The sequence below is a fragment of the Arvicola amphibius genome, chromosome 3 (assembly GCF_903992535.2).
Source record: "Arvicola amphibius chromosome 3, mArvAmp1.2, whole genome shotgun sequence".
Classification (NCBI taxonomy): Eukaryota; Metazoa; Chordata; class Mammalia; order Rodentia; family Cricetidae; genus Arvicola; species Arvicola amphibius.
The window spans coordinates 125,173,081-125,461,438 of NC_052049.1; the positions used below are offsets into that span (position 1 = coordinate 125,173,081).

Genomic DNA, 288,358 nt, shown 5'->3' on the forward strand with positions numbered 1-288,358 from the left:
ACCTCCTGCCTTAGACTGGGACTCAGTACATGTTCCAGGTCCCCATGCCATGACCATCCAAGAGTTGGTAGACTATGTTAATACCAGGCAGAAGCGGGGGATATACGAGGAATACGAAGATATCCGTCGTGAGAACCCTGTTGGCACTTTCCATTGTTCCATGTAAGTAGGAGAGGTTTGGGTCAGCAATTAGTTACCAAGGTGCTTCTGGCTGCTTCAGTGCCCCAGTTCTTTTATAGAGGGTTTTTCTGGTGTTAAAATGCTTCATGGGAAGACCAAACGTGGTAGTTTGTGCCTTTAATCCCAGTATTTGGAAGACAGATAAAAGTGAATCTGTGAGTTGGAACCCAATCTGGTCTACATAGTGAACTCCAGGCCAGTCAGGGCAATGTTTTAAATAAATAAATAAGTAAATTAATTAATTTTTAAAAAAAGCTTCTTGGGGGGCTGGAGAGATGGCTCAGTGTTAAGAGCATTGCCTGCTCTTCCAAAGGTCCTGAGTTCAATTCCCAGTCAACCACATGGTGACTCACAGTAATAAGGTCTGGTGCCCTCTTCTGGCCTGCAGGCTTAAACACAGATAGAATATTGTATACATAACAAATAAATAAATATTTATTTTTTAAAAAAGGCTTCTTGGGGATATGGTTACATGGGTAAGAGCACTTGCTCTGCAACATGAGGATCTTAGTTCGAATCTCCAGCACTCATATACAAAGCAAGGCATGGCTGCGCTTGTATATACCATTGTTGGGACAGACACAGGCGGGTCCTGAGCATTCACTGATCAAGGCAGTAAGGTAAAGAACAGCAGATGAAGATGAAGACAACTGATGTCCTGCTTTGCCTTCTGCATGTGTATACATAGGCATGTGTACTTCTATGCTCAGGTTTACACAATGCATATGTACTATCACAAAAAGCATCGCAGTCACTTTATAGTTTTGTCTAGAGTTGTTATCTCCTGCTTTGGCCTTGTAGTTAATGTCTTATGTTTCAAAACTTCTGGTGGTCTTTGTTACCAATGGAGAAACCTTGTAATGATGGATATATCTTTATATGTGTGTATATATATGCATATACACGCATATATATATACATATACATATATACAAACACACATATACACACGTGTGTGTGTGTGTGTGTGTGTATGTGTGTATAAATATTTTTTTTTTGGCCAGGAACTAGCTCTTGTAGACCAGGCTAGCCTTGAACTCACAGAGATCCGCCTACTTCTGCCTCCTGAGTGTTGGGATTAAAGGCATGTGTCACCACTGCCTGGCAATATATTTCTTACTTTTTCTTTTATCCTATCTATTCATCCATCCATCCATCCATCCATCCATCTATCTCCCCATCTGTCATTTGAAACAGTGTAGCTCTGACTGGCCTGAAACTTTGTAGACCGGACTGGTCTTGAACTCACAGAGGTCCTCATGTCTCTGCCTCCAGAGTGCTGGTCTTATGGGCGTGTACCACTATGGCAAGCTTGAATATTTTCTTGAAATGCAAATGTTGTTTAAGAAAGGCTGAAAATGTACCTGGGTGGTGGTGGCACATACCTATAATCCCAGCATTAGGGAGGCAGAGACAGGCAGATCCCTGTGATTTTGAGACCAGTCTGGTATACAGAGGGAGTACCAGGACAGGCTCTAAAGCTACAGAGAAACCCTGTTCCACAACAAAACAAAACAAAACACAAAAAAGGACTGAAAATGTAATAAAATGCTAGATCTTGTTAGGAGCTGGGAGTATATTAAAAGAATTCCATGGCAGAAAGAGAGAAGTGTTGCTTCTTAGGAATTTAACCTCTTAGGACTTTGCTTCTACCCAAATTCGACCATAAAATCATCTTGTGAGTTTATCATTCTGATTCATAATGATTTGGTGACTACAGTTGCAGCATAGGACATTTCCTACCTTTTGTTTTGGGGCGTGTTTGTATACATGTTTATATGTGTACCTGTGTATCTGTGGAGGCCAAAAATTGATACTGGGTTTTCTTTTTTTTTAAGATTTATTTATATATTTATTATGTATACAACATTCTGCCTCCATGTACTCTCGCACGCCAGAAGGCACCAGATCTCATTACGGATGGTTGTGAGCCACCATGTGGTTGCTGGGAATTGAACGCAGGACCTCTGGAAGAGCAGCCAGTGCTTATAACCACTGAGCCATCTCTCCAGCCCCTGGGTTTTCTTTTCAGTTGTTCTCTACTTTATTTATTTATTTATTTTAAATAAGCAGACTTTTTGTTGTTGTTGTTGTTTTGAGACAAGATCCTTGTTTTGTTTTGAGACAAGATCCTTGACTGGCCTGGAACTCACCAAAACAGAGAGCCATTGATTTCTTTACCTCTGCCTCTTTAATGCTGGGATTAAAGGTGTGCACCACCACACCTATATAGTCATACCATGTTTTAATTTTTTTTTAGTTTATATGAGTGTTTTGCCTATTTGTGTGTCTAAACACCTCATGCTCACAGAGGGAAGTAGAGGGCATTAAATTCCCTGGGACTGAAGTTACAGGAGAATGTGAGCTATCATGTGTGTGCTGTTTGAACCTGGGTTCTCTGGGAAAGCAACTAGTGCTCTTAACGGCTGAACTATCTCTCTAGCTTTCTTGCAATGCTTTAATTGGCTGTTTTTCTCCCACTAGTGAGCTCTGTTTATTGAATATTAATCATGTTGTCTCATTGAGCTCTTGGTTTAAAGTCCAAGTTAGCTAGAATTCCCTTCTGCAAATGACAATTATTTTCCTTTTCTCTATACCTTAGTTTTTCTGTAACTAATATGTGACTGTTTTATGTTTACCTTCCCTTAAATGTCTTAGGAATCCATGAGTCCCCTCAAAATTCTTGTTCAGTTTAGTCATGGTCTGTGAAGAAAATGCCAAAGAAAGAGGGAAAATCACGAGTTAGTAAACTGAGGAGAGGCCATTGAGAAAGAAGCCAGTAAGCAGAGCAAGAATACTGTAAAAAAAAAAAAAAAGTAAAAAAGTAAAAGAACATTGTGAAAGACTAGTGGGACGGCTCAGCAGGCAAAGGCGCCGCCAAGCCTGATGACCTGAGTTTGATTCCTGGGACCCACATGGTAGAAGGAGAGAACGGACCCCACAAGTTGTCCTCTGACTTCCACACATGCACTCAATGTACTGTGGCATGTGTGTGTCCTCTCTTTTTCTTTCCCCACCCTACAATAATTTCAATAATAGATAAAATAAATGGAAAAGAATGAGAAAGAGAAGCCGGGCTGTAGTTTCATGGTTGAGCTCTGTCTGGAATTGGTATGGCCTTGGGTTTGATTCCTAACACCCTGTAAAGAGGCCGAGAGTGAAGAAAGACAAAGCAGGGTGTGTATCAAGAGGGGAAATACTATTTTATCTGTCAACTTCTTTTCCTTTCTATGTGCTCAAGATCTCTTTTTACACTGAATCTCCTTCCAAAGCAGAACAGTTTTTGTTTTTGTTTTTCCCTAGCCATCCTTGAACATATATATTCCAGGCTAGCCTAAAATGGTGATCCTCCTGTCTTAATCTCCCAAGTGCTGAACCCCTCTTAAAAACCACCATGCAGGGGGCTGGAGAGATGGCTCAGTGGTTAAGAGCATTGCCTGCTCTTCCAAAGGTCCTGAGTTCAATTCCCAGCAACCACATGGTGGCTCACAACCATCTGTGATGGGGTCTGGTGCCCTCTTCTGGCCTTCAGGCATACACACAGACAGAATATTGTATACATAATAAATAAATATTTTTTAAAAAAAAACCACCATGCATGCTTTCCCCGAAGTTGCTACCCTCCACCCTACTGATTCTCTTCCTACTCCATGGGATCTCACCTAGCCCAGGCTGCTCTAAGACTTGACTCTGTAGCTAAGGATAACCCTGACCTGATATTCCTGCCTCTTCTTCCTGTATGCTGGGATACAGGCGTGCACTACTGTCTTCGGTTTCCTCAGTGGGAATCAAGGAAACAGTCTGGGACCAGGGAAGTATAATATACTTTTGGGGCATTTAAGATTTTGATGTAGGTGCCCCTGTAGTTATTTATTGCCTCAAGTAATTGCCTTGAAAGGGTGGGTTTTGGTTGTGTGCTTGTATCATTCAAACTAGCTGCTATTTTAGAATCTGGAACTAGCTCTTGTAGACCAGGCTAGCCTCAAACTCACAAAGATCCACCTGTCTCTGTCTCCTGAGTGCTGGGATTAAAGGCATGTACCATTATCACCCGGCAAATCTTGCCTTTTTATTGAACTGTGGAGCCCTTGCTTGATTATCTAGAACCCAATAAGCCTTATTAGCTCCTGACTTTCCGTTCTTCAACCAAGTTCCATTAAAACTACCTACTACCTACAGAATTCTGGATTGTAAATATCAGAGTGTTTATAATTGCTCAAATTTTTCATAGAATTTTTAAATTAAAAACACTTTTAATTTTTAAAAATTTTATTTAAATTTTAATTCCCCCAAATTTTAATTAATTAACTAACTAACCAATTAATAAATATTAGGTTTTGCGAGGCAGGGTTTCTCTGTGTAACAGTCCTGACTGTCCTGGGACTCTCTTTGTAGACCAGGCTGGCCTCAGACTCACTGATATCTGCCTGTCTCTGCCTCCTTAGTGCTAGGATTAAAGGAGTGTGCCACCATTGCCTAGCTTATTTTATTTTATTTTATTTTTTAAAGACTGTATGATTGTCTGAGAATATTCTTTATAAGGCTTGTATTTGAAGACTTAGTTTGCAATTTGTGAAACTGTTTGGGAAGAATTAGGAGGTGTGTCCTTGCTTGAGGATATGTGATAATGCTCTTGTACACTGTAAAGATTTGTCACTTGTATTAGTTCAATAAAACGCTGATTCACCAGTAGACAGGCAGGAAGTATAGGTGGGGCAACCAGACTAGGAGAATTCTGGGTCAACTAGACTCAGAGGAAGCAAGATGAGAATGCTGCACTGAGAAAAGGGACCAAGCCACGTGGCTAAACATAGACAAGAATTATGGGTTAATTTAAGTTGTAAGAAGTAGTTAATAATAAACCTGAGCTAATAGGCCAAACAGTTTATAATTAATATAAGCCTCTTTGTGTTTCTTTGGGACTGAATGGCTGTGGAACCGGGCGGGACAGAAACTTCTGTCTACATTCGTTGGCTTGTGTTTGAAGATATAGTGAGAAGTTTGTAGATAGTAGAGTTGAAATCACAGGTGGTTCTAAGTGTTCTTAACTGCCAAACTGTCTTTCTAGCCTCAAAGGGGAGTTTTTAAGATCTAGAAAAGAGCCGGGCAGTGGTGGCTCACAGTTTTAATTCCAGCACTTGGGAGGCAGAGGCAGGCCGATCTCTGTGAGTTCGAGGCCAGCCTGGTCTATAAGAGCTAGTTTCAGGACAGGCTCCAAAGCTACGGAGAAACCTTGTCTTGAAAAACAAACAACAACAAAAAGATGTAGTAAAGAGTCAGGTATAGTGACTTGAAATGTAATCCCATTACTTGGGAATCTGCAGGAGAGTTGCTAAGAGTTTGAGGCCAGCCTGGCTATAGTGTGAGAACCTATCTCAAAACAAAGCAAAACAAAAAACCAGTAAGGAGATGGTTCTTTGGATAAATCCACTTGCTTCTAAGCCTAAGGACCTGAATTTGATCCTTGAAACTCACTTTGTGGAAGGAGAGAACTAACTTCTACAGTTCCTGTCTCTTTGACTTCTACATGTACCCCAACACACCAAGTAAATACAAATTTAAATTAAAAAGGTGAAGGAAAAATATATGTAAAAAAGTAAAAAGTATACATCTCCAGTTCCTATGACCAGAGGTGATACTTGTTACTGTTCGGTTATATCTGTATTTTAATTTTTTTTACATGAATGAATTCATTATGAAGCTGAATCACTCCCAGTCCTCACCCTCAGTTCTTTCTTTTTACAAGCAGTCACACCTTGTATAAATATGGTGTCTTTCTAGCCATTTTGATTATACCATTATGTATTCATATGTGCCCAACAGTATAGAATACTTTATTCTTTTGAGTCAGGGTATTTTGTAACCCTGGCTGATCTTGAACTCTGTATGACCTAAGTTTGCCATTGAACTCCCGATCCTCCTCACTACCACGGAGTGTTGGCCTTACAGGCATGTCCTTCCACACCCAGCTCAGGCAGTGACTGAAGATCCAGCCAGCGTTTTGTGCAAGTTGAGCAACATCCCCAGTGCTCCAACAATATAGGATATTATTATTCATTATATGTGGGTGGTCTTGGTAAGTTTTTAATCAGTAATATGTCTAAATCATTTTTTTCAGAGCCAAATAGTACAAAGCAAAAAGCAGTGAGGGTTGAGGATATGCAAGCACCCTTTTACTGAGCTACAGTTTATTTTTAGAGGAGTCTTGTGTAGTTCTGACTGTCTTGAAGTTCTCTATGTAGCTAAGAATGACCTTGAACACCTAAACACCTGATCCTCACATGTCTCCTTATTTTAATTTGCCTCTTATTTTCTTCAGGTCTCCCGGAAACTTAGAGAAAAACCGATATGGAGATGTACCCTGCCTGGACCAAACACGAGTGAAGCTGACAAAACGAAGTGGCCACACTCAGGTAGATAGATTGATGCCATTTTTATCTCGGCATCCTAGGAAATTAAACCTCTTCCAAGGTGAAACTTGGTGCTGTGCTCCAGGGGCTGAAATGGACTCCAAAGCCAGAGAGATGAGTTTTGGTTCTGGTTTTGCTATGTAGTAGTGTGTGACTGGAGACATTCCGTAAATGCTCATCTCACCATACTGAAGAGAATAACGGAGATTTGTGTGAATGCTGGCAGACTGGTATGTTATGCCTCTCTCTCTTTATTTTAAGGCAGAGTTGTCCTGTATAGTCCTACCTGTCCTGGAACTAACATAGACCATGTTGGCTGTTAGCTTAGAAAGATTGGCCTATCTCTGCCTTCTGTGTGCTGGCATTAAATGCCATTATCTGGCAGTGGTGCTAGCACCTATGAGGAGGTCAGAGGACAACCACAGTTACCTGATGTACTATCATGACCGCTCAGTTACAGTTTTTTTGGTCCTGTTTCTTTGAGTCAGAGTCTTACTATGTAGCTTTTGCTGACCGGGAACTTGCTGTGTAGACTGGCTGGTCTTGCATCTCTAGAGGTCAGTCTGTCTGTTTTTGCTGGGATTCAAGGAATGTGCCACGTGGTGTGGCTAAAGTCTTTTTTTTTTTTTTTGAATATTTATTTAGTTATGTATGTGTGTGCATGTGAAGGTCAGAGGACAACTTTCTAGAGTTATTTCTCTCCCACCAGGTAGGTTCTGGGGATCAGACTTAGTTGATCATATTTGGTACCAAGGGTTTTTACCTGCTGAGCCATTTGCTAACCCTATTTTTTCTGTCTGATCATTTTTTTTCTGTTTATCTGTAATTATAAGCATATAGCATTAGTGGTATACTTGGAAGGCTAAGGCAGGAGAGTAGCAAGCTCTGTATACTAGCTTGAACTAAAGAGTTTGTAGCCAAGGGCTGGAGAGATCGCTCAGTGGTTAGGAGCACTGGCTGCTCTTCCAGAGGTCCTGAGTTCAATTCCCAGCAACCACATGGTGGCTCACAACCATCTATAATGAGATCTGGTACCCTCTTCTGGCCTGCAGGGATACATGCAGACAGATGCTGTATACATAATTAATAAGTAAATCTAAAAAGGTGCAGAGAAACCCTGTCTCAAAAAACAAACAAACAAACAAACAAAAAAAAAAGATTCCAATGAAGCCATAAAATTAAAAAAAAAAGTTTGTAGCCAACTTAGGCTACATAGCAAGACCCTTTAAAGTAAAATAAAGTGTAGCGTAAAGTCAACCAGAGCCTGGGCTGGTTAAATGGCTCAGCAGGGCAAAGCATTTGTTTGTTGCTAAGCCTGGCAATCTCACTTTGATGCCCAGAACCATATGGTAGAAGGCGAAAAATGACTGCTTTTAAGTTGTCATTTAACCTTCATATATGTGCTTTGGCCCACAAGTTCGTGCATGTATCTGTGCGCGCGCACACACACACACAATAAATGTCGGGGAAAACATAAGCAAACAACTCCTGATTATAGTTTTTCTTTAAAAGTAAAGGAAATTCAGAGCATCTATGTTACATAACTTACTTTTTTTGGGGGGGGAGGGGTTCCGAGACAGGGTTTCTCTGTGTAACAGCCTTGACTGTCATGGAACTCACTCTATAGACCAGGCTGGCCTCCAATTTACGGAGATCCACCTGCCTCTGTCCTTCTGAGTGCTGGGATTAAAGGCGTGCACCACCACCTCCCGGTTTAACATGATTTACCTTATAAAGGCTTGATATTTTAGCCCTTATTTTGCTTGTGGATAATTTTGAGAAAAATCATGGTCTTTTTGATCCTTCTCTTTTTGATCCTTTTTGATCCTTCTCTTTTAGGCATTTATAGTCCTGCTTATGATTCTTGGATTATTTTTTAAATATTATTTATTATGTATACAAGGGCACCAGACCTTATTACAGATGGTTGTGAGCCACCATATGGTTGCTGGGAACTGAACTCAGAAAATTACAGGAAGCACATGTGAATATGGTAAATCCAAATCTTAATTGTATTCTAGTCATATTGCCTTCCAGAATTTCTCCTACAGAAATTCTAATTCAGAGAGATGCCATATAGCCCTGCCAGAGACAGACACCAAAACTTTAGCCAGTAAGCCACAGCAACATGGCAATACACAGATTAATAAAAATGAGTCAAATTCGTATATTGGTATACATATGCAGGTATTGGGAATATATTTGTGAGTGGGTATATTTACAGATGAGTAAATCCCAGTGTAACAGGTGATTCTAATCATTCCTGTAGTTAATCTGAAGATCATCATCTGATTTGTAATTCCATTGCTACAAACAATGCCAGCAGCTGTTCTCACAGTAAGAGCAGGAAATGCTCTTAACCACTGAGCCATCTCTCCAGCCCTCTTGGATATTTTTTATCCTTCTTCCCTGAGAGTTCGTGAAGCTGCTTGCTCATAGTCCTTTCGAAATTGTCCTAGTGCATTCTCTTCAGAAGTGAAGTACACTGATTGACTTGGGTCTCTTGAGTCCAGAATACTTTTTTTTTTTCAAGACAGGGTTTCTCTGTAGCTTTGGTGCCTGTCCTGGAACTCACTCTGTAGACCAGGCTGGCCTTGAACTCACAGAGATCTGCCTGCCTCTGCCTCCTGAGTGCTGGAATTAAAGGCGTGTGCCACCACTTTTAATCTGTTTTGTATACATTGCTCTGTCACAAGTGTATAGAACAGTGCTTGGCAGGTTTTAAGAAATATTTGTGAGTAAATCCCAGTGTTACAGGAGATTATTCTAGTCATCTTATAATAAATCTGAGGATTAGTGCCTGGTATACATATGCAGGTATTGGGAATATATTTGTGAGTGGGTATATTTACAGATGAGTAAATCCCAGTGTAACAGGTGATTCTAATCATCCTGTAGTTAATCTGAAGATCATCATCTGATTTGTAATTCCATTGCTACAAACAATGCCAGCAGCTGTTCTCACAGTAAATGGGAATTTATATCCCTGCCCTTGAGCTTTGTGTTTTTATTTTGTTTTTGGTTTGTTTGTTTTTGAAATAGGATGTTGTTACGTAGCCAGGCTGGCCTCCTGTCTTAGTCTCTAGAATTTTGGTTCAGAGGCATTTATCACAATACCAGCTGTGATTATTTACTTGTTTATTGACAATGCTCCTATACGCCAGACTAGCCTCAAATTTACCATGTAGTACAGGATGACTTTAACTCTGATCCTCCTGCCTCTCACTTCCAAGGGCTAGGATTACCTGTATACACCAGAATAGGCAGTGTTTTGTTTGTTTGTCTTATTGTTGAAATAACACCTGAGCTAATAGTTCATTTAAACAAAACCTTAAATGATGATAAAACTTAAATAGTCCCAGAGAATTAACAGCTAAAGCAATAATAATAATAATAACAACAACAACAACAACAACAACAACAACAACAATTGTTGAAAAAAATTACAGGAAGCACATGTGAATATGGTAAATCCAAATCTTTTTTTTTTTTAAATATTTATTTATTTATTATCCATACAATATTCTGTCTGGGGCTGGAGAGATGGCTCAGTGGTTAAGAGCATTGCCTGCTCTTCCAAAGGTCCTGAGTTCAATTCCCAGCAACCACATGGTGGCTCACAACCATCTGTAATGAGGTCTGGTGCCCTCTTCTGGCCTGCAGACATACACACAGAGTATTGTATACATAATAAATAAATAAATAAATAAATAAATAAATAAATAAATAAATAAATAAATAAATATTCTGTCTGTGTGTATGCCTGCAGGCCAGAAGAGGGCATCAGACCTCATTACAGATGGTTGTGAGCCACCATGTGGTTGCTGGGAATTGAACTCAGGACCTTTGGAAGAGCAAGCAATGCTCTTAACCACTGAGCCATCTCTCCAGCCCGTAAATCCAAATCTTAATTGTATTCTAGTCATATTGCCTTCCAGAATTTCTCCTACAGAAATTCTAATTCAGAGAGATGCCATATAGCCCTGCCGGAGACAGACACCAAAACTTTAGCCAGTAAGCCACAGCAACATGGCAATACACAGATTAATAAAAATGAGTCAAATTCGTATATACGCATTAGCCAATAAAAAGCTATAGCTAATGGGCCAAGCAGTGATTTAATTAATACAGTTTCTATGTAATTATTTTAGGGCTAAGTGGCTAAAAACCAACAAGCGGCCCTTCTCCAACAGATTGGTGCCCAATGTGGGGCCCGAACCCAGTACTCTGAGATTAAGAGTCTCATGCTCTACTAATTGAGCAAGCCGGCCCTTCTCCAACATTTTCTGATGCTGAGGACTGAATCCAGGGCTTCTGCCTGCTAGGAAGCTCTCTAACCCTGAGTTAGAGCAGCTAGACTTAGACTTATATTTTCAAAAATTGTCCCTCCACCTTTTTTTTTTTTTTGATTTTAGGGTTGTATTATTAATTTGTTCTTCTGTTGCTATGATAAACACTGGCTTAAAAGAACTTGAAGAGGAAAGAATTTATTTGGTTTATAATCCATCATCAGGTTCCAAGGCAGGAACCTGGATGCAGGAACTGAAGCAGAGACCATGGAGGGTGCTCTGTACTAGTTTGTTCTCTATGGCTTGTTCAGCTTGCTTTTTTTCTAAGAGCTTAATCATTTTAACATCTTTCTTTGGGCCTTTATTCTGTTTTGAGGTGTTTTGTTTTTGTCTATAAGTTTTCATTTTTAAAGAGAGAATCTCACTATGTAGCTCTGTTGGCTTAGAACTTAATTGTAGACAAGGGTGGCCTTTGAATTTGAAGTCATCCTCCAGCCTCTGCCTCTAGAGTGCTGGGATTACAGGCATGACATTATGTAGGACTTCACTTTTGTGTATAATTTGATGTAAGGAACACTATAATTATCTATCTATCTATCTATCTATCTATCTATCTATCTATCTATCTATATCTACCTACCTACCTACCTACCTATCATCTATCTACCTATCTATCTATCTATCTATCTATCATCTATCTATCTATCTAATCTATCTATCTGTTCTAAGATATTGCTGGAGTGGAGTAAATAGCCCACAGAAGAACTGTTCCACTCAGCTCTACCACTGCCTCTTCTTTACTCCCTTTCCTTACCAATAAAGTTAACTCACAATTTTTCTCCCAGTACTAAATTGGCCCTCTTGTTTTTCATTTTCTGCTTGACAGGAAGAGTCTGGCCATACCTTGAACTGAACTTGCCCAGCACATACATTATTTTTTGAGCCAAGTGGTGTTTTCATGCACTCGCAATAATATCTCCCTTTTATTATTAGACAGATTACATCAATGCCAGTTTCATGGATGGCTACAAGCAGAAGAATGCTTATATTGGTACACAAGGTAAGCTATTTTAGCCTTAAATGTTGATTTCGTACCACTTACACATGGTTTTTCATTCAGGTGATTTTTTATTTTAATTAATTGTACATGTGTGTTTGGTATGCGTGTAAGTCTGTGTATACCTGGTGTATGCAGAGATCAGAAGAGGGTGTCAGCTCTCCTGGACCTGGATCTGGAGTTATAGATGGTTGTGTACTGCAGTATGGGTGCAGGATTCAAACCTGGGGAAGGCAGCAAGTGTTCTTCACCACTGAGCTCTCTTTCTAGCCCCCGTGTCCAGCTTTTATGTAGGTGCTAAGTTCCAAAATCAGGATTGAGCAGCAATCATTCTTTTATCTATTGAGCCCTCTTTCCAGCCTCCAAATTTATTATTATTATTATTATTATTATTATTATTATTATTGGTGTTTCACTGTACAGCCCTAGTTGTCCTGGAATTTTTTGAGTTTGCTCTGTAGATGAGATCTACCTGCCTCTGTCTGCCTTGTCAGTACTGGGATTAAAGGTGTGTGCCACCACACCCAATTCAGATGGCATAATTTTTAAAGGAAGTGTATTGTGACCACAAAAATCCTGGTCTTTCATTAAGTTTGGTAGTAAAGAGAACAGATAAGTTTGTAGTTTCAGTTCCAGATGTGCATGGAAACTTACGACAAAGAGAAAACCTAGAGATTTAAATCTATAATATTATTGCTTGCCAGCCCGTTTTTGGGACTGTGTTTTAGTATAGTGATCCAAGAGTGTAGGGCATCAGAGCTTTGAGTAGTGGCCCATAGCCATCATGCACACACACAATAAAGATCTGATTCAGGCTGGGAATGTAATTTAGTGATATAGCACATGTCTAGGTTTGAATGTGATCTCTACCATCTCAAGAAAGTAGTAATAATAATCAAAAGAAACCTGAATCTAGTTTTAAGTAACAAATCAGTCAAATTCAGATTGTTTAGCATAGTACAAGAAAACATGCTGAGTCTAGGTCGGCATGTTGGTATGTACTTGCTTGTAATCCCATTACTCGGGATCCCAAGTTCAAAGCCTGTATGTTTTACATAGTTAACTGGAGTCAAGCCTCTGTTACACAGCAAGACTCTGTTGAAAAAAAAAAAGTAAGTGGTTCCAATTTTTTAAAGTTAATGTCGTGAAAAACAAGAACAGGAAGAGAACTGTTATAGATTACTAAAGAAAGAACTAAAGGTAATGTGGGGCTTATAATGTGTCCTCTATAGGGAGAAAGTGGCATTAAGGACAAATTTCTGGGACAAGTGTAGATTTGCTGTCAGTTAAGGTTATATCTGTATTCTATTGGGTGGTACTGTAATGCTGTATAATGATATATAAAGGGAATGAACAAATACATATATATGCACAATATCACACACACACACTAGTTGGACAAGGTCTCATCTACCTTAGGCTCTTTTCATACTTGCTGTGTAGCTAATGATTACTTTGAATTCCTGATCCTTCTGCCTCTTCCTTTTAATTTCTGGGGTTACATGCATGAACTCTAGTGGACTGGTTCTTATATACCCATATATGCATACTAGTAATATTTCTAATAAGTCATCTGTTAAGAATATGTATTATATTTCAGGTGCATAATCTCTGGTTATTAAAGTAAGTCTGTGAAGGTTTTTCTTTTTAATTTTAGTGTGTCTGTGTGTTTAATTTATTTAAGCAAACTGAGGCCCAATTGGTTAGGTGACCTTGAACATAAAGCTAGTAGCAGAACCAGAATTTGAATCTCTGTCCAGATCAGAAATTCTTAGAAACCATCTCTATGAATTGGTTCTTCTGTGTCAAAGTAGACCACTAACTTTACATCTATAGATATCCATTTGTATGTGTGTGGTATATGGACACGTGAGTATGCTTATTTATGTGTGGGGACAGATCTAAAGGAGGACGTCAGGTGACCTGTTCTGTCTTCGTTCACCTTGTTCCTTTGAGACAGGGTCTCTCACTGAACTTGGAGCTAGGCTAGTGGTCAGCAAGCTCTAGAGAGCCTTCCTTTCCCTCCAAGTTCATCCATTCCTGTCTTTTTTATGTGAGTTCCTGGATTTGATTTGAGGTCTTCATGCTTGTATGGCAAGAACTTTTACCTGAGCCCATTTCTTTGTCTTTTTCAGAGGGCTTAGCTGCACAGCCCTTGTTGGTGAGTGTGGTGTCACACATCTGTGGCTCCAGCAGAGCATGGGCTGTAGAGATCCTGGGTGCTAGGATCAGCTCAGGTACTCACACAGCAGGCACATTGCCAATGAGGCTGTCCCCAGCTCCTTGGGGCTTTTGTTGTTCTTTGTTTGTTTGTTTTGAGATAGTGCTCAGGCTGGCCTGTAACTCACCATGATCCTCCTGCCCCAGTCTCCCAAATCCTAATTATAATCTCCTCCTGGAGATCATAGGCATGATAACCAGCTTCACTAACATCTTTTATTTTGATTTTCTGGTTTGAAAAGGGGTCTTATGTAACCCAGGCTTCTTCTTTGCAAAAGCAAATACTGACAAAAATATTTAAGGTCTTAGAATGATTCTAAATATCCAAGAACAGAATATCCTTTAAAGCACAGCATACTAGCCAGGCGGTGGTGGCACACGCCTTTAATCCCAGTACTCGGGAGACTGAGGCAGGCGGATCTATGTGAGTTTGAGGCCAGCCTGGTCTACAAAGTGAGTTCCAGTATAGCCAGAGCTGTTACACAGAGAAACCCTATCTTGTGGGGAAAATTATTTTAAATTTTATTTTATGTGTATGGTTGTGTGCTTATAGGTATATCTGTATGACATTTGCATGTCTGGTGCCAGTGGAAGCCAGATGAGCTGTTGGAGCCTTTGAAATTGTAGTTACAGATGGTTGTGAGCCACCATGGTGGTACTTGGAGTCAAACCCAGGTCGTAAGGAAGAGCAGCCAGCACTCATAACTATTGAGCTAGCTCTCCAGTCTCAATAGTTGTGGTTTTTGTCACATAAAAAGATTTACTATACATGGGGTAGGTATGTTGTTAACTATTTTATTTGCCTGTATCTTTAAACATACATAGAAAAGGTCTTAGAGATGCTGCAAAATGTTAGTGTTCTCACTGGATCTAGGAGTTAATGAATGATTTTTATCTTCACTTTCTAAATATATCACAACAGATACGCGTTACTATAATATAAACATCAAGGCAATAAAAACACTTTTCTGCATCTCCCAACACCAGCCTTTTCTAAATGCTACAACTTGTGCTTCTCACACATTTGATCTCCCAGCTCCTCCCCACTGCTGGTGGTCAAACCTTGGGCTTCACACGGGACCAGCAGGTGTTCTCCCACTGACCCACATGCACTCTGATACACTTTGTTTTCCACATTCAGACTGTGAGCAGTGGCTAAGTAAGGGTGATACCAGCTGGAGACAGACTTAGGATTATACATTCAGGAACAGCCTGTGCTGCACAATAAGACAAAAGACCCTAAAACCAAAACTATTGTTGGGACTGGGACATCTGAGCAGTCAGAATATCTGATAAATCAGATATAAAATCCAAGGTAAGTAGATAGAGGGACTAAACTTTCTTAAAGGCACAAGGAAAAGATTTAGAAGAAAAAGGTAAATTACCCAAATTAGGATCTCCCTCATACTTGATTTTTCAAGACAGGGTTTCACTGTAGTTTTAGAGCCTGTCCTGGAACTAGCTCTTGTAGACCAGGCTGGCCTCGAACTCAGAGATACGCCTGCCTCTGCCTCCCGAGTGCTGGGATTAAAGGCGTGTGCCCCCACCGCCCGGCTTCCCTTCATACTTTTGAATCTGGTAATTGAACCCAGAGCTTTGAGCATGCTAAGCATAAGCTCTGCCACTAAGCTATACTACTGCCTTCTCTCTATCCTGAGATGAGGTCATTTGAAATTCCTTTCCTTCTTATTTGTGTGTGTGTGTGTGTGTGTGTGTGTGTGTGTGTATGTGTGTGTGTATGTGTATGTATGTGTGTGTGCACGCGTGCATGTGTGTGATGTATGTATTTTGCCTGCATTTGTGCCTGTGTACTACATATATGCATTGACTACAGAAATCAGAAGAGGGCATCAGATTTTCTGAAATTGGAGTGGTTGTGAGCCAGTGTGGGTGCCAGGAACTGATCCTGGATCCTCAGAAAGAACAGTTAATGTTTTTAACCACTGAGCCATCTCTCCAGTGAAATAATATCATTTTGTCCATTTCTCTCCTTCCCTTCCTCCCTACCTCCCTCCCTCTCTCCCTTCTTCCCTCCCTCACCCTTCTTCCTTCCTGCCTCCCCCCTTTTCTCTCCCAACTACCTACCCATCAATCGTCTGTCCACCCACCCATCCATCCATCCATCCATCCATCCATCCATCCATCCATCCATCCAGCTATCTATCTGAGTCTGGCTTTGTAGACTAGGCTGGTGCTCTTCCCACCTCTTTTCTCTGTTTTTTTTTTTTTTTGCTTGTTTGTTGTTTTTGTTTTTAAAGGTTCATTTGATTTTTGTTTTACATGTATGAGTGTTGTGCCTGCATGATTATATGTGCATGCATGCTGTGACCATGGATCCCAGAAGGCAGTTGTCAGATCCCCTGAAACTAGAGGGATAGATGATGGTGAGTCACCAAGTGGGTACAGTTGTCAGGCACTTGTTATCCCAGCACTCGGTGGCAGAGATAGGATTTCTGGGGCTCAGGGGCTATCCAGTCTACCCTAATTGGCAGGTCCCAATGAGAGAACCTGTCTCAAAACAAAATACGACTAAACCCAAAACAAGGTGGATAGCAGTGGCCTCAATGTGCATACATGAGTGGCTATCTGAACACACACATAGTCTTTTTTAAAGTTTCACACACAAAATGTTATTGCTTACTAAAAGACTTTCAGAGAAGTAGTGGAACCAGTGGGCTTTTGGGTCCAATTAACCCTTGATGTTACCCTGCTTCTCTGAAAATGGAGAGGGAAAACACTTGGAAGACATAAAGAATCATCTTGAGGAGTTACTGCAGAATGCTCATCATTGTGCAGATTCTAATTAGAAAAGGTGAGTTTCACAAACAGCGTTTGTTCTTTACATCCTATTTACCAAAATTGTGATTTTTCTTAAATGTCTGATGTAAGATGCTATAAATTAAATGGTTATTTAGGACCAGCCATATCATCCAGAGCTTAGGGGAGAGGAAATCCCTTTAGTGTCCTGGTCAAAGAGAGCCTGGGGGAAGATTCAGCACTTAAAGATAGAGGGTTGGAGAGATGGCTCAGCACTTGCTGCTCTTCCAGAAGACCAGAGTTCAGTTCCTAGTAACTGCATGGAGAGGCTCATGACTCCCTGTGACTCTAGGTCTAGGCACTCAGACACCTTCTTCTGACCTTGCAGTTATCCATACACGTTAAGAATGCACTCCTATAGATAAGCACACACATGCACAGAAGTAAAAATAAAATAAATCTTAAAAACTGGATAAAAATGGTAGGGTTTTATAGACGAGGGAGACAGTACAAAGGAACAGAGTCAGAGATTCAGTGCTGTATTATGATGAAACAACTTTAGTATTAAGTTGTAAGGAGAAAGATATTTGGGAAAAATACTTTAGAATGGTATTAGTAACTTAGAAAAAAATGATAAAATCCTCATGGCTGTGAAACTTAGTATAAAGAACAGGGGAGGCGGGCAATGGTGGCACACTTAATCCCAGCACTAGGGAGGAAGAGGCAAGTGGATCTCTGTGAGTTTGAACCCAGCCTGGTCTACTAGAGCTGGTTTCAGGACAGCCAGGGCTCTTACACAGAAAAGCCCTGTCTCAGGTGGAAAAAAAAGAACAGGGGAGATGGCAGGAGTTAAGAGATAAAAGCAAAAATATTCCAAGGGTAAAAAATTGTGAGAATTCCTTGACAACTTCTGGATATGACGGAAATAGTGTGCTGACTTCAATTCAGCCGGGCAGTGGTGGTGCACACCTTTAATCCCAGCATTCGGGAGACAGATACAGGCGGATCTCTGTGAGTTCAAGGTCAGCCTGGTCTACAAAGTGAGTTTCAGGACAGGCTTCAAAGTTACAGGGAAACCCTGTCTCGAAAAAAAAAAACAACCTCAACAAAAAAGTTGACTTTAACTTTTTTGAAGAATAAATGATTTAAAAACATCAGAATTGGGGTGGGTGAGATGGCTCATACAGTAAAGGTACCTGGTGACGAGTCAAATCTCCTGGGCCCTATAAGGTGGGAGGAGAAAACAGACTTAAAATACAAGTTCTTAGCATGGATCCACTTGTTCACGTGGCACTCCTGCTCCCCGTACTTACTAACAAAAACAATAGTGATAATAATTTTAACAAAGACTACTAGAAGTCTTTTTTTTAAGGATTTATTTATTTAGTATACAACATTCCTTCCATGTATGCTTGCATGCCAGAAAGAGGGCACCAGACCTCATTACAGATGGTTGTGAGCCATTATGTGGTTACTGGGAATTGAATTCAGGACCTTTGGAAGAGCAGGCACTGAGCCATCTCTCCAGCTTGACTACTAGAAGTCTTATTTAGCGATAAGAAAGTCGAGAATGAAAGCTGTGCATGGTGGCACATGCCTAATTCCTGCACACTGGCAGCCGGGGCAGTAGGGTCCCAAGTTTCAGGCCTGTCTAACCTCTACAGTAAGACCCTGTTGAAAAAGGGAAAGGGACCAAGGGAGGGTAAGTGTGTAAGTTGAAGGATGAAATGATTTTTGAAGAAGACTAGGTCCCAGTCGTGAGGGACTTGAGCCAATGGTTTGTAGTTAATTGTTCTGAGGCTGAGGGTCAGGTGGGGTGAGACAGGTCAGTGGCACTGGTCCATCAGGTTGCTGAGGCACTGTGGCTCAGGCTCTGAGAGGTCTTTAACAGTGCTCCCTGCATATGGCTCACTTGTGAACATCCTGTTCCATTTTATTCTTGGTGAAGATTCATTTTTATTTATCTTTAAATTTTTAATTTTATATTTGTATGTGTTTTGCCTGCTTGCATGTCTAGCACCACATGCATGCAGTAACCACAGAGACCAGAAGAGGGCATCAGATCCTCTGGAATTTATATTACAAATGCTCTTAGCTGCCATGTGGGTGCCTGGAATTCAACCCAGTTCCTTTGCAAGATCAACAACTGGTCTTAACCACTGGTCTCTCTAGCCCTGATTTATTTTATTTTTAGTTATGTATATGTATGTTTGTATGTGGATGTGTGCATGTGAATGCAGGTTCCTGTGGATGCCAGAAAAGGTCATTGGATCCCTTGGAGGTGGAGTTACACACTGAGATACCTGACGTATGTTCTGGGAACTGAATTTAGGACTTCTGCAAGAACAGCATGATTTTCAACTGCTGAGCCATCTCTCCAGCCTTGTCATTCTATGTCTCTAATACTCATACTGAGATGTTATGGTTGGTGTGAGAACCTCTCTGAAAAAATCAGAGATAAGAATAGGAAGTCTGTGGTGGCTCGTATGAATACTTGTAATTGCAGCACTTGGGAGGGGAGGCCAGAGGAACAGGAGTTCTGGGTCATGCTGGAGTACATAGTCTAAGTCTAGGAGAGACCCTCTCCTAGACAACAACAACAACAACGGAAAGAAAAGCAGGGAGCTTACATCTGTGCTTTGGACTTACTGTTTGGAAGAAAGACAGACATGTTTCTGAAGTGTCTGTTCTTCGTCGTCTCCTTTCATTCTAGGCCCTTTGGAGAATACCTATCGTGACTTCTGGCTCATGGTTTGGGAGCAAAAAGTTTTGGTGATTGTAATGACCACCCGGTAAGTTAGTCTTCTTTTTTCCATACCCTCCCTGCCTTTACCCTGACCCTGAGTGACTAGGAAAGCCATGGCACATTACTTGTTGACATGCTGAGGTCTGGTGGAGAAAGAGATAGCCTTGTAGATATTGAATCCCTAATTCTAGGGACCCAGTGCTCGTTACAGCCGCCCTGGGGTCCTGGCCTTATTCACTGGAGGAAGCACTGTGAAGCAGAAGGCTCGACTCAAGAGGGAAGATGTCTCTGGCTGCTGGATCCCCAGTCCCTTTGCTTTTCATTCCTGCTTTCTTCAATTGCTTCCTCTTCCTTCGTTTCTCTACCTGTAAGGGAACAGGAGAGAGGGGAACATGAGGCAGGAAGTTCTGAATCAAGAGTTGTTCTTGAAATTGGGCAGTTCTGCCAGATTTAAAGAATTTAATATTTTATTAGTTTCATTATTAGTTATAACTTATTTTAGATGGGGAAGAACGAAAAGATGATGGCTGGGCAGTATGCCTTTAATTCCAGCACTTGTGAGGCCTAGGGCGGCAAGTCACTGTATTTAAGGCCAGCCTGGTCTACAGAGAGAGTTCCAGAATGGCCAGAGCTACACAGAGAGACCCATTCTCAAATAGAAAAATGAAGGAAGGAAGAAGGAAAAGATGTTTGCTCAGTTCCCTTCCTCAGAGCCCTGTTAATAGCCACCTGTAGTATCACCTCAGCGTAGTCTGAGGCCACTGAGAAATGGTGAGGTGAAGTCTGTGGACCTCCTAGTCACATCCAGGACTTGTCTTCCCCACTGCTGTGTCAGTCAAGGGCCCTTTCTCAGTGGAGAAGAAACTGAGCAGTGGCTTAGGCCTGGTCCTCACTCTGTTTTTACTTCTCTTTATCCCAGGTAAGTGAGATGATATAGTTAATGCATCATGCATGTCTGCCAACTGGACATGTGTAGGGACTTTAGCTGTTTACCATCTGTTTAGAATGGAGAGATTTCATTCTTTTTCTGCCGAGCATCAGTGGCAGACTTCAGGAGCTTTGCAGATCACATGGCATTGCTGCCTAGGAGCTCAGCAGTTTGTGGTGGGAAGAAGCTTTTTTGCCTGTTGAAGAGTGAAGCTTAACTTGCTCTGTTTATCTTCAGCTTCGAGGAAGGCGGCAGAAGAAAATGTGGACAGTACTGGCCTTTAGAAAAAGACTCTCGGATCCGGTTTGGATTCCTCACGGTGACTAATCTAGGAGTGGAGAACATGAACCATTATAAGAAAACAACTCTAGAAATTCACAACACAGAGGTAAATGAAGCTTTCTCTTTTCTCACTTTCGTAAAACTAGGGAAGCTCCTTTAAAGAGGTTCTTGTTGAGGGTGATGATGCATATTTTTAATCAACACTTGGCAAGAAAAGGCAGGTGGATAGCTGTGAGTTCAAAGTCAACCTGGCCTATACGGTGAGTTCCAGGCCATCCAGGGCTACATATTGAGTTCTTGTCTTGACAAAACAAAACAAAAAAAGAAAATTTCTCAAGGGAATAGGCAGGATTTTAAGGAGGTTATAAACTGCTTTTGTTTTTTTCTGTAAACAAGTTAAAGATATTCAGCTGAGAAGCCAGTTATGTGGTGTATGCTTTTAATCCCACACTCCAGAGACAGATGCAGCTGGATCTCTTATGAGTTTAAGGCCAGCCTGGTCTACATAATAAGTTCCAAGCCAGTGCTACATAGACACAAACACACCTACCTTCCAAACTAATACAGTCATCATCTCAATACAAGAGTGGCATTAAAGAGAAATTAAACTTTCAACGTTGGGAATCTGGGTCTTAAGCCATGCTTATTATCCTACCCTGCAGGAGGCTGAGGCAGGATTATAAATTGAAAACAGCCTGGACTACACAATATGGATCTTGTCTCAGAAAACTACAATAAGGAACTAGAGCGATGTTGGCTTAGCTGTTAGAGTCCTTGCTACTCAAGCGTGAGAATGAGAGTTCAGATCATGGTACCCATGCATCAGCTGGGAGTCCCATGCATGCCTGTAAACAATTCTGATGGATGTGGGGGCAAGAGGATTCCTGGGCTTTCTGGCTTATAGCCTAGCTGAGAATACATGTGCTCCAGGTTGAGAGAGAACTCTGCTTCAAAGGAACAGGCAGATGTGTGAGAGGAGGACACCTGATGTTCTACTTGGGCTTGCATGTGTACATGTGCACACATGTACATCCCCTCACACACATAGATCTATACGCATGCACGAATGGAGTAAGTCAGTAAGTGGATAAATATGTTTCATTTTGAGACAATGTCTCTCACTATGTAACCTTAGCTGGCCTAGAGCTCACTATATAGATAGACCAGTCTGGGCTCAAATTCACAGAAATCCATGTGCTTGCCTCTGTCTCCCACATTCTGGGATTTAGAGGTGTGTACTACAATGCCTGGCAATTTTTTTTAAGCAAGATTTTTTTTTGATACTATAATTTAATTACATTTCTCCCTTTCCTTTCTTCCCTCCAAACCTTCCCTGTTTTCCTTCAAATGTATATTCTTTTCTCATTTGTTACTGCATGAATATACATACTTATGTGTGCACGCATACATACATATATATATATTGTGTGTAAATATATATGTGTGTATATATGTATATGTATATATCTTAAATATAACCTGTTGAGTCCATATAACTACTGTATTATTTTTGCAGAACTGACTGTTTGGCACTGAACAACTAGTTGGTGTGCTCTTCCTAGGGAAGACCACTTCTCTGGCTGAAAGACTTTGTTTGTTTGTTTTTCGAGACAGGGTTTCTCTGTAGCTTTGGAGCCTGTCCTGGAACTAGCTCTTGGAGACCAGGTTGGTCCCGAACTCATAGAGATCCGCCTGCCTCTGCCTCCTGAGTGCTGGAATTAAAGGTGTGCATCACCACTGTCTGGCCTAAATACTTCTATTTTTTTAAAAGATTTTATTTATTATGTATACAGTGTTCTGCCTGAATGTATATCTGCAATGCAGTCCAAAAGAGGGTACCAGAATGTATTACAGATGGTTGTGAGCCACCATGTGGTTGCTGGCAATTGAACTCAGCACCTCTGGTAGAGCAGTCAGTGCTCTAAACCTCTGAGCCATCTCTCCAGCCCTCTTTTTTTTTTTTTTAAACTACAAAAATAAACACTTTTACTATATAGCAGTCTGCCTTCCCTAAACATTTAGCCCTTCCTTTGGGTTTGGGGTAGAGAACAGCTGTGATGAAAGGTGAGAACAGAAGACAGGAGCCTTACTGATATGAATGCTAAGGTGTTAAGAACCTGGAAAAGCCCAGGATAGGCAGAGTAAATAGGGATGAGGGCATTAACTTTTGCTTCTTCTTCTTCTTCTTCTTCTTCTTTTTTTTTTTTTTTTTTTTTAGGAGCGGCAGAAACGCCAGGTGACCCACTTCCAGTTCCTGAGCTGGCCAGATTATGGTGTCCCTTCCTCAGCAGCTTCCCTCATTGACTTTCTGAGAGTGGTCAGAAACCAGCAGAGCCTGGCTGTCGGCAGCCTGGGAGCACGGTCCAAAGGGCAGTGCCCCGAGCCACCCATTGTGGTGCATTGCAGTGCAGGCATCGGCAGGACAGGTACTGTACCTCTTACACTGCTGGCAGTGGGGGTAAAGAGGAGGAACTAGAAGCCTGGGGCATGTCTGTGATTGGAGAAAGAACTCACTCATTCCCTGTGGCAAACTGCGTTGATAATCACTCTTTAATGTCCTTTTGTATTTTTTATGCTGGGGATACTGCTTGCCAAAATATATAATTTACGAATCACGTTCTTAGAGTTGTTTTATACATTCCATCATCAATGATCTTCTGACCTTGTCAACTCTGTCATCACCATGATTATGGTTCCCAGAGGGATTAGCTGGCCCTCTCCTGGGGGCTTCTTTTCCCTTTGCTGGTCTTATCTTTCCCTCCCTCCCCTCCTCCTCTTTTTTGTTGTTTCTTTGAGACCACATCTTACTATGAAGTCCATTCTGCCCTGGAATTCACAGCAATCCTTTTTTCTTAGCCTCCCCAATCATGGGATTCTAAGCTTGTATCATCTTGCTTGACTTCTTTGTTATTCATCATAGATCTGGTTAACAGCTTTGGTTTAATAAAATGTGTGCTGTATGCGTGCCGACTTTACAAGGTCAAAGGTCCCCTGGGGAGGAAAATCAAGAGAAATCTATTTGTGGTAGACCCCTGGAGAGTACAAGCTCTGGAAATGGGGTGTGGAAGAACTGTTGCTCTGTCTGGTATTGAAGCAGGAAGTTCGTCTTCAACACCTACCTACTTACTCTTCTTGTTCCCCCGATGTGTCCTGAGAGACGGGAGACTCTGGCCTTTAGCACATCCTGTGGTACTGTTAGACTTCAGTCCTCCTGCCATCAGACCCTTTGCCTTTGATTGATTCAGCCAATTTTGCAAGTTGTTTTTGGTAAAAGGAAAAATATGGGGAAGTACACTCATGTGACTGTTTTCTTCCTTCTTCAGGTACCTTCTGCTCACTGGACATCTGCCTGGCACAGCTGGAGGAGCTTGGCACCCTTAATGTGTTCCAGACAGTGTCGCGCATGAGGACACAGAGGGCCTTTAGTATCCAGACCCCTGAGCAGTACTACTTTTGCTACAAGGCCATTCTGGAATTTGCAGAGAAGGAAGGAATGGTTCCCTCTGGTCACAGCCTGTTGGCCATGGAGGGTCAATAGCTGTTCCACGAGTTTCCACCTGCTGGCCAGCCTTCCTTAAACTACCCTGGACACCGCTGAGCCTATAGGTTGCCATCAGCTATGCTGAAGCCATGGATCAACCTCTTTCTTGTGTCTCCCAGCGCACATGTGCACGCAAGGCAGCCTTTCCCTTTGGCTAGATAAATGTGGTGAAATTGCCACTAGAAAGGGCCAGCAGCAATGTGTTCTTAATTCCTAGCACCTGCTATTGAACTGTGCCTTACTAAAACCAAATTGTGGCTATTGATTTTTGCCAGGGTCCCTGAGGTAAGTGGGGAAGGAACCCCCATCTCCCAATGCCATTCTTCTAGAAGTCTCCTCCTTCCCTTTGCTAGGATTTGACAGGGAGGTTTGGTGAGCATTCACCTTCCTGCCCAGAGAGCTTGACCAAGTTACATATTCTAGAGAATATCCCGAGTGCCAAGCACGTTTATACATAGGGCGTGTATTCCAGTCTTTTCTGTCATTTTGTGTGTGTGCGCGTGTACGTATGTGCACTTACGTGTATGGATCCATATGTATGTGTGTATATAATATATACTGTATGTGATAATATGGTTGTATTCTATAAATACATATACACACAGATACTCTTTGTAGACGTTCCTGGGGCTTCAACTCGCAGTTGAGCATTCTTTGCTTCTTGGACCTTGCTGATTAGTCTGAACTAGCTGGGATTGGGGATCGTGCTCATGTTGTCAGACAGCAGAGTGACAGAAGACAACACATACTTTTTTCCCAGGCCACAGGCTCCTCTTCCTTAATGACATCTTTCCCTCTGGACTCCATGCTTGTTGGAGCCAAAAATACTGACGACAGTAACACTGGTTCACGTTAGCATGGGGTGTCCTCCATCTAACCAATTTTCTGTTTAGCTTGCTGATTTGGGGAACAGACCTCCACTGTGATTCCAGACTCTGTCTTACTTACCCCAGCAATGGGGTCCAAGGCTAGAGATGAATTTACAGAGCTGCCAGAGCCAAAAGTAATCGGTACGAAATCTTAAAAGAAAGGAGAATCCTGGAGTGACTGAAAGGAACCTAATATGAAACTCCCTTCCTGGGAGGACAAACTGGGACCCCTTTTTTCTTTCATTGAAAGACCCTTTCTTTGTGCAACTCTTCCTTGTCGACTGAGATGCCCAGTTCTCCTTGCCTGCTAGCCTTCCAGATCCCAGACCTCAAACTAAATGTGTTCTATGTCCTTATAAAGTATAATAATCCCCTTGGCTGGATGAGGTAGTTCCTTGCAATCACTGGTCCCCTACCCATCCAACTTGATCCTGTCTTTTCCCAGTCTGATTTGCTAGGAATAGAATCAAGAGTTCCCAACACTTCAGTGTTCCCACAAAACTCCACTGATCCCCCTAAATGTTCCCCTACTCCAGATGATGAGGTTGGCAGCTGGTCAGACCCAATAATTTTATACTGTAATAAGATCTTTGAATGTGTATATTCTTATTTTTTACAATCATTTCATTTTGTATTTAACATCAATGGACTGAGTCAGATTCAGTAAATAATTGTAATGTTCATATTCAATATCTTATAGTGGTACAGTTTTGTATTTACATATAAATATACCAACATGATTAAACCCTTTTAGCTTCATCAATTTAGCACTCTGGGCTTGGGAAGGTGAGGAGGGAGTCCATGAACTGGTTCTGGACAGATGGGTGGCAGGGAGGGATCCAAAGCTTCAACATCTGAGATCCAGTTCTGAGAAGCACCTGCCATGTCTGTGGCTATGGCCTTACCTTTTCGACAAAGGTACCAGTACCAACTGAATGCTTGTTGTATGGCAATCTTAGTGCTAATTGCTTTGTCTTGTACATTATTTCACTGAAACTTCATAATTCTAGTGAATATCCTATCCCTTCTACACATCCTTCTCCCGTTTCTTCAGCATTGGGATTATGGACATGTGCTAATTCATCAGTCTTTCACTGAGTTATAAATGAGAAATATATATGTATAATGATGTAATAATATAATGCAGAAATGAGAACAGTAGGGTCCGGAGGAATACAGTGATTTGCTTTAAAACTGTAACCCAAAAGGATGAAGTCTCTTGATGTATCAGAGCCGAAAGGTGCTTGTCTTTAGGGTTTGTTGTTGTTCCCCTTTTAGAGTATCACTGTTTTTAAAACTCTAGGACAGCTCACGATTTTGTTTTCTTTGTTTGTTTGTTTGAGACAGGAACTTACCAAATTCAAGGACAGCAATTCTTCTACCTCAGTCTCCCTAGGGCTCAGTTTTCCCAAGGGGAAATTGACCTTGAGCTCAGTTCCTTGTAGTGGACTTGAAAGATTATAGAATTGATGACATCTTCCAGATGGGGATATCTTGGTCTATCCTGAAATCTGCACAGTACCAAAGGGGTCATGCTTCCACAGAAGCACCACAAACACTGTCCTGCTAGCCTTTCTCTCAGAGGGGGTGAGAAGCATTGGCCTTGTGGGGACACTCTTCATATCATGTGCTTTCTAGCTCTGAGCCAGTGACAGCCTGCCCCCTTGGAGCAGCTGTGGCCTGCAATATGCAAATATTAGGGTGTTGTAAATAACAGGAATAACAAACAACATTTAATGGAAACCCAACATATTTTAGGTCCTGCTCAGAGTACTCTGTAGATACTAACACACTCACTCTCAACTACTTGAAGACAGGTGCTGATAGAAGAAAACAATTGAAACCAGGAAGTTAGTTTGCTGTGCTGCAGCTCAGAGAGCCTACCTTTACATTAGAAGTTTCTAAGGATCTGTTTCTTGATATGCTGGTACATTTTTCTTGATGTTTTTATCTTAACCAAAGACTAAACTGTTGGATGTTGTGGAATGCGACTGTGATCTCAGTATTGGAGAGGTAGAGGCAAGATGATCAAGAATTCAAGGCCAATTTTGGCTGTACTGGGTAGTAGGAGACCAGCCTGCGCTACATGACACACTCGTTTGAAGAAAAAACAAAATGGTAGCAGATTAAGACAGAATCTCTGAAATTTGAAATCAGAAACATTACAGAAATACATAAAATTGGTGAAATATACAGAAAACAAGCCTTAACAATAAAAAGTCTGGAATAGGTAATTTAGAACTGTTATTTGTTCAAACTTGCTGTAACTTTGCCCTGTAAATTGCTCAATTCAAGGTTGTGCACTAGTTCCTAGGTGCAAATTCCTGGGCACAAATTCCTGGGCCAACCCAGTTGGTGGCTGAGTGAATACACGATGACCTAGGCTTTTGAATTGTTATTTAACTCATATCTCAGATTCTGGGCACAACCAATGATATCTCCTGAGTATTCAGTAAAACTCCTGAGAGAAAAGGGTTCAGTAGTTTTCCCAAACTGCTATTATGCATAGTGCTATCTTTATTAATATTGAAATTTTTAATAAATTTTTGGTGGTTATTAAAATTTTTTATTTTATTTATTTGTATTTTTATTTTTTGAGACAGGGTTTCTCTGTAGCTTTGGAGCCTGTTCTGGAACTAGCTCTTGTAGACCAGGCTGGCCTTGAACTCACAAAGATCCACCTGCCCCCCCCCCCCCCCCCCCACCTCCCCAGTGCTGGGATTAAAGGTGTGCGCCACCACCGCCCAACTTAAATTTTTTTTGTTTTTAGAAAATAATTTAGTACATATATGTACATGGGTACTTGCCTGCCATGTTGCGCAGATAGAGGTCAGAGGACAGTTCTCACTTTGAACTTGTTGAGGTAGGTTCTGCTTCTCTTTGTCTGACATGCTGTATCTTCTAGGTGAGATGACTGGCTTCCAGGCTGTTCTTTCTCTACCTCTCATCTCTCCCATGGGTGCTGGGATTTCAGATGCATGCCAACATTTTACATAGGTTCCAGGGATCTGTTGAGGTGGTCAGCTTTTCTAAGCTAGCTAGTGTCTTCACCCATTGACTCATTTCCTCTGCTCTAATTTGTTTGAATTTAATGTTTTTAAAAAATTTTATTTTCTAAGAAATTATGAGGGCTGAGAGATGGCTCAGAGGTTAAGAGCATTGCCTGCTCTTCCAAAGGTCCTGAGTTCAATTCCCAGCAACCACATGGTGGCTCACAACCATCTGTAATGGGGTCTGGTGCCCTCTTCTGGCCTGCAGGCATACACACAGACAGAATATTATATACATAATAAATAAATAAATATTTTAAAAAAAGAAATTATGAAAATCCTCCTGGCTCAGCCTTCTGCTTGCTGAGATCAGATATGTGGCACTATGCCTGTTATTTTAGACTGAATCTCACTATGTTAACTATATTCGTCTGAAATTTCTGGGTTCAAGTGATCCTACTGCCTGTCTGACCTTTTTTTTTTGGTTTTTCAAGACATGGTTTCTCTGTAGCTTTTGGAGCCTGTCCTGGAAGTAGCTCTTGTAGACCAGGCTGGCCACGAACTCACAGAGATCTGCCTGCCTCTGCCTCCCGAATGCTGGGATTAAAGGCATGTGCCACCACCGGCTCAGCTTGAACTTCTATATTAGCTGGGATTTCAGTAGACTTGCCACCACCCCCAGTGTGAGCCTACCTGTGATTGGGTTTTTGTTTTTTGGGTTTTGTTTGTTTGAGACAGGGTTTCTTTATAGAGCCCATACTGGCCTGGAACACAGCTCCATCTGTGTGCCTCCCAAATGCTGGGTTGAAAGGAGTGTATAACACACCTGGCTTGGTAGTAGGCATCAAAGGAACCTTTAAGGAAGAGAAGCCCAGAAGGTCATCACACAGGAGACAGGAAATAAAGCTAGGGAAATGTGTCCACGGAGTAATGAACATTGTGGGCCTATGCAGACTTCTGCTTTTGATTGGATTATCCCTACCCCACTCCACCCCCCCCAACATTCTATGTCTGTGCTCTGTATTGCTTCCTTCATTGCAGTCAGAATGATGTTGAAGAGACACTAGCACCTTCAGTCTAAGAAGATCTGCTATTGCCAGTGTCTGTTACAATGTACTAGTCCATGAGTATGAGTGTGGGACCAGAAGAGGTTGGGTGTGTGTGTGGCAAGTGGACTATGTAGTATCATAACCCCAGAAGAATTGGCTTTTGCTCATAAAAGGGTGCATCCAGTCTCCGGGGCAGCCCCAACTTCAGGAACTTGCAAATTAATGTGACCTGAGAGGCATGAGCTGTGAGATTAAGGTGGATGCATTGACTAGACAGAAAGGTTTTCCTAGAATGACTGAGATCTTTAGTGGTTCCAAGGTTTTAACTTCCTCAATCCAAACAAGTCCTAGCTTCCTTCTTTAAATGGGACTACTTTAGACAATCACATACTATAATTCCACTGACCCTAAAGGCCTAGTTTGTTGGAATTATCAGAGACTCTTTCTTAGAGTCTTGGCTAGATTAGCTCCCCAAGTTTACTTATTCCCAAAGACTACTCTTTCAAACTCTTACCATTTCCTTACATTCCCTCAGTTCTTTTCTACTTGGCCCCCAAGTTGGATAGAAAGTAGGTTAAAGGCCAGGTATGGTGGTGTGTATCTTTAATCCTAGCACTGAGAAGGCAGAGGCAGGCAAATTTCTATTGAGTTTGAGGCCTGCCTGGTCTGCATTGCAAGTTCCTAGACAACCAAGGTCACATACAGAGACCCTGTCTTAAAATGTAAAATAAAAGGAAAGAAGTAGGAGGAGGAAGATATACCCTTGAATCTCCATTCTGTTTGTTTTCCCTGTTGCTCCCTGTGGTATGACAGGTGTCTGAGAGCCATAGTTAACTTTGCCAAGCATCCTAGGTCTTCTGATTTCTGTCTTAGATTTGTCTTGGGCCTGGGAGTCACTGTCCATAGGTGGAAGCAGAAGGTCTGCCAGACAGGGAGTCAGACTTTTTGGGGGGAGCTATTGTTCAAATAATTAGCCATCAAACAATTTTTGCATTATCCTATGTGTACTTAATTGAGCAGAGGAGAATCTCCATCTGCTTCTTAGCCATAGCCGTCACAGTGCCTTTCTCCATTTCAGTTAAACTGGCCGTACTGAAGTGTCAGACTCAGCTTTTCAGGCTAAGGCCCGGGAGGATATAGCACCGTACTAGACTCTCTCTAAGGAAGATAGGTACCTTTCTTCTTTTTCCTTCTCTCTCCTCCCTCCCTCTCTCTCTCTCTCTCTCTCTCTCTCTCTCTCTCTCTCTCTCTCTCTCTCTCTCTCTCTCTCTCTCTCTCTCTTTTTGGTTTTTGGTTTTTTGAGACAGGGTTTCTCTGTGTACTCTGTGTAGCTTTTAGAGCCCGTCCCGGATCTAGCTCTGTAGACAGGCTGGTCTCAAACTCACTGAGATCCACCTGCCTCTACTAAGTGCTGGGATTAAAGGCGTGCACCACCACTACCCGGCTCTTTATGTTGTTCTTTAACAAGGCACAGCACTCACAAGAGAGAGGCAGGTGGATCTCTGTGAGTTCGAGTCCAGCCTGGTCTACAAGAGCTAATTCTAAGACAGCTAGGACTGTTACACAAAACAAAACAAAAATGAACAGTTTAAAGTAGTTAATATGTTAGTGATGGTTACTGGGACCCTGATGATTATAGTCACTAAAGGCCCCCTCACTCCAGGCTAACTTCCCTGTGCCTATATACCGTATTAAATTCTTGTTTTCCAATCTACTGCAGAATTTTGTCTTAAAACCTTCAAGTCTAGCCAGATACAGAGCAGAGCAGAGGTCAGCCAGTTCATCTAGTGGCATCTCTTCATTTACTTCCCGACTTAAGTACATATCCTTTCAGGGGCTGTCTGGGAGGAAACTTGAGGCAATGGGGGAGGAATATGGATAGTGCTTAGGCTGCCTTCACTTCAGGGTACCTTTTTCTTTGATAGGGGGCTTCTCAGAGTTTATGTGAGCAGAGGAACCTGCTGTCTTAATAAAAAAGGCACCAGCCACCAATCTGTCTATAAAACAACGCCAGATAAACTTGGGGAATATACTATTACTATATCTGCCTTCCTGATTTAGGATCATAGAGGCCCTGGGTAAACTCGTGTTCAGTGAAGAGAAGACATTTCCAGGTAGTGAGTAACCTCAGTTTTTAAACCCACTAAGAAATCCCAACCGGGGCCAGAGAGATGGCTCAGTGATTAAGAGCACTGACTGCTCTTCCAGAGGACCTGGGTTCAGTTCCCAGCACCCACATGGCATCTAACAACTGTCTGTAGCTCCAAGATCTGATACCCTCACACAGACATATATGTAGGCAAGACACCAATGCACATAAAAATAAATAATAAATAATAGAAATTCCAACTTTCCAATAAAAAACACTGTAGTATATGCCACTGAAGATGGCTAGCTAGCTAGAGATGATAGTTTTTTCTTTGAGGTTTGCAATGTAGGGACTTTGCATTTAATTGAGCAGGAGAGGAGTGTTGTAACATTGAAAAAGGAATAAAAAGTGAAGGACTCATTTTAAGTTTTTCTCTGTAGCTTTGGGGCCTTTCCCAGAACTAGCTCTTGTAGACCAGGCTGGCCTCGAACTCACAGAGATCCACCTGCCTCTGCCTCCCGAGTGCTGGGATTAAAGGTGTGCCACCACTACCCGGCCACTAGCTCACATTTTTGAAGCAGTTAGAATGAGCTAATCACATCTGTGTTACAAGTGCTCACATTTGCATTACTAGCTCTGAGGACTCAGGAGGCTTGGGTAGGATCATCATGGATTTTAGGCCAGCAGGGCTATGTGAAACCCTTTCTCAAAAAATAAAAAATAAGGTGTGTTGTGGGGAGGGTAGGGACTTGAGAGACAGCTCAGTCAAGTTTTTGTCCCACAAGAATGAAGCCAAGTTCAATTTCCTGCACCCATGGAAATCAACATGGGTGGCATAAGCTTTTAATGCCAGCAATGGGGAAGAGAAGGTAGGCCAGAGACACTGGTGTGTGAAGGAGTTCCTTTTTCTGAATGAGGGTTTGTACATCATGTCCATGAAGTAGATGGAGGGTAACAGTTTTAAAATATATGTTTTGAAGACCCATGTCTACATGTGGCTTGGAGACAAATCTTGTTTTTCTAGAACTACTTGGTGACAAAAGTGCTGTTAGAATTAGAATCCTCTCTGGGAGCAGGCAGGGTTTCTCTCTACAGGGCCTAACTTGGATGGTACCCTGCCTGAGTGTATGCAGAGACAGCGCATGGGGGAGTGAACAGATTCAGGATTTGGACTTAGATAAACTTGCCGTGGCTACTTCCTGTAGGCAAGTCCCTCTAACCGAGACCTCAGTTTGCTCATCTATAATTAAAGATAATGGTGTCTAACTCAGAAAACTTCTAGGGTATTTCACACAAACACATCCCAAAGTGGTTTTCCAAAGAGGATACTCACCCAGATCATTCAATTCACTACTAGAGGAGTGCGAAACTGGTAGCATCTTTGGTACATTCAGGGGTTAATGTCCACAGAGTACTCAGTCAGAAAGTCATTGGGTCCCTTGGGGGGGGGCCCTTGACTGCATTGAATACTGAGACCCCTCAGGTGAATTAGATAAGGTGGTTGTCTTTTCAAAGACCTCAGTCTGCAGGGTGTTCAGAAGGGTGTGAATATCAGCCATTTCTTTCTCCACAATGAAGGTGGAGAGATGTCTCATTGATAAGAGCACTTTCTGTACAAGCAGGAGGACATGAATAAAATTTCCCATCCCCCATGTAAAAAGTCCAGTATGGCAAACCTTTAATCCCAGTTCTAGGACAGTCAGGGCTACACAGAGTACAAACAAAAGTCCAGTATGGTATGGTGTGGGGTTTTTTTTTTTGTTTGTTTGTAGCTTTGGAGCATGTCCTGGAACTCGCTCTATAGACCAGCCTGGCCTCGAACTCTTGGAAATCTGTCTCTGCCTCCCGAATGCTGGGATTAAAAGTGTGTGCCACCCATGCCCAGCTCCTAGTAAGGTTTTAACATGCCTATCTGTAATCCAAGAGCTGGGGACTGGGGCCGGGGGGTGGCAGGAGAATCACTGGGGCTTGCTGGCCACCAACCTAGCTCTAGATTCAGGAAAAACTGCCTCAACAGAATAAGGCAGAGGTTGATAGTAGGACACTTGACATCCTTCAAATATGCACTGGCATATTTGGTTGCATACAGCACACATACACATAGGTGTGCATGCTTGTGCATGTGTGTACATACTAACTACAGTATGGCGAGCCGGGCGGCGGTGGCGCACGCCTTTAATCCCAGCACTCGGGAGGCAGAGGCAGGCGGATCTCTGTGAGTTCGAGACCAGCCTGGTCTACAAGAGCTAGTTCCAGGACAGGCTCCAAAGCTACAGAGAAACCCTGTCTCGAAAAACAAACAAACAAAAAAAAAAAAACAGTATGGCACTTGCAGTCCAGTATAACAGTCAAATGCCTTGGCTTCTGGCCTCCACTGATATTCAGGATCTTACCAGGCAATAATGGTATTGATCATCATACCAGGAAAAGAACTATAATCCTTAGAGGAGCCTGCCCCACACATAAGGATGGACTAAATGGGAGCCAACATAAATGGGACTTAGCTTTTCTGAGTAGTGTTCTCTCTGTAATACCACACTGTGTTTCAACCCATTAACGCACTCTTCAGCCAAAAGTTGATCTTCATCCTAGGAAGAATGAACGCTGACTTCCATGGTTGTCGGCCTCACACTGAACCCATTGTTCTCATCACCTGGTCTTTCCCCGCCACTTGGTTCTCTCCAGTTACCACTCACGTTCCAGCCCCCGTAAACAAGGAGGAATGACCACCGCCCTTCCCACATTGGTACTTCTTCCTGCCTGCTCTGGCGCCCTCAATGACAGCTTTCCACATGGACTCTGAGTAAGGAAAGAATCTTTACATTATTTCCCTCATTTTCCTGGGAACTGAAGCCCTGAAACTAGGAAGAGATTTTCTTGAGCATAACACTACCAATCAACTGGCTATGGTGACCCTCTCTCAAAGGCCACTGACTATCTCTTCTATTACCTACGCTGAACCAGTTATCTACTCTCTTGAGATTTTCTCAAATACTTTTTTTTTTTTTTGACACAGGGTTTCTCTGTAGCTTTGGATCCCGTCCTGAAACTCACTCTGTAGCCCTGACTGGTCTCGAACTCAGAGGTTCGGCTGCCTCTTCTCCAGAGTGCTGGGATAAAGGCGTGTGCCACCACCACCCAGCTAAATATGGTAGCCTAAGATGGCTTTGGACTCAAGGTCTTCTTTCCTTTGCCTCCCAATTGATTCAAGTACAGCTGTTTGTCATCATACCAAGCTTGGTAAAGTTCTTGTGAGGAACTCATGTTATTGGAAGTTGTCTAACTGGCAGAGGATCCTTTCCTGTCCATATACTACTCCCTTTCTTCAATGACTTCCAAAACACATGTTTCTTGGGGCTGGGCTGTAGCTCATTTGGAAGAGTGCTTGCCTAGCATGCATGAAGCCCTGGGTTTGATTTCCAGCACCATAGGAAAACCAATGGTGTACTTAGCTGTAGTCCATGTACTTAGGGAGGTTGAGGCAGTAGAAGTTAATGTCATCTGCTATGACTTTGGGATCAGTCTGGGCTCCACGAGATCCTGTCTGCAAAACAAAACAGAAAAAGGAAACAACAATAAAAATAGTTCTTGCTCATACTGCTGTGCCATGGTTCTGCTCAGCTCTTGAACACATAGTGATACATAGCAAGTGAGACAGGTAAGGAGTTTCAACCGAGTTTCAACTGAGGGCGGTTGAAAGTGAGGAGAGTTTTCTGGATTGCTTGGTGAGGAGGAGGAGGATAATTTGCCTTTGCTTTCCCCAATCTATGTCCCTACCCAAGGTATATCTCTGAAGCCTGTAAACCCACATTACAGCCTCTGTGCTGCCTTTGTTGCCTGTTGGCACCCGTTTTGTTCAGTCTACTCTCAGAATCTGTTCAGCTGCTAGCTAGACGGTATTTCCCATGTTGGAGTGACTGGATCGACAGACAGACAGTCAGAAAGACAGACAGAAACACACACACACACACACACACACACACACACACACACACATACCCTTGCCTTACCTCCTGCAGCACCTAACTGGACCTGAAGCGTTTGGAGGGTATCGAGAACATCTCAGCCAATTTACAATTGCACTCTGTAGCAAATACAGTGAAATGTCTGATTTATCTCTCACTAGATACTCAGTTTTCCCGGCTTACAGATTTCATAGCTGAAAGGCACCTAACAATGTAGGCTGGACACACAGTTAAATCAGTCTGTAGCTGCCTGCCTCCAATCCAAGTACTAACCAGGACGGACTGTGCTTCGCTCCTGAGATCTGACGCGTCTAGGTGGTAAAATCACAAACTGCTACACGCTTCTCCTGACTCCACTCCAAATGGATTGTGTGTGTGAAGGAAATTGGGGCCGGGTAGTTAACGATGCACCTACTTTGACTTCCACGCGGCGGAACTCGTAATCCCAAAAGGCCTAGTCCGAAGTCCTCGAAAAATTCCAGGTGGCTGTGTGGGAGATGTAAGAGCCTCTGCTTCGGATGCGACTCCAACTCGTGGCTAGTTTAATTTATTTATTTTTATTTTTGTGGAAGCAGGGGGGCGATCAATGAAGGGGAAGGGGCGGGGAGAGGGAGGAGGTGGACCCAGAGTGCTGACGTATGCAAGGGCGAGCCAATGGGTAGTGGGGGGCGTTCCCTCCCATTCAGGACTCCTCGCCTGGTTCCGAAGGTATGTTAAACAGCTGCTTTTAATTTGGTCTCCCCAATTTCGGTCTTTTGGGGGACTAGTTCCTTTGCTGCTTGCTTTGGCTGGCCTAATGCTGTGTAGGTGCCGTGGTCCCCAAGACCGAGTTGCGTGGAGGCTCGGAGTCCCGCGGCCGAGGTAGGCTAGAGGCAGGCCAGGAAGAAGAGCGCTTGGCGCCGCCCGCTCATAGTGTGTTTCTAAGCCGGACTGGAGCCGTGGGGAGGGGGTCCAGCCTGGCCTGGGGTCGCCCTTCCGCCGGCCGGCCGGCCGCACCGCCCAGTTCATTTGACCAAGCAGTCGGTTTCGGTAGGTTTCGGCAGCGCATTGGTGAATGGGCCGACAGGAGACCAACTGCTCTTGTAATGCTTTAAAAATATTTTAAAAGAAAAAAAATCTCATATAGAAAAAAATGAGGTATTTCTATACAGCGAATGGAACTGGGCCCGGGCTGCGGCGCGCGGGCTCGGCAGGGGGCGGCGGCCGCAGCCTGGTGGGTCGGGCCCACCGAGCTCGCGGTGTCCGGAGTTGGTTGACCGCTGGAGTTTAGAGCAAGCCGTGGCCGGCGTTCCTTCTCCGCTAACCAGGGTGGGCGAGTGCAGTAGCCACCCCAAGGGTTTGTTTCTGTCGGCAAACTTGGTGGGGTCGGTGGGCGAGCTCTGGGGAGGCGCGGGCACCATGGGCCCGCGGTTGTTAAGGACTCTGGGGGCGGGAGCAATGCTGTATTTGCGGGAGGAGATTGGGGGCGGGAGAGGTTCTGGCCACTAACCCCGGGAGCCGCCGGTGTCTCCGAACTCCTGAACCGTGGCAATCTAGCAAGTATTCGGCGCCAGAGCCAGATAGGCTGCGATCCGGCGGGGAGCACTGGCTGAGTGTCGAAAAGCTCCAGGAACTCGGCGAATTCAATTCGCGGCCCCAGCTGATCCCCTTGCAAACATGGAGCTGCCTCCTTCCCCGCCCACCTCACGGTGGCGGCGACTGCTCCCCCCCTCCCCGCGTAGTGTGCTGCCTGGGCTCCTCTTTCCGCGAGGTGCCGCTGCGTGCCACAGGGCTGCGTACGGGGTGGGGGCAGTCGTGCGCGCACGCGCGCGCGCGGTCGCTCACGAGGGGGTGGCCTGAAAGGGGCAGTGAAGGTCGGAAACTGGGAAAAGAGACTCCACGCTTGGAATAGGGAAAAGGAAATGCATCAGCGGGCGGGGAGGGGCGCGCCTGTCAGCCGGATGGCGGCTGCGGGCCGAGAGGCGGGGCGCCAGCGCAAAGTGCAGGCAGTGGCGGTGTAGCGAGGGGAGGGGAGGCTCAGAGGCTGGCAGAGTGACCACCGCTGCCTCTACTGCCTGGCCTAAACTGTTTACTATGTCCTGCGGGGAGCTTGTGCAACCGGCCTACTGGGGACCCGAGAGGGGCGGGGCCATTTCCTCTTCTACCCACTTCAGGCTCTCCAGAGGCCCCGCCTTCTCTTGTCTTCCACTGGTTGGGTGCGAGTCCCTTTTTTCCTTCTTGTGTATGGATTGGATGACATTCTCTAGAGCTCCGCCTATTGGGAGGCTGGACTGGAGTTTAAGTTGCTAAGATTTTTTCTTCTTCGAAGGGCGGAGGGAGGATTCCTGGGGTTTATGCGAGGTGCAAGCCCCCGCCCCTTCTTCTGATTGGCGAATTCGATAGGCCTTCCCCTTCTAGGACAAGCTAGGAGGGGACATCCTCCTGCTCCCTACCCCCCCTTCTCGTGAGCGCGCTCGGCACATGTTTGCGGCCCGCCTAGCTCCCTGCAACTTCCCTCCCGCCCGGAAGTCTCAGGCTCCGCGCCCTTAGTAAGGGGGGCGGGGAATGCCTTGGAGGCACACAAAGATTCTTCCGAGTGTAGAGATCTAGTAGCCTTACTATTGTGCTTTTGCGCTGGAAAGCGTAGCTCCGGATCTGCCCCATTGAGGGCAGGGAATGAGTTCGGGTCAACCGTTGCTGTTTTTCTTCGTGCCCCTTGACTTCCTTAAATTTAAGTTTGAGAAAGCTTGGACACTGGCCGCATCCTTAATTCCCTGGGCAAGACAGTCGTGGTCCTTAGTCTACGGAATCTGATGACAACCTAGTGATGGAACAAGATCTATGATACTTCGTTCTCTTGCGGTCAAGGGAAGTCCAGGAGACCTATTTCTGGCAAAGATGGGGGGGGTTGTTGATACCATGGTGGGAGTGCTGTGTGGTAGGTATCTAGTCTAGTGGGTAAGGCGTTTCATTTCAAGGTAGGAATCTGTCAATTCTGGAGTGCTGCTTTCTCCACCTCTGGACGGTTTGACCCCGTGTTTTTCTTATTTTTAGAGCCCTGCCCTGGCCCAGGGCTTGGCTTGGTTACCATTGTGACCGCTCCCACCTGTCGGGCACTCTAGTAGTTCACAACTTATTACTATGGCCTCGCGGCATGGAGCCGTCCTCGGAGTCAAAACCCACCTGTTGCCAACACCTATTTATGGTAGTCTCCGCAGGATTACAGGAGGGCAGCATTGGGTTTATGAAACGTTTCCCCGTGCAGTATCTCTTGGGAACACACAACTCTAGGGAGAAGATTTTTCTTTTTTCTTTTTTTGTCGGTAGAGCCCTGGAAGTCTAGTCCGGCCTAACTGTTCCTCATGGTGCAGCGAAAGCACCCCCAAAGCAACATGGGCTTTGATCCCACGCTTTATTGGTGAATAAATAAAAGGAACTAGGTATTTGGAAGCACTTTGTTACTTACCCAGAGGACTTAGAGACAGCCATTAATGCATTCTGCCAAAGAGACTATGGGTGCTCTCCCATTTTTTTTAAGAGGCTGGTTTATAGTTCTTAAATTCAAGCAATATTCCTGCCTCGTTCTCCCGAAGAGTTGGGATGGCAGTTTCTTTTCTTTGAACAGTCATTTTCAAGACCACCCCCTCACACAGACACACTGGAATTTTTACTCATCCTCTGAATATGAATGCATCCTCAAGGTTTATTTATACCGTGGTCTGTTTGAGTTATTCTGCATCTCGGTTTTCCTGGCCTAAAATGTCTCTGGATCTACCCTGCCAATAGGGAATACATTTTGCCTCATGCTCCGCCTTCCGGAGGCTTGCCCAGGCAGTGACATTTAAAGGCCTCCTCTTGCTTGTCTCCGCCCTCTGAGGGCTGCATATTCAGGTTGTCGGAGTGTCACAGAATGCAGCCAGCAGTAGCGACTAGCTTGTAATCTCCGGCTTTATCAGTTTAAAGCTCCAGACCTTAATTTGGGAGTCTGCTGCTGAAAGTAGCTGCTGAATGGTCCAGATGGCTGTATTTAGGAGAAGTGAAAAGTGTAAAAATAAGTGGGTAGAAGGATGAGGTTTTCTGTCAATTGTTTTGGTAAGTCTTCTACGGTGGTAATACTACTGTCTTTTCCTCAAAGTCCTAAAGCCTCGGGTTTCAACCCCGAGCTCCGCACCATTTCCAGTTCGGGCCTTGGAACTCTGAGCTTCAGTCTCTAGTGTAAACATTCCACAAAAGGACTGCTAAGGTTCAGCATCGCGCAGGGCGGAATGGGCTCCTTCCTGGACCGGCACCGTGTCCAATGGCGGCTCCTACCGGCGCCAAGATAATCCAATCAGATTGTTGGGGGCGGGGCCTGGCCCAGCAGTGTGGTGGGTGGAGTCTGCTTCACTTACAGACATTTTTACCCCGCATTGGTTACTTACCTTCCTGGGGCTGTGAGAGAACCGAAGGTAGCCTTCCAATGCGGTGACCGGCGGAGGCGGGAGCCGATTTGTTAGGCCTGTGGCTGGGGCGGTAATGGGGAGGGATATGTGGGACTCTCCAATGAAATGTGAGGAGGTGCTTTTCTTCCTCCAATAATATTGCAGCCTGGGGGAGGGATTCGGCAATCAGTCTCCAATAGGCGGGGTTGAGTTAGGGACGCTCCCCGCCAATAGGGGCGTGGAGAAGGTGAGCGGCTCGCCCTCCCTCCCAGCGAGGAAAGGAGGCGGGAATAGGTCTGTACGGCGCGGTGATTGGCCCAACCTTTGACGGATGGCTAGTATATCCCGTAGCGGAGCGAGGTTAAGCCTTCCCTCGGCGGGGCGGGCTGGGAGAGTGGGCGGGATTTCCCGGGTAACAGAGAAGCGGCCGCGGCGGTAGAGGCGGCAGAGACGGTTTCTCCATCTTCCCCCCTCCCCTTCCCCCCCTTAGAGTTTCCCTCCCTCCCTCCCTTCTTCCCAGTCTGGGCACCCAGGCCTGTGACCGCTTCGTGAGCGCATAGGAGGTTGCCAGTCCGCTCTTGCGGGCCTGTGCCCGCGCCGTTCCGGGGCCTCCGTGCTGGGTGCGAGGCTCACGCCGGGAGCGACGCGCAGGCTGAGTGGCTGGAGCTTTTGCGGTAAGAGCACGCCGCGTCGCGGTTTGCCTGGCAGCTGGGTGGCGGGTAACCTGGGACTGGAGGGCGTGTGTTTTTCGGGGGGGCTGACCTCGGCTTCCCGTGCGTGGCTATGGGGGGCGGAGCGGGGCCGCACTCCGTGCGGGAGGGGGGAGGAGAGCGTAGTCCCGGTGCGCACGGAGGGGCGGGCCCTCGTCCCGCCGATCAGAGGCGGGGCCGGCGCGCGTGCGGTGGTGGAGAAAGGGGCGGGACGCACTCGCGCTAAATACCCGGGGCTGCGGCTCCGCCTCTCCTCCCCGCCGCGTGGGTGGGGCCTTGGGCTGCATCGCTTCGGGCCCGCGGGTGTGCGGGACGGGAAGGGGGGGGTCTCCCGCGTGCGGCTTTCAGGGCGCGGCGGCGAGGGGGCGTGAAGCCCGTGTTCCCCCGCCTTCGTGGGATCCGGTTGGCCGGAAGGCGCGTTCGGGGCTGCGATGCCACGCCCCCCGCCCCGCCCCCGCCGGGGTTTCTGCCTCCTTGGCAGTGAAGCGGCGCCGGGGAAAGCCCGCTGTTGCGTCTGGCCGGGACTTGGGGCTCCTTGTGTGCCCCGCCCTGCGTCCCTGTGGGTGGGAGGGGCTCTCGCCGACGGGGAGCGGTGGAGGTGTTCGGACTTTATGCTGTGGCTCTTTAGTCTATTCTGCCGTGGGCATAGGGACCCTGAGCTGTAGTCTTCTCTACTTTGCTCCTAACATCGTGGTTGGTGCCGTAACAGCTACGAGAGTAGAAGCGTGCTCAGCTGCTCCTCTTAGTTGTAATTATTGGGAGGAGATGCTCAGCGTCCTCTCAGTGCACGCGGTGGGGTGCGGTTGGTCCTGTGCCCATCCATGCTTCCGCGGCAGTGACTGGTGGGGGAGGGTCAGAGCCGTCAGGGGCTGGAAACGTGGAGGGCGCCAACCTTTCCTGGAGTTCTCTTGCTGTTCAGCGACTGTGTGTGGCTTTATGGGCGGAGCTTCGCATCAGAGGGGTTGATAGCTAAAATTTGCGACCAGTTTTGGTGCCTTAGGACTTGAGACTCAGTTTTGTCCTTCGAGCTGCTCACAAATCTGAGATTTTATTTTTATAGAAAGGATTGAATTTACATTTTAGTCTCATAACTGATTTTTAACAAAGGTGATTTTAAAAAAATGATTGTGCATGTTGGAATTTATCAGAGGCGCATAATCATTGCTCCACCACTAGACTATGTATCTCAGGCCGGATTCTTTTTCTTTTCCTTCTTTTTTGTAAGAGGGGGCGTATTCGAGACAGGGTTTCTCTGTGTCGTTTTAGAGCCAGTCCCGGCACTCGCTCTGTAGACCAGGCTGGAGATACCCACTGGTCTCTGCCTCCCCAGTGCTGGGATTAAAGGTGTGTGCCATTGCCAGGCATTCCTTTCTTCCTTCCTTTTTTTGTTTTGTTTTGTTTTTAAGTTAGGGGTTTCACTCTGTATCCCTACCTGGCTTTGAAGATTTTTTTTTAAAGTAAAAAACGCAGATTTCTTGACTGATACTCTCACCAAAGAAGGTTTTGTTACATAATCATAGCACCCCAAAGGTAAATTAGAATTTAGTATTCTTTGATTTTATGTAATGGTTAGTCCATAAAGCTTAATGTTGCTCGTTTTAGATACAAAGTTGGTTGGACTCCTCTATGGAACCTGTGTAGCATAGCCTACCAACCTGTGCTGCAAAGTTACTTTGGCCATTATGGATTTAGTGCATAGGTAACCATATATATATAAATTAGATGGGATGTTAGAGCTTAGAAAAATAACTTTTCATGAAAAGTAAACATTGAATCCTTATTTAGGTACTGGTGTCTGAATGAGTATGTTTAAACTGCATTTTAAAAATGATTTATAGTATGTGGTTTGTGTGTATGGGTGTGTGCGCCCACCCGCAAGGGTCAGAAAAGGGTGTCAGATCCCCTGTAGCTGGAGTTGACAGGTGGTTGTGAGCCACCTGGGAAGGGTCTGGTAGCCCAACTCAGGTCCTCTGTATCGAGCCATCTCTGCAACCCAGTGTCTGTATTTAGTCATATTGAAGTTAAGTTCTAGATTTGTCCTTTGCTCAGTAGAGGCTGAAAACCATGCACTGTGCAATACTTAAAGAGGCTAAGTGTTCACTTTCAGCTAAAGAATTAGCAATAGCAATAGAATTGATGTGGAGGCCAAAAAATAAGAGCTCGGGTGTTTTACAGATGTATAAACTTAAAAAGGTAGTGGACGATACTTCGCTTTTAAAGACAAAAGTTTGACCAACCCATAGTTAATTCTACCATTTGAAGTTCAGTCTGGGAACTACTGATGACTTTTTTTTTTTTTTTTTTTTTTTTGGTTCTTTGAGACAGGGTTTCTCTGCCTCGCCCTGGCTGTCCTGGAACTGTAGACCAGGCTGATATAGAACTCTCGGAACTCAGCCAGCTTCTGCATCTCAAGTGCTGGGATTAAAGGCGTGTGCCACACACCCGACATAAGATATAGTCTTATAGAATGTACATACAGTATATAGTATGCTGGAGTCACAAATCCTAGGCTTTAAAATTCAAGTAGGAGGTGCTGGAGAGACCGCCCAGTGTTTAAGAGCATTGTTGCTCTTCCAGTGGACCTGGGTTCATTTCCCAGTACCCACATGGCAGTTCATAACTGTAACTCTAGTTGCAGAGGATCCAACACCCTCACAGAGAAATGCGGGCAAAACACCAATGCACATAAAAATTTAAAAAATAAAATTAAAAAAATTTCAAGAAAAAACCTAGTTAGGATTTTTTTGTGCTTTTCCATACATCAGTATTATATGCTTTAGTTTTGTTCACAGTTAAAATAGCTTAGAATTATTAGCATTTGGGAGCACGGACAGGTGGCTAAGCTGTAAGAATGTGTATTACCCTTGCAGAGACCTGAGTTCCATTTTCAGCACCATGTCAACCTGTAACTGGAGCTCCAGGGCCTCCATGGGCACCTGAATACAGGTGCATAGATTCTCCATCTCCATACACGTAATTATAAATAGAAAAATATCTAAAAATTAAATAGTACCATTTTTTTTCTTTTTTAAGAATCAAGATGGGCTTGTTAATTTAACAAGATCTCTGGCAAAAACAAAGCCCTCTTGACAGAGCAGCCAATATACTGAAAAGCTATCCAGGGCAGCTTTAGTCTAGGAATTTTACTTAAAATTCAGAGGTTGTGTTCATGGCCTTTAGTAATCTAGCATAGTGCTTTCCAGTTTCAGATGACTTCCCCAGCTGAAAGTATGTTAAATTATATCTTTTGTATGTTCTTAAAAAATGACAGTACATTTTAAACAATAGCTTCTTCCCTCTGGTAAAACGGGTTTACATTTACTGAACTGACTCTGCCCGAGGCACTACATTTGTTTAAGGGTGTGTGTGTGTGTGTGTGTGTGTGTCTACGCACGCACGCATAGATAATCTGTGTGAGTGGTATGCACACATGTAATTTAAGTTTTATGTCAGCTTTGGATTGTGGAGTGGTGAAATGGACTATGCACTCTGTAGCCCAGGCTGCCTAGAATTCAAAGTGATTTTTTTTTCTTACATCACCTCAGCTGATTACATCTTTGACTTGAAATACATGTTTTAAAAGTGAAGATGTCTGATGAGGTGGCTTCAGTGGGTAAAGACACTTGCTGTGCAAACTCTTAAGACTGAACTAGATTTCAGGATCCCACTTTAGAAGGAGAGACTGATTCCTGAAAGTTGTCCTCTGACCATCACATCTTTGTTACCTTCCCAACAATAATAAATATTTCAAAGAAAACAAGGCATGGGGCCAGGGAAATGTCTGTCAGTAAAGATGCCGTGCAAGCAAAGGACTTGTCCTATTCCTGGAGCATACTTGGAAAACTGGCCTTAGAAATCTAAATGCTTGGTAGCCTGGGCTTGAACTCCAAACACTGGGGGAGCAATAGATGATAGGGAGGCTCTTGGGATTGACCTATGTGGGTCAACCCCAAATCAGAAAGGAACTTGTTTGAAAAATAAGATGGGCTTATAGGGCTTACAGCTGAGGTTGACTTGGCTCCTACATGCACACATTAAAAAATAAATAGGGGCAGCAGTATGGCGCAGTAGGTATAGCCCTTGTAACTAGGGCTTGAAGGCCTGAGTGTGATTCCCTGGAACCCACATAAAGGTGGGCAGAGAAAACCAGTGGCTCAAAGATGTCCTTTGACCTTTGCATGAGTGCACACTTCAAAATCATACATATATACAATAGTAATTTTTTTTAAAGGGAAGAAAGAGCCAGGAGAGATTACAGTACCTGTAATCCCAACACTTGGGAGATGGAGGCAGGAGGTCAGATATTCAAGGCAGTCCTTTGCTACTTAGGGGATTTAAATCAGCCTGGGCTACATAAGATCCTGCCTCACAAACTCAGACTAAGTGACTGAGGAGAGAATAGCACAGAGTGGCTTAGACCACATAGGTGGTCAAGACAGGCTCTGAATCCAGGGAGTCTGCCTCCAGTACCTCAACCATGTAAAGTTGCCTCTGGTTTACTGAGAGAGTAGTGTGTAAAGTGTTTGTGCATATATGTGTGTGTGCTTTAATCATAACAAATGTGTGTACTTAAAAAAATGAGTTTTGTAAGGGGAATATGAGCTCAGTTTATAGAGTGCTTGCTTTGTGTTTCTGAATCACTGGTTTCAGCCTCCACAACCTCATGAGACCAAGTATGGGGACAAACCTGCAATCCTAGTACTTGGGAGGTAAGTTGAAGGTCAGTTTTCAACTATATAGTGAGCTTGAGGCCAGTAAGAAATATGGCCTGTAAGTTGGCTTAGCAGGTAAAAACAATTGTTGCCACGCCTGATAACCTTGAGTTTGATCCCTAAGACTCAGTGTGGTAGAAGAAAACTGTAAGTAGGCATCACATACATGCGCACACCCCACTCATATCCTTGTGCAGCATTTACCACCGTCTACCTTCAGAACATACTCGTCTTCCACTGTAGGCACTTTATATACATATAAAGCAGTAAGTCTTCTTTAACAGAAGTGTTAATTGTTTTAAGTATACATGTGAATGCAGACACCTTTGGAGACCAGAGACATGGGATCCCATGGAGCTGTGGCTAAGATGGTTATGAACTACTTGATACTGTTTCTAGGAATCAAACTCTGGTCCTCTGAAGGAATAGCAAGTGCTCCGAACTGCTGAACTCACTCTCTAGTCCCTACCCCTTAATTTTTATTTTCTATTTGAGACATGGTCTCACATATCACTGGCTGTCCTGGAACTCACAGAGCTTACCTGCTTCTTCCTCTTGAGCGCTGGAGTTAAAGTCCTGTGCCACTGCATAACACACTCGCTTTTATCTTTTGTGATTGGCTTCTTTTACTTAGTTTTTCCTCTCTGTTCACTGATGATGTAGTATATGTCAGAATTTTCCTCCTGTTTAAGGGTCAGTACTATTGTGTATGTACATACCACAGTTAACTTGTTTTTTTTTTCTGCCTTATAGATTCGTTTGTCTATTTTCATTTTCTCTGTATTTTTTGCCTATAAGTATGTATGTGCATTTTTGGTGCCCAAAAAGACTAGAAGAGGGCATCTGATTCTTTGGGACTAGAGTTACAGACTGTTGTGAACCTCCGTGTAGGTGCTGGGAACTGAACCTGGGTCCTCTGGAAGAGCTGTTAGTGTGTTTACCCATTGAGCTGTCTTTCCTACTCTGCCTTGTGTTTTTATGAATAATTCTCAAGTTCTTTAGTTCTTGGATCAATATCTAGAGGTGGGATTGTGCTAATTGTGTTATTTATTTTGAGGAGCTATCAGTTTTTGCTTTGAAAAAAGGTTCGGGATGGGGGTGGGGTGGCTGCAGAGATGGTTCAGTGGTTAAGAGCACTGACTGCTCTTCCAGATGACTTAGGGTTGAATTCTTAGCACCATGGCTCTCACAGCCATCTGTAATTCCAGATCCAGGTAATCTGATGCCCTCTTCTGGTCTAGTGGGTACTAGGCACAAAAGTGGTACACAGGTAGACATACAGGCAAAATAAATACATCTTTTTTGTTTTGTTCGTTTTTCGAGATATGTAACCCTGGCTGTCCTGGAACTCACTCTGTATAGACCAGACTGGCCTCCAAAGATTTGCATGTATGAAAGGTGTAGACCACCACTGCCTGGCTAAAATAAACACATCTTTAATAAAAGAATTGGAGCCGGGTAGTGGTGGCACACATCTTTAATCACAGCACTTGAGACGCAGGGCAGGTGGATCTCTGAGTTTGAGACCAACCTGGTCTACAGGGCAAGTTCCAGGACAGGCTCCATAGCTACTTGGAAACACTGACTTGAAAAACGGGGTGGGGGGAGGCGCAGAAGGATTGGGCCTTGAATTCTGAGAGTGAATTGAAACACCACCCATTTAATTGACCACCTGCTTAAATTGCTCTGGGCTGGTGAGGAACAATCTTTGTCACTAAGAACTTAACATTCTTGTCAGGAAAGACAAGTAGATACATGCTTTTACCACACATCATTGAATGTTAAATGCATTAAGAATCAACTACAACATGTTGTAGGAGGTGCAGAGGAGGGACATGGCACTTGGATATGTAGGAAAAGGAGACTCTACAGGAGAGACACAAGAAAACCATATGCCTTCTCTGAGCTGTTGAGTGTCCTTAGGTATCTTAACAGTAATCCTGGTGATGGAGGATAGCATCGTCGTGAAATTCAGTTCTCTTATGTGAAGTCCTCCCTTTAGGAGCAAGTGCTCTTACTTGCTGAACTCTCTCTCTCTCTCATCTTTTAGATTTATTTCTAATTGTGTGTGTGTGTGTGTGTGTGTGTGTGTGTGTGTGTGTGTGGACATGTGAACATGTAGGAGCTCAGGGAGGCCAGAAGAAGTTGGATTCCCTAGAACTGAAGTTACAGCTGCTTGTGAGCTGCTTAACATGACTGATGGGAATTGAACTCAGGTCCTCTGCAAGAGCAGTATGTACTTTTAACCAAGTCATTTCTCCAGCCCCTGAAGTCTAATTTCTTGATGTATTTCTCAGTCATATTGTAGTACACTTATAAAAAGTACTTGATAAACAGTATTTGTGTATAGTGGTTTTTCACTTGACTGTTTGCTTATTTAGTATGTTCCATAGTGTGAATATCCCTCAGCACTTTTGTGGAAATTGGACAACTTGAAGTTGTCAGTCTGTTCTTCTAGCATGTGGATTCTAGGGATCAAGCTCAAACTGTTAGGTTTGGCAGCAAATGTCCTACCCACCAAGCTATCATGCCAGCCAGCATTTTTCCTTTTGATGTAAAATTTACATAGAATAGAATATATGTGTTGAGTGTGTGGTGTGTGTATGTACACATGCATGAGATCATGGTGTTCATATTTTGTGGCCCATTTTCACTTAGCATGTCTTCAATTGAGGATGAACACTGATTTTCATAATGACTGTTCATTTTCTCACAATATGGATGGAGCTTAGTTAGCTAATGCTTTTCATGCTCTCCTGCAATAGTTAGACTTGGCAAATGTGTAGGGCAGAGACCGGATAGGTTAAGTAGTGTGCACAGAGATCCACCTGCCTCTGCCTCCTGAGCTCTGGGATCAAAGGTGTGCACTACCACTGCCCGGTTTAGACTAAACTTTTAATAGTTTCCAAGCCAGTGAGATGACCCAGCAGTAAAACCTCTTTCGAACACAGGCCTGACAACCCTTTCGAACACAGGCCTGACAACCTGAGTTCAGTCTGGAATGCAAGTGAAAGGGAGGATGTGGTAGTGTGCGCTTGCAGTCCCAGAACTCCTGTAGCTGGGAGGTGAAGCCAGTGTAATCCTCTGGAATCTCCTGAACTAGCTAGCCTAGAGTACACTTCAAGACAGAAAACAAGAAAAAGCCTGTTTCAGCCAGGTGGAAAGTGAGAGCTGACTCCCAAAAGTTGTCCTCTGACGTTGGTACTTGAGCCTTGATGCACTTGTGCAAGCACTCAGTTCAGACACTCACTGTAATGAACAATAAGGGGAAGTACCTCCTACAGTATTAACATACATTCTTATCCAAAGGACCAGCAATTATTTTCTTTTAGTTTTTATTTTAAAGTAGATAGCATTTTATTTCATATGTCATTGATTAATTAGGCTTCCCAGCTAGTTCTGAAGCTTTTGGGGGGCAAAGAGTCATCTGTGGTCTTCCTAATCTTTGTGTTCAAGTTTTCTATATTTATAAAATTGAGACTAGAACAAAGTTCAGTGTGGATGTCTGTAATCCTGGTGCTCTGGAGGCACAGGTAGGAGGATTATGAGGCAGGATCTAGACTGCCGTTACACATCAACATCTTGCCTCAAAAGCAAAAAGTAAGAAGTGAAATAGAGAACGGCAGTACTTAGCAATATTGCTGGAAGAGTTAATGTTTGTTATCCCATGCATATTAACTATTACTGTCATTTTTCTTCTGCGGTTAGAACATTCAGCCCTTATTTCTACAAGTTCCACATTGATGGATTCAACCAACCTTAGATCAGAAATATTTGGGAAAAAATAGTACATCTTTACTCATCACATACAGACTTTTTCTACTTGTTCTCTTGAAAATACAGCTTGTTTAACAAGTATTTGCAGAGTATGACAAATTTTCTAGAGATTAAAGTATAGGGGATAATATGCTGGAAGATACATAGATTATATGCAAATATTACATCAGTTTGCATAGAAGACTTGATGCCAGTGGGTTTTAGTATCCATGGGTAGAGTGGTTCATATCTTAGAACAAATTTTCTATAGTGTGAGGAGTGTCTACAAAATTAGTGATAGCTGAGCCTTGTGGGTCAAGCCTGTAATCCCAGCTCCCCAAGAGTTGGTCTTCCTAAGTAACAGTGAGTTCAAGACCAGCCTGAGTTAACTTGTTTAAAAAACAAAAATGGGGTGACTGGGATTGTAGCTTAATGGTAGACTATTTGCATTAAATTAAGTTGACCCCAACATTGGTATTTCCCACTGCCCCAGAATTGGTAGACTAGATGAAGGAATGGGTTCTGGAAGGTAAAGTAAGATTCCCTCCCTCCAGATGTACTTGACTCAAGGGGTTTTTGTTTGGTTGTGGTTTTGAGTATATGTGTTTTGTTTTTGGTGCTGTTTTCTGAAGCAGAGTCATGTAAAACTCTAGCTGGTCTTGAACTTTTTATGAAAGCCTTGCTGATCTGGTCCTTGTAGTGATGCCTCTGCCTCCTGAGTGGGCTATAGGCATTCTGACTTCAATGATGCTAGTATACTAAACTAAGGAATTCTAGGAATTGTTTTATGTGTAGGGTGTTTTCCTGAGTGTGTGTTTGTGCATCTTGTGAATGAGTGTGTGGTGCCTACCGAGGACAGAAGAGGGTATTAGACCCCTTGGAGTAGAGTGACAGGTTGTGAGCTGCCATGTGGATGTCGGGAGTCAAATCCTGGATCTCTGAAAGAGTAGCCAGTGCTCTTAACTGTCAAGCCATCTTTGCAGTCCCATGGGTTGTATTTATAGTATTGGGAAACTAGTGGTAGATCAGATTCCTATTTGAGGGACATTTTGAAAGCGGTGTAGAGAATAGAGGGCGAGAATTGCTTGGGAAGTATTGTCAGCTGTCTTGATGAGGAGTGAAGGAGTGGGTGTGTTACTTAAAGGGAAGTGATTCATTGGGGAGATAGGAAATTGACAAAATAGCATAATTAAGAGAAAATGCAGGCTCTGGATAACATCTCTTCAGTTTTATATAAATGGTCCAGGAAGAAAAGTTCTGAAAATAAATGTGGTTAATTATGTCATAAAAGTAGTTTCTGACAGGGCAAGCAACTTAGTGGTAGTTGCTTTGCCTACAAAAGGCCCTGGGTTTGATCCACCACAAATTACAGTTACTTTTACTTTCTCTTTGTTTGTTTGAGACAGGGTTTCTCTGTATAGCCCTGGCTGTCCTGAAACTTGCTCTGTAGACTAGTCTGGTCTTAAACCCAGAGATCCATCTGCCTCTGCCTCTGCCTCTGCCTCCTGACTGCTGGGATTAAAGATGTGCACTACCACCTCCTAGCTTGATTCTTATTTGTATGCATGTTATGCACTGACATGTGTGCAGGTAAAACACCCATATACTCGAAAATTTTTAAATATTAAAAAATATAGTAAAACAAATGTTAAAACATGATCTCACAATAAATTAAGATCCTTTAATACTTAACCAGTGAAAAATTCACTTAGCATTTGAGCATCACAAAAAAACAAACAGAAACCCCACAGGGCCAGGGCCAAAGCTACAAAAGTTCAAGAGAGTTTGTCTAGAGTCTAGTGCCTAATAAATATTCTATTTTTCATATTCATTTGCTATGTTCTTCATACACATTTGGTTTATCATTTATAAAATATTGGCATTTTGGTAGAGATTAATCTCAGAAAATTAACATCTAAGTTTTAATCCAATAAAAGCTAAGCCAAACTCTGGTTTCATTTGTGGCTAGAAGTAGCAGCCAGCAATTCTTACGGAATTTGTAGTTCATCCATTTATTTATTTTTTTAATCTCGTTTCTCTTCCCAAAATAAGTGGAGGTTTAGTGTCCTGTGACACTTTGGTTGTCAAATAGCATGTCAGCCACTATGTGGGTGCTGGAAACTGAACCTAGGTCTTCTGCATGAACAATCAGTGTTCTTAACACTTCCTTAGTTACTTCTAGCTCTCAAATAGTATGCATAAACATGCTTATAATCCTTTAATGTGTATAATTTTTTAATGTTGAATTAAATAAGTTAGTTTTTAGTAGGTAAACAATCAGTTAAGGCATTTAAATGGTTACCCCTCAGAGCTGTCTGTCTGTTCAACTCTAGTTAACTAAGTCGGATGTACTATATCACATACAAACTTGGGGATAATTCTTGGATCTAAAGTTATAGACCAGAGTATATCTGTTGCTTGAAGTTTTTGAAAAGATTAATTATTGTATTTATTAAGAGTATTTAGATATGGGGAATAATGTACTGAATCTTAGCCATTACTGAGTTTTCCTTTCCTGTGTGTGTGTGTGTTTATATATATGTGTATGTATGCATGTGCACACATGCATGCAAGGTATATTCTTCAACCTGGAGAACTCCAACTTGGCCAGACTAGCTGGCCAACAAGCTCTGGAGATTCTTTCTCTGGCTCACTTCTGCATCAGGGTTAACAGATGCCTCCTGCCCAGCCCTTTAAAAAAGTTAGCTCTGAAAAACAGTCTAAGTTGTCTAAGGCTGCCCTTGAACTTCGAAACTGCAATTCTCCTGCAGGCTGTCCCCCAATACCAAGCCTGTCTATAACTATAATTTTTATCTTCTTGAAATAGGGTTGATGTCTTTAAGTTTTTATACATTAGAAGTTGTGTGTATGGTAGTTTTTACTTGCATGCTTGTCTGCACTACTTGCATGCTTGGTGCCATTGGGGCCCTAAGAGGGTGTTAGATCCCCTGGAACCTGAGTTGCTGAATTATCGTCGTAAGCTGATGTGTGGGTGCTAGAACTCAAACCTGAAAGGACCAGTGCTCTTAACCAGTAAACCATCTCTCCTGTTCCAGTTTTGTTTGTTTTATGAATTCTGGAGATTGCACTTTAGAGCCTAATGTTTGCATAGCAAGCACATTACTGATTGAGCTTTCTCCCTAGCCCAAGTAGACAGAATGTCTGCCTGCCTGTTAATTTGTTTTATTTTTAATTGTGTATGTGTGTGTGTGTGTTGTAGAGGTGGGAGAAGGGGGACTGTGTCCTTGTATACATAAGTGAAGTTTCTGCAGAGGCTGGATCCCGTTTAGTAGGAGTTACAGCGAGCTGTGACCTAAGGTATGGGTGTTGGGATGGGAACTTTGGTCCTCATGATTGAGCAGTAAGCACTCAGCCCCTGGAGCATTTCTCTCCAGCCGCTCTTTCATTTGCATAGTGTTTCTTCTGTGTGCATGTATGTATGTGTGCCAGGGCGTGCGTGCGGGGGGGGGGGGGAGAGGGAGAGAGAGAGTCAGAGGAGACTTGAAATTGCCTTTTCTTTTCCATTATGGTTCAGGAATTGAATTTAGACCGTCAGTCTTGGCAGCAAGTACCTTTACTTACTGAGCCATCTTGCTGGCTTCTAAGTATCCATCTTAACTGTAGTATATTATGTTTGTGTTAAGGATACTGATGTCAGAAATGTTCAGGAAAAAAGTAGATTCCTGGACAAAGTGCATTTAGACTTTGTGTACCCTTTGATGAGAATGCCACTCCCTCCAAAGGTATTGTTAAGCTGAAGAAACTTCTTGTACTTAAAGAATGTGAGAAAGGGCCAGAAGGAAACTTGGGAGTCATCTATTCTATCTTAAGTTTTTTAGTTTGAGGTGCTAAAAATTACTTGAAAGCAAGAAGTTTTTCAAATGTACCTTTTTTTTTTTTGGAGACAGTTTTTCTATGTAGCACTGGCTGTCCTGGAACTTGCTCAAAAGACGAGATTAGCCTTGAAGTCACAGAGATCTGCCTGCCTCTGTCTCCTGAGTGCTGGGATTAAAGGTGTGTGGCTCCACCACTTGACTGTACATTATTTTTTTGAGGTAATCTTTGCCCTCATTTTTCTGGCATATTATCACTCTATGATAGCTTTAGTTGTAGCAATTGATATTTATGAAACGAAACCCATCTAATACTAGTCCCCCCTTTCACCTTCATAGCATGCATACTCTGTGCCCGTACTAAATTTTGAGAGTTGTATTTGCAGCATATGAGTATATAACTAGTATTAGCTATAATAGTGTTTTGGGAGCTACTTTTAGCTACTGTTCTACTGATGTGAAGAAACACCATCAGCAGGACAGTTTAGAGGAAAAGCGTTTTAATTGGGGTCTTTCTTACAGGTCAGGGTTATCATGGCCAGGAGCAGCTGGGCAGGCATGGGGTTGGAGCAGTAGCTGAGAGCTTATTTGTTGAGGCACAACTAGGAAGGGGAGGGAGGGACGGAGGGAGGGAGGGAGGGAGGGAGGGAAGGGGGAGGAATGACTGGGAATGGTGTGGGCTTTTGAAACCCCCAGTGACATACCTTCTCCAACAAGGTCACATCTCCTAGTTCTTCCTAAACAGTCCATCAATTAGGAACCAGACATTCAGATATATGACCTAGGGAACCACTGTCAATGAAACCACCACAGGAGAATGACTAGAAAAGGAGATTTTTAAATTATTTGCAGTTTTGAATTGTAGGATTATTTTCAACTTAGTGTTACCAGATTGATTAAAACTCTCTGAACCACATCTCTCCTAGTCCTAACTTGCTCGCTGTGAGGTGTGTGTAAACTATTTGGTGATCATTTCTAAGATGAGTAGATCAGTTCTGAAAGTCAGGCTTACATTAAACTTGGGGAACTGCGTCATACTAGAGGGAGATTTTAGTTTCGTGTTACTTTTTGCATTTTACAGGTTTTGTAGTGCATTCCTGAGCATGAGTGCAGAATGAAGCGACGTTTGGATGACCAGGAGTCACCGGTGTATGCAGCCCAGCAGCGAAGGATTCCTGGAAGCACAGAGGCTTTTCCTCACCAGCACCGGGTACTTGCCCCCGCCCCTCCTGTGTATGAAGCAGTGTCTGAGACCATGCAGTCAGCTACAGGAATTCAATACTCAGTGGCACCCAACTACCAGGTAAGCTAGAGCCAGGGGAGGGAGTAGGAATAAGGGTGAGAGTGGTGGTTTCATCCATTGAGAGTGGTTTTTATAGAGCATAGAACTACCCACGAAAAACTTCACGTGAAATATATATGGAGATGTTTTAAATATATGCATATGGTAGTGTGAAAACCGCCAGATAAGCTTAAAACAATAATAACAAAAGTCATGTAATGACCTCTGAAGTTCTCTGCATGTTGCTGTTGACCCTTAATCTTTCTTCCACCTCCTTAAGGCCCCCCTCTCTTTTATTTTATTTTTTTTTGTGTGAAATTTGTTCTCATTATGGAGCCCAGGCTAGCCTTGGACTTCTGTCCTCCTACTTTAGTTTCCCAGTTGTTGGGTTATAGGCTTGTGCCACCTTGCCTTGCTTCTTTGTGTTAGTTGAGGTTAATTCCAGGGTCTTGTGCATATCAGTAACCACTAACCCTTCTTTCTTTGTTACTACCCTTTCTCCTCCCCCCCCCCCCCCCCCCCCCTCCCTCTCTCTCTCTCTCTCTCTCTTTCATCTTTAGGCAGGGTCTCACTGTGTAGCTGTGACTGACCTGGAAGTCTTGGTATAGACCAGGCTGTCTGTCTCTGCCTCCAAGTGTTTGGATTAAAGGCATATACTACCACACCTCACTTGTTTTTTTTATTTTAATTCTTCAGTGATAGAGATTGAACTCAGACCCTCATGTGTGCCAGTAAGCACCTGAGTGTCAGTTTCTTAGGAGTCTCCTATGAAGCAGTGTAATGCTTTCACGGGAGGCTGATCGAGCAGTAAGTTACAGATAATTATTAACTTAGGACTAGAAGAAAAGGGCTTTTGCTTGTGGGGTTATTCTTATATTAATTTATCTAAATATTATATTAATTTATCTATAAATATAAATATTATATTTATAGTAGACACAGTTGTATATATCCTCAGTGGTGTGTGCTTGTAGTAAACGCAGCTGTCTCAGATATTAGCAAAGGATAATTAATGGTGCTATCTTGTTACCTTGAAGTTCTGGGGACCTGGTCCACAGCCCTTGCTTGCTGGGCAAGCACTGTGCTGCTGAGCTCAGATCTTCAGCCCATATAATTAAGTTTTTTGTTGTTGTTTTTTTTTTTTTTTTTTTTTTTTTGTCTTTTGGGTGGGGGTTTTGAGACAAGGTTTCTCTGTGTAACAGTCCTGGCTGTCCTGGAATTAGCTCTGTAGAACAGGCTGACCTCAAACTCTCAGATCCTCCTGCCTCTGCCTCTCAAGTGCTGGAAGTAAGGCATGTGCCACCACTGCCTGGCCATATGATTAAGTTTTATGAAACCCTGTAAAACACATAATTTGAAATAGAAAAGCTCAGATTGAGACCCCTTATGAAACATGTATGTATTAAAATTTGTAGAATTCATTTAATTTTTTTTTTTTCTTCCCCCCCCCCCCCCCCTTTTTTTTCTTCTTTGAGGTAAGGTCTCTTCCAACCCAGACTGTCCTTGAATTTGCTGTGTTGAGATTGCAGGCAAGCACCAGCACATCAAGTCTGAGTGCTGGAGGTGGAGCCCGAGGCTTCAGGAGCACTGGGCACATACTCTTTCAGCTGAGCTGCATCTCCAGCCCCTTGCATATTTTCTTATCCATTTTCTTAATAAATTTTATATCTGTAATTTTACACACAGTTTTTTTTCTCTCTCGTCCGCTCAGAGTGATTTTTATAAATTTGTCAGAATTTGTGAAAAGCCTTGTTGTTTACTAAGTTGGGGTGTACAGTTTATACTGCATAGAGAAGGTAGATTTTACATTGCTCAATCTCCTCATTTGGAGATGAAACAGTCAGATCTACTGACATTAAAACTGTCCCTCCCCCCATTATTTACTTATTCTTCGTTTTAGAGGCAGGATCTCCCTCCGTAGCTTAGGTTGACCTGAAATTTTCTATATCGATTCAGTAGACCTCAAACTTAGAGCAGCGCCACCTTCTTTAGCTTTTTAAGTGCTGGCATTATTGGCATGTGCTCCTACTTTCGGCTTTAATAGTTTTGAAATAGGAGAAGTGCTCAGGGAATTTATTACTATTATTACTATTTGTGACAGGTTCTCACTGTATGTACTTATACACACACACACACATATACTCACTATATATACGTGTGTGTGTGTGTGTGTGTGTGTGTGTGTGTGTGTTTGTGTGTGTGTGTGTGTGTGTTGACGACTGTTCTGGAACTCAGAGGTATCTGCCTGCCTCCTCCTCCCTAGTTCTGGGATTAGTTCTGGGTATGTGCCCCATACCTTGCTGAAACTGCTGAAATTGAATTATTTTTAACATCTGTAAAACATTAAATATAGGGGAGCTATAACATCAGTTATTCCTTCTTTTTTTTTTTCTGGTACATTTCGTTTTCTTAGTATCTTTGTGCATGAAGAAATACATAGGCATGCTATGTAGATTTGTGTTATTTCTCAGATGTGTTTGAGGAAGAATGCCCAAGCCTGAATTTGTCTGTGCTTTCCTCACTCCAGGTCTCAGCTGTGCCCCAGAGTTCTGGCAGTCATGGGCCCGCCATAGCAGCAGTTCATAGCAGTCACCATCACCCCACGGCTGTCCAGCCTCACGGAGGCCAGGTGGTCCAGAGCCATGCCCACCCAGCGCCACCAGTTGCACCAGTGCAGGGACAGCAGCAGTTTCAGAGGCTAAAGGTGGTATTCTGTTTCTTTACTTGGATCACTGTGTCTTCAGCAGGAAATAATGCCTTAACCTAAGAGAGTGGGGTTTGAATTACAAGAAGTTTTGCTTTTGAAACCTATGTGTATTTCCTTTTTGTATATTTTCCTGTGTATGTGCCTAATCCAGAAAAACATACACTCAGAAAATGTTGACTGTATAAATGCATGATACTCAAACAGAATTGAAGGATCATTGTCTTTGAAAATGAAGTCTGGGTTTGAGGTGCTTTCTTTTAGACTCAAGACTTCTTAGTATTATAATACTTTTATTGAGTACACACATACCTGGGAGCAGACCAATTTGGGAATAACAAATTAGCACCACAGTATATAATACAGCTCAAACTTAATAATATTCCTATGCGCTGAACATCTGAATTTGTGGGCATCCTTAAATCTGTGCTTTGTAAAACATGCTGCTTTTGAGGCACATTTTATAATGCAGTTTGGCGACAATAGTTGTGACTGAAGTGTCAGTGTTTTTATATGTCCTGCTAAATGCATAGTGGTGCTGTGGAGTACTTGAGGCATCTGGGAGGACTGGTTGAAGCTTGTGTTCCCGGCTAACCTTTTTGTCCCATTTTGTTTGAGTGTGTGTGTGTGTGTGTGTGTGTGTGTGTGTGTGTGTGTGTAGCAATTGCTTAGTTTTCACTTTTTCTGATTTACACTTAGGTAAATCAGTTTGAAACCACATACAAAACAATGTAAATTAAAACTGAAGTGGTGAGAGTTGTTTTATCTTCATTTGGTTATAATAGCTTAGTTCTATGTAGGGGCTTGCATGTGGGAGGAACAGTATGCCCCGAAGTGCATCTGTGTGTCAAAAATGTCTGTTCTTTGTTTTCCCTAATGCAGTCCTTCCTCTTACCTGACAGCTTGCTTTCTGCTATTTCAGTTACAGTTAACTTGTTGAAAATTGGGAAAAAAAATTCCAGAATAAGCAATATATAAACTTTAAATACAGTGCCATCATGATTAATATTTTGATGAAATCTCACTCAATCCCCATCCCAAGTGGGATATAAATCATCCTTTACCCAGCAAACTCAGTATGTGTCCTGCCTGTGAGACTTAGAAAACCAGATCATAGTCCCTCCCCCCCAGTACAAGAATAGTGATACTCGTGATTGGGATGTCCTGAAGAGAAGCCATAGAGGGTGTCCTTTAAAGTGGAAATGGGGAGGGAGGAAAAGCTGTGCCGAGGCTGGTAAAATGGGAGGTAAGTTGTCTTTACTAATTTATAAGTCAGATCTTACCTTAAATACGTATGTAGAGGAAAAAAAACCAGTAGGGTAGGGTTCAGACTATACTAAGTTTCAGGCATCCACTAGAGAGCTTGGACATGAGACCTATCTATACTAATTGAGTTTTCCCTGGTACCTGCCTTGTTGGTTTCTGATCTACGGTATTTAATATCGGCCTAAGGACACTAAATACTAGGTAAATAACATAATGAATACCAGTCTTTAACAATATAGAGGAATTGTATGAAATCTGGTATCTATCTTGTTTTAAGTAATTTCAGAGTTTACTGAGGAATAGTTTGAAGAGCATAAGTTATTTGTGCCATTTTGGAAAATTTGTTTTTACAAACATTTTCACATTCTGTAGCAGACTTTCTTTTTGGCTACCAACCTGCTCCCAAATCATGACTTGGAGATTTATTATTAGTTATGAATGCTTGGACTTAGTTTAGGTTTGTTACCCTAGCTCTTTTATTTTTTTATTTTTTAAGATATTTATTATGTGTATAGTATTCTCTCTGCTTGTATCCTTGCCCACCAGAGGAGGGCAGTAGATGATTATGAGCCACCATGTAGTTGTCAGGAACTGAACTTAGGACCACTGGAAGAACAGCTAGTGCTCTTAACCTGAGTCCACTCTCCAGCCCCACATTCCACTAGCTCTTATAACTTATGTTTACCATGGTTCTCTTCATCTGCATTTTGCCTCAAGGCTTTTTATCTTTCTTACATTCTGTTTGTTCTACTTCCCTGCTTCCTACATATCTGTCTCTGTTTGGCAGCTACCTGGTGACTGTCTGGCCCCAGACAGCTAGCGCTCGCTCTCTCTCTCTCTCTCTCTCTCTCTCTCTCTCTCTCTCTCTCTCTCTCTCTCTCTCTCTCTCTCTCCTCTTCCTCCCTCTCTCATTCTCTCTTTCCTCTCTCGAGCCTAAATTCTATTCTTCCTACTTATTTTCTCTGCCCTCCAGCCCCATCTATTATCCCTCTACTGCCTAGCTCTTGTCCACTCAGCTTTTTATTAGACCAATCAGGTGCTTTAGGCAGGGCAGGCAAGGTAAGAGAACAACACATCTTTACATGATTAAACAAATGCAGCACATCTTTTCATAGTTAAAGGAATATTTCACCGCAGCATTTTGTGTAGAGTGATGACTGTGTTGCAGAATGAGGTACAACTGTGAACTTAACATTTTATTGAGTTCCGGGAACAAAAATTTAAAGACTTGGTTTGATGTGATTTATAGTGTGTTCTGTTGATAATGCCTTAATAGTCAAAAAACTTGATACATTGGTCCTTAAACTAATAAAAAACACTTCTAGAACCCTTTTAGTAGAGGAGAGAATTTTGAGATACAGTCTCACTATGTAGCTGAGATTGTGCTCCAGGTTGAGATTCTCTTGTCAAGCCGGGCGGTGGTGGCGCACGCCTTTAATCCCAGCACTCGGGAGGCAGAGGCAGGCGGATCTCTGTGAGTTCGAGGCCAGCCTGGTCTACAAGAGCTAGTTCCAGGACAGGCTCCAAAAAAAGCTGCAGAGAAACCCTGTCTTGAAAAACCAAAAGAAAAAAAAAAAAAAAAGAGAGATTCTCTTGTCAGTCCTCTGACTGTTGGAATTACAGGTGTACATCAGTGCTGGGCTTGTAGGGAGTTGTGCATACAAGCATATGGAATATGTTTTGTTGTTTTTATTTTTTTCTTAAGAAAACTAGCAAGGTAGAGCGTTGGTATATACCAAGTTTTGGGTTAACTTGGAAGGTTTTTTTTTTTTTTTTTTTTTGTTAAAAGATCTTGATTGTTAGAATTTCTAAATATAATAACTTGTTGACTTTCGGGAATTGTGGTTTAAGGCAGGGTCTTAACTTGGGCTGACCCAGAAGCTGCTTGAGGGTTCCTCTGACTTGTCTGCTAGTCACATCCACTTCCCAGGTATGGGTGCTGCTGTGGACCAGTTCCTCAGCCCTGTGTTTTTGTTTTTTTTTAAACTTAAAATTCTTCAAAATTACATCTCTCTGTGTGTGCACAAAGTAGCACCTTGTACCTCTTTGGAGGTCAGTGAACAACTTTTGGGAGTTGGTTCTCTTTCTATACCATGTGGGTCCCAAGAATTGAACTTAAGTTATCAGACTTGGTAACAGGTACCTTAACCTTCTGAACCATCTCAACAACCCTTGAATATTCTTTTTAAGGAGAAGGGAATTTTTCTTTTTTTGTGTGTCTCTGTATAATTCAACTACTCATTTTCACATTACTTTCCCTTTTTTAAAATTAATTAATTTTTAAAAATGTATTTTGCTTTCTTGAGACAGTTTCTCTTTGTAGCCCTGGCTGTCCTTTAACTCACAGAGATCTGCTTGCCTCTGCCTTCCAAGTGCTGGGATTAAAGGTGTGGACCACCACCACCTGGCTCATTTCTTGCCTTTTTTTTTCCTGGCAGTAGTAAACATAACCCTACCACCTCACACATGTTCAGGCAAGCCCTCTACCAATCAATGAGCTGTAGTCCCAGCCCTTGCCTGCCATTTTTTTTTATATGTATGTGTCTTACTTAGTTACTGTTCTATTGCTGTGAGGAGACACCGTGGTCAAGGCAATTTATAGAGAAAAGGCATTTAATTGGGGGCTTGCTTAAAATTTCAGAGGGTTAGTCAGTGATCATCCTGGCAGTGAGAATGGCAGCAGGCAGGAGTGGTGCTGGAGAAGTAGCTGAGAGTGCCCATCTGATTTACAGGTGTACATAGGGGAGGTGACAGACAGGGCCTTCCCTGGGTTGTTGAAACTTGAGTTCACCCCTGGTGACACACCTACTCCAACAAGGCCACACCTCCTAATGTTTCCCAAATTGTCAAATATGAGCCTATTGGGGGGTCATTCTTATTCATATGACCACAGGGAGAAAGACAGAAACACAAAGACAGAGAGAGGTTGTTTTAAAGCAGGACTTTTTTGTGATGCTTTTAGTCTCAGCACTTGAAGGCAGAAGCAGGTTTATATCTGTGAGTTCAAAGCTAACCACTATACCGCAAGTTCTAGGCCAGCCATGGTTACACAACAAAACCTTGATTTTATTTTTTTTTAAAAATTACAACAAAATATTGTCTTCATATGACAAAAAGTTCAGGCCCAAATCATCAACATCAAGTCTCCTGGTTCTGCCAAGTCACTGTCCTCATTCATGGTGTCTGTCTTCTAAAGACCCATTTAATTCCTCAGGAAGTGAGCTGATGGTATAGCCCACCTGAAAAGGTGAGTGGGATCCACAGAGTCCACCTTAAAGAGCTGGGTGTGGTGTTGTGTGTGCTTGTGATTCCTGGGAAGGCAGACTAGGCAAAGCTTTTAGGCTCAGTAGCAGGCAGCCAAACCTACTTGGAGAGTTTCACGATGGTGAGAGACCCTGACTCAAAACGATTGATGGACCTCGTGCACATGCATGGACACACAAATGAATATTGTCAGAAAAAGAAGTGTTCAGTTAGCTTTTGTCCTGGACTCTGGAGGTGTAACTCAGTGGTAGAGCTCTTGCTTAGTATGTTCAAATTTCTGGCTTCAACTAGCACAGCAGCAGGAAAAAAATCCTGATTTTTTTTTTTTTTTTAATTTGGTGCTAGGGAGGAATATAAGGTATGTAACAGAATGCTTACGATTCTTAGTGTGAACCCCCCGCCCCCCCAAAAAAGGGTATGAACTAGGGTTGTAGGTTAGTGGTAGATCCCTTGCCTATCATACAGGAGCCCATAGATTGAATTCCCAGTAATATGTAATGAAAACTACAAAGATTAGACACGTGAGTTTTAGAGGATATTCATTCTATAATACCACTTAATGATTTATTTGAACGTAAACATTCTGTTTCATGGTACATCAAAAATTGTAGCTTTTACCTAATCAGATATTATTTCCTAAACTTCCCTAAAACCTGAAATTTTATTTAATTTAAAATATTATCTCAGTAATTCTAACATTATCCTAAGATGTAGTCATCTCTTTCTAGCCCTTCAGACTCCTGTCTGTGGTAGGTCACTTTTGGATGCTCACTTTCCGTTGTCTCTTTGTTCGGTTACTCCTCAAATCCACACTGCAATTCAAGCCATTCTCACATCAGTTACAATTAGCCTCAGAGCTTCCCTTCCTTCCTTTCCCTCCTTCCTTTTCTTCCTAGTTGTTTGTGTATGTGAAGTGTATGTGTCTGTGTATGTGTGTGTGTTGGGCAGGGTAAACACCTATTCATGTTTGTGTAGGCCTGAGATTGATTTTGGGTGTCTTCTGTATTCCTTTCCATCTTATTTTGTGAGGCAGGGTCTCTGAGCCAGAAGCTCATTTCTGCCAGAGTAGCTGACCAGCCAGCAAGCCCTCAACTCTACCTGTGCTCAAGTACTACCTGTAACCCCTCTACTGGGTTTACAGACATATGCTAATGTGCCCCGCCCAAATATATGTGTGTGTGTGTGTGTGTGTATTCTGGGGATCCAATTTTATGTGTTCTGAGGATTCAATCCTGGGTCCTCATGCTTACACAGAGAACATTTTTTTCTGTTGTGCCATCTTCAAAAGCCCCATTCATACCTTGTTTTAATCTATATTGTGGTCATGTCAACTGGATTACATGAAAATGAAGAAGAAGATAACATCTAAGTTGATTTTTGCAAGATTAATGAGTTCTTCATGATCTGGATCCTGTTGCTTTTTCATCTTTATTTTTCCTAGCCATGCTTAACTTTTAGCAGACTGACTGGTTTTAGTTTTGCAGATAGACTACATGAGATTATTCCCTTGCTGCTGCTTCTGACATTCTTCACAGGGCCTCATGTACTTGTTTGCTAATGTGTCCTTGTCTTTAGGTTTCAGCTTATAAATCACCTCTTTGATTTCCCTCGCTTTGACAGAGAAAGTGATGCTGTTTCCATGTGCTGTTGTGGCTTTCAGTCGTTGTTTTACACCCACTGTGTTAGGAGTTATACTAGATAAGAGCAGTTTCTGTGCAGTTACAATTTTAACTTGTTATTGAATCTTCACCACCTGTGTTGGTTGTGCTGCGTTGTATCTTAGCACGTACTTACAAAATGGCTACATGAATACTATGGTAATATAATTATTAGTCACTGATCATTCCCTATAGAATTATCCATGGCAAGGATACAGAATTTGAGGTGATTTTTTTTTTTGTTTTAAATTTCGATCATATTTTAAGTGTTCATACTAATTTCTGGTACTTCATATATATTTCACTTACTGTCTTGATTTGAGTATGGATGATCTGTTGTTAAAAAGTTTTGACTTCTTATATATTTGAAATGTATCCCTGCCTCAGGTGGAGGATGCCCTGTCCTATCTTGACCAGGTGAAGCTGCAGTTTGGTAGTCAGCCACAAGTCTACAATGATTTCCTTGATATCATGAAGGAATTTAAATCTCAGAGGTAAAAAATTTGTGTGACTACATTTAAGTTTGTGCTTGGCATGTTGATTTTTTTTTTTAAAGATTTTTATTTATTATGTATACAGTGCTCTGTCTGCTTATATGCCTACTCACCAGAAGAGGGCACCAGATCTCATTACAGATGGTTGTGAGCTACCATGTGGTTGCTGGGAATTGAACTCAGGACCTCAGGAAGAGCAGTCAGTATTCTTAACCTCTGAGCCATCTCTCCAGCCCAGCATGTTGATATATATATATATATATATATATATATATATATATATATATATATATATATTCCACCATCATCCCCCCATTTATAGATGATTATTTTCTTCGGGGGAATGCTTTTGAGATTAGGGTCTTGCTATAAGTAGTTGAGGGTGGTCTTGAACTTTGGGCAGCCCTATTGCCTCAGCCTCTCAAGTGGCATGTACAGCTGTGCATCACTGTATTTTGATTTCATGATGGAAATTGCAGAGTTTTTAGGCTTTTTGTTTGTTTGGTTTTTGGTTTTTCGAAACAGGCTTCTCTGTGAAATCGTTCTGGCTGTCCTGTGTACTAGAAAATTTTAAAATCTTTCTTGGTGCTTATTTTAGTCAGGGAAGTAACAGCGGTAAATTGATTTTTATTTATTTATTAATTGTTGTAAGATACCCTGCTATTCTGGCATGACTGTGTGAGAGTAACTCACCTGAACAGTCTAGACATAAAGCCCATTACAGTTCATACTGGTATATTAAAGATTGGGCCCAGCTTGGGAATTACAGAGTTGTACTCTCTGTACATCTGTTTGATAGAATTGTGTGCATGAATGTATATTTTATTTAAAATTTTGATCAAATCTATAACTCTAAAGCTAAGTGGCTTTGGAATTTAAGTTCGTTGGCCTTGGTTATTATGTTTTCCTGTTTAGAGAAAATATAGAAGTTAGTTTTCCTCTAGGTTTTCTGTCGAGCTTGCCTTTTATCGCTTCTCTTTCTTTGTAATTGTTTTTGTCAGTATTGACACTCCAGGTGTGATTAGCCGTGTGTCCCAGTTGTTCAAAGGCCACCCTGACCTGATCATGGGCTTCAATACCTTCTTGCCCCCTGGCTACAAGATTGAGGTGCAGACTAATGACATGGTAAACGTGACAACCCCTGGCCAGGTCCATCAGATCCCCACCCATGGCCTCCAGCCCCAGCCGCAGCCACCACCTCCACATCCTTCTCAGCCTTCAGCCCAGTCAGCTCCAGCTCCTGCTCAGCCAGCTCCTCAGCCCACACCTGCCAAAGTCAGCAAGGTGAGTCATGGGAAGACACCGCATCCCTAGACAGTACTTCTCAGACATTCCCCTGTATTAGACTCAGATAGCTATCCAAGTTAACAGCAGTGATGTCGTTAGAGAAGATGTTGACATCTCACCCCATCACATGGTTCGTGTTTATACTCACTTAAGTCATCATGCCAGCAGACTGTAGGACTCTGTTTGTCCTCCGCTTCTGTGTAGTTAGCCTCTGAACTGGGTTTGTAGTAAGTAGTCCTTTGACACCACAGGTGGGAAGAAAGTATGTGTGTGGTTTGCTTTATTTTTTGACTAGGGTTTTCTGTGTTGCCCAGGCCGGTTTTACAATCCTGGGCTTTGGTGGTCCTGAGTAACTGTAACTCTAGGTGTTACAAACACACCTAGCTCAGAAATGATTGTTTTTATCATGGTCAAATTAGACTCTACTTACATGATTGCCATTTTATAAACGTTGCAGAGCTGGGCATGATGACATGTCTATAAATCTCAGCACTTGGAAGGTGGAGGTAGTCGGATAAGAAATTTGATGATATCCTGAGTTGTATAAAATACTGCCTCAAAAACCACAATCAAGTTGCTCCATTTGGCAGGTCAGCTGATAATCATGATAAGTGGAAGATACTCTTGATCTAGATAGAATTGTCATTAGCCACATAAGATTGGATTTTAGGTCAAGCAAATTCAGCGTTTTAGTCATATTAGCTAAATTTCATGTCTCAAGAACCAGCATGTAGCTGGTGGCTCTTGTGTCTGATGACATTTCAGAGCGCTCTATTGAACAGAGCTGCTGTAGAAACATTTCATATTGGATTATGGGCACAATTAATTGTTGTCTTATTCTTGACATTAAAAATCTGTGTAGGATGAGTTTTTCTTTTTAATTTGCACCTGTTAAGCTAGTGAGCTTAAAATTTGCTTATGAAAAGTTTATAATTAGAAATAGCTCCTTATTTGAGGTTGTATTTTGAAAATTTGATGTTGAGATAGTGTCAGAATGTGAAAACTCTTGTTATGTATCATTTGAATTGAACCAAAATGGCTTGGCTTAATTGATCAGTACTTAATGGCTTAAATGAGTAAAAATAAAGATATGGGTTGATCAAATACCTTGTTTTTTTGTTTTGGTTTTTTGGTTTGAATTTTCTTCCCTAGTGTCAAACCACCTATGCTCTTGAGGAAAATAAAGACTTTTTTCTTTTTAGCCTTCCCAACTACAAGCACATACTCCAGCCAGTCAGCAGACTCCCCCACTCCCACCATATGCATCCCCACGTTCTCCACCGGTCCAGCCTCACACACCAGTGACAATCTCCTTGGGAACGGCCCCATCTTTGCAGAACAATCAACCTGTGGAGTTTAATCATGCCATCAACTATGTTAATAAGATCAAGAACAGATTCCAGGGCCAACCAGACATCTACAAAGCATTCTTGGAGATTTTGCACACATACCAGGTAAGAGGGTTACTCATTTATCCCTTTTTAAATAGGTTTTATAATCCTAGACTCTGGTGATCCTCTTCCCTCAGCCTCCTAAGTAGATGGGATGTTGGTTGTTGCCAGCACACCTAGCTCAGAAATGGTTATTTTGTTGTGGTCAAATTAGGCTCTACTTACATGACTGTCAGTCTCAGAGAGTATTTATCTAGTCTGAGGAGAGCTAGAATATCCATTATGCCCAATAGTTCTTACTGGGAATATTACCTGATTAGAACTGTAATGGTGTTTATGAAGTCACTTGTACTTGCCTGCTTTGCTTGTTCTGCAGCATCTTGTCAGGATTTTTAAGGTCACTAGCTTGTTAGAGGATGTTTGTTTCATAGTGCAACTCTCTGAGGGTAATTTGTATATCATGATTAATTTACAAGGGAACATGGACAAGATTTTCTTGTGTCTTGTGTTTTATCAGTTTGACAGAGCATTTATATGTTCTTAGTTTTATAAAGACCTGTCTTTCATCATCATCTTTTTCAAAAGACTGCAATCAAAATAGTAATTAAATACTTCCTTTAATGTAACTTACGTAGAGAACATATTTTAGCCATATCACACATTTCAGAAAACAATTGTTCTGTGTGTGTGGTGTAGGATTCAGAACAGTATGTATCATTTGTCTCTTTTGTCATTCTTCAGAAAGAACAGCGGAATGCCAAGGAAGCTGGAGGAAACTACACTCCAGCTTTGACTGAACAGGAGGTGTATGCCCAGGTGGCACGTCTCTTCAAAAACCAGGAGGATCTGCTTTCTGAGTTTGGACAGTTCTTGCCAGACGCCAACAGCTCGGTGGTAGGTCTCATGTAGACAAACTACATTAAAGGTTGTCACCATAAGTTTGAAAGCTTTAGTTACATTTGACTTTTTAGATGACACTTTGATCAGATTATTAATTTCTCATATGTCTTAATCAGCTTTTAAGCAAAACAACAGCTGAGAAGGTTGATTCTGTGAGAAATGACCATGGGGGTACTGTGAAGAAGCCCCAACTGAACAACAAGCCACAGAGGCCCAGCCAGAATGGCTGCCAGATCCGCAGACACTCTGGGACAGGAGCCACGCCACCAGTGAAGGTGAGAGTAGACAGTAAGGCGGTCGGAACCTGTATATCCAGAGCAAGTACAATAGGTCACAGAATTTCCCTACAGAGCTTCTTAGCAGCTTTGCAAAAGGTAGGTAGGAAGAACACTCTCTGTGTGGATTAGTGTGGATTTTTTTCAGTCTTTGCATTTTTCCTATATTATCTCTTCTTTGCTGTGAGCCTCCTTTTTTTTTTTTTAACCAAGATTTACTAATTCTTCTCATGATCAGATTGTTAAACTTGCCTTGTGCTGCAGGAAGATTGATAAAATTGGTAAATTCATAAACCATAAATAAGTAAATGATGTCTGAGGAAACTCAACTCTTTTGAGCATAGTACCCCTGTAATGGCAGAGGCTTTTGTTCAATCACTTTGACTAGGGGTTTGTCCTGTCCTTTGGTTCTTTTTGGGTTGACAGATCTTGCCTGTTTTGTCTTAGTTTTCCAGGAAAGCAATTTGGGCCGTGCTAGAGAGAAATCTTAACCTCCTGTTAGTAACTTCCTACAGTAACTGTCAATAGAAAACCTAGCTTGTTCTCTTTGATTTAGTGTGTCGGTGATAAAAAAGGAAGCTGTATGTATTCAGTGTTGAATTTCTCTAGGAATTCTAAAGTGTGATATGGAGTAGAGGTGTCTACAGAATTTGGCTAAGGAAGGTGGTGGTGTGAAGTGGCTCCAAGGACTGACATACTCTGAAAGGTTGTTTTGGTGCTTGCCGCGTTTTCTTGGTTCTGGAATCAGGTTGAATAGAGTAGTAGTTTGGTGTTTTGTTTTTAACTTTAAAAGGCACTCTGTGGGGTGCAGGAATCAGCTATGTAGCTAAGAGCTCTCTTAGATCTGTTTCCTTCTACACCTGATAATCCACAGGTAGGAACAGTGTTTAGGGACAGAAGCTGCTCACAGAGTTGGTGTAGTTCTTCATGGTAGTAAGAGGTGGGCTTTTTAAAAGTAAATTTTTCCTAGTGGGGTTATATTATGCCCCTTCCATTTGTTTGGTTTTGGGGTTTTTTGGTGTATGCTGGAGAAAAGAATCTCACCGTGTAGCCTAATTGCCAGCCCATTGCAGCCCTTGCCTCAAACTAATGGGTGAAAGGACATAGGCATGTGTCACTGCCTAACTCCTCCCGACTTTTTTTTTTTTTTTTTTTTTTTTTGGTTTTCGAGACAGGGTTTCTCTGTAGCTTTTGGAGCCTGTCCTGGAACTAGCTCTTGTAGACCAGGCTGGCATCGAACTCACAGAGATCTGCCTACCTCTGCCTCCTGAGTGCTAGAATTAAAGGGGTGCGCCACCACTGCCCAGACACCCCACTTTTAAAAATCGGTTTTTGTGGTTTTTTTTTTTTTTTTTTTTTGGTATTGCAAGACAGGGTTTCTCCGCGTAGCCTTGGCTGTCCTGGAACTTTGGCTTAGCCTTGGCTATGTAGACCAGGTTGGCCTTAAACTCAGAGATCCAACTGTCTCTGCCTCCTGAGTACTGGGATTAAAGGCGTGAGCCACCACCGCCTGTCTCAATGTTAAATTATTAGCCTGGCGAGGTGTTTGCAGTGATGCCTCTACTGTCAACCCTGTATTGGGCAAGGCAATAAAGAAGCAACTGAATCTCTTGAGTTTGAGTCCAGCCAGGGCTGCATATGATACTCTCAAAAAAAAAAAAAATAGTCTAAGTGGGTATGCTGATAAGGTGGTTGTGCTGTCTACTAGTCAATGAACTAATTATTCTTTTTTCCTAGGAATTTCTAAGTGAAGTAGTGTAGATTAAAGATTTATTTATTTATTTTTAACTCCAGATAGTAGTATGTGCCATCTTGGAAACTGTGGTATTAGAGACTGACGAAGATACTTCTGGCTCAGGGAAAGTGTCTTGGTTAGTGTGGCTGTTGCTGTGATAAACGCTGGCTCAAAGCCTCTTGAGAAGAGGGTGTATTTTGTTTACACTTTCGCACCGTTGTTTATGGTGGAAGGAAGTTGGCAGGAACTCGGGCAAGAACCTGGAGATAGGCGCTGGTACGGAGGCCAGAAGTGTTGTTTACGGGCTTCTCGTAGCTTGCTAAACCCGCTTCATAAGGAATGAGCTGGGCCCTCCCACTTCACTAAATAAGAAAATGCCCTGCAGGCTTGCCTATAGTCTGATCTTGGAGGTGCCCTCCTATCTGACTCTACCTTGTGTCAAGTTGACATAAAACTGACTGGCACAACTGACCCTTTGTCAGATCGACACACAAACATGTTTTCTGCTTTTTTTTCTTTTTTTTTCTTTTTTCTAGACAGGGTTTTTCTGTAGCCTTGGAGCCTGTCCTGGAACTAGCTCTTGTAGACCAGGTTGGCCTCAAACTCACAGAGATCCACCTGCTTCTCCCTCCCGAGTGATAGGATTAAGGGCGTGTGCGCTCAAACATCAGTTTTCAAGTAAAACCTTTTCATTTGTCCCCAAAATAGTCTATTAACATTAGTATCAGAATATGATAAAACATAAATAACTTTAAAAGTTCCTGAAGTCCTTACAAATTTAAACACATTAAAAGTTCAGTCTCAGCCCGGTGATCGTAGTGCACTCCATTAATCCTAGCACTCAGGAGGCAGAGGCAAACAGATTTCTAAATTCGAGGCCAGCCTGGTCTACATGGTTAGTGCCAGGATAAGCTCCAAAACTATACAGAGGAACCGTGTCTCCAACCCCCACCTCCCCCAAAAAAGTCGTCTCTTTCAAATAGCCAGTATTTTAAAAATCTGAAATCTCCTTAAAAGTTTAGAGTCTCTCCATTATGGGCTCCTGTAAAATCAAAAATGAGCTAACTACTTTCTTTAAGAGGGAAGGACCAGGGCACAGTCTCAGTCTGATTAAAGTAAAACCAAACCCAAGCTGTTTAAAGAACTGTGTCCAATGTTTGGGATCCACTTCTAGTCTTCTCTGCTCCTCCAAAGTGTCTGCAGTAGACACAGATTGTCATCGAGGCTCAGGCTGGTTCTACTCCACTGCTGGTGTTCTTAGCAGTCCTCCCAGTGGTACTCACATCTCTAGAATGCTCGGCTCTTGTAATGCAGCTAGGCTGCCCTTTCACCAGTAGCCTCTCCTGGGCTTTTTGTGCTGCCAAGCTTCAGCTGTTCTCTTATGCCTTCCAGTAACACCTGGAAGACTTTGACACATGACCAAATTTGACTTCCACTTCAAGGTGTGACCTTGACTGCCTCTAGCAGCAGCTTGACCACCTCGGTGAGGCTGGTCTCTTCTTAATTGCTGCCAGTTTGTCTCGAGCTGACCAGCTTTAGTCATCAGTAACGCAGAGGTTTCACTTGAATGTGCACGTGTGCACTCGTTCTCACATGCGCTGGCTCTCTCGCTCTCTCTCTTTTAGACAAGGTTTCTTTCTCTTTTTAGACAGGGTTTGTAGCCCTGTCTTGAACCACAAAGTCTTAACTAGGGACAGCAGATAGCTCCAATAGGTCATTGAACTTACCTGAACTTCACAAGCCAGGCTTAAGTCATGGTTCGAATATATCAGTAGGATTTTCTGAAGGTAGCAGAGGCAGGAGTGTTGTAGGATTAAAGCCAGCACAAAAGGGGAGGACATTAATTCTAAACATTGGTCACAAGTGGGAACGTCTGTGAGCAGAGTGATCTGAAAGCCTTTGATGGAAAGAAACTGTCAAGAAAACTAAAGTAGAAGAAAAGGTTATGATAGATAGAAATTTGTGGCTGAATTCTCATTTGTTCCACGTTATTAGTAGTAGAGCTATTCTAGCAAAATTAAAAGAAATCACTCTGCGTTTGTTTTTGTTTTATTTCTTCCTTTTTTTTTTTAATTCCAGAAAAAACCCAAACTGCTTAGTCTAAAAGAATCTTCAATGGCAGATGCCAGCAAGCATGGTGTTGGAACAGAATCATTATTTTTTGATAAGGTAAGTAATGGGTAACATTTGATATTAGTTGTTAAGGATGATCATCTGATCTCCAAGACTTTGTTTAAAATATGTCAACTGATGACAATTTTTTGGTATTGTTTGGAGATAGAATTTTTCTATATGTAACTCAAGTTGGCCTTAAGCTCACCTTGTAGCCTAGGCCTTCAGTTCCTGATCCTTCTTTGGCCACCCAAGTGCCACCACATAATAGCCCACCCGTTCTTTTTTATTTTTTATTTATACACACACACTTTTTTTTTTTTTAAGTGAGAATCTTAACTACATCTCACTGTGTAGTCTTAGCTGGCCTGGGATTTACTGTGTAGAACAGGCTGACCTCAGATTCATAGAATTATGTCTGCCTTTGCTTCCCGAGTGCTAGGAAACACAGGTGTATGCCCCCATGCCCTGCTTTCCTAGACTGGTTATGGAGCTCAGCGGCTCAGACACACACACTAGGCATGTTCTCTGCAGTTGAGCTGCAGTGCTTTAAGTGACTTGTAATCTAGTTATTCTGCCTCTTCCTGGTCGTACAGCAGTGAGAATTCTCTTACATCATCACCCAGATTTGCCTCAAACTTGCTCTGAAACCAAGGATGAGTTTTAACTACTACTCTTCTTCCTCTACCTCCTAAATAGGCTGTAGGCACACACTGCCATGCCTAGCTTGAGAATTCTTGACTACTTGAATGTTTTCAAAGATCTTCAGTGTTTTTATGCGGTAGCTAGAGTTGAAGTTTCTGGTGGACACCATGAATTCCATTTTAGTTTGACTATTTCTATATCTGATTCTGTCCTTAGAGCGAGCTGATGATAAGCAAGCAGTTTCCATCAGTAAAGTGGGCAGTTGACGGGCTTCTCACAGGACCTCTGGGTGTTGGCAGAAAACAAATTATTTAATGGCTACATTAATGATAGCTCTAGATAGTTGTCTGACGTCTCTGTGTCTTCAGGAGCTCTCCTGATGAAGGATAATGAATGGTATTAGTAGTACATTTTTTGTAGATATGTATATGTATATATAAATAAATATATACAATTAAAAGTATGTTTATAGTAACTATCTCAAAGTTTCTTTTTAATTCATTGGAAAAAGAAATTGTTAACGAATGACAAAGGATTTACTGTGCATTTATCATTTAGGTTGAGTGATTATCATTAGGGCCTGTTGGACAGTTTAAAAGCTGATAAATTAAAAGAAAATAACTGGCATACACTACAAAAAGTGTAGTCTTCTTTAATCTGTAACATTAAAAGTTCATATTTCAGAAGTTGGGCGTAGTAGTGCACACTCAATCCTAGCACCTGACAGACAGGCAGGAGACTTGCCACAAGTTGTCAGCCAGCCTGGGCTATGCAGTGAAATCCTGCCTCAAAAAATAATTTTTTAGGGGCTGGAGAGATGGCTCAGAGGTTAAGAGCACTGACTGTTCTTCCAGAGGTTCTGCGTTCAATACCCAGCAACCACATGGTGGCTCACAGCCATCTGTAATAAGATCTGGTGCCCTCTTCTGGCCTTTAGGCATACATGCAGAGAGAATATTGTATACATAATAAATAAATAAATCTTTAAAAAATAATTTTTTAGTAAAAAGCCTTTTCTATCAAGGGATTGTGCATCTGTGAATTCCAGTTTATTCTGTTAGTGCCTGTTTTGTGCCTCCTGCTACACAGGAGGAGGAATCTGAACATATCAGACAAGTGTATTGGTAAGTCCTAGGCATGCAGGTCCACAGTGCTAACTACCAGCTTTTAAAACTAACACTGCAGACTTACCACCTCGTTTGGTAGTTTTATATTTTTTGTAAGCTGCTAAATATTTTAAATTTTTGAGGCTTTTAAAATGTTAATTTTCAATTCTGTAAGTAGGATAATAGTCTAATATGTATATGGGGGGGGAGTTTGCGAGTGTAATCAAAACATAAATGTCTGTTCTCATCTTTCATCTTACTTGAGTCAGGGTCTTTTGCTGAGCACCATTGACACCTTAAGGTAGCTGGCCCTGGAGTTCTAGGGAATCTCCTATCTGACTCCTGTAGGTGTGCTGGGATTACAGATCGTACACTGCTGCGTCTGGCTTTATGTGGTCTGCAAATCCCAGTTCTCTCCTCAAACTTGCATGGCAGGTGCTTTATTCATTGAACCATCTCAGTCTCTTGTTTGTTTGGAGTGTGTATACACTTGTTCATGTGTGTGTCTGTTTATACGCAGGTGTGCGTGTCTGTGTGTGGAGGTCAGGGGTCAGTGTTAGGTATTGTCTTCAGTTGCATCTACCTTATTTTTTTGAGACAAGCACTCATTGAACCTAGAGCTCACTGATTGGCTACACTGGATTGTCTGTAAACCTTGGGGATCTTCCTGTCTCTAATTCCCCATAGCTGGGATTACAGTTTTGTACTGCTTTGCCTAATGTTTTATATGGGTGCTGGGAATACAAACTCTGGTCCTCTGTTCGTGGAAGAATCCCTTAGCCATTTGATCCATATTCTCAGGCTTTTTCTGTTGTTGCTTTTAAGATTTCATTATTAGGTGTATGTATGTGCCTTTATGAACTCCTCTATGCCACACGTGTATAGGTGGTTATAAACTACCTCATGTTTGTTGGCACCCAACCCTGGGTCCTCTGCAAGAATGGGAAGAGCACTTTGAACCACTAAGCCATCTTTCTAGCTCCCTCAGCTCATTTTTGGTTTTTGAAGCGAGATCTTGTTGCACCTCTGGCTGGCCTCAGGAGCAGATTGGTCTTGAACTTGTTTCTGCTGCCCCGTCTCAAGAATGCTGAGATTCCACGCATTGAGGAGGAAGAGTATCCAGAATTTATAGTCTATCCTTGGCTATATATAGCAAATTCAGTGGTCTGCCTCTGCTATATGACATCATGCCTGAAACAAAACAAAAAATTTATTAACAAGATTATGAAAACAGTATTAATAAAAATTCCTGTAAATATCTGTTAGGATGGGCTACCGAAGCTTTGTAACTGACATGGTCTGGAGTAGCAAGCATTTGAGAAGGTATTATGCATGATCTCATGTTTCAATTATAGAAAATTCTAAACATGTAAAATTAAAGAGAATAGTGAAACGACCCCTTGTGTTTTTACCATCCAGTGTCAGTGGTTCCACATGTATTCCTATCGATTTTAGACTGTTTAGAGATATATTACAGTGTCTTTTTTTTAGGGTGATTTTTCTGATTGTATCTAAACAAAGTAACATTGATTCCTTTGTAAATATCAGATTAAATTTACCCTATTAAAAAAATTGATGACCCTGATTCTCCTTGTAATTATTTTTCTTTTGATTGTTTCTATAAGGTCCGAAAGGCTCTTCGGAGTGCAGAGGCCTATGAAAACTTTCTGCGCTGTCTGGTTATCTTTAACCAGGAGGTGATCTCCCGGGCTGAGCTTGTACAGCTGGTCTCTCCTTTTCTGGGGTAAGTGAGGTGAACAGCCTAGCACTTCTGATGTGACCGTGCAGAGACTGTGAGGACATGTAATAAACAAAGGACAGCGCCAGAAGGTGCCTCAGGTGTCTTCTAACTTTGAGAATGGGTGGGTGGCAAAGGCCGTTAATCCCAGCACCAGGACAGAGACCCTGTCTCACAAAAAAGAGAAGTGTTGACAGCATATCAGCTAATGATGCAATCTCATGGTCTCTCAGTTGTCTGACCAGCACCAGACGTTTATAGACACTGATCACCCAGGGCTCTAGAATCTTGATTGCATTTGCCGTCCTGAGGATTACATGAACAGTGAAGCAGTATTCTTTTTTTTTTTTTTTTAACTTTTATTTTTTTTTAAATATTTATTTATTTATTTATTTATTTATTATGTATACAATATTCTGTCTGTGTGTATGCCTGCATGCCAGAAGAGGGCACCAGACCCCATTAGAGATGGTTGTGAGCCACCATGTGGTTGCTGGGAATCGAACTCAGGACCTTTGGAAGAGCAGGCAATGCTCTTAACCTCTGAGCCATCTCTCCAGCCCCGAAGCAGTATTCTTGAGCCAAAGAATGGCTTCTTAGTTTCTTACTGTCTTGTTGGAGAGCATTATATAAGGAAAGTGGAACCTAGCTAATTAAAGGAAGGATGCTTCTCAGGGAGAAAATAATTGTCTCTGGTAGCAGAGCTGTGACCCAGCCATGAATTGTGATGTTGTTCCTCATAATAACTGCATCCTGCCTCAGATTGCTTACCAGTTTTTCGTTTGGTTCTTCAGGAAATTCCCTGAATTGTTTAATTGGTTTAAAAACTTTCTGGGCTATAAGGAGTCTGTGCATCTGGAAAGTTTTCCCAAGGAACGAGCTACAGAAGGCATTGCCATGGAGATCGACTATGCCTCTTGTAAAAGATTGGGCTCCAGCTACCGTGCCCTACCAAAAAGTTACCAGCAGCCCAAGTGTACAGGACGGACTCCTCTGTGTAAAGAGGTAAGGGTCAGCGTTGGATCTTCAGATTCTTCAAAAGAGCCAGAATTTAAAGAGCGTAATGATAGTACCAGGGCCAGAATTTTTTTAAGTTTTCATGTATTTGGTTGATAAGTGTATAAGCATGTAAGCTGTAGTCTGCTTGTGGAGAGCAGAGACAACTTGTCAGCTGTTTCTCTCCTACCATGTGGGTTTCCAGGTTCAGACACAGGTGGTCTGGTTTGATGACAAGTGCTCTTACAAGAAAAGGCCAGCATTTATAGTAATTGTGAAATCATGTACCTTCTCTTTTTTCAAAAGAAAACTTTTAATTAGAACTTTCTTTATTCTTTTATAAACCAGGTGTCTTAGCTTGGTTTCTATTGCTCTAATGTAACGCCATGACTTGGAGGCAAAGCTGTCTGGCTGGCTGTGCTTCCACATCTCTGTTCATCACTGAAAGAAATCAGGCGGGAACTCAGACAGGGCTGGAGGCTGAGCTGATGCAGAGGCCATGGAGGGTGCTGCTTACTGGCTTGTTCCTCATTTCTTACTCAGCTGCTTTCTTGTAGAACTAAGGACCAGCAGTCTAGGGATGGAGCCATCCTTAATGGGCTGGGCCCTTCTCCATCAATCACTAGTTAAGAAAATACCTTACAGGTTTGCATATAGCCAGATCTTACTCTTCTTAATGAAGATATTTTCTCTCAACTGAGGTTCCCTCCTTTAAGATAATTCTAGCTTGTGTCAAATCGACATAAGCTAGCCAATGTTTTTTCCTCTCTGTAGCATTGTCTTTTTATTGAGTGTTTAATTATCAGTAGATTTTTACAAGCTTTTCTGCCTCCTCTTTTTCTATCCAAAGGTTTTAAATGATACCTGGGTTTCCTTCCCATCGTGGTCTGAAGACTCCACTTTTGTTAGTTCCAAGAAAACTCAGTATGAAGAACATATTTATCGTTGTGAAGATGAACGATTTGAGGTATCCTCCTTTGTGATTTGAAGTTTGGGGAACAAGGAAGATGTAAAATGAAGGGGTATTTAAATACTGTGTATGAATTAACTTAAAAAGATGGATCTGGAGAGATGGCTTAGTGCTTAAGAACACTGGCTGATCTTCAGGAAGACCTGGGTTCAATTGCCAGCACCCATATGGCAGCTTACAACTGTCTGTAACTCCAGTTCCAGGGGAATCTGATACCTTCACACCAATCTACATAAAATAAATTGAAATAAATTATTTTTTAAAAAAGATTAAAGAATTAACCCTAGTAGTACATGCCGGTAAAACTTAAATCGTAAAGGTAGTCACTGGGATGGGTAGATCTAGAATGAATGAATCGGCTAGCAGAGATCCCCTATTGTAGGAAGAGAATTTCTGAAACTAGGCTCAAAAAAATCTCCATTATCAGACAACATTTACTAATACCACACTGAAAGGAGTTAATTGTGTTTTGCATGTGTGTATCTGACTTAGTATATTTATTACACTGTGTTGACTGGACCTGCTTCTTCAGATCAGTGGGAGAGAGCTCATTCCCTCTGCAGAGCAATCATGCTGTCTCCCCAGTGACTGGTGGTTTTCATCTTTTCCCCATCTCAGTTACATTCCTATCACTGTGATAAGATGCCATGACCGAGACAACCTGTAAGAGTTTGACTTGGTTTAAATTTTCAGAGGGTAAGAGTCCATGTGGTGGAGGGAAGCAACAACTGTGAGCTCTCATATTGATCCTGAGCCGTACCCAGGAGGCAGAGAGAATGCATTGAGAATCATACTAGTCTTTTGAAACCTAGAGGCCCACCTCCTGCTGATGTACCTCCTCCAGTAACACTGCACCTTCTTATTTTTTTCTAGACAGTTTTACAACTAAGGATTAACTATTTAAATATATGAGCCTATTGGGGCTATCTTCATTCAAACCACCTAGCCCTGGGATTAATTACCTGATTAGTCATTTCAGAAAACTAAACTAAATTGTATTAAGTGTTTAACTTCTATGGAAGTTTTTTTCATTCATTCAATCATTCATTTTTCAACAGGGTTTCTCTGTGTGGCCCTGGCTATCCTAGAACTCTTTCTGTAGACCAGTCTGGCCTTGAACTCAGATCTACCTGCCTCTGTCTCCTGGGTGCCAGATTTGTGTATACCACCACACCTGGCTTCTGAATGAAGGTTTTTTTTTCCTGTTTTTAAAAAAGATTTATTTATTATGTATACAGTGTTCTGCTTGCATGTATGTCTTGTAGCCAGAAGAGGGCACCAGATTTCATAACAGATTGTTGTAAGCCACCATGTGGTTGCTGGGAATTGAACTCAGGACCTTTGAAAGAGCAGGCATTGTTCTTAACCCACATCTGTCTCTCCAACCTCTATGGGAATTTTAATCAACTGAAAATCATTTTTAAGCAAGGGCAATGGAGTATACCTATAATCCCTGGGAGGGGAAGGCAGAAGGATATAAGAATTTATGGTCATCCTCACCTGCATGGACAGTTGGATTCCAGACAGGGCTACATGCTAACCTGTTTCAAAAGGGAAAGGATAATCCTGAATTTGTTGCTATTGGATTTGAAGCAGTAAATTAATATTTAAATCTTTTAGACATATTTAACACCCCCAAACTTGTTAATCTCATAACTGTCTTTTGGTATTGTTTCTTATACGTTTGACCAGATATAGTGGCTCACATTTGTAATCCCAGCCTTTAGGTAGTAGAGGCAAGAACTTGCCATATGTTGAAGGCCCGTCTAGTCTATATTGCAAGTTCCAGGTCATCCATTGTACGGCCTTGTCTCAGTACAAACAAAAATGTAAGGAAATATATCAGTAGAGTAGACTTCTCTTTTCCACTGGCCTGTGGTCAGCAGTGCTAAACAGTGTGTGGAAGTTGTGATAGGTGTGATGACTGTTGATCACTTCATTTGCTTCCAGAAGACAGCTTTATGAAAGTAGTAGGTGCCATTGTTCATATCTTACTATAGAGAGTCTTACATGGCTTGTATAGAAACCATGACTCCAATCTCAAGGGATTTGATACTCTCCTTATTCTCCCAGCTCTGCTATGTCTGGTTTGGCCTAAGCGCCCTCTTCTGTTCTTTTGTTTTGTTTTAAGCTTGATGTAGTTTTAGAGACCAATCTTGCAACAATCCGGGTTCTGGAAGCAATACAGAAAAAACTTTCACGTTTGTCTGCTGAGGAACAAGCCAAATTTCGCTTTGGATAACACCCTTGGGGGGCACCTCAGAAGTCATCATCGGAAAGCACTCCAGAGGATATATGCCGATAAGCAGCTGATATCATCGATGGTCTGAGGAAGAATCCCTCCATTGCCGTTCCAATTGTTCTTAAAAGGCATGTATCTTCTGGGTTTTTGTGGTCTTCTGAGAGGTTCAATATCCTATTAAATAGGGTTTTGATTTTCCACATGTTTTAGAGTTCCCAGTTTTCCTCCTGGTTGTTTTACTTAGGGGACAGAGTAGAATGGTGGAACTTGGTTAAGGGTTTTGAATACCAAATGTAATAAATGTTGACAGGTAACGGATGAAGGATTAGAGATGCACCTCAGTGACAGAGTGTTTTGTGTAACACCCATAAATCCCTGAGTTGTTTCCTGTGCCAGCGAGAGAGAAAGTTAGTTAGTGTATGATAGTGTGCTTTCAATTTATATTTGAGGGTTGTGTTTTAGTTTTTGTTCTCAGTAAAGGAGATTGAACTGAGGACCATTTGTGTAATATGCTTGGTAGGCAAATGTTTTACCATATCACAAAAGAACAAAAGAACAGAAGAGGGTGCTCAGGCAAAATAAACACATATCTGTATGTGTTTAAGAACTTTGTTTTGGAATAACATCTCACTGTATTGTCCAGACTTGCTTTGAACTTGCAAACTTCCCCCTTCACTAAATGCCCTCTCTGGGACTTTGGATTTCATTAGTTAGCTCAGTAAGCATTCTGAGTCTTGACGTAGAAAGCAACTTCAATGTTGCTTAGTTGGACAAGGAGAACTTAGTTTTCAAGAATATTTTTTCGGAGCCATATGTGGCTCATGCTTATAGTCCTCACACTAGGGAGGAAGATTGCTGTAAATTTGATGTTAGCTTGGTTTACATTGTCAATTTCAAATTATGCAATGCTTCAAAGTGAGTCCTTGTCTCAGAAACTGCTGATGTTACCTTTTTTTTTTTCTTTTTTTCCTAGACAGGGTTCTCTGTGTATCCTTGGCTGTCCTGGAACTTTTGTAGGCTAGGCTGGCCTTGAACTCACAAAGATCTGCCTGCCTGTTGCCTCCCAAGATCTGGGATATAAAGGCATGTGCCACCACACCCAACTTTCACTCAACTTTCTCAATACTCAGGGTAGAAAGCCAGATGTGGGTTCTCGTTCCTATAATATAAATGAGGAGGTGGAAGACAGAATTACTGTAAGTTTGACCACTTGTGTGGTCTGTATAGCATGTTCTAGGCCAAAACTTCACTGTAAGACTTATCTAGAAAAACAAAACCGCCCCACTTTCCAAAAACCTCATTTACATAATATCAAGGATATTATCTCAAGTATCAACCATTGATCAGAATTTGCATAGGTTCCAGTTTACATCAAATAATATAAGCCTGGCATATTTCCCATTCCTACACCCTCTAAATTCTCAATTGTTATTTACATTCTTTCCCACCCTGCTAAGGTTGAAGATGAAAGAGGAAGAATGGCGTGAAGCTCAGAGAGGCTTTAACAAGGTGTGGCGAGAGCAAAATGAGAAGTACTACTTGAAGTCTTTGGATCACCAGGGCATTAACTTCAAACAGAATGACACCAAGGTTCTGAGGTCTAAGAGCCTACTCAATGAGATTGAGAGCATCTATGATGAGGTAAGCTGGGTGAACTACATCTCCATCAGCTTTGGTATCTGTGTTCAGCCTGGCTTTCACTCTCCAGTCACTGAGAGCTGCTGTTTCTTTCTTCTTTAGTAGAGTCCGTCATAACGTGATTCCTGGTCTACATCTTAGACCTAAGACTATTGTTACACTTAGTCCTTCCTCTTGTTTCCTAATTTATCATTCTGGTTAATTTATACCTTTGATCCCCTTCCCCCCACTTCTCCCAACAAGTATCTTGTATCTGTGGAAACCCTCTTATCTTACCTCAGTTTAAAAATGTTGGCAATCCCCTGTCGCTCTGCACACTTACGGGAGTGTAAATAGTACTAGGCGCCAAGAATCGGGTAAAATAAGAGTTGACCTGTCTCAGGAGATAGGAAGCTTTCTAAAAGTGGACCTGAGTTTCAAAGAATAAAATAGTAAGTGAACTTTTTCACTTAATTGTCTATGTTTGACCATGTTAACCTCCATGGTGACAAACTCCACCCTAATATTTTTATATCACCCATAAGTGCTCCTAATGTAAAATTTTTAAAGACTCTTAAGTCTTCAATATCTGAAGGTACTAATCTTTTTGTATCAAGCCACAATGACCATAGTACCCATGATATTTGGAAGGGATAAAAATTAAGCTCAATTCCTGTATTTCAATTGGGTAGCCACTATTATGTATCTGTCTGTCTGTTTTGAGATGGGAATCTCACTGGATAAGTCCAAACTGGCTTAGCATGTTCACTTTTTCTGGGCATAGCCACCCAAAGACTGGAATTATAGATAGTGCCAGTATGCCTAGTTTTCACTATGGTTTATAATAAATGTGCTGCCATTGTAGTCTTTTTTGTTTGTTTGTTTATTTTTGTTTTTCAAGATAGGGTTTGTCTCTGTGTATAGCCCTGGTGATCTAGAAACTTGGTTCTGGCTTTTTAGACCAGGCTGACCTTGCTTAGATTCACTGCCCCTCTGTCTCCTGAGTGCTGGGATTAAAGGTGTGCTCCACCACTGCCTGGCATTGCTGATGCAGTCTTGTAAGCTTGTTGCTGTAATACATGTCACACAATGGTTTTGTGTCTATTCCTCCAGAGACAAGAACAGGCTACAGAAGAGAATGCTGGCGTAACCTGTTGGCCCACACCTTTCCCTTGCCTATGAAGACAAGCAGATACTAGAAGATGCTGCTGCTCTGATCATCCATCATGTGAAGAGGCAGACAGGCATTCAGAAAGAGGACAAGTACAAAATCAAGCAAATTATGCATCATTTCATTCCTGATCTACTGTTTTGCTCAGAGAGGTGATCTCTCAGATGTGGAAGAGAAGAAGAAGGAAGAAATGGATGTGGACGAAGCCACAGGGGCACCTAAGAAGCACAATGGTGTTGGGGGCAGTCCCCCTAAGTCCAAGTTGTTATTTAGTAACACAGCAGCTCAGAAGTAAGAGGATGGATGAAGTATATAACCTCTTCTATGTTATAATAACTGGTATATCTTTATGCGACTGCATCAGATTCTCTGCTTGAGGCTGCTACGGATTTGTTCCCAAGGCTGAGCGGCAAATGGGAAGAAGAAAACCGCGAGAGGAAGATTGGGAACGGGAGGGTGCTATGCATAAAGCGAGACAAGAGTGATAGCCCTGCCATACAGCTGCGTCTCAAAGAGCCTAGTGAGTGCTTAGACTGTTGCTTTCAGAATGTATGTAGGTTGGATGACTGGCTTCAAGGTCTCATGAATTTGTAGGTGCTTTAGTTGGTACTAGGGTGTTATATCATACTCTGCAACTTAATTGGTTGGGTAACCTTCCTTAAACCCATGAACCCATAAATGAACCAATAAATGGAGGAGTAATTGTTTACTTTATGGGGTCGCTTGAGGGTTAGGGAAGGATGATACATAGCACTTTATGTCGTCCCCAGTTTCTGGACATATGGGTCCATTGTTAGGACTGTGGAATGTGAGGGATGGGGGATTCATTGGCTAGGTTAATGAGTAGTGTTTCAGATGAGAAGAAATGTCATAGTTCATTCCATTCCATAATAATATATAAATTCCTCATTATTCATGCTTTTGGCAAATAGGAAAGTTCCTAGATGTGTGTTAGCAAGCTTCTCTTTAATGGGATTCATGGCTCATTCTGATATTTTCTAAAAATGAATTGGGATTCTAAATGGTGTGAGACACAGTAGAGGGATAAAAGAGGATTCAAAAAAAACCAAGGGCTCATTAAAGAAGCTACTATATGCTTTGTGCCATGTTGTGCTGCGTGCTTCCAGATAACGTTTTATTCTTCAGTTAGGTATTTAACCTATGAGCCAGACATCTCCTCACAGGCTTCCCTTCTGTGAGCTTCATGAACTAGTAAATCGGAATCCGGTGTACAACCCTAGCTTCTTATCTTTTGAACTAATGACACCAGGAATCTCTTTGAAAAACCTTTATCTGTATTAGATCTAGCTTGAAAGTAACAACTTTGGGGCTTAAGTGTGGTGATTCTTTTCTGTTTTGGTAGAAATTACAAATACAGTGGTCAAATCTGGGCTTGATATGGGTCTTAACCTGGAGTAGTGATCATCCAGACCTCATCCCGGTTAAGCTGTGGCTACAAATCTGTGGCTTGGACTCCACTTTATCCTAGCATATTTCAGAGGCTACCTGTCTCTTTTGTGGGCTTAGACAAAGTGATATTCTGTGACAGAACTCCAGCCAGAGCTTGTTGTAACAGCAATTGTTCGTTTTGCCTGTCTATAAGATCCACCCAGTTTTCCTTAAGTGGATCTTCCTTTGTTTTTTTCCCTTACAAATTGGGTGGCCAGTTAATCATCAAGAAGAGTTCCTTTTGTGATTAACATTTTTAATGAATTTTTTTTATTGAAGTGCAAACATATATGAAAAAAAGGACACAAGATTTTTGTATGAGGCGGTGCATGTGCAGTGAGGCTAGAGAACAGGGAGTATCCGTTAGTATTCTGTACCTTACTCCTTGAGACAGGCTCTCACTGAACCTGGAGCTAGGTTGGTGGTCAGGGCACCCTAGTGCTTCTCCTTTCTTCCCACCCCACAGTGCTAAGGGTACAGATGGTCATAGCCAGGTTTTTATATGGGTGCTGTTGCTCCTTTTATCCACTGAACCATGTCCCCTGCCCCACAAATAGAATTTTACAGCTCTATAAAATTTTCTATACTTCATCATTAAAGAGAACAAGGGAGAGAATAAAGCTAAGACCCAGTAACAACTTTGTGTCCGCCCTCCTCTCTATTTGAGAGAGTGTCTCCTGCTTCAAAATGCTCACTGTCCAAAAACTTGTTATGCAGTCTAGGCTGGTTTCAAACTCTCAGAAATCCTTTTGCCTTAACCTCCCTCAGGTATAGGCATGTGCCACAATGTCCAAGTTGAGGTTAGTTTTTGAACTCTGCATAAATGGGTGCTAATTAGTAAGTTTAGGCGACCCCATTCCTAGTGCCCTGTCCTAGTGGCGGTCTCTTGATTAGTAAGATTCATTCCAGCTGTTGAAGTGCTGCATGTGCAACAAGTACAAGTCATTTAATGTCATTAGTTGGATACAGCATTGCAAATCCTTTTTAACAAGAAGACATTTATAAAAATCAGCTAAGTTCATTCATAGGGGTCTTATTTAAATAACTGTTCTGTGGCCAAAAGGTTTCGAAGTACTAGCTAGCATCTAACTATACCTGCCTTTTCTATACTTATTTTTCATTGAAATAGCTTATGTGCAAATATTCCCCTTGAGAAATGGTTTTTTGTAAGTGGGGGGAGCCGGCTACTTGAAGGACCCTCTTGGGCTATTTGGCTCTCAGATGAACATAGAACTCAGCAGTGCTGTAAAACCCCTCTCTTGTGTGGTCAGTCTGTGTTGGAAGTCACTGTTCTTGGATGGACAGTGCTGGTGATTACAGTCTATCAGATTTCTTTCTGTTTGAATTGGGTTGAGTTATATCTGGTGTTTGTCTTTTCAAATGGTGTATAGATCAGCTGTGGGATTCCCTGCTCTCTGTCCTTGAGCTTGTCTTACAGAGTAAGGTCTTACCTATCTCATCTTTCCTATAGTGGATGTTGATGTAGAAGATTATTATCCAGCTTTCCTGGACATGGTGCGGAGCCTACTTGATGGCAACATAGACTCATCACAGTACGAAGATTCCCTGAGAGAGATGTTCACCATTCACGCCTACATTGCTTTTACAATGGACAAACTAATCCAGAGCAATCGTCAGACAGGTGAGAGGGTATGGTGGAGCCTAGACCACCAAGGGGAAGGTGTCCTTACCTAAAAGTGGGTTAGGCCAAAGAAAAAGCAAGATTTTTATGGGAAAAGGAAAGCAGTTTAACCATATAACCGTGTTTATAATTAGTCTCTTGAGAGGAAAGGAACAATTTTAAGGGAAGTATGTTTATGTGGCTTTTCCTGGGGAGACAATGAACAAACATTTCTTTACACCTTATGATGCACTGACAACAACCAAAGAAATAGTTCTAACCAAGTCTAGCTACTGAACTATTATGTTTATTGGGGTTACTTAATGAACATAGGTAACCCAAGGCAGCCACATCATTGAAAGCCCAAAAGCCCACCATACACATTCCAGCATGCTGACAATTCTAGACGTTCTTGAATTCTGCCAGTTCCTGAATAACCACTCTCTATTATCTATATTTTACCATGAGGCTCATGGCTTGTTCCCTCACATCTTGCTTCTCTGGTAGCTGCTGGTTGTCTTCCAGACTTTGCCTTCTTTTTCTTTGTATCTTGGGGATCTTCCACCTAGCTATATTCTGTCCTGCCATAGGCCAGAGCAGCTTCTTTATAACCAATGATAATAAAACTTATTTACAGTATATAGAAGGGCATCCCACATTACTTGTGCACAACCAGAAGGCAGCTTGACCTATGAGAGAATGTCCTCTCCGCAGATACTGTTACTACCTTTATAGGAGGATTAGAAATTCTAGGCCAACCTGGGATACATGAGACCTCATTGTGTGTTGAGGGGGTGTTAATTCTAACTCAAGTTTTCACGTTTACTTACTGAGCCTTGTATGTTTTATGTTCTTCCCAAGTCTGATGTTTCTGTTCAGAGGAAATAGCTGGACAACATCTGTTTCTCCTGTTAATAAAACACGACTCTTACAGCCTTGGATTTGGATCATACATATATTGTTCTCAGTGTTTGTAGTAGTGTGACCCTCCTTAGAGCCTGTCCTAATGGCCATGGATAGAGTACATAGGGGGTTCACCTAACATTTTCTAAGAAGAAACATAAGATGTAACATTGCCTTCTATTTGCCTTATTTATATTAGAAGTCCTTTATAATGTTCTGCCAGCCCACCTCATTTATCTGAGACTGTGTTCGGTTGTAGTTGCTTTTACATTTTATTCTTGGGAATTGTAAATATGTAGAGTTGTTTGTTATAGGATCTCGCAATATAAATATAGCATTGGCTGATCTTCTGAGCTACTATTATTTCTGTGTCAGCTTCCTGATACTGAGATTTACAGGTGTGAGATTGCCACACCCAGCCAATGCGATTCCTTCTAACCATGTTATCCTTCTGACAGGGAGGTCTGTCATAGGTTTTCTGCTTTAGGGTTAGACCTCGTCCTAGTATTCTGAACTCCCTAGGGGATCAGAGCACATAAATGCTGTGATCTAGAAAGATAGAAAAGAAAGCAAATTCTACCTGGAGTCCACACTGCTACAGCAGAGGAAAAGGCCTAGAGTACCCTTGAGGAAAATACTAACTGTTTGCAAAAGAACCCTTGGTTTTTCCTTGGCTTTGGAAGGATATCGGAGTCTGAATGCTCACAGAATCTTGTTGGGATGGGTGAAGAAAGCTGCATGTATCTGAATCTTGTGTCTTACGGAAAGTTGTTAGTGTGACATCTCTGAAAATTGAAAAGTTCCTCGCCTTCCCTTTAAAGGGGTCTGTCTTGTTGGTGACTGATAGTCAGCTAATGCATATTTGAGAGACAATCCCTATTGAGTTCTTAAATGTATATAAATTACCAGCTCTATTTCCCCCATATATTTTCGGCTTCCAAGCTTACTATTGGCTATAGCTAGGAACAAACTGTCTTTCATAGTACTAACCCAGTATTTTAAAGAAGCTGATAAAATTAACTTTCTTTAAGCCCTAGGTTTAATGTGTGAAATAGAATTAATTTACTTAGCAGAATCTGGTTATGATTTGTGTGGTTAACACCATCAGTATACGTTTACAACTGGAGAACAGGAGTTTCCTCCAGAAACCCAAATCCTATGTGTCTTTAAAGGTGTATTCAAGCTTCTTGTCTTAGGGTTTTATTGCTGGTGAAAGAGATACCCACAACCACAGCAATTCTTTTTGGTTTTTATGGAGACAGGTTTCTCTGTAGCTTTAGAGCCTGTCCTGGAACTTACTCTTGTAGACCAGGCTGGCCTCGAACTCACAGAAATTCACCTGCCTCTGGCCTCCAAGTGCTGGGATAAAGGCGTGCACCACCATCGCCCAGCCTTTTTATATTTTATTTTGTTTTTTTTCAGGACAGGGTTTCTCTGTAGTTTTGGCTGTTTTGGATTTTGTTCTGTAGATCAGGCTGGCCTTGAACTCACAGAGATCCACCTGCCTCTGTATCCCAAGTGCTGGGATTAACGGCCTGTGCCACCACTGCCCAACTCATAGCAACTCTTTTTTTTTTTTTTTTTAATATTTTAAAAATTTCCATCTCCTCCCCTCCTCTTCTCCCTTCCCTCCTCTCCCTTCCACCCATACTCCCACTCCCTCCCTCTCCAGGCCAAATTGCCATCAGGGTTCCCTACACTATGAGAAAGAAAGTCAGTACCGTGAGGGGTGCAACTCTTATAAAAAGAAACATTTCATTGGGGCTGGCTTACAGTTTTCAGAGGTTCAGTCCATTGTCCTCATGGTGAGAAGCATGCAGCGTGTAAGCAGACATGGCCCAGCAGGAAGCTGGTCAGACCCTTGGTCATCAGGCCAGCAGCAGGAGACTGTATTCCATACTGGGGTGTAGTTTAAGCATATGAGATCTCAAAGCCTCATCCCACAGTGACACACTTCTTCCAGCAAGGCCACCCACACCTAATAGTGCCACTCCCTATGGGCCAAACATTCCTGCACATGAGTCTATGGGGCCATTCCTATTCAAACCAACCACACTTGTGCTTCATAACTCTTCAGGGAATAGTATCTCATTGTCTTTTCTTTTTACTTTGTGGTCCCCTGAGTTCAATCTGGTTGAACAAGCTCAAGGTCAGGCCGTACATTGTCTTATCTTTTTCAGGTTGGGACTTTAGTTAGCTGAATTGATAGAGTTTAATTCCCAAGCATGCCATGAGGCCATGGGTTGGATCTCCAACACTCCATAAAAAGTGGGTGTGGTAACATGTTTATAATCTCAGCAGTTTGAATGAGGAAGCAGGAAGACCAAAAGTTGGTCGTCTTCAGGCTATATAGGAAGTTCAAGACCAGATTGATATATAAGACCTTGTCTCAAAAACGAGGAGGGGTTAATTCTTAAGTAGGCAGTCTCAGATCTCTTGTGGTAGACTCCAGGATGTCATAATGTGAGGACCTGACAGGGAAGCATCCCTTCATCCTGGACATCGCCATTCTCATGTTTCTCTCATTGGGGGAAAAAAAAAAAACCATATGCCTTCTCCAGCCCTCTTGAGACTTCAGCACCCCTGGCCTTGGTATTACCCAGCTTTTCAATGCAGGTGTTTCTCTATTTAAAAAAGAAGAAAAATTACTTCTTTATTTAAAAATAAAAAATTAAATCCTCAAACTATCCCTACAACATTTCAGGTTTACTAGATGAAAGGCTTACGTGGGTGTGAGTGTACTTGCCTCCGGTTGTGTCTGGATTTATAGTGCTTCCTTTTCCAAAGATTCTGAAGGCCAGAAACCTAAAAGAGGATATGAATAGGGAGTCAGTGGTACATAGTCCACTTCAAGAAGGTTTAAGCCAGGAGGTGAGTCTTCATGGAACAGAGAGTTCATGTCTTAGATAAACTTTTACCTTGCTTCTCTTTCTCCCCACTTAAAACTTTGTGAAGCTTTTACTGTGTTCCCAGGTCATATTTTAATGGTGATGTCCAGATCGTTTATACTTCATAAAAACCAGATCTTCCTAAAAGTAGGATGGCTTAGTGACTATGACAGCATAAGAATGACTAAGTAAAATAGATAAATCAATATTGAAATTATCATTTATGCTTTCTGTTTCTAGGGCTTGGTCAGTTTTGTGTTAGGGACTAAACTCAAGGCCTTGTCTTGTTAGGCAAGCCCTCTACCACTAAGCTATATATACCCCAGTCCTAACTTATATTTTTCTTTGGTATTTTTATGGGTAGGGTTTCATCTTACTTGTGAGAGTTACTGTTTTTACATTTATTTAAGTATTTTGTGTTTTATATGTCATGTGGATATGTGAAGGTCAGGGAAATAGCTTATGGTGGGTGTGTGTTCTCTTCTTCCACCACGTGGATGTTAGGGGTTAAACTCAGAATATCAAGCTTGAAGTCAGTCAACTTTACCATTTGAGTCATCTAGGAGAATTTGATTTCATAGTAAGAATAGTGAGGAAAATCAAAACAGAAATAGTGGGGGTGGGGGTGTTTGCCCATTGTTGTAGCAAGAACTTACCTACATGTGTCATGGTCAGGGGTTTGCCCACAGGGTGGCATTAAAGGTTCAACTTTCTAGGGCGTTAAGATAAGTCACTAGGTCTAGTAAGCCTTCTGCAATCCCCCGTTAAAAGAAAGGTTAACAATTTTCAACCCAAACGGTTAAGGCAAAGGGTGTAACCTTTTATGGTTCTGGTTTAATTTAACCCAACCTTGGGGGTTAAAAAAAATATTAAAGAATTAACAGGCACAATTTAAGGATTATACTTCTGCCAGTGGAACTGACAATGGTGAGAAAGTTGGCCTTGGGTTAGGAACTTGACTTCTAGTTTCAGCTCTGCTCATTAGGTGAGCTCCTGGGGAAAGGGGATGAGGAGAAGGGTCTCTACAGAGCCCTAGCTGTTCTGTACACCAGACTGGTCTTGAACTCAAAAGTGATCCACATACCTCCCATACCTCTGCCTCCTGAGTGCTGGATCAAAGACATGGGCCACCCCACATGGCTTATACAGCAACTTTTTGTTGTTGTTTTGTTTTTGTTTTTGTTTTTGTTTTTTTTTCGGGACTGGGTTTCTCTGTAGCTTTGGAGCCCGTCCTATAGATCTTGTAGACCAGGCTCGCCCTGAACTCACAGAGATCACGCCTCCCGCATGCTGGGATTAAAGGTGTGTGTCACCACCACCTGGCCATACAGCAACTTTTTAAGTTTCAGGTTTTGTACAAGGATTAGGAATCATATATAATGGGCTCAGAATTTTGGAGCTCTTGCTATTCTTCCCAGCACCCACATGGTGGCTCACAACCTCATGTAGCGTCCTGTTCCTCAGGGATCCAGTGTTCTCTTCCAGCCTCTGAGGCCACCCAAACACATACAGCTGACACCACAGGCTCAAATTCAATGTATATAAATAAAAATAAATTTTTTTTTTCGAAAACACATGGATCTTGTTTTCAGAGTTCTGAGCTACCTCTCCACACTCCAGTCTCATAAAATTTTATTATTTACAACAACAAAATAAAATTTCTTACAATAGGGCATCTTTCCTATTCCAGCCTGTTTTCCAAAGTATTTGTGGATTGGATAGAAATATATGTGAAAACAAAATTGTAAATAATTTAAAAACTACATGGAGATGGGGATACAAATTATGGAACCTGGTATGGTGGTACATGTCATAATCCCCAAACATGGGGAAGGTGAGGCAGGAAGATTAAGACTTCAAGGTTATCCTCAGCTATATATATACTAAATTATGAAACCAGCCTAGACTGCATTAGATCCTGTCACGATCAAAAACAAAAGTCAGGTAACTGCAAAACTTTTTTAAAAAATACTTGGGTAACATTTTATTTACTTTGCTAGGAAACAATGAATGGAAACATACCATTGAGACTTGGTTTCTGCTTTACATATATGTGAGTTTTCTTTATGAGTGTTCAAAAGGCAGGGGATCCTGACTTGGTTATATTCCATGAGCATGATAATGCTTAGCTTTGTAAATTAACAAAAAAAAAAAAAAAAAACTTTAAGTTGAATGACTAGAGTATAGGAAAAAGAGCTTTCCCTCGCCCACCGCTGGCCTGTGCTTTGTTCCAGCTCCAGCACATTGTCAGCGATGAGGTCTGTGTGCAGGTTACTTGACCTTACTTGGCAGAAAATAATAATGGAGCCACTGGAGGCCAGCTGAACAGTCGACATCAAGGAGGCCTTCTGGAATCACATACCAGAGGAAAGCAGAGCAACTTATGTCAGATGAGAACTGCTTTAAGGTAGGAGCTGCTACTGAAGCTGATCTCCAAAACCAAGTCTCCGTTGGACAGTCTACTTGCGATCCTTTCCTGCCATTCACTCGCTCGCTCACTCGTGTCTTACATGTTTGTTTGTGTGTTGTGCGCATCAGGAGCTGTCCCTGTACAGGCTTTGTGCCCCTCCCTTTTTTATAGAGTCTCATTGGCCTCGCGCTCACTGATTTTTTTCTTTGGTGCCTGGCTGTCCTCTCCAGTGCTGTGATGATGAGCCAGAGTTCTGCGCATAAGTATTGGGAATCAAACCCAGATCCCCGTGCTTCTTTGGCACCAAGCACTTACCAACTGAGCTGACTGTCCCAGTTTCTTTTACATGCATTTAAACAAAACAAAATAGTAAAATAACAAAAAACAAGGCTTCCTTAGTCTCAGCTTTAAAAAATGACAATGCTTTGTAAATATTTTTTGGAAATGTTTATGTGTCAAAAATCAATGGACCATTGTCCTGCTAGCCCAACAGAAATATTCTTTTTAATTTCTTTTTCTTTTTAATGTTTGTAAATTTCTTGCATGAATACCATGTTTACACCATGTCCACCCCTTTCTTTTCCCCGTCCAATTTTCTCCTGTGTTCCCTTCCCACTTGCTCTCAGATTCATGGCCTCTTACTTTAATTTTCACTGTCATATATGTATGCAGCCCACGGAGTTCACTTGGCGTTGTTCATATGTACATAATCTTAGGACTGACACCTGGGGTGACTTATCGGGGCTTGTCACTAGAGAAAAATAGGTTCTCCCTCTCTCAGCAGCCAGTGACACCTGTAGCTCTTCATCTAATGGTGGGCCTTTGTGAAGTTTCCCTTCCACATTGGAATATCAGCTCAGGTCATGTAGGTCTTGTGTAGGTAACCCTATTTTTGAATTTCGTGGATGTGGCTTCCCTGTTCATGTCTAAAGGACACTATCTCAAAAACAGATGGTCTTGGTCTTCTGGCTCTAAATCTTTGTGACTCTTCCTTACTCTTCCTGGAGCCCTTAAGCATTGCAGATATATCAGCAGCTTTTCAATATCCTCATCTTTTTCTTTGGACCAAATTTTATCATTTGTAATGCCTTTCCACCTACAGTATGAACAGTCTAGGTTTATAGCCTTGGAAATTTTTGTTTTATGTCTTACGGTCTTCTTCTGTTTTCAGCTATGTTCATTTCAAAGTCAAGGCCAGGTTCAACTGACCATTGAGCTTTTGGGACACAGAAGAGGAGAATTCAGAGTGACCCCTGTGGAAGCAGAGGTATGGACAAGTACATCTCACATAGAGGCTTGCCTAGTTGCTCTGAATTATTGGGAGCCGTAGGCTCCGTAGGGTTTCTGTGATTATTTGATTAGGATTTACTTTTGATTTAATTTTTACTTATTTTTGAGAGAGGGGTCTCTCTGTGTACTCCTGGCTTTCCTGGAACTTGCTCTGTAGACTAGTCTTGTAGTGTGTAGCTGCGGGCAGTCCTGCTTTTCATCCTGCCCAGCTCCCGGCCACCGGCTAGCTTATACCCCGAAATAACATCACACAAATTGTATTCTTTTAAACACTGCCTGGCCCATTTTCTGCCTCTTACTCACATCTTGACTAACCCATATCTAATAATCTATGTAACACCATGAATGGTATCTTACCCGGAAAGATTCAGCATGTCTGGCCTGGTGGCTGGCTTCATCGCATCTGGTTCAGAGAACAGAGGCAGGGCAATTGTCTGAGCCATCTACCTCACTTCCTTCTTCCTGTTCTGTCTACTCCACCCACCTATGTTCTAACCTATGAGGTCAAGCAGTTTCTTTATTAATTAACCAATGAAATCATCAGATACATAGAAGACACACCTACATCATAGTCTGACCTCAAACTCAGAGATCTACCTGCCTCTGCCCCCAAGTATTGAGATTAAAGGTGTGCACCGCTACTGCCTGGTGAGCCCAGTAATTTTTAACTGAGGGAATATATTAACTGAGGGAATATATTATCATTGGTCTGCAATGGTAATATAAGTAGGGGCCAGGCCACATAGATGATGTTTGGGAGAATAAGAAGAGACCATTTCGCTTATGTTTGCCAGGACTTTACTTTTTCAAGAGGTGCCAGTATTCCAATTATTAGTGTGGAAAGTATCAATGACACTGTTTTGTAGTTTCTACAAATTTATTTTTGGTAACTATCTCAAATGTACTATCTTATTGGCTAATAGTGTTTAAGTATCTATTTCAATAATAAGTAATAAGCATGTTCTTTAGGGGAAAAGGGGGTTACTTTTTATTTTCACAGTTCTGGGGTTCAAAGGCAAACTCTTTACCACTGAGCTATAATCTGAGTGACCCCTCCCCCCTTTGGCCCTCATTGACCTCAAGTTTGCAGTCCCTCCTGTGCTAGTCTCCCAGGTGCTAGAATTACTTTTGTATACTATCACACTAGGCTATTTTGTTCTCGAAATCTGTAGTCTTTGGACAGTTTGTGGCAGGATTAGACTCATGTAGCTGTTTTTATGATCTTTCTCTTAAATTTGTCTTCCTAGCGTTGGTCAGACTACGTGGAGCGATACATGAGTTCTGATACTACATCTCCTGAACTTCGAGAACATCTGGCACAGAAACCAGTATTTCTCCCAAGGTAAGTCCGTAGAGTCACCTCTGGTGGTGCTACATCACTGTTCACAGCATGGAGGGGGGCAGATGGAGGGCAGCTTTAGAGTCTTGTTTTCCTAAATTGTTCATCTGTTATGTCTGCTGAGGATGGTATTAGAGCATTTGCTGGCTTACCTGTAAAATCTCCAACATTCAAGAGGTGAGAACACTGGAGAACCTGTGGTCCTCACTCTATCAGGTAGAGTGTGTGTCCATGGGATCAGTGATTTACTAACAGAGGACTCAGCATGCAGCCATACTCAGAGTTCCAGTTGTCACAAGAAAATACAGAGCAGAATCAACAAAAGGAAAAAGCTTCTAAGAGTCATCTCTAACAGAGTCACATAGGACAAGTCCTATAGTACCTCCAAACCATCACTGTGTTTGGAGCTCTGCCTCCCAGAGAAGCTCATTAGACTTTTTATTGAGGTTGACATGTAGGCACACCATTGATCCCCAGCACCAGGAGAGGCAGGAGGCAGGCAGATCTCTGGGTTTGAGGCGAGTTTGGTCTGTAGAGCAAATTCCAAGACAGCCAAGGATACATACATACCTTGTCTTTCGCCTTGAGGGGGAAAAAAATAGAGACTGTCTTCATGGCATGTACCAAATTCCAGACAGAAAGAATAAACATTTTAGATTCATTGAAACACTTTTGTAGTTTGGGGATGATAGAAAGGGCCTCCAAATCTCTTGTAGCCGCTGTGTAATTCTTTTATGTTTAGAACTTTAAATTTTTCCCCATGTACAGGCAAGTTTAATGCTAATCCTCCGATTTTAAAAAACTATTTTAGAAGTAGAAATTGGATAGATGAGCCAGTTATGTGGTTTATACCCGTGATCATGGAATTGAAAAGTTCTGGCACAAGGATTGCTGGGATTTCAAGACTAGCCTGGGCTATACCATACAATCCTTCGGTATAAATCAGGATTCTCTAGGGAAACAGAACTTAGAGAATGAATGTATTTAGAAAGGGGATTTATTAGAATTGCTATCGGGCTGTGGTCCAGCTAATTCAACAGTAGCTGGCTGTGAATGGAAGGTCCAAGAATTCAGTAGTTCTTTGGTCCACAAGGCTGAGTGTCTCAGCTGTCTTCAGTGTAAGCCAGAATTTCAAAGAAGTAGGCTCTAATCCCAGTGAAGGAATATACTTGATAGCAAAGTGATAGAAATCAGGCAAGGAGTAAAAGCTTCCTTTTCATCTCATATAGGTCTCCATCAGAAGGTGTGGCCCAGATCAGTGATGGAGCTTCCAGTTCAAAAGATCTGGATTAAAGAGGTGTCTTCCCACCTCAGAGATCCCGGGATAGAAGTAGATCTTTCCGCTCTAAGCAGAAGTCTCGCATATATCTTCCATGTTTTAGGTTTTAGTTCATCCCAGATTAGTCAAGTTGACAAGGACATCATACCCATTATTTTCTCTTAAAACTGAGAGCAAAATCTCTATTTTAGAGCCAGGCATGATGGTTCATGCCTTTAATCCCAGCACTTAGGAGGCAGAGGCAGGTGAATCTCTGATTTCAAGGTTAGTCTGGTCTACAGAACAAGTTCCAGGACAGGCAGGTCTACACAGTGAAACCCTCAAAAAAAAAAAAAAAAAAAAAGACAAGAAGCCCAAACCCTCAAATTCCTAAACATTGTATTCACGGATGACTGGCTTCATCTCAGTGAGCACGTAGAGAAAAGGGTTTCCCAGTTTCTCCATTCAGTGGTCCGCATAGCCGGCTTTGAACAGTTGCCAAGCATTTCTCAGTTGATCTGGAGATCAACTCTGTATCATCTTATCATGTCACATTTTAAGATTTATTTGGTTGGTTTTTGTTGTTTTCAGACAGGGTCTCATTATATAGTTTTCTGAAACTCACTACCTTTGTCTCTCTCTAAGTGCTTGGATTAAAGGTGTGCACCACAGTTTTCAAACACTTGACAATAAAAATTGTTTCCCAGGGGCTAGAAAGGTGGCTCAGTGGTTACAAGCATTTGTTCTTACAGACTACCTGGGTTCAGTTCCCAGCATTTACATGGTGGTTTACAACCATCTATAACTCGAGTTCCAGAGAATGTCTTCTTTTGACCTCAGGCACCTGGTACTCATATGGTGCGTATACATAACATACATACGTACGTACATACATACATGGGATCAAGACCCTCATATACACAGCTTTTTCATTTTTAAATGTTTTAAAAGTTTGTTTTCCTTTAATCTGGTTAGGAAATGGAAATAGTTGGTAGAAATTTTACTTAATATAATTTATCTAACATTTAAAGGCAAAATAGTTTTCATTCACAAATATAAGAATCACATAACATTAAATCATAAATGTGCAGCCATTTTAATTTAAATCTAATTTAAAAGAGAAAATGGATATGTAGAACAGCAATTTTACAGATTTTTACTTTTAATTATGTGTATAGTGTATTTTCACATGAGTGCAGGTAATCACAGAAGCCAGAGATGTCAGATTCCCCTGGTTGCCATAAATGCTGAGTTCCATTGAACTCAGGACCTCTGGAAGAGCAGCAAGTGCTCTTAACTGCTGAGCCATTTCTTTAGCCTTTATTTTTTAGTTTTATTTAATTTATTTTGAGACCGGGTCTCACCATGTAGCCTTGGCTGGCCTGGAACTTGTTTAGACCAGACTGGCCTGGAACCTGCAGAGATCTGCCTGCCTCTATCTCTGGAGTAGTGGGATTAAAGGTGTGAGCCCCCACACTGGCCCATGACAGTAATTTTATTTTTTAATTTTATTTTAAAATATATTTATTTATTATGTATACAATATTCTGTCTGTGTGTATGCTGCAGGCCAGAAGGAGAAGGTGGCACCAAGACCCCATTACAGATGGTTGTGAGCCACCATGTGGTTGCTGGGAATTGAACTCAGGGACCTTTGGAAGAGCAGGCATGGTTTTTAACCTCTGAGCCATCTCTCCAGCCCCCATGACAGTAATTTTAAAGTTGGTTACTTCACCTCTTGAGTCTGGGTCTTATGGCATATGTATATAGTATTCTAGGAGCAGAGGCGGGAAGACCCTGAGTTTCAGTCTTGGCAATATAGTGAGACTTTATCTCAGGAAATTTTTTTTAAAGAATTACATAATAAAGACATTAAAAAAAACTGATTAGTGATCAAACAGCAAATTTAAATCAGTTAACAAGGGTCCAACTTCATCTTCCCTGTAACTTACTAGCTTTTTTCACTAAAGAGCAATTAATTCAAGCCTTTTCTTCTAACTATAGCTACTGGTTTATATTTCCATCTGAAATTAATATTTGAACTGAACACAAATTGTTCATTTTTCTCTTGAAGTTTAAAACTCACCAAGTGATTTAGATAAACATTATAGTGAGCAGTGTTCCATTAATTATGAACTTCATAACGTACTAGATAATTTTTTCTAAGTATATAATATAGGCAAAAATACAAAAGAATAAATTTAGTTTATTTCTCTAATTTAAAATACAAAGCAAATATTGATGGATTTAGTCTCAAGAGCCAGATTTTAGTTGGCAGTGATTGGTCTCCAGCTGAGGAGGTAGGCATGATCTGGTTTGTACATATATCGTAGAGCACCTGTGGAAGCAAAGGACGGTTAACTTGTGTGAGTTGGTTCTTTACTTCCACCATGTGTGCCCCAGGGATTGAATGCCATCTGATGTGACTTCCAACCAGTGCTAAGCCAGCTCACCAGCCTGACCTCTTGCCTTTGGAGCCTTTGTGCATTCTTAGGGCTTGAGTTCCCAAAACACTTTTATCCATTGTGCTCATTAAAACTGAAAGATGAGCCGGGCGGTGGTGGCGCACGCCTTTAATCCCAGCACTCGGGAGGCAGAGGCAGGCGGATCTCTGTGAGTTCGAGACCAGCCTGGTCTACAAGAGCTAGTTCCAGGACAGGCTCCAAAGCCACAGAGAAACCCTGTCTCGAAAAACAAAACAAAACAAAACAAAACAAAAAAAAAAAAACTGAAAGATGAGCTGGGTGGTGGTGGCTGCTCATGCCTTTAATCCCAGCTCTTGGGAGAGAGGCAGGCAGATCTCTATGAGTTTGAGGCCAGCTTGGTCTACAGAATGAGTTTCGGGACAGTCTCCAAAGTTACAGAGAAACCCTTTCTTGAAAAACAAAACAAACAAAAACCCAGCCAATGCTTAGAGGCATAGAGCTCTGAGTTTGGCCCCAAGGCTATATAAAGCAGGCATGGTGGTGTATAACTGAATTCCAGCACTTACACAGGAAGATCAGAAGTGACATCATTCTTAGAAGCCAGACACTGTCTTAAACAAACATAAAAGCAAGATATGAAGTCCCACTATGTTTTCCTAAATGATCTTACTGCAAAGCTAATTTAAAACAAAGTTTACAGTGATGTTTTATATTTTGCAAACCTTTTTTAATATAAATAAATTATAGCCTCACTTGTATATAGAGCTGTAGACTATTTTCAGGCTTTTTGGACTGTGGTGGGTCCTGTTCTTTGACAAGTATTTTCCAAGTGGGTGGACCATATGGTAGAAAAATGCTTGTTGAGCATGCTTGATAGATCTGAATTCCTACTGAGAATCCATGGTGGAAGGAGAGCAGATTACCCAAACCTCGTCCTCTGCTACTCACACATATGTACAAGCATTTTTGTACACACATATGCTAGTAGTTTTTAAAAAAGCTTGACTTTGCAAATGGTAATATGCGGTGTCGATGAGCTTTATGGGACATTAGCAAACACAGTGGTCTTGTACCTTGAGTAAATTGTTTTCATAGATGATTAATTATTTGGGAGGCATTAACTCTACTAAGTATGCTAAATAAATATCAATGTGTTTTACATTATCCCTCTAAAAGTCACCTTTGTTTCTGCCAGTGCTTTTATCACAGACAACTTTCAGTTACCAGGAAGCCATGGAGCTTATGGTAGTTATTGTCACTTTACCCAAAGCTCTGTTTTATTCAAAAGTTCCAGTCTTGTCATTGACAATAAATACCACGTTGTTTTTCTTGATGTAATGTGCACTTTTGAGAAAATATCTTGCATGTTCCCAAGGCTAAGTTTTTATTCTGTTGTCTTTCATTTGTAAGTCCGGTAATTGCTCAAGTACTTTTCAAGAATAATTTTTTCCTTCAATACACAAAAGGGCTTTATGGGTAATTCCCATTTCATCACAAGACACACTAAAATGATGGAGGTGAGGGCTAGAGAGATGGCTCGGCAGTTAAGGGCACTGACTACTCTTCCAGAGGACCTGGGTTCAATTCCCAGCACCCACATGGCAGCTCACAACTGCATATAACTCTAGGATCTGACACTCTCACACAGATATGTGTAGGCAAGAGCACCAGTGCACATAAAATATAAATAAATTATTGAGATAGGATATAGACCATTGCACATTTTTATGTATGTGTAGCTAAAATTATAGTAAGTAATCGTGAGGCACACAAGGAAAGAGCATTTGCTAGGCGTCATGGAGATCTGTATAGAGATGGTTTCTCAACCTGAAGGGCTTTCTGCTTTGTAGAAATTTGCGGCGTATCCGAAAGTGTCAGCGTGGTCGAGAGCAACAGGAGAAAGAAGGGAAAGAAGGAAACAGCAGAAGCCATGGAGAATGTAGAGAGCCTGGATAAACTGGAGTGTAGGTTCAAGCTGAACTCCTATAAAATGGTGTATGTGATCAAGTCAGAGGACTACATGTACCGGAGGACCGCTTTACTCAGAGCTCATCAGGTGAGAACTGGTGGTTGGGATTTCCCTACATTGTCCCCAGTCCTACTGCACTGGTGTGATATATTTCCTTATTATAAAAGCCTGTTTCTGGAACAGTCCTTATGTAAGCAGATGTGTTTGTTTAGGATCTTGTAATAGAACCACAGACTTCATGGCTTAACGAATAGAAATGCTGGGGATCTGTAGTTCATGGAGGAACACTTCCCAGTAAAAGGTCTTGGCATGGTCCTCAAATACCTGCTTCCCACACATACTTAGAACATCTTTGGGTTCTCAGACCTGAAACCCTCAAGATGTGTCAAAAGTGTTGAAATCTTTTCAGCCCCTGGGGAGAAGAGCTGCTGGTGCTGTGCTGTGCTGTGCTAGTGCCCTGAGTCATTCATAAGTTTCTCTTAGATGTCTAAAGAAATGTTGTTTGGAAGGATGGCTGTGTGGGGTGAAGGCTTCAGTTTTGCCTGTAGTTTAACCTATAAGAGCTTGTTAAACACCTGGTGTTACTTTCTAAAAAAGCATTTCCCAGTGTTTACATTTCAGAGTTTCTCATCTTTTGTTTGTGTGGACCCTGTTTTCAAAGGCTGTCTCACTTTTTATGTAGCATGTGTTACAGCAGATACAGCCACAAACTAGGGCAAGTGAGTAGTGTTTCTGTGCATTATGAAGGAAATAAAAAGTCAAAGGAGGGCTGGAGAGATGGCTCAGTGGTTAAGAGCATTGCCTGCTCTTCCAGAGGTCCTGAGTTCAATTCCCAGCAACCACATGGTGGCTCACAACCATCTGTAATGGGGTCTGGTGTCCTCTTCTGGCCTGCAGGCATACAAGCAGACAGAATACTGTATACTAAATTAAAAAAAAGGAAGTCAAAGGAACCGACATGTGGGATTTCCGTTGTGGCTTCTCAAGACCAGGATACTTGAGACCTAAGTAACAAGTTGTAGAGTTAAGGGAGAAGTGTTTTCTTTGCAACAGAAATGTAAGATGCAAGGCTGGGAAGAAGGGAAGGCATTGGCATACTAGCGAAAATAGAAACCGTGGGTCAGGTTGAGAGCTATAGAGAAAGGAGACATTGTGCAGTTGTGAGGGGAGGCGAAGGCACATTCGTCTCAATGGGTCACGCTTCAGATTTTGTTTCAGATATACTAGGACCCCTTTGTTTACATTTATTTTATGTGTTCATTCATGTTTATGTGAGTGTGGAAGTCATAGGATGAGCTGTAGCTGTCTATTTCCTCTGTATGGGTGCAGGGATGGAGTACAAGCCATTATGCTTAGTGTCAGGTACCTTTACCCACTGAGGTATTTTGCCAACCTACCTTACTTTATTTTTTGTTTTAAAGATAGCATTCTACAGGTGGGTCTGGAGAGATCGCTCAGTGGTTAAGAACACTGGCTGTTCATCTATAGGAGCCAGGTTCAATTCCCAGCACCCATATGGCAGCTCACAACTGTCTGTAACTCCATTTCCAGGGGATCCAGTGCTCTCTTGACTTCTCAAACACCAGGCACATAGATTGCAATGCACATACATACAGGTAGAATTGCCCGCTGTACACATAAAGTAATAAATTTAGCCAGGGGTGGTGGCATTTTTTTCTTCAATCCCAACACCCAGGAGGCATGAGCAGGCAGACCTTGAGTTTGAGGAGCACTACATTGTGTGAGTCTCTCAAATAAATAAATAAATAAATAAATAAACAAACAAACAAATAACTGGCTTTTGTGTTTGAAAGGTTTGCTTGCCTATTTTATCTTTTCTCTCTCTTTTTTATTTTAGTCCCATGAACGTGTAAGCAAGCGTCTGCATCAGCGGTTTCAGGCCTGGGTAGATAAATGGACCAAGGAGCATGTGCCTCGTGAAATGGCAGCAGAGACCAGCAAGTGGCTCATGGGTGAGGGGCTAGAGGGCCTGGTGCCCTGCACCACCACCTGTGACACAGAGACTCTGCACTTCGTGAGCATTAACAAGTATCGTGTCAAATACGGCACAGTATTTAAAGGCCCTTAACTCCAGAGCCAGTGCAGGTAGCTCAGAGGGGCGTGTCTGTGTGTGTGCGTGTATCTGTGTGCATATGTATGCACACACCGAAGAATCAAGGAAGATGCCTTTCAAGCCACCAGTGCAACCTGGCACCAAGCAGGATATACACAAGAAATGTGGACAGATATCTTAGAAAGCTGGAACTGGCACTTTCCCCAAGGGTTCTAGCCTGCCCAGCAGGGAGTGAAGTCCATGCAAGCACAGAGACAGGCAGCTTGCTTGCACACACCAGCAGAGCTCAAACCTGTGACCTGTGACCTGACGTTAGATGAACAACCAGATGCTGTTACTCTTTGGATGGATGAAGGCGCATTTACGAAACAGAAGGACTATAACTGACGGTCACTGCTCCTCCCCCTACCCCCAAAAGGTGGCGGGGAGACTGCATTTGATGACACCCTGACTTGAGCACATCTAAGATCCCCTGTTAGAGTTTATCTGAGATCTGCTGTTTGGCTTTGGGATTGATACCTTGTGGATTTCATTTCTGAGTCCTTGCAGCCCACCTTCCTCCCTCTTCTGGTTCTCAGCCTCAACAAATTCCAGTCAGTCCTCCTTTTTAGCTCCTGTGGGACTGTTTTGTACCTGCTTCTTTACTAGTCTACCCTAGTGCCATCCACCAGCTTTACCCACTCACACACATACACACACACACTCACACACAATTTTAACTTGGATTTTCTTTTTCTGTAAATAATGTACATACTGTCAATTTTTTATTAAAGGAAATATGCTTTGATGTGCTAGCATAAGTGCTCTAGCTTCTTGTGTACCATAGTACTATGTGGCTCCAGATTTAGTACCTATAAAGAGATGTACAAGACATTTATTACACTTTTTACCAAAGGGAGATACCATTGTAGTACTTTTGTGTAAAACTTGTCTCCCCCTCCAATTTTTCTTCTTTTTTTCCCTTTTTCTTTTTCTTTTTTTTTAAATGTAAATAAAGCTTGGTTCTTAAGGAAATAAGTAACCCAAGTCCCTTGTCCTCACCAAAGAGCTACTGTAGAGATTGGCTTTAGTTTCTTTTTTAGGTTACAAATAGGATTTTGCTTTAAATAAATAGGTACTTAAATTTGTCAAATCAGCATGTATCAGAGGATGGCTCCATAGGTGAATGTGCTTGTCACATGGCCTGATAACCTGAGTTTGATCTCTGGATCCCACGATGGAAGGGGCAGGCTGACTCTCAAAATGGTCCTTTGACCTCCACAAGTGCCCTCGGTGCCTACATTCCTGTGCACTCATACACAGGCACAGCCAGGGTTTTTTGCTTTTACTTTCAGAGTTTTAATTTTCCTTACTGGGAATGAGGCAACAACTCAAGATACCAAACCAAAGTAAATGTCAAGTGTCTAGTTGAAAAAAGTTGGAAGGGAATGAATTTGATATTTTGCTTAGCAACTTCAATGATCAAACGTTTTTAAAAGGGTAGCAACAGGCTTTTAATCTTAGCACTCAGAGGCAGAAGCAAACAAACAGGTCTCTGTTAGTTCAGGACCAGCCTGGACTACATAATTTCAGGAGAGCCAGGGCTACAGAGAGACCCTGTCTCAAAAAAATGAAATTTTTAAAAAAAATTTTGTGTGTACACTTGTATGTGTGTGCATACGCACCAAGGTGCAAGTATGGAAGTTAGAACAACTTGAAGTCAGTTCTAGGGATCAAACTCAGGTTGTCGGGCTTGACTATAAGTGTATTAATCTGTGCTGTTAGTACCTTCACCCATCTGTCTAGACCCCACTTTTTAAGTTACATAAGTTGAACATTAAGGATCTTCAAATATGATTGACTGGACTTCCTAGCCCTCATAGTTAGAATTGGGTATCATGTTATTTTCCAGTTAAAAAAAAAAATCACTGGTACCTGGGCCCCACGTGGTAGAAGGAGGGACTGTGTGGTCGTCAGTCCTCGACCTCTCCCCCTCCCCATAAAATGTAACAACGTTTTTTAGATTCTCAACATTACCATAATGAAAAAAAATGGCTCCTGAGTTTTCAAAATACAAAGTGAGCTTCTTTTATTTGTCTGACACAGGGCATGTGTAGCCAGGGTTCCCAAGTTCTAGAATACAGATGTTTTTGTCCCTCTTGAAGGTGGCAGAAAGCCTAATGAAAAAGCATTTTCATTAGAACAACAGCTGAGGCAGCATGCCAGGAAGACGGAATCTGATTTCCTTGGCCATAGTTCACCCCTTCCTCTGCTCCCTCAAGACAGTGCTGGCCTGGCAGGAAATGGGTCTGAGTAGAGTTTTCTGTTAGTCTTACTGTGTACAACACCTTCCTGCAGGTCAGGATAGGATTTTAGGTCCGTTTCAGGAGAGAAAGTTCTTGGGACTAATAAAACATGTAACTTTGGTCAAGCTTTCACAAAGCAGAAAGTTATCTTTAAATGACATTTGGACGGCCGTGTTTTTTGTTGTTTTTCCGAGACGGCTTCTCTGTACAGTCCTGGCCATCCTGGAACTCGCTTTGTAGACCAGACTGGCTTTGAACTCACAGAGATCCCTCTGCCTCTGTTGCCCTGCTCCCCGCCCAGTGCTGGGATTAAAAGCGTGCGCCAACCACGCCCAGATCTTGTTCGTTTTTTTCTAAATAACCTGAATTTGAAATGCAAACCCAGTTATTTCCATTAAAACAGGCTAGTTATACTGATCCTCTATGTTTTCTTCTAGCGGTTTTACAGATACTCTGGCAAACGTTAAAGCTGGAGGTCGGCTTTTGGCATTAAAACTTCTTGCACTTGTTGACCTGCTGCATCAAAATTCCAGACATTTTGGTGGTGGACAACAGTGATGTATATAATGTATGTAAAAGGCCCTTTCCCCTATTCTTAATACACTGCCGAATAGGTTGACCACATACCCGAGGCAGCCTCCTTTTCATATTTTGCAGATATTAATGCTCCCGTAAGTGAAGCCACAGGGAAGCAAATTAACTCGATTTGGGGAATCCCGCATCAGGGCCTAATTTTTTTCCAGGACCTTCCAGAGGTTCCACGCTCTTCAAAGTCTTACATAGCCCAAGCTGTTCTCAAATCCCTATGTCGCCATGGATATCCTTCAATTTACACTCCCGCCTCCACGAACCCAAGACTTCGTGCATGCTAGGCAAGCACTCCTTACCGAACCACATAACCAGCTCAAACTTACCATTTTATTTAAGGATAATTTACCCAGCTGTCTGACAGCTGGGATGAGAAGAGAACCGCGAAGGCGCAGCTTCCGGTTTTTACCAGGATAGCTCCCCAAAGTCAGCATCTTGCAAAAGCTGCTGGTGTCCCAAGAAAAGCTGCTCGGGCCAGGAAAGGTGCTGGTCGAATGCCGGAACCTTTGGTTCCAGGCGGTGCAGCGACCCGGCAGCACCAAGGATCTTCCGGGGAGAGAAGTGGGCGCATCGCCATGGCGGTAGCCCCGTTTTTGAAGCATTGGCGTACCACTTTTGAGCGGGTGGAGAAGTTCGTGTCCCCGATCTACTTCACAGACTGTAACCTCCGCGGCAGGTGTGGCCCCTGTTTCGGCGTAGCTGCAAACCGCATGTGCGCGTTCTTTCCTTCCCTTCCGGAGGGAAACCCAGGCTTGTGGCCCCCCGGGCCGCGGAAGAAAGTGTCCGCCGCGGACAAGGCAGGAGCTGGGGAGCAGTGAGCAGAGGGTGGTATGTGTTGCTGAGCTGCCAGGTAGTCCTCAAGGCGTTAGGCTGAGAGAGCGTTTCCGACCGGTCGGCTGGCTCACGGGTGGAAAGGGGGCGGCTTCAGGCACGCGCCCATTGGCTCTTCCCGCCCAGGCTCTTCGGGGACAGGTGCCCGGTAACACTTTCCAGCTTCCTAACGCCGGAGAGACTTCCCTACGAGGAGGCGGTGCAGCAGGACTTCAGCCCTGCGCAGGTCGGCGACAGCTTCGGACCCACGTGGGTAACACCCAGCTTGGGGAAGCCCTGCCCCTCTAAGTCCTCACCACCAAAGGCCACGCCTCATTGTCTTTGTCCCTAGACTGCTATGTGGCAGAGCGTAGCGCCCTCTGCTGGGAGCAGCATCTTTATCCTTTAGTGTGTTTGCTTTTTTATCTCCACTCATTTCTCTGTTCTTGTGGCTCAAAGCTTGTGATGTTGCAGATGCATGGAGAAAGTCTTCAGGCCCTGCTGACATTTAATTCAAGGAACTACATCAAAACAGGGTTTCCATTCCTAGGTCCATCACAATAACTCTCTTACAGATGGTGGACCTGCTGGTTCCGGGTAGAACTGGTCATCCCAGAAGCGTGGGTGGGTCAGGAAGTTCATCTTTGCTGGGAAAGTGATGGAGAAAGCCTTGTCTGGCGTGATGGGGAACCTGTCCAGGTGAGGTACCCCCACCCCCACCCCCAGAACCAGACACAACCACAGATTAGCCCTGGTTTTTGTAGAAGCCATATTTGAATTACCGGGCCTCCAGAGTGGTTTCATGAGTTCAGGACTGAGGGGATTGCCATTTGAATGCCAATGTTATGAAGCCCCAGTTTTCATAAGCTATTTTTATTGTATTTAATACATACTTATTGGAGAAACTTCAGGTCATTCTAGAATAGTATAAAGTAAGGCATTAAATTATCTTCCCATGAGTAATGTATCTCTTATCTCCACATCTCATTTCCCAGATATATAACTGCTTCTGTATGTTAAATGCCATGCCAGGTTTAGTCTTTGTAATCCTATATGATAGGACTTTATGTCCATTTATAGATATAGAAACTAAGAGGTTTCGTCTATGGTTCATACAACTTCCATTCCAAATTCCAGTATCTGGGGTGGGAATGTCCTAAAAGAAAGCAGGACCCTACCCAACTTTCCTCCCTTCACTGTCTAAACACCTGGGAACATCTGGGACCCAACTCATTGAACACCAGAGATGAGCAATCTGTCTCAAACTTCTTGAGCTTTTTTTTTTTTTTTTTTTTTTTTTTTTAGTTAGCTGAACCCAGGACCTCATAAGTGCTAGACACAAGTCTTCTTACTATATTAATCCACCCCTCCCTCTCCCTCACCATTTAATTTGAAAAAGGGTCTTGCTGAGTTTCTGTGCTTGTAGGCTTGACCTTGTTATCCTTCCCCATCCACCTCCCAAGTAGCTAGAATTATAGACCTGTATCACCATATCTGGCTCATTCCATGGAATGTCCCTTTTATATATTCACGCGAGAGAGGCCTTCAGAACCCACTCCAGTCCTCCTAACCCTTGCCCAGGATCCTTCCCATTAGACCATCTGCTGGTCACCAGTAGGCGGAGCGCTCACTACCAGGTGTCCCTGATTAGTTTATCCTAGCCTTTCCTGGTAGAGAAGATTCGGGGTTCAGCAACTCCACGGCAGAGCCTGGCCTCCTTCAGCTTTTCACTTCCTTTGAATTTTCCAAAGTCCTCAGGCCCTGCCTTTCTTTTCTTTACCAGGGTTTGACCAAAGAGGGTGAAAAGACCAGTTATGTCCTAACTGATAAGCTGGGAGAAGGAGACCCTCGGAGGTGAGCACGTCCCAGGGGCCTGATAGGCTGCGAGGAGTAGGCCAGAGTGACCTCAGAAGTACCTCCTAGTGTAGCGTTGGGAGTGGTGGGCTGCATTCCCGCCCGGCTCCCACACGGCTAGCTTTACACCCAAAATAACAACACACAAATTGTATTCATTTAAACACTGCCTGGCCCCTTAGTTTCACCCTCTTATTATCTAATCTCACCTCTTGCTTAACCCATTTCTAATAATCGGTGTAACACCATGAGTGGTGTCTTACTGGGAAAGATTCAGCATGTCTGACCTGGTGGCTGGCTCCATCACATCTGTCTCAGAGAGGAGAGGCATGACGACTGCTCGAGGCGTCTGCCTCACTCCCAGCATCCTGTTCTGTCTACTCCACCCACCTAAATCCTGCCCTACCAAAAAGCCAAGGCAGTTTCTTTATTAACCAATGTGAGTCCTCCATCATCCTAGCACATCTACCCTTTGGTTATAGGAAGCTTGATTTTTTTCCTCATGACTATAAAAATATTTACTGTGTAGGGCTAGAGAGATGGCTCAACAGTTAAAAGCACTTACTGCTCTTCTAGAGGACCTGAGTTTGGTTCTCAGCACTCATACGGGCAGCTCATAACTGCCTGTAACTCCAGTTAAATTCTGAGGGTGCCTATATGCATGTGGCTTTCATTTACACAGACATAGATACATAAATTAAATCTTAATATTTTCTTTCTTATGATAAATATAAAAGAACATCAAGAAACGAATCACTTCTGTTATCCTTCCACCCAGGGATGACCATTCTTCACATCTCAGCATTCATATTCTCAAGATTTCTTTCAGCGAAACTCCTTTGTCTAATTGAGAATTACATCTTTGGGATTTTGCACTCAGACCTATTATAGTCCATTTTTTTTCATATTGAGGGGGCAGCTATGATTCCGACAAAAGCTAAGACATTATTGGTTTGTTTGTTTTTTGTTTTGTTTTGTTTGAGACAGGGTCCCCCTGGGTAGCCCTGGCTGTCCTGGCACTCACTATGTAGACCAGATTGGCTTTGAAATCACAGAGATCTACATGCCACTTGCTTCCCACGTGCTGGCATGCATGATTACATTTTCGAATTTTATATTTAACTGTACACTGTTTCAGATACGTTCAAACCCTGGGACCATGGTAAAGTGCTCTTGACAACAAGGGAGGAGAGAGGTATTCATAGAATTATGAAACTGCTGAAGATTCTGGAAGAATCTTTGTACTGAGAACTCCATATGAGAATCACCTGACTTAGGAGGGAGGGTCTGGGGAAGAGTCAGAAAGTCTTCCCTCCAGCAGAGCGTTCTTCCACCCGGGTCTGCTTCCAGGAACAGCTGTCCTATGCTGGCTGGTGGAGCTTGGGGCTGAAAGTCAGCCTTGGAAGAGCCAGACTTGTTAACTGTGCACTGAGGATTCTGAGACCAAGAATACTTTGCACAGACAACTTCAGATATATAAAGCTAAATAGCAGTTAGCTTGTAGGAATTCAAAGTTAGCCGATCCTCTCTGCCCATAGTGAAACTCTCCTCAGGAGGACATGGGTTTGAACTGGTATTTCTACTGTGATCCTCCCACAAACACACCTAACATCCTATGGCTTCCTCTGGGAAGTGAATCCTGGAAGTGAATGGGAAGGAGTCAACTGAATGCCTCCTCCTTGCCCTCTTCTCAAGCTCCCAGAATCCTCTGCCAGTCCATTGTCCTGAAACTGCTTCTCTACATTTATAGCTTGACCCTCTACATAGAAGTGGCCTGTAATGGGCTTCTGGGGGCTGGGAAAGGGAGCATGATTGCAGCCCCTGACCCTGAGAAGATGTTCCGACTGAGCCAGGCTGAGCTGGCTGTGTTCCATCGTGATGTCCACAAGCTCCTGGTGGACCTGGAGCTGCTACTGGGCATGGCCAAGGTACTGTAACCTCCCGCCCCTCATCTCGAGCCCTGCTCCAGCCAGATGGTTTCTTGGGTGGGATCACTGGGAATCCAGAGTCAGAGCAGAGTTTTCCTGGGTAAACAGGGCAAGAATGGTATTGATTGGAGTGATAAAGGACTAGAAGTGGGGGAGTTTTGCTGAGACCCCCTGTGAGACCCACTGGAGCCTAGTTCTGTAGTAGTGCTTGAGAAGGCATTACAGTCCAGAACCCTGCCTCAGGGCCTCGGGGAAGACAACCAGCGCAGCTTCCAGGCCCTGTACACAGCCAATCAGATGGTGAATGTGTGTGACCCTGCCAAGCCTGAGACCTACTCAACAGCCAAGGCCCTGGCCTCCAAGTTCTTTGGCCAACATGGAGGTGAAAGCCAACATACCATTCATGCCATGGGGCACTGCCATATTGATACAGGTAGGTTGTTGGGTATCAGGTGTGCCCTTTAAGCCCTGGATGTGCCTGCAAACACATAATTCTTGGTAAGTTTTTGCCCTCTTTGGACCTTATTTTTCCTCGTATTCATAATGAGTCAGGGATATTGGCTCACGGACTCTGCCAACTATGACATACTTATTCTTCCAACAAAAATGCAGGCCTCGAGAGGCCTTGTGACAGACACTGGATAGTTTGTGGAGAATGATGACCCCAGGGTAGCCAGGCATGGTGATGTTGTTTATGAAACTTGGGGCCAGAAGAGGCCCTAGCTGGATTAGGAAGTCCAGAGGGGTTTCATAAGCAAACTTTGTTTGAATTAGTGAGAATGAGAAAAATGGAATTAATTGGGACAGGGACCCCCCCAAGCACAGGGGGTGTTTCCAGGAAGGGTCAAGTGTTCAGCTTTGAACTGATGAGTTTGTAATATCTCTGAGATCTTTGGGTTTTTGTTTGTTTGCCTATTGTTACTGTGCTTAAGTTCGGGTTTTTGCTATGTAGCATTGGCAGGTTTTCATAGCAGTCCTCCTGCCTCAGCCTCCTGAATTCTGGGTTACAGGTGTGAGCCATCACAACCTGAAATGCATGTTTTTAACAAGATCCTTGCTATATTGATTCTGATTCAGCTAAGATTTCTGAACATGCAACAAGGGCTCTGTCTGCTGAGCCACCATGTGGTGTCCTGGGCTAGTGAGGTTGGACCTGAGGCCTAGAGGTCAGGAGGCACTGGAGGTACCTCCCATAGCACAGCTTGTACAGATAGATGGTCCTGTGCTGTGTTCTGGTACCTCTGCCTCTGGGGAATCTGAGCCTTAATGTTCTTCTATGGCCTGGAGCCTGTGTCCCGGCAGTTCTCTCAGTTGGTCTTCCCACCCTCTCCTACCTTGCAGGAGGGATTCCATAAGGGTTAGCAGGGTAGACATGGATGAGAAGAGGGCTAGGCTGACCCTCTGGAACCTTAGGCTGGATCTGAAAAGATTTGTAGGTGGGAAGAGAGGGGGTGAGCTGGAGAACTGTGAAGAACAGGAGCCTCATTGTCTCTCAACTCTGGCCCCCTCTGTCTCTAGCCTGGCTTTGGCCCTTCAAGGAGACTGTGCGGAAATGTGCCCGGAGCTGGTCAACAGCTGTAAAGCTCATGGAGCAGGACCCTGAGTTCGTCTTTGTCTGCTCTCAGGTCAGAGGGCAACAGTGTGGAGCATGCTGGGTGGGCCTGAAGTTCCCTACGGTCTGGGGACTTCAGAGGCCATGAGTGTTCTTCACTCTCAGATACCCACAAGACCAGCAGCTGCTGGACCATGAATAGGGTGCTTTTGACTCCGGGCCCAGCTCCTATCCCATGTTCCCCATAGGCACAACAGCTCCAGTGGGTGAAGAACCACTACCCTGGCCTGCATGCTCGGCTCCAGGAGTTCGCCTGCCGTGGACAGTTTGTGCCTGTGGGGGGCACATGGGTAGAAATGGTAAGTGCCCATTCCTAGCACCGTCCTCTAGCGGCTAGTTAGCTGAGCATGAAATGAGCAGGACGGACTCCTCTGGGGTCATAACTCTGTGTTAGAGCACCCCTTGCACCGTGATGACTGAGTGAAGTTGGCCCAAGCTCCTACTGTGTTCAGTCTGCTGCTAACACCAGCTCTCTTGCTGTGCCCCCTCCCCCCCTTGTCAGGATGGGAACCTTCCCAGTGGAGAATCCATGGTGAGGCAGTTCCTGCAGGGCCAGAACTTCTTTCTGCAAGAGTTTGGGAAGGTGTGCTCTGAGGTAGGCTGGGGAGCTGCCACACCAGGCTATACACAGGGACCACTGGGACCTGGCCCACGGTACAGAGGGCTGAGGTTGAGGTGGCTCCACCGAGAGCTCAGAGCCTTCTCCCTGCAGTTCTGGCTGCCAGACACATTTGGATACTCGGCACAGCTCCCCCAAATCATGCGTGGCTGTGGCATCAAGCGCTTTCTGACACAGAAACTGAGCTGGAACTTGGTCAACTCCTTCCCAGTAAGCAAGCCCCAGGAATCAGGGTCGCAGGGTTTGGATCCCACGTGACCCATTCACCCCTTTCCAGTCTCTTGAGGGGGCCTGGACAGACTCCCAAAACCCTATCCAGGCTGTGGTAGGCCTCTGCCTGGATTACAGCTAACATGGATGTGGATGGCCCATGCTGCCTCAGACCTGACTCTGGCTTCTCCTGCCTGTTTCTGCCGGCAGCATCATACCTTCATCTGGGAGGGGCTGGATGGCTCCCAAGTGCTGGTCCATTTCCCACCTGGAGACTCATACGGAATGCAGGGCACTGTGGAGGAGGTGAGGGGCTCTGTAATGTTGTGGATTCAGAGAGGGCTGGGTATCCTGGCCTAGGCTGACCTGTCCCTACCCATCTAGGTGCTGAAGACCGTGACCAACAACCGGGACAAGGGGCGGACCAACCACAGTGGCTTCCTCTTTGGCTTCGGGGATGGGGGTGGTGGCCCCACACAGACCATGCTGGACCGCTTAAAGCGGTTGAGCAATGCTGATGGGCTGCCCAGGTTAGGCCTGAACCAACATCAGCCCTTGGCTCTGAAGCCACCTTCTTGTAGCCCTACCCTTAAGCCCTTGCCTTGAGTCTGCTCTTTTGTTTATTGTGAACCCCTCCCCTGGACCTTGTGTCTCTCAAGCCCTGGCCCACCAATCTTCTAAACTTCCACTCTGGGGATAGGGTGGAGGGAAGTTCTTAACCCCACCAGAATGCAGCACTGTCTATGGGGGTCTTCTCTGGCCCCTCTGGTCTGCACCATAGACCAAGGGCAAACTATAGGACTCCAAGTGGGAGCCCAGGCTTGTGGTCTTCCTCAGGGTGCAGCTGTCGTCTCCTGAACAGCTCTTCACAGCACTGGAGAGAGATTCGGGACAGCTGTGCACGTGGGTTGGGGAACTCTTCCTGGAACTGCACAATGGCACCTACACTACTCACGCCCAGGTCAGGGCCAGGCTACCAGCCTAGCAAACAGGGGGCCTTGGTCCGGGTCGGACTGTGGGGGAAGGGTGGGGAGGGACAGAGGAGGAACTTAGTGGTCTCCTTTCCAAGTAGAAGCTCGAAAAAGTCACAATGCTGGATAAATCCTGCACACAGGCAGGAGGTGGGACAGGGCCTCTATGGATGATGGTTCTGGTGGAAGGCCACTTGAGGTTAGTTTCCTATGAGAGACTATGTCCAAGTGACCTTGGGCGGCTGTCAAGGGTTCTGAGCAAAAGAGAGCTTTGGAAGGTGTCCTGGGTCACAGCAGACTCCAACCTGACTCTCCCGCCCTGGGCACAGCTCAAGAAGGGGAACCGGGAATGTGAGCAAATCCTTCATGATGTGGAGCTGCTGAGCAGCCTGGCCCTAGCCCGCAGTGCCCAGTTCCTATACCCAGCTGCCCAGCTGGAGCACCTCTGGAGGTCAGTCAGGTGTCCCTTCCTGCTGCTCACCTAACTTGTCACCCCCCATTGGCCGCCCTTCTCAGCCTTTTCTGTCTCTGCCTTTGGTTCCCCACAGGCTCCTACTGCTCAACCAGTTCCATGATGTGCTGACTGGAAGCTGCATTCAGCTGGTGGCAGAAGATGCCATGAGCTACTATGAAGGTGAGGCTGGCCTGAATCTGTAGTGGTCCTGCTGCTCTCCACCCAAGGCCAAGTGGAAACACTGCCCACCCATGATCAAACCCCGTCTCTTCTCAGACATCCGTTCCCATGGCAACACACTGCTCAGTACTGCAGCCGCGGCCTTGTGTGCTGGGGAGCCAGGTCCTGAGGGCCTCCTTATTGTCAACACGTTGCCCTGGAAGCGCACTGAAGTGTTGGCATTGCCCAAGCCTGGTGGGGCTCACAGCCTAGGTATGAGCTGGAGGGGAAGGCTGGTCCTGTAGCTGGAGGAACCAAAGCTAGGCAGCATGGCAGGGATACTCCCCAAGGGATCTCTATTTTGGGCTACCCCAGTCTAGAGAGAAGTAGCTACATTCTATCCTACTCAACCTATCCTTAACCTGTGTGAGGTCTCCAGAAGGTCAGAATGATTACACTGATGCCCAGGCCTTGTCCCCAGCCCTGGTGACAGTGCCTAGTGTTGGCTATGCTCCTGCTCCCACCTCACTGCAGCCCCTGCTGCCCCAGCAGCCTGTGTTTGTGGTGCAGGAGGTAAGTCCTAGCAGCCCCCAATGGGGTGGGGCCTACTCTGGGATGCTCCTTGGTCTTGAACAAGGTACTAGGGTAATGTACAGCTTTAAGAGGGTTGGACTGGAGGTGGGGAACACAGCTAACTCAGCCCAAGGACTTTCCCACCCAAGACTGATGGTTCTGTGACTCTGGACAATGGCATCATCCGGGTGAGACTGGATCCAACTGGCTGCCTTACTTCCCTGGTCCTGGTGGCTTCTGGCAGGTGCCAACCCTTCTTTGTTCTTAACCCCATGCATGGCAGATAGATCCCAAGCTCTGCCCTCTTCTCTTGTCCCCTCACCACCACACTGTCCAAACAGTGCCTCTAGGCTGGGACTCATGCACGGGGCAGGGAAGGCTGGGCTAGCCATCCCCACCAAGTATACCCAGAGAGAGCAAGGTTATAGTGACCCTTTGTCCTTCCAGGGAGGCCATTGCAGAGGGTGCCCTGGGGAACCAGTTTGTGCTGTTTGATGATGTGCCGTTGTACTGGGATGCATGGGATGTCATGGACTATCACCTAGAGACACGGTACACTCTGGGAAGCTCCTGGGGGTGGTTGTGGTTGTGGATACAAGCTGCTCTGGCTTAGTATCCCCATCTTCATCCCACAGGAAGCCTGTGCGGGGCCAGGCAGGGACCCTGGCAGTAGGCACTGAAGGTGGCCTTCGGGGCAGTGCCTGGTTCCTGCTGCAGATCAGCCCCAGCAGTCGGCTCAGCCAGGAAGTTGTGCTGGACATTGGTTGCCCCTATGTCCGCTTCCACACTGAGGTAGAGGGGCAGGATAGTAGCCATCTTTCCCAGAAGGGGCTGCTGAGGAGGCTGGATGCCCTTCTCTTGTCCCCACCCTCCATCCCTCTCCCAGGTGCATTGGCATGAGGCCCACAAGTTCCTGAAGGTGGAGTTCCCTGCTCGCATACGGAGCCCCCAGGCTACCTATGAGATCCAGTTTGGGCACCTTCAGAGGCCTACCCACTATAACACCTCTTGGGACTGGGCTCGATACGAGGTCTGACATGGGGAATCGGGGTGGGGGGGCTTTTACTCACTCTTGACTGAGGAGAGACTAGTGTTGTGGTTTGTGAGCAAGAGGAGGAAAAACGCCTGACACCCGTGGTTTTCACATGGGCCAGGCATCTGCTAAATGCTTTACTTTGGTTTGATGCCATGGCCACTGTTGCCATTTCACAGATGAGGAAGCAGGCACAGGTGGGATGGCATGCCCAAAGCTTCCTTGAGAGTCAGCTAGGACACAACCATGGGCTCCAACTGCAAAGAGCTTTGGGGTAGAGCCACCTATGTGCTTGGGTCTGCCCTTCAGGTGTGGGCCCAGCGCTGGATAGATCTGTCTGAGTGTGACTTTGGGCTGGCCCTGCTCAACAACTGCAAGTACGGAGCATCAGTGCGGGGCAACGTCCTCAGCCTCTCACTGTGAGTGCAGGGCCTGTCGGGCGCAGGGCTGGCATAGGTGCTAGGGCTTCCTGTGCTGAAACTTCAGTCCTCCCATATCTCCCACTCCAGGTTGCGTGCACCTAAGGCCCCAGATGTTACTGCTGATATGGGGCGCCATGAATTCACCTATGCCTTGATGCCACACAAGGGTAAGTACCAGGGAGATGGGGCCCTTCTTCTGTTGCTCTTGACACTTCTCTGCCCTTTCCTGAACCTCCAGCAGGCACTGTGGTAAACTGAGGCAGCCTAGCCCTATATCTCCTCCAGAGGCACGGTGGGGAGCTCCCAGCGGTCACATGTGTTTTGTTCTGGTCATTCCCCAGGTTCCTTCCAAGAAGCTGGTGTTATCCATGCTGCCTACAACCTCAACTTTCCTCTGCTGGCCCTGCCAGCTCCAGGCCCAGCGCCTGCCACCACCTGGAGTGCCTTTTCTGTATCTTCACCCGCAGTTGTATTGGAGACTATCAAGCAGGCAAGGGCAGGATAGTCTGGGAGGTTCCTGGGAGGCACAGGTTCTTGGTTGCCTACTGCCCTGCTTTCCTTTCACAGGCTGAGAAGAGCCATCAACACCGCACACTGGTTCTAAGGCTGTATGAGGCCCATGGCAGCCATGTGGACTGCTGGCTATACACGTCTTTGCCCATTCAGGAGGCCATCCTGTAAGTGGGAATGAGAGAGGTCGCGGTGGGAGCCCTGCCCTTGTCGGTCCTTATGGCCTCTCCTTTTCTCCATCTAGTTGTAATCTCCTGGAGCAGCGAGACCCTACTGGTCACTTGTCCCTTCGTGACAACCGCCTGAAGCTTACCTTTTCTCCCTTTCAAGTGAGGTCCCTTTTGCTGGTGCTTCAGCCTCCACCAAACTGAGTCATGTTGTGGAAAGCTTTGGGAACTGCTCATTTCCACCTCCCCATCCCAAAACAAGCATCTTGTGCAATAAATGCTTAGATTAGCAGCCCTGTGATCGAGCCTTGCTGCTCCTCCTAGGACCACTCCTTGGCTCGTAAGGAGGCTGGAGAGAGGTGTTTTCCAGGGGCAAGATCTTAGGTAACCTGTGTATGAAGGGTCCGGCTGTTGACCCCGTCTGAGAGACCGGAGACCTCAGGTGACCTTAAGATAAAGGGTTCCTCCTGTATCTGCAGCAGAGGTGGTAAGATTGCCCCTACACTCATCCCCACATCTTCCCACCCCACCACCCTCAGCTGGGAGGAAGGCTTTCAGCAAGTGTTGGCCATAGGCCCCGAAGAATCCTGGACTGCCTGAGTCCAGGTCTGCATAGGGCTGGCCCTGCAGAGGCAGACTGTCCTCTTGATTAAGTCTTGAGTAGGCGAGGAAGGTGGAAGGCAGAATTACATTTATAGTTAGGTGGAGCCATGCAGCATGCCTTTCCAACCTGGCCTCAGCATACCTCATGCAGCCAAACCAAGAAGTTCAAATTTACCAGTCTGGTAATGCTTTCAAATAATGTGGAAGCTGGCGCATGTTTATAATCATCACAAACCAGAGGTGGTGGTGGTGCACACCTTTAATCCCAGTGCTCGGGAGGCAGAGGCAGGCAGGCTAATCCTGAGTTCAAGACCAGCCTGGTCTACAGATTAAGTTCCAGGACAGCCAGGGCTCCATAGAGAAACCGTTAAAAAGACAATAACAGAAAAATCAGTTAGCAGGGTCAGGTGGCTCACACCTGTAACCTAGCAATTATGGTATGGAAATGAAGGCTTGAAGATCAGTGAGGAGTTCATTGTCATCCTGGGGTACATCCCAGCTCAAGGCCAGCCTAAGATACATGAGACCCTGCTTCAAAAAACAGCTGTACAGGAAAAGTCAGATGGCCTAGGGCATACAGCCCGACAAATACTGCTTCCAGGGGATCCAGGGGATCAGACATGCCCCTAGATCCACAGCAAGGCAGCAGGGAAAGGAGTGCCAAGCAAGGAGACCTCCCTCTATGAGGCCTCCTGGGATCGGGTATCGACCTTACTCTTAGGGGGTCTGCGGCGACCTGTGGTGAGAGCAGGCGAGGCAGTGACCGTGTGTCCTGCACTAGGCCTTCCTCCCTCCGCCACCCTGTGTTACCTCCCATCCTCCCTGAAGAGCCACTCCCCGGGGTCCCTTCCCAGCTCCAGGAGGTTGTTTATAAAGGTCCACCTGTGGCTGCCAGTCGCCCCCTTCTCTTTCCTTTCTTGGGGGCTGTAGGGGTTTCCTGGTTTTGTTGGAGGCTGGTCCCTTCAGACTGTTGAGCTATACTCTTAGGGGCGTGTTTCCTGTCCCTCCGAGTCCTGGAAATGGTCTTACTCGAAAGCGGAAGGTCCTAGATAGAGAAGATGGTCCTTACTAGGTTTCCCTCTTAGCAGTTTACAGGTTCGTTAGGACCCAACACTGACATCCCCACCACGCACCACCGACAGACCCTTGAGAGGGAGAGACAGCTGGCCAGGAGTAAGCACAAAAGAGGCAGGGGCCAGCTTTCCTACCTCTTTTCTGACCTCGGCCCCCAGCTGTGTCTCCTTTGACTTCTTTTTCCGGGATCTGCCCCCTGCAGGACATTGCACTGGAGTTAGAGAGCCCTAGGGCTTTAGCCCCTCTAGACTCCTACTGCTGGGTGACTCCAAGGCTGGAGAGGGATGGAGGATGAGGTGCAAGGCTGGCCCTTGGTCTTCCAGCTCTTTATCTCTTACATTAAGAACTGCTTACCTTTGGGTGCCAAGGGTCCAGGTTCACCCTAAAATGGAATGAGGATAATTCTGGAGTCAACCTGGTCTGGGAAGGGACAGTTTTCCTTGGAGTGGCAAGGACATATCCTTTCAGATCAGTATAGTTCCCTGTCTAGGAAGTCTTTGAGTCCCTCCAACCCGTGTGTGTGTGTGTGTGTGTGTGTGTACACATATGTGAGCACACATGTACACACACAAATGTTAGCTGCTCTCAACTGTTCTACTGGCTTGAACCCTTGGGGCTCCAAGGAGAAGAGGATCACATTGGAGAACTATACACTCAGGAATGATGTGATCTTGGCAGACTTCCACCTGGCTCAGACCTCTACCTCCTATCTTGTTGCCCCACCAGTTTCCCTAGGGTCTCCATGTGCTTATGGGAGCAGTAGGGCTCAAACCTTGAACCAGATGGTACGGCCGTGCCGGTCTCGCAGGGAACTCATGCCTGGCATGCCATAGCACTGCAGCCAGGCTCGAAAGGCAGCAAAATCCTCCTCTCCACGCTCTGGCCCATAGCCTTTGCCCCCTGAGGGACAGAGGAACCAGTCAGAGGTGAGGGAGTACTGTGGAGTGGGAGGAACAAGGAGTCGGTTCACCATGGCTCAGAGCTCAGCTAAAGAAGCTGATGGACCGAGTCAGGGCCACACTGCCTTCTCCCACTGTGACTAGGCTGGCGTCCTCCCACCCTGGCTCCTGGCCCCTCTCCATCAGCAAGGATGAATCCTTGTCCTTCCTACTGAATGGGAGGCTGGGAGAAAGTGGGAAGTTGCCAAGAGACCTGGTCTGTTTAGCAAACTCCCATTCTCCAGGGTCAAGAGGATAGCTGCCCAGTATCTCACAGAGCTAAAGCAGAGAACACTGGCCATCTTGGCTTCCCAGGCCTCACCCAGCTGAACCACTTCCTTGGGTACCAAGTGACACAGTTCCAGCAGGTCTGGGTTCTGCAGTTTGGCCTTGATCTTCTGGCTCAGGGTCAGCTCTGGGCTCTGAAGGGGGAATGGGTAGAACCAAGGTGTTAACACATCCCACCTCATGCTGAAAACAGTGGACTTCCCCTCTGAGCTCAGCAAGACCTCTGATGTGGTTCACACCCCCTCCTCACCCTCCACACACTTGGTGAGCTGAGGTAGAGACACCTGGCTCTACCATACCCTTGCCACCCAAACCCGCACACATGCTTGCACACCGTCCTCACCGGCCGGGACTGCTGCAGAGCCTCTAGAACTGTGCGGGCCTTCTCAAAAGGGGGGATCTTCAGCCTGGAACAGTGGGGAGGACCCAGACTAAGTAGTGGATAGGATCACCCATGCCCCATCCCAGCCATTGTTCCCACAGCCTGCCTGCTGACCGGTACAAGATTTCTGCTCTCAGATAGTTGCCAATGCCATTGAAGAATCTCTGGTCCAACAAGGCCTCACAGATGGGCCGGTCAAAGGCTTTGTCTGATAGGTTCCGAAGTACCTTGTCCCTGAGGGGGCAGGCCAGATGCATGAGACCCTTCCCACACCTCAAGATAGGGATAAAGGGCGGAGGAGGCAGTTCCTGAGTGCAAGGAGAAACAGTTTCAGTACTGTCCCGTCTCAGTACTATTGGGGCAGCTGGAGCCTCAGTTCCCCTATTTGCTACATGGGAATAACATGGGATTGTTTATTATTATTATTATTATTATTATTATTATTTTGGTTTTTGGAGATGGTTTCTCTGTAGCTTTGGAGCCTGTCCTGGAACTAGCTCTTGTAGACCAGGCTGGCCTCGCACTCAACAGAGATCCGCCTTCCTCTGCCTCCCGAGTGCTGGGATTAAAAGCGTGTACCACCACCGTCCGGCAGGATTGTTTATTATTGAAGAATCAGAAACGTTCAGATAGGCATGGTAGTTCACACCTGAAGTTCCAATACTTGGGGGGCTGAGATAGAAGGACAGAGGCAAGTCTGGGCCCTGCCTTACCGACATAGCTAATCCCAGGCCAGGCAGGGCTCCGTGATAAGACCCTGTACCCCTGTACACACACCTTGGTGAGGCAGTAACCCCACTGCTATGAGTATGTATCAAATGCCAGGCCATCCTGGGATAGGGTGAGATCCTGTCTCCCTCAAGGTATGAAGGCTGTGTGGGTAGCGGGCATGACTGAGTGTGATGAGACCTTCTAAGAAAAGAAATGTAGCTGCTTCTGTGTGGTCCCTCCTCCCCCCGCCGCCCAACACACAGCTGGAGGACCATGGAAACAGCTTTGAGGTCAGTCAAGAGATAAACTAGAACCTCCTGGCAAACAGTCCATAGTCCCTAACTCCCAAAGAAAGACAAGCAACGACAACCCAGGGCTATGGATAGTGGCTTTCCTGGGCCAGCCAGGAGTCACCTGCTTCTGTGACAGCTGTGACCAAGTCCAGGGCTCGGCAGAGGCACAGTCTGTTCCCAAGAAGGAAAATGAGAATGTGCCAGATCCACCCCAGACCTGCAGAGACACCTTCATTTCTTGCCAAGACTCCTGGAGTTTACACAGTTGGCTCCACCTCCACCAGCCAGATCTCAGTTCAAAGATCACTTCCCGTGAGTGGCCGTTCCTGACATGCTCCCCACACTTGGCTAAAGGTCTGTGAATTTATTTTGTGTGTCCTGGCCCCATGCCTTACCTGCACATCAGTGCCATGGACAAAGGGACATATTTACCCTGCCCACTGCTGTACCCTACAGGGCCTGTCTTGGAGTAGAGACTCTTATTGCCTCTTTAGAGGAAAGTACTGAAAACAGGGACAATCAGAGGAGGCCCCAGGCAGACTGTGAGGACCACCAAAACTTGACTAACGGTCACTAGTCCACCCTCTCCCCACTGTGAAGGCTTGTTTCTTAAGGTGCTTTAAAAGCCCCCCACCTTCCTTGATGGCCTGGGGCCACTGGGAAGCAAGGTGGGATGCTGGGCCCCAGTCCAATTCTAATGCTGTCTCTGTGTCCTCAGACCTTTGTCAGTCCTTCCTTTGGCCTGCCCTGACATCATCTCAATCCATAGACGGGGGACTGGAGCTCATTCGAGGCTAGGATTTGTTTCTCATGGGCCTGGATGGTATTCTAGAATACACAGTCCTACCTGAACCGTTCATACTCCAGCAAGACGCAGGGTCCACGGCCTGGCTGCCATTCACCCTCAGGATCCCAGTGGCCAAAACGGCGGATGTCCACGAAACAGAGGGCAAGCCGGGGGGCAGGTGGGGCCGTGTAAAAACGTAGATGGGCATGGGGTGGCAGTGCATCTGCAGGTGCCAGCTGGAAGGATCCAGACATACCAAAGCGGAAGACAAGGGACAGCGGCTTCTGAGGGGGCTGGGCACCAGGCAGGGGGCTCAAAGTCAGGCGCAGCTCCTTGCCTCGGGCTACGGCTGAGATGTGGTAGGCACTGCTCTCAAAGGGCACCTCGGGGTTGCGGCTGACAGAGGACTTCTCCACACACCCGCCAAATACCAGCCCCTTACATGTCTCATTTACAAAGCAGCTGGCAAGGTGCAGCTCTGGGCCCTCCGGCATTCTGAAGGCGGAATGGCGGCCCCTGTAGTGGGAAGAGGACAACAGGTTGTGCCAGAAGATATCCTGTTAAGTAGGAACTGTCACCAAGGTTTTACAGAGGGGGAGGCAGAGAGGCACATGACCATCTAGGATAGGCAGGAAAATGCTGACCTAGTTGCATTCTGTTTCCCATCCAAAGTGCTAGCAAAGCCAGGGGACCAGGAAGCTGAAGCTGGAAGGCAGGATGGCAGGATGGCTGTCTTGTTCACTAACGCTTTCCTTGCATGGGCTTCCACACCCGCTTTTAGAATACAGTTCAGATCCTTGCTGAAGCCTATTACTTTGTATCCTCCGTGCTCACCCACCCACCCTCAAACCTGTTCCTCCCATCTCCATGCCCCTACTGTCCCTCCCACCACACACAGAACATTGGAGGGAGGCTTGCTTTCTCCCCATCCACATCCTGACTTCAGCGCTCCCAAAGTTCAATGGTTCTCACCATTTTGTTCAGCCTCTATCTGCTGGCACACCAAAGGCAAAGTTCATGGACCACAGCTTAGACTGGCCCTGAGTTTCTCTAGCATCCATGGAGGTGGAAACTGAACTGCGTGTTGGGCCAGCAGCAACAGACCTAGCCTGCTGTCACCACAATCCAGGACGGAGAGGCTCCCTCCCAGCTGCCCTTTAGTCTGGGCAGGGAGCAGAACTAGGAGGGAACGCCTCATTTGTGCACAGCCCTATTCTTACAGACCCCAGTTGTGGGGTGGGGTAGGTATAGTGGGGAGTGCAAGAAAGAACCGGGGTCTGGTTCTTTGCCCTCATGCCCTCGCCCTCTTTTTGCTACTTGCAAAGTAGGAGGATTTGCTACTTGCTATTTGAGAAGGTACGTGTCGAGAGGACAGGCGGTTTATCCAGGGCAAAAAAAAAAAAAAAAAAAAAAGTTCGCTTAGGGGAAAACCTTTAGGGTCCTAGTTTTGCGAGGAGGCGGAGTTCTCTATGGGACTCCCTCCCCACCCCAACAAAATCTTGGGTTTCCTGCCTTCCCAGGCTCCCAAATACTTTAGATCTTCAGTTCCATCGAGGACCCATAAGGCCCGAATCCAAGCTGGATACCTGTGCCGGTTGAGGTTCAAACGTAGGCTGCTGCCACTACGGCTTTTGCAGCGGCTTGCCGAACCTTAGAGCACGCTGGGAGAGGACGTAGCGGCCCTGGCTTCTGCTGGGAAGTGTAGTTCCTCGGGCAGGCGGCGCTGAAGGGAATGGAGTTCTTTAGTTACGGAGATCCCGGGTGGTAGGCAAGCTTTGTGGCAGTCGCAAGGCCCGGAGGTGGCAAAAGAATCCGTCTTACGGTGAGCACGGTCAGAACTGGTGCCCGGAGTCGCAATTTTCTGCAGTTGAAGTTACCAGTTAGTCTGGCCAGGGTTGACACCCGCAGCCGGAAACGGCACTGACTGTGTAGAACCACCTGCAAGCTGTGTGCAAGACACACACAGGTGCATGATAAACTCCCTGGGGACCCAAGATGACCGTAATTGTCAGTGCAGTCAGGCATAACATATAAACAACATTATCACTATCTGCGGAGCAGGAAGTGCTTCCGACAATAACAGGCTTTTAAATTGAATCCGCGGTTCTGTGGGGGAGGGGCTCTGTGACAACCATAGGTAAAGTCAGGATTTAGACCCAAAGGTTCTCTTGGTCTGACTGTCACAACCTCAGACGTACGAAGTGTAGACAAGATACTTTTTTGACAGACACAAGGGATCAATGCAAAGTGCAGGAACAGAACCTGAGGAAGTCCTGTGTGTAGCTGCGGAAGGGGGTGGGCTAGGTTGAGCACAAGAGAAGAGAGAAGTACTATTAGGACTGAGCCGCAAAAAGCCCTGAGCCCTGTCTCGAAAAACAAAAACAAAAAGCCCTGGGAAGTGGAAGCAGAAGGATTAAAAAGTGTAACGGAGAAAGAAAGCCTCTGCAGGGTGTTTTGCATTTACCCGGTGCTGACCAGCAACCATGATTTGCCCCTCCATTTATTTACTTCTCAATTTTTTTTGTTTTTATTTTTAGGTGAGGAAGGCTAAAGAGAGGGTCTTGCTATGTATTCCTGATTGGCCTGGAACTCAAACTGGCCTCCAATTTACTCTAATCCTCTGTCCTCAGCCTCCCCAGTAAGAACTGGGTGTGAGCCACTGTGGTGGTTTGAATGAGGACGGCCCCATAGGCTTATGTTTTTGAATACCTGGGTCCCACGTGCAGGAACTGTTTGGGAAGAATTAGGAAGTGTGGCCTTGTAGAAGGTGTATCACTGGGGGCGGGTTTTGAGGTTTCAAAAGCCCACAACATTTTTTTCTGTCTCTGTCTCCCTCTCCACCCCCCTCTCCTCTCTGCCTCCTGCTTGTGTCTTAACATGTAAGCTCTCAGCTACTGTCCAGTGCCATGCCTGCCTTCCAGAGGTCATGCTCCTGGCCATGATGGCCATGTACTCACCCTCTGGAACTTTAAGCTCCAACAAACTCTTCTATAAGTTGCCTTCCTTTGTAGCACGATTAATAAAAACCTAGAGACAGATATTGGGGTTCAACCTGAAGACCAGAAAAGCAAAGCAGCCAGCTACTGGCTCTTATCCTCTACCTCAGACTGAAATGACTATCCCGCCTCCATGAATCCTCAGAATAAGACTGAGCTGAGAGCTGTTTCCTCCTGTTTTACATTCCTCTCTAACGCTGGGATTAAAGGCATACACCACTACTGCCTGGCTTCTTTGGCAAACTAGTATAGCTGCTGGGATTAAAGGTGTGTGTGATCACTGCCTGTCTGCAAGGCTGCCCAGGGGAACTGTTGTACTCTCTGATCTTCAGGCAAGCTTTATTTATTAAAATACAAATGAAATATCATGACATTCCTTGGTCATGGTGTTTTGTCGCAGCAACAGGAAAGTAAGACATCCATTATGTCTGGCTTGAGTATGTGCGTTTACAAAGATTTATTTTGTTTTTATTTTAAGTATGTACGTGTTTATCTACATGTATGTATGTGCTTCCTGTGCCTGCCTGGTGCACTCTGAGGCGAGAAGAAGACATTGGATCCCTGTAACTAGAATTATAGATGGTTTTGTTCCACCATAGGGTGCTGGGAACTGAAACTGGACCCTCTGAAAGAGCAGCAAGTGCTCTCCATCTTTCTAACCATCAAGTATGAGGGGCTTTCACATTTTGTTTTGTTTTGTGTTTTTGAGACAGGGTCTCACTAGATAGTCCTACCTGACCTGAAACTTGCTGTGTAGACCAGGATGGCCTCAAACTCAGAGATCCACCTGCCCCTGCTGGAATTAAAGGTGCTGCTACACCTGGCTGAGTGTGACAAATACATAATTATACTGTTGGACCCTAGATTCCAATTACCGAGGAGGACTCGCAACAAGAGACCATCTCTCACACCACAGCTGGTGTAAAAGCATGAGGATTTTATTAATTCTGTCATGACAGGGTCTTTCAGCATTCGAGAGGCTAGAAAGACCCTGAATGGCTGATACAGGCTATTTTTAAAGGAAAAAAAAAACACAGAAGCAAGGGGGGTGTCTGGGAGTAACTGTTCATTAACTATTATGATTGGCTTATTCAAAAGGGCTATTGCCAATAATTGGTTGGAGAGCCATTGCCAGATCAGATGAGGAAAGGGGGAACATCTGAGGGTCACTTTGCCCCTTTCCCTAGTCAAAACACCAGGAACTGAGTTAACACCTATGGGTTATCTTGCCCCTATTCAATAAAACATTCACAAGGACTCAGGGAGATGGAAAGTTCCCAACATCTCAGTACGTGCGTGTGTAGCTGTTACGTCCTTGGTTCCCAGGGGGAGGGAGGAACACTACTGCTGAGAGGCCTCAAACATGGCTTCAGAATTGTCTTAAAGTTTTACAATACATGCTCCTTACATTCAGGAGATTAGACCCATGAAAGCATATATATAGGATTACAGAGAAGAAACCACCGTGCTAGCTACCTGTGGATACACAGAACCACAGCAGGAGCACCTTGAGGACGTCATGCCAAGTGGTAGATCAGTCCAGAAGGACCCTGAGACTCCATTTACATGGGGCATCTAAATTAACCAAACACAGAAAAGGACAGTAGGATGGTTGTGGAAGGGAGGAAGTTGATGGTAAGAATAAAGTTGCCGTTGTCCAAGGTGAGCAAGTGCAGCATGGGATCTGTAGTTAGCACTGTTGTACAGCAGAACATTAATGGGATGGCTCCCATGTTGTATTCTTTTTGTTAATTATGTTGTTGTTGTGACGTGTATATGATGGGGGCATTTGTGTACCACAGTGCACATGTGGAGGTCAAAGGTCAACATGCAGGAGTCAGTTCTCTCCTGCCAGTTGAAGCAGTCCTCTCTCGTTTATGCTGCTGTACCCCAGCCTAGCTGTCACCAGGGCTTCTGAGCACTTCTCCTGTCTCTGCCCCTCATCTTGACTTAAGAGTGCAGAAATTGTAAATGCTTGCTACTGCATCTTGCTATTTTACATTGGTTTCCAGGATCAAAAGCAAGTACCTTGACCCCCAAGCCATCTATGTTAACTGCCTTTATCACAGTATAGGGAATATATTTTACCTTCTACTTCCAGATTTGCCCGTGCTGTAATACTCCTTAGTTCATTCCTCTTGAAAGCCAAAATATTCTCTTGTGAGACAAGCTACTTTGTTTATGCAGTTCCTACCTGGGGACAGCTGGGTGTAAGACTGATTATTTCCTCAGCGTCATACAAATATCCACTTTCATATCACCATCTAAAAAAAGTTTTTAAAGATAGGGCCTCACTATGTAGCCCTGGCTTTCCTAGAACTGGCTGTGCAGACCAGTCTGGCTTTGAGCTCACAGAGACTCACCAGCCTCTGCTTCAGGAGTGCGGGATTAAAGGCGTCAAGTGGATTAATGGTATTGACTACCACGCTCATCTTAACTTGTTTTGTTTTCTAAGACAGGGTTTCTCTGTGTAGCTCTGGCTGTCCTAGAACTTGCTTTGTAGACCAGGCTGGCCTTGAACTCACGAAGATCCCCCTGCCTCTGCCTCCTGAGTGCTAGGATTAAAAATGTACACCACCACTCAGTTTCCAGGCCCAACTTTTACAAACCACCTTTTACTCTGTGGGTGGGGGCTCACACTGAGTGGTGGGGTGCATCTGTTAGGTCCACTGTCAGTGTGTCCTCAGTGTGTCTGGAGGATGGGACAGTTTTCTGGAGTCATCCTTCCTTCCCCATGTAGGCCTTAGGGACTGAACTCAGGCTGCCAGTCTTGGGGGCTGGTGAACCACTGAGCCATCTCACAGGGCCCCTCCTCAGCCTTTCATCCAAAGGGGTTGAACTCTTGATGATTTGCCACAATTGACTATTTTTGTTACTTGTTTCAAGGACTGAACCCAGGGTCTCATGAATGCTGGGCAAACTCTCTCACCTTGCACTGTATCACCAGCCTTCAAAAATGTGATTTAAGACAAGAGTTATTAAGTTGTGTAAACTAGCCTTGAACTCACTATGTAGCCCAGGCTAACCTCAGACTCATGGCCATCCTCCTGCCTTAGCCTCTTAAGTACTGAGATTAGAGCCACTTGCCTGGTGAAAGGCTACAGAAATCAGCTTTTTCCTTTTAGCCTGAAGCCATTCCCAGCAAATGCTACTTAGTGAGCTCCACATTTAAGTCCCCTGCGAGGCACCATGAACCTGCTCAAAATCCTGCTTCAGCCTCTGGAGCAGCTGGGATGGTAGGTTTGCACCACTGGGCCTAGCTCTTCACCTTGGATCTAGTTAGCAGTTACAAATGTTGCTCTCCTCCTCCCACCATTCTTCTCCTTCTTTTTTGATGTCTTCTGTATCCCATTTGCTGTGTGTAGCCAAGGCTGGGCTCAGTCCTAATCCTCTGCCTTCATTTCCTGAGTGCTGAGATTTCAGGTGTGCACCGTGATGCCTGGCTCTAGTCTACCAATACTTATCTATCAACTAGTTGCAATTTCTGTTTAAAAAAAGTTTTGCCTTATTGACTATGGCTTTTTTTCTTTTCTTTTCTTTTCTTTTTTCTTTTTCTTTCTTTTCTTTTCTTTTCTTTTTTTGCTATGGGGTCTCTCTGTGTAGCCCTGGCTGTCCTGGAACTCATTAAGTAGACCAGGTTGACCTTGAACTCACAGAAACTCTGCCTCCGCCTCCTGAGGGCTGGGATTAATGATGTGTGCAACCACACCCAGCTGACTTTATTATTTTTGAAATAAGGTACAATGTAGCCGAGGTTGTCCTCAAACTCACTTCCTGCTTTAGCTTCTCCTACGGTTTGATTACAGATGTGTACCACTTCATCTGGCCCATGTTTGTTTACTTTTCCAGTTCTGGAAATCAAACTTAGGACCTTGTATATGGCAGTAAGCACTCGACCACAGAGCTGTAACTCGAACCCAAGGATTCCTCCTTCCTTTACTGATTTTCTCTCTCTCTTAATTTTTTGGGACAAGGTTTCTGTGTAGCTCTAGCTGTCCGAGAACTTGGTCTGTAGACCAGGCTGGCCTTGAATGCAAAGATACATCTGCGTCCGGCCTCCTGAGTGCTGGGATTAAAGGTGTGTGCCACCATGCCTGGTATTTTATTTATTTATTTATCTATTTATTTATCTATTTATTTTTTACCAATTTTCAGACTAAGCTTTCCAGTAATTGTGTCTGATGGTGACAAACTATACTGGTCTGCTTTTAAGGCAGTGCTTTCTTTCCTTGTAATTATGGACTCATGTGTCTTTAAAAAAGGTTTTCTTCCTAAAAATTCTTTTATGTGTATTCGTGTATGTTTGAATCTACATGTATGTTTGTGCACAATGTTCGTACAACGTTCTGGGAGGTCAGAAGACATGGGATCCTCTGGAAATAGGGTTACAGTTGTGAGCTGCCATGCGGGTGCTGGGAATCAAGCCCAGGTCCTCTCCTGGAGCAGCCAGTGCTCTGACTGCTCAGCTTTCTCTCCAGGTCCAGATTTTTAATTAATTAGTGACAGTGTCTCAGGTAACACTGGCAGGCCTGGAATGTGGCCATGGATGACTTTGAAATCCTGAAATTCCTGACTCCACTTCTGAGTACCAAGGTGAAGTGGGTTCGCTGCTACTTCCAGCTGCATGCAACACCTTGGAAACCATTGCATCTGGGAGTGCTGAGAAGCAGAAGCAAATCTGAGGCCAGTCTGGCCTTTATGGCCAGTTCCAGGTGAGCTAGAGTTAGAGTGAGCCCTAGCTCAAAAAAGAGCAAACGCACCGGGCAGTGGTGGCACACCCCTTTAACCCCAGCACTTGGGAGGCAGAGGCAGGCGGATCTCTGTGAGTGTGAGGCTAGCCTGGTCTACAAGAGCTAGTTCCAGGACAGGCTCTAAAACTACAGTGAAACCCTGTCTTGAAAAACCAAAAAAAAAAAAAAAAAGGAAATACAACCATTGTAATCCTTCCCCGCTTCCCCCCTTCCCCCAACACACAGCTATTGGAAGAGTATTAAGGTATTAAGCATCGGGGCTACAGTTTCTATCCTTAAAAAACTCACTCACGGTGACACTAGCATGGTGGCTCATGTCTGTAATCCCAATCCTCCGGAGCCTGAGTCAGGAGGAGGCCAAACTGGGCTACATAATGAGTTTCAGGCCAGCCTGGGCTGCACAGACCCAGTCTGAAATGAAAACAAAACCACCACAAACAGCTTAGGCTGGCCCAGTGTCCTGTCCCCAGAGCAGGAGCACCAGGACACTGTGATGACACAGGAGGGGTGCTGCCTGGGGAACAAGCGAATATGGACATTTTTTCATGGGGTTTCTTTTCTCTTTCTTAAAAAAACAAAACAAAAAAGACAATGCCGGGGGCTGGAGAGATGGCTCAGCGGTTAAGAGCACTGACTGCTCTTCCAGAGGTCCTGAGTTCAATTCCCAGCAACCACATGGTGGCTCAGAACCATCTGTAATAAGGTCTGGTGCCCTCTTCTGGCCTGCAGGCATACACACAGACAGGATATTGTATACATAATAAATAAATCATTAAAAAAAAGACAATGCCTCACTTTACAGCTCAGGCTGGTAATCCACAAGTCAGCTCCTGAAGTTCAGGATTACAGGAGTGAGGCACAACCTCCTACCTCAGTCCTTAGCTTTTTCTGGTGCTCAAAATGATCTCCCTCTGGATAGTAAGATGGACAGCTTCCTCTCACTAGGAGATGCTCCAGGCTCTCCCTGCCCTGACCCCACAGTAAGTCTTTTTACAAGGAACACTGGCCAGCCTACTTCCATCTTGGGTGACTGTGGGTCTTAGTTTTGGCTGCTCCAACAAAGCACCAGACTGAATAGACGCATTTCTCAATTCTGGAGTTCAGGAGGTCACACATCCAGGTGCTGGCAGGTTCTGTTCCCTGTGAGGGGTTTCCTGGCTTGTGAGCAGCCACCTACTCACTGCACCCTCACAGGGCCCTTCTAGATACATGGACAGAGGGGTGGCTTCAGACATGGTGTGTGTGTGTGAGTGTGTGTGTGTGTATGTGTGTGTGTGTGAACATTCAGTTTGCAGCACCCAACCTCTTGCTAAGGAGTTCAGGCTAGGAGTCTTCTCATCCTAGCGAGCACAGCAAGGAGATGCTCTTTCTTTTCTCTGCCCCAGGCACCAGCATCAGTGTCACGCCCTTGCTGGGAGCCTGAAGACAAGGGCAGAAGGGGCAGAGCCAAAAGCCTCACAAGTCAGAGTTTGTACCCCAACTTGCCTAGCTGTAGACATGCTGTTCACTCTGGTCCTTGGTCCCAGGGTTGAGGAAATAAGTGATGGGCAGGGAGGGTAGGATGTAAGAGCTTGCCCGACATGCATGAAGCCCTGGGTTTGTTCCCAATGCCACATAAACCAGGCATGGCGGTGCATGGCTGTAATCTCAAAAAGTAGAGGCAGAAGGATTACATGTTTAAGATCAACCTCAACTAGATACCAAGTTGGAGTCCAACTTGGCCTCAGGACTTCTGTCGAAAACAACAGAAGCAAGCAAGCCCCATATGCATTTCTGTACACAAGTTTATTCTTTTTTTTTTCCTGTAAAAAATGGTCGATAAGTATTTTTTTTTTCAAAGGAAAGAAGGGAATTCTGTGGAAGATCCCCAGGAGCCCCACGTAGAAAACCAGCAGCCAGAGAGCCAAGAGGACAGAGCCACCCTTGGAAGTGAAGTGTGGAGGGGAGCGACTCAGTGCAGGTAGGGCAGCTCCACAGAGGCTGGGAACACCCTTCTCAGCCCAAAGCCGTCATCAGGGTCTGGGCCTGCTTCAGTTCTGCAGGGAAAGGGGTTACATGGGGACTGATAAGGAGCAGAGGCCAGTCTAAGGCCAGCCTGGCCTTTATAGCCAGTTCTAAGTCAGCCAGACTCAGGCTGGTCCCATCCCCTGTAGGTCCAGTCTCACCTGCCAGGAGAACGTGGAACTTGTCTGCTGAGAGGGACATGGAAACAGGTTGGGCTAGGGCACCCGGGGCAGGCACAACCTCTAGCTGCAGGTGCACCATGGGCTCCTCCACAGAACGGAGCAAGCTGGAGCTCAGGGTGTAGTCCACCCGCCAGCTCACATTGGCCAGCTTGTTCACTGCAGGCAAGAAGTCAGGCAGCTGTCAATCAGGCAAGCCAGGAAGTCATCCACCTCACTCCACGATGGGGCTCATTTCACGACCCTTCAAGGCCTACAAAGCTCTGGCCCTCCAACCCAGGCCCGTAGGACAGGTACTTGAGTATCAACCATAGACCTCAGAGAAAAGAAACTCAGGCCATAGTCGTGAGATCCTTAGCCAGTTCTAAACCCTTCAACTGCTCTGTGTGCAACTGTGGTTCAGGCTTCTTCTGGAGCAATGGCATTTGGCTTGTGTTTGTACCTTCGATAGTACAGCCCAGCCCCCCCCCCCCCAGCTGTTTTTGTACTCACCGCGCAGGCTGCAGGCCCGAAGGTGCTCCTGTAGGGGGCTCTGCTTCTCTTCATAACAGCGGCACAGGCTGGTGGCGTGCTCTGCAGGTAGATGGAGCTCTGTTGAGGTGGCAGGTGGAGCCTGGCATCGGGCTTAGAGGGTGGGTCTCAGGATCCAGAGCCCATGAGGCCTCAGTGTACCCTCTGGGAAGCCCTCCCCACAGGTTTCCCACCTGCCTGTCGCCCTGCATACCTCTGGGCAGCCCCAGCTGCTGTAGCTCACTGGACAAGGAATCGCTGTCCACACTATGCTTGGCTGCACTCGAGAGGATGAAACTCAGCACTGCGACTGTGGCCTTTACATCTCCAGACTCTAGAGTTGGGCACACAGGTTGGGCAGGAGATGTCACAGTGACCCCAATCACCTCCCTGCCCTGTTATCTTCAGCTTTGGACCCCAAGTTTCTTGAACCCTGGGCACTACTACTGGACCAGCACGAGCTGGGAGAGGGTGGGGACAGGACTAGCAATATGGTTCTTCCCTTCCTGTCCTCCCCTGAAGGGGGGCGGGGAGGGTCAAGGAAAGCTGTGGTTCCCGGAATGGGGTACTCACCAAACTTTGCGTCAGCAGTAAGCTTCAGGATCTTCTCATACTATGGGGAAAGGAGGTCCTCAGGGGGTGCCAGAGCCCTGTCTCCAGCCCCTTGCCCCTAGCCCAGATCCTTCGGTAAGGAATGTTCTGGGAAGGAAGGGGATGTCCAAAGGGGCTGAGAGGCTGCAGAACAGACTTCTATAGGGCTCATAAGGTTATCGGACAATGGAATGTTGGGTCCTGTACTCACATCAATGCCCTGCCCCAGAAGCTCCTTTAGCACTTGGCTACACAGCAGCCGCAGCTTCACAGAGGACTGGAAAGAATGACCCTGTTTCAGCCAGTCTGACCTACACACCTTACCCCTCATTTCTGGAGGATTGGCTGAAGAAGAGCGTGACCACAGTCACAGTCACATAGCATGGTGGCCCCACGAGGGAGACTCCGCTCCCCCCACTCCCAACTCCCCCCACCCCTGGCTCCCAGTCTCAAGCTCCTCCCTCCTCCCCCCAAATCCAAGTAAACCGGTGCACTCAACAATCTTGGCCAGTGTGCTGATCTCTGCCAGGACCCAGTCAGGACAGTCCAGATCGCCACAGAACCGGAACCTCTGTAAGAGGGTAAGGTGGGAAGTCAGGCTGCAGAAAGGGCTGAATCAGAGCCTCGGGCATGTCTACCACTGAGTTACAGCATCAGATCCTACTTCCCATAATTTTCTCTTTATTATAAGGCACTGTGGGCGGTCGGAGGGAATACTAGTTTGATAATGGTGATCCAAGTCCCAGCAAGATTTGATCTTTGCTTATCTCGCCCCATCTTCACGAAGCTCTAGCGAGACAAGACGTGCACTCTCCTGGGGGCCTAGCTCTTTCAGAGGCTGCACAACTGTTCCGTCTTAGGACACCCTTCTGTTGCCGCTGCTTCCCGAAAGGATTACACAAACTACCCTTTACCGAGAGGGCTCAAAAAGTCTCCGCGGTTGGAGAAAGAACTATGCCTGCCAATCCCTGCTTCTGCCTTGCCCTCTCCTTTTGCAGCTGAAATCCCGATGCCTGTGCTGGCTGGACGCTCAACAAGAATCTGCTGAATGAATGGATGTATGAATCAGGAAGCTCAATCCAATCAAGAACCACTTCCTGGCTCTGGAAAGCGGAGAGGTTTCCTAACGGTGTGGACCCGTCCTAAGCATATTCTCATCTTCATCACCCGACATATGAGGAAGTGGGCTCCCGCGGGAGGTCCTCGTGGGGCCGTGTGGAGTGTGTGAGAATCCGGGTGGGTCCCTCCAGGCCCAGGGATGAACGCGGTCCCGTGCCCATGCTGTGATGCGTGGCTGCGCCTGCGGACTCGGTCGCCCCGCCGCACCCAGAGGCACCAGTGAAGAGTCTCTCTCTACTCTCCTAGAGCCACCAAGCCTCTTCTCGCCCGAAACCCATCTTCGCATCTCTACTAATCCCTCACCATGGTGCCAAGAGACCGACTCCTTCCAGGACTTCTTCCGGCTCAACACAGGTCAGCTGACTCGGCGGTCACGTGACTCCGACTGGTAAAGGCTTAGAGGGTGGAACGTTAAGGTGAAAACCTACTACTGAGAGTATGTATGCGCGTACCTCCTGATCCCTCCTAGAACGACCAGACTGCCCGCGTTTCACCGGAATTACCAAGGCAGGAAGAAAGGGGTGGAAAAAATTTCATTAAGTTGGAGGCGGGATCCCACAAGCCAGGCTGTTTCAGGCGGGTTCCGTGATTTCCTCTGGGAGCAATTCCGTTATGTATGGAGAGTGGAAAAATGTTTTTAAAAGAATCTTACGGAATGCCCAGGGAGTGAGGGCTCGCACCGGTAGCGCCAAACCTTGAGAGACTGTGAGGCAAGAGGATCAGAGGTTCAAGCAAGCCTGGACTACAAAGTGAGAACTTGTTTCCCCAAACTTAAAACTCCCCAGATGGCTTAGAGAAGCACCCAAGTTCGTTCCCGGCACCTGCGTATAAAGGCGGAAGGCGAGAACCGACGCACAGAAATTGTCCTCGACCTCCACATACGCACCGTGGCACAAGTATGCCCACACATACATCACACTCATACAATAATAAGTTAATAATTTTTTTAAAGATTTATTTATTATGTATACAACATTCTGTCTCAATGTATGCCCGGACCCCAGAGGAGGGCACCAGATCTCAGTACGGATGGTTGTGAGCCACCATGTGGTTGCTGGGAATTGAACTCAGGACCTCTGGAAGATCAGCCAGTGCTCTTAACCTCTGAGCCATCTCTCCAGCCCAAGTTAATAAATTTTTAACGTAAAGGGAGGGAAACCTAAATCCAGGTTATGGGGAAAGTCCCAGTCGATGAAATGTATGCAGGGCAAGCCTGAGGACCCAAAAAAGTTCAGGTAGCACCCATGTAAAACGCTGGACTGCGGGGCGGGTATGTGACTAATCTGTGTGCTTCTAGTGCAGAAAGACTTGGGTGGGGGCAGGAAGTGGAGCTGGAAGACATCTGGCAAAAGATGCCGACCTCTGACCCCCAGGTGTACACTGGTACAGTCTCTCCCAAAAAACAACAAAAGGCCCCCAAACCTCACATATACAGAAACAAAAATATTAATGAAAATGAATAAGACTCTATTAAAATATGATGCACATGCAGGAAATTATACATAAGCATGAAGCCAAGAGAATCTGCATTAACTGCACGTTCCCTCACAATCACATGACCGGTACCCAAATAAGGAAAGGGAACGTTACTAGTACCATTCCCTTTATCTCCAAGTATGGCTGTGCATTTGACTCAGTTCTGTGAATGCTCTTGGGTGCTTAGCTCAGAGGGCCAAAGCATTTTAGCTACCCAGGAAAAAAATCCCTGCAGGTTTCCTAACACCAGTCATTAGTTTTAATTTAAAAATGCGTACATTTATCTTATTTATGTGGGTGTGTATTTGCCTCTGTGTGTGTATATGCCCCATGTGCAGAGGCCTGAAGATGACTTTAGATCCCCTGGAAGTGGAATTGCAGCCACCTGATGTGGTTGCTGAGAACCAAAGTTGGTCCTCTGGGAAAGCAACAGGTGCTTTTAACTCTAACCCTTGAGCCATCTCTCCAGCCCCTATATGGTAATATTTTTGTTTCTGTATATGTGAGGTTTGGGGGCCTTTTTGTTGTTTTTTTGAATGAGACTGCACCAGTGTACACCTGGGGGTCAGAGGTCAGCATCTTTTGCCAGATGTCTTAAATCCTAGTGAGTAGCAAAGCTGCTGTTTACCTTTCTGGTGTTATTAGGGTAACAGGAGGTAGGGTCCTAAGCCAATTCATAAGGGAGGAGTCAGTCCTCATGGCCCGAAACCCCTGGGACATCCTCAAGAACTACAGATTTATCATTTGACCAGTAGGTTTTTACTTCCTACATCCCATAGGGGGTGGAAGAGCCATTTGATGGATTTTCTGGGTCCCTGGATAAAGACCGTTCCCAGTGGAGGTCTTTGTTTAGGATGCTTGGGGCCACTGGGCATTAGGCTGGAATTACTTGGGTGTGGGAAGGGTGCTCACACTGGAAGGAGGGAAATGACCTGAGCTCCTGGGTGCTGGGCTCCCATCCTGCCCTTTGTTCCCATGCAGAACCTTTAAGGATGACTGGAAGCCTGATGATCAAGCATTGGGCTGATAGAAATGGACAAGGTAAGGAGCATGTGCCTCTAATGCAATCAGTGCCAGGCAGGGCAGGCCAGGCAGGCAGGGAGACAGGCAGGCAAGATAGCATTTATGGCTATGTTATCACCCTTGCTTTGTCCCTGAGGCTTCAGGGAGTGAGTCCCCCAAGCACTGCTATACTATTTGTTCAGATGGGAATATCTAACCTGGCTTAGAAAAGCAATCTGGTGTGCACACCTATAATCCCACCTCTTAGGTGCTAGAAGAGGGAGGATGGGCAGAACGCCCAAGGATTGAAGTCCAGCCTGGACTCCATGAGACCCTGTCTGAAACAGGTGGAGCTTTCTTGGCCATGACTATGTAGCAGGTATTGAGAAACTGCTCTTACACTGGCTCATGGGGCCCCCCCAGATGACTAAAGGGGACGAAGTCTCCTGTAGTGAGAAGCGGCGGGGCTGTGTCCCGCCACCCGGCAGCCGGCTAGCTTTACACCCGAAATAATTACACGGAAACTGTATTCTTTTAAACACTGCCTGGCCCATTATCTGTAGCCTCTTATTGGCTAATTCTCACATCTTTCTTTAACCCATATTTAGTATTCTGGGTAGCACCACGAGGTGTGGCTTACCAGGAGAGATCTTAACCTGCGTCCATCTCGGAGAGGAGCAGCATGGAGACTCCAATGGCGACTGCCTGAAGCGTCTCCCCAACTCTACTTCCTTGTTCCCACAATTCTGTTCTGTCTACTCCACCTACCTAATTTTCTCTTAAAGGGCCAAGGCAGTTTTCTTTATTAATAATGAAAGTAACACATAAACACTCCTCCATCATTTCCCCTTTTTCTGTTTAAACAAAAAAGAAAGGCTTTAACTTTAACATAGTAAAATTACATGTAACAAAACAGTTATCAAGCAAGAATTACAGTTACAATATTTAAATCTATTTTATCTTTTATCATAACTAAGGAAAACTATAACTATTGAACCATTCTTCAACTCCATCAAAGACTCCAGAAGGATATAAGACTACCTAAGTAAACAAGAAATATGCAGCTTTCAAACTCTAGAAATGAGAGACAACTTGCTGCCTGGACAGTCACCCAAAGTTCCTCTGTACCGTTGGGGCATCCATCTTCAGCCTTCAGGCCCACAGTATCCAGCAGACATTTCCATGAAGCAGAAAAATTCCAAAGACAGTTCAGTCACTTTCTGCTGTGTCCTGCAGAACGTCTCGCAGACTCTTTCATGAATCAGGAACCCTGAGAGACCATCTCACCTTTAGGCAAGTTCAGCAGTCCTCTCTCTGCGGGTTCTTTGTGTCCAGTTTATGCAACAGTCCAGCCAAGAGCAGTTTCTTGCCCAAATGGCTAACAAACTCCATAAGTAGCCTCTTCGATGCCCATCTTCCTCTCGAAGTAGATTGGTGCTGCCAGGAGCAGACGTGTCTCATTGTCATGAAAAACCCTAAGTTATTAAAACATTAAATGCCATATTCTGCAGTCTTTGAAAGATATGAAGAATGTCTATCTAACTGAAATATATCTCTACATATCTAGAAAATCTAATAACATGACTACAAGCTTAACTATTATTGATGATTATCCATTAACCTATATTTCCTAATTATACATTACATTCTTAAATGAACTACACAATCACAATACCTTAATCAAAAGCAGAAATACATATACATATAACAAAATTGACCTTAAAATCCATACCAATGCAAATTATTCATATCTATATCATCTCCCCCTTTAAATGTAAAAGAACATTTATAAATAAACAATATTTGGGAAAATGGGCGCAGTTTTTTCTCTCCAAACTGCTTCCTGCTGAATGGGGGCGCTGTTATTTAGGTCTTTCATGGTGTAACCTGTGTTCTAGGTTCCTCTCAGTTGGCAGTTGAGTGAAGTATTTTTTTGAAGATGTTCACAGCAACCTTTCAGGAGGGCGTGGTCTATCATACCATATTGGGATAGAAGCAATCCACAGAGTCTCGTCCTCTGTGAAAACAAAAGAAGAAACTCTTTTCCAAAGCATCATGTTCTTAGATCCAAATCCTGAAGTCATACCGTTAAGATGTCCATTCTGGTCTAGCCTGGCAGCCCATATAATGAAATGTCTCTCTGTACTTAGCTCCTTTACAGTCAAAAAAATCAAAGAAAACACAACAAAATACATAATCCAGACTCTCTGTGAATTTTCCATTTTTACGTGGCTTATTTTTACTCTATCACTTTACTTCTTTTAATCTATAACTATCTATATTCTGTCTCTTTAAAGACTTTAACCTTTTTTTTTTAAGGCATTAACTTTATTCTCTATATTTTCTTTTTCTCTTTTAAACCTACGTGAGCCATTTAAAGGCCTTCTATGTCTGAATCTTTTCTATTGTGAATCTGTAATTTTTTACTATCCAGGAGCATTTCTTAAAAGGTTAACCACTTCTTAAAAACTTAAGTTGCGCCAGGTAGGGGTAATACGGTACCGCCTGTTTACAGCCAAGTCCAAACCTTAACTGCGCTGTTATCATGGTAATTACGATAGTTCCTGCCTGAGGTCAGCACAATTCAGCGTGGCAGAGCAGAGCCGGAGCCACTCCTGCCTCAGAGCATGGTCTCAGAGAACCTTCTTTCCGATCCCCAGCGGGCACACAAACATCCAGTCCATAAAAGCCACTGAAATGCTTTATAGCCAGAGTTTGCACTGGCGGCACAGCGCAGGAAGCTGCATTTTAAAATGACTCAGCTTTTTTTTTTTTTTTTTTTTTTTTTTTTTTTGTGCCGCTATTGCGGAAACAGGAGATCTCTCTACAGCATGTCCAGGCAAACAGCAAAAAGCCGTGTTAAACTCTCTCTCTCCTTTATTTAAAGCTTTTTCAGGTTTTTACATGGATTTGGTCACCACGTTGGCGCGCCAATCTGTAGTGAGAAGCGGCGGGGCTGTGTCCCGCCACCCGGCAGCCGGCTAGCTTTACACCCGAAATAATTACACGGAAACTGTATTCTTTTAAACACTGCCTGGCCCATTATCTGTAGCCTCTTATTGGCTAATTCTCACATCTTTCTTTAACCCATATTTAGTATTCTGGGTAGCACCACGAGGTGTGGCTTACCAGGAGAGATCTTAACCTGCGTCCATCTCGGAGAGGAGCAGCATGGAGACTCCAATGGCGACTGCCTGAAGCGTCTCCCCAACTCTACTTCCTTGTTCCCACAATTCTGTTCTGTCTACTCCACCTACCTAATTTTCTCTTAAAGGGCCAAGGCAGTTTTCTTTATTAATAATGAAAGTAACACATAAACACTCCTCCATCAGTCTCCCCTCTTTGACTTCATTTTGGTTCTGTCTCCTTTAGGAATCTTACTGCCAGCATTTCCAGGGTCTCCTTCCAGGCCTTTACAGGACTCCTGATGTTACCAGGATTTTAGGATAATAGACTGAACCTTGGGAGCCCCAACAAGGTAGGCTTAGCCATCGCTGTTTAATACATCAACGTGTTCTTTGGGGTCTTCTCTAGATCAAGGGTTGGAAGAAGGTTCTTAGCTGTCCCTTCCTTAGGATCACTCTGCCCAAGCCTACTCACCCCAAAGCCCAAGGTCCTCCCTTGTTCACCTGGGTGGATCAGGCTGGGGCTTTGCAGTACCATGGTATCCCTTGTGACTGTGTGGGCCTTAAACAGTCCTTCCATCTCTGCAGCTTGGTGACTTAGGGCCAGTGTGGAGGGAGTGATTGAGACCTTGCCCAGGGAGAGGCATTATTAAGAGCTTTAGGGCAGAAAGGATGACTCCCTCAGACTGACATAGCATAGGGTCCCATGGTAACCAAAGGTCCTGTCCCCCTGCTTGTCATATGCTCATGTCTTTCTGCCTCGTTGCCACCAGATGGCAGACAGAGGCTGAGATACTGCCGAGCCTGTTCCCTGTGTGTCTGCTCTGTCAGGTGGTTGCAGGTAGACCCGGTGGGAAGACAAATACTCCTCAAGTATCTCCCAGCCTCCCTTACTTAACTAGCTTGCTCTGGGGTCTTTGTGGGTACAGAGACACTCTCCTCTGAGTCCTAGTTCCCATCTTCTAGGGTACTCGGGTACAGGGGGTGAGCTGTGTTGCCCAGTTGGTGTAGAACTCCCTGGCTGGCCATGTTCTGCCAGCCAAAGTTTTCCTTTTTCTAGACTAGGCTAATCTGGAGGCCAGTCTTGGGGACTGCGAACTAAGGAGTTCAAGACCTCAAGGACAGCTTCCACAGGCTGTAGGAAGCACCTGTTAGAGGACACAGTGACATCCTGCAGGGGGCAGTCTTTCCCACCCAGACATATCTTCCCTGTGCAGAGGCTCAGTTCTCACTGGGCCCTGGGAACTCAGACAAGTCCTAGTTATCTTGTGGAAAGTTCCAAACCCCCTCTCATGTCCCATGCTTCCTTCTTAATGACTCTAGGCAGGCAGACTGGGGACAACACCCTTTGCACCATGTATTTTTAGATACAAGTTGTTAAGGGCCCAAGACACAGCCAGGGCTTGAATAGGCAGGATCTTGAGCACTGGCTGGGTGGGTTGTACTATGAACCTGATATGCTCAGAGACACTGAAGTCTGTGCTGTCCTATGGCCTGGACCCCTTACTCCACTACCACTCAGAATCCTCTGCCCAAGGTGGCACAAGGGCTGAGGACCCAAGGGTGCTGCTTGGCCCAAGAGGGGGAAGATGCATTGAGTAGGGTGCTATGGGCTTGGTAGGTACAGCAGACCTGGCAGGGCTCATGCCAGCTGGGCAGTAAGGAGTGGTGCAGGAAGATATGGATCAGAGAATGGGTGGATCATACTTAGGTCTCCAGTGCCCTTAGAAGTAGAGTGCCTTTAAAAGGCAAAAAGCTGGCTGGGCGGTGGTGGCACACGCCTTTAATTCCAGCACTCGGGAGGCAGAGGCAGGTGGATCTCTGTGAGTTCTAGGCCAGCGTGGTCTACAGAGTGAGCTCCAGGACAGGCTTCAAAGCTACACAGAGAAACCCTGTCTCAAATCACACACGCTCACACACACGCTCACTCACACACACACACACACACACACACACACACACACACACACGTCAAATAGTTGAAGGGCCTTGGTGGAGTTCTGTGGTCTCTAGAACAAGGAGATTGAGGCAGGAGAATTGTCAATAACAGACTCTGCTACACAGTGAGACCCTACCTCAAAAGGACAAACAAGTTAGAATCATCTCCCCCTATCACCCACCCCCAGGAAAACCATTATATAAAAATAAAATGTGGAAATGGGAAGAAAAGAAAGGGGAATGGGATGGTGCTGGGGACTGGGGACCCCCAGACCCTGAATTTCCTGTAAACAACTTGTTTTCCTATGCTTGCAGCTGCTCTGAGCAAAGAACTTGATTTCCTGTGTTTGCAGCTGCTCTGAGCACGGGGCAGGGGAGTGGTTTCTGGTGGCTTGCAGCTGAAAAATCCCAAGAGTTGGGGCGTGGCTATTTAGTCAAGGAGACCCTATATAAGCTGCCCTAGAACACAAATAAAGGGGGAATTCTTGATTCAAGTTGATATTCTTGGTGTTCTTGTTTCAAGAATGATCCGTGCCTCTGGCTCTGTGTGTGTTCCAATCTCCAGCCCCTTGCCCGGCTAGCAAACTGTACCATGGCATGTAGCACATAGAGTAGGCATTGGGCTACAGGATGGGAAGAGCAAAGGACACAAAGCAAGGCAAGGCAGGAAAAGGTTAATTTCCCCTTAGATTGGGACAGGTAGAGGTCAGAGTGATGGCCCTAATTTTATCAAGAACAATGGCTAAACTAATAATGCCCCAAAGTAGTTTTGACAAAACCTTGATGGGGAATCTTTGTCAGCTAATTATCTTTAAGAGGTGGGACCCTATCTTAAGGGTTAGGGCAGCTTCTTTGGAAGTGTTATTAGAGAGAAGAAGCAAAAAAAAAATTTAAAACAACAGGAAAAAGCAAAAGGACTTAAGATTTCCCAAGATCAAATTGTGGGTGAGGGTTATTACTCTAATCCTCAGGATCAGGCTCTTTATAATGAACACGCCTTGTCCCTATGTAGCACAGCAATGTTAAATGCTTGGGACAGGATTCAGGAACTAGGAAAGAGAATTATTACTTGTATAAGGTAGAGAGTTGGGATGGAAACTATGTAGGCTCAGAAAAAAAGAGGAAAAATTGAATGGGATAATAGATAATTTACGGGTTGGAGAGATGGCTCAGTGGTTAAGAGCATTGCCTGCTCTTCCAAAGGTCCTGAGTTCAATTCCCAGCAACCACATGGTGGCTCACAACCATCTGTAATAAGGTCTGGTGCCCTCTTCTGGCCTGCAGGCATACACACAGATAGAATATGTATACATAACAAATAAATAAATATTTGAAAAAATAGATAATTTAGTGTGAACTTATTCCCACTAATAGTATTAGTGGGTAATAGAGTGGATACTTATGAGCGATTATTTATAGATAATTTACATTGGTATAGTTTCTTGTATATTGATACAAGTTCAAATTATATTTGTTATTTCTGTTTACAATATTTGTACACCTATGCAAAGTTATTCTGTTAGATTGTATACTTGTATGTTTCTACCTCTGTTTAAGACATTTTGTATATTTTCATATTTTTTAGGATATATTTTCATATTGCATTATATATTATTCCTACCCCTGATCAAGATACTTATACATTGTTTACATTTTGAGGTCATTGTCCTCATTGACTGCATATTTGTTTACAGATTATTTAATATTCTGATATGAAGTCTTAGTCTTTAAGTTATACAGGTATTAAGTAATATAGGTCAATAGTTATTCATGTTTCTTATACATATAGTCAGATTAATTAGGTTCTTTAGATACATAGAGATTGTATTCTGCATAGATAGGTAATCTTCAATCACTTCAAGGATCTGTAGAACATGGCATTTAAATAACTGAGGGTTCTGTTGACATGAGGAACGATTGCTCCTGACAGCACCAATCTATTCCTAAGAGAATATTGAGCACTGAAGACACTCCATTTTGAGTTTGTTTTCTTCTTGGCACAATTGGCCCAAAGGCAAGGAACTGCCCATGCCTCGACCACTGACATAGTACATGGTGTCTGGACTGGACAAGCAGGACACAAGGAAAAGGACTGCCAACCCTTGCCAAGACAGGGTAAGACAGTTCTGAAAAATTTCCTGCCTCTGAAAATGGTCTGTCAGTTATGCTAGGCTTTAGGCAAAGTTGGTTGCTTCAACATTGAAAATGAGATTTTGGGTGATTGCTCAAGTAGCCAATTGTCTCTGTCATATGCTGCTCACTTTGGAAGCTGCTTGACTGTACTTCCTGACTACTCAAGTAATATTATCTCCCTTCTCAGGCCTTCAATGGGGTTGAAGATTAGATAGTCTTAGTTACTTTCCTCTTATGATTTAGCCAGCCAATTTCTGATGCAAGACTTAACTCTTTAGAATAGAATGTTTATTAAAAATTTGTCATGTGTTCCTTGCTTAATATTGTTGATGTTGGTTGTAATTTATACTTGATATCTGTTCCTATTGTATATAGTTTTGTGTTGGGTTTGGAATGCTCTTATTTAGACAAAAGGGGGAGGTGATGGGGAATCTTTGTCAGCCAATTATCTTTAAGAGGTGGGACCTAGTTAGGGTGTGACTTTCTGGGTACCCTAAGAAAAATACTGGGCAGCCCAAGGGCTCTGTCTCTCTGGTTCCCACACCACACAGCTGAGCTTGGACTATTCATTCCTGTTTTGTGAGTTTTCCACTTATAATAAAGAAGAATATAATTGGCTTATCTTGGAGTTAGCCTGGTGTTGTTCAACCCACATTAATTCAACAAACCTTTTCAATATTATGTCCATCTATGTTCCATTGCACCTTAAAAGGCTTGTCTGCCCTGTGGCCCTGCAAAGTATTTGTGGAGTACTAAGGATGTTTATTAACTTTGTTCAAATTATTGTTGGTAGCAGGTTTTGAGAAACAAGGCACACAGGTGAATGCATTTTATTCCATGTAAGTAAATTACCTATAACAGCCTTTATATTCCCAGGATGGGCCCATTTCCAATGAGCTCTCAGCCATTTACTCTAAAATCTGTCATCAGGTCTAGGTATAGAAGGACAAACAAAACACCAGGGATTAGGGACAAAAGGAAATGAATCTGTGTCAAAATAAAACCATGTGAACTTTCTTGGCAACTTCTATCTACATGTGCAATGCATACATGTCACCTTTGTATACAGAAAAATTCATTTGCAAACGGCAAGAGTATAACTAGGCCAAATTCTTGCTCACTTATGGTGCCTACCTGTTGCTAATTTTGCCAGTTACCTGAAACATAATTTCCTGCTTGTTTCTGGTAATGTAAGAGTTCCATTTCTTCTGCCATTATCACTTTTAGGTTTGGCAAAGATATCCAGCAAAACTTTAGTTATAATATTTACTTACTAAACTGCTTTTACTCAAGAAGACCTACAAGGCCACCTCAGAGTAGCAGAGATGATGTAAGTTGAGAGATAAATTTTAAATTGTTAATACATGTTTTGTAGGACAAGGAGGCAGTAGTAGGTACTATTGTTTTAGAAAACCCAGTTATGCTTAATTTTTAAATTTTATTCATGTGTTTTATCTGTGTACCCTGTACTTGCCTGGTTCCTGTGGAGGTCAGAAGAGAGTGTCATACCCCTAAAACTGGACTTAGGGATGCTTATGAACTCATGTGGGTGCTAAGGCATCTCTCCAGTACCCCAATAATGTTTAAACAAAGTCAAATTTTTCTTTTTTATTTATTATTCTCTCATATATTACATCCCAACCTCAATTATCCTTTCCTCCTCTTCTCCCAGCCCCATCCCCCCACCATGTTCACTCTTCCACAAATCCTCTCCTTCACTGTTTCCCTTCAGAAAGAAGCTTGCCTCCCAGGGATAACAACCAAACATGGCCTAACACGTTGCAATAAGGTTACCACAAACCTCATATCAACATTGGACGAGGAAGCCCAGAGGATGAAGAGGGCCCCCAAATCAGACAAGAGAGTCAGAGTCAACCTCTGGTCCTACTGTTAAGACCCCACAGGAATACTAGGCACTAGGATATGCAACCATAATATATATGCAGAGTGCCAAGGTCAGACCTACACAGGCTCCCTGATTGATAGTTAAGTTTCTGTGAGCCCCTGTGAGCCCTGGTTAGTTAATTCTGTGGGCAATTTTCTCATGTGTCCTCCATGTCTCTGGTTCCTACAATCCTTCCTTTCCCTCTTCTGCAGGATTCTCTGAATTCCACCTAATGAATGTTTGGCTGTAAGTCTCTGAAACCTCTCTGATCATTAGGAATTATTTAATTGGCTTTTTTTGGGCTAATTGTGTTTGGCTCTATACTAGGTCTCTGGGCCATCTGGCCTCTGGTTCCTGATCCTCCTAGTCAGTGTCAGGCATGGGCTCCCTCTCCTGGCACGGGTCTCAAGTTGGTCCAGTCATTGGTTGGTCACTCTCACAATTTCTGTGCCACCTTTACCCCAACACAGCAGGCAGGAAAAATCGTAGGTCAAAGGTTTTATGGCTTGGTTGGTGTCCCAATCTTTCCACTGGAAGCCTTGCCTGGTTGCAGACGATGGCCAGCTTAGGCTATGTGTCCCCATTACTAGGAGGCTTCACTAGGGTCACGCTCATAGATTCCAGGGAGTTTCCATTGCGCTAAGTTTCTACCTCACACCCAAAATGCCCCCCAATTCCAATTCATTTCTCCCAGTACTCTCCCCTGATGGGTCAGTCTGACTCTGGAGTATTTTAGCACCTAGCTTTTTATCTGCTTTTTGCGATTGTTATCTCCTGTCGGTTGCATTTTCTGTTTGAAGTCTTACCTGAGAGTTTTTCTAGGGGATCAAAGCCTTTGCAAACTTAGTTTAAGAAAAACCCAGAAAACTGTGCTTTTCCTAACCGAGAATTTACATTTGGCATTGTCCCTCTGGAGGGCTTAGATCCAAGACTTTGGTATATGGAATTGGCTTGCTAAAGGTGAGAATTGTTAATAATAAAAGGGCCTTTGCTCAGTGAAGGTGGTTTAGTCTGTGGAGAGGAACCCAACCTGCAGCTGGAAAAACCTAAAATCATCCCTGAGATGCCTCTGTGTGTCTTTCCTGGACCCGCGTGAGTGAACACACAACGTAATGACACACCAACGTGGGGCAGGAGGAAGAACAGAGGATTCCAGATTATCTCTGGGGACTGGAGGAAAGTATGTCTTAGGGTAGAGGACTCCAGGATTGGCAGGGTCATGGGAAACTCCTCATCTCAGAAGCAACAAAAGGTACAGTTGCTAAAATACTTGTCAGAAGAAAAAGCCGTAATTGCACAATTTTTAAAGGTAGAAATAGAACGGCTCCTGAGACAGAGAACTAAAAAGGAAATTAAAAAAAGGAAATTTTCCCAGAAAAGAGGAAAGGAAATAAAAGATTTCTTAACAGAAAAGGGATAAATGTTTCATCAAGAAAAGAGGATTTTCCTGGTCAAAAGGGGAAAATACTGAAACAAGGCCTAAAAATTAAAAGTTCCTGTAATAGAAAAATAAAGTGTTGGGCCTGCGGGAGCACAAATAATGGGGGACAGACCACTGAAGCCTATGAAAGCAGAAACAAACTTTATTAAAAAAAAATACCCATGGGGCACAAAAAGCTTTTCTGCTACCTGAGACCAGAGCTGAGTTTGGGCTTCTGAAATTGTGGCAATGGGGGTGGGTTCTGGCCCCCTTCTTATTGCAAGAAGTAAGTATTAGACACAGACAAAGGAATTTTTACAATTTCGAGGTTAAGATTAGAGACATTTTGCATTTTAAGATTTATACTTTTCAATAACAAGGTTTTAGCTAAATTGAGTTTACATAAGTCTACAGATTTCTTTCATAGTTAATAGTGTTTGCAAGGAACTTTACAGCTTTTTCTGGCACAACCAGTTTCCTGTAGTAGGGAAGGATATAAAACAATGTGAAGCCGAGCCGGGCGGTGGTGGCTCACGCCTTTAATCCCAGCACTTGGGAGGCAGAGGCAGGCAGATCTCTGAGTTCGAGGCCAGCCTGGTCTACAAGAGCTAGTTCCAGGACAGGCTCTAGAAACTACAGGGAAGCCCTGTCTCAAAAAACAAACAAACAAACAAAAAAAAAAAACAAAAAAAAAAAAAACAAAAACAATGTGAAGCCGAAAGTCACATAGGAGCAACTTATTAAAAGTTAACCTTCGTCCATGGTGGTCGTCGGTATTACAAGTTAACCCCTGTCTGCAGAGAGCCATTGTAAAGAGCGAACCCGTGGTCATAGCCAGAGCTGCTGGTCATGAGCAAAGAAAACCCATGGTTAAAAGCCAATTCCTAGTTGTTGACAGACGTGATGACTGTCAGTTCCCATTTCTTTAGGTTTATAAATTTATATTTTTATTTTTACATTTCTATTTCTGGACCCTTCAGAAGGAAAAAAAAACATAGAGGAAGAAAAAGCTCTCCTTGACGTAAGAACTTGAGGAGAGCCGAAACTCACAGCTCTGTTTCTGGCTGCACTCTGCCCGTCAGCTCAGAGTAGAGACATCTGAATCATCAGCAGGTGGGTCTTGCTGCCGCAGCCTGAGCAAGCACAGTAGGCCCAGAACTCAGAATTTTGATGTTTGTTTTCTTAACTTTGTTTAAATGTTTTTTGTTTTTCCCCTCAGAGAGGGAACAACTTGGCATTAAAGGTCCCTTCGTGGGAAATGTTTGTTTCTCCCTAGTGGTGGGAATTATTAGCAGTCCCCTCGTGGGAGAAAGAGCGTGTTTAAAACAAGCTTCTAGTAAAGAATGATTACGGTCAGGCATAAAGTATTAAGTCAATTGCTGTTTAAATTTCCTGAAGTATTAATGATTCATTGTGTGGAGGATTCTCATTTCTCTTAACTTTCAAATTAATGTTTAATTAAATATTTAATTTTCATAGTAAATGAACTAAAAGAACAAAATTCACGATTTTAAGCTATATATTATGTTTTTTTACATTTATTTTTAATTAAAAATTTCCACCTCCTCCCCTCCTCTTATTTCCCTTCCCCTCCTTTCTCCCCTCCCCCTCTCTCCAGTCCAAAGAACAGTCAAGGTTCCCTGCCCTGTGGGAAGTCCAAGGTCCTCCCCCCTCTATCCAGGTCTAGGAAGGTGAGCATCCAAACAGACTAGGCTCTCACAAAGCCAGTACATGCAGTAGGATCAAAACCCAGTGCCAGGGGGCTGGAGAGATGGCTTAGAGGTTAAGAGCACTGCCTGCACTTCCAGAGGTCCTGAGTTCAATTCCCAGCAACCACATGTTGGCTCACAACCATCTATAATGAGATCTGGTGCCCTCTTCTGGTCTGGTGGCATACATGCAGACAGAACACTGTATACATAATAAATAAATAAATCTTTAAAAAAAAAAACCCAGTGCCATTGTCTTTGTTTATTATTACGGAGAATTTGGCTCTGCTCTTTAAGTTGCTTTCTAGAAATTCTTGGTTAAATACTATAAAAATATAACACCTAAAACAAAATGGGTTATTATCTTAGATATTGGGTTATTATATTAGATAATGTGGTTATTAACATAAAAGCTCATAAAAATAATCTTACAGATAAAGAGCTTACAAAAATTATTTTTTCCACTAAATAAAATATAGGTAAATTGGACCGGGCGGTGGTGGCGCACGCCTTTAATCCCAGCACTCGGGAGGCAGAGGCAGAGGCAGGCGGATCTCTGTGAGTTCAAGACCAGCCTGGTCTACAAGAGCTAGTTCCAGGACAGGCTCTAAAGCTGCAGAGAAACCCTGTCTCGAAAAACCAAAAAAAATTATAGGTAAATTGTTTGATCCACACTGTTAATAATTGGCAAGATGCATTAGCATGTTACTTGGGATCTATAAAAAAGGATCCTCTTTTTAAGATTTTTATAAAAATACTCCAGAGTATGATTGCCTAAAGTTACCTCTTCAAATCCTATAGCAGTTGCTTTTAGTGCTTTTATAGATGGCTTATATGAAAAAGGACTTATGCAAATCCATGCTGATGGTAAAGTTGCTCAATTGTTATTATTTCCAAATTTTAAAGACATAGCAACTCCAATAAGTAAGACAGGAAGTTTTAAAAATACTGGAAAGAAAGGTTTTTGGCAAACTGTTATTAATGATGAGAGGTCAAAGCTAAAATTGCAAGTAAATGGCTTTAAGATTTCAGGCTTCCTAGGCACATTGAGGAAACTACTAGTTCTTGGAGTTCTCCTGGATTTGAATAAAAAAGTCTAAAAGTTGGAGAATGTTAGCTGATCTAAGAACTGTTTGTAAGATAATTCAGCCTGTGGGATCTTTACAGTCTGGAATTCCATTACCTTCTTTATTACCTAAAGATTGGCTTATTACAGTTATGGATTTGCAGGATTGCTTCTTTCCAGGACAGGATAAAAATTTGCTTTTACAGTTCCTATTTATAATAATTCTCAATCAATAAGGAGATATCATTGGAATGTCCTCCCCCAGGGAATACTAAATATCCCAATTTTGTATCAATATTTTGTAAATCAACCACTGGAAGCAGTATGTAAACAATTTCCTCAGTCTATTACTTATCATTATATGGATGATATTTTATTGGCTGCTTCTGATACCTTAGAAAAGATGTTTAATGTGGTACAGAAAATTTTACCTTATTGGGGATTACAGATTTCTCCTGAAAAAAAAAATACACAAAGGAAAATCTCTTAGTTATTTAGGATATAAATTATGTAAACAGAAAATTTATCTGCAGAAGGTACAGACTAGGAGAGATCAGTTGCACACTCAATGATTTTCAGAAATTTCAGAATAAACTCAGATATTAATTGGCTGCATCCTACCAATGGATTGTCTACTCAAGAATTAAGTAATTTGTTTCAAATCTTTTTTTTTTTTTCGAGACAGGGTTTCCCTGTAGTTTCTAGAGCCTGTCCTGGAACTAGCTCTTGTAGACCAGGCTGGCCTCGAACTCAGAGATCTGCCTGCCTCTGCCTCCTGAGTGCTGGGATTAAAGGCTTGCACCACCACCACCTGGCTCAAATCTTGAAAGGTGACTCATATTTAAATCGTCCAAGACAATTAAACAGCTGAGGCTGAAAGGGAATTAGCCCAGGTAGAACAAAAATTACAGAATGTCTTATCGATTGGATCTCACAACTAAATGTATTTTAGTAATTTTACCTTCCAGTCTTATCCCCATGGACTCCTTATGCCAAGAGAGAATAATATTTTGGAATAGAGTTTCCTAGCTTACAGGCAGAGGTTTAGGTCAGGTCTTGTGGGCAATGAGCCCAGGGACACAATGTCAGGAACAATTCCATAGCCTTCAGGAACTGCCAGGCACAGAACTCAGGGACAAAATGGCCTAGGGCAGCAGGAGGGGGTGGGGCTCTGGGTAAGAGGCAGTTAGAGAAAGTGTGACTGAAGGATGTGGTCAGGCAGCTGGGCCCTTGGGGCTCTAGGCAGGACACACAGAACAGACTCAGTGCATGGACAATGAGGGAAGGTGGTCATCACACCTTGTGATGAGCAGAGGCTATGACATTACTGCTGAGGCTCCTGGGAAGAAAGCTGGAGGACAGGATACTCAGCTTACAAACTAGTGCCTGCAGAAGAGAAGTATTTCTAATATTATTTTTTTTGTGGACCCCTGTTGACTGAGATTTCTGTCACGCCCGGTCCTGCAGTAGTTCAATCCCAAAGAAATAAACAGAGGTCTACATTAATTATAAACTGGTTGACCTAGTAGCTCAGGCTTCTTTTAATTAATTCTTTCTTACATCTTAAATTAGCCATTATTCTTGTCTATGTTAACCATGTGGCTTCATACCTTTTTCAGCGAGGCAGTCACATCTTGCTTGCTCTGTGTCTGGCTTCCTCTATGTCTGGGTGATGACTGCAGACTGACTCTTTCCTCTTCCTGGAATTCTCCTGGTCTCACCTCACCTCTGCTTCCTGCCTGTTCGTCTTGCCTATACTTCCTGCCTGGTTACTGGCCAATCAGTGTTTATTTAAAATACAAGTGACAGGGTACAGACCATTGTCCCACAGCAGACCCTGCTTTATTTCCCTGCTTGAAGAGTTAGGACTTTGTGTCTCTCTCTGAAGATGTTGTCCTTGAGGTCTGGTTTCATTCACAGATGTCATGCTCAGTGAGCGCTCTAGGCACCTGTGTTACAAAGCTAAGAGGCATATTCCTGAAGGCTGTGTGCAGAGGAAGTAGCGTTGTAGGTAATGGTTGCATAGTGTACTTGTGAGTGTATCTGGTCCCATGTATGGGTGCAAGTGCTTGTGTTTGGGCCGGGGAGCACCTTCGGTATCATTCCTCAGGTGTTGCTCCCCTTTCCCCCTTTTTTGAGAAAGGTAGTCAATGACCTGGGATATGGCAGGTCGTCTAGACTGCCTGGACACAGAGTCTGAGCTCCTGACAGAAGGAACTGCTAACTACAGCTACTACCACAGTGAACAACTTCTCACATGAACTTCTAGGACTACAATCAGGGTCGCATGCCTGCAAGGCAGGTACGTTTCTAGCTGGGTTATCGCCCCAATGCAAGAGAGAAAATTCAGAGTTTTGGTCAACTATTGCTTGTTGGTGAAGCCTGATCTTTTCACCCAGCGAATTACATTCTTGCATTGAATTTCTGTGATTTCAGACATACAAATTCTTAAGGTTCAGATTGTTTGTGTGCTTTGCTTTCCTCTTGTCTCCATTCTCTTTGTCAAAATAGATTCTCTATCTCATGTGTGCACTCTCAAAAAAAGAAAATCTGCAGCACAAAATCTGTAGCACATAGCAATGCTTATTATATATAAAAGGAGAGCTAAGCAAACAGGCTTTGCTTTGATTGCCTCAGTGATTGGTGGAAAACATGAAAATTGCTGACAAGATGACTCAGCAGTTAAAAGCACCTGCCAGCAGTTCCAGAGGACCAGGGTTCAATTCCAGGCACCAACATGGAGGCTCAGCATCATCTGTAGCTCCAGTCCCAGGACACCCAATGCTCTCCTCTGGGTTGCCTGGAAGTCATGGTGCACAGACATATATGTAGGCAATACATCCACATACATAAACATAATAAAATGCTCAATCTTTTTACACTCCTAAAGTCTTGAGCAAATGAAACTCAGTGGCTTAGAGCATTTACTACTCTTGTTGACTTTGGTTCAGTTCTGGGCACTCAGATGGTCTTTCACATCTATCTGTAATCCAGTTCCAGGGATCTGACATGTTCTTCTGACCTCCACAGGCAAGGCAAGCAAGTGGTACAGTTACATACAGCCAGGCAAATCATATATATAAAATATTTTGAAAGTTATAAAAAGATGGTGCCATTTATTTGAATCCTCATAGTGCTACAAAAGAACACAAGCTAAGAATATATTAGAGAAATGAAGGCCATGGAGAAGGGACTTGACAACGTGAAAGTTACCTTCCCCGTGGGGAAATTTGATAATTTGGAGAACAAGACAATCTTCCATTTTGATGGAAAAACAGGAAGTTTTGACACTCTTTTTTATGACATTAGATATACAAGATATTGTTAAAGCCCTCCTTCCCCTTTTTTTCTTTCTTTGATATATGTATATTCTGTGTGGCTTCCCTGATGTCAAAAAATATTTTGGTTTTTACAAGTGTGGTTCCAACTAGAAGTAATCCATTTAAAATTACTGAACTCTACCTATTAATAAAAATGCCATGAGAATGAAGAGGCAGCTTGTACTTGGAACATACTCTCTTCTTCAATGGAAGAAGGATGATAAAATGCATCACAGAAGAAAATGAGCATCCACTGTGTGATGTGAGGTGATCAATATTTACAAAGTCTTATGCCACATAGCTTATGTTCTGGTTTTGAAGAAGTGTTTCCCTCAGCCTCATGTGTCTGAACCCAGCTGGGGGTACCATAGGGAAGAGTTTGGAACTCTTAGAAAATGGAGTCTCCCTGAAAGATGTGTACTGCAAGGAACCTAGAGGCTTAAGATTTGAAATTCAGTTTTGTTTGCTCTGTTTCCTGAGTATGGATGCAATGTGACCATTCTGCTCTTTGACAGCATCTTCTCTGCCCACTGCCATGTCTTCTTTACCACTAAGAACTGAATGCCTTGAAGAATAATCTAGAATAAACACCATACCTCAAATTGATTTTTGTTTGTCCTTTGGTCATAGAGTCTCCCCATTATTCTACCCTGACCAGGCAGTCCATGTAATTTACTTTCTCACTTTGTCTGCCTCTCTGGTAGGAGAAGACCCCCAACTCCTCCTGCACCCTGTCCCACTTATCTGACAAGGAATGCCAGTACCTACCATTAACCCCGTCCTCGCTCTGGAGGATCCTCACAGTCCTCAGACCGTCCTGACTGTCATCTTCATTCTTTTCAATGTCCTGCAAATCATCAAGGTCTGGGAAAAGGTTGGCAGAGAGAGTGGCTCACACACATCTTGCTGTCTACAGCAGATGAAACTTCACTTTCCATGAGATAACCTCAATTTACCTCTGCTTCCTGCCACTAAGCAAGAAGCTAATTGAACATTTAAACTCTTTCAAAATGTCTTTGGTGATGAGGGCACTTGATGTGGGATGTCCTTCTGCATATGTGTACATGTGGATGCTCATAGTCTGGTCAGCCACAAGGGCAATACTGATCTGGGTGTCCTGTCTTGCCACCTGAAACATGGTGCCATCCTGGGCTGAGTTGCTGCTGAGCTCCTGGTCTGGGTCCTGCTGTAGCCAGGAACATGTCTGTGTCCTGCTGTAGCCAGGAACATGTCTGAGTCCTGCTGTAGCTGGGATCTGTTATGATGTCTACGACTGGTGTCAGCACAGGGGTCATAGGAATCACGTGTGTGGAAACCCGAGTGCTGTGCTGAGACAGCCCTGCTCTTTGCTGGCCCTGGGATGGATGGCTTTGCCCCTCACTGGATACTGAGGCAGGAGAGCTGGCCCCACTTCTCAGAGGAGAGCACCCCACTCACTCAGGAAAGATGGCCCCACCGCTCACCATGGTCATGCAACTCACCAGGACAGCACACAAGAGCTGAACCTATTGTCAGGTGCAGGTGAGCCAACACTGAGGGAACAAGAGCAGGAGAGCTGACCCTTCTCTCCCTCATCTGCCATTTGTTGGTGTGGGTGAGAGAAAGATGTCCTCCCCCACTCACCCATTGCCACTTGGGACAGGTGAGAGAACTGGCACTGGGTATAAAAAAGCAGGAGAACTGGCCCTGCCCTCACTGGCTGCTGTGTGCAGGAGAGCAGGCTGGCACCCTGTCATTGTGCTTATGGTTTATATCAGCATAAACACATTTCCTTCTCCCTGCTGCCCCGAGCCCTAGTGTTTCTCTCTCTGGGTCTAAGACCACTGATGGCTTTCAGGGTAGGTGGCTCTATGAAAGTTGGTTGGAAAACGGGCCTGCAGTGGATAATAAAGGTTGTTCTAGGTAGCATCCTTATACGGACCTTTCTACCATGGGGTGAAGTATGGGTTCCCATTTGACATTTTCTCTCAACAGGTAGTTCTCACATAGTCAATGGTTTGAATACGCTTAATAAAGCGTCCTCTGTCTACCACAGCTGTTGTCTTGCTGGTCTCAGGTGCGGCCCCTAAGCATAAATGGAACACAGGTGAAAAGTTGGTAGAGCGGGCGAGGGCCCTCTGTCACCTTAGCAGTCGCTACTTAAGCGCTTTCCCACAAACTGTCTTCCAGGCATGCTGCCACTCTGTCCCTGACACCACCCCACCTCCTCCAGACCCCACAGCCACAAGCTCAAGGAAGTCAGCCTCTCCCTGACTTGCAATGTGTAAACATCCTGGCTGGGTCAGACCTCATCTAAAGAGTCTCCTTCCCCTTCTTTTTCTTCTTCCCTCTCCCTCCCTCCCTCCCTCCCTCCCTCCCTCCCTCCCTCCCTCCCTCCTTTCCTCCCTCCCCTTTCCTTGTGGATTGATTTGGGGTGGGGTAGGGGATGAGGAGTGGGGAGCTGACTGGGTTCTCTTCCCTTTGGTTTCTCCTGGAGATGAGTTCTGTGTATTCCAGGCTTGCCTAGGACAGCAACCAACCCTACCGCTTCAGGCTTTCCAGTGCAGGGACCACAGACCCGCCACCAACACTTTTGCTTTTCTGAGGCATCTACTCCCAAGGGCAAAAGGGGTTGAGATCTAACCTCCCCTGAAGCAACCACCTGACTACAGCCAGCTCTGACCAGCACCTCCGTGCCACACTTCTGTACTATGTAGCCTAGGCTGTGCCATCTGAGCTGCTGGACTCTCAGCCTGTTGAGTTGTTCTGTGAAGCAGCAGTGGCCTGTTCTCTTCAAGAGCCACACCCCATGTGCTCTAAGCCTTGGCCACACTGGGCCTGGGAGGGAGAAGGGGCTGCAGGCCCCAGGGAAGCATGGGCTCCAGGGAAGCCCATTCAGACTGCTACACAGCTGGAGGCAGGGATCTTAGTTCAGGGAATTTATTTAATTTTGAAAGATTAATTTATTGTGTGTACAGTATTCTGCCTGCATGTTTGCCTGCAGGCCAGAAGAGGACACCAGATCTCATTCTAGATAGTTGAGCGCCTCCATGTGGTTGCTGGGAATTGAACTGAGGACGTCTGGAAGAGCACCCGGTTCCATTAACCCCTGAGCCATTCTCCAGCCTCTGGTTCAGGGAATTTAGCTCAGGGCACTTGCAATGGAGGGAGGGAGGGTGATGTGTCCACCACACCTCCCTGGAATCCCATAGTCCTGCTGCAATGTCAGGGTGACAGCCAGGACAGACAGCCAGGAAGGGTGAAGGGGAAGGCACCTGGGAGGAGAACATAATGCAGGAGGGGAGGGAGCAGGGCGGGGGAAGGGGGACAGTAGGGTCCCTGGGATCTGCCAGGAATCCGTCCATGAAAGACAGCCTCTGAAGGGCAAGCATGCAAGAAATGGGACAGAAAAGATGTGTCCTGTTTACAGGTTGGGCTTGTGGAAGTTTTTTTTAAATTGATTTTATTTAAAAATTTTTATTCATTTTACATACCTTCCCCTCCCCTCCTTTTGCTCCCCTTTCCCCTCAACTCACCTCCATCTCCTTCTCCAAAAAGATAAGGCCTCCCATGGGGAGTCAACAAAGCCTAACACATTAGTTGAGGCAGGACGAAGCCTCTTTTCCCTGCATCAAGTCTGAGCTAGGCATTCCCCCATAGGGAATGGGCTCCACAAAGTCACCTCATGCACCAGGAATAGATTCTTGTCCCACTGCCAGGGGTTCCTCAAACAGACCAAGCCATACAACTGTCACACACGTGCAGAGGGTCTAGTTTGGTTCCATGCAGGCTCCCCAGCTGCTGGTCTAGTGTCTGTGAATTCCCATGAGCTCAGTTCAGCTGCCTCTGTGGATTTCCCTGACATGATCTTGACCCTCTTTGCTCATATAGCCTTCCTTCCTCTTTTCAACTGGGCTCCCAGAGCTCAGCCTGGTCCTTAGCTGTGGATCTCTGCCTCTGCTGTGGAAGGAGTTCTTAAGATGATTCTACCTCAATGTCCAGTTCCCAGGACTAGGGAAAAGAAAGCCTTGGCTTCGGGAAGCTAAGCATGGCTGGCAGGGGACAGTCCCCACCTGGACTCTCCACCTGATCCTGTGTGAGAGGTTGGTTCAAGAACTGAAAGGTGCGCGCTGCAGACCCACAGGGACCGTACCCAGGCTGGGGCTGGAGGGCGGCAGCCAAAGTGGGGGGGGCACTTGTCTTCCCATTCCACCTGTGTTACCTCCAGTCATCTGATAAAGAGATGGCCATTGCCGAGCAAAGGCAGCTTCTTTTTGACCTCTGATGGAGAGGGAGACTAAAGCAGGGGAGAATGGTAGCAAGGACTTTTAGCATGTATGTGTTGTCTTGGATCACCTGCTGGCCCAAACCATTGTCTCTGAGGGAGTGACCCATCTGCCCCAGAGCTTGTGATCCTGCCTCTATCCCATCTCCCTGGTCAGGGATGCCCACACCCTCCAAGCTGGGCCTGAGTCACTTACCAGCCTTCCAGACTATTGACCTGTGAATCACTGTAGTGGGTCCATGTCCACAAAGGATGTCCCCAAGGCTGCAGGTCCCACTCTCCACACTCCAAGCAGCTGAGATTTTGTAGGGGACTTTCCTGCAGCTGGTTTGATTCTGGAGTGTTAGTACCTAGGTTTGTTCTGCCTTTTGTGAAGGCAACCTTGTCTCTGCTACCTTCTGTTTGAAGTCTTATCTGAGAGTTTCCTAGGGGTTCAAAGCCTATGCAAAATTTGGTTGGGGGAGGACCCAGAAAACTGGGATGTCTTTGGAGAATTTGCTTTGGCCCTTTCCCTTTGGGCAGCTTAGATAAGAGGTTTTGGTACAAGGAAATCAACTTGTTAATGGTGTGAGTTAACAGTAAAATTCCCTTTGCTAAGCTAGTGACTCAATCTGTGAGAGACTGAGGCCCCTGCAGCTGGCAAGGCTAGATTCATCCTTAGAGACCGCCTGAGCCTTCTATCCAGGGACCCATGTGAATCCACACTTGACCTACAACTTTAGCAACCAGTGTGGGGCTTGAAGGACAGTGGATTCCGACACTTTAAGGACTGGAGGGAAGGTCGCTCTCAGGGTAAGAGAACTCCAGTATTGGTAGGATTATGGGGAATTTAAATTCACCATCTCAGGAGCAACAAAAGGTACAATTGCTAAATGCTTGTCGAAAAAGAGGTAACTGCATAATTTTTGCAAATATTAAAGATAGGAACAGAATGGCTCCTGAGACAAGAGTATAAATGAGGGAAAAAGGTCCCTCTCAGCAGAGAAAAGAGGAAATCTTTCCAATAGAGAAGAGGGAAGAAAAGGAGATAAAGAAAATTTATTGATGGAAAAGGAAAAATGTTTAATAAAGGATTTTCCCAGTAAGAAAGGGTAAAATACTGAATCAAGGCCTTAAAATTAAAACGTCTCATAAATGAAAAATAGGAAAGAAAAAAAGCCATTTCTCAGTAAAAGTAGAGGATGAAAAAAGACTCTTTGAGATATAAGAAATTCAGGTAGCTGGAACTCAGAGCTCTCCCTGCCTGCCAGTTCTTAAAAGATCTGTGAGTCGGCAGAGAGCCACAAAGACTGAGGCAGGCGGCCTCATTGCTGCACCCTGGCTAAGCACAGCAGGCCCAGGCTTTAGAGTTTTCTTGTTGTCTGTTTGCTATGTCTGTTCAAATGGTTTTTGGTTGTTTGTTTGTTTTTTAGCTTTTAGTTTTTTCCCCCTCAGATGGGGAATAACTCAGTATTAAAGATTCCTTCATAGAAAATGTTTTTTTTTTTAAATTTTTCCTAATAGTGGAAATAACTCATCAATGGTCCTCCTTCATGGGAGAAAAAAAAAATTTAAACAAGCCCAGCTTCTAGTAGAAGACAATTGTGGTCGGAGTGTAAAGAACTAAGTCACTGCTGTTTAAATTTCTAGAGATACCAATCTTTCATTGTATAGATGTTCTCGCTTGATTGTGTAATTAGTGTTTAAATTTTAATTTTGACAATAAATGAACTAAAAAGACAAAATTCATGATTTTTTTGCTTGAACGCATTTCTTTATGTGATATGAATAGAAAGGTTACTCATAAAAAGTTAGAAAATTAAGAGAAATTATATATTAGTATACTTTACCAACCACAATTATATAAAAATTTCACCTAATGCACTGTTATTTCAATTTACACAATAAAAATGCCTAGATGTGGCAGATGCCTTCTATCTCTGCATGTATTCTCCCAGTAGAAGGCTTACTTGTTGAGTCACTTTTTTGTAAGTTTTATTTAACTGATAGCCTTATTGACTTCTCAGTACACCCAGCTAACAGGGACCCACTGTAGCTCCATTCTTAGTTTCTCAATGGCTTTGTCATTTATGATGATCACATCAAAGTAGTGGTCTCTGAATTCTTGCGCTTTTATCCACTGTTTTCTTCTAATCAGAGTCTGTCAATGGCTTGGTGGTGATTCCTGCATCCACCACAGCCTTGTGCATGGCATGCAGGGTCTCTAGCTCTGGAGCAGCAATAAATACCACATAAGGCATGAACTCAGATGTCCTCAACACTTTCAATGCTTGCGGGTTGACGTCTAAAATGCAAGTACGTCCAGTTTGTACAACTTCAAGGATAGAGTCAATCTCAGTTCCACAGGGGTTTCCTTCATATTCCCCGTGCTCCAAATACTTTCCAGCTTTAATATCTGCTTCCATTTCTGATCGGGATAAAAATTTATATGCCTGTCCATCCTTTTCATCTTCTCTTGGCACCGTTGTTCCAAATCTAGCAGGATTCAGCAACTATGAATCTATTTTTCAAGCTTCTTCTGCCCACACCTTGAGCTCCTATCAATACTAATGTTTTTCACTGGAAGGGTGGCATTTTTGCTACTTCCTCATAGATCTGAATTTCATGGTGATCAAACTCTGCATTCCTAGTTGTGAGATACATCATTATCATCTTTGTTGTTGTTGTTGTTGCTTATAGTTCCACCAAAGGGTCTCTTCCAGGAACTGGCTTGGGATCAGACCAGTGCTTCCGCCCCTTTCACATGGCTAGCCTGCTACCAATTTGGGTCTTCTCTGTTTACAATCTGAAGAATTTCTCCTTTGGAAAACTTCAGTCCCCTTCTTTGCAGGGTATCAGGTCATCATTGAATGGATTATAATCGAAATGACACTTGACAAATACCTGTTGAGGAGTAATAGTATCTCTATAACTTGGCAAAATTGTTAGCGTGACACTTCCACTAATATTTTTCAGCAACTCTGAAATCCAATTCCTTTGGATTGTTTCCAACCTCATGTACATTGACTTCCTTATGATATCTCCCACATGAAGCAGACCTTGTCGATCTATCATTCCTCCATGAAGGATTCGGGCGATTACTAGATCATTATTTCAACCCTAAATGTTACACACAATGGCTCTCCAGCTCTTTTGTGAATACCAAGAATACGGATGGCATCTACTGGCAATAACTGATTATTGAGATGATTATTCATTTCTGGACTTGAGGGAGGCAAATCATAATATTTTGATGCCACAATATCATGGGCTTCCAGAAGCGACTGGAAATGAGGTTCTTTGAGTATTCCAACCAGTTCTGCCACATTTTCATCCGCACTTATTAGAGAACTGATATCTTCAAGAATTTCATTTACTAATTCCAAGTTATTATCACTGACAGCTTGAACTGAATCTTCAAGCCTGTCATGAGGTCGGGTCGGCGGCTCCCGCCGTCCTCACCCGCCTTGCCGGTTAGCCTCTCTCTGTCAGTTGCTCGGCTCCGCCGCCGCCGCCGCCGCCGCCGCCGCCGCCACAGGGGCGCTCTCCTCCTGACCTCGTGCCCAAAATTCATTTTAAACTATGTATTGGGTATGCTATTTTGGGGGGCAGTTTAAATAGCATGTTTATTTGGGTTTGTTACTTAGGAATTAAGCTCCATGCTGTCAGGCACCTGCCCCTACTGCTGTCTCCAGCTCAGGTATGGAGCAGGCTGCTTCCATCCACAACCTGTGGGGCCTGTGCCCATGCTACAGGCCCGCTCTGCCACAGAGGTGCCCCTCCCACCTGTGCTGGGCTCTCAGTGGCTCCACACTCTTCAGACAGGTGCAAAGCCTGTCCCTGCAGCCAAGAGTATTCAACTCTTGAGATGGGGCCATGTTCACAACTCTATTGCTACTAGTATCTTCCATTGCTGGGGGTTCAGGGAAAAGGAATGGGTTTGGGAATATGGGCGTGAGACAGAGCCACGCTGGACCAGGTCATCTTTTTCTCAAGTGAGCCGTTCATTAGCTGCAAGCAGCTCAGGCCTCAAGACAGATGTAGCTGGCTCAGTTCCTCCCATGTCCTCCAACACCGAAGAGGAGAAGGTCAGCAGGGCAGACGGTACCAGCCCACACTCATTCAGGGTCAGGGCTTCGTCTTCCACCAGCCTCTGTTCGCCAGAGGCCCGCAGCTCAAAAGGCAGCCAATCATTCTGCAGTGCCTCCCGTACGAACCGGGAGTAGAAGATCCCCTGCAGCAGGCAGCCGTCGGACGGGCGGACGCACACGCAGTAGGATGTAGGTGTGTTTGCGCCCCTCCCGACGCTCCTCCTTCTCCAGCACAGCCTTGGTCCGCAGCGAGCTCAACCGCTCCACAACCTCGGTTCTGAGCCTCTGCTCGGGTTTTACCTCCTCGGTAGTGAGGCTAAAGAACGCTATATCTATGAAATAAACTACTTTTCCTTAAGAAGTTTTTTTTTTTTTTTTTTTTTTTTTTAAAGTAGTCGGCAGGGATCTTGAAGTGCGAGGCCAGGGCCGAGGGGCAGAAGACGCGGCGCTGCCGGTCCAGCACTGACTCCGCGTCCATCAGCAGCTGCTTCTGCCTCTCCAGACTCTCCGTCTGCGCCCGGTGCGACCTCGTCTAGCACACACAACTCTTCGGAGCCCTCCTGATCTGGAACCGGCAGTGTTACCTTCTTGAAGCCAATGTCTCCGAAGAACTCATGGGTACCCTTCAGGCAGTTGATGAGCTCCTGGAACACCTTGCTCTGCAGTTTGATTTTTCTGGTACCTTTCCTTCTCTGGGTGAAAATGGATGTTTCCAGGTACTTGGCAGTGGTATCCACTCGCAGCTTCATCCGGTCCCGGTCTCTGTTAAATGTATCTTCATGATGGAGGCAGCAACGGGGTCTGAGAAGTGCGACAGGATAGCCTCTTTGATGCGGGCATCTCGCTGGTCCCTCTTCAAGGTGACACCTGGGAGTGGGCAGATGAAGTATACATCAGGCACTGTTAGGTGGGGAGAGATTTCCTCTTTGGGTTCAGGTATCAAGTTGGACCTGGGAGCTCCTCGGCTGTTGCTGTAGGTGGCTTCGGCCTGAAGTTCCTTTCTCACCTGGTTCCGGATGGAGTCCTGAGATGTGGGGCCCAGGGCTCCGGACCGCTTCTGTTCCAGCCGGGCCAGAGCAGCAGCAGCAGCCATTTGTGCCTCTTCAGTGGCGGAGCTGCCCGAGGGCCAGCTGTGGTGAGTTTTCGTTGGGGTTCTTCTCCCCTGTGGAATCCGTGAGCTCTGGCAGGGTCCCGCACTCTTGAATTTGATGTAAGCCTTGATCTCCTGGAAGAACTTCATGGTGGTGGCGGCCGGACCTTGGGTATGCTCTTTTCTGTTTATCATTACTGAAAATTTGGCAATGCTCTTTATGAGACTGAAGGATGATTAGATTCTGGTGCTCTCTAAAAATTCTTGGTTAAATTCTATAAAAGTAGAACACCTGAAACAGAGCAAGTTATTAGCTTATTAAATAAAATGGTTACTAAGGTAAAAGCTCATAAAAACAATCTCTTACTGATAAAGAGCTTACAAAATTATTTTTGCCACTAAATAAAATACAGGTAAATTGTTTGTCACACAGTTAATAATTGGTAAGTTACATTAACATGATACTTGAGATCTATAAACAAGGATCCTCTTTTAAAAATTTTTGTAGGATTTATAATTTTATAAACTTGATAGCATTGCCTATAGTTACCTCTTAAAATTCTATCAAGATTATTTATTTTTAATGATTTTATAGATGTTTTATACAAAAAGGACTATGCAAATAAATGCTGGTGATAAAGTTGCTCAGTTGTTATTACTCTCAGATTTTAAATGCAAAGCAGCCCTAATTGTAAGGGAGGAGGCTTGGAAGTACAAAAAAAGGTATTTTGGCAAATGATCATCAATGATGTAAGGCCTAAATTAAAACAAAACTAAATGGAATTGAGATAGAAGGATTATTATATTCTGGTGCTGGTGTATTTATAATTTCTCAAGAATCCTGAGATCTCAACTGGCCTTTGCAAGAAGTCTCCACTCAATCTGTGGACACTGGAACCTTATCTCAGGGAAAACAGAGTGTAGACAGGATTAAATGTAAAGAGCATTAAGGATAAATAGGGATGTTAAAGCTTTACGTCACCGATAAAGTCATGAATTTATGGGGGAGAGCTTTGTTACAACAATGGGGAGCACAGATTAATATTCCTACAGTTTCAGAAACAGCTTGTAAAATGATGTTAAATATGGGGTATGTTCCTGGATAAAGGTATTGGGAAAAAAAACTGCACCCCCCCCAAAATCAGAGATTATACAGGCTGTTTAACAGCAGGACAAAACAGGAATTGGCTATCCAAATTTGGAGTAGCGGCCCCTGCTGGTGACCTAAGGGCTCTGCCTTTAAGATGGCTAACTAATAAAGAAAAATTGCAGGTGCTTGAGTATTTGGTACCGGAACAGTTAGATGCTAAGCACAGTGAGGAAACTACCAGTCCTCGGAATTCTCCTGTATTTGTCAGAAAAAAGAAAACTGGAAAATGAGGAATAACTGATTTAAGAGTTATTAATAAGATAATTCAAACTATGGGTTACCCTGTTGGGGATTACAGATTTCTCCTGAAAAAAAAAAAAAAACATTTATTAGAGGCAATGGCTGCGATGGGCATACCGATACAACTTATTAGAGGCAATGGCTGTGATGGGCATACCTATACAACTTAAAACCAATAATGCCACAGCTTACGCTTCCAGTATGATGAAAGGATTTTTTTTAAAAGGCATTACAACATAAAAAATTACAGGGATACCATATAATCCTACAGGACAAGCAATTGTTGAAAATTTTAATTGCACATTAAAGGGGATACTTGTTATACAGAAGTGGGATATGAGGACCCCTAGGGATAGACTGCATAATGCTTTACTAAACTTTAAAATTTTAAATGCTAATGAAAGATGTAGGGTTGTGTAACAACTGCTGAGCTGAGTCAACCATGTATTATAATTGTTTTAACATCAAAATAGTTCAGGGAAAGTGTTAAGTTAGCATCAAGGGTAAGCTTATGTTTCCACAGGAGATAAAAAATTATGGATCCCATCAAAACTGACAAAAATCTGGCCTGAGCCAGAGGAGTCTCTTGGACGCAGCTGAGATTCCTCTGGGAAAGAGGAAATACAGGAGGCCTTTGAAGCAGACTGCTAATCCTCCCACCTGGGGAGTGTTTAAGAATTTGTGTGACCAAGGGGAGGTGATAATCCAAATGACTCAGAAACCTTTGTTCCTTGATGTGCTATCAGTGGTAAATATACAGATTAAAGGGACTGATCGTAGTTACTGGGCATATATTCCCAATCCTCCAATTAGCTTAGCAGTAAGTTGGGGGGGAAATGGGTATTCTTGCAGTGGTTAATGTATCTTCTTGGCTGCCTGGTCCTTATGACAACCAAGGTCCTACTCAGCCAATGGAGGAGGAGAAAGAGATTAAAAATTATGCCTGGAAGTACAAGGAACCCCTATTTGTATGGGAAATGGATTTCAATGCCTAAATATAACCTTTCAAAGATGGCTATCTATAGTCAATACTATCCAAGATTATCACAATAAGTTTTATATTTTTCATGCATCTGGTTTTGAAGGACAGGAGATTACTGTTACTAGTTCATCCGTCCACCTTTCTGTGAGATGAAGGTTACCAACAAGGAATCTGACTGGGTGCATGGACAACAAGGTCTAAGAGTGAGAACCCTTGAGTGCTAATTAATCTCTCACAGAGACTTCATTGACTGGAGTCCTTATGGCTCCCCTCAAGGGAAATACTCTCAAAGTTATGATGGCAATGGTATAGTTTGAATGGAACTGTAGAAATTAGTTCTTCTGTTAATGAACCTATTGAATGGCAAGGAGTTGCAATGTCAAGACCTCTCCTGTAGGAAGTTAAGGCCTACTAGGCCAAGAGGAGCCAACCTGGAGTCTGCCTGGTGCTGTCAGAAGCCTTGATTGTACCTAGCCAATGAGGGACGACCATGTGATTCTGCCTAAGAGCCTAGCAACAGATGCTGTCAGAGATTCTGATTATGCTACCAGTAAGGGGCGACTCCGCAATGTCAACAGATGGGAATACCTTGGTGCTGGGAGGGTATATGTTTTTCCTTGATGTTAAATGGGTCTGCTGTATGCTTTCTACCTGGCTCCCAGTGTCTGAGCCATTGATGCCATGTCTTCTCACCCCTTCCCCAGAGGAAGACGTTAGGACGCAGACATACCTGGCACCCAGCACAGGGACTTCTAGCACAAGTTTTGAGCTCGCCTGGTCGGTGTAATTTTGGGGTTTTGCCTGGAACAGGTCCTTGTCACCTTTCCTTGCTTGCGGTGCTGGACCGTGCCTCCGAGATGATGTATTTTCAGTAAGAAGCTCCCTTGATGTTGTGTGATCCCGGGCTCTTCAGGAGCGAAGCATTGGGACTCGGGTCTTTTCCTTCTTTTGGGTTGTTTATCAGATCTGTCTGCCTGTCTGGTTAGGAAGGTACGTTTTTTTCTGTTACACAATTTCCCACCCATGATGACTATTATCTCCTTCTACAAGTGGGTAACTTCTCCTTTATCTCCATCCCCTCCATGCCTGATCTCTCTATGTCTGATGAAGGGGAGACACGCAGTTCAGGCCCCAAGAGGCCTGCTGCGGCCACAGTTAAGACTGCACGTGCTGCTTCCCAGTCAGCTCCTTTTCCACTGTGGGAAGCCACACTTCTGCTGTGAGACTCTTGTAGCTGCTGACCGAGCTGTGTGGGTGTACGGAAGGGCTGGGCTGGGGCCTTGGCTGTGGAGGACCAGCAGGTGAGGCAGCACTGGGCCTTGCGCCATTTAACCTTGCACTCACAGCAGCCACCCTGGCCTTGCTGGCTGTGGGGTGAGTGTGGCCTGGTGGGGCCTCAGTTGTGAACTCCACGGCCTACAGGGCCTATCATCATTTGTGTGTGACTAATGCCACCACCTTCAGCCCAGTCAATGGCGGCCTCTGTGAGCCCTGTAGCCTTCTCAGAGACCCAAACCCCACTGAGCTTCCACCTACAGGCAGCTCCCTGGTCAAGCCTGGCCCACTACCTACCAATGGGGCCATAGGAAAGAACAGTGATTATTGAACATAGTTGTGGAAGTCCAAAAGTAACAAAAGACGCAGTCACTGTTGCAAAGTCAATTGATTTAAAGGAGAAATACAAAAATACCAGAGCTAAATTTGCTCAAGGTGTTGCTAATAATACAAATGAAGAGGCTGGGGATGACACTCCCACCGCTACTGTTCAGGTACATTCTATTGCCAAGGAGGGCTTTGAGAAGATGTAGAAATCCAGAGATGTGTGGTGTTGGCTGTTGATGTTGTAATTGCTGACAGGGCCATTGGTCAGCACCTCCTCAGACTCCAAACCTACAGTCGCCTTCCTGGGACTGACTCCTTCATCTGCAATACCACTCACTGACACCAAATCCCCTGGAGTCCCTTAGGCTGAGCAGTCTGTCAGCACCCCAGCCTCCATGACTCCTTCCCCCACTGCAAAGCACATGACGCTTTTTGGGGGTTGAGCCCACCTGACAAATCTTTCTCCCTTGCCGCTGCTGGTCCAGCTTGTGCTTTTCCCGTGTTAAATCCATTTTTATGGTTACACCTAAAAATGAGAATAATAGTGAGAATAATAGCCATCTGGCTCCTCAGCCACCACTACAGCTTCATATATGCACTAGGCCCCCTTTTGCAATCTTAAATTTGTGCATGTGATAATAAATACCCGTTTCTCCTCTGTTTATGCCCTCGCCCTTTCTGGGGAGAAAGCTGTCAGTGCTATCAAGGCTCTTAAATTGGCCATGGTAGTTATGGGAGTACCTTGGGCATTTGAAACTGATAATCTCATTAAAGACTATATCTCTCAACAATTCTCTGGTTTTCTGCAGTCCTGGCAGATTTCCTATACCACTGGCATCCCCTACAATCTGTAGAGATAAGCCACTGTGGGAGGACCAACAAAGCTCTTAAGGAACTTTGGCCAGGGCTATCTCACCAGAGGCTAGGAGAGGTCCGCATCAGGCCTTAGCAGAGGTCCTTTTCTGTATGAACTTTCTCAGTTTTGACAACCAGCAGCTCAGCCTGGCCTACAAGCACTGGGAATTTCTGCCAAGGAACACACCCCTGCCCCTGGTGAGACGGAGAGATCCTATCTCCCACAACAACAGCTACCAGCTCCCCTGCTAACTGCTGGGAGAGGGTATGCTTGTGTTTTTCCTCAGTGGCCCTTCATGAAGAAATGCAAACTGCTGATTTTGCTAGAGACTGGCATAAATACTCAGCATAACCGACTGATCACAATAAAATAGGTAGTGAGATAGTTAATGAATTAGTTGGTTGGATGCAAGCTGTTACACTGTCAGGAGCCTGGGCTACCATGCTAAAAGTGGCTCTGCTGTCCAGGAGCTGGAAGGGAGCCAGTCAATGGCCAGTGCAGCCCTGAAACCTCCTGGCCCCAAGATGCCAGCTAAGGCCCTGGCCCAGGAGGTTCCCTCAGGTTGGGACCAGCTGGGCTGCTGATGAAAGAGGGGGTTTAGGGAACATGGGACCTACTCCCTAGAAGGCATCTCTGTTTTCTCCAGGACAGGGATTGGTGGTTTTACCCTACCTTCCTGCCTTCAGAGCTGTCACCTTCCGAGCCACAGCTTGGCTTCCTTGCTCTTTTATATCAGCTATGTCTTCTGCTGATAAGGTCAGAATTCTGACCTTATGTCAATGTCTTATGTCAATGCCAAAGTCACCTAGAAAAGGAACAGAGACATCAGAATCTCTACACCTCAGTGTCCCAACTCAAAGTCACCTAGAACAGCAGATGGCATCCACAGTGTCACAGATATCGGATATGGCCCTTCTTCACATGTGCCCATTGTCCAGAAACACGGGACCTTGCTGAAAAGACAAGCTCCTTGCCATGGTGTATCAGAGCTCCACCTGAGGAGGACACAGCTTAGGAGAGGCTGCTTTGGAACAAAAGCAAGAGGAATGGAACCCTTCAGATCAAGAAGCATTGGCTCAGTCCAAACCCTACCATTCAGCAGGGTGAACTGAGGCATGGAGAAAGAAGGGTGGATCACACACCAGGAAGCCATCATCCTTCTGCCAGGAGACCCACAGTCAAGGGGCCAGAATCCTGAAGGGATTACCTGAAAACTGCTCTAGAAGGGAGGAGGAGTCAGAAGGCAGCAAGGGAACATGGAAACCCAGAAGAGAGGAGGGGGCAACCCTGTAGGAGCATCCATAAGCCTGGGAGGGATGTGGTCTTTAAATCTAGTTAAGCAGGCAGCTTAACTCCTGGGCTCAGATTCCCAGCAAGCAGGTATCCCAAGGAAAGGGACCTGACCTTGCTGGGCCTCAAGATAAAGGCATAAAGAGGGGATTGACTGATTTTCCTGAGTGACCCTGAGCTACGCACACTTGGTAGAACCCTAACACTGGCATTTCAGCTCAACCCAAATGAAAATGTGGACTCAGGAATATGCAACAACCAGACCCCAAGTTTCATGACAGCACTGTACCTGTGAGCTTCTCCATTCTGAACGAGCAGATACCACGCACAGCAAATAACCCAACTGGGGGGTACTGGATTATGGCACCTAGAAAAGGTTGGACAGTGGGGCTGCAGGCAGCAAAGACTGTAGAAAGAGCCAAGAGTTCCTGATCTAATTCACCAACATAGAAAAGTCAATGCCCTCCTCAACTCTGGGTTAAATAAGTTGAGTTTCTCCAGCACCAAATGTTGCAGTATTTGTGTGCCTCTAGTACATTAAAATAACAATTAAATTTAAAAACCAAACTGGAAAGCTGAATTTGGTAACACACACCTAATTCCCAACCAAGGGAGGCAGAAACACCCTAAGTCTGAAGTTACTCTGCATTATTTAGTGAGATTCTTGTACCAAAGTGGAGAAGGTAAAAAGTGCAGCTGGAGATCCAGAACCATGCATCATTGTAAGGAAAAGAGAAACACAAGCAACCCTCTAGCTCAAGGCAACATTCCCTTGCACACAAGCACCAGGAGACAGGAGAGACGTCCATTCAAAGGACAGTATTTGTGGGGAGGAGGGTGGAGCTCTGTCAGATCCTGAGCAGAGGTGAACAGGGATGCGCCACCAGGACTGGAAAGACTGCAGGCAGGAAGTAAGCTGAGAGCAAAGCTGAGGCTTGTGGATGGCAATGAGGACCCAGTGGGAAGCCCTGGTACCAACAGCCAGAATGAGGTGGAATATTTGGGGCTAGCACTATGAAGCAGGGAGACCCAGCCAAAGGCCCAGGAAGAAGCCCACACAAGACACAGAAGTGGGCATCCAGGAAAGAATTTACAAAGCTTTCTTGAAAACAGAGATGTCTGATGCTTAGAGACTCAAGAGGGTGAGGGGAGCCGTGAAGTCCCAGGAATCCTAACCCTGCCCAGCTTAAGATCTTAGGAGCACTCAGCCCTCCCTTAATCCAGCCACACAGCCACATTCACCATTTCATAAATAGCTCTGCTGTCTATAGGGCTGCCCCATGCGTGCCAAGCTGGTGGCAAACACGATGAGACCACTGGAGGCCCAGCAGGTCAAGGAAGATGCTTAGCAGCTGACTCAGTGACAGCAGCTTCACCACCCACATGTGAGATGCAGTTGTGCAGGGCACGGTTCTGAAGCTCATACCTTCAGGAGGGTGGTGGACAAGTTCCACAGGTGCTTGTGCAGAAATTGGTGCCCAGTGGTTGCTGGCAGTCTTGTAAAGAGCTGCTCTTGTACCAGGTGAACGGGCGCCCACACCACATGTGTATGCAGGAGAAATGTATTGCTCTGTGCACTGCTCTGTGCACTGCTCTGTGCACATGGGACAGAAGCTCGCCAGGGAGATGCTGTAGTCCTGATGCACAACCTGGTCCTATAGCCCAAGCTACGCTGTAGCATTTCTGTTGACAGTGAGCCACAGATGGTATGGGTATGTGCATCTGCTAGTAGTGCCCAGCACAGCGTCATCGCCTCATGGGCACTGAGGAGTAGGAGAGAGGAGGATCCGAGTGCACTTTGTACAAGTTTGGGGGAAGGCATGGAAATTACTTCTACTCCCATGCAACACGCGGGGGTCCAAAAGGGCCTTTTCCAAGCCCTGCTGGATCTGGAAACAGAATGAATTCAGTCAGGAAACAGAGATGAGGTTTTCACCAAGTTTTTATCAGACTGTTAGATGTTCCCTGGAGGATCAAGGTAACCCCTAGGTGCCTTCTTCCTTGCTACCCCTGTGTTTCAGGAAAGTTTTTTGCTGGTTTTATTCTTTTTCTATGTCTTGTATCATCTGAGAACAACACTTCCCTCTTGGTACAGTTCTCCTGCTTGAACAGCTGGTCACTAGCAGCCTTCACATCTGCTCCCTAATAAAAGGACCAAATCAGGTGGTATACTAAGTCTCAGGTGACTGTCTGCCTAGGAATGTTCCTGTGAAGTGCTCATTTCTGTCCCCTCACTGCTGGGCCTAAGACTGTGTGAGCAGCTTTGTGAGGGAGTCAATAGGGCCATGAATCAAGGGAAAGGGGACAAAGTACTGATGGGTGACTGAAGATCTATTTATATAGCACTCAGTTCTGAGGCTGGGGAAATACAACATGGCTAGATCAGGTCAGGTGGGCAATGAGGTCAGGGATACAAGGTCAGGAACAAGGCAGCAGCTGAAAAAGATACAAAAGCCTCCATGGACTGCCAGGCACAGAACCCAGGGACAAAATGGCCCAGGGCAGCAGGAGGGGGTGGGGCTCTGGGTAAGAGGCAGTCAGAGAAAGTGTGACTGAAGGATGTGGTCAGGCAGCTGGGCCCTTGGGGCTCTAGGCAGGACACACAGGACAGACTCAGTGCATGGACAATGAGGGAAGGTGGTCATCACTCTTGGTGATGAGCAGAGGCTACGACATTACTGCTGAGGCTCCTGGGAAGAAAGCTGGAGGACAGGATACTCAGCTTACAAACTAGTGCCTGCAGAAGAGAAGGACTCAGAAGTCTCTTGAGTGGAACACACAGGAGTTCCACAGTCCTCAGAGGACAGAGGTCACAGACATGACACTGTAATCGGAGAAGATGGGGGTAGTAATTGAGGTTTACACATGTGTGAGTCTATGGCCCAAGAGAGGTGATACCCAAGTGTCCAGGCCTTTTAGCCCTATGAATGTGTTCGATCTCAGCTGGGGGTACAGTAGGAAAGAGTTTGGAACATTTAGAAGATGGACTCTCCCAGAAAGATGTAAAAAGTGCAGGAAAACCAGAGGTTAAAGAGTTGAGTCCCAGTTCTGTTTGCTCTCTGCTTCCTGAGTATAGATGCAGTGTGAGCAGTCTGCCTCCTGGACCTCTGACCACACTCTCTCTGCCCACTGCCATGTTTCTCTGTATGGATAACATGATAGCCTGAACCACAATCCAGAATAAACCCCATCTACCTCAATTGTGTCTTGTTGGGCTTTTGGTCATAGAGTCTCCCCATTATCCTATGTCGACCAGAGAGTTCATGTAATTTATTTACTCACTTCCTCTGCCTCTTTGGTAGGAGGAGACCCCCAGCTCCTCCTACACCCTGTTACACTTATCTGACTAAGAGTGCCAGTACCTACCGATAAAACTTTCCTCGCTACGGAGGGTCTCCAGACTGGCCAGATCCTGCTCAAGATCTTCGTAATTTTCAGTCTCCTGAAAGTCCTCTTGGTCTGGAAGAAAGTTGGTAGAGAGAGTGGCTCACAGACACATGTTGTAGTATATCATGTGAAGTCATAATGCTTCCTATGAGAACAGCAGCTTTGGCAGACCAAGAGAATGCATGTTGATGCATTTCTCCCCACTTTACATTTATTGGTCACAGATTTCTAGTCTAATTAATCACACTCAGGAGTTCAGTATAGCACATGACCTCGCTGTTTGCCTTCTTAGAATTTAAAGGCCTTAAATTGACCTTTTCACCACTTAGAGTTTCCTGGACAGTTTATAAGCCATGCTTCTGTTTATCCATGAATTAAGCTGACAATGTTGCTTTGTGCAGCTCTTATCTGTTTTATGACTCTGAGAAATGCAAGCCCTGTAAGCTTGCTATTGCCAGAAAAATGCTGATGGAGAGAAAGTGTGTGTATACATATATATATACATAAATATCATATTTATATATTAGTATATATATGTATATATACATATTAGAAACATTGCAGAACGCCAGAAGAACAAAGACACTGATTTCTAAAAATATGTAGTAAGAGAATTCATTCACCCTCAGAAATCTTAAGTTCCACTGCTTGCTGTTGCATCCCCTATGAACCCTGAGATGGCCTTGAGGCTGGACCCAAGAGGTTCTCATTATTTTTTCCTGGTACAGGAAGTTTTTCCATTCAGTATCTATGCCATTTCACATATAAAATAAGGTGATGTCACTCCTTCTCATTTTTATTTTTTCTATATATGTACATTCTGTGTGACATTGTCAGTGTCACAAAAGATTTTGCTTTCTGTAAGTGTGCTTCAAATCAAGGTAACACATGTGAAATTACTGAATTACTTAGTAATTAAACCAAGCCTGAGGATGAAGAGGCATTTTGGGCTTGGAACATATTATCTTTTACAATGGAAGATGGATGATAATAATGCATCACACGCTCAAAGGAGGCCTTGCATTTGCACTGAGAATCCAATACATGACATGCGATGGTCAACATACATAAAATAATAAAACACATAGGCTGTGATTTGGTTTTGAAGGAGCACTGTCCTTCACAGCCTCGTGTGTCTGAACACAGCTGCAGGTTACACAGGGAAGAGTTTGCAACCTTTAGAAGATGGAGTTGTCTGTGTTCATAGCAGCATTGTTTGTCACAGCCAGAAACTGGGAACAACCTAAATGTCCTTTAACCTAAGAATGGATAAGGAAAATGTGGTATATATATTGCAAATCAAAACAACTCTGAGATTCCATCTTACACCTGTAAGAATATCCAAGATCAAAAACACTGATGAAAATTTATGCTGGAGAGCTTGTGGGGAAAAGGGAACACTTCTGCACTGCTGGTGGGAATGCAAGCTGGTACAATCCCTTTGGATGTCAGTGTGGCGATGTCTCAGAAACTCCCTTCCTCAAGACCCAGTAATACCACTTTTGGATATATATCCAAAGGATGCTCAATCGTGCCACAAGGACATGTGCTCAACTATGTTCATAGCAGCTTTGTTTGTCATAGCCAGAACCTGGAAACAACCTAATTGTCCCTCGATCGAAGAATGGATAAGGAAAATGTGGTACATTTCCACAATGGAGTACTACACAGCAGAAAAAAATCTTGAATTTTGCAGGAAAATGGATGGAACTAGAAAACATTATATTGAGTGAGGTAACCCAGACACAGAAAGATAATTATCACAAGTACTCAATCATAGGTGGTTTTTAAATATAAAGCAAAGAAAGCAATCCTACAAACCACAATCCCAGAGAATTTAGACAACAACGAGGACACTAAGAGAGATTTATGTAGATCTAATCTACATGGGAAGTAGAAAATAGAAAAAGACAAGATATCCTGAGTAAACTGGGACCTTGGGGACCTTGGGGGAGGGTTGAAACGGGGGAGAAGAGAGGCAGGAAGGGGAGTGGAGAAAAATGTAGAGCTCGATGAAAATAAAAAATGAGGGAAAAAGAAAATGTGGTACATTTACACAATGGAGTACTACACAGCAGAAAAAATAACAGCATCTTATATTTTTCAGGCAAATGGATGGAGCTAGAAAATATCATTTTGTGTGAGGTAACCAAGACACAGAGAGACAACTATTACATGTACTCACTCCTAAGTGTATTTTAAACATAAAGCAAAGGAAACCAGCCCAAAAACCACAATCCCAGAGAACCAGAACAACAATGAGGACCCTAAGGGAGAAAAAATAGATCTAATCTACAAAGGAGGTAGGAAAAGACAAGATCTCCTGAGTAAATTGGGAGCATGGGGATCTTGAAAGAGGGTTGAAAGAGAGAGAAGAGGTAGGGAGGGGAGCAGAAAAAAATGTAGAGCTCAATAACAACAACAACAAAACAACAACAAAAGAAGATGGAGTTTTCCTGATGGAAGTGTACTGTAGAAGACCAGATATTAAAGAGTCGATCCCAGTTCTGTTTGCTCTCTGCTTCCTGAGTACGGATGCAGTGTGAGCAGTCTGCCTCCTGGACCTCTGACCACACTCTCTCTGCCCACTGTTTCTCTGCATAGATAACATGATAGCCTGAACCACAATTCAGAATAAACCCAATCTACCTCTGTGTCTTGTTGGGCTTTTGGTCATAGAGTCTCCCCATTATTCTATGTCGACCAGGGAGTTGATGTAATTTACTTTCCTACTTTATCTGCCTCTCTGGCAGGAGTAGACACCAAACTCCTCATAAATTCTGTTCCACCCATCTGAGTAGAAATGCCAGTACATACCAGTCATCCCGTCTTCACTTTCAAGGGTTCTCAAGCTCAGAAGAGTGAGATTGTCCTCACCATGATCCTGCTCCTCGTTATCTGGAAGAAAGTTGGTAGAGAGAGTTAATCACAGACACATGTTGTTGTATACATCATGTGAAGTCAATACGCTTCCTAAGATAACAACCTCATTTTTGCTTTGCTTCTTAGCACTCAATTAGAAACTCAGGAACATTTAAATGCTTTTTCAAAAAGGTTTTTATGTTGTTATATTAATCAGCTATGTAAAGTCACACTTTATCATATGGTAAATAGGAGAGATAGACATCATCCCTTTTAGATGTGATGTGCAGCATCATACAAAGATGCTGTGTATGACTCCTTTGAGCACTGCATTTTAAGTACCTTCTCCAAAAATTCTCCCATTAATTTCAAAGCACTTTTGACCTTTGTCATGACCCCCTTGGGATATCTATACCACAGCTCGACATAAGTTCCCACAGAGGTGAAGCATCACGTTAGCCCACAAGTGCTATGCTAGGATTCTTATTCCACTGTTCTAGGAAGGATAGATCACACAGCCCCCAAACTCCTTGAATACATTTTTCTAGACTCCTAATATCAACAGCAGACCTCCTCATTACTGAAATAGCAGGCCAGGGTTTAGGGATGACCCAGAACCCACATGCTGACCGTCAACACTCTAATCAGCATGGGTTCTATCTATGGGCTGTCCACATTGTTCCGACGATGAAATCCTGATATCCCAGCAGCATTATCTCCCCCCCCCTACACAACAATGGACTGTGGTAGCTGGGATTCTCCCTCATCACATGGAATTCAGTGTGCTTCAGAAAGTCAGGTATTTACACAGAACTTGGACCTTTCATGCAGAATCATAGATCATGATTCTACAACTGAAAAAATGAGCAGAGATGAACAGTTTACGACCTCAAAATCATGGTCCAAATTAATTAATTAGTTAATTAATTAATTAATTTAATTTTTTTGGTTTTTCGAGACAGGGTTTCTCTGCAGCTTTAGAGCCTGTTGTGGAGCTAGCTCTTGTAGACCAGGCTGGTCTCTAACTCACAGAGATCCACCTGCCTCTGCCTCCTGAGTGCTGGGATTAAAGGCGTGCGCCACCACCGCCCGGCCATGGTCCAAATTTATGATGCCAAACATGGCCTTCTTATGTGAGCATCCATGAAACTAGGTGCATTTATTGCTGGGTCTGTTTGATGACAACCAGGCAATGTGCATCACAAGAAAGACCAAACAACTGTGCTTTTCTTTACCAGTGTAATGAACATCAGGCATGTGGTATTAATGTCCAGGAAGTTCAGCTATTGGCTGACGGTCCTGTCATTGGCCTCACACTTTGGCATTTTTCAAAGAATCACTAACACCCTGGTTTCAAATTCTCAAGTCAAAGTTCTTCTATGTTGCCGGGTGGTGGTGGCGCACGCCTTTAATCCCAGCACTCGGGAGGCAGAGGCAGGCGGATCTCTGAGTTTGAGGCCAGCCTGGTCTACAAGAGCTAGTTCCAGGACAGGCTCTAGAAACTACAGGGAAACCCTGTCTCAAAAAACAAAAGAAAGTTCTTCTATGTTATATATCTGCTCCCCCTGACTCACGTCCAAAAGAGTCATATAAAAGGATTTAAATGATGTCTCTGTTAACCTGCATGCATTCTCTGTGTGCACACCTAAAGTAAGGTCAGCATTATTCTCAAGACTGTAACAATTTCTGACCATGGATAGTATGCATGTGGGAAAGAGATCTCACTAGAACACTGGGCAGATTGTGGTTAAATATTGAATTGTTGGTCTAGTATCAAAAGACCTGCAAAACTCAGCATCTTTCTTTACTGCCTCACAAAATTGAGTACCTGTCCACATATCCATTTGCTGAGTCATGGGACAGTCCTTGTACATGACAGGCAAGCACCTCGTTGCCTGAGCTCTCTACCTGGCCTTTCTTAGGGATAGAGAGGGAACAGGATCAAGTGTGTATTGATGAAAGCTTGATCTTTCTTTGCTGTGGTCCATAGGATTATGCAATGAGATTTCAGTGGACAAATCAGAAGGTCATCCTTCAGATATATGCATTCTGATGGAGACAATCTCAGATGCAAGACTCTGAAAATACCGCCTTTTGAATAGTGACTTTTCATGCTGTAAATCCCTTGTGAATTCATAGTGCTCTGCTCTATAGTGGAATTCATCACAAGAGCTTCAGCAGTGTATGTATCAATTATTGGGGCACAATTTTCTCACGTACCGGTATAGGTGACCTTTGCCCACATTGTAGGACCCTGGTGAAAAAGTCAAACAGGCAAAATCTTTGTTTCTACAGTCAAATCTCTATTCCTTTCCCTGAGATAAACTTAGAAGCCAATGCCCTGCAATTACCTTTTATGGCAGGATATTTGGCCATAAGAAGAGTCTTACAACTAGATCATATTTGGGACCTTCCCTTCCAGATAGGTACTAGGATGAAAGTGTGGCATGTCTGGGTTTGTAGATTTATGACACTCACAGATGAGGAGGAGTGGGTGTCCCCAATTCAGCCACAGTTGACTTGGGAAAGTGCAACCTCAGTTAAGCCTGCTCTAATCTTAACAGGCTATTAACAGCCAGCACTCACTCTCACCTCGGTTCACTGATACAAGATCTCAGACTAGGAAATTTACTGTTTGTGATTTAACCCTGAGAGATAACTGGAAAAGCTACTGATCACCTAAACAACTCTGGAGAAAGGTAATTCTTTTCACAATGGCACCATGGGAACTGATGCTGTGATTTGGCCCCTGGCTGCTGGAAAATGTCAGGCCCCAGATTTTGTACTATATCACCATAGATTTTCCTTTGTTCTAACCAATTAGATTGTAAGATGAATTCTTAGGTCTGAGAGGTCCCCTCATCTAGCTAACCTTTGGTGAAAATGCTCATGTGGACCAGGCTCCGCATATCTCCTTCTGCAGTTTATTCCTGCTGCCATGGCTACCAAGATGTGGATTGCATGTGCCACAGCTTTGGCAGACCAAGAGAGTGCATGTTGCTGCATTTCTCCCCATTTTACATTTATTGGTCACAGATTTCTAGTCTAATTAATCACACTCAGGAGTTCAGTATAGCACATGACCTCCCTGTTTGCCTTCTTAGAATTTAAATCCCTTAAATTGACCTTTTCACCTCTTAGAGTTTCCTGGTCTCTGTTGATCCATGAATTAAGCTGACAGTGTTGCTTTGTGCAGCTCTTACCTGTTTTATGACTCTGAGAAATGCAAGCCCTGTAACCTTGCTACTTCCAGAAAAATGCTGATGGAGTATGTGTATGTGTGCATATATATATACCCATATATATGATATTTATATATTTGTATGTATATAAACATATATATTAGAAACATTGCAGAACGCCAGAAGAATAAAAACACTGATTTGGGAAAATATATAGTAAGAGAATTCATTTACCCCAGAAAACCTAAGTTCCACTGTTTGCTGTTGAATCCCTTCAGAATCCTGAGAACGCTTAGGGGCTGAATCGCAAAGATTCTCATTATGTTTTCCTTGTTCAGGGAGTTCTTCCATTCAGTATCTATGCCATCTGACATCTATAACAATGGTGATGCCACTCCTTTCCATTTTTATTTCTTTGATATATGTACATTCTGTGTGATGTTGCCAGTGTCACAAAAGATTTTGTGTTCTGTAACTGTGGTTCAAATCAAGGTAACACATGTGAAATTACTGAATTACTTAGTAATTAAACCAAGCCTGAGGATGAAGAGGCATTTTGGGCTTGGAACATATTATCTTTTACAATGGAAGATGGATGATAATAATGCATCACACGCTCAAAGGAGGCCTTGCATTTGCACTGAGAATCCAATACATGACATGCGATGGTCAACATACATAAGATAATAAAACACATAGGCTGTGATCTGGTTTTGAAGGAGCACTGTCCTTCACAGCCTCGTGTGTCTGAACACAGCTGCAGGTTACACAGGGAAGAGTTTGCAACCTTTAGAAGATGGAGTTGTCTGTGTTCATAGCAGCATTGTTTGTCACAGCCAGAAACTGGGAACAACTAAATGCCCTTTGATCAAAAAATAGATAAGAAAATGTGGTCCATTTCAGCAATGGAGTACTACACAGCAGAAAAAAATAATGATGCCTTGATTGCAGGCAAATGGATGGAGTTAGAAAACATCATTTTGAGTGAGGTAACAAAGACACAGAGAGACAACTATCACAAGTACTCACTCATAAGTGTTTTTTCAAAAATAAATCAAAGAATACCAGCCCACAAATCACAATCCCAGAGAAGCTAGTCAACAATGAGGACCCTAAGAGAGACATACATAGATGTAATCTACATGGGCAAAAAAAAAAGACAAGACCTCTTGAGTAAATTGGAAGCAAGGGGACCTTGGGAGGCATGGTTGAAGGGGCATGGGAACTTGGGGAGAGTGTTGAAGGGGAGGGGAGAAGTAGGGAAGAGACCAGAGAAAAATGTAGAGCTTAATAATAATAATAATAATAATAATAATAATAATAATAATAATAAAAGAAGATGGAGTTTTCCTGATGGAAGTGTACTGTAGAAGACCAGAAATTAAAGAGTCAATCCCAGTTCTGTTTGCTCTCTGCTTCCTGAGTACGGATGCCGTGTGAGCAGTCTGCCTCCTGGACCTCTGACCACACTCTCTGCCCACTGCCATGTTTCTCTGCATGGATAACATGATATCCTTGAATCACAATCCAGAATAAACCCCATCTACCTCAATTGTGTCTTGTTAGACTTTTGGTCATAGAGTCTCCCCATTATCCTATGTCGACCAGGGAGTTGATGTAATTTACTTTCCTACTTTATGTGCCTCTCTGGTAGGAGGAGACACCAAACTCTTCCTAAATTTTGTTTCACACATCTGAGTAGAAATGCTAGTACATACCGATCTCCCAATCCTCAGACTGGATGGTCCTTATGCTCAGTAGACTGAGCTTGTCCTCATCACGATTGCACTCCTCTTGGTCTAGAAGAAAGTTGGTAGAGAGAGTTAATCACAGACACATATTGTTGTATGCATCATGTGAAGTCATAACTCTTCTTATGATAACAACCTCATTTTTGCTTTGCTTCTTAGCATTCATTAGAAACTCATGAACATTTAAATGCTTTTTCAAAAATGTTTTTGTGTTGTTTTATTAATCAGCTATGTAAAGTCACACTTTATCATATGGTAAAAAAAAAGAGAGACATCATCCCTTTTAGATGTGATATGCAGCATCATACAAAGATGCTGTGTATGACTCCTTTGAGCATTGCATTTTAAGTACCTTCTCCAAAAATTCTCCCATTAATTTCAAAGCACTTTTGACCTTTGTCATGACCCCCTTGGGATATCTATACCACAGCTCGACATAAGTTCCCACAGAGGTGAAGCATCACGTTAGCCCACAAGTGCTATGCTAGGATTCTTATTCCACTGTTCTAGGAAGGATAGATCACACAGCCCCCAAACTCCTTGAATACATTTTTCTAGACTCCTAATATCAACAGCAGACCTCCTCATTACTGAAATAGCAGGCCAGGGTTTAGGGATGACCCAGAACCCACATGCTGACCGTCAACACTCTAATCAGCATGGGTTCTATCTATGGGCTGTCCACATTGTTCTGACAATGAAATCCTGATATCCCAGCAGCATTATCTCCCCTCTCCACCACAACAATGGACTGTGGTAGCTGGGATTCTCCCTCATCACATGGAATTCAGTGTGCTTCAGAAAGTCAGGTAGTTACGCAGAACTTGGACCTCTCATGTAGAATCATAGATCATGATTCTACAGCTGAAAAATGAGCAGAGATGAACAGTTTACGACCTCAGAATCATGTTCCAAATTTGTGATGCCAAACACGGCCTTCTTACATGAGCATCATGAAACTGGGTGCATTTATTGCTGGGTCTGTGTGATGACAACCAGGCAATGTGCATCATAAGAAAGACCAAACAACTGTGCTTTTCCTTACCAGCGTAATGAACATCAGGCATGTGATATTAATGTCCAGGAGGTTAAGCTATTGGTAGAGTGTCCTTCCATTGGCCTCAGAGATTAACAATTTTCAAAGAATCACTAACACCCTGGTTTCATATTCTCAAGTCAGAGTTCTTCTATGATATATATGTGCTTCCCCTGAATTAAGTCCAAAAGAGTCATATAAAAGGATTTAAATGATGTCTCTGTTAACCTGCACGCATTCTCTGTGTGCACACCTAAAGTAAGGTCAGCATTATTCTTAAGACTGTAACAATTTCTGACCATGGTCCTTAGGTCTGTTGGAAAGATAACAGCCTAGAACACTGGGCAGATTGTGGCGAGATATTGAACGGTTGCTCTAGTATCAAAAGACCTGCAAAACTCAGCATCTTTCTTTACTGCCTCTCAAAATTGAGTATCTCTCTACTAATCCATTTGCTAAGTCATGGGACAGTCCTTGTACATGAAAGGCAAGCACTTTGTTGCCTGAGCACTCCACCTTGCCTTTCTTTAGGATAGAGAGGGAATAGGATCAAGTGTGTATTGATGAAAGTCTGATCTTTCTCAGCTGTGGTACTCAGGATTATGCAATGAGATTTCAGCTGAGAAATCAGTAGGTCAACTCTCCAGAAATATGCATTCTGATGGAGACAAGCTCAGATGCAAGGCTCCTAAAATACTGCCTTTCGAATAGTGGCTGTTCTTGCTGTAAATCTCCTGTGTGGTGTAGGAGGTCCTTCTGTTTATGTGTTGCTTTCACTGGTTAATAAATAAAGAAACTGCTTGGCCTGATAGGGCAGAACTTAGGTAGGTGGAGAAGACAGAACTGAATACTGGGAGGAAGAAAGCCGAGACAGAGAGCTGCCATGGAGATGCCAGGTTGGACATGCTGAATCTTTCCTAGTAAGGCACAAATTTGTGGTGACCTACAGATTATTAGAAATGGCTTAAATTAAGATGTGAGAGTTACCCAATAAGAGGCTAGAGATAATGGGCCAGGCAGTGTTTTAATTAATACAATTCCTGTGTGATTATTTTGGGTGTAGCCTGGCTGGGCAGCCGGAACAAGGGATCCTCTCTCCTCTTACACCTGTGGAGCCACACTGTTCTCCCTCTATAACTGAATTCATCCCAAAAGCTTCAGCAGTGTATGAATCAATTATTGGGCACAATTTTCTCACGTACTGGTATAGGTGACTTTTGCCCACATTGTAGGACCCTGGTGAGAAAGTCAAACAGGCAAAATCTTTGTTTCTACAGTCAAATCTCTATTCCTTTCTCTGAGATAAACTTAGAAGCCAGTGCCCTGCAATTACCTTTTATGGCAAGACATTTGGCCAGAAGAAGAGTCTTACAACTAGATCATATTTGGGACCTTCCTTTCCAGATAGGTACATGGATAAGTGTGGCATGTCTGGGTTTGTAGATTCATGACCCTAACAGATGAGGAGGAGTGGGTGTCCCCAATTCAGCCACAGTTGACTTGGGAAAGTGCAACCTCAGTTAAGCCTGCTCTAACCTTAACAGGCTATTAACAGCCAGCACTCACTCTCATCTCGGTTCACTGATACAAGATCTCAGACTAGGAAATTTATTCTTTGTGACTTAACTCTGAACATTATCAGGAAAAGCTCCTTGGTTGCCATGGCTACCAAGATGCGGCTCACATGTGCCACAGCTTTGTCAAGCCAAGAGAGTGCATGTTGCTGCATTTCTCCCCATTTTACAATTATTGGTCACAGATTTGTAGTCTAATTAATCACACTCAGGAGTTCAGTATAAAACACAACTGCCCTGTTTGCCTTCTTAGAATTTAAAGCCCTTAAATTGATCCTTTCACCTCTTAGAGTTTCCTGGTCTCTGTTGATCCATGAATTAAGCTGACAGTGTTGTTTTGTGGAGCTCTTCTCTTTTTTTAAGACTCTGAGAAATGCAAGCCTTATAACCTTGCTATTGCCAGAGAAATGCTGATTGAGAGGGTGTGTGTGCTTGTGTGTGTTTATACATACAAATATAAATATAATATTTATATATTTGTGTATATATAAATAGATATTAGAAAAATTGCAAAATAACAGAAAAATAAAGACACTGACTTGTAATATGTAGTAAGAGAATTCATTCGCCCCCAGAAATCCTAAGTTCCACTGTTTGCTGTTGAATCCCCTCTGATTCTTGAGAGGGTTTTGAGGCTGGATCCCAAAGATTCTCATTATTTTTTCCTAGTACGGAAAGTTTTTCCATTCAGTTTCTATGCCATTTGACATATAATAAAGGTGATGTCACTCCTTCTCATTTTTATTTTTTCTATATATGTACATTCTGTGTGACATTGTCAATGTCATAAAAGATTTTGCTTTCTGTAAGTGTGGTTCAAATCAAGGTAACACATGTGAAATTACTGAATTACTTAGTAATTAAACCAAGCCTGAGGATGAAGAGGCATTTTGGGCTTGGAACATATTATCTTTTACAATGGAAGATGGATGATAATAATGCATCACACGCTCAAAGGGGGCCTTGCATTTGCACTGAGAATCCAATACATGACATGCGATGGTCAACATACATAAGATAATAAAACACATAGGCTGTGATCTGGTTTTGAAGGAGCACTGTCCTTCACAGCCTCGTGTGTCTGAACACAGCTGCAGGTTACACAGGGAAGAGTTTGCAACCTTTAGAAGATGGAGTTGTCTGTGTTCATAGCAGCATTGTTTGTCACAGCCAGAAACTGGGAACAACTAAATGCCCTTTGACCAAAAAATAGATAAGAAAATGTGGTCCATTTCAGCAATGGAGTACTACACAGCAGAAAAAAATAATGATATCTTGAATTTGGAGACAAATGGATGGAGCTAGAAAACATCATTTTGAATGAGGTAACTAAGACACAGAGAGACAATTATCATATGTATTTACTCTAAGTGTTTTATAAACATAAAGCAAAGAAAAGCAGCCCACAAATCACAATCCCAGAGAATCAGGACAACAATGAGGACCCTAAGAGACTTATACATAGATCAAATCTATATGGGAAGTAGAAAAAGACAGTATCTCTTGATGAAACTGGTTGCATGCGGACCTCGGGAGAGGGTTGAATAATAAGGGAGAGGTATTGAGGGGGTAGAAAAAAATGTGGAGCATAATAATAATAATAATAATAAAGAAGAAGAAAAAGAAGAAGATGGAGTTTCTTGATGGAAGTCTACTGTAGAAGACCAGAAATTAAAGAGTTGAGTCCCAGTTCTGTTTGCTCTCTGCTTCCTGAGTTTGGATGCAGTGTGAGCAGTCTGCATCCTGGACCTCTGACCACACTCTCTCTCCCCACTGCCATGTCTTCTCTGCACAAATAACATGATAGCCTGAATCACAATCCAGAATAAACCTTATCTACCTCAAATTGTGTCTTGTTGGGCTTTTGGTCATAGAGTCTCCCCATTATCCTATGTCAGCCAGGGAGTTGATGTAATTTACTTTCTCACTTCATCTGCCTCTCTTATAGGAGGAGACCCCCAAATCCTACAGCATTCTGTTCCACCAGCTAGGTAGAAATGCCAGTACATACCGATCACCCCTTCCTCAGACTGGAGGGTTCTCACGCTCAGACGACTGAGCTTGTCCTCATTCTCGTCCTGTGCATCTTCGCCTGAAAGAAAGTTGGTAGAAAGAGTGTCTCATAGACACATGTTGAAGTATACATCATGTGAAGTCATAATGCTTCCTATGAGTACAACCTCATTTTTGCTTTGCTTCCTAGCATTCAATAAGAAGCTAATGGACATTTAAATGCTTTTTCAAAAAGGTTTTTGTGTTGTTATATTAATCAGCTATGTAATGTCATACTTCATTATATGGTAAAAAGGAGAGATAGACATCATCCCTTATAGATGTGATGTGCAACATCATACAAAGATGTTGTGTATAACCCTTTGAGCATTACATTTTAAATACCTTCTCCAAAAATTCTCCCATTAATTTAAAAGTACCTTTGACCTTTGTCCTGACCCCACTGGGAGATCTATACCACAGCTCCACATGAGTTCCCACAGAGGTGAAGGATCATGTTAGCCCAGAAGTGCTATTCTAGGGTTCTTGTTCTACTATCTTAGTTTGAATAAATCACACAGCTTCCAAACTCCTTAGATACATTTTTCTAGACTCCTAATATCAACAGCAGATCACCCCATTACTGAAAAGTTCAGGGCAAGGTCCAGGGATGACCCAGAGCCCACAGAATATAAACATCCCACATGCTGACCATCAAAACATGGGTTCTATCTATGGGCTGTCCACACTGGTCCAACGATGAAAACCTGACATCCCAGCAGCGTTATCTCCTCCCCACAACAATGGACTGTGGTAGCTGGGATTCTCACTCATCACAAGGATTTCAGTGTGCTTCAGAAAGTCAGGTATTTACACAGAAATGGATCTTTCACACAGAATCATAGATCATGATTCTACAACTGGAAAATGGGCAGAGATTAAAAGTTTAGGACCTCAGAATCATGATCCAAATTTATGATGCCAAATATGGCCTTCTTACATGAGCATCATGAAACTGGGTGCATTTATTGCTGGGTCTGTTTGATGACAACCAGGCAATGTGCATTGCAAGAAAGACCAAACAACTGTTCTTTTCCTTACCAGCATAATGAACGTCAGGCATGAGGTATTAATGTCCAAGAGGTTCAGCTACTGGCTGACAGTCCTGTCATTGGCCTCACACATTGGCATTTTTCAAAGAATCACTAACACCCTGGTTTCAAATTCTCAAGTCAAAGTTCTTCTATGTTATATATCTGCTTCCCCTGAATCAAGTCCAAAAGAGTCATATAAAAGGATTTAAATGATGTCTCTGTTAACCTGCATGCATTCTCTGTGTGCACACCTAAAGTAAGGTCAGCATTATTCTCAAGACTGTAACAATTTCTGACCATGGATAGTATGCATGTGGGAAAGAGATCTCACTAGAACACTGGGCAGATTGTGATTAAATATTGAACGGTTGGTCTATATCAAAAGACCTGCAAAACTCAGCATCTTTCTTTACTGCCTCACAAAATTGAGTACCTGTCCACATATCCATTTGCTGAGTCATGGGACAGTCCTTGTACATGACAGGCAAGCACCTCGTTGCCTGAGCTCTCTATCTGGCCTTTCTTAGGGATAGAGAGGGAACAGGATCAAGTGTGTATTGATGAAAGCTTGATCTTTCTTTGCTGTGGTCTGCAGGATTGTGCAATGAGATTTCAGTGGACAAATCAGAAGGTCATCCTTCAGATATATGCATTCTGATGGAGACAATCTCAGATGCAAGACTCTGAAAATACCGCCTTTTGAATAGTGACTTTTCATGCTGTAAATCCCTTGTGAATTCATAGTGCTCTGCTCTATAGTGGAATTCATCACAAGAGCTTCAGCAGTGTATGTATCAATTATTGGGCACATTTTTTTCACGTACCTGTATAGGTGATATCGTGGGATCATGGTGAGAAAGCCTCACAGGCAAAATCTTTGTTTCTACAGTCAAATCTCTATTCCATTCTCTGAGATAAACTTAGAAGCCAGTGCCCTGCAATTACCTTTTATGGCAAGACATTTGGCCAGAAGAAGAGTCTTACAACTAGATCATATTTGGGACCTTCCCTTCCAGATAGGTACTAGGATGAAAGTGTGGCATGTCTGGGTTTGTAGATTTATGACAGTCACAGATGAGGAGGAGTGGGTGTCCCCAATTCAGCCACAGTTGACTTGGGAAACTGCAACCTCAGTTAAGCCTGCTCTAACCTTAACAGGCTATTAACAGCCAGCACTCACTCTCACCTCGGTTCACTGATACAAGATCTCAGACTAGGAAATTTACTGTTTGTGATTTAACCCTGAGAGATAACTGGAAAAGCTACTGATTACCAAAACAACTCTGGAGAAAGGTAATTCTTTTCACAATGGCACCATGGGAACTGATGCTGTGATTTGGCCCCTGGCTGCTGGAAAATGTCAGGCCCCAGATTTTGTATTATATAAATATAGATTTTTCCTTTGTTCTAACCAATTAGATTATAAGATGCAATTCTTAGGTCTGAGAAGTCCCCTCATCTAGCTAACCTTTGGTGAAAATGCTCATGTGGACCAGGCTCCGCATATCTCCTTCTGCAGTTTATTCCAGCTGCCCTGGCTACCAAGATGCGGGTCCTAGGTGCCACAGCTTTGGCAGGCCAAGAGAGTGCATGTTGCTGCATTTCTCCCCATTTTACATTTATTGGTCACAGATTTCTAGTCTAATTAATCACACTCAGGAGTTCAGTATAGCACATGACCTCCCTGTTTGCCTTCTTAGAATTTAAATCCCTTAAATTGACCTTTTCACCTCTTAGAGTTTCCTGGTCTCTGTTGATCCATGAATTAAGCTGACAGTGTTGTTTTGTGCAGCTCTTACCTGTTTTATGACTCTGAGAAATGCAAGCCCTGTAACCTTGCTATTTCCAGAAAAATGCTGATGGAGTATGTGTATGTGTGCATATATATATATATATATGATATTTATATATCTGTATGTATATAAACATATATATTAGAAACATTGCAGAACGCCAGAAGAATAAAAACACTGATTTGGGAAAATATATAGTAAGAGAATTCATTCACCCCAGAAAACCTAAGTTCCACTGTTTGCTGTTGAATCCCTTCAGAATCCTGAGAACGCTTTGGGGCTGAATCGCAAAGATTCTCATTATGTTTTCCTTGTTCAGGGAGTTCTTCCATTCAGTATCTATGCCATCTGACATCTATAACAATGGTGATGCCACTCCTTTCCATTTTTATTTCTTTGATATATGTACATTCTGTGTGATGTTGCCAGTGTCACAAAAGATTTTGCGTTCTGTAACTGTGGTTCAAATCAAGGTAACACATGTGAAATTACTGAATTACTTAGTAATTAAACCAAGCCTGAGGATGAAGAGGCATTTTGGGCTTGGAACATATTATCTTTTACAATGGAAGATGGATGATAATAATGCATCACACGCTCAAAGGGGGCCTTGCATTTGCACTGAGAATCCAATACATGACATGCGATGGTCAACATACATAAGATAATAAAACACATAGGCTGTGATCTGGTTTTGAAGGAACACTGTCCTTCACAGCCTCGTGTGTCTGAACACAGCTGCAGGTTACACAGGGAAGAGTTTGCAACCTTTAGAAGATGGAGTTGTCTGTGTTCATAGCAGCATTGTTTGTCACAGCCAGAAACTGGGAACAACTAAATGCCCTTTGACCAAAAAATAGATAAGAAAATGTGGTCCATTTCAGCAATGGAGTACTACACAGCAGAAAAAAATAATGATGCCTTGATTGCAGGCAAATGGATGGAGCTAGAAAACATCATTTTGAGTGAGGTAACAAAGACACAGAGAGACAACTATCACAAGTACTCACTCATAAGTGTTTTTTCAAAAATAAATCAAAGAATACCAGCCCACAAATCACAATCCCAGAGAAGCTAGTCAACAATGAGGACCCTAAGAGAGACATACATAGATGTAATCTACATGGGCAATAGAAAAAGACAAGATCTCTTGAGTAAATTGGAAGCAAGGGGACCTTGGGAGGCATGGTTGAAGGGGCATGGGAACTTGGGGAGAGTGTTGAAGGGGAGGGGAGAAGTAGGGAAGAGACCAGAGAAAAATGTAGAGCTCAATAATAATAATAGTAATAATAATAATAATAATAATAATAATAATAAAAGAAGATGGAGTTTTCCTGATGGAAGTGTACTGTAGAAGACCAGAAATTAAAGAGTCAATCCCAGTTCTGTTTGCTCTCTGCTTCCTGAGTACAGATGCCGTGTGAGCAGTCTGCCTCCTGGACCTCTGACCACACTCTCTGCCCACTGCCATGTTTCTCTGCATGCATAACATGATATCTTTGAATCACAATCCAGAATAAACCCCATCTACCTCAATTGTGTCTTGTTAGACTTTTGGTCATAGAGTCTCCCCATTATCCTATGTCGACCAGGGAGTTGATGTAATTTACTTTCCTACTTTATGTGCCTCTCTGGTAGGAGGAGACACCAAACTCTTCCTAAATTTTGTTTCACACATCTGAGTAGAAATGCTAGTACATACCGATCTCCCAATCCTCAGACTGGATGGTCCTCATGCTCAGTAGACTGAGCTTGTCCTCATCACGATTGCACTCCTCTTGGTCTGGAAGAAAGTTGGTAGAGAGAGTTAATCACAGACACATATTGTTGTATGCACCATGTGAAGTTGTATCATATCTTCTTATGATAACAACCTCATTTTTGCTTTGCTTCTTAGCATTCATTAGAAACTCATGAACATTTAAATGCTTTTTCAAAAACGTTTTTGTGTTGTTTTATTAATTATGTAAAGTCACACTTATGTAAAGTCACACTTTATCATATGGTAAAAAGGAGAGAGACATCATCCCTTTTAGATGTGATATGCAGCATCATACAAAGATGCTGTGTATGACTCCTTTGAGCATTGCATTTTAATACCTTCTCCAAAAATTCTCCCATTAATTTCAAAGAACCTTTGATATTTATCCTTAACCGCATTGGAGATCAGAGCTCCACATGGGTTTCCACAGAGGTGAAGCATCACAGCCCAGAAGTTCTATTCTAGGGTTCTTGTTCCACTATCTTAGTTTGGATAGATCACACAGCCCCTAAACTCTTTGGATATATTTTCTAGACTCCTAATATCAACAGCAGACCTCCTCATTACTGAAATAGCAGGCCAGGGTTTAGGGATGACCCAGAACCCACATGCTGACCGTCAACACTCTAATCAGCATGGGTTCTATCTATGGGCTGTCCACATTGTTCCGATGATGAAAACCTGACATCCCAGCAGCATTATCTCCCCCCCCCCACAACAATGGACTGTGGTAGCTGGGATTCTCCCTCATCACATGGAATTCAGTGTGCTTCAGAAAGTCAGGTAGTTACGCAGAACTTGGACCTCTCATGTAGAATCATAGATCATGATTCTACAGCTGAAAAATGAGCAGAGATGAACAGTTTACGACCTCAGAATCATGTTCCAAATTTGTGATGCCAAACACGGCCTTCTTACATGAGCATCATGAAACTGGGTGCATTTATTGCTGGGTCTGTGTGGTGACAAACAGGCGATGTGCATCACAAGAAAGACCAAACAACTGTGCTTTTTCTTACCAGCGTAATGAATGTAAGGCATGTGATATTAATGTTCAGGAGGTTAAGCTATTGGCAGAGTGTCCTGCCATTGTTCTCAGAGATTAACAATTTTCAAAGAATCACTAACATCCTGGCTTCATATTCTCAAGTCAAAGTTCTTCATATATATGCCTCCCCTGACTCAAGTCCAAAACAGTCATATAAAGGGATTTAAGTGATGTCCATGTTAACCTACATGCATACTCTGTGTGTACTCCTAAAGTAAGGTCACCATTATTCTTAAGACTGTAACAATTTCTGACCATGGTCCTTAGGTCTGTTGGAAAGATAACAGCCTAGAACACTGGGCAGATTGTGGCGAGATATTGAACGGTTGCTCTAGTATCAAAAGACCTGCAAAACTCAGCATCTTTCTTTACTGCCTCTCAAAATTGAGTATCTCTCTACATATCCATATGCTAAGTCATGGGACAGTCCTTGTACATGAAAGGCAAGCACCTTGTTGCCTGAGCACTCCACCTTGCCTTTCTTTAGGATAGAGAGGGAATAGGATCAAGTGTGTATTGATGAAAGTCTGATCTTTCTCAGCTGTGGTACTCAGGATTATGCAATGAGATTTCAGCTGAGAAATCAGTAGGTCAACTCTCCAGAAATATGCATTCTGATGGAGACAAGCTCAGATGCAAGGCTCCTAAAATACTGCCTTTCGAATAGTGGCTGTTCTTGCTGTAAATCTCCTGTGTGGTGTAGGAGGTCCTTCTGTTTATGTGTTGCTTTCACTGGTTAATAAATAAAGAAACTGCTTGGCCTGATAGGGCAGAACTTAGGTAGGTGGAGAAGACAGAACTGAATACTGGGAGGAAGAAAGCCGAGACAGAGAGCTGCCATGGAGATGCCAGGTTGGACATGCTGAATCTTTCCTAGTAAGGCACAAATTTGTGGTGACCTACAGATTATTAGAAATGGCTTAAATTAAGATGTGAGAGTTACCCAATAAGAGGCTAGAGATAATGGGCCAGGCAGTGTTTTAATTAATACAATTCCTGTGTGATTATTTTGGGTGTAACCTGGCTGGGCAGCCGGAACAAGGGATCCTCTCTCCTCTTACACCTGTGGAGCCACACTGTTCTCCCTCTATAACTGAATTCATCCCAAAAGCTTCAGCAGTGTATGAATCAATTATTGGGCACAATTTTCTCACGTACTGGTATAGGTGACTTTTGCCTACACTGTGGGACCCTGGTGAGAAAGTCAAACAGGCAAAATCTTTGTTTCTACAGTCAAATCTCTATTCCTTTCCCTGAGATAAACTTAGAAGCCAATGCCCTGCAATTACCTTTTATGGCAAGACATTTGGTCAGAAGAAGAGTCTTACAACTAGATCACATTTGGGACGTTACCTTTCAGATAGGTACTAGGATGAAAGTGTGGCATGTCTGGGTTTGTAGATTTATGACACTCACAGATGAGGAGGAGTGGGTGTCCCCAATTCAGCCACAGTTGACTTGGGAAAGTGCAACCTCAGTTAAGCCTGCTCTAACCTTAACAGGCTATTAACAGCCAGCACTCACTCTCACCTCGGTTCACTGATACAAGATCTCAGACTAGGAAATTTACTGTTTGTGATTTAACCCTGAGAGATAACTGGAAAAGCTACTGATTACCAAAACAACTCTGGAGAAAGGTAATTCTTTTCACAATGGCACCATGGGAACTGATGCTGTGATTTGGCCCCTGGCTGCTGGAAAATGTCAGGCCCCAGATTTTGTACTATATCACCATAGATTTTCCATTGTTCTAACCAATTAGATTGTAAGATGCAATTCTTAAATCTGAGAGGTCCCCTCATCTAGCTAACCTTTGGTGAAAATGCTCATGTGGACCAGGCTCCGCATATCTCCTTCTGCAGTTTATTCCAGCTGCCATGGCTACCAAGATGCGGGTCCTAGGTGCCACAGCTTTGGCAGGCCAAGAGAGTGCATGTTGCTGCATTTCTCCCCATTTTACATTTATTGGTCACAGATTTCTAGTCTAATTAATCACACTCAGGAGTTCAGTATAGCACATGACCTCCCTGTTTTCCTTCTTAGAATTTAAATCCCTTAAATTGACCTTTTTACCTCTTCGAGTTTTCCATGCAGTTTAAAGCAAAGCCTTTGTTGAGCCATGAGTTAACCTGACAGTGTTGCTTTGTGCAATTCTTATTTATTTTATGACTCTGAGAAATGCCAGCCTTTAACCTTGCTATTCTCAGACAAATGCTAATTCAGAGTGTGTGTATACATATATGTAAATATAATATTTATATATTTGAATGTGTATATATATACATATATATTCGAAACATTGCAGAAGCACAGAAGAATAAAAACACTGATTTGTAAAGACACGTAGTAAGAGATTTATTCACTCTCAGGTATCCTAAGTTCCACTGTTTGATGTTGCTTCCCCTCTGAATCCTGAGAAGGCCTTATGGCTGGACCCCAAAAGTTCTCATTATTTTTTCCTAGTACAGTAAGTTTTTCCATTCAGTGTCTATGCCATTTGACATATAAAATAAAGGTGATGTCACTCCTTCCCATTTTTATTTCTTTGATATATGTACATTCTGTGTGACATTCCTGATGCCACCAAAGATTTTGCTTTCTGAAAATGTTTGTCAAATTATCGTAATACATACGAAATTATTGAATTACTTAGTATTAAAACCAAGCCTGTAGATGAAGAGGGAATTTTGACTTGGAAATAATATAATAATATAATATAAGGTAAATATATTATCTTTTATAATGGAAGAACAATAAAAATGCATCACATGCTCAAACAAGGCCTTGCATTTGCACTGAGAATCCATTACATGATCGTGATGGTCAACATACATAAGATAATAAAACACATAGGCTGTGATCTGGTTTTGAAGGAGCACTGTTCTCCACAGCCTCATGTGTCTGAACACAGCTGGAGGCAACACAGGGAAGAAGAGTTTGCAACCTTTAGAAGATGGAGTTTTCCTGATGGAAGTGTACTGTAGAAGACCAGATATTAAAGAGTCGATCCCAGTTCTGTTTGCTCTCTGCTTCCTGAGTATGGATGCCGTGTGAGCAGTCTGCCTCCTGGACCTCTGACCACACTCTCTCTGCCCACTGCCATGTCTTCTCTGCCTGGATGACATCATAGCCCTGAATCACAATGTAGAATAAACCCCATCTACCTCAATTGTGTCTTGTTGGGCTTTTGGTCATAGATTTTCCCCATTATTCTGTGTTGACTAGGTAGTCCATGTAATTTACTTTCCCACTTTGTCTGCCTCTCTTGTAGGACGAGACACCCAACTACTCCTAAATTCTGTTCTACCCATCTGAGTAGGAATGCTCATACATACCGATCACCCCTTCCTCAATCTGCAGGGTCCTCACGCTCAGCAGACTGAGCTTGTCCTCATCCTGTTCGTGCTCCTCTTGGTCTGGAAGAAAGTTGATAGAGAGAATGGCTCACAGACACATGTTGTTATTTACACCACGTAAGGTCATAACAATTCCTATGAGAACAACCACAGTTTTGCTTTTCTTCTTAGCATTCAATTAGAATCTAATGGATATTTAAATGATTTTTCAGAAATGTTCTGATGTTGCTATTAATGAGCTATGCAAAGTAACACATTATAACATGGTAAAAAAGACAATTAGACACCATTCCTTTTAGATGTGATGTGCAGCATCATACAAAGATGCTGTGTATGACTCTTTTGAGCAGTGCATTTTAAGTACCTTCTCCAAAAATTCTCCCATTAATTTCAAAGTACCTTTGACCTTTGTCTTGACCACCTTGGAGATCTATACCATAGCTCAACATAAGTTCCCACAGAGGTGAAGCATCACATTAGCCCAGCAGTGCTATGCTAGGGTTCTTGTTCCACTATCCCAGGTTGGATAGATTACACAGCCTCCAAACTCCTTGGATACATTTTTCTAGACTCCTAATATCAACAGCAGACCACCCTATTACTGAAAAGTTCAGACATGGTTTAACGATGACCCAGAGCCCACAGAATATAGACATCACACATGCTGACCGTCAACACTCTAATCAGCATGGGTTCTATCTATGGGCTGTCCACATTGGTCTGACGATGAAAACCTGACATCCCAGCAACATTATATCCTCCCCACAACAATGGACTGTGGTAGCTGGGATTCTCCCTCATCACATGGAATTTAGTCTGCTTCAGAAAGTCAGGTATTTACACAGAACTTGGACCTTTCATGTAGAATCATAGATCATGATTCTACAGCTGAAAAATGAGCAGAGATGAACAGTTTACGACCTCAGAATCATGGTCCAAATTTATGATGCCAAACATGGCCTTCTTACATGATCATCATGAAACTGGGTGCATTTATTGCTGTGTCTGTTTGATGACAACCAGGCAATGTGCATCACAAGAAAGACCAAACGACTGTGTGTAACTTTCAGTTATTGTCAGACAGTCCTGCTAGTGGCCTCACAGTTTAGCATTTTTCAGAGAATCACTACTGCCTTGGTTACATTTCTCAAGCCAATGATCTTCTATGATATATATCTGCTTCCCTGACTCAAGTTTTGTTTGCTCTCTGTTTCCTGAATATGGATGTAGTGTGAGCAGTCTGTATCCTAGATCTCTGACCACACTCTCTCTGCCCACTGCCATGTCTTCTTGCTTGGATGACATCATAGCCTTGAATCACAATCCAGAATAAACCTCATCTAGCTCAAATTGTGTCTTTTTGGGCTTTTGGTCATAGAGTCTCCCCATTATTCTATGTTGACCAGGGAGTTCATGTAATTACTTTCCTACTTTGTCTGTTTCTCTGTTAGGAGGGGATACCCAACTTCTCCTAATTCTGTTCCAACCATCTGAGTAGAAATGCCAGTACCTACCGATCACCTCTTTCTTACTCTTGGTAAGCAGACTGAGATTGTCCTCATCATATTCATGCTCCTCTTGATCTGGAAGAACGTTGGTAGAGAGAGTGGCTCACATACATGTTGCTGTTTACAGCATGTGACATCACATTCCCTCCTATGGAAACAATCCCATTTTTCCTCTGCTTTCTAGTATTCAAAGAGAGACTAAATGAACATTTAAATGCTTTTGAAAAGCCTTGGCTGTTGTTCTGTTGATGAACTAGGTAAAGTCAGTCTTCCATCCAGTAAAGTGTAGGGTTAGACATCATCTGTTTTAAATGTGTGATTAAGAATTCTCTAGAACTACTGTGAATGTGTTAAGTGGTCATTCCAATTTGTGGGTACCTTTTTTCATGATGATGCATTGCTGCTCTTTTTCAGGAGGATGTTGTGTTGTGGTGAAGGCATGCTGCCTCAAGGAGTCCTTCTTGGTAAATTGTAGCCTTTTCATAATGGCCGACACTGGACACCATCACAAGGAAAAAAAGTTGAGAGCTGAATACTATGAAGAAATCCATGAAAACCCATAACTGCTCTGTGTTTGAGCATTGATATAATTACTTTCTTGAAGTACAATCATCTGTTCCCACTGATGCTCCTGGAGGACTGCTGAGACCCATGTACTTCACCCATCCACTCCATGAGAAGTGTAGGGAAGTGTCAGTGTATATGGGTGGAACTGTAGACAGGGCAAAGCACTGTGAGTGTGGGTGTGGGCGTGGTAGCAGGTACCCACAAGCAAATAGCTTTAACAGACACTTGAACAGACGTAAATTTTTGCAATTTCTCATTCTCCATTCTTTCAAAGCTGACACTTCTCTTGAGGACTCATTTTTAACCCCAAATGAGCCTACAATACAACAACAACTACAAAACATCAACAATGAAAACTCAATGACTGTAAAGCCTTAAAGAAAAGCACAAGTCTACAGAAGAGCTGTGTGTAGTCTCCTAAGTGCCAGAGAATCAGCTAGACCTCAGAGCTGGAACCAGAGATGGTGTTCGCACAGCCTTTGGGCAGCACACAGTGCTCTTCATCCTTTTCCCAATCACGATGTTTCCAGTTTCAGGGAAGCACATACTATCACCTCCACAGAGGAGGCAGGGAAGGCACTATCTACATCTGCTACTTCTCACTCTAGGGTCTTCCTCTTTCAGTCACCTTTATTTCATTGCCACCTAACTACTTCATTAAGTTAAATATATGCAGTTCCTTTTTTCCATCCATGAAACAAGAGAGGCCACTTCTTGCCATATTCATGGTGTGATGGATCCAAGGGAGCTCTACCTTCTTGCTGTCAGCTGTCTCTCAGTGGACGTGTGCAATGGAAAGACAAGCACATGGGGAGGAGAGCACACAGGGACTCAGGCTACAAGTCATTCTAATTTGGTTGTCACACAATGTTTGAGACAAAGACACTTCCCTTCAGTTGACCAGCTTTGCACAAACTCCTCTAACATCAAGTTCCAGGACAAGAGGCACGGTGCTCTTGTCATTTAATGGACTTCGTGGCCTCACACCCCTTTCTGATGACAAGCACCTCAGAACTCTCATGAGCCTGGCTTGGGCCCAGCTGGGAGAATGGAAGAATGCTGTGCTAATCTGTGTGTGCACCTTTCAGGCTGTGGCCTTCCTCACCAAAGTCCAGTTTCCAGACAAAAATCACCTCCACCATACACAGGCCATACAGGCAAAAGACAGTATTAACTCCCCTTGACCAAAATCCTCCTTTCCAATGCCTCAAAGCAGAAACTGCTTGAAACACCAGGTGGTTGAGAAATGATGTCATACGCCAGTCAGTTCCCACTGTGTGTACACAGTGAGTGGATGGAGATCTCTGTGTCTGCTTCCTTTGCTCACACTCGCCAGTCAACACGGAATCTGACTCTGTGCTGGGAAGTCTTGATAGGCACAGAGTCTAGCATGTCTTTAAAACGGTATGGTCAAGGAGCCTTGAGTGATAACCTGGCATTGACTGGAGTCCTTAGTAGATAGTAGGCCATAGCAGAGTATGTGGTCCTGTGTGTGTATAATAAAGACCTTCTTATTGATGACGCAGTTATTACTAGAATTATCCATGTTTAAATGGAACCCAATTATGACATGTGTCCACTTTGTCATTGGGTGTAGACTTTTCTGATTGTATGTTTCACTGTGATTAGATTCAGGTGGACTCTTTTCTGGGTTTCACCACGGTGGTTACTGTTTCCACCCATCATCTCATGTCACTGGCTTGGAAATGCCTGAGACTGGAGTTGACCTTGAACTCCTGACCTGCAGAGTGCCACAATAACCCAGTTTACACAGGACAGAGGAACAAACTCAGGATCTCATGAGAGACCGGCTGTGCAATTTTCTCCCAGCACACCTGGACTTTCTTAACCCTTCACAGCTGTGAAGACATGCAGACAGGTGCATGGACCCTGCACCGGGTGTCTGTTGTGCATGGCAGGAATCACAGCGTTTTTTGTTCTCTGCACGTTGTCCTTGTTCTGGGTTTTCCTGGGAGGTAGACCTCTTCCCTAGTGACTCATGTCCTGGTGAGGCATGAGGTAGAGGGTGACACCTCATATTTGGAAACCCATTTGCTCCAGCCCTCCATAGCTTGCCTGACTGATTCCAGGCACAAGTTGGTGTCTTGCTTGGTTCCTAAGTTGTGAGGATAAGCTGAGAAATCTCCTATATATGACTGGTCTAGGTGGCAACAACGTAATGTAGGCAAAGTGTGAATTCTGACTTTTGCGTGAAGATTGGGTGATAGACTGGGAGCTCCTAGGGGAAACCCACTTGCAGACATCTCCAAAGAAGAAAATTTTGCAGGCAAATGCAGGAGTTAGTGGGGCATGAACTTGATTTGTTATTGGGTACCAGTTGCTGTTTTGTTATTTAGGCTACACTGGCAGTCTCCATTGACAGTCAGCTACTCAAAAAAAAAAAAAATAGTGGTGAGCAGGCAAAGGAGAACCAGCATTTACAACATTCTCCTCTAAGAAAACTGTGCCTAAGGAAGTTACGCCCGAATACATACAGGATCTTCTCTTTCGGGACTGGATCTGCAATGTAGAGAAAATAGTCTTAGGCCAACATCGCTTTGAATTATAGTTGCATACGTTTTTTCCCACTAATGATTATTTAAAAGGCACGTTTTTCTGTATTTTATACATATAACCATTTTGCGTACGAGAATGCAATTGCAGCATATTGTGTACAGTGTCTGTGATTGGAAGACGACGACACAATCCTCTATGACTAGAGTTTCGGATATTTGTGAGCCACCACACCGGTTCTAGAAACTGACCCAGGTCCTCTGCATGCCCACTCAGTTCTGTAAACACCCGGGCCTTCTCCAGTCCCTTCTGATAATTCTGGCAATGGTGAACCAATTTGTAAGACTATTTAAACTGAGATTCCTTGTTTTTCTGTTGTGTGACGTTGTTCCTAAATGTATACCATGTGGTTACATACCGTGTGGTGACAAAAATACAGTTCCCACATCTACCTGTTCTTCCAGATCCTGCAACTCTGCAACTTTGGCTGTCCCATGGGATTTCCCAAACTACCCCGAAGAGTGCTCCTCTGACAGGAGTTCCTCCTAAGTGGTTCTTCTCTGTCCCAATGTTTTACTCTAAGCTCTCTTTAAAGGGCTTATGACCACAATGATCGCTAAGGGACCTAGAAGTCACTGACTATCTTGGCATTTAGGAAACATATCCCTTGGAAGTCCCCCAGAAGATTGCTGTACCCCATTGTGGAGGGCTGTCATGGCCACAGCATTGGACCCTGGCTGCTTTACTCCAGGATGGTGCAGTAGATGCTAGTTGGGGCAGATATCCAGTGGTTTGAGAAGCTGGGCTTCAAGCTGGTGGGGATGAAAATGTCCCAGGCATCAGAATGCATCTTTACTGAGCACCACTAGGGCCTGAGGAGGAAGCAGTTCTTTCCAGTCCTGACCAGCTACCTGATCTCTTGGCCTGTGGTGTCTACGGTTCGGAAAGGGTACAATGTGGTCCCTGTTTTAAGGGCCATTCTAGGACACACTCACTGAACTGGTGCACACCTCGTGTCCACCACCGGAGGCACTATTGTTCACATCATGAGCAGGTTATCATCCATGTTAGTGAGTGTTGCAGTGGGCCCAGGAGACACCGCTGTGGTTTAGAGGGGCAGACTGTTGATCCGGACAGAGAGCTGTCACCCACAGCCGCTGCTGTTCAGTCCGCAGTTTCCTTTTCTGCTCCTATTTTTTATCTCATTTAATTGTTTGGATAGGAAGGTGGTATACATCCCCCCACACTCTCCTTCCCTCTTCTGCTCTCCACGCCCACCGTCCCATCGCCCTCTATACTCCATTCTTCAGTAGAATGGTATCCAGGTTGTTTTCAGGTTCTGTGTACTATGAATAATGCTGCTAATAACATAGTTGAGCAAGTGTCCTTGTGGTGTGAGTGTACATCCTTCTGCATATGGCCAAGAGTGGTAGTGCTAGGTCTTGAGGTAGATTGAGTCCCAGTTTTCTGGAAACTGCCAAACTGATTGCCAAGCAGGTTGTACAAGTTTGCAGTACCACCAGCAATAGAGGAGTGTTTCCCCTAACTCCACGTCCTCTGCAGCCTAGGCTATAGCATGGAGTTTGAACTGCCCTCTGTACTTCAGCACTCAAGGCCAACTATGTCTGCCAACCTGAACTCAAGCCCACCAGCTTCCCATCTCCCAAACCATGCCCTGTTCACCTTTAACCAAACTCCACCCCATGGTATTTGAGATCCAACTTCATGTGCCATTTTGAATCCTAAGCTAGTGCATTATTGGATCTCATCCTTTTGTACCAAATTACCAGATTACCCTTGTTTCAGGAGAAAAAATTGACTAACATAGAGTGTGGACCTGACACTGGTCCTTTATATGAGGAGGTATCTATGTGCTGGTACAACTCCATCTCTTCCACATCTCAAGCAAACACTCCATTATCCATAGTGTACACGTCCAGTTGGTTTCAAGCATAAAATCCAATGAACAGGAAGGAGTCAAAAGTGCCACCTTTCTGTCTAGAAAAGACAAAGGCCACCTTACCTTGACCAGGAGTGGAGCTGATCTGTCCTCAACCTTCATGGTCTCCACAGCTTGCACAGGGAATACTAGGAAGATACAAAATAACATTAGTGACAACCTCGTTGGCCCTAACTGAGCTGTATGGCTAGCATAATGGTTCTGCTGTGTAAGCAGCTAAGGTTGGGGTGCTGTAGACCATCCTCGTTGCCAGGGAAAGGAAAGCAGGTGAATAGCTGAAGATGGACGAGAAATGGAATTTTTGCCTCTCAAATGATGAGAGTCTTAAGCCAAATGAAGCAATCTGTCTGTGATAGGGTAAGCGGTGAAAGAAATGTTGTGAGAAATTGACCGATTTCCATCCCTTCTGCTAGTCATATTGCAGTCAGGAAATATGACACTGCTTTCTCCATAGCAGCCAAACATTTGAAACAGGACTGATTAGCAAACCAGATCATCTACCAACCATATATATATATGATTTTATCTTGAAATTTAACTTCCTCATCATTATCGGCATCCCCGTCATCATCCTGTATAGATCTGTGTACAGGGCCACTCTTCATGGACCAGCTCTCTGCACTTCAGGTAACACCTTGATGGACTTGATTCTGTCCTACGCTCTCTCCATGAATCCCAGAAATCCAACTCAGCTGCAGGCACCGCCCTGCCAAGAAAGCTCCTTTATCCATGGAGTCATCTCTTGCTCCCTGAGAGTATAGACCTCACGAAATGATTCATTCATTTTATATATGAGTCTGAGTGCTTTTGCCTGCTAGTATGTACGTGCAACACATACAAGCCTGGTCCCTGAGGCTTGTTTGATCTCCTGGTACTGGAGTTAAAGATAGTGGTGAGGGTTCACATGGGTTCTCAGACACCAACACATGTCCTGTGCAAAAGCAGCAATTGTTTTTTTTTTCTTGCTGTTCAATGGCTCCAGCTCAAGCTTGTATGTTTTGAACCTCTATAATATACACATTGCTTTTAAGAAGGATTGACACTGATCTGATTTTTCTTTAAAATGAAATAACATGGTAGGTAGATGAGTGAAAGATACTGATATCATTACACTTTCTAAACCTCTCCCTCCACATATCATCTATGTCTGCTTCTGATTTAGTAGACCACTCTTTGTATTCGTCATGTAAACTGGATACCCATTTGTATTCAGGTCCACAAAATGATGCACTTCTCTCTACTGAGCACTGAGGGTCTGCACCACAGCTCCACATGACTTTAACACGGGGTGAAGCAACAGGAATCCTGGAGGGCTCTTCTAGGGGCTCATATGTCGCTATCCTAGATTTATTAGATCGCTCAGCCTCGGGTCAATAACAGACCTCCCCAGTTACTGAAAACTTTCAAGGTAGGTTTCAGAGATGATCCAGTATCCACAGAGAATGGGCATCCCAATTGCTGTGCTCCAACACAAAGATCAGCTTTGGGTCTATCTAAGGTCTGACCACATCGATTGTTGCCAAAACTATTTTAAACAGCATTGACCAGCAAACAAAAATTCTATAATCACCTTAGGCATATATGATTCATATATAAAATGCTTTTATGATTATAGCATTTGTCTTAGGCCTGAGTAATATGTTTGCTGTTTGAGTCCTACTTTGTCAAGCTCATTCCCTATGTCTATGTGTTCATGGATTGTTCAACTGGATCTCATATTGCCTGGCTTGGCAGACAAGTTTATTTTCATGTTCATCCACCTTTTCAACCTCAGTATATAGTTTTAACCTTGATATTCTATGTATTTTGTCACAGAAATAGATTTATTGTCAGGAATATGATGTAACTGCATTGATCCATTCAATCTTTGATATACAATGGTAGCTTATTTTTATTGTGAATTATGTTCCGAGATCTTGACTGTACTTAGTACATTTACCTCTCTCTCTCTCTCTCTCTCTCTCTCTCTCTCTCTCTCTCTCTCTCTCTCTCTCTCTCTGATGTCATTTAAATTCATAGTTAGAATTCAATGTTAGGCTGGCCTACTGTTGTTTGTCTGGAGGAGGAATGATGACCTGGCCCCTTTAGACCACTGTGGTTTGGTAACATTTCCACATGCACATTTCCACTAGGGAGAGCTGTAGTCATGGTTATAAGTAAGATGATACATGCTACTAAAATGCCACTGTCCCAGCGTGTGTACCTCACAAACTTCAGAACCACTTGTCATACTGTATTTAAATATCAGCAAATGGTCTGTCTAGTGCTTCAGGGCAGACATGAATAATGGCCCACTTCTCACAGAGTGCAAACATCCCGAATGGTCATAATACGTACTCCCTTCCGGCACTGCATTTTTCTAGATGTTGTCTACAGCGTGACTATGACAAAACTTGACGTTCAGGCAGTGATACCTGCCTTTGGCTACATTAGCTCAGAATCTCCATTTCCTACAGGCTGCAGTCAGAGATTTGCAATAAAAAAGGACATCACTGTATGGAGACTAATTAACCCCACCTAAAGGTTGAACATCCTTCCACAGTTTACAGCTTCTCAGAACCAAGAGTGCGGAGGTGTGGTGTACCTCAAAACCAGCATTTAAATTGCTTTAAGAGCTACATGAATACAGGGAGATTTGTGTAATTCCACCATTCCCTGTCCTTTGCATGATGACACTAACATTTTGCAATGACTCCTTTTAAGCGGAATAAGTCTAAAAAACAGCAAAGTTAAAGCTTTGAAGAAAAAAATACTAGAAACGGAACTACCCTGTAGAATTCACTAAGTGCCGGAAGAATCCAATGGACAATACAAGCCGGATTCAGTGATGGGGTTTGTGTGCCCTACGGCAGTGCACAATGATGGTTTCTTTCCAGTCTCCACCTAACCATTATCTTTATAGTTTATAGATAACATAGCACCTTAAGGGAGGATGGCAGGAAAGAGAATGTCTTTGCATCTCAGAGGACTGTATCATTTATTCTCATGTCACTATGGCCAAAGTATCTGACAGAACAGGACAAGGGTGGATTTCTATATTCCAATTCATGACACAAACACGCGACAGTTTATAGGAAGTGGGGCTGAGGGAACTTGCTTACTTTACATACGTGGCCTTCCTCTTCCACCGCCTCAACACCACTGCCTCTTAGTGAGCACTTCTGGTGATCAAACAACCACACTGGAGACCACACGCTGACCGAGATTCAGTTCTCAACTAGTTTTCATGTTTTGGTTGGAACAAAATATTTTCTTCCTCCTTCAACTGACCAGTCCTGGATCAGTCCACACCAACTGACAGGGTGAGAGGCCTCATTCTTCGGTGTTTTAGTGAACTGTGTCTACGCCAGCACTTTCTTGGTGACCAGAGCCTTTAGCGCCTACTGTGCAGGCTGACTCAGGCTGACTGAGAGAAGGTGGAGACTGCCAGCTCCTAGCGTGCACCTTCCCTGATAGCTCCTCCATCATCAATGCCCAGTTTCTGAGCTACAGACCCTTTCATTCTCAGGATGACCTGAGACTCATTACACTTCTATGTGTCCCTTCCTGAGTGTTAAGATTACAGGGCTATGGGACAACACCCCACTGATGCAATGCCAAGGAACAAGCTAACCTTCTAGATGGTAAGCCAGCATTCCACAAGTGACTGAAAAACTGCCAACACACGTGGGCTTCCTCTTTCACAGTTATGAGGGACTTCAGATGGAAATATATATACTGCCTCGGGTTTGGGGTCACTGTGGCAGTCATGGCAGTGTTGGGGTTCTCTGTATGTTGCATTTAGTTTGGATTTCTGCTGGGAAGAAGTGGCTCTCCCATGGTGAGTCTCATGTCTTCATAGGGTGAAAAGTGGAAGTTACAGGCAAAGCTTCACTTTTATCCCAGGTGGTAACATTTTTCCCTCTTACACCCTGTAGCTATTCACTTGGTTGTTAGCTTCAGTGTCCTGGTTGGTTCTTCTTTGGTGGGGAATGCTGAGAAATAAGCCCATCACACATGTCTGTGGTGAGTTTTGGGCTAATATAGGTGAAGGGAGAACTCTAATTTTTCCCTTGAGAAAATTGATGTTGGAAATTGAGTTGGATAATTGCATTATCCATACACATATACATGTTTCCTGACATACAAATTACAAAGTTGAATGTAGAGACTATCGGCACAAGCCCTTGGTTTGTTACTGGGGTGTTTGTTGTTATTTCAGACTAAACTAGATTGCTCATGGCCAGCAGATGGACAGAACCTAGGGGTGGACAGAGCCAGAGAAAAGAGGCAATCAGTGTGCCCACAATTCTTGTATACTGTGTGTGCTAAGGAAGTCATTCCAGAATACTTACTGGGGCTGCTCTTCTGAGGCCGCATCTGAAATTTAGAGAAAACACTTTTAGGACAAGGTCAAGCTGAGGCTGTTGGCACATGGTTTGCCCTCCTTTGACTTAGCACTATAGCAGACAGGAGGGAAGCGTGGTCGAGACAAGATGCAGTCTGCTTTGCCGTGCTGATACACAACACCCAGGCTGGGGATTGTGTGAAGAAAACAAGTCGTTTTCAGTTTTGCACATTCAGCCCAGCAGGCAGGCCTGCCTCTTTGGCCTCTACCAATGGTTCCCTAAGGTACAGAGAAACGTGACAAAGAAGGATTTTTAATATACGTTCTTACTTTAATTTGATCTGATTCCATTACATTCATGCTACTTTCAAATCATTCCTCCAAATTAATAACTGTATCTGTATGTATCAGGTGTCAACATAATTCACTTCAGTCTTACTAATATAATCAAATTAAGTGTTTGAGTCTATAAAACTACTTTTTTTCTAACTTTGGAACTTAGAACATAACGGGACATTAACAAGAAATTTATGTACAAGAGTTAAAACTAGCTTGGGTTTCTAGTTCATGTGCCACTGTAACAGGTGCACATAGGAATAGGGATGTTGGTGTAGAGGTTCTTCTGTCTATGTGTTGCTTTTCATTGTCTTGGTCTATTAGGGCAGACTTAGGTAGGCGGAGTAGACAGAACTGAATGCTGGGAAGAAGGGCAGACAGGCAGAGGCCATGGCTCTCCTGCCTGAGACGGACGCTGGTTAGAATCCTTCCCGGTAAGCCACAACCTCATGGTGAACACAGATGAATAGAAATGGGTTAAATCAAGGTGTGAGAGTTAACCAATAATAGGCTAGAACTAATGGGCCAGGCAGTGATTTAATTAATACAGTTTCTGTGTGATTATTTCGGGTGTAAGCTAGCCAGACAGTGGAACACAGCCCCTTACCTCCTTCAACAGGATGTGTTATAAATATAACTGTCATTATGAGGTTTCAGACATGAGAACTGAAGTTTATAAAACATCACAAATGCTAGCTTCATATACCACACCCCTTCGTGTGTCCATCTGAAAGCTAGCTTCATATACCGCACCTGTTCATGTGTCATCTGAAAGCTAACTTTACATACCGCACCTGTTCATGTGTCATCTGAGGTGTGCACAGTGAAACAGCTGCATAGCTTTTCAGTGTCAGCGTGGGGCGTGCACTGAGAGTGACTCAGAGTGTCTGATAAATTCAAACTATAAATTCCAAGTTGAGCTTAACGCTACTGGAAAAGTTGGCTTCATCATTCAAGTTCTCAAATACAGATTTTTATCACTGAAAAGCTAAGTTGGTACTTTTATTAAACCTGGAATTATAACAGCAGGAACACTAGTAAATTCTTTTTAAGAAGCAACAGTTACCCTGGTACCTAAACCACACAAAAATGCAACAAAAAAGAGAATTACACATCAATCTTCCTTATGAACATTGATGCAAAATACTCAATAAAATACTGGCAAACTGAATCAAAAAACACATCAGAAAAGAATCATCCACTATGACCAAATAGGCTTCATCCCACAGATGCAGGATTGGTTCAACATATGAAAATATGCAAACAAATCATCTAAACAAACTGAAAAAAACCCCACATGATCATTTCATTAGATGTTGAAAAAGCCTTCAACAAAATCTAACACCCCTTTATGATAAAGATCTTGGAGAGATCAGGGATACAAGGACCATAACTAAACATAATAAGAGCAATATTTAGCGAGGCAACAACCAACATCAATTAAGTGGAGAGAAATTCAAAGCAGTTCCACTAAAATCAGAAACCAGATAATGTTGTCCACTCTCTCCATATCTATTCAATATACTTCTTGAGGTCCTAGCTAGAACAACAAAACTACAAAAGGAGATCAAGGGGATTTAAATTGGAAAAAAGAAGTCAAACTTTTACTATTTGCTGATGATATAATAGTTTACATAAGCGACCCCAAAAATTCTACCAAGGAACTTCTACAACTCATAAACACTTTCATCAATGTAGCAGGATACAAGATCAACTCAAAAAAATCAGTAGCCCTCCTGTACACAGATTATAAATGACAGCATTGTTTGTCATAGCCAGAGCCTGGAAACAACCTAGATGCCCTTCAACTGAAGAATGGATAAGGAAAATTTGTACCTTTTTTACTCAGCGGTAAAAAGCAATGAACTTACGAAATTTGCAGGTAAATGGATGGAACTAGAAAAAAAATCATTCTGAGTGAGGTAACCCAGTTCCAGAAAGACAAACATGATATGTACTCACTCTAGATGGTTATTAGGAGTAAAGTATAGGATAACCAACCTACATTCTACAGACCTAGAGAGCCTAGATAACAGGGAGGGCCCAAAGCAGAATTCATTGATTTCCCTGGGAAGGGAAAGTTGAAAAGGTCTCCTGGATAAACTGGAAGGGTGGGGGTTGGGAGGGTGGAGGGCTGGGAATTGAGGAAGCAGGTTGGGTGGGCTAGGTGTGGGAGGCAGACTGAAGGCAGGATGGAGAGGGGGAGTAACAAAAGAGACGTCTTGATGCCAGGGAATTTTGGGGTTAGGGAGAAACCTGGTGCCAGGGAAAACCCTAGAAACTCACAAGTAGGGCTTCAACTAAAACTCCTAGCAGTGGTGGAGAGGGTGCCCGAACTGGCCATCTATTGGAAGCAGATTGATGACTTCCCTTGACATCAGAAATACTCTATGCAGTAATTTATGGAAGCACAGACAGAGATTCACAGAAGACCACTGTGCTGAGCTCTGAGAATCTTGCAGAAGAAAGGGATGAGGTATTGCATCATGCACCCAGGGGAGCCAGGATTGGGGAACCCACAGAGACAGCTGAGCTTGTGGGAGCTCATGGACACTAGACCCTTTTGGGGGGCCAATGACACTTTCACAAGGGTTGCATATCAGACATCCTGTTTATCAGACATTTACATTACAATCCACAATAGTATCAAAATTACAGTTATGAAGTAGAAACAGTTTTATGGTTGGTGGTCAACACAACACGAGGAACTGTATTAAAGGCTCACAGCATTAGGAATGTTGAGAACTACTGGAGTAAGATCAAGTTGACTTCTGTTTCTATGTGTCTCTGGTTCCATTTTAAATTATGGCAATGGTAACATACAGGGAAGAGTGCTCAAGTCAAGACTCCATATTAGTCTGTTGTGTGATACTGCAACCAAACATCCAAAGCTGCATGCCATGTGAAGAAAGTAAGTATTATTTGCAGTTTTGTTGAGTCAACCTACACCAAGCAGCTCAATCTCTTTGGCCTGCACTAAGCGTTCTCCCAAAGCATGGCAGAGGAACTTGGTATGAGCCTGTGCTTGTGAGAGGAATCCCTAAGAAATGCTTCCTTGTCCTAATTATCTACTCTAACCTTCTTGCTTTAAAGATTTCACTAGCTAAGTGTTCTTCTGATGGGCATAAGAACCTTCCACTACATCAGCATCTGGGGAACATATTCCGTCTGTCTTGACAACTAAAATGTCCCCAGAAGAAAGAGGAAAGGACATATTTAAAAAATTAAAAAAGGGTTTTTGTTAATCTATAATGTACCAACTCTGGAATGAAAATGACACAACTAGCAGAAGAAGGGGCCCTAGCATACACTGCAGTCTGACTCTAGTGTTTGCATACCGTCCTCAATAAAGGATGAATTGATACAATTTCTTTATGTCACCTCCCACAGGAAAGCCTGTAATTCCTATAATGCACGTGGTCAGTTTATTTTACTCAAATGTCATATCCACTAAGACACTAAAACATAAAGGAATCATTACCTTAACTAATGATGATCTTGCCTCCTCTTCTTGAGCAGTCTTCATTTGGTCTTCTTGAGGTGACACTAGGAGAACACAATTAACTCTTGACTCTTGGTATTGCTTATTAAATACTAAGGTTTCCTGGATTGACATGGACAGTGGTCTGTAGGTTTAGTTTGCATGGCTGGCCTTAAGGGATGCAGTTGATTAGCAAGCTGGTTATGTTGCTGTATTGAAGACAAATGAAGAAAAGGACTTTTCTCCTTTCCATACAGTGGTAATCAATGTAAAGTAACATGAAACAATCCATCTTGATTGTCTAAATACTGGGATAAATGTTAGGTTATTAGGTTGAAATGACAGATTTCTGCCACTTACCCAGACAATTTTGAGGTCAGGAAAACTGACTTTACTGTGTAGATGGTTGTCAGACCCATTTTAACCACCATGCGTAGATATGTGCATAGATTATAATCATTGTTGAGCATTAGGAGGTTTTATAAAATTACATTTATTTATTGTTCTGTGTGTATGTGTATACACAATGCATGTGTGAAGTGCTCATGTTATGGCATGTGTATGGAGGTCAAAGGACAATTTTGAAGGTTTTCTCCTAATATTTTAAATTTATGTGTATGAGTGTTTTGTCTGCACACATTTATGTGCACCACATGCATGCTGGTGCCCAGAGAAGCCAGAAGAAAGCATCAGATCTCCTGGAACTGAAAGTTAGAGACAATCGTGAAATAGCTGGGGATACTCGGACTTGAACCCAGGCCCTGTGCAAGAGCAGTTAATGCTCTCGGCTGCTGAGCCATCTCTAGAGATCCAATTTTTGAAGGTTTTTCTTCCCTCTCCTATGTATGATGTGCATTATGAGAATAAAACTCAGACCACCAGCTTTGGGAAGGAAGCACATTTACCTCCTGAGCTATTTCACTGGCTCTAGCATAAAGGCTTTACTCTTCATAATGTAGATTCTGTCTAGGGAAACTAATGTCAGCTATAAGATGCAATAATGTGAACCTATTCATCCTTCAGCATAAATAATAGCGTATTTAAGAGCAGAAGAACTGACACTCTTATGTTTTTAAAGTCACCTCTACACATCACATACTTCTCATTCTTGCTTCCATTCACTATGTCAACATTTGTATTCATTGTATGAAGTGACCACCTGGGTTCATCTCCGCTTCCTAAGTATCAATACAATGTGAAGAACTGGCCCCTATACTTGCTTCTACGACTTCGATAAAGTCCTGCCTTGTATTCTCCATCCTCGTGGAATTATCCCCTTGAACTAAAATACAGAATAAACCCTTCCTCCTCTAAAACGCTCCCGTCAGGCCTTTGGTGGCAGCAGTGAGGAAAGTAGCTGACACACAGTGACTCGGGGTAGAGTCTCTCCATTGCCTTTGCCTAGCTGGAGGTAGAATAAACGGACTCATTCTTTCCCACTGCCTCTCAAGCAGCTGTGTAACACGACTGCTCCTGGACTCTTCCTTGGGATCAGACTAGGAATGCCATCCTTATCTACCCGCTAACCCCTTCTTGCTTTGCTGGTGCCTACACTTGCCCTGCACCGTCTTGTCGCTGTTTAGTCTGCTCAGACCATGGCTGTCCGGTTGAAAGCCAGAATAGAGTGGCTCACACGTGTACATCTGTGCTACCTGCATGCAGGTCGGCAGCACGTGCACTCCTGGGAACCGTGGAAACCAGAAGAGAGTGTCAGGTCTCCTGGAGCTGCTGTTACAGATGGTCACGAGCCACAGTGTGGGTGCTGGGAACTCAATCCACACCCTCTGCAAGTGCTCTAAACCACTGAGCCATTTTGTTCCAACCATTTAAATTCATTTTAAAATACCTTTTTAAATGCTGTGTGTCGTTCTCATGAGGTAGTTAAATTAACATTCACCCAGAAATACTGCTTCATTCCTTTTACATATGAGATGCAGGTATAATCTATAACTATAGCTGACAACAAACTTCTAAATTTCCACAGTACATTAGAAGTACTTCAGTTTATTTTGATGTACTTTAAGTACAGCATGGTTTCGCGTTTTTTTTTTTTTTTTTTTTTTTTTCGAGACAGGGTTTCCCTGTGGTTTCTAGAGCCTGTCCTGGAACTAGCTCTTGTATACCAGGCTGGCCTCGAACTCAGAGATCCGCCTGCCTCTGCCTCCCGAGTGCTGGGATTAAAGGCATGCGCCACCATCGCCCGGCCCGGCTTCATTTTTTTTAAAAATTTAATCTTCTCACCGCAGCTGAAAATGGAATGCATTCACAACAAAAAGTTAGACTAATTGAGGAAAATGAGTTAACACTTCTATCTTTAAATATTTGACCTCTTTATTTGCTTCCAAGTGCACTCATTTGATTCCGAATGGGATTTTCAGAAGATAATGGATGGGTATACACTTACAATGTGTGCTACATGGCCAGTGTAGGTAGATGGCAGTTTAAATTAATGAGGTATAGTACTGATATAACAGCAGAGTTAATGAGTGTGTGTGGGGGGTAATACCTGATAGTCACTCTCTCAGTACTAAACACTTCACAACTTCTTACTAGAACTCGCATTTGCAGAAGTCACCTGATGATGACAAACATGCCATGTGACTTCCTGTGCAGAGTCTCCCATCCTCAGGTCGGTGGTCTGACTAACAGCAGGTTAATTTTCCCTCATTTTGGTCTCTGTCTCTCACTTTCTCTTACACACACAGTCTATTTATCATTGGATATAGGAATTTAAACTTAATGGTATGCACATTGTCAAAAATAAATTGATTTTGTAGCAGGCACAAGATGTAATTATATTTGTGCACTCATCCTGATATGCAGTAAGAGGTTACTGAATAGTGGAAGAAACTGGACTTCACATAAAAAATCCATGACACATTTTGTTCTCTTTTGACCTTTTTCTGTGTGTACATTGTGTGAGTGGGTGTTCAGTTTCCAACCAATGAACCCTCAGAGATGGGTGATAATGGGAATATGGACCCTTCTGGCCACTGTAGTTATTTAATCCAACTCTATTTTAGACAGGCCAGAAAATCTGACACACTGTGCTACTGTGGGTTTGATGTGTCTCTGTCACAGGCTGTGTTCTTAAACAGTCTCTGCCCTCTGCTATCTCTAATGGACACCCCAATCTTCTATGGTGATTAAAAACCCCACAACTGAATGATAATCCCAGTCAAGAGTCTATAATGCCAGCATCAGGACCATAATCTGGATTTCCTCCTTGACTCTTGCACAGAAGGTCAGAGGAGTTTGGGCACGTTCATCACTGTGTGTCGCTGATTTCACCCCTGGAGTGTGAACAGCAGCAGACAAGGACGTAGGACTGTGCTGCTGGTGTGTGACTTAAAGAACACAAAGCAGGAAATGTAAATGCTCGGGAAGGCTACTCATGGGGAGAGCGTACTGCTCAAGTTCTCCCGGCGCAGTCTGAGTCAGACTAGTGATAATCTCGGATTCCAAATTCCCAAGCCATTGTTCTTCTGTGACATATGCCTGCTTGGAATGAAAGCAGACATTTTCATTTATCCAGACTCAGTTTAGCAGTAATGTCTGAGTATGTACTCAGTGTCTGTTCCTAGAGTAAGGCCAATATTGTTCTCCTCAGTATTCTAGTTGTCTCACGGTGATATTCAGTGGATTGTTTCAGTGAGGTAAAGTCCAGAATACTGGGTGGATCAATATTCTTTAGTAAGTTATCTAGTATTGTAAGCACTAGAACATCCACTGCCTTACATTATTAATGTCTCACAAGCTACTGGCCATAGATACAGAAAGCCTATAGTTCAACTCTCAGGAGAACTAAGCCACATAACACATGAAAACATGTTTAGCCATTAACATCTTTTCAATGCTACAAGTTAATATGCAGACGAACACAGTTATTTCTGTGAACAGTTTGCACTGGTCTTTCTAAGACACATGTACACCATTTACCCACTGCTGAATATAAGTCAATATTAAATACACATGTTCTTAGTCATCAGTCTCTGGAACTGGTCCCAGTTCTCTACTTTTGCACATTGAAACTGACTTATTGAAATAGCAATTCCATCCTTGAAAATGCTTACCTGTAGAAGGAAGGGAGACAGAAAATTACCTATAACTGGGATTTCTAGTGATATACATAAGACATAGAATATGTTTTCAGTTCAATTACATACAAGAAGTACAAACCCTTATGAACTTTCAAATGGAAAACACATGTCCATAATTCCCTGAATTTAATACATCTTTCCAGAAGAAGAGATAGTGTTAAAAATAAGGATATAAATACATAATTGTGCAAAATATCTGAGATCATCAACATTTTGGATTCCCTCCAGTTTTCTGAGATTAATTTAATTTCAAGAATATAATCTAAATTGTAACATACATTAGCTGAGTATTGTGGTATAAGCCTTTCATACCAGCACTCAGGAGGCAGAGATAGTGAGCAATCTCTGTGAATTTGAGGTCATTCTGGTCTACATAGTGAGTTCCAGGACAGTCGGGGTTACTTAGTGAGATCCCATTTCAATTTTTATGGAAGAACTTGATGAATCAAATAAAATAAATAAGTTATAGAATAAAACTATAAAGCAAAATCAAGATTGTATATATTACAGGGGAAAATTATTTGAACAAAATATGTTGAGAAATAATGGCCAGTTTGGTTCAGAGGGGAGTATTACCATACCTTTGCAAGACCATCTAGTCCCCATTGCTTAATCTCTCTATTGAATCAATATACGCAATTCTCTACTCTGTGTATATGTCGAGACGTCTCGAGATACACTGAAACTGAGAACTGAAGTATGACTATAATATATAATCACATAGCCATGGCAACACCATGTCACAGAACTTTCAGAGTGAATTCCACAATCCGTACCGTGACATCCAGCATCTGCTTGGTCACCGAGCTCCATTTGTAAGAGAGCTTTGCCATATCAGCCTATGACTCAAGTATGGTCTATTGAACTTATGGTGGAAGGAGAGAACCAGTTCCCCCAAATTACCCTCTAACCTCTATCCATGTACCATGGCATGCTTGTGCCACACTAATATACACACCAAGAATGCACACAATAGTGATTTTTAAAAGAATAGGTTAACTGAGACAGTTTGCCTAAGCTAATGGGAGCTCACCAACTCCAGCTGGACTGGGAGTGAATGAGCATGGGATCAAACTAGTCCCTCTGAATGTGGTTGACAGTTGGGGCAGACGGAGGGGCCACTGACAGTGGCACTGGGATTTGTCTCTACTGCATGTACTGGCTTTTTGGGATCCTATTCTCTTTGGATGTATACCTTGTACAGCCTAGATGTAGTAGGGAGGGTCTTGGACTTGCCACATGGCAGGGTGCCTTGTCATCTCTTAGGAAAGGAGGCGGGAGGGGTGGGAAGGTGTGTGGAGGGTGTGGGAGGAGGGAAGGGAGTGGGAATTTGGATTGGTATTTTTTAAAGTAATAAAATAATAATAAAAATCAACTAAAAATAAAAGAGTAGGTTATTATAAGTGATTGTTATATACAGAATTCTCTCCCTAAGAATATACCTATCAATTACATATTTTGCTTCATCTGTTGATGTTGCTCTAAAGTTCCTTGACTACATCTTGGCTTCACTGAAAAAGCTCTCACTGTATTTATGAGCTACTATTCACTGAGAAAATGACAGGAAAAATGGTTGTCTCAGTCCATTGCCCTTGGGCATAAGCATAATTTTATTACTCAATATAAAATTTGAATTTTGTCAAATGCTTTTTCAGCATCTAATGAGATGACCATATGGTTTTTTTCCTTCAGTTTATTTATATGATGGATTACATTGATAGATTTTCGTATGTTGAACCAGCCCTGCATCTCTGGGATGAAGCCTACTTGATCGTAGTGGATAATTTTTCTAATGTGTTCTTGGATTCGGTTTGCCAGTATTTTATTGAGAATTTTTGCGTCAATGTTCATGAGTGAGATTGGCCTGTAATTCTCTTTCTTGGTTGAGTCTTTGTGTGGTTTAGGTATCAGGGTAACTGTAGCTTCATAGAAGGAATTTGGCAGTGACTCTTGTGTTTCTATATTATGAAATACCTTAAGGAGTATAGGTATTAGGTCTTCTTGGAAGTTCTGGTAGAATTCCGCATTGAAACCATTTGGTCCTGGGCTCTTTTTGGTAGGGAGGTTTCTGATAACAGTTTCTAATTCTTCGCGACTAACAGGACGATTTAGAGCATTTACCTGGTCCTGCTTTAACTTTGGTATATGGTATTTATCTAAAAAACTGTCCATTTCTTTTACATTTTCCAATTTTGTGGCATACAGGCTTTTGTAGTAAGATCTAATGATTCTCTGAATTTCCTCTGTGTCTGTGGTTATGTCCCCCTTTTCATTTCTGATCTTATTAATTTGCGTGTTCTCCCTCTGCCGTTTGATTAGTTTGGCTAAGGGTTTGTCAATCTTGTTAATTTTCTCCAAGAACCAGCTTCTTGTTTCATTGATTCTTTGGATTGTTTTCTGTGTTTCTATTTTGTTGATTTCTGCCCTCAGTTTGATTATTTCCAGTCTTCTACTTCTCCTAGGTGAGTCTGCTTATAACCTTCAACGTGAAGCTCCACCTATAAAGTCTCATCAACATGATGGCCTAGACATGAGTTGAAAACAAGGACAGCACTAATAGAAATGCCAAAGAGGACAGGAGAAAGCCCACACATCCTTAAACCTACACAAAGAACTATGAAAAACTAAGGAATTCTGACGGGAGAAATAGTCTTCCCCTGGGAAGAATACACCAATTGGATAGCCAGTACCAAGTGGTCAGCCCTGAAAACATAAACACAATTAAAATTATACAGACTATATTTATGCAGGCTATATTTAAGAATATATTAAATACATGTACCTACGTGCATATAATAGAAATTAATGAAAAAAGGCTGTGATTTTGAAAAAGAACAAGGAGGGTTATGTGGAAGGGTTTGGAGAGAGGAATGGGAAGGGAGAAATGGTGTAATTATATTATAATCTCAAAAAATCTTTAAAAAATCAATTTCCGAAGGCAAAAAAGAAAAGCACTCCCTAATTTACTTTATGCAGCTACTATGTCTACCATACTGAAAACAGTGCAGTGAGTTACAAAATAATGGTGGTGCCATTCAACTAAAGAGACAGATGAGACTGGAATGGGGAAGTCTTGCACAAGTTATGTCTCATTCCAAGAAGCCTTATTTGAAAGTACAGCGTCTTATATACTATTTCCAAGGGGAAGATGGAGACTTCTATGAAGTCAGCAGAAATTATGATACAATGGGATGAATTTAGCAAGAAGCTAATCAAACAATGTTGCATAAATGGAACACAGGGGTTCTCAAGAACATTACAGGCTGACCATACAACAGCCTGGGATAGGTAACCACAGCATTGTAAGGTAGAAAGTTTGGTTCTCAGGATCAGAAGCCACAGCTCCCCCAAGGCTAATTCTGGCTCTGCCAAGTATGGTTCTGCCAAGCTGGGCTCCTTCTCCATAATCAGGACCTTAAAGACAGTCCTGCATCAGCTCAGCCCTCAACAGTGAACATTAGATTTATTGGGATTTCTTACAAGAATATGGATGAACAGTTACATACAGAAGGATTCACTCAAAGGCAACTGCATCATATAAAGCTCACTCCAGGATGGCTGACAGTTCACAAGAACTGGAAGCCTGGAGTGTTGGGAGCAATGAGACCCCAGATCCTGAATTTCTTGTAATCCCTGATCAAAGTGCCTACAGCTGCTCTGAGCACGAGACCTTCAGGCATTCCAGATAGCAAAGTGGTTTCTGGTGGGTTTGGCTGGGGCGTGGCTATCTCTATATATTCTGCCCCTGAACACAATAAAGGGGGTATTCTTGGGGAATTCAAGGATGACCTGTGTCGCTGTCTCTCTGTCTGTCTGTCCGTGTGTCTGTGTATTTTAACCTCCTGCCCCTTGCCCGAATCTCGGAAACAGGGTGCCAGCACACCGAACGCAGACACGGGGGCGCGGTGCGCGGAAGTTGGAGGTTCCACAGAGATATCGGAAACTAGGGAACGCTGAGAGGTCGCCCTCAGAGGTGAGGGTGGATTGGGGTATATGTGTTAATCCTGACATCCTTCGCTCGGTTTTGGTTCCAGGAAGTCCAACCAAGAAAGAGGGGTAAACGAACAGGGTTGTCCCCAGCCAGAGGGGACTTATGTATTGGGAAAAGATAGATAGTATATAGCTTAAAAAGATAAATGTGTACAGATGTATATGTTGATTGTGTTGTCTTTTGTGTTCTGGACTGGAGAAAGACATTTGTTTCTAGGAACTGCTAAGAAAGGTATCTTGACTTTAAAATATGAGCTTAAGAATTTGATGTTTTGGAAAGGAGGTTCTGTTTTTGTCTCCACAGACGATGAGAGCCTAAGAATTTATTCGATATTTATGTGGTTTGAATCCACGAGACCTCCTGAAATGTTGCAGTGGAGTGTGAGCGGCAGCCGCGGCTCCAAGGCCAAGCGCTGAGGGGCTGCAACGCCAAACCCCGGGACCTGCCTCAAGGACCAACGAGGCAAGAATGCTAGGCTCCCCCCCCCCCCCCCCCACCCCCCCCCCTCCCCCCCCCGCTTCCTGCACGGGCCTCAGGGCGCAGAAGCGCAGCAGGACCGCAACTGAGCACAACTGGAAAATGGCAGTAAATTGCAGTAAATACCCCTAAGAATGCAGCGTCCCTGCTCAGCAGGAAGTAGCTAGACAAATTGACAATGCCCAAATTCCCTAAGTGGGGCCCCTTCAGTGGTTGCAGAGCAGCCTGCTTCCCTGAGTTCTGCTCCACTTCATGCACCAGTTTGGACCCAGAACGAATGCAGCTGGGGCTAGAAGGCAGCTGGAGCAGAGCTTTGCTAGGTGGCTCTGGTGGAAGGCACATTGCCTCAGCCCAGTCAGTGCCTAGCCTGGCGGATGCCACAGCAGTGCACAACAAGTGCTGGAGCTGAGACAACCTGGAGCACAGACCCCACTGGGCTGCCCGAGAACGCAGCAGCGGGACAAGGAGAAGGCAGTGAAGTTGCTCTCTTGTGTTCCCTAAAAGCCAGTATTCTCCTGAGGAGATGCTGTCACTCTCTCCTGAGTACAGGTTCAATCAAAGTGACCAAAAGGCTGTGTGGTCAGGAGAGTCTTCTGTTTTATAAATTTAGGGGGGAGATGTTGGGAGCAATGAGACGCCAGATCCTGAATTTCTTGTAATCCCAGATCTGAGTGCCTACAGCTGCTCTGAGCACGAGACCTTCAGGAGTTCCTGATAGCAGAGTGGTTTCTGGTGGGTTTGGCTGGGGCGTGGCTATATCTATAGAATCTGCCTCTAAACACAATAAAGGGGGCATTCTTGGCGAATTCAAGGATTACCCGTGTCGCTGTCTCTCTGTCTGTGTGTGTCTGTGTATTTTAACCTCCAGCCCCTTGCCTGAAGCTCGGTAACTGGGTAAAAGCGCATCCAATGCAGACACGGGGGTGCGGTGCGTGGCACTGGAGCTCATTGCACACTTTACAGAGAGCTGGAAGCTTGGGGAATGTCTCCTCTAAACAGATGAGTTGGTCTGAGTATCTGCTAGGAAGCCCAGTTTGGTCTGAGAGTGTCTTTCAGCAGTCCTTCCTGTCATAACAGCTTGTGAAAGTTGGGGCCTAGTGAATCTGATAAGTGTCAGGTACTTCTTGAAGCTTTCAATTTGTTTACTTCCTGGTCTTGAGCTTTGCTGTAGGACAGAATGTTTCACCTCCCTTTAGAACATTGTGAGTCTTTTTTCCTGTGTTTTTATTTAATTTTAATTGTGTTTTTAATTGAGCTATAAATTCTCCCCCACTCTCCTTTCTATTCTACCTTCCCCCTGCCCCCAGTGCTCCCAATTTACTCAAGAGATCTTGTCTTTTTCTCCTTCCTAGCCAGATGCATGTATGTCTCTCTTAGGGTCATCTTTGTTATCTAGGTTCTCTGTGGTTGTGGACTATAGACTGGCTAGTCTTTGCTTTATCTCTAAAAGCCACTTATGAGTGAGCACATATTATACTTGTCTTTCTCTGTGTGGGTTATCTCACTCAGGATGAATTTTACTAGTTCCATCCATTTGTGTGAAAATTTCAAGATGTCATTGTTTTTTATTGCTGAGTAGTACTCCATTGTGTAAATGTACCACATTTTCTTTATCCACTCTTCCATTGAGGAGCATATAGGTTGTTTCCAGGTTCTGGCTATTACAAATAATGCTGCTGTGAACATAGTTGCTCAAACATCCTTGTGGTAGGATTGTGCATCCTTTGGGTATATTCCCAAGAGTGGTATTGCTGGATCTTGAGGTAGGCTGATTCTCAGTTTTCTGAGAAACAGCAATAAAAAAATCAAAAGGAGATCAAGGTGATACAAATTGGAAAGGAAGTAGTCAAACTTTAGTCATTTGTAGATGATATAATAGTATATATAAGTGACCCCAAAAATTCTACGAGGAAACTCCTACAACTGATAAATACCTTCAGTAATGTGGCGGGATACAAGACTAACTCAAAAAAAAATCAGTAGCCCTCCTATACACAAAGGATAAACAATCTGAAAAATAAATCAGGGAAATATCATTTACAATAGCCACAGATAACATAAGATATCTTGGGGTAACTCTAACCAACCAAGTAAAAGACCTGTGTCTCTGAAGAAAGAAACCGAAGAAGATACCAGAAAATGAAAAGATCTCCCATGCTCTTGGATAGGTAGGATTAGCATAGTAAAAATGGCAATCTTTTCAAAAGCAATCTGTAGAGTCAATGCAATCCCCATCAAAAGCCAATCATAATTCTTCAGAACTTGAAAGAACAATATCCGGCTTCATATGGAAAAAAAAAAACCAGAATAGCCAAAACAATCCAGAAAGCAGAATAAAGAAATCTAGAGAGGCATCACGATCCCCGACTTCAAGCTATGCAATAAAACTATAGTAATAAAAACAGCTTGGTGTTGGCATAAAAACAGACAAGTAGATCAATAGAAGTGAATCAAAGACCCTGACATTAATTCACACACCCCTGAACACCCAATTTCTTACAAAGAAGCCGAAATTGTACAAAGGAAAAAAAGCATCTTCAACAAATGGTGCTGACATAACAGGATGTCAACATGTAGAATACAAATAGATTCAAATTTATCCCCACGCACAAAACTCAAGTCCAAATGGATCAAACATCTCAGCATAAATCCATTTATACTGAACCTGATAGAAGAGAAAGTAGGAAGTAACTTTGAATCCATTGACCCATGAGACCACTTCCAAAATATAACACCCGTAGCACAGTTTCTGAGAACAACACTTAATGGAACCTCCTGAAATTGAGAGGCTTCTATATGGCAAAGAACATAGTCAATAAGACAAAAAAGTAGCCTATTGAATGGGAAAAGATCTTCATCAACGCCACATCTGACAGAGGGCTGATCTCCAAAATACATAAAGAAATAAAAAAACTAGACATTAAAATATCAACCCAATTTAAAATGTGGTACAGATATAAACAGAAGAACTTTAAATTGCTCAACATCCTTAGTCACCAGGGAAATGCAAAGCAAAATGACTGAGATACCATATTACACCTGTCAGAATTGCTAAGATCAAAACCACTGATGACAGTTTATGTTGGAGAGGATGTGGAGTAAGGGGAATACTCTGTACAACCTCTTTGGAAATCAGTATGGATAGGTAGGATTAACATTGTAAAAATGGCAATCTTACCAAAGCAATCTGTAGGTTTCTCAGAAAATTGAGAATCAACCTACCTCAAGATCCAGCAATACCACTCTTGGGCACAAAGGATGCACAATTAATGGAGGAGGGTCATCTGTCTATGTGTTACTTTCATTGGTTAATAAAGAAACTGCCTTGGCCCTTTAATAGGACAGAAAATTAGGTAGGCGGAGTAGACAGAATTGTGGGAGAAAGAAAGCCGAGTCAGGCAGATGCTTCAGGCAGTCGCCATGCCTCTCCTCTCTGAGACAGATGCAGGTTAAGATCTCTCCTGGTAAGCTACCACCTCGTGGTGCTACACACATTAATAGAAATGGGTTAAGCAAGATGTGAGAATTAGCCAATTAGCTAAAACTAATGGGCCAGGCAGTGTTTAAATAAATACAATTTCTGTGTAATTATTTTGGGTAAAGCTAGCCTGGTGGCGGGAAGCAGTCCGCTGCCAAACACAACACACAATCCTTCCACAAGGACATTTGAGCAACTATGTTCACAGCAACATTATTTGTAATAGCCAGAACCTGGAAACAACCTACATGTCCTTCAACTGATGGATAAAGAAAATGCAGTACATTTATACAATGGAGTATTACTCAGTGGTAAAAACCAATGACAACTTGAAACTTGCATGCAAATGAAGGGAAAAAACATCCTGAGTGAGGTAACCCAGAACCAGGAAGGCAAACACAGTATTATTCATAAGTGGATATTATATGGAAATCAAAGGATAACCAGGCTACAATCCACAGCCCCAGAGAAGTTAGGTAAAAAGGAGTACCCAAACAGGAATATCCATGGAGGACCCAAGGAAGGGGAAATAGTTAATATCTCCCGGGTAAACTTAGAGGGAGTAGAAGGGTGAGGATGGGGAATGGGATATGAAGTTCAAGATGGCCAAATTGGGGGAGAGGTAAAGAGGGAGAGCAATTAAAGAGCTATCTTGATAGAGGGAGTCATTATGAGGATGGGGAAAACCTGGTGCTAGGGAATTTCCCAGGAATTCACAAGGATGACCCCAGCTGACCGTCCTCACAATAGTGGAGAGGGTGCCTGAACTGGTCTTTCCCAGTTCAGATAATTAGTGACTATGCTAATTACCATCATAGAACCTACATCCAGTACCTGATGGAAGCAGAGGCAGGGATCCACAGCCAAGTACTGGGCTGAGTTCCTGGAGTTCAGTTGAAGAGAGGGAGAAGGGATCTTATAAACAAGGGGTGGGGCCAAGATAATGATGGGGAATCCCACAGAGACAGCTGACTCGGACTAGTGGGAGCTCTCGGACTTTGAACAGAAACCCTGTTCAAAGACAGGGTTTCTCTGTGTAGCTCTGGCTGTTCTGGAACTCACTCTGTAGACCAGGCTGCCCTTGAACTCAGGGATCCACCTGCCTCTGCCTCCTGGGTATTGGGATTAAAGGTGTGAGCCATCATTGCTGGCTTCCATGAAGGAGTCTTGCACTTCAGTCAGGAAGTTCTGCTAGAATAACTAGAAAGGAATTTGCTTTTATAAAGAATGTATGGTGCTGAAGAGTTGGCTCAGCAGTTGTGTGCTGCTTTTTTGGAGGGTCTAGGTCTGATTCCCAGCACCTATATCAGGTGGTTCACTGGTTCACAGCATTCTGTGACTCCAGCTCCAGGTTACCTAATGCTGTCTTCTGGACTCTGAGAGCATCTGCACGCACACATCCGCATTTACACACACACACACACACACACACTAACGCACATGCACATACACACAATTGGGAATAACCATGGACTGACAGCCGAAGAACCTGCATGGGACTCAACAAGGCCCTCTGAATGTGGGTGACAATTCTGTGATTTGATCTTTTAGGGGTGCACCTGGAAGTGGCAGCAGGATTTATCCTGGCTTCGTGAACTGGCATTTTGCAGCCATTCCCTATGGTGGGATAACTTACTCACCCTTGGTACGGGGAAGCTTGGTCCTGCCTCAACTTGGTATGCCAGACTTGTTGACTCCCCAAAGGAGGTCTTACACCCTCCGAGGAGTGGATGTGGGGTGGGATGGGAGAAGGAAGGGGAGCCGGAGAAGGGAAGGGAGGAGAAACTGGGTTGGTATGTAAAATGAAAAAAAAATAAATTTACAAAAGTAAAAATGTAGAAATAGGGCTGCCAATTTTATTTCACTTAAAAAGAGCAAATATTTTATGTTACAATATTTCCAGGTTTAATAAAGGACCCTACGCAGCTTTCCGGTGATAAAAATCCATCTCTGAGAACTGGAAAAATGAAACCAACTTTCCCAGTAGTGTTTGAATTTCTCAGACACCCGAGTCATGCTCACGGGACTCCCCACGCTGACACTGAAAAGCTATGCAGCTGTTTCACTGTGCACACCTCAGATGACACAGGAACGGGGTTGCGGTATATGAAGCTAGCTTTTGTGATGTTTTGTAAAGTTCAGATCTCATATTAGAAGTCTCATAAGGCCACAGTGGTCCCAAACCCAAGGTAGCATATATATAAATTTCCATCTGAAGTCCCTCATAACTGTGAAAGAGGAAGCCCACGTGTGTTGGCAGTTTTTCAGTCACTTGTGGAATACTGGCTTACCATCTAGAAGGTTAGCTTGTTCCTTGGCATTTCATCAGTGGGGTGTTGTCCCATAGGCCTGTAATCTTAACACTCAGGAAGGGACACATAGAAGTGTAATGAGTCTCAGGTCATCCTGAGAATGAAAGGGTCTGTAGCTCAGAAACTGGGCATTGATGAAGGAGGAGCTATCAGGGAAGGGTGCACGCTAGGACCTGGCAGTCTCCACCTTCTCCTCAGTCAGCCTGAGTCAGCCTGCACAGTAGGCGCTAAAGGCTCTGGTCACCAAGAAAGTGCTGGCGTAGACACAGTTCACTAAAACACCGAAGAATGAGGCCTCTCGCCCTGTCAGTTGGTGTGGACTGATCCAGGACTGGTCAGTTGAAGGAGGAAGAAAATATTTTGTTCCAACCAAAACATGAAAACTAGTTGAGAACTGAATCTCGGTCAGCGTGTGGTCTCCAGTGTGGTTGTTTGATCACCAGAAGTGCTCACTAAGAGGCAGTGGTGTTGAGGCGGTGGAAGAGGAAGGCCACGTATGTAAAGTAAGCAAGTTCCCTCAGCCCCACTTCCTATAAACTGTCGCGTGTTTGTGTCATGAATTGGAATATAGAAATCCACCCTTGTCCTGTTCTGTCAGATAATTAGGTAACCATGACATGAAAATAAATAATACAGTCCTCTGAGAAGAAAAGACAGCCCCTCTCCTGCTACTCTCCCTGAAGGTGATATTATATGATAACTGTAAACTACAAAACAATGGTTAGGTGAAGAATGGAAAGAAGCCATTATTGTGTACTGTCCTGGGGCAGGCAAACACCATCTCTAGATCTAGCCATTATTTTCTAGTATATTAATTACTCTTGAATACCAAAAGGTAGTTCTTTTCCTAGTGTTTTTTTCCTTTAAGGCTTTTTCTTTTTTCTATCATTATTATTATTATTATTATTAAAAATTTCCGCCTCCTCCCCACCTCCCATTTCTCTCCCTCTTCCTTAACTCCCCTCCCCCTCCCTTTCCAGTCCAAGGAGCAGTCAGGGTTCCCTGCCCTGCGGGAAGTCCAAGGTCCAACCCACTCCATCCAGGTCCAGGGAGGTGCGCATCTAAACAGACTAGGCTCCCCAAAAGCCAGTACATGTGGTAGGATCAAAACCCAGTGCCATTGTTCTTGGCTTCTCAGTCAGCCCTCATTGTCCGCCACGTTAGAGAATCCGGTTTGATCCCATGATTTTTCAGTCCCAGTCGAACTGGCCTTGGTGAGCTCCCATTAGACCAGCCCCACAGTCTCAGTGGGTTGGCGCACTCCTTGTGCGGTCCTGACTTCCTTGCTCATGTTCTCCCTCCTTCAGCTCCTCATTTGGGCCTTGGGAGCTCAGTCCTGCACTCCAATGTGGATCTCTGTCTCTATCTCCATTCATCGCCAGATGAAGCTTCTGTGGTGATATGCAAAAATATTCATCAGTATGGCTATAGGAAAGGGCCATTTCAGGCTCCCTCTCCTCAGCTGCCCAAGGAACTAGCTGGGGACATCTCCATGGATACCTGGGAGCCCCTCTACTACCCCCAGGATTCAGCAATACTGCTCTTGGGAATATACCCAAGAGATGCCCTAGCATACTACAAAAGCATTTGTTCAACTATGTTCATAGCAGCATTATTTGTAATAGCCAGAACCTGGAAACAACCTAGATGCCCTTCAATGGAAGAATGGATAAAGAAAGTGGTGGAATATATACACATTAGAGTACTACTCAGCGGTAAAAAAACAATGACATCTTGAACTTTGCATGCAAATGGATGGAAATAGAAAACATTATTCTGAGTGAGGTAACCCAGACCCAAAAGGATAAATTGGTATGTACTCACTCATCAGTGGATTCTAGACATAAATAAAGGTCAGTGAGCCTATAATTCCTGATCATAGAGAAGCTAAATAAGAAGGTGAACCCAAAGGAAAACATATAGTTATCCTCCTGGATATTGGAAGTAGACTAGATTGCCAGGCAAAAATTGGGATCTTGGGGGTGGGGGTGAGGTGGTGGTTAGGAGTGATGGGGTGATGTGGAGAGAAAAGTGAGGAGGGGGAGGATGGGGGACCCTGGGGGAAGGGGATGGTTGTGATGGAGGAAGGGTGTATAGGGGTACAGGGAAGAAGATATTTTAATTAAGGAAGCCATTTTAGGGTTAGCAAGGCTTTTTCTTGTTTTTAGACTTCCTAGGTTTAAAATGAGCCCTTACACCCAGAAACACCATTCTTGGGCTCACACTCAAAGGCTCCACACTCACACCACAAGGGCATTTGCTCAACTGTGCTCATAGCAGCATTATTTGTAATAACCAGAACCTGGAAACAACCTAGATGTCCCTCAACTGAAGAATGGATGAAGAAAATATACATTTACACAATAGAGTACTACTCAGCATTAAAAAACAATGACCTCTTGAAATTTGCAGGCAAAGTGGACAGATATAGAAAAAAAAACCATATTGAGTGAAGGAACCCAGACCCAGAAAGATGAACACAGTATGTACTCACTCATAAGTGGATATTAGTCATAAAGCAAAGGATAACCAGCCTGTAGTCCATGACCCCAGAGAAGGTCATGGGAACAAGGGACCCTAAGAGAGACATACATGGATCCCTCTGGAAGGGGAAATAGACAAGATCTCCTGAGAAAACTGGGAGTATGTGCTTGGGGGAGAAGGGTGGGCAGAGGGGAGGAAGGGAGGAAGGAAAGGAGGAAGTAAACATGAGGGAATGAGATGGCCGAGATGGGGAAAGGACAGAAAGGGACAGCAAGGAAAGAGACATCTCGATTGGAGGGAGCCATTCTGGGTGAAACCTGGTGAGAAACCTGGCCCTAGGGAAATTCACAAGACTACACAAGGGATGACCCAGCTAAGAACCTAAAGCAATAGTGAGAGAGTACTTGAACCAGCCTTCCCCCTGTAGTCAGAATGATGACTACCTTAATTGTCATCATAGAACTTCATCCAGCAACTGATGGAAGCAGATACAGGGATCACAACCTAAGCACTGGGCCGAGCTCCCAGAGTCCAGCCAGAATGGGACTTGCGACAATATGAGCAAAGGGTCAAGACCATGATGAGGATACCCATAGAAACACCTGACCGGAGCTAGTGGGAGCTCACTGACTTCAGACTGACAGTGGGGGGAACCTGCATAAGCTCAAACTAGGCCTTCTGAATGTGGGTGACAGTTGTGTGGCTGAGACAGTCTGTGGGGCCACTGGCAATGGGACCAGCATTTATCCCTAGTGCTTGAACTGGTTTTGTGGAGCCCATTCTGTTTTGGGGATACCTTGCTTAGCTTACATATATGGGGAGGGCCTTGGTCCTGCTTCAAAATGATATGACAGACTCTGTTGACTCCCCATGAGAAGCCTTGCCTTCTCAGAGGAGTGGATGGGGGGTGGGGAGAAGGAAGGTGGGGGAGCAAGAGGAGAGGAGGGAGAAGGCACTGGAATTGGTATACAAAATGAGAAAACCTTCTTAAAAATAAATAGAGATCTCAAAAAAGAAAGAAGAAAATCCTTAATGTTAGATAAGATAGACATTAAATCAAAAATATTAAGTAGAGTTACTTCATAATGATAATGTCAACTCACTAGTAAATTAAGATCGTTACAAATTTCTTTTTTAAAATCTAGAAAAAATGAGTCCTTAAAAAATGTTAGTGTCATCATGCCAAGGACAGAGAATGCTGAAATTACACAATTTTCCTTGTGTTCATGTGGCTCCTAGAGCAATTTGAACCCCACAAGCTCAAACTTGAACCCTCACAAAGGAAACACATGAATCAGGTCTACATGCAAATACCATGCACATAAAGAGCAGTTTAAACATAAAATCATATTGTGCTTAAGTGATGGAGGACTCTCATTGGTTAATAAGAACTGCCTTGGCTTTTTAATAGGGCAGGATTTAGATAGGTAGAGTAGACAGAACAGAATGCTGGGAAGAAGGGAAGTTAGTCAATCGCCATGCCTCTCCTTTCTGGGTCAGTTGCCATGAAGCCAGCCACCAGGTCAGACACGCTGAATCTTTCCTGGTAAGCCACCACCTTGTGGTGCTAACAGATTACTAAATATGGGTTAAATCAAAAATGTGAGAATTAGCTAATAAGAGGCTGGAACTAATGGGCCAGACAGTGTTTAAATGAATACAATTTGTGTGTTGTTATTTGGGGGCATAAGTTAGCCAGGTGGCTGGGATCCGGGCAGGACGAAAAGCAGGCCTGCTCGCCGCTCCTTCTATACTTAAGGATGGATGTAAATCTGTGTATGTTTGATCAGGGGCTGTATAAAATAGGTTAGGGAGTTATGGGGAAAGTAATGCCAACTTTACTGACTGCAAAATGGTTAGTTGTTTTGCTGGGTATAATAGTCTATGCTGGCATCTGTGGGCTCTTAGAGTCTGCAGGACATCTGTCTTGGCCTTCTGGCTTTGAGAGTTTCTGTTGAGAAGTTGGAGGTAATTTTAATAGGCCTTGCTGCTTTTAATATTCTTTCTTTTGTTCTGTAACTTTAGTGTTTTGATTACTATGTGGCAAGGGAATTTTCATTTTTGGTCCAATCTATTGGTGTTCTGTATGCTTCTTGTATCTTGATAGGTATCTCCCTCTTTTGGTCAGGAAAATGGGTTGGATATTTCACAGGCAATACCTGCTGGTGTTGGAGGGTGGGATGAAGAGACAAGTGGGGGAAGGGAGGTCAGGAGTAGATGGTCTGTAGGATCCCTAGGAGGGATGGAGAGGGGAGAAGGGAGACTATATAGCCTCTGCTCTGGTGTAGCACTAGGGAGGAGCCTGCAGGATTGGGGCAGCTGGGTTTTAGTTGATTCCAGGTATAGTAAAGTTGAAACCAAGAAGAGCCATCATACTTGTTGTATGGGTTGGAAATACCCAAATGAGGAATGTGCTTCCTCCAAAATTCAAATAGGCCAACCAAGTGTTCCTCTTACTTGGAGGTGGGAGGGTCCAAGTGCAGAACTTCCCCTTTGACTAAGAAGGACTAGCTGCATGCCCCACAACACTGGGCTCCTTGAAAGTTCCTGATGCTGGAGACCCTTGGGTTGACGTCTAGTCACCTTTTCAGTTACTTTTGTATCGCTGTGATAAAACACACGAGCAAGGCAACGTGTAGAAAGGAGGGTTGATTTGGTGCTTACAGTTCCGGAGGGACAGAGGAGCATCTACATCATGGTGGGGAGCATGACAGCAGACAGCCATGGCATGGCCTGGAGCAACACCTGAGAATTCCCATCCTCACCCACAAACAGGATGCAGAGAGCTAACTGGGAACTGTGGGAGTCTCTTGAAACCCAAAGCCTATTCCCAGTGACACACCTTCCAAATCTTCTCTAACAGATGTACCAACTGGGGCCATTCTTCAAACCACCACAACCTATATGGTGGAAGGCAAGAACTCCCAATCAATCACCCTCTAATGTCAATGTGCAAGCCATGGCAGGCAAACATTACTCTTGGACCATACAAGTAAGTAAAAAAAAATGTAATTCAAAAATTCTTTTATGTGAAGTATACATTGTAGTTCAATTTTAGTACTTAGTAGATACACAACGTTCCAATAGTGTGAGCTGTAGCTATTTTGATTGTTTCAAGGGTCTGTCTTTCTTGTCCAACTGGATAAACTGAAGGCGGCAAAGTTGTTTGGCAGGTTTCCTTTATCATCACTTGTGTGTGTATGGACAGTCCTCATGGTGTTCACTCCATACCGATACTGGGATTTTGAATGTTTATTTATTTATTTATTTATTTATTTATTATGTATACAATATCTGTCTGTGTGTATACCTGCACGCCAGAAGAGGGCACCAGACCCCATTAGAGATGGTTGTGAGCCACCATGTAGTTGCTGGGAATCGAACTCAGGACCTTTGGAAGAGCAGGCAATGCTCTTAACCTCTGAGCCATCTCTCCAGCCCCGATACTGGGATTTTGATGAAGTTCAGTGCATTTGCTGGTCTTCAAAGAAGGAATTATGCTTTTCAGGTGTTAGTTTGACTGACTGTTACTCTTACATCGAGTATGTTCATTCTTAGACTTGACTGTTGTGCATTTTATAGAACTCTTTCTTGGTTGTTGAAATGAGGTCTTATTAGAATTTTATTATTATTATTTATTATTTTATTATTATATTATTATTAGTTTTTCTCTTGATTAGTATAACTACTTAGGGGCAATGAAGTTCATTCTTGGTAAAACTTTAGCCATGTTCTGCTATCTCTTCTTATAAGTAGTCTTGGGCTTTAACCCAGGGCCTTGTATTGCAAGTAAGCATGCTATCACTGAATCATAACACCAGCACCCTACAAATGTCCAGTGCACAGTTCTTTAGTAGGGCCCGTGGGGCAGTCATTGTTCTATGAGCTGCACCTGTATTTTCTCTATTCATTTGGTCTGGTGAGTCAGGTGGCTATCAGAAAGTAAGTTCTTTCCTTCTTTCTCACTGTTCTCAGTGGCTCAGGTCTGAGCTGTTCCTCACTGCCTTCCAATGGCTTCCCTTTAATGAGATGATCATGATTTCCTTAACATACGTCCTACTCCTTCTTGTATTTTCTCTTTTACATTGGGATCTTGATGTGTGAATATGCTTTCTAGATTTCCTGTATTTTGAACTTACACATTTATCCCAAATATACGTATATAAAATGCATAGTAGTTATAATTGGAAGATGTGTATACATGTTCATAAATATGTTTTTCAAGCATCAGGCTTTGACCCTCTGTGCATACATAGATATGCATACATAGATATGCACAGAATTGACTTTTCCCCTGTACCCAGTCTAGTATTGTTACCTGTGCAATGATTCCTAGTGTTTATGACCATCTATATTCAACACAGTGTTTATAAGTCATGGATTTAGTTTTTAGAATGGAATTTTGATATCCCCTGTGCTGGCTGGTTGTGTGTCAACGTGACACACACTAGAGTCATCAGAGAGGAAGAGCCTCAGTTGAGGAATGCCTTGATGATATCCAGGCTATAAGGCATTTTCTCATCAGTGATCATGGGGGAGGGCCTAGCCCCTTGTGGCTGGTGCCTTCCCTGGGCTGCTGGTCTTGGGTTCTATAAGAAGGGTGGGCCTGGGCCAGCCAGGGGAAGCCAGTAAGCAGCATCCTCCATGGCCTATGCAGCAGTTCCTGCCTGCCAGATTCTGTCCTGTTTTGAGTTCCTGTCTGACTTCTTTCAGTGGTAAACAGGCAATGCTGAGTGGTAAGCCATAATAAACCTTTTCTTCCCCAACTTGTGTTTTGGTCATGGTGTTTCGTCACAATAGAAACCCTAAGATTGTGCCTTAGATGACTCTGTTATTTTACTAGACACATACGAGCTATTAACATGGTGCCCTTTAGCCCTGTGATATTAAGTACCAGGAAGAGGACCTTTTTCAGAGTATAAACACAGCACATATACTCGACTTTTCACTTACTTTTATTTTGGGAAAGGTTACATTTATTTACATAGCATGTTTTCATGAGGCAGATCACATGAAGTTTGGGGTTGAATGACACTTATGCGGGTATATAGCATGACCAGATGACCTTTTTAACTAAGCTACAAAGTTAATTCTACATGGTGAAGGTACTTGAAAATAGTATATGAACAATATAATAATTATGTTCATGCCCAACACCCTTACTCTGTCAGAAGAATGGTCTCAGAAAATGACATGTCCTATTATTTTCTCAGGGGAGCAGTACTCACCTTTTAAATTCAGTGACAGAAAAATCCCTCCATGAATTCAGAAATTTAGACAAAGATGCTCACAGTAATACAACAGATCAGACAAAACATGCAGTTTGGTAGTTACATTATTAGGGATAGGCTGTGGAACATAAATACACATACATAACCTCTTCTTTAAAAATGTATTATTATTGTGTGGTGTATGTGCACTTGTGTGTAAATTGTACCTGTGTGGTGTGTGTGTTGAGTACAGGTAAGAGGATGCCATAGTACAGAGTGGATATATGTGTGTAAGTACAACTACACTAGAAGATGACTTTTCGAAGTTTCCTCATGGTTTTCTGGTGATTGACCTCAGGTTGTCAGGCTTGTATACACTCTTAGAGATAAGCTATCTTGTCATACCATTACTTATTGAGAAATGGTCTTGAACATGTATTATCACACTTGCCTATGTGGCAGCTTATAGATGTCACAGTAGGGGATTGTGACTTTATTCCTCTATGTTCTGTAACACAACTGTTGCCATGGTTATGTGATTATATATATTTGTGTCTCAGTTTTGAATTTCAGTGTTGTTGACTTCTCAACTAGCAGCCTGGGCTAATATAGACTGTAATATTTTGGTTGTGGGGAAGCGTTTAAAATGGGCAATAACTGTCCGTGTAAAGGTATGATATTCATCACTGGATGCTCTGCCTTCAGCTGGACTGGTTAATAGCTTCAAAATATTTTGTTCAATATTTCTTTCTTTATAGTATATATAGTTTTGATTATGCTTTATACTTTTTATATAACATGTATTTGATTGTCCTGTAAAGCAATTTGACTTTAACCTTTCCCTGTATGTTGTAAATAGGGTTCTCTAAGGAACAGAATTGATAGATGTGTGTGTGTGGTGGTGTGGGTGTGTGTTGTGGTGCACATATATATAAAATGGGTTTATTAGATTGGCTTATGAGATGCTCTCTGGGAACTCAACAAAGGCTGTCTCTTGTTTGAAAGACTGAGAATCGGCAGTGGTTGAGTCCAAAGACTGGATGTCTCAGCATTCTCAATTTGGCACTGGATCCGGGAGGAGTCTGGAGAACTGATGATCTTCAGTCTACATAGAGTCCCAAGGAAATAGGTACTAAGACTGGCAAAGGGAATGCCTCAGCAACAGGATAGCTGACTCACCAGTGAGATGAGACGCAGGCAATGGCAAACTTGTCCATGTACTTTCAACCTGGGTTGCCACCAGAAGATGCAGCCCAGACATAGGCTGGGGTCTTCCTGATTCAACTAATCAAATTGAGAAAAAAACCCTCACAGGCATGCACAACAGCTTGGCTTATAGCTGGGTTTAAGATGCAGTCAAGTTGACAATCAAATTAGTCACTGTGTGGTGTGGTGTGTGTGGTGTGTGTGTGTGTAAATTCCTATTATAGCTTATGTTGTTAAGCTCTTTCTTACTAGATGCTCTGCAGTGTAACTACAATAATGTATATTTTGATAAGATTTAGGTTATATGTATTTAAATTGTTAATCATAAAATATTGCAGCAATCAAAAATTTGGAGATGTTTTGAGGCATTTTGTATAGTAATGTGTGTAATTCTTTATTTTTAACATACATTCCCTTTTTTCACCTGATAGGTTTTATTTTATTCAGGAAATTATGGGCATATGTTCTTCCAGTTATGTGATGGGTTCATAGGAGACGCTGCATTTCTATAATTTCATTACCCACCGAAAACATTTATAGTTTGAGGGCATATCTGAAATTGCCAGAGGGGTCAGTTAGAGGTAAATTTCACAACCTCATTCCTCCAGAGCTAAGCACTGTTCAAATGTGGTAAATGCGTGTTCAGTGTAGAATCATTTAAATACACAAAAGTAGAGGACTAAAGGGTCAATTGTAAAGAACTGATGAATAAGAACACAGAAACTTAATATGTGTGTTTATATTCAGCAATTGGTTATATAATGTATTCTTATAATATGATGATTAGAATTACTCACAGAGATAAATTGCGTTACCTGTAGATTTGAAAAAGATGTTAATGGTTAAAAAAAACTGGCTTCATGTGTTGTGTGGGCTTAAATTTTGCCTGACCTGCCAGTTTGAACTCTTTCAAAAGTTGAACTCTAGACATTTCATATGACTTTTGTCAATAGCTAATGGAGATATCCCAAATTTGTGGTATACTAGTATGGCAAGATGGTGGGGTTCCAGGTCTTAGAAATATTAAATGTTTTAAATACATAATGTTAATGCACCCACCATTTCTGGGGCTGCCTTATTGAAATAGGTATTCCATTCCCTATGACCAGGCAACTGGGGAAATTCTGAACAATGCTAATCTCACTTGAGGAGTGGACAGTGAGTGTGTACTTAGGTCAACATAGCCATAAATTTTAAACTGTTAACTGACTTTGTCCCATCAAAGGCTGCATAAATGAAAAAGGTTGTTTTCTGGCTAAGCAGGGGTATGTCTAGAAGAGCAATGGCTTTAGAATTTAGAACTCCAAGACTTTCATGAGTCGTGGTTCAGTCTAAACTGGCAGAACTTGACAGTTTATTTTGGCCAATAACTTGACTTGCCTGAGTATACCACATGCCTTATGCTCATTAAATCACTCACCAACAGCACAGATGTGTGGCCCCATGTTTAGACTCAAAGAGAAACAGTGATGAAGGTATCCAAGCTGCTCTATCTTAGGTGAAAAGGGCTAAGGTAGAAACAGATGTGTGGCCCTCATGTGACAACACTCTGTTGACCTGTGCTCATCATTCAGCTGTGGAGTTATTAGCTACCATAGATGAGGGTCCATCGTCTGTGAAAATGTATGGATTTCTACCAGTTTACATAAACTGTATATATTACCCACTTCATGCCCATGCTATAAACTCCAGGGCAAATATTGCTACACAAATATCAGATTTCATTCTAGTTATTATATGGAAAGTACAAAGAATCTATGGTTTTAGTTAGTTCACAAATACTGAGGGTTTGGGCATGCATATTCTGCGAGTCCTCAATCAGTTTCCAACACTGCCATAAAGTCAGTTAAAATTGGACATATCTTTTAGTGATACTTGTGAAGTTAAGTGCTGAGACTGTATGAGCTGCACACATGGGGCAGTGATGCACAAAAACTCAGAATAGCATTCCATATCACTGTTTTATATCATTCTAGTGAAAACTCTTGATATGGAGTGCTCAACAGAGCCCAGATCCTCATTCTAACCCTACACTGTGGGTTCACTGATCTGAATCTGGGCAGTCACACATGAAAACAAATGCTTGGCGTATCAAAGGAAGATCATAACAATTGCATTATGGTAGTTATCACTTAGAAAATGTATTAATGTCAGCATCTACTACTGTTCAGTAATCTTATTGTGTATCAAAGGATAAGTATATAAATATAATTATATCTTGTGCCTGCTAAGAAGTCTATTTCTCTAGCACAGTCTGAAGACTATCTTTAAATTCTTATTTTCTTAATGAGAAATTCAAATTCTGTGTATTTCAGTTCGTAGGTACTGACATGGGTTTGAAAGATTCCTAGAAAGGAGTGTCAATATTCTTTGGCTTTGGAGTGTCCTGAAGACATGGTAGAGCTCCTGTATAACACTAAGATTCATTTTAGTGGAAACTCAGTCAAACATGAATTATTGCACACTGTCTTAGATTCTTATTACTTAGAGAGACCAAAATTATTGTCCATCTTTTCTTGTATTTTCCTACTTTCCCTTTCCTATTGAAGAGGAGGGTCCAGCAGTGGCCCGGTCATGAGTATTAATGAATTACATCCATTCTGCTCCAGTATATGAACTAAATCCATGGATCTCTTTCCTTTATATAATATACAGGAAAGAGTTTTAGGCAATTACAAATTGTAGTTTAAACTGGTTTTTTTTTGTGTGTATGTGTTTGTGTGTTCTAGTTATTCCAGAGGACAGCCAGTTGCCAGCCCCGCAAAAGCCAGCCCCGCAAGAAGAGTTGGCAACATCACTGAAGGTAAGATAGGCATCGCATTTTCTATGGCAGAAAGGCTACTTTCATTATCCCTTAATTTTTAATAGATACCATATTTGATTAACAGAAAGAACATTGCACTATATGTATTAAGCTGTTTAATTAGAAAATGAATAAAACGAAATTTTTCAAGTCATCCCTGACTCAAATGCCACTGTTGGGTGTTTTAGGAAGCCTCCTCTTCTTGAACAAATATTCCTTTTTATATTTAAGTTGTTTAATTTTTACTCAAAAGATGATAAATGGGGTTGTAGCAATGGCTCAGTGGTTAAGAGCACTTGCCACTCTTCCAAAGGACTCAGGTTCGATTCCAAGCATTCACATGGTGGTTCACAACCATCTGTAACTCCAGACCCAGAGAGTGACACCCTTTTCTGGCCTCTGTGGACTCCTGCACACTTGTGCACATCCATATACTTAATCACACATAACACAAATAAATATTTTCAAAGGTATCTGACTTGTCGTATATGAAGATTTGTATTTTCTGTAAGTATTGTCTCCACTTTCTCTTGCAGGGTTCCTATGTTTTAGATAGTGTAAGTAAGGTTTTGAAGATTCATTGTGACAGAAGCTTCCTGTGTCAATTATAGGAGCAGTGAAGTTGCCAGACCTTTAAAGCATGAAAATTAGTGTAGATAATTGGATTATGGAGGCACTTCTCATGGGGACTCATAGGATCAGGCTGTTCAAACTTTCTCATTCGTGTGACAGCATAGCCTCCAGAACCCTTAGTAGAATGATAGGGAGACCTGATTTAGACTGAGTCAGCAAAAGTGTGAAAACACGTCTTTCACAAAGTATCCAACAACAGGTGCTTTGTGACAGCATCATATGACAGACTAAAATAGAATCGTTTTCTTGACTATTCTTCCCCATCCTAATCTCCATTACCCTAAGTAGTATGATAAGAAAAAAATATGTGGAAATAGAACTCATCTCATTCTGTACCTAAGAGTGTTTCTTTTCTCTAAATTGTAGGTGGTGCCAAAGAAGAAATCATATCGTATGTATTGTGAAGCCACTTTCTTAAAACACATTTTAGATAAGAATCGTATAAGTACTGCCTGTCTTCTGTCAGGTGCAACACTACAGACTACAGTTTCTATCACCTGCTGAGAGTGACGCTTGAGACTTTTAGTTAAAGAAAAAGAAATGGACATGCACACACACACACACACACACACACACACACACAAAGTGATGTCCCAAGTAACAAATTGTGAGCATGTTTACTACCCATGCATTTAGTTGTGATCACTGTAGTTTCATATTTTATTCACCAGGATGTGTCTATATCTGTATTTCTCTTAGATAGAAAACCCAATTATTTAAACCCAGGGTCAATTTCTCCAATGAAAAAAAATTAAAGCGCGTATTTTCCCTACATTAGTTCAGACCCCATCACAGCCATGCGTGCTGGCATTATTTCTCTGTGTGCTGTGTCACGGAAGAATCCACCAAACACAGAGGTCAGTGGTTGAGCTGTGTAACTACATAGACCAAGACCACCACTGTTTACATAAACTTGGGGTTTAGTATCAGTGCTATGAGATGAAATTCCACTCAGTACCGTATCAAGGTACCATTAGTCACTGTATTAGAGTTCCAGCCCCTAGGTGTACCTCAAACAAATCCTAGCTTCAGAGATGCAAAATAACAGCAACAATAAAACCCATCTTAGCATCCACGTGCCTGGGTGCAGACTTCCACAAGGGTGAAAGACAGAGAAAGCCCACATGAGTTGGGAAAATAGCTCACTTGGTAAAGTGCCGACCTAAAGATGTAGGAGGCCCTCAGTTTGATCTTTAGTACCACATACATCAAGTGGTAGCACACAAATCTACACGGAGATGGTGGTTGTTCTCACATCTGTGACAGTTTCTGGTCATCCTGGGCTGTACAAGGAGGCTGTGTCTGACGACAACAACAATGGAACCAAACAATAGGAGGGAAAGAGCTGACCGTCTGCAAGTGAGAACCAGCGATTCTAATGATGGAAGTTTCAGCAGAGGAAAACACACTGCATGGTGGTCGTGATTGAATTTCTTCTAGAAATAGACTCCAGGAGGAACTGGGGAAGTGCTTAGCTCATTATCAGGAGCTCAAGCCCCACACAGTTTATGGCCCATGGCTCCTCAAAAAAAAAGAATCAATGCTGTTAGACATCTTGTCCTCGTTCTTTAACGAGCCACATTTGAAAGATGCGTGGACTCTGCTCTGAGGCATTTGCTCTTGCTCATGGTCAGCCTCCATGCTGACTGGTGAGAACTTAGGGAGCTATCCAGTCAGTGTACGGAAACGGTCAGCACTGAAGTAGGACTGCAGGTCACACAGGATTGTCTGTATGTTCAGCCATTTGCTAAGGAGAGTTTTAGTTCAGAGGAAGCAGGACTGTGTGACCTGCCTCTGGATAACCAGTGAGTGTAAACAAAATCTGTATAGAACAAAATCTGGATTTCCTTGAGGAAGGAGTGAGTAGACCAGGCACATACTCAGGGGTAGTGCAGCCACTGCCCTTCGCCCAGGCAGGCCTGGTCTGGCCATAGAGACTGTTGCCAGGGTGGGGCTGTTACTGAGGAAGTGGAGTGCACACACTCAGTCCTTACAGTGAATCTAGGCATCTGGTCTGTCAGTTTATGTTGAGGGTTTATTCAGAGTTTATCAGTTGAAAGATGGGTTTTGTTTCCTTCCCACCATCAAGTGACAACTGGGTTAGCGGTACCTGCCTCTGGAGTCGCTGGTGGTAGACAGAGTGGTCCCTTGTCCATGTCCTTAGCTGTTAGAAACTACAGGAAGGCATCGTGAAGGATAGTGACAGAGGGAGACGCACACTGCACCTTTGAGGTCTCTGAATGACTTTTTACAAACTCATACTTTTGTCAGGGATTCAAAGTAGAAACATTCATCTCTGTTTTTTGTTCTGTCAGGCACTTGGGTCACAATGACATAAATTAAATACTCCGTAGCCTCGGGTGAAATGTAGGCGATAAAATTTCCTCCTGCTCTGGCCCCACTGAAAGTGTACTATATGTTCTCCATGACCTGTAAACATTGTGCTGTGCTACAAATCACAATCCCAAAGATCCTAGATAACAATGAGGACCCTGAGAGAGACATACATAGATCTAATCTACATGGGAAGTAGAAAAAGACAAGATCTTCTGAGTAAATTGGGAGCACAGGGACCTTGGGAAAGTGTTGAAGGGGGGGGAAAGGCAGGGAGGGAGCAGAGAAAAATGTAGAGCACAATAAAAATGAATAAAATAAAAAACATCATGCTGTGTAAAGAATGGAAAGTAAACATCACTGCCCATTGCCCTGAGTCATGCAAACACCCCTCTGAATGTAGCCTCCCTTATCTAGCTGGGGTTTTGATTATTTTTATTTTACTTTTTGCATTTAACAAGTCAGGGCTGAAGAGGATGGCTCAGTGGGTAAGAGCACTGACTGCTCTTCTAGAGGACCTGCATGTAATTCCCAGCTCCCACATGGCAAGCTCACGACTGTCTGTAACTCCAGTTCCAGGGCATCTGATACCTTCGCACCAATGCCTATAAATTAAATTTAGATAAATTATATAAAAGCAAAAACCAAATGACATGACATCTCTGAAGTGCCACTGCTTTTAACTAAGCCTTTGTTGTTAATTATTTTCACACTCGTAAGGTTCATGAAGGGGTCTTAATTAATTTTCATTGTCCCAGTGTAAAGGATGGAGAAAGAAAGGATTGTACAAATTTCACATTGCTTTTCTGTGGGTACTGTGCTATATTGTGGCATGATTAATAAAAGCCCAGAGACAGAAATTGGGGTACAACCCGAAGGTCAGAAAAGCAAAACAGCCACCACTGGCTCTTACCTTAGCCTCAGTCTGAAATGGTGATCCTGCCTCCAGGAATCTCGGAATGAGACTTTGTGTGAGCGCTGTCTTCCCTGTCCTTTTTTTTTTTTTTTTTTTTTTTTTGCGTCATTACCATTTAATTTTCTAGGCAGTTCCAATGGCACCTGGAAGATAATAAAAAGATGTTGATAGAGGGAGGGAGGGGGGTATGGGTGGAGGGGAAAGGAAGGAAGGGGGAGGAGGAGGGGAGGAGATGGAAATTTTTAAATATAAAAAAATAAACCATGTGAAAAAAAGAAGCAGTCAACAAAACAGGAAAAAAATTTTGTCTTCCCTGTCTTACATTCCTGTCTAGTGCTGGGATTAAGGGCATGCGCCGCTACCGCTTGGTTTCTATGGCAAACAAGTGTGGCTACTGGGATTAAAGATGTGTGTCACCACTGCCTGGTCTGTAAGGCTGCCCACTGGGGCCGTTTTACTCTCTGATCTTCAGGGGAGCTTTATTTATTAAAATACAAATGAAATACCGCTACATTATGCCCATAAGAGACCTTACCCATCTTGACCAGGTAATGCCTACATACACAGATCTCCACGATGTTCCAGAGGTGAGCAATGTGATAAAGTATTTTAAAATATTTAAACTCAGAGCGATGGCACGTTGTCTTCTGCTTTGTTTGTTTGTTTGCCCTTAAGACTGAACTCTTTCTGTTGGTTTTCATTCCTTTTTCAGGTAAGACCAAAAGAAATCTGAGGCGCTGTAAGTCCTCCCACAACAGTGGAAGATCCGCAGCAGAGCCTCGTGGAGCCGCAGGAAGCTCCAGCAGTTCTGCTGAAGGTAGCATGGGAAGTCAGTAACTGTGAGCTCTTTGCAGCCCTTGTAATTGCTGCTGTGTTCCACATGGAAGAAACAACCATGCCTAGCTGCATTTGCTAACGTGATTAGAAACACTCACGGAGGGGAAGCTGGCAGTGTGAAGGCACTGGTAGGAGAAGGCCACATATTTGAGTTAATCAAGGTCCCTCATTCCTATTCTTTTGGAGGTAACTCTTTTGTGTTAGGGATTGCAAATTAATGTATCCATCCTCATCTGTTTCTTTTTTCTGTCAAGAAATTTGCTCACATGGCATGAAAGTAGTAACTAATACAGTCTCTGCAGGTTCAAAGTAAGAGGTATAGATTGCCCTGTCCCTGAAAATGCTATCACGTGTTTCCCATGGACTTAAAACACCTTGGTTGGGCAAAGTTAAGAAGTAACAACCATTGTCCACTATCCTGAGACACACAGACCACCAAGTGGCTCTAACTCCTGCTGTCTAGCTTCTTCTGGCTCTTATCAAACACCATAGGACACTTAAAGACGAGTGCTTCTTAAAAAGTAGTTTTCTATTATTTGCCTCTGTAGAACTCATCAGGCATATTGAGAGTCCTCAGGAACTTTAGTGTCATAGTGCCAAGAACAGTTACGTGAGGAACTGCACAGATTTCACGGATTCATGTAAGCTTTTGCAATGGCGTGGACGCTTGTCCATTCTGTAGCTTCAGTCAGTTGCTCTTCTCTCATAGCTGCCACTCCACGTGAATTGAAGACCTTTCCTACAGTGACTGTGTCACAACCTGCCGGTACTTCACAGTGATGTCTGTGATCATCCAGAAATAACATCCTGAATCAAATGAGTGTGCTTGGAATTAATAAAACCCAACAAAAGGAATAACTCAACCAGCTCCTAGACCCTCCCATTAGTCTGACTAGGAATCCATTAGCTACATGAGATAAATGTTGAAACACAGAAGCACCAATTTAGTTTTGCCTCTTCTGCCTGCTGTTCTACTGACCTCCTTTTGGTGGTGAATGCATTCCAGTTGCTCCTGTGGAAAAAACCTGCAGTCTTATTAACACCAAATCACATAAGGACACAGAATCTCAGAAATGGAGACCGTTGTGTTTAGTGGAGAAGTCCTGCGGCCCTGCTGTGGTAATGACAATTCAATAATTGCTTTGTCCTGACAGTAGTTGCAGATTATGTTGCCTTTTCTTTATGAAAGAATGAAGATTTCTTGCACTGTTCTTCTGATTGTGAATATCCATCTCCCTAGTTTCCATCAGTAGAACTAACAACCACAGAATGGAAAAACACACTTAAACTTCTACTGTGGTTCTCAGCAAATGACGTGAGCCAAAGGAAGCTGAGGTTATTCTTGTGTGAGGCAGTTGTGCTTCACCTACTATAGTCACCAAGGTGCAAGTCACTCACCGTCTCCACTCTCTTCCTTCCAGATGTGAACAGTCTGGAGGAGAACAGTGGTGGGAGTGAAATGGGTAAGGAGAGCGCCTCAAAGTGATGGGCTGGCGCGGTAGGTTAATGGTCTTTCCTGGTCACATCCAGTTCTCCACTGACTCTTCCGATAACCCAACGAAATGGGTGCTGACACACCGAGGATGAGCTGGGTGAGGAGAACAGCCTTCAAAGCGATGGTCTTTGTGGGTGCTAGGTCTTCCTGCTCACGTCAATCTCCCACTATCTTTCTTCCAGACGCTGATGATCATGAAGAAGGTGACCCTGGGAGTGACATGGAGAATGAGCACATGGTCCGAGTGATCAAGGTACAGCAGTGGTAGGTAATGGCATTCCTGACCAGATCTAATGGGAGGGTGAGGAGCGGTTGGGCTACTCCTTTTCCTTGGGAGTCTATGAAGAGAATTTGGTTTGAAGGGTCTTCCTACAGGTCAGGTGTTCTCATTGTTATGCCCAATATCTAACAAAGCATTTTAATTGAGAAAGGGTTTGTTGTGGCTTATGATGAAAGAGATTGATTCCATTATGTGGAGAAGACATGGCAGCTGGCAGGGAAGGTGTCTTAGCCAGGGGCAGGGCAGCCAGTTGGTCACATTGAATCCTCACTCAGGAGCATTTGATTAACAGCTGGGCTCCAAGGCCCTAAACATATTCCTCAGTGACTTACTTCCTCCAGGGAAGATGCACCTCCTGATGGAGCCCAAACCTTTTCGAGCAGCACTCAACTGGATGAAGCAATGGGGAATGTTCACCACACTCAACCATGCACACAGTGGGGTGTAAGGCCTTGTGGAGATTGACCATCTCAGGTCAAATAATCTTGTCTCTAGGTGGAAAAGCAGGGACCCAGTTTCTTATTCTTTCACTCTTTGTAACCATTCTTCAAAGGAAGGATAATATACTCCAAGGACAAAGAAATGACCATTTCACCTGGTCCAGCGTGTTAATGTGGGTTGTCCCATCTAGGGAGTAAAAGATATTCCTTTCCTGTGTTTGTCCTCCTCCTCATGCTTCCACCTGTCATTCCTGTGTCCTCCCCTCTGTCACACTGTTCTGGTCTGCTTTCTGGTGCTCTGATAAACACAGCAACTAAGGGTCATGTGGGGAAGAAAGGATTTATTTCATCTTGACGTTATAGTCCTCGGGAGAGAAGTAAGACAGAAACCTGGAAGCAGGAAAGAGAGACCATGGGTATCTCTTACTGACCTGATCTCTCTGCTTCTAAGCTACATTTAATACATATCTCAAGCCACACAGTGTAGAATGTCACTGCCCACAGTTGGCTAGGCACTTCTATCTCAATTAGCAATCAAGAATATGCCCTATATTAATTTCCACAGGCTAATCTGATAGAGACACTCCTCCAATTAGGTCCCTCTTTCCAGGTGTGTGAAGTTGACAGTGGAGATTGACCATCACAAATAACCCCTTATCAACTCGACACACAAACACATTGCTGTTAAATTCAAATCATAACCTTTCCTTTATTGTTGGTCCCCAAGATCTCGTCTTAATTTCATAGCATAAATACTGTACAGTTGTAAAAGTTCCATAGCCTTGAAATAATTCCAGTCATTAAAATCCAAGCTCTCTTTACAAATCCAAATCTATAGGCTCTATTGACCATAGGCTCTAGTCAAGTATAAAGAAGTTATAGACCTCTTTTCTTCAGAAGGAAGAATCAGGGCACAGTGTGACAATGAAAACACAATTGAAATCCCATGGTTTAAGACACTCAGTGCCCGGCGTCTGTGACTTACCTCAGATCCCATGTCCTGGGCACGTCCTGCTTCCCGGGTTCCAGCAGCAGCAGCACACACACCCTGTCCTGTAGACTCAGGCCAGTTGCCAGTTCACACCTGCTGATAACCCCGTAGAGTTCTGCTGCTGTGGAAAACTTCACACCTCATGCCTGTGCTGTCTGCTTTCAGCAGTTTTCCAAACTCTGACAAACACAACCTAGTGAGCTCAATATTGAGCCCGAAGGACACAATGGCTTAAGTCAAGTCCCACATGCCTCCACAATCCTCCTCAAATAAACTGATTGTTCTATTGCAGCAATATCTCATTATTCTTACGTGTTAGTGTCTTTTCTGGTGGCCAGTAATAAGACAGCATCAGCAAAAGGTACTTAAGGAAGAAAGTGTGTCTGGCTTTACATTCCCAGAGGTAGAACCTGTAATAGTAGGAGAAACCCAGGAGCGTAAGAGTCAAGCAGGAAGCTGAGAGATTCAATAGTCAACCAATGCAAAAGTAGAGCGGGGACAGTGAGGGGGAGACACTATACACTATTTAACACTACTCCCAGTGATGCACCTCGTTCAACAAGACTTCAATGTTCCATATCCTCTCCCAAAACACCACACTACTGGGGCCCCGAGGGATGTTCAAATACAGGAGAGTTGGTATACATTTCCTATTGAAACTACAATATTATGGTCTGGCCCCTTAGACATGTGACCAAGTGACATTAAACAAAGCTAAAAATCCTGCGACTCAACCAATGATATTGTGGTAATCCATCATCTTTAATGGTAGTTGTACATTTTTCGGTGTTTCCTCTGTGAATAAATGAGATGTCTACCAAAAATTTTTAATATGTTGAAGTATTAATTTCCCTAAGCTCATGAGAGGAAGTGCAAACATGGGACTTAAAACACATTTAAATTACTCTTGGGCCCTCATTGAATGGTGTGACCGAACACAAAAGCTGAGATTGTTATTTGGGATGTGTGTTTAACCTACTACCGGTACCAATATCTGATTCACTCTCCAGCTTACTTTCTTCCAGATATTGATGATGACAGAGATATCAACAGTATGACTGATATGTCTAGTGACAGCCTAGAAAGTGAACACTCTATTGATGGTAGGTAACAGCATTCCTGGTCATAGCCAATGAGAATGTCTAGGAGCAGTCATGCTATTCCTTCACCTTGGATGTCAGAGAAGTCAATTGAAGGGTCTTCCTAATAGGCAGAGGCAATGACAAGACTCTAGTTAGTGAATCATTGTTCAGCTGCTCTTCTCAATGTAGGAACTCTGGGAACAAACGGGGTTATTTCTTGCTTGGATGGCGAGGGGAGAGACAGTCAATTTGAAGGTCTTCCAGGTGGGCAGACGTGATGATGAGACTCTGTCACCGAACCATTGTGTGTTAGTTGGTTTTCCTATCGCCTCCCGCAAATACCTGACAAAAAGCTCAGTAAAGCTCCTAATTTACAGTGCAAGGGAATCCTTCTAGCACAGGTGAAAAGACACGGGAGGTGTTTTAGCAGCTATAGTTGGCTATTTTAAAAATGTAATACTATCAGTGTCTTCTACTTTTTAAATAAGTCATCATTGTATATGAAAACAAGTACTTCAGGAGCTGGAAGGAATTTGCATATTAGTCCAGGGTGTGTGCTACCCTTCTGGAAGACCCAGGTTCAGTTCCTAGTGCTACAATCAGATGCCCACAAACCCTTGGTTACTTCAGTTTCAGGACATCAAATGCCCTCTGCTAACCTCTGTGTTATCAGCCATGGAAGGGGTGTACATATATACACACAGGCACTTGTAGGTAGACATAAAAAACAAAACAAACAAACCCATTGTGACTACCTGTGTTTGATTCCCAGATTACATGTAAACCATGAGAGAGGGAATTCCACAAAGTTGCCCTCTGAACCCACACACATGACATGGTATACACAAATACACACTTCACACACCACAACAATATTAAGAATACATAAAATTAATTGAGGAAATCATATGCTTATTGCATGCAGAATTTAGATATTGGCCTATGGGGTTAAAAGAGGTTTGCCCAAAATCTAAAAGGAATTGCCAATTGTTCTGACTTCAAAATGGTCTGAGAAAGCAAGAGAAAGCAGAAATCTATTTTTCTTTTTTATGAGACAGGGTTCTATGTAGCCATGGATGTCCTAGAACTGACTCTGTAGACCAGGGTGGCCTCAAACTGGAGATCCATCTGCTCTTGCTTCTCAAAGTGCTGGGATTAAAGGCCTGGGCTACTACAACTGCTAGAAACCCATCATTTAATGTTTATTTCAGTGTCTATCCAATGAAACATTTTCAGGTTGTTTTAGATTCACATTATATAAAAGAGCAAAAATTACCATTCTCATTTCTGGAGGTCTTGATTTTTCCTCAGCCAAGAGGATGTTCCTGTATGAGAACAACCGTGTTTATAATGAACTATGTGCATTAAGATCAAATTGTTTATATTAAATTCATAGAATTCTGTCTACATCAAACCAAGAGCCCCTGTGACACAGGAAGTGATCCCCATGATCTCAGAGCTCTTTTGTGTTCTCCTAGTGCTGTCTGACAAGGACCAGATGAAGATCACCCCAAAAGAGGAGACAAATACATCACCAACTAAGGTAAACCATCTTTTCCCTTTTTTAAGACAGAAAGATTAGTTTTAAGATTCCTTTATATTTTATTTTATCACATCAGGATGATAAAACTGATAACCTACACTATAGGTATTCGAGTATTTTCTATGTAAAAGAAGAAAATGGAACTGGATCAAAAAATTCCTGATCAAAGACTATGTTAAAAAAAAAAAAGTCAGTGCCAGAATCTCACAGGTTTTTTTTGGGGGGGGGGGAGGCTTTCTTCTGACACAGTTTTTCTGTCTAGATTAAAAGTTGAGTGATTTTCACTCAAGAATTGGCACACAGCCTGTGAAAAGTTTGTCTTTCTCCAAGCATATCTCGTATCTTTCTTTAGAAGACTTCCTATGGTTAAGGCAGTTGGAATGTATTTTCCCAATTACTGATGTGGTAAAAGATTTTTACACCTATTATGAGGACGTCAAGGTTTAGAGTTCTTTACAGCATGAATTCTGAGTAAATAATTCAGACACAGTCACCCCTTAATAGGCCTCCTCTCACGGTACCAGATTTCATAATATTTCTCTGCCGTGTTTCAGTGTAGCTTTGAGGAAACCTTTCGTAGGGGGACAAAGAGGTAAGTTTGCCTGATCTGGGCTAAATGATCAAGAATCAGAAAATTCTTTTTTTCCCCATTACATTCCCCCAGCCTCAGGTGTTTTGAAACAGTATTCTACAACAAACTAATGCATAATCTTTCACTTGGCCGCTCTTTCCCGTCCTACATATTACTCCCCCAAGGTCACTAGAAAAACCAAAGACAAAATAGAAGTCAGTATTGTCTGACTAAGAGTGTTTTCTCTAAATTGCAGGTCCGGTCGAAGAAGTGCAGATGGAGTATGTATTTGGAGGACTTTCTTAACTCACACTATAGATAAGAATTGTTGTATTGATCACACCACTGTTTTCAGTGTGTCCCGAAAGCCAGGGATTGGCAAGCTTAGTTAAAACGATTCATTTTCCAGGAGACACAGCGTGGCTTTGTGTCTTTAGTTTTCATTTCCCTCAGTCCACCCTGGGATTCTCTGTAACAGACGATGTCTGTATGTGTGTTTCCTCCAAAGATAACTCGATTTTCCAAGAAATTTCCAATGTCAGTGAAGAAATTAAGAGTTCACACTTTGCCCACATTAATTTAAAACTCATCCCAGATATGTATGAACAGATTCATTTCTCAGCATATGCCCTACTAAAGAAGAGCACACAGGACAGGGAGGCATGCAACCCCACATGTCTATCTAGGGGTACATAAACACAGTCTGTTCCCAGATATGAGGTATACAAGTGACATTCCCAACTATTAAACCCTGCCTCTTAGCCTACCGCGATAAGGGTAGAATTATGGAGGAACTGTAGCTTTCCATTTTTAGAATAATTCCAACTGACGGACTCTTGGCTGTCTCGCTGTGCATCTGTGCTCTGTGCTGGAGACACAAGTTTTAAGGGGTCAAGCCTAGATGACTCAGGCGGTTTGGCTTACAGAAAACTAGGCTGTCATACAGAAGGTGTTGGGTTTGACCCTCAGCACTGCATTGCCCCAGGAGTTGGTAATTCCTGTCTATCTAGCACTGAAGAGTGGGGGGGTGTATGGTGATCAATCAAAGGTATTTCCTGGCCAGCCCAGGTAGTGGCATGAGACCACCTGCCTGAAAAAATTAAACAGTTACCACCACAACAAAAACCAAGAGACAAAAGCTTATATACTTGTTGTCAAATTGATTTTGACAGCGGGGAGGACTCTATATCAGAAACATGGTGTCATAATTGGGTTTTACTTTCTCAACATGGCTGATTATAGGGTAAATGCTTTACCCTATTATAGAAGACCTTACGATAAGTCCAAATAACCTCACATTCTGGGCTTAAGTCTACTAAGTTATTAATAAGGTCTTATTATTTTGACCATACTTCTTTTCGAGAGAGGAACATTAATGCCTGAACGGTACTTCCCCTCAATGATGTTCAGTTTCCATGTTTGTTGTCGGGGGTTTTTTGTCCTGCCTGGTTCCCGCAATTGTTAAGCCCCAAAGAAAACACACAGAAGTCTACATTAGTTATAAACTGATTGGCCCATTAGTTTCAGGCTTCTTATTAACTCTTATATATTAGCCCATTATTCTTGTCTATGCTAACCACGTGGCTCGGTACCGTTATTCAGTGAGGCAGTCACATCTTATTTCTCTGTGGCTAGGTCATGACTGTGGACCAAGCTTCCCTCTTCCCAGAATTCTCCTGTTCTTGTTGCCCTGTCTCTACTTCCTGCCTGGTTGTCCTGCCTATACTTCCTGCCTGATTACTGGCCAATCAGCGTTTATTTAAAATATAATTGGACAGAATACAGACCATTGTCCACAGCACATGTTGGCCAATAAATGAGAGTATAGGGATCCAATATACTCAATGGATGTATACAATCATCGTCGAACGATTGGATTTCATGTCATGATTTCTAAAATGCCTTGTCACTGATTGTACTTCTACATGTTGAAGACATACGCTACAGATTGTTTTTATTAAGGTACATAGGACTATGTATCTTGCTCAGGATGTGAATAGCAGAATTTGTAGTTTAGAAACTAGACATGTTGAAGAGCATGAAGCAGCGAAGGTGCACACTTGGGGCTAGAGAAGGCTCTGCTCTGCTCTTTGAGCTTTTCAGGCTTCACAGATAGTGCTGAGGGCATTTGTCACCTAGAAAGCGGGTGTGCACAGTCACATCCATTAAATTGCCAAGCCACCAAGCTTCTTGTCCCATTTGTTGAGTTATCCAGAGTATGACAATTGTAGTAAAGTGTCCCCCCTCCCCACCATAACTCTTACTCTACCATCAGTGTTATAATAACTCAGAGTCTGAGTTACTGTGTGGTGTCTGCTGGGCATGGCCATGTGATCAGTAGAAAGAGTGCAGAAGAGATGGAGGCTTTTGAACTAACCAAATTCTCAGATCACTTCTTTCAGATAGATGGGCAATATTCATATCAAGAACTGGAAAGTAGAGCATCCTTCTGTTGTTTTGAGTTTTTTTTTTCCTGTCAGAGTCATTATGTCACAATGGCATGAAGATTAGCTCCTTACCTGCTTCCCTACCTGGTTGGGTAAAGAATGAAAAGAAACAGTCATTGTCCACTGTTCTGGAACTGTCTCTGGATCCAGCCCACTGCTCTCTTGTTGACCCTTTTCACATTCCAGAAACCCCACAGAGCACTTCTCTAGATCTAGTGTTATTCTTTAAGGCTTTGTATTTTCATTTGCTATGTTAGATTCATCAGGCTTAATGTAAGTGCTTATGCAGTTGGAGAGTCATAGTGCCAAGAATTGGTGTAGTAAGTAGCTGCATACATTTCACTGAGTTTACAGTGATCTTAAAGTGATTTGGATGCTGCCAATCTCACACTGAGTCACATTGCTTCTCTGTCCATACTGTGTCATTAACATGAACTGAGACCTCACTGACCATGCCATAGTTGTATAGAGGAGGACACAATGTTTGTGATCTTCCTGAAGAATCATTCTGAATCAGATGTGTACGCTTAAAAAATCACAATGAGATCAAATGTTTATACACAGAACAGTTGTTAGCTTTTATGGGGGGCAGGTTGTTTGTTGAAATGCAATTTAAGTTGACCTCTTTTGTTGTGAATACATTCCAGTTAGATCTATGATGAGACAGGCTGGGGTTTTGGCACACAAGTCTCCAGTATCAGTCCTCAAATCTCAACTGTGCATATGATAGAAAAGGCTTGCAACACCAGTGAAGGTAGGTACTGTGGATATTTGAAAATTAGTTTGAGTTATTAATAGTCATGGTGAAGGAGGAGAATAAACTGGAATTAGGGTGAGGCTATGAGGCTTCGAACCCTACCACCAGCAGCAAAGTTCATTCACCAAGGCTGTCTCCTAAAGGTTCCACAACCTTCCCAATTGGTGCACAAACTGGGCACCAGATGTCCAATACCTGAACCTATACAGGACATTTTTTGATTCAAACCCACTGCAATATCTCTATTAAATGAAGAAAATTGTCTTGTGTATTTTTAATGTGCGACATGTTCCTTTCCTAGCTCAGCAGTAGAGTTTCAGCCATAGAACTAAAAATGCATTTTGAGGTCTATTGTGGTTCCACCTGAATGATCCTGAACCAAAGAGGAGTTGAGCGGGTTCTTGTGTGAGCAGTGGTGGCTCCACCTACCATAGAACAGTTTAATGTGGTAAGTCACTCTCCACAGACATGTTTCCAGACATCGCCTGTCATGGATGATAACAACATTGAGAATGAGCTGTCTCCTGAGTGCCAGCTTGAAACTGTGAAGACCGTGGTAGGTACTGGAATTTCTGGTCACATCCAATGAAGTGTCCAGCAGCAGTCAGGTTTTTTCTTCTGCTTGGGAGGCAAGAAAGAGAGAAAGTCAATTTAAGGACTTCCAGAGGGGGAGAAAATGATAATACTCTATTACTCAGTCATCGGTTTAGTGACTTTTCTTATTTCTGTGACAAAGAACTGAGGGAAAACTATTTGTTGGGGGAGGGGTTTCCTTTGGGTGTTAGGAGCAAGGGTGTCGTTCTGGCAGGGAAAGTGTCCTGGCAGGTGTATGGCGCTGGCTGGGTTCACACTGCATCTGTACATGAGTACCTGCACCTGTACTCAGAAGCAGGGACTAAACAGAAGTTAGAACAGAGGTCTTTCCCGAGTGACTCACACTCCAGGGATGCTCCACTTCCTGAAGCCTTTCTTAAGCAGGACCTAGACTGGGGACCAAGTGTTCAAACACATGAGGCCATGCAGGACATTCATGATCAAACCAGAACACACAATATATGATTTAAGGCCTTGTGTTGATGACCACTTTATGTCGCGTGATCTGAACTCTAGACAAAATACAAGAACCTGCTTTCTTATTTTTGCCTCTTTATTTCCTCTCTCAGAAGACTAGCGTATGTTCAAGTACAAGAAATGACCATGACATCTGATCAAGAGATTAAAATAGTATGTCATAATCTTGACATTGATTTGAAGGCGGCTCTTTCCTGTGTTCTTATCCTGCTTGTGCTTTCGTTAATAAGTATTTTAGTAATTTTCTGTTGTACTTTCTTTTGTTGAGACTGCACAGCTGATATAGGGAATCTGCTTGGATACTAAGGGAGTTAGACAAAATGAAAATATGTCACACAGGCATTCTGTTAGACCCAAGACTGTTGTGCATGTCTAATGCACAGAAAGTGAATGAGAAGACCCCATTTGTTATGTGACAGGGTCCATCTTTCACTAAGGGATGAGTTCCTGGGTCTTTGCAGCCTTGTAAGTGCTAGCCCAGCTGACACAGGGCTTTCTTTAGGCGCACAGACGTTCCCATGTCTTGTCCATAAACAGCTCAAGGGAGGCTGTGAACACATTCTGAGGCAGCTGTGATCAGATGGTGGATTTTTCCGAGAATGTGGTTCATTTCATTCAATATGTGCTGACTAAAGTCAGTCAATTGGAACATTTTGAAGAACATGCTGACCTTACTTTAGAATTGGAGGTCGGAATATGCAGGTAGGCCAACACAGGCAACACAAGAATTTCCTTTTAAAGTTTCAGCTTTCTCTGTGCAACAGAAGTCTGTGTGAAATTAAATACTTCTAAGAAAAGCAGGGATATATCTAGGAAAATAGCTTGAGGGTTTGTTAGAGGGCTTTTGTGGGTTTGGAAGTAAGGTGCACTGCACACTGCACACGGCTATGGCAGCACAGTTACTGACAACTCGACTCTGAGAATTCTCACCACATATGTAATATTCACGGAACCACCAGGAACAATGCAGACCACGCAGTGTTTTACTTCTTTACTGTCGATACATGGGAACTGGAGACATGCAATGATGCATAGACCCAAGGTCATGATGTCTCAGGAGAACGTGTCAAGGTGAAATCAGATGTGTAGCCACTGATTATGAGGTTCCAAACTGTTAACACCTTCTTATATTTAGACTATCAGGACATTCATTAACAACTGCACAAAAGATCTCATCTTCTATATGAATTTCTAATTGTTGAAGCAAGTGGAAATCCGGGGACAGATGATCAATGTTCTCTGCCTTAGTATTAGTTGGCATTAGTATTAGATTAGTATTAGTATTCTGAACCTGGATGTGCACCTTACAGAATATTTATATTTAATACAAATATTAATATTTAATACAAAGGATGGCCCAGTAAAGAAAAACTAGCAAGAGAAAAAAAGTGCGTGGTGCTTATATTTTAATGTAATAATGTCAGTATCTTGCATTCATCAAGAAGTCACTATTATGTATCAAAGAGTGAATATTTACTGCCATTACATTATGTACCTGATATTACACGAAATTTTCCTGAATAATGTGTATATTTTCAAGATCAAAAAATATATATGCTAGAGCTGTCAGTATGATTCCAAGGATAATTGTGCATTTCCTCCAGTGCTTGGGACCTGAGTGGCATTCTCAGATCCAAATGAAGGTAGAAGGAGAGAACCAACTTCACAAACTTATCCTTTGACTTCCGGACGGATGTTACATAGCATACCTGCCTCTACATACACTTTGCTTTTTTATTCTTTTTTTTTTTTTGCTTTTTTTCAAACGTTGTTAGAATTGTTTTCTCTTTTCCAGTTCTTTTTTATTGTTTTTATTGAGCTATATATTTTTCTCTGCTCCCCTTCTTCCCTTCCCCTTCCCCTTCTGACCTCTCCCATCATCCACAACACTCTCCATTTACACAGGAGATCTTGTCTTTCTCTACTTCCCATGTAGATTAGATCCATGTAGGTCTCTCTTAGGGTCCTCATTGTTGTCTAGGTTCTCTGGGATTATGAATTGTAGGCTGGTTTTCTTTGCTTTATATCTAAAAGTCACTTATGAGTGAGCACATATATATTTGTCTTTCTGGTTCTGGGTTACCTCACTCAACCTGACGTTTTCTAGATCCATCCATTTCCCTGCAAATTTTAAGATGTCATTATTTTATTTATTTATTATTTTTTTTTTTTTGCTGTGTGGTTCTCCATTGTGTAAATGTACCACATCTTTATCCATTCTTTGGTCAAGGGGCATTTAGGTTGTTTCCAGGTTCTGGCTATGGACTAACAATGCTGTTATGAACATAGTTGAGCACATGTCCTTGTGGTATGATTGAGCATCCTTTGGGTATACACCCCAAGTGGTATTGCTGAGTCTTGAGTCGGTTGTTTCCTAATTTTCTGAGAAATCACCATACTGATTTCCAAAGCGTCTGTACTCCCACCAGCAATGCAGGAGAGTTCCCTTTACCCCACATCCTCTCAACATAAGTTGTCATCAGTGTTTTTGACCATGGCCATTCTTACAGGTGTCAGATGGAATCTCAGAGTTGTTTTGATTTGCATTTCTCTGATGGCTAGCCATGCATATACTTTGTGCATGCATATACACAGGCGATAATGAACAAGCAATTAAAAAAAATAAGATCATAGTAAATGAATATGGAATCCATGAATGTTGATTTGTAGTGGCTGAAAGAGGTTAGAAGAGGATCTAGACATACTTGAAAAGGGCCAGAAGTAATAGAAATCTGACATTTAACATAACATTTGTTTAAGTGATAATCTAATCGAAGATGGATTATTTCACAGTTCTTAGACTCACTTTAGTTATGAGAATAAAAAGTCTCTTATTTCTGTAGAGCTCTTGCTTTGTTTTCCTTTTTTCTAAAAAGGAAAACTGTCTTGTAGTCCTTCAACCATGTTTGTTAATTAATGCACCAAGGCTAGGCATAAACACTAAATCCACATGTCACTGTCCCCAGCAACATAAAAGCCCTTGACAAATAACAAGTAGTACCATGAGCTGAAAGTCATTTCCTGTTCCCCTAGAATTATGTGAGGAGGACCGAATGAAGACCTTACAAGAAGCGGCAGAACCAGCCTGGTTGCGGTAAGATGGGCCTCTCCTTTTTCTAACATAGAAAGGATACCTTCAAAATCATTTTTTATGGGCAGCAGATTCTCAATAACAACAACTGCTCACATACTATAAATATTAGAGTGTTTACACAGGAAGAGGGCACAAGCATGAGAGGACATTGGAAACCACGTCAGGTTCTATAGTGCCTGTCAGGACCTTTTCTTCTCACAAACAATTTCCAGTTTAGATGAAAATGTATAAGAAACTGACAGGCATATTGTATAGGAAAAGTTCCTGTTTCTTCTGTGAGTGTCCCCTTGTCTTTCTTCTGGGGGTGTCCTAAGGTTAACACAGATGAACTGTGTTTCCCCAAATATTGATGAGGCAAGAGTTTATGAAGTGCATTAAGGGAAACTGAGGTGGTAAGCCCTTTGAAGCATGAAGTTAGAGCAGATTATGGGGCTACAGAGGCACTCCTTAGAAGGGGTTCATCTCACCGTACCAGGACGGCATGAGGTTTCTCGGCCACATTTCAAATAAGCTTTGAAGAAACCCTCAGTAGAAAACAAAGAGGTGAGTTTGTCTGATGCAGGCTAACTGGGCAAAGGTGTAAAAACTATGTACGTACTTCACAGAGTACCCAGCCTCGGGCGTTTTGTAAGAGTACCACATAACAGACTCATCCTTGAATTGGCTGTTCTTCCCAGTCCTGATTGCTACTCTCCTAAGTCACAGGAAAGACCAAAGACCTGTGCAAACATAACTCATTATGATCTGGGTCTAAGAGTTTTTTTCTCTCAATTGCAGGTCCAGTCGAAGAAGCGCAGATACAGTATGTATCCTGGAATGGCTTTCTTCGGACACACTGTAGATAAGAGCCGTGCACAGTTGTCTTTGTCTGGCTCACCACTCTTTCCTTCTATTTATTTGTTTATTTACAAATCCTTTCTATTTTTCAGAAATCATCATATTCCCCTCTCCCATTTCTTTTCAGATCCTCCCCAACTCCCCACCCATTGAACTCCATGCCCTCTTTAGAAAACAATCAGTTAGGGTCAAAAAAGAATGAAAATAAATAAAACAAAGAAAAACCACATTAAACACATCTCATGTAAACACAGAATCAGAAACCTAATATACAAGCAAAAGATCAGTAAGACAAAAAAAAAATACCCATACGAAGCAGTAAGAGATAAAAAAAATCTACAAAAACACCATGACTTTGTTTTGCGGTGACCATCTACTGTTGTGCATGGGGCCTGCGCTGGAATGTGGTTGTTCTACCCAGGGAGACTCCCCTGGGGAAAGCCATTTTTTTCCTTTGTGAGAGCTTGCCACCTGCAGATAGCCTCCTGGTTAGGGATGGGATCCCATGTTTACCTCCCCCTCTCAGGTCTAGGATCCTGTCTGGGTTAAACCTATGTAGTCATGCTGCCACAGGCTCTCTGAGCTCATATTAGTTTCTTCTTCCTTTCAAAGAAATCTCATGGCAATGAGACTGTGAATTTGGGTAAATAACAACAGCTATCCCAAAAGACACATCATGGTCATGTGTATGTAGTTCTCTCATTCACCCATGTTGCCTTGGGAGTTCATGTATCAGGAAATATCTTGTTTTCTCCAAGTTATTCCAATTACCCATGACAATTTTGTCAGTGCAAAGCCTCTGAGATCATGCGTTCCCTACATTTCTAGTTCAAAGCTTAGCACAGCCACATATGGTGTATTCATTTCTCAATATACAGGAGAGCCAGCTAAGATAGGATGGAAGTGACCAAGCCGGATAGCTAGGGAGTACAAGAGCAAATGTGCTCCCAGACATTTGCTATAATAGTGACATTTTTAGTTATAAGCTAAATTTTGTCCCCATGAAGAGATGAGCTATCACTTTATGTGAATCCCTTCAGCATTCCAGGATGCACCCAGAAATAATCCTGCCTGTAGAAAATACGAACAGTATCTTTCCTGCCTCAGTGATCAAAACCATAGACAGCATCTATGGATCACGTGACAGTTTTTCACAACTGTGAAATTTAGACAGACACAGCTGAAGTTGCTGGGTTTGTGTTTTTCCTCAGTCACTGGAATACCAGGAAGACTCTGGGTTTGATATTCAGCCATGCTTGATGTGAGATGTGGACATAACTTAGGTTTGTTAATCTAGTGCTCTAGAGGGGACACATGGCTGTTAGGAACTTAATCTCATCTTCTATTGCTGGCATTGCCTAGCCAGCATAGGCCATGACAATGCCGGAATGTTTCACTGAGAGGAGCTGACCGTGAGCAGGGTAGTGAAGGAGTGTCATATGCGTAAATGACCACGGTCCCTTACACCACTTCTTTGGGAGGGATGGTGACTTTTTGTAGTAGGGATGGAAAAGTAAAACATCTGTCCGGCTACATTATCTGTCCTCTGCATGGGCACAGTGTCCTCAGCAGGTAACTAATACAGTGCCTTAGGTCAAAAGTAGGAGATGCTGATTGTCCCCTTCTCTAGCGCCTGTCTCTGAGGGTGATACAAATATGTCCATGAACTTGAAAAAGCTAAGTTGTGTGAATAAAGAAACAAGCATATGCTCTCTCCAGAAGGCTTCCCGACACCATCTCTGGTTCTAACCATCACCCTCCCGCTGGTGGTTCTGATGTCGGCAAACACCACAGAGCTCCTTTGTCTCCTTTATGGCACCAGTCTTGCTGTCAGGGCTCTCCCTTCATTTGCCTTTCAGCTGTGCTGGGGTCATGTGAGTTCTTAGGAAACTGTGGTGTCAGATGTCAGAACACAGAACTGAGCAGTGTGTTCACATGGCTCTGAGAGTGACTGAGTTGCTGGCCATCTCACACGGTCACATCCCTTGTCATGTGTTGATCCTGTCTCATCCTCGTGAATTGTGACGTCACCTACACTCACCATGTCATATGTCTATTAAGTGGACACCGATTTCCATGATTTTCCAGAAGTGTGTTCTGAGTCAGATGAGTATGCTCACAAATGAATAATGAGATCGAATGTTAGACAAGGAACGGTCATTAAGTTCTTGTTTGTGTGCTTTTTGTTTTATTATGAATTCAGTGGAACTAAACATTTTTGGGGGGAATGTGTTACAGTTATTGCTGTTTTGAAAAAATTTGGTGTTCGATGCTTCATTGCTGAGAGAAATGCTGAAAGATCTGAACCCTCATTGGTGAACACAGCAGAAAAAGCCTGCGGCACTGCTAATGGTAATGTGGAAATTTGATAATTAATTAGTTATTATCAGTAGTCATAGATTATATAGTATCTGCTATAAAAAGAACGAAGATGCCTTGCAGTAGTTTCAAAATGGGAATTGTTAATTTTTCTAGTCCACCAGTAGAACGACAACCACAGAGCATAAAACCACATTTAAATGCCGATTTTGGTTCTGATGGCATGATATGAACTAAAGGAAAGCAGAGCTGGTTCTTCTGTGAGGCTGTGTGGCTTCACACATGGCAGTCACTATGTGTCATTCACTCTCCCCTGGCCTTTCGTTTAGTCATGGTGTCGATGACAATGATGCTGAGAATGACTTGTCAAGTCTGGCCCGCCTGAAAAACAAAGACCATGTTATACCTGTAGGTCATGGCATCCTGGTCAGATGCGGTGTGAGGCCTTCTAAACAGACAGGAGCCATGATGAGTCTCTCATGGAATCATTGTTTTCTCCCTTGATCTGAGCTAAGAAGGATCACTGAAGGAAGGCATGACTCATGGAAGGGGATAATTCTATAATGTTTGAGAATACCTGGCAGCTGACGGGAAGGTGTGGGTGACCCCATTTGTAGGAGACCATTTGTCATGTTGCATCCATACTAGGGGTACAAGAGAACAGAAGTTGAACTCAGCTCCAAACCCTGAATGTTGGCACTAATTACTCACTACCTCAGAGTAGGTCCTGCACCCCTAAGCTCCAAACTCTCTACATGCAGCAACACCTGCATACTATTCATCCAGAAGACACCTAGCTATGCAGATTGACCATGCCATGTCATATAATGTGGAGTCTACTTATAAATACAAGGACCCACTTTATTTTATTGCTTTTGTCATCCTTTTTCCACAAAGGAAGACAATAAATTCTAAGTACAAAGAAATGACTGTGTTGTATGGTCAGAAATTGTATGTAGTTTCATTTATGTTAGCAAACCAAAGCCCATTTTCCTGCCTTGTCTTCCCATTGCTTTCATTTGTGTTTTGTTATTTCCCTCATGTACCACTTATGGACAACGTGCGTACGAAAACAGGGACTCACTGGGTGGTGGTGGTGCACACCTTTACTCTCAGCACTTAGGAGGGAGAGGCAGGCGAATCTATGTGAATTGATCCATTCTGGCTGGTATCTTCAAGGCTATCGGCTGAAGGAGCGGAAGGAGCTCCTGCGAGTATAATACATAGTCTGCTATGGTTAAATGACGTTGCACAGACACTTAGAAAGTAGCCTCCTTTTTCTTGGTTTGAACATGGTCAGAAGAAGTGATAGAAATTTGCAGTTTCACCTGACATTTATTGTAGTGTTTGCCCTGCTGTCCTAGTTTGTTCTGTTGCTGTGATAAACTCCAATGCCAAACGTAAGTTGGGGAGGAAAAGACTTTATTTAGCTTACATTTCTGGGTGACAGTTCCTCACAGATGAAACTCATGGCGAGAGCACAAACAGGAAACTGTAGGCAGAAACTGAAGCAGAGACCATGGGCACATATAAGCATGTCCATGCTTAGTGGCTTGCTCTCAACACTTCCCAGAATTCTTCAGTAGCTGTTGTTTCTACCTTGGGACAACCAGCTACAGGTAACTCCAAGTCCATTAGAAAGTTCACTCCTACAATTCTTTTCCCCAAATCACTCGTGGTACCACAGTCAGGGTTTTCAAAAAAAAAAAAAACCAGAGCTAATGGAATGAATATATGCATATGTGTTTGTGTGTATGAGTGTGTAAATATATATGTACATATATATTATTACATATGCATATAAAAAGCTGAAAACTTTCTGGAGAGCATTGGTCCTTTGCTAAAAATAAAACCTGGAAACACTGATTCTATCTCAGGGATTGAATCGACGGCGCATCAACAGGTACATCAGCATGGTGGTAATGAGGAAGCTAAACGACCACACTGCCTTCCTCCTGCCTTTTTATCCAGACTGCTATAAAAAGAGGGTGCCTGAGTTGGTGGGGTCTCCTAGCATCAATTAAAGCAATTGAGACAATTCTTTAGGTGAGGCTTCTTACTCATATGATTCTAATTTGTGCCAAGCAGGCATTATAAGCAACCTTAATATCAATCCAAAATGTCTAATGCCAACTTGATATTGCCTTAATTCCCATTATTTAGAATGACGAAAATTCCTTTCCTATTTCTCTTGTGATCTTCCCTTGATTTCCTAATTCCAGGTGTGAGGATAGTCCAGGAGAGGCACAAACGTGTTCCTTTTAAACTCCATCACCAAGACTAGACAAACAGACCACACCCATAGTCCTTTCTGCATATCAGGCTAGTAGACTTGACATATAACAAGCGGTACCATGAGCTGAAAGTTATTTTCTGTCCCCTAGACTTATGTGAGGAGGTCCAGATGAAGACTTCTCAAGGGGCGAAACCAAGGGTTGCGGTAAGGTGTCCTTGCCTTTTTGTAACATAGAAATGTTACTTTCACAATACTTTATTTTTATGAACATCAGATCTCAATAACAAAACTGCTCACACACTATAGATATTAGAGTGTTTACACAGGAAGAGGGCACAAGCATGAGAGGACATTGGAAACCGTGTCAGTTCCATAGTGCGTGTCAGGACCTTTTCTTCTCACAAACAATTTCCAGTTTAGATGAAAATGTATAAGAAACTGACAAGCATATTGTATAGGAAAAGTTCCTGTTTCTTCTGTGAGTGTCCCCTTGTCTTTCTTCTGGGAGTGTCCTAAGGTTAACACAGATGGAATGTGTTTCCCCAAATATTGATGAGGCAAGAGTTTCTGAAGTGCATTAAGGGACATTGAGGTGGTGAGACCTTTGAAGCATGAAGTTAGAGCAGATGATGGGGCTACAGAGGCACTCCTTAGAAGGGGTTCATCTCACCGTACCAGGACGGCATGAGGTTTCTCGGCCACATTTCAAATAAGCTTTGAAGAAACCCTCAGTAGAAAACAAAGAGGTGAGTTTGTCTGACTCAGGCTAACTAGGCAAAGGTGTCAAAACTACTTATTTCTTTCGCACAGTACCCAGCCTCAGGTGTTTTGTTACAGTATCACACACCTACTAATAGGATCTTTGACTTGCCACTCTTCTCACTCCTGTTTACCATCCCCCTAGATTCTAGAAAGACCAAAGACCTGTGCAAACATAACTTAGTATGATCACAGCCTAAGAGTGTCCTCTCTATATTGCAGGTCCAGTCAAGGAAGTGCATATGCGGTATGTATCCTGGAATGACTGTCTTAGGACACACTGTAGATAAGAACTCTGCACACAGTGATTGTCTTTGTTTAGTTCCCCACTATTTCAAAGCCACCTTCTGGCAATAAATTTGTGAATTTAGTTTAAACAACTACTGATATCCCAAGAGACACACTATGGTCATATGTATGAAGTTCCCTCATTTGCCTTAGTTGCCTGGAGAGTTGAATATCAAGAAATGTTCATGTGTTTTCTTCCATAAGCTAAACCAATTACTCAACTTAATTTTCCAAGTCAATTTTGTAAATAAACAAAAATCAGAGGTTATTCTTTACTTCTAATTATCTAGTCTAAAAGTCATCACAGCCATGTATGGTGGATTCATTTCTCCACATACACTGCTATAGGGTAACCAAGCAGGACAGGGAGGTTTTTCACGTGGTGGGGAGTTAGGGAGTAGGAGAGCAAAATGTGTCCCCTGATATACAGCATAAAAGTGACATTCCTAGTTACAGTTTCCATCCGCCAACTTATCAAGGCAGGGGTAGTCAGTGTACAAGAGTCCTGCTCTCTACTAGATTTGGACAAATGTAACCAAGGGATACTGTGGCTGTTCCAATGGTAGAGAACTGCAGGCAGTTTCTATGTATCAGGCTGCAGACGTTTACAACTGACAAAGACAGAGGAAGCTCAGATGTGCTGTGGTTCTTTTGCTTTTGTTTTTTGTTTGTTAACTCGATTGTTGAAATATCAGACTGTCGTTCAGAAGGCCCTGGGTCTTGTGCTCAATACTGCAGAAGCTAGGGTGTTGGCTCACAGGTTTCTAGTTAGTATTCCAGGTGTTCCAGAAGGGGATCAAGGATGTTAAGAGTTAATGTCATCTTCTGCTTTGGGCATTTCCTGAGCAGTCTGGACTGTACATGAGACAGTGCCTGAAAAACAGTGGTTATTACTCTCACGACGCCATCACCACCACCACAACCACTACTGCCAGTGCCGCCGCCACCACAATATCAACCACAACAGCAAACCAAAGAAAAATCCTGCCTCGTTATTCTGAAAATGGGAAACCTGACATTAGAAAACAGCAATGTGTCTCATAATTGGATTTTCCTTCAACATGGCTGATTCAAAAGCTACTGGTGAGATGCTTTAGCATGATAGCAACCATTACCGTGACTCCAAAACCTACACAGTGTAGGGATGCTGTCTACTAAGAACTCCAGTAGACACTAAGTTACTAACCTGGTCTCAGTCTTTCTTTTCACTTTTCTGGATGAAATGGACTCTGTCCCCCAAAAGTGCTTGCCCTCACTGACAGTTTGTCCCCATGTTGACTGATAGGTGAGAGCGTAGGGAGCCCTTGCGCTCAGAGGATCTGGTCAGTACTGCATGTCATTATTTCTAAAATGGCAGCGTCTCAGAGTGTGTCTGTGTTCACAGGCCTTAGCCAAGGAGGTTTTTAGTTAAGGGAGACAAGACTGTGCATCTTTCTGTTTTGCTTTGTTTGAGACAGGGTTTCTCTGTGTAGCCTGTCTGTCCTGTAACTCACTCTGTAGACTAGGCTGACCTTGAACTCAGAGGTCCTCCTGCCTAAAATTAGTGCTAAAATTAAAGGCGTGCTCCACCACCACCCAGCAGGATAGAAGAGTTGTACAGGGCAGACTGGACTTTGCAGAGGAAGCAGTGACCAGGGAAGGTGCAAACGTAGTTGGTGAAGCCCCTTCTCCTCCTTGGCATGGTCTTGTCTAGGCTTCACAGACAGTGCTGGGGCGGTTGTCACCAATGTTGTGTGAACAGACACAGCCCATTAAATCACCAAATCATCAGGCCTCTGCTCTGTCAGGTGAGGTGGAAGTCTAAGCAGGCTGTGTCAATGGAGGTAAGAGGACCCGTATTTTCCCCCAGCCCTCTCTTGATAGCTGGTTTATGATGGCTTGGAGCCTGAATCACTGTGCAGCCTCTCACCAGCCTGGGTGTCTGATCATTAGAAACTGTCACTGACAGACAGCAGGCAGTATGAAGGTAGTGGCAGAGGAATCCACACACTTCTACTCACCGAAGACCATGATGCGACTTATTTTGGAAGAATTGGTCTCATCTGGTATCAGGGACTTAAAAATGCATTCCCCCTATTTGCGGGGAATGTCTGGTAATTTGGTCACAGGGTTATGAGGAAAGCTGAGACAGTGCCTTTAGGTTAGAACTATTAAGTACAGATAGCCCCTCACCAGCCCCACCCCACACACTGAAGGTGACATTACCTGTTGTGTATGGGTTACAAAATAAAATGAAGAGCTAAACAATGAAAAGTAGCAACCCCTGGTCACTGTTCTGAGCCCATGCAGCCACAATCTCTTGTGCTACCACTGTTTTCTATCTGATTCTTCTAGCGTTCACCAAAGACAATGGAGCGCTCGTGTAGAACTCATGTTATTCTCTAAGGGTCTACGTTCATTTCCTTTTCTAGAGTCATTAAACTTAATGGTGCGCTTAGGAGATTGCAGCGCCATATTGTTCGGAATGCAGAATTGAGGAACTGCACTCATTTTCACTGTGTTCACATGGAGTATCAAAGTGATTTGTGTGCTGCTCATTCTGACACACGACGCTTCTGTGGACATTATATCATGCACATGAACTGAGACCTTACCTATGCACAGATCTATGTAGTGTTCATTGAGGCCTATGATCTTCAAGACTTTGGAATCATATAAATATGGTAAATGTTTAAACACAACTATTGTAGTTTTGCTATTTTTAAAATGCAGTTCAGCTGACATAATTGTTTTTTCTCATTTTTTTTATTAAAAATTTCCATCTCCTCCCCTCCTCCTCCCCCTTCCGTCTCCTCCCTTCCACCCATACCCCCACTCCACCCCTCTCCAAAGACAAAGAGCCATCAGGGTTCCCTTCACTATGTTAAGTCCAAGATCCTCCCAGCTCCCCCTAAGTCCAGGAAGGTGAGCAACCAAACTGACAAGGCTCACAGTGAGCCCGTCCATGCTGTAGAGTTCATGTTCATTGCCGTTGTCCTTGGTTTCTCAGTCCTCCTCCACCGTCAGCCACATTCAGAGAGTCCGGTTTGGTCCCCTGTTCGATCAGTCCCATTCCAACTGGACTTGGTGGTCTCCCGTTAGATCTGTCCCACCGTCTCAATGGGTAAACGCACTCCTCACGGTCCTGACTTCCTTGCTCATGATCTCCCTCCTTTTGCTCCTCATCAGGACCTTGGGAGCTCAGTCTGGTGCTCCTATGTTGGGCTCTGTCCTTTTCTCCATCCCAATGCCAGGTGAAGGTTCTATGGTGATATGCAAGATATTCATGAGTATGGCAATAGGATCTGGACATTTCTGGCACCCTCTCCTCAGCTGCCCAAGGACCTAGCTGGGGGCGTCTTCCTGGACACCTGGAAACCCCTCTAGAGTCAAGTCTCTGCCAACCCTAGAATGGCTCCCTTAACTAAGATATATAATTCCTTGTTCCCATATCCACCCTTCCTATATCCCAACCATCCTATTCCCCCAAGCTCTTCCCATCCTCCACTTCACCCTTTTCTCTCCCCATCCCCTCATCCCCCCATCCCACCCCACCCCCATGTTCCCATTTTTTGTCCGGCAATCTTGTCTACTTCCAGTATCCAGGAGGATAACTATATGTTTTTCTTTGGGTTCACCTTCTTATATAGCTTCTCTAGGATTTTTTACGAATTATAGGCTCGATGTCCTTTATTTATGGCTAGAAACCAATTATGAGTGAGTACATCCCATGTTCATCTTTTTGGGCCTGGGTTACCTCACTCGGGATGGTGTTTTCTATTTCCATCCATTTGCATGCAAAATTCAAGATGTCATTGTTTTTTACTGCCGAGTAGTACTCTAATATGTATATATTCCACACTTTCTTCATCCATTCTTCCACTGAAGGGCATCTAGGTTGTTTCCAGGTTCTGGCTATTATAAATAATGCTGCTATAAACATAGTTGAACAAATGCTTTTGTAATATGATTGGGCATCTTTTTGGTAAATTCCCAAGAGTGGGATTGCTGGGTCCTGGGGTAGGTTGATCCCAAATTTCCTGAGAAAGCTCCACACTGCTTTCCAAAGTGGTTGCACAAGTTTGCATTCCCGCCAGCAATGGATGAGTGTACCCCTTACTCCACAACCTCTCCAGCAAAGGCTATCATTGGTGTTTTTGATTTTAGCCATTCTGACAGGTGTAAGATGGTATCTCAACGTTGTTTTGATTTGCATTTCCCTGATTGCTAAGGAGGTTGAGCATGACCTTAAGTGTATTGGCATAAAAATAGAGAAGTCGACCAATGGAATCGAATAGAAGACCCAGATCTTAACCCACAAACCTATGAACACCTGATTTTTGATAAAGGAGCTAAAAGCACACAATGGAAAAAAGAAAGTATCTTCAACAAATGGTGCTGGCATAACTGGATGTCAACCTGTAGAAGAATGAAAGTAGATCCATGTCTATCACCATGCACAAAACTCAAGTCCAAATGGATTAAAGACCTCAATATCAATCTGAACACACTGAACCTGTTAGAGGAGAAAGTGGGAAGTACTCTACAACATTTGGGCACAGGAGACCACTTCCTACTTATAGCCCCAGCAGCACAGACATTAAGGGCAACATTGAATAATTGGGACCTCCTGAAGCTGAGCAGCTTCTGTAAAGCAAAGGACACGGTCACTAAGACACAAAGGCAGCCTACTGACTGGGAAAAGATCTTCACCAACCCTGCAACTGACAAAGGTCTGATCTCTAAAATATAAAAGGAACTCAAGAAACTAGACTTTAAAATGCTAATTAACCCAATTAAAAAATGGGGCACTGAACTGAACAGAGAATTCTCAACAGAAGAAGTTCGAATGGCCAAATGACATAATTGTTTTTGCTGTGACTGTATTGCAGTTCCTAAAATCTTGAAAAGACTGGGTTTTGAAGGCATCAAATCCCAAAAGGACAACAAAGAACCAAGTATAGTGGTACTGTTTGCATCAATTAAAGCCTGCCCCACTGACGGTACCGTGGAAATTCAGTAATTAGTATGAGTTATTCACAGGGCTGTGGGTTGTACTGCATCTCCTCCATGAAAAGAGTGCAGATGTCTTGTATATTTTTAATGTGGCATGTTCATTTCCCTCACTCATTTGTAGACCTCAGAACCTAAACACACTTTTCCACATCTGTTGTTCTCACTGCATGGTAGGGACCAAAGGTAAACTGTTTGTTCTTGTGTGAGGCTGTGTGGTTTCACTCACTACAGGCACCAGTGTGTGAGCCACTCTCTCCACTGACTTTCTTCCAGGTATTGACGGTGAGGATGACATCACTGAGGATGACCTGACCTATGAGAGAAGTAGGTAACACATTAGTGGTAATCAGTGGCATTTCTGGTCAGACCCAACCAGAGGGTCTAGGAGGAGTCAGGTTATTCCTTCTGCTTGGGAGGCAGATGCTCTGATGCAGGGCTTCTACTAACTCTTGCAACTTGAAATCTCAGTGTATTTGTTAGATACTGTACGGGAGACAGGGGAATGGCTGGCTGCTGTCTGGCAGGAGGTCTCCATAGGCAGCCTCACGCTATAAACATCTGGAGGAGGAAAATGCAGCTGCTAGTTTTTGTACACACTGACCAGTCATTGGTAAACACTCACACTTGGACCAGAGGAAGGCTTTGCCAACTTCCAGCCCCGCCCATGTGGGAGAAAGGATTTGCCAATTTCTTCTGGGCCAAGGCCTTGGTCTTTCTGTGGCTGTGCCTGTCAATAATACTCACTCACTCAGGACTTCACTTGCGTGGCTTTTTCTGCTCCTACAAACTGACCAGTGGCTAACGGGGGAAACCCTCATATTTGTGAGGCATTAATAATGTAAGATGGTGTGTTTTCCAGGCCTAACAGTAGGAGACGTTTTCATATACAGTGCTAATCTTCCCAGAGTTCTGAGCTCTTGTCATTCAGAGAGGCACTATTCACCACGGTTATACAATGGAACATTGTGGAGAAGATTCCTGACCTTCCTTAGGACATGGACACTGTGTATGCACTAAGGCAAACATAGGAATTGTTTTAAAACTCTTGACTCGGTCCCACCCAGCTCTGCGTGAGGACATTGCTGTCATGATAAGCAGGGTGTAGCCAAGAACAATCACTTTAGAGACTTAGGTAGGCTTTCTGCGAGACCATGTGAGGCCTGTGGCAGAACGTTCTGTCAATTACTAACGCCCTCAGCATTTGCCTCCCATCTTTGTGTGTCAGTCACTCGGGAAGAGCACAGATGTGTGTCCGTCTTCATTAAGAGCTGCATTCCCCGTGTGGAGTGGAGGAGACAGTGAAGAGTCAATGAAAGCACCGAGTGCTGTTCTGTGAAAGGGCCAACGTGGGCTCAGATGTGCGGATCCAGATTCGGAGGCTCTAAACTGTTGTCATTAGCCAGATAAGAGGTGCTGGAGTCTGCACATTCTGGATTTCCAAAGCCAATATGAGTGCGTAGAGTTTGAGGTAACATAGCCAGGGCAGGTTGCTACAGGAATCCGGATGGTATCACCATGGTGATGTGAAAAGCTCATAGAAAGAACCGATGCTGCTGCGGAGAATTGAGGCTCACCATTTGGGAAACCACACCCCATGAGCACCAGATCACTCCTCACTCTGTCCTAAACCACTTAGGAATAGAAGACCCTTTAGTGATATGTAGAGGCAGTGTAGGAGTCATCTAAAAGTTTTGATGAAAATGAATTCACTGACTCAGCAGATGATGTGGCCAGCATAATAAGCATGAACATTCCAGAAGGCGCTAGTGGTTATTAATGTGTCAGATTCAATGGGAAAGGACCCAGGAGTGGTGAGGTTACACCTCCTTTAGAGGTGGGGAAAGGGTGGGAAGTCAGGTCAACGGGCTGTGAGGTGTGCAGAAGCAATGCGGTGCCTGTATCGCTGAACAACGTGCTGCACTTTGCTCATATAGAGTGGCCATTTCATATTACTTACTGCGTTGTCTAAGTATCAACACAAGGACTCAGTTTCTCATTTAATACTTTGTTCCTTGTCATCCTTCAACAAAGGAAGATAGTGTATTCCAGTTAGAAAGTGATGCCTGTGTTATCTGCTCAGACTGTAAGGGAGTTTGCTATTATCTACACAGTCAGACCAAGTCAAGTTTGCTCTCCTGTCTCCTGGTCCTCTCTGTTATCATATTTATAATAATTTTAGTTATTTATTATGTTGTCTTTTGTGGAGAGTCACTTATATAGAGAATATATTTTGACACTGAACAAAAATAGTGAACATTCATCATTGACTCATAAAAATCTGTGAGGCCTTAAAAATCATTTTGTCTGTCTGATGGCATAGACACAGGTTGCAAAAGCCTGAGTCTGTGTACGATCAGGTCTCGCCGAACCTCTGCATGTCCTTTTTCATATGCAGAAGAGAGTCAGCTAGTAACGTTCTTGTGAGGACTACTGTTCAGCCCTAAAATTTCACATAAATGCAGTGGGCAGCAGTTTTTAATACCAATCATATAAACGGCTCTTCAGTCACCCATCAGTACTTTGTCCCCTTTCCCTTGATTCATGGCCCTATTGACTCCTTCACAAAGCTGCTCACACAGCCTTAGGCCCAGCAGTGAGGGGACAGAAATGAGCACTTCACAGGAACATTCTTAGGCAGACAGTCATCTAAGACTTAGTACACAATCTGATTTGGTCCTTTTATTAGGGAGCAGATGTGAAGGCCACTAGTGACCAGCTGTTCAAGCAGGAGAACTGTACCAAGAAGAGCTCAGTGCCCTAGGAAGTGTTGCTCCCACATGAGACAAGACATAGAAAAAGAATAAAAGCAGCAAAAACTTTCCCCAAACATGCGAGTAGCAGGGAAGATGGCACCTGGTGTGTGGGGGGGGTCACCTTCATCCTCAGGGAACATCTAACAGTCTGATAAAAAAAACTTGGTGAAAACTTCGGTTTTCCTGTTTCCTGACTGAACTCATTCTGTTTCCAGATCCAGCGTAACTAGGAGAAGGCCCTGTTGGATCCCTGCATGATGCATGGGAAGAGAAGTAATTTTCATGCCTTTCCCCAAACCCTGGAGATGGCACCAAAATTTTTATATGAAGTGCACTCGGATCCTCCTCTCTCCTACCCCTCAATGCCCATGAGGCGATGATGCTGTGCTGGGCACTACTGGCAGATGCACATACCATTCCATCTGTGGCTCTCGTCAACAGAAATGCTACAGCATAGCTTGAGACAGTTGGGCTATAGGACCAGGTTGTGCATCAGGACTGCAGCATCTCCCTGGCGAGCTGCTGCCCCATGTGCACAGAGCAGTGCATAGCACCTCTCCTGCATACACATGTGGTATGAGCGCCCATTCACCTGGTACAAGAGCAGCTCTTTACAAGACTGCCAGCAACCACGGGGCACTAATTTCTGCACAAGCACCTGTGGAACTTGTCCACCACCCTACTGAAGGTATGAGCTTCAGAGCCATGCCCTGTACAACTGCATCTCACACGTGGGTGGTGAAGCTGCTGTCACTGAGTCTCCCCTCATCCTCTTGAGTCTCTAAGCATCGGGCATCTCTGTTTTCATGAAATCGTCGTAAATTCTTTCTTGGTTCCCCACTTTTGTGTCTCGTGTGGGCTTCTTCCTGAGTCTTTGGCTGGGCTGTTTCTATGGTAGGAAATCTAAAAGACATTGGTAACCTGCCCACTGGGGCATGGCCTCTTAAACTATATATGCCCATGTAGAGCATGCATCTGGCCTCTTTTCCAGCCTCTCTGTTCCTCTTGCGGATTTCAGTTTCTGATCTCCGTTCAAGCAGAGGATTCTGATTTGTGAGGATACCCCTAAGTAAATAACCATCTATTTCTCAATTCTGAGCTAGTGTGGGATTTCTTTTAAGTGACCTTCATTTGGCGCACGTGGAGTGGGACTCCACGCCTCCCGGGTGGATAGCCTAACGGCCTAGCCGGGCCACGGCCCAGACAGTCTCCCAACCCTGCCTACTTGGCTTTTACCTAAGCGGTTTTTTGTAGAGCCCCTGCCACAGCGGAATTCACTGTGGGTGGCAACTTGGAAATTTCCCAAGCATAGGCACAATTGCCGCAATTCCTTGCCACGTGGCGACTTGTGCAGCTTCCGGTTTCTGCTCCCTGCCCATGAGTTCTGGTTTTCTTGCTCCATGTAATTGCTTTTAATTTGTCAAGCAAAGCATATTTCTCAGTATTTAACCAGTACCAAGGCGGGAAACTAACACGGCTCAAAAAGCTGCTGTCACTGAGTCAGCTGCTAAGCATCTTCCTTGACCTGCTGGGCCTCCAGTGGTCTCATCGTGTTTGCCACCAGCTTGGCACGCATGGGGCAGCCCTATAGACAGCAGAGCTATTCATGAAATGATGAGTGTACTGTGTGGCTGGATTAAGGGAGGGCTGAGGGCTCTTAAGATCTTAAGCTGGGCAGGGTTAGGATTCCTGGGACTTCACGGCTCCCCTCACCCTCTTGAGTCTCTAAGCATCAGACATCTCTGTTTTCAAGAAAGCTTTGTAAATTCTTTCCTGGATGCCCACTTCTGTGTCTTGTGTGGGCTTCTTCCTGGGCCTTTGGCTGGGTCTCCCTGCTTCATAGCGCTAGCCCCAAATATTCCACCTCATTCTGGCTGTTGGTACCAGGGCTTCCCACTGGGTCCTCATCGCCATCCACAAGCCTCAGCTTTGCTCTCAGCTTACTTCCTGCCTGCAGTCTTTCCAGTCCTGGTGGAGCATCCCTGTTCACCTCTGCTCAGGATCTGACAGAGCTCCACCCTCCTCCCCACAAATACTGTCCTTTGAATGGACGTCTCTCCTGTCTCCTGGTGCTTGTGTGCAAGGGAATGTTGACCTGAGCTAGAGGGTTGCTTGTGTTTCTCTTTTTCTTACAATGATGCATGGTTCTGGCTCTCCAGCTGCACTTTTTACCTTCTCCACTTTGGTACAAGAATCTCACTAAATAATGCAGACTAGCCTCAGACTTAGGGTGTTCCTCCCTCCCTAGGACTGACTGGGATTATAGGTATGTGCCACCATTTTTATTTTATTTAATTTTTTGTTTGTTTATTATTTTTTGTTTTGTTTTGATTTTTGAGATGAGATGTTTTTCTGTGTAGTCCTGCCTGTCCTGGGCCTCGCTTCATAGACCAGGCTGGCCTCCATCTCAAAGATTGCTTACCTCTTTCTCCCAAGTGCTGGGATTAAATGAATGCACTGCCACTACCCATCTTAAATTTCATTTATTTCTTTAATGTCCTAGAGTACACAGAAATACTGCGATATTCTGTGATGAGAAAACTCCAATTTATTTCTCCAGGAGTTGCTGAGTTGGTGCAGGAGTCAGCCATGATAAGCTTAATAGAAAAAGACCACCCAAAGGAAGTTCTTTACTTCCAACCATTATCACCTGCCAGTAGGTGATAGTAGGTGTGAGTAGGGCTCAGCCTTGATAAATTTAATGGAGGCCTGAGTCTCAGTAATTTACCCTGAAGCAATACCTGGTTGCCCAACCACCACCCAAGAACAGACCATCCAAAGGAAATTCCTAACGTTCCAGCCATTTGTAGATAGGATCACCCGCCAGCACACACTCACCAGGACACCCCTAGCCACTCAGGGGTCCTGAACCTTAGAAATCCCTCTCCCCCACCTTTACTACTATAAAAACTCAACTCTAAGTGAGTTGGAGAGAGCTGGGGGGGGGGCTCTCCGATTATTCCAATAGGTTGGACATGTGGAGAGACCAAGTTTGCAAACTTGTATAAAGGCTTTTTGCTTTTACATATGGGACTTGGTCTCCTTGTTGGTTTTTGGGGGACTTCACGGATCTGAGCATAACAGTGGCATGAACTTCTGTGCTGCTGAAAAGGGTCAGGAACCCTTGGCACTTTCTCCAGTCTTTGCTGCCTGAAGCCCCACATTGGAACCACCTAGCTCTGCCCAATCATTTCAAGAGTGCCATATTCCAGTACCCTCCCCATCTGTGTGGAGTGGCATTTCACTTGTATTTTAATAAATAACGCTTGCCTGGGGATCAGAAGAGTAAAACAGCCACACTGGCTGGTCTGTAAGACCAGCCAGCAATGACATACACCTTTAATCCCAGTAGCCACAATGGCATGCACCTTTAATCCCAGTAGATACACTATTGCCATAGAAGCCCAGTGGTGCATGACTTTAATCCCTGTGGTGCACACCTTTAATCCCAGCCCTAGAGAGAATTATATAACGGGAGGAGACAGCTCACAGACAGTCTCATCCTGAAATTCCTGGCGGCAGGATCACCATTTCAGACTGAGGTGGAGAGAAAAACCAGGGACTAACTGCTTTGCCTTTTGGATCTTTAGGTTGAACCCCATTTTCTCGCTCTGAGTTTTTGTTAATCATGCTTCAACAGAGAAATGAGTACATTGCCATGGGTTTCTCCTAGTTCAGAATGGAGAAGTTTACAGGTAAAAATCTGCCATGGAAATTGGGGTCTGACCATCCCATATTCCTGATCTCATGTTTTCATTTGGGTTGAGCTGATATACCGGTTTTAGGGTTCTACTGAGTGTGGGTACCTAAGGGTCATTCAGGGTCTCAGCCAATCCCCTCTTTATGCCCAGAGAGGTCAGGTCCCTTTCCTTGGGATACCTGCTTGCTGGGAATCTGAGCCCAGGAGTTAAGCTGCCTGCTTAACTAGATTTGAAGACCACATCCCCCTGCACCAGGCTTATGGATGCTCCTACAGGGTAGCCCCCTCCTCTCTTCTGGGTTTCCATGCCTCCCTTGCTGCCTTCTGACTCCTCCTCCCTTCTAGAGCAGTTTTCAGGTAATCCCTTCAGGATTCTGGCCCCTTGACTGTGGGTCTCCTGGCAGAAGGATGATGGCTTCCTGGTGTGTGATCCACCACATGCCTCAGTTCACCCTGCTGAGTGGTAGGGTTTGGACTGAGCCAATGCTTCTTGATCTGAAGGGTTCCATTCATCTTGCTTTTGTTCCAAAGCAGCCTCTCCTGAGCTGTGTCCTCCTCAGGTGGAGCTCTGATACACCATGGCAAGGAGCTTGTCTTTTCAGCAAGGTCCTGTGTCTCTGGTCAATGGGCACGTGAAGAAGGGTTGTCTGTGATGGCTGTGACACTGGGGGTGGCACAAGCAGAGCTTCTCTTCTGGGGGACTCTGAGGTGGGACCCTGAGATGTAGAGATTCTGATGTCTCTGTTCCTTTTCTAGGTGACTTTGACACTGAGATCAGAATTTTGGCCTTATCAGTGAAATTACCTTATGTGAGTGAGAGGGAAACACGGAACACGCAACAAACCCGCTTAGGAGTTTATTAGAGGGGCGTGCACAGGCCTGGGGAAGTCAGTGTGCAGATAAAGAGAGGAAGATGGCTCATCCAGCTCTTAAAGCTGCCTAGCGCATGTGCTCAAGGGGTTGATGTGGCTATGTCATATGCAGATGATGAAGTTCACGCATGTGTGTAAAGGCTTAGCTGAGTCATGCGTGGATGATGCAATCCAAGCCTCACGTGGGTCATGCGGGACCCTTTAACAGTCCTGGGGACCATTAGGTACTTCTGCCTGAGGGCTTGTCTGCACCTGCACGGCCCCTAGAACCCGGAAGTATCAGCTTTATGTGGCTGAAATCATTACAGTCAGAAGACACAACTGACTAAAGGAACCAGAAAGCCAAACCCTGGCTCAGAAGGTGACAGCCCTGAAGGCAGGAAGTAGGATGAAGCCACTAACCTCTCTGTTCTGGAGAAAACAGGGATCCTCTCTGGGGTATGTGTCCCATGCTCCCTCACTCCACCCCTTCAAGCACCAATCCAGCTAGTGCTACCCTGAGGGTCCAGTTGCCTGACCTGTTGGAACTTTCTGGGCATGGTTTCAGCATTGTCTGCTTGGGACCAGTAGGTTTCAAGACCACCTTGACCTGCACCACACTTTCAGTTCCTGGACAGTCAGAGCCACCTTTAGTGTGGTAGCCCCAGGGCAGGAGTTGATATGAGTACTGAACCCATGAGACTAGGCTTAAAGTCTTTGAACTTTTTAACTTGAGAGTATTTTGTAGGGATAACCCCTTCTAGAGCTGCAGCTGGCTCGATTCCGGAATGCTGCACGGAGCCTTCATCTGTCCTTTGTCATCAGCACCTTCTCTTTACAATGTGTAAAGAGTGTCTGAGAGATTCCCAAAGGTGCAACACCCATGCAAAACTTGGCTGGGAAAAATCCTGCAAACTGTGGTATTCCTTGATGGAGAATTTGCATTTGGCATTGTCCCTTTGAAAAACTTAGATGAGATGTTTTGGGATATGATAATGAACTTGCTAAAGGTATAGATTGGATAACAAAAGTCCCTGGGCTAAGGGAGAGTGTCTCAGCTGGAAAGGCTAAAATCATCCTTAAGGTGCCTCTGCATCTTCTTCCCACAGCACATTTGTGAACCCACACCTGATCTACAACATTTGGCAAGCCAACATCGTGGGGCTTGATGTAGAACAGAATTGTTCTTGAAGAAGGACAGAGGATCCGAACACTCTTAAGGTCTGCAGGAAGTGCCTTCTAGGGGCAAGAGGACTCCAGGATTGGTTGGGTCCAAGGAAACTTCCTATCTCAGGAACGAAGGTTTATGCAGGTATTAAAATGCCTGCTAAAGGAAATGGAGAGGAAGTGAAGGACAAACAGGTACAGAGCTGCTGGTGTTAACTTCATGGCGTTGCCACTGGTTTCAGGCAATGAACGTCTCTTGTTCAATGAAAACTGACGGTAAGGAAGCAAGTGTTGAGAGCTTTGAGGAGAGCTCATCAGAAAGGAGAGCCCATACTGTTAAAACTGTGGTCTTCAGCTGGGCGGTGGTGGCGCACGCCTTTAATCCCAGCACTCGGGAGGCAGAGGCAGGCGGATCTCTGAGTTCGAGGCCAGCCTGGTCTACAAGAGCTAGTTCCAGGACAGGCTCTAGAAACTACAGGGAAACCCCGTCTCGAAAAAACAACAACAACAACAACAAAAACAAAAAAATGTGTTCTTCAATTCAAGCTAGTCCTCAATTACAATGGCTTACTTGGTGGAGAGAAGTAGCAGCAGCCGTGGGACGGTGTAATCAGACTAGAGGAGCAAATGTAGTAAAGAACCAATTATTAAGAGAGGGTCAGTTTGCCAATTTACAAAGACAGGTACAGTTGGATGATGCCACTGTTGTGCAGTGACATCTAGTGACTTTAAGGGCCTGGGATAAGCTCAAGGAGCCAGGAAACAGATCTGTCTCCTTCACAAAAATCACACAAGGTCAAGCCAGGCGGTGGTGGCGCAGGCCTTTAATCCCAGCACTTGGGAGGCAGAGGCAGGTGGATCTCTGTGAGTTCGAGGCCAGCCTGGTCTAAAAGAGCTAGTTCCAGGACAAGAACCAAAAGCTACAGAGAAACCCTGTCTTGAAAATTCAAAAAAAAAAAAATCACACAAGGTCAAGGGGATGTCTACACTCATGTTTTGCAAAGATTAATGTCAGCAGTACATAGAGCATAGCTGATCCTGGTGCTAGACAGGTTTTAATTGAGTCTTTGGCATTTGAACATGCTAATACAGAATGTCAGTATTATACCATTGATACATACTCTGGATTTCAATGGGCATCTGCCTTGTATATGAGAAGGTTGCTTCTGTAATTACACATTTATTGGAAGCAATGTCTGTGATGACCATACCGATACAAATTAAAACTGATAATACCTCAGCTAATGTTTCTAGTAAAATGAAACAAAAATTTGTGTGTGTATTATAACATAAAACACATTACATGAATACCATATAATCCTACAGAGCAAGCAATTATTGAAAGATTTAATTGAAGTCTAAAGGAGATGCTTGTTAAACATAAGGGAGATATGAGGACCCTCAGGGATAGACTGCATAAAGCCTTACTAACTATAAATTTCTTAAACACTAATGAAACAGGAGTAATAACTGCTGAAAAACAACAGGTTATGGAAGAACTGCTGAATTGAGACAGCCTAAGTATTATAAATGTTTTAGCATCCAAATAATTCAGGAAAAATGTTAAGTTAGCATTGAGGGTATGCTTATGTTTCCACAAGAGATAAAATTATGGATCCTGTAGTAGGAGGTTGTTTGTTCATTTCCCAGCCGCCCCGATTCCTGAAATAATTACACAGAAACTATATTAATTAAATCACTATTAGCTCTAACTTCTTATTGGCTAGCTTTTACATCTTAATTTAACCCATTTCCATTATTGTATATTTTACCATGAGGCTTGTGGCCTACCAGCAAGGTTCTGGCATGTCTGTCTCCAGCGGCAGCTCCATGGCTTCTCCCCTGACTCTGCCTTTCTTCTCCCAGCATTCAGTTTAGTTTTCCCTGCCTAGCTCTGTTCTGCCCTGCTATAGGCTCAAGCCAGTTTTCTTTATTCATTAATGGTAATCACAGCACACAGAGGGGAATTCCACATCAGAATCCCATCAAATTAACAAAAATCTGACATGAGCAAGAAAAGTCTCTTGAATGTTTCAGCTTCTCAGATTACTCTGGGAAAGAAAGACACAGGAGACCTCTGAAGCAGACAACTAATCCTCCCACCTGGGGAGAGCTTGAGAGTTTGTGTGACAAAAGCGGTGATAACTCATATGACTCAGAAACCTCTGAAGGCTACAACTTTGTTCCTTGCTGTGCTGTCAGTGGTAAATGTACAGGGGAAAGGGACTGATCATAGTTACTGGGCATATATTCCCAATCCTCCAAATAATTTAGCAGTAAGCTTGAAAGATTTGGATATTCCTGCAGTGGTTAATTAATCTTCTTAGCCACCTGGTCCTTATGACAGCCAAGGTCCTACTCAGCTGATGAAGGTAAAGAGATTAAGAATTATACTGTGGGAATACAAGAAATTCATATTTGTATGGGAAATGGAATTTAATGTCTAAATGTAATCTTTCAAGTATGGCTAAGATTATCACAATACGTTTTATAATGTTCATGCATCTGGTTTTGATGGACAGAGTAATGCTACTAGTTCCATACATCTTCCTTTCTGTGAGATGAAGGTTATCAACAAGGAATCTGACTGGGTGTATTGGCACCTTCACACCTGTGTTAATTCTAGTCTGTCTTTCAACTTAACCTCTGAAAATTTATACATTCTTAGAGCAAGGCCAGCGATCTGGACACCAGTGAAGTTGTTAAGGCCATGACCAGATTCAGCTGTGATGATCTTGATACAGAAGCTCACTGAAAGAATATTAGGAAGAACATGTTGAATAATGGGAATAATTGAACTGACTGCTACTGCTGCAGTTCACGAAATTCAGCTGCTGAGTGCATCAGAGACCGGCAGAAACGGTCCATAAACTTTGGACTGAACAAAGTAAAAAGGACAGTAAGATAGTTAATGAATTAGCCAATATAAAGCAAATTGTTATATTGTTAGGAGATTAGTTAGAAATATTAAAGGAGCAGATAAAACTAAAATGTGATTGGAATATTACATTCTTTGTATTACACCTTTAAATCTTAATGAGAGCAAGTATGATTAGGAAAAGGTTAGGGTGTATTTGATGGGTCACCCTAATTCTTCTCAAATGATTCATGATTTATAGCAAGAAATTAAGAAACTTTTACAAAAAGTTAACTGATATGACAGGAATGGATATTATAGGAAGTTTTGTAGACCAGAGAGGAAAGTTTCTGTACCCTGATATTAAGTCTCTCTGCTGACACAGTCAACCAAACCAAGACAAATTAAGAATTAAAAGTCACAGTTTAATGAGTAATATGCTCCAGGATGGTCTTCTGGCTCCCAGAGAGGAGACTGAAAAAAGGAGCCAGAAAACCACATAGCCTTTCCTTAAGAGGCTATTTAAATATCCTGCAGGCAGGGTCCCAGGCATCTCTGGTGGAGGAGCCTCCATTTTGCAGGTTTTCTCAGACTGTCCAGGTTTTGGAGTGTGGGGAGCCCCCAAGGCAGAGCTCCACCCAAACATCACAGATTGGGTATATGGGCTCAGGGTTCATGTCTGGCTACTTCCTGCGGGTTTGGGATGATGTGGTGAGGGGGGTCAGGGAGTCAATTAGGGAATCGGTGGACGCAGGTTCAGTGGGAGGTATGGGTGAAAAAGTATTCAGTCAGCTGCCACCCTAGATACCTCAGGCATCTGTTCCTTGAGGGAGCTGAGAAGGCAAGTTACTAGGAGAAAAACTGGTTATTAGTATTGGCCGTGTGAGTGGGGCTAGCCATGGGAAGAGTGAAGATTGTCAGCAAGAATGGAACAGAGATGTGCCCCCATTGTACTGACAAAAAATGAATGAGTAAGGCAGAAGAGCAGACAGGCCCTTTATGGGGACATCTTGGAGAATCAGAGGGTGGAGAATCCCAACTGCCGGACAGAACATTCATTGTGGATAGGTGCCCGCTTAAGCCTGGAGATATGGTACAATCGTTGATGTCCCATGACAACCAAAAGGGTGGAAAGGATCCAATGTGGGGTCCATTCCACCAGGGCTGGAGAAACTTAGGAGCTAGCTATTTGAGGAGACCTCTGTCCTCCAGGGAGAGTGGGGCAGGTTCAGGGGCAGTTGAATCCATGGGCATGGGAGCAGGGAGACAGCTGTCAGCATGTGTCAGAAGCGAGAGGTAGGGAAGGAACCTGGCTAGCGGAGGAGTTTGGGCTGGGAGGTGGTAAGTGAGGAGGAAGAGCCTTCTGTAAAGGATCTCAGAAGGGCTTAGACCTGTAGGAGAGCATGGGGTTGCCCAGAGGCAGGCAAGGGCAATGGGAAAATGGGGCTGGGGGAGGGGCAAGATAGCCTGAGTGTGATAGAGAGCTCTTGGTGAGTCCATTGGCCTTCTCAACCTGTCCCAAGGGTTGTGGACAGTTAAGGAATGTGGAGCTTCCAGAAAATGTTGAGAGCTTCATACACAAGCTCTATGACCCTGGAGCTGGCCCATTGTCTGTTTGTATGGTGTGTGGCATACCAGTCTGAGGTATGGTCCAGGAGTGTCTGAGCCACCATATCTGCTGTCTGCCTGGAGGTGGGAAATGCCTCTATCCATCTTGTAAAAGTGTCAACAAGAGTTAGGCAATAACAGCCGGGCGGTGGTGGCGCACGCCTTTAATCCCAGCACTCGGGAGGCAGAGGCAGGCGGATCTCTGTGAGTTCGAGGCCAGCCTGGTCTACAAGAGCTAGTTCCAGGACAGGCTCTAAAAAAAAAGCTGCAGAGAAACCCTGTCTCGAAAAACCAAAAAAAAAAAAAAAAAAAAAAAAAAAGAGTTAGGCAATAACAGAGTTTTTTTTTTGTGTGTGTGAAAACATCTCAGATGCCGGTATCGGTGAGGCTAGACCTCCATGGCATGGCATAGAGGGTAAGTCCACTTGGGAGCATTCTGATTTCCAATGCCCAGGCTGTCAGCTGACGCGGCATGGCCTCATCAGAGTCTGGGAGTCAAGGCAATACTGTGACCAATGGCCTTCCTGACTGCATTGTAGCAGGCTCCTGGTGGAGCTGACTTGGGCTGTGCTCCCGCAGGATGAAACCTTGTGGGCTTCCCCTACCCCATTGTGGGGTCACCAGTGGCCACAGGGCAACTGCCAAGGTGTGGACTTGAAGTATAGCCTTCTGCTACAGCCTGTTATGTCAGGAAGACTCTGCTTCCTCTTCTTGGGCATTAATAACTTTAAAGGCTGTCTTCACCAATTTCTGAATGGAGGATTAGGGACCCTCCTCAGCTTTTTAAAATTTCTTTCAAATATCTGACAGAGGTCCCGCCTCTGCTGGCCATTCTGACCTTGTTGATAGTTCCAGTAGGGCTCTGTAGTTGGCACCTCCAAGTCCCACACAGGGACCATGTTATCCACTAGGTGGGTCTGATCTGCACACTGTCTAGATGCTGCCTCAACTTAACCTCACTCCCCGGGAGTAAGAGTGGAGGCCTGGATGACATAGAGATCATGCCATGTTAGATTGTAGGCTTGGAATAGATAATGAAAGGATGGAGATATATATATATATATATATATATATATATATATATATATATGATTAGCACAAAAAGAACTCAACCACCTTTCTATCTGTGGGATCCTGAAGGGAGAAAGGAGTGTGGACTTGAACAATTCCATTGACTCTAGCTACCTCTCAGAGAAGGCAGAGGAGGGCAGGACCAGGTCTGAGAAAAGATGTGGAGGACTCAGGGGGATTAGGCCGGTATGTGGAAGGGTAAATGATGTAGGTTGTAGCATGGAAGGGAGGGGCCTTAGGAGGAAGGGGAGAAGAGGAAAGTGGATAAGGAGGAAATTGCTCCTGGACCTTTGTTGCAGAGAAGAAGGGGTGGGTAGGGGAGGGACTGTGAAGAGCATTGGCCACTGAATAGAACCTGTGTCCCTGTAGGAGGGGGATGGGTATGCAGAGTTGGGGGGAGTGGGAGAGGGATCAGTATCTTCGACTGGTTAGGGCAGGATTTTCAGGACTGCAGTTCCCAGATAGGTAGGATTCTGAAGGCACTATGACCCTAGCCAACAAGACCGGTGCCATGGGATTCTGGCTACAGAGGGAAGGGCATGAATGTACCCAGAAACCATGGACATGTAGCAGTTCTGTCCAATTCTCCCCATGCACACAAAAATTTTAAGGTCATGGAGGATGGTGAATTCAAATGTTCCCTCCGGTGGCCATCTTGATTGTCAAGTACATATTGTGACTAGGCCTTAGTGCAGAGAAATCAGACTTTCAGAAGATATGCTGTCAGATAGCCCTAATTTTAACAGATTTTGTAGAAGACACCCCAAGGGATTTAGGGGGTTTGGCTTTGACACACAGCTGCCCATTTCACATAATCATGTTGGAATCCGAAGCCTCATACAATGTGTCCAGAACTGTAGACTTTGGGTCAAAAAGGGCAGTGTGTGGGGTTTATCCTTGAGTGGGACGTTTGCCCTGGGGAACAAAGGCTGCCTTTGCTTCAGTAACGTGTTGGATCCTGGCGCAGCTGCATCTTTGGCAAGGGACCTCCAAAATCAGAAGAGACCCTGGGCCTCTAAGGCACCTCAAAAAGGGCACCTCACTGGGCCAACAGCCAATCTAGTCTGGGGGGACAGCCTGTGTGGGGTAGAGATGCGTTTCCCAGTGTGTGGCTGATGGAGGAAATCAGCACCCCCCAGCAGAATGAACCAGATGAAAGGTTTCTGAACCCCAATGTTAAGCCTCTCCACCGAAGCAGCCAATCAATCCGAGCCAAAATAAAAATTAAAAGTCCATGTTTAATGAGCAAAACGCTCCCAGAGGGTCCCCTGGCCCCCAGAGAGGTGTTGGGAAGAAGGAACCAGAAAACCACATGGTTTTTCCTTAAAAGACTATTTAAATACCCATCCACGGGCTTTTCAAGACTGGGTAGTATTATGCCTAGATCACAGATCCTCCCCCGCCCAACCAACCAGGAGACCGGATCCTGTATGTAAAAGCAAAGAGCCTTTATTCTTACACAAGTTTGTGTGTCCAATGCATTGGAGTGATTGGAGAGCCCCAGCTCAGTTAGAGTTGGGTTTTTATAGTAGCAAAGGTGGGGGTGAGGGATTTCTAAGGTTCAGGACCCCTAACTGGCTGACATTTGTCTACGGGTATCCTGGTGGATGTGTGTTGGCAGGTGATCCTATCTACAATGGTTGGAACATTAGGAATTTTCTTTGGATGGTCTGTTCCTAGGTGGTACTTGGGTAATCTCAGTTTGTGGTCTTTATCAGAACCAGGTATTGCCTCAGGGAAAACTACTGAGACTCAGGACTCTATTAAGCTTATCATAGCTGAGTCCTACAAGTAGGGTGAGGAGCCCCCCCACCCAGGTAGAGCTCCATCAAACACCTGTGAATCACTTTAATTTCTTATTTTAGCAAGCTTTACTCCTGTTCTAGCAATAGTAACCATATTGGCCTTAAGATGTGTTTTGACTTATATAAGATTATAAAAAAGAAAGAAAAGAGGCTGTATTTGTTGTAAGGCTACATATGTTCAGCATAAACAGGAGGGTATCTGCAGGGAGAGAACCTCCAAGCTGCAGCTGCTTTGATTCCAGAATGTTGCACCGAGCCTTAATCTTCCCTTTGTCTTCAGCACCTTCTCTTTAAAATATGTAAATCATGTCTGAGAGATTCCCAAAGGTTCAAAGCCCACGCAAAACTTGGTTGGAAAAAAATCCAGCAAACCGTAACATTCCTTGATAGAGAATTTGCATTTGCCATTGTACTGTTGAGAGACTTAGATGTTTGGAATATGGGAATGAACTTGCTAACTGTGCAAACTGGATAACAATCAAAAGCCCTGGGCTAAGACAGAATCTCTCAGTCTGTGAGAGGCCGAGGCTCCCTGTAGCTAACTCCGAGTCTCCCTGGAAAGGCTAAAATCATCCTTATGGTGCCTCTGCTTCTTCTTTCCATGGGACCCACGTGAACCCACACCCGATAAATAACAGTATTTCTTACAGAGTGTTCTCTTGGACTGCCCTGGGCTCAGGGAGAGAGAAGCCTGGTCCTGACCAGCATCATGACCATCTGAGCTGGGTGTTATGCCCAAGTTTCTGGTCCCCAAATGAATTCACGGAGCCGGATTTCCAATGCAAATAACATGAGGGTTTTAACTAATATTTAAACTCAAGTTTGGACCACACCTGCACCACACCAACGCAGCAGGTGAGGGAAGTGCAGCCCTGAACCTGGGGAAGGGGAGATCTTTTAAAGGGGAAGCGCAGTAGTCAGGGGAGTTGGAGTCCTATCGTTTTGGGATTGGGTGAGGAGTACATAAGGTAGTTTCTGAACCCATTGGCCAGGTTTTAGGAGCAAAAACCTAACAAAGAGCCATAAATAACTGACAAGGACAGGATACCTCCCAAGAACATTTGGACCTTGTTAAATATTAAGGCCCTGCTCCCTATCTTCTTAATTGGCCATTTTAGAGTATCTGTTCAAATTTCTGCTATCACAGCACATTTATGAAGCTGAGATCACCGCACCCCCCTCCCCGCCTCACCCCCCCACCCATTCATTATATGGCTTAAGAGGAAGCCCCTTTTTTAAAATGAAATTTGCAAAGTCAGGTCCTCACTATAATGATCTATTCTGTCTCTTTAAGAGACAAGCCGTGCCTACTCCACCAGCCCCCCATCCCCTGTCTGCTGAGGCAGGCAGATCTTCCTTCCTGCTTGCAACCTGAGTCTCTTTCCTTTTCCGTCTCTCTCTTGAAGAGGCAACTTCTGCCTCTCCCCACTTCTCCCCTTCCCCTTTCTGTCTCTCCCTCTCCCCCTCTCTCTGCCTCTCTCTGCTCTTCTCCCCTGCTCCCTTCCCCCTCCATAACCCACTAAATAAATATCTAACCTCACTCTGCATGGTGTGCCTATCCATGTCTCTGTCTCTTGCCCACCACCAAGAGCCTCCCTGCCCTGGAGTAGCCACTGCTTGGGGACCTAGAGCCATTCCTGCCTGAGACTGACTGCTCTTTGGATCCCCTGCCCACTGCCTGCCGCCACGGGGGATCTGCAGCATCTTTAATTAATCCATTTCACTCACACTGATGGGGGCAAGTGAAAAATGCCACAGCACAGCGGAGCTGACCATGTTGGTGAAGGACCGAGTGGGCTAACTCGAGCTGTCTCTATTACTCGTCTGTCATGAGATGCCCCCTCATCAACACCTGAAGCATATGGCCCTAAAGTCATAAGAGCAGGAGAACAATCCCAGCCCTTCACCAACTGCAGCACTCTTGAGAGCAGGCCCTAAACCTCACCTGGGCAGCCACACTAAAACTGACCCTGTTGGCTCAGGTTTGGGGGAGCCAGCCCCAAAATTGTGAGTGTGGTAGGGCAGTCCCCACTATTCATCTGTCATGCAGCAGTGTGCGCAGGGGAGAGATGTCCCCCTTACCCCCTCGGCCCTTACAGAGCTATCCCTGAAGGTATAATAGGTATGGGAGAGCTCCCTCTGAGGGCATGAAAGCACGAGAATTGGCCCCACCTCTTGCTCATTACAGCAAAGGATGAACTAACCAGGGCAATGTTGGAGAGCTCATCCTAGTGGTGAAGATGCTTGAGAACTGGCAGGTTGATCAACCCTGCAATTACTCAAGCCTAGAACCAGGGTTATGAATTGACCCACCCTAACATAAATTGCAGAGGGCTGTGGGAGTATGCAGCAGGTGACAACTAGCATTCAGCAGGTTGACCCACCAGACAAATGACTCTGTTGGGGAGCCCCACTAGACAAAGTCTGTGGGGTCACTGGTTGTGGGAACCAGTTGCTCCAGTCTATAATTTTTCTCATGTCCCACTTCATTTCTTCCCTAAGAGCTGCATTTCTTCCCTAAGAACAGTTATAAGTGTTTTCCTACTGCTTGTGTGTTTATCTCCTGTATATATTCCATCTATTGGGCACACATATAGCTATGGATGGTCAGGAAAATGATTTCTGCTTAATATGTATAGTACTGATGAATAGAAATAATACTAGGATATCTTTCATTATTCAGATGGACATAGGAAAGGAACAGTTTTTATCAGTCACAAAGACAGCTAATTTTGGATTTCAGAATATATTCAAAACAAACTGGTTTCCCCTGGAGACAAATATCTAGTTCCCCCTAGAGACAAAAATAAATGAGGTATTGTTTATTGCTGATTCAAGGTCAGGCTAGAAGCAACTTCAGTAGACATAACTCTCTAAGCAATTGACTTTTTACACATTGTCTCAGCTTCAGTTTATGTTATAGGCTCAAGGTTCAGCCAACTGTTTACTTTCTGTCTGAGAACCCTCACCATTTAGGCTACATGCATGGCCAAGTGTTACTCACTGGCTGCTCAATGTGACAGCCCTGGCTAAGAGAAACTATGTAACTTATCTTGTGTTATGAGAATGGGCCAGGCCCTGAAAATCTAACATATACTTGTCCAGAGTTAAACTGTGAGAAGCAAGGGCAATGTAGAAGGAGGAGCTGTGATGTAGAGAGGTGGCTGTGTAAAGCTATGTTAGAGCTGTGCAGTATGAGTGTGTGTGTGTGTGTGTGTGTGTGTGTGTGTGTGCTTGCTGAGTGAAGAATGTAGTTGTATAGACAGAAATGTGAGAGATGAAGAGGAAGTATGGGAGAAGTGTGAAAGAGAGAGCGAGTGAGTGAATGATGTACAAGTGTGTGTTCATGTGTGTGCATGTGCGTGTGTGAGCTGAGTGAAGAATATAGTTGTATGGACAGAAATGTGAGGGATGATGAAGGAGGAGCATGAGAGAAGTGTTGTCGAGGTTTCTGTCCTGCCCGGTTCCCACAATCGTTAAGTTCCAAAGAAATCACACAGAGGTCCTCATTAGCTATAAACTGATCAGCCCATTAGCTCAGGCTTCTTATTAACTTATATTAGCCCATTATTCTAGTATACATTAGCCACATGGCTCGGTACCTTTTTCAGCGAGGCAGTCTCATCTTGCTGCTTCTATGTCTGGGCGGGGAATGCATCATCTTCCCAGAATTCTCCTGCTCTCCTTGACCCGCCTCTACTTCCTGTCTGGTTGTCCTGCCTATACTTCCTGCCTAGCTACTGGCCAATCACTGTTTATTTAAAATATAATTGACAGAATATAGACCATGGTCCCACACCAGAGAAGTATGAAAGAGTGAGTGAAGTAGAATGTATGTGCGCGCGCAAGAGAGAGAGAGAAAGAGAGAGAGAGAGAGAGAGAGAGAGAGAGAGAGAGAGGCATGAAAGAGCTGCTGTTACTTCAAAGGGGGGAGAAACTATTTACAGACTTTTGTGAGAGAGTATGAAGGAACTGTGTAAAGTGCTGTTTGCAAAAGAGCAGGGTTAATGAGATGCATAGCTGTGGCTGTCTAGAGACAGATTCTCAGCGTTTTTTAAGTTGAAGTAAAAGAGGAAACAACCATCAGAAGGCCTGTGTGTTTATTTTATCTCCTCACATAAGAAAAGTATAGTTTTTTGCCACATTCGTGAATTTTTTTTCATCTCCTGGTGCTGACTGGAGGCTGGCCCCAAGGTAGCCATAATCCATCCCATCTATGATCTGCTGGAGCACGAAGAGGGCCTATCCCTGCAGACTCAAAGCTGCAGGACTCCATGACAACAGGATACCCAAGAGGAGTCCCAGTGAGGGCCCAGCATTGATACTGTAGCAGAAACCAGAGGCCTTGGAACAGATCAATGACTCTCTGCAATGAACACTTCCAATAATGATATATGGATAAAAGGATTTATTTACTGCATGACTCACTGGGTCACACTACAGCACCAGGATGAGACTTTTTTTTATTTGTGGGGAGGCTGCAAGAGCACAGGGCAGATACAAGGGACAGGAAATGAATGGGATCAAGATGCATGATGTGAAGACAGAAAGATAAATACAGTTGAAAGAAAATAAAGGATTCCCTTCCTCGAGGAAACCTGTAGGCATTGTCACCAGCAGACCTTGGTTCCAATGCTATTGACTTGATCTCTAATCAAGAACAAGACAACACAGCCTTTCACAAAGGTTGTCACCCTGAGAGCTGCCACAAATCTGTTACAGTTTAGTCCAGGACCTTGACCTCAGTCAGTGTCTGGGATACAAGGTGGAGTTCGGCAGAACTTCCTTAATCAAAGTCTTCTCATAACTTGGGACCCGTCTCCCGTAGACTGGTGCACTGTAAGGTACATGCGGCTCATGTAGACATTTTGCATCATACTTTATCAACTGCAGTCACTTTGGTGACCTTCTAGGCCCTAGACCCACTGAACCTGTGTCCTCCTATCCCACCTCAGGACCCTGCTCTGCTCTTCCCTCTGCTCAGAGCATCCTTCTAATACCCTGTGCCCAAATGACCCCCTCCTCATTTCCCTCTGGCTTTTATGCAACACCATCAATCCTGACAGGCTTTCTCTGGCCATACTGGCCTCTCTAAAATATCATGCTTAGCTTCCTGAAGCCAAGGTTTTCTGTTTCCTAGTCTAGGCTGGACTGAGGACTAGTCCTGGGAACTGGAAACTGGCGGGCACTCATCTGTAAAAAACTCCTTCACAAGCCCAGCCTATAAACAGAACACATGCGTGCATTCCCTCTGCCGTGGCTTTCTGCCCCATTTCCTGCATGCTTGCCCTTCAATGGCTGTCTTTCATGGGTTCCTAGAAGGTCCCAGGGACCTTACTTCCCCATTCCCCCAACTCTGCTCCCTCCCCTCCTACATATGCTCTCCTCCCCCCTCCCAGGTGCCTTCCCCTTCACCCTTCCTGGCTGTCTGTACTAGCTGACTCCTACATTGCAGCAGGACTGTTGGACTCCAGCAGGGTGTGGTGAACACATCACCCTCCCTCCCTCCATTGCCGGTGCCCTGAGCTAAATTTCCTGAATCAGGATTCCTGCCTCAAGCCAACTGTGTGACAGGCTGAATGGGCTTCCCTGCGTGCGAACCTGCCATGCTCTGAGGTGCTAGGGTCCAGACTTTCCTGTGGCCTGCAGCCCCTTCTTCCTCCCAGCCAGACTCAGTGTGGCCAAGGCTTAGAGCACATGGGGTGTGGCTCTTGAAGAGAACAGGCCACTGCTGATTTATAAAACAGCTCTTTGGCCTGGGTCCAGCAGCCCAGATGGCACAGCCTAGGCTGCCGGGTACAGAACTATTCCAGGGAGAAGCTCTTTAGAGCTGACAGTAGCCAGGTGGGCTGTTTCAGGTGAGGTTAGATTCTCGGTCCCGGTTGCCCTTGGGGAGTACATGCCTCAGAAAAGCAAAAGGCTAGAGAGTATTGGTGGCGGGTCTGTGGTCCCTGCACTGGAAAGCCTGAAGCGGTAGGGGTTGGTTGCTTGTCCTAGGCAAGCCTGGAATACCAGAATTCATCTCCAGGAGAAACCAAAGGGAAGAAAACCCAGTCAGCTCCCCACTCCTCATCCCCTACCCCACCCCAAATCAATCCACAAGGAAGGAAAGGGGAGGGAGGGAGGGAAGGAGGAAGAGAGGCAGGGAGGGAGGGAAGGAGGGAGGGAAAGAGGAAGGAAGGGAGGGAGGGAGGGAGGGAAAGAGGAAGGGAGGGAGAGGGAAGAAGAAAAAGAAGGGGAAGGAGACTCTTTAGATGAGGTCTGACCCAGCCAGGATGTTTACACATTGCAAGTCAGGGAGAGGCTGACTTCCTTGAGCTTGTGGCTGTGGGGTCTGGAGGGTGGGGTGGTGTCAGGGACAGAGTGGCAGCATGCCTGGAAGACAGTTTTGTGGGAAAGCGCTTAAGTAGCGACTGCTAAGGTGACAGAGGGCCCTCGCCCGCTCTACCAACTTTCACCTGTGTTCCATTTATGCTTAGGGGGCCGCACCTGAGATCAGCAAGACAACAGCTGTGGTAGACAGAGAACGCTTTATTAAGCGTATTCAAACCATTGACTATGTGAGAACTACCTGTTGAGTAGAAAATGGAGCAAATGGGAACCCATACTTCACCCCATGGTAGAAAGGTCCATATAAGGATGCTACCTAGAAACAAACTTTATTATCCACTGCAGGCCCGTTTTCCAACCAGCTTTCATAGAGCATCTACCCAGAAAGCCATCAGTGGTCTTAGACCCAGAGAGAGAAACACTAGGGCTCGGGGCAGCAGGGAGAAGGAAATGTGTTTATGCTGATATAAACCATAAGCACAATGACAGGGTGCCAGCCTGCTCTCCTGCACACAGCAGCCAGTGAGGGTAGGGCCAGTTCTCCTGCTTTTTTATACCCAGTGCCAGTTCTCTCACCTCCCCAAGTGGCAATGGGTGAGTGGGGGAGGACATCTTTCTCTCACCCACACCAACAAATGGCAGATGAGAGAGAGAAGGGTTCAGCCTCTCCTGTCTCGTGCCCTCAGTGTTGGCTCACCTGCACTTGACAATAGGTTCAGCTGCCCCTTGTGTGCTGCCCTGGTGAGGTTGCATGACCACGGTGAGGGGTGGGGCCATCTTTCCTGAGTGAGTGGGGTGCTCTTCCTGAGAAGTGGGGCCAGCTCTCCTGCCTCAGTATCCAGTGAGGGGCAAAGCCATCCATCCCAGGGCCAGCAAAGGGCAGGGCTGTCTCAGCACAGCACGCGTGTTTCCACACACGTGGTTCCTATGACCCTGTGCTGACACCTGTCGTGGACATCATAAACGATCCAGCTACAGCAGGACCCAGACATGTTTCCTGGCTACAGCAGGGACCCAGACATGGCCCTCAGCAGCAGCTCAGCCCAGGATCGCACCATGGTCCAGTGGCAATACGGACACCCAGATCAGTATTGCCCCCTTGTGGCAACATATGCCTGGGACAACAACGTGGTCTCATGTGGCTGACCAACTATGGACAAACACCTATAGCACTATACAGAGGGACATCCCACATCAAGTGCCCTCATCACCGAAGACTTTTTAAAAAATTTAAATATTCATTTACTTCTTGCTTAGTGGCAAGAAGCAGAGGTAAACTGAGGTAATTCTCATGGTAAGTGTGGCTTCATCTGCTGTAGACCACAACATGTGTGTGAGCCACTCTCTTTGCCAAAAAAAAAAAAAACCAAAAAAAAAACAAAAAAAAAAACAAAAAAAAAAAAAAACAAGATGACGATCAGATAGTCTGATGAGCTGAGGACTCCAGAGCGAGTTAATGGTAGATACTAACAGTCCGTAGTCAGATAAGTGGGACAAGGTACAGGAGGAGTTGGGGGGTCTCCTCCTACCAGAGACGCAGGTGAAGTGGGAAAATAAACCAATGTACTCCCTGGTCAGGGTAAGAATAAATGTGGAAGACCAGAGGGCAAACAGGAAGCAATTTGAGGTAGCATGGGGGTTTATTCTGGATTGTGTGCTTCAAGGCTAATCATGGCAGCGGGCACAGGAAGTGTGGTCAGAGATCACAGGGAGCAGACTGGTCACACTGCATCTATACTCAGGAAGCAGAGAGCAAAGAGAACTAGGCTCTAATCTAGTCTTCCTGAGGTTTTCACGACCTTCTGGAAGAGTCCATCTTCTAAAGGTTCCAAACTCTTCCCTATGGAACTCTAAGCTGATCTCAGACACATTAAGCTGAGGGGGGCTCCCCTTCAACAGCCACAACATAAGCTTTGTGTTTTATGACCTTGTTTATATTGACGATCTCACATCACACAGTGGATGCTCGAGTAGAAGTGAAAGGAACTCATTTTCTACTTGGATGCATTTTATCATTTTTCTTCTGTGTTCCAAGACAAACTAGCCTCTTCCTCCTCATGGCATTTTTATTAATAGGTAGAGTTCAGTAATTTCACATATGGGACCTCGCGTTTGAACCACACTTGGGAAGTCTGGAATATTTTGTGACAACAGGGAAGCCATACAGAATGGCACATATTTAAAGAAATAAAATGGGAACAGGAGGGCTTTAACGTTATTTTGTACATCTAATGGCATAAAAACTGAGTGGCAAACTTCCCGTTTTTCCATCACAGTGGAAAATTGCTTTGTTCTCCAAATTATCAAATTTCCCCAAGGGGAAGGTAACCTTTCATGTTGTCAAGTCCCTTCTCCATGACCTTCATTTCTCTAATATATTCTTAGCTTGTGTTCTTTTGTTGCACTATGAGGCTTCAAATAAATGGCTCTGTCTTTTCATAGATTTTCAAATATTTAATATATATGAGTTTGCCTGGGTGTATGTAGTTGCATTCCTGTGCCTGTGGGAGGGCCAGAAGAGCATGTCAGATCCCTGGGAACTGGATTACAGATAGATATGAAAGATCATGTTGGGTGCCCAGAACTGAACAAATGTCAACGACAAGAGGAACAAATGCTCTAAGCCACTGAGCCTCATTTGCTCAAGATTTTAGCACTTTAAATTTTTTTTCTGAATATTTTATTTATTACTTTTGTGGAGTGGATATTTTGCCTATATATGCCTGTGCACCATGGCTTCATTTACCTGCTATCATCTCTGTCAGAGCACCTTGTCCCCTTTCCCTTGATTCATGGCCCTATTGACTCCCTCACAAAAGCTGCTCACACAGTCTTACGCCCAGCAGTGAGGGGACAGAAATGAGCACTTCACAGGACATTCCTAGGCAGACAGTCACCTGAGACTTAGTACACCACCTGAGTTTGGTCCTTTTGTTAGGGAGCAGAAGTGAAGGCTGCTAGTGACCAGCTGTTTCAAGCAGGAGATTGTACCAAGAAGAGCTCAGTGCCCTAGGAAGTGTTGTTCTCAGATAGAGGAAAGCATAGAAAAGAATAAAACCAGCAAAAACTTTCCCGAAACACAGGGGGAGAAAGGAAGAAGGCACCTAAGGGATCACCTTGATCCTCCAGGGAATATCTAACATTTGACAGAAACTTTGTCAAAACCTTATCTCTCTCTTGACTAAACTCATTCTGTTTCTAGATTCAGTTCAGCTGGGGACAACCCCTGTTAAACCCACATGATATATGAAAGGACATTAACATTAAGGACAAGAAGTGATTGTTCTTCTTCTGCCTTCCCTAGAATTGTGGATGTGGGGCCAGAATTTAAAATACCAACTGTCACTAACACTCGTGGGACTGTAATGCCTTCATAAAATGAATAAATCAGTTGAATAT

At 43.7% G+C, this 288,358-nt stretch overlaps 5 protein-coding genes, 4 long non-coding RNA genes and 2 pseudogenes across 15 annotated transcripts in view; 4 read left to right on the top strand and 7 right to left on the bottom strand.

Annotated features, from left to right (window-relative positions):
* The window catches only part of Ptpn9 (protein tyrosine phosphatase non-receptor type 9), an 80,686-nt gene extending 54,662 nt beyond the window's left edge, over positions 1-26,024 (top strand). The window contains exons 7-13 of the mRNA XM_038321727.1: positions 1-162; positions 6,500-6,593; positions 11,873-11,939; positions 19,627-19,705; positions 20,825-20,975; positions 23,088-23,295; positions 24,193-26,024. The exon at positions 1-162 is cut by the window's left edge and continues 167 nt beyond it. Of these exons, the coding sequence (XP_038177655.1) occupies positions 1-162; positions 6,500-6,593; positions 11,873-11,939; positions 19,627-19,705; positions 20,825-20,975; positions 23,088-23,295; positions 24,193-24,407 (976 nt within the window). The 3' untranslated portion in view covers positions 24,408-26,024. The remainder of the gene's footprint in view (positions 163-6,499; positions 6,594-11,872; positions 11,940-19,626; positions 19,706-20,824; positions 20,976-23,087; positions 23,296-24,192) is intronic.
* On the bottom strand, positions 18,159-26,615 carry LOC119809045. The gene is made up of 3 exons (XR_005284612.1): positions 25,359-26,615; positions 20,653-20,915; positions 18,159-20,024 (listed from the first exon to the last, which is right to left on the bottom strand). It is a non-coding gene; the product is annotated as an uncharacterized LOC119809045 (long non-coding RNA).
* An 8,289-nt stretch (positions 26,616-34,904) lies between these two features.
* LOC119810294 lies at positions 34,905-35,956 on the bottom strand. Its single transcript, XR_005284731.2, has 2 exons — positions 35,788-35,956; positions 34,905-34,951 (listed from the first exon to the last, which is right to left on the bottom strand). It is a non-coding gene; the product is annotated as an uncharacterized LOC119810294 (long non-coding RNA).
* A 4,307-nt stretch (positions 35,957-40,263) lies between these two features.
* Positions 40,264-102,059, top strand: Sin3a (SIN3 transcription regulator family member A). The gene is given in 31 exon segments (XM_038323909.2): positions 40,264-40,446; positions 53,865-54,086; positions 56,593-56,769; positions 63,345-63,451; positions 64,453-64,735; positions 65,941-66,192; positions 66,871-67,023; positions 67,146-67,304; positions 71,119-71,208; positions 74,528-74,646; positions 75,435-75,645; positions 76,487-76,603; positions 78,738-78,839; positions 78,841-78,910; positions 78,913-78,976; positions 80,306-80,489; positions 81,579-81,614; positions 81,616-81,774; positions 81,776-81,927; positions 81,929-81,963; positions 81,966-82,039; positions 82,042-82,156; positions 84,557-84,714; positions 84,716-84,727; positions 90,732-90,852; positions 90,855-90,904; positions 92,079-92,174; positions 93,445-93,539; positions 99,070-99,144; positions 99,146-99,275; positions 101,047-102,059. Coding segments are annotated over 30 exon segments (3,816 nt in total). The 5' UTR covers positions 40,264-40,446; positions 53,865-53,897; the 3' UTR covers positions 101,278-102,059.
* LOC119810441 lies at positions 96,980-105,232 on the bottom strand. Its single transcript, XR_005284748.2, has 2 exons — positions 104,462-105,232; positions 96,980-97,131 (listed from the first exon to the last, which is right to left on the bottom strand). It is a non-coding gene; the product is annotated as an uncharacterized LOC119810441 (long non-coding RNA).
* On the top strand, positions 102,869-115,749 carry Man2c1 (mannosidase alpha class 2C member 1). The gene is made up of 26 exons (XM_038323908.2): positions 102,869-104,811; positions 105,093-105,215; positions 105,521-105,644; positions 106,729-106,799; positions 108,550-108,727; positions 108,971-109,160; positions 110,246-110,352; positions 110,528-110,638; positions 110,842-110,934; positions 111,052-111,168; positions 111,379-111,474; positions 111,553-111,698; positions 112,006-112,129; positions 112,469-112,590; positions 112,688-112,773; positions 112,870-113,025; positions 113,234-113,325; positions 113,475-113,569; positions 113,773-113,877; positions 113,961-114,117; positions 114,212-114,355; positions 114,668-114,777; positions 114,868-114,947; positions 115,122-115,270; positions 115,348-115,457; positions 115,535-115,749. Exons 1-26 carry the CDS (start codon positions 104,630-104,632, stop codon positions 115,659-115,661), a joined length of 3,195 nt encoding a protein of 1,064 aa, XP_038179836.1. The 5' UTR covers positions 102,869-104,629; the 3' UTR covers positions 115,662-115,749.
* A 552-nt stretch (positions 115,750-116,301) lies between these two features.
* On the bottom strand, positions 116,302-122,477 carry Neil1 (nei like DNA glycosylase 1). Of its 7 annotated transcripts, none has more exons than XM_038322997.1 (11): positions 121,506-122,108; positions 121,178-121,238; positions 120,594-121,049; positions 118,857-118,976; positions 118,704-118,767; positions 118,287-118,494; positions 117,907-118,034; positions 117,489-117,516; positions 117,269-117,330; positions 116,943-117,105; positions 116,302-116,796 (listed from the first exon to the last, which is right to left on the bottom strand). In XM_038322997.1, exons 3-11 carry the CDS (start codon positions 121,025-121,027, stop codon positions 116,741-116,743), a joined length of 1,263 nt encoding a protein of 420 aa, XP_038178925.1. In that variant the 5' UTR covers positions 121,028-121,049; positions 121,178-121,238; positions 121,506-122,108; the 3' UTR covers positions 116,302-116,740. The 7 variants fall into 7 exon arrangements, with proteins under 7 accessions (XP_038178925.1, XP_038178926.1, XP_038178924.1 ...); XM_038322998.1 differs by having other exon boundaries at positions 121,178-121,307; XM_038322996.1 differs by lacking the exons at positions 121,178-121,238; positions 121,506-122,108 and adding an exon at positions 122,120-122,477.
* Positions 122,478-130,046: 7,569 nt separating this feature from the next.
* Commd4 (COMM domain containing 4) lies at positions 130,047-133,071 on the bottom strand. Its single transcript, XM_038323002.1, has 8 exons — positions 132,987-133,071; positions 132,064-132,135; positions 131,776-131,841; positions 131,547-131,586; positions 131,188-131,307; positions 130,956-131,036; positions 130,446-130,622; positions 130,047-130,316 (listed from the first exon to the last, which is right to left on the bottom strand). The coding sequence occupies exons 1-8, from the start codon at positions 132,987-132,989 to the stop codon at positions 130,276-130,278; spliced, it is 600 nt and encodes a 199-aa protein (XP_038178930.1). The 5' UTR covers positions 132,990-133,071; the 3' UTR covers positions 130,047-130,275.
* On the top strand, positions 131,438-142,298 carry LOC119809841. The gene is made up of 4 exons (XR_005284676.1): positions 131,438-133,579; positions 135,141-135,200; positions 138,534-138,639; positions 142,239-142,298. It is a non-coding gene; the product is annotated as an uncharacterized LOC119809841 (long non-coding RNA).
* A 15,725-nt stretch (positions 142,299-158,023) lies between these two features.
* LOC119809389 lies at positions 158,024-159,452 on the bottom strand (annotated as a pseudogene).
* Positions 159,453-159,991: 539 nt separating this feature from the next.
* On the bottom strand, positions 159,992-161,322 carry LOC119810858 (annotated as a pseudogene).
* Positions 161,323-288,358: the final 127,036 nt, after the last annotated feature.

Coding starts and splice junctions, on each gene's coding strand:
- Man2c1 (XM_038323908.2), top strand. CDS start 104,630: ATGCCGGAACCTTTGGTTCCAGGCGGTGCAGCGACCCGGCAGCACCAA. Junction 110,935..111,051: donor TTGGGAAGGTGTGCTCTGAG/GTAGGCTGGGGA, acceptor TTCTCCCTGCAG/TTCTGGCTGCCAGACACATT. Junction 112,591..112,687: donor CAGCTGGAGCACCTCTGGAG/GTCAGTCAGGTG, acceptor GGTTCCCCACAG/GCTCCTACTGCTCAACCAGT.
- Neil1 (XM_038322996.1), bottom strand. CDS start 121,027: ATGCCGGAGGGCCCAGAGCTGCACCTTGCCAGCTGCTTTGTAAATGAG. Junction 118,768..118,856: donor AGAGCAGAAATCTTGTACCG/GTCAGCAGGCAG, acceptor CCACTGTTCCAG/GCTGAAGATCCCCCCTTTTG. Junction 117,331..117,488: donor TGGACCCTTGGCACCCAAAG/GTAAGCAGTTCT, acceptor AATGTCCTGCAG/GGGGCAGATCCCGGAAAAAG.
- Commd4 (XM_038323002.1), bottom strand. Junction 131,308..131,546: donor TACTGCTGACGCAAAGTTTG/GTGAGTACCCCA, acceptor GCCCAACTCTAG/AGTCTGGAGATGTAAAGGCC. Junction 130,623..130,955: donor TCGGGCCTGCAGCCTGCGCG/GTGAGTACAAAA, acceptor TCTTGCCTGCAG/TGAACAAGCTGGCCAATGTG.